The sequence below is a fragment of the Colletotrichum chrysophilum genome (genome assembly GCF_026319265.1).
Source record: "Colletotrichum chrysophilum strain AFK26 chromosome Unknown scaffold_41, whole genome shotgun sequence".
NCBI lineage: Eukaryota > Fungi > Ascomycota > Sordariomycetes > Glomerellales > Glomerellaceae > Colletotrichum > Colletotrichum chrysophilum.
The window spans coordinates 1-273831 of NW_026517328.1; the positions used below are offsets into that span (position 1 = coordinate 1).

Genomic DNA, 273831 nt, shown 5'->3' on the forward strand with positions numbered 1-273831 from the left:
TGTCAAATTGGCCATGATAACCTTGAGAGGTGTCAGTCGCTATGAAAGGTGTCCGCCACTAAGCGACCTTGAGAGGAGTTGAGAAGAGTTTTCTATGGTTATGCCAAACTCTATTGATAAAGGAAAAAGCCCTCACTCTGGACATAAATAGTAGAAGATCTTCTATTAACTATGGAAGAGTTGGAAAAAAAAAAAAAAGGATACACATCACTATTCCTTTTACTACTGCCAATCTCACAGATCAGTCTCGTGTCCGCTGTAACAGCGCACTTCCTAGCGCGCACACGCATGTCGGCCGTGGATAACGCCTGGCAGACGCTTGCACAGGTGGTCTCTCCTAGCATGATGAACATGCTTGAGCAGGTTGATACTTTAACGGATAATGAAGTGAATGAGCTGGGTTGGGAGCAGCTCCGCAAGGAGATGGCAACGGCGTATTGGCTTTTGAGACCTGATAAGAACTCTAATGGAAAGGCATTTTAAATCTTAGATATCATACCCCTCTTGAACCAGTCCAGTTCGGAGTGGTGTGCCACGCTCGTTTTCCCGCCTAGCTCATTTCTGTGCGTGACCTGTTGCTGAATGCGCGCGGTATCTTTCCAGCCCCATGCTTCGTCTTTTTCGATTCCGTTGCTCTGACCGTTGAGAACGTTACATATGTACCGGCCGACGATAGGCATAAACCTGTGACATATTGTAATCAGTCTCTGAGTCTTATCATACAAAAGATGACTCACTTGTAGCTGCTGAAGTTCCCCCCAGCCGCGATATGCAAATTCTGAAGCTGCGCGTGTGGATGTCTGGATAGCAGCCAGTCGCCCGTCGGTGTCGCAGCATCCCAGCAGATCCGCCATCGATCTAGCTTCCGCTGTGATGAGAAGGCTGGTATCATTGCCTTCAGTAAACTGCCCATCTCCTTTTGAAGCTTTTCTGGGACAGTGTTTTGGCCCCATAAGTCGGGGACAGAGATCCGCTGGCCGGAAGACGTCGTTTGGGTATTCAGGAACTCTGTGCGGAGGTCGTTGACCTTCAGTGTGCGATTGTCGGGAGAAGGTGGAGTCAAAATCCCCCAGCCTTTGTATACCAAGATGGGCAAGTTATCTGCACACATCATTTCCATCTCTTGCGACGTCAGCGTGTAGTAGGCCGACACCCTGCCCACTGCTTTCAATTGTTGTTCAACGCGGTCATCGACCGCGATATCGAGAGCGTCTTCAATCGGCGCGAGAAGCTTGCTCGTCCAGGCGCCGGTTGCCAGTACAATTTTGTCGGCTGTTATTTGGTTTCCGTCTGCTGTACGGACACCTATTACTCTCCTTCTTCCAGTGTCAAGTTGGAGCTCCTCGACGTCGGCAGTCACTCTTTGCACGCCTCTTCTCTCAGCAGCTGCCATGAAGCTCGAGGTGGCAGACGCAGCATCGCACCATCCGGCTTCCGGATTAAAGTAAGCGTCGCCCACGTCAGCAGTGTCTATTCCCTGGAGCATCTTCCAAGTATTCCCCACGCTGGATACATCCACGTCCCTGGTATAGTCCGAGCCTCGCAGCCGAAACGTCCGTCGGACGGCTGTCGTAAACTCGCTGTTTTTCTCATCAATAACCACCCAACCCGTCTTGTGAAAATGATGGCCCAAGTCAATGTCCCAAAACCAAGGATGGATGGCTTCGTTGGCGAGATTACAGTACAAGGGGCTCACGTAGTCTGTGCGAATGATGCGGTTGACGTCTATGGCGGCTGCAGGGCTGGGGCCCCGGGACGAGGCGTTCCAGCGGTCGATTACAGTAATTCGGCTTGGGTCATCGTAAGACTTTGCCAGGTGATACGCAGTGGATGTGCCGAAGGTCCCAGCACCCACAATGAGAACAGTAGGCTCAGTCATGCCTAAAGTTCGTGCCTGAAGTAATGAAGTACTATAGTATGCAGAACAAAAATGACGTCGCATGAGGAAATTCCCCGCTGGAAAGCTGCTATAACTTTATAACCCCCAGGTCGTACACATTTTTCGGAAATGCGGCCTTCGGCTTCTTGGATTCAAGGTCAAGGGCGTCTTCCCCGCGTTTGAACCCTGAGATCTCCCGACGTCCCCGCAGCAAGATCGCGGGGTCAGTCCCTGAGCATCCAGTACCAATGCGGCGGGGTAGCCTTAGAGAGACATCATCGATTCCAAGTGAAAGTTGGTGAAACCTCACTGCCATCGCGGTGTCCTTAACAATAGGTAAACTGCCGATTGTCAACTGTATGTATCCTTCTAACCGTGTCACTTTGGATCATTAGATGAACCTCAGCTACTACTGTGAGATGTTTCTAGCTGAAGAAGTGAACCAGTGAAAACTCGTGTTATCCGTAGGCGTTTGCAGAGAGGGTTTATCTCTAGTCACTAACAATTCCCCACACCTATTAGGGTATTATTTAACTTAACATTCACAATACTTAGGTAGATAGTATTAAATTGCAAAAGCACTAGTGCAAGGGATTACTTCATGAATGTTAGATCAAACCTGAATTGTGCTGTGTCACAGGCGAACATCTCCCAGACGTAGCTCACACGAAACAGGACTTGTCTTTGGACTAGACACGTTGTAGATATCCGCGCCTGGTATTTGTGTTATCACAGCGACCCAACTATGAGTTTTCCAAGCGCGATGTGACTACCTCAGTAAGCAGCAGAATAGCATACATAACCTGGTTAAGCATTGATGCGATGGGAGCTGAGTTTTATATCACTCATAGTAGCATTCTAGAACGCCAAGGCAGTGAGCCTTTGTGTTTGAATATAATGAAATCAGCCATACGATTATCGTGCCTGAGATTGTCACTTCTCGCGCAGTTACGTGGCTGTGTCCGTCAGCCGCTGACAGAAGCCCAAGTCCTCGTAGTATTGCCACGTATCCCGCCTCAAAGTGTAACATTTCTATCAAAGAATTGCTCCGTTCTCAAGGTGACGGGCGGCCGCAGATGTGTCTACTGCATACGAGCTTACCTGCATGTATTGTCTGGTATTAATTCAGAAAATGACATGGCGGTGGATGGTATCTTTCTCCAGATGACCACACCAATGTGGGCACCATTTATCAAAACAGGGCGATCTGTATGCGTGATTTCTTACCGCAGAAGAGTCATTTCCCCGTTTCTTTTATCGCTGACAGTTTTCTTGTCAGCCTGTACTAACCCGTCTGATTCTCAGTCCATTTCCGGTAATTCTGCTCGTCTCGTCATGCATGTGGTCATCCTCGGCCCGTTCACCGGTTACGTGTTTGGAATGGGCGTTGCATTCGATAGGGAATCATGCAAGACGTTCGACTTTATTGATCCATACACAGGTTAAGACATTTTTGATTGGACTCGTCAACTCTTGGGTTACATAGAACTGCAGGCCCCGTATATCTTAATCTGCATGTAAGCGCTCTCGGCCCTTCGTGATATCTTGATGTGACCTCAACAGTTGAGACGCACCATTTATCCACCGTAAATACTATTCTCATACCTGACAAAACACATAGGTCAGGGTCTGTGATTACTGCATTGTCGATCTCGACGGACGAGCTCGGGATGACTGCATGCGCGTACCCACTGAGGGCCCATAAGTGGGGAGTTAGGTAGCCTCGTAAGACCGCTGTCTGATAACGGCATTGGAGCCTTGTGTCGGGATCAGAGGGCCTGTCTGCCACAATCCTCAAGCGCCCCTATATATCATCATGCGAAAAGTCTTTGGAGAGAAGGTCTCTGAACAACCACACAGATTGTTGCTCCCATCCTCCCAGCCGTAGAGATGGCCCCGCCGAAGAAGAGAGTCATTTTCCTGACAAACAGCGACTATGGACAGGCTAACGTTGTTCTATCCGTCGCCCATGCTCTGGTTCATAAGTCTCAGGATGTCGAGGTTCACATTGCATCGCAGGCTCGTTTGAAGGGACCGACATCCCGCCTAGTCAAACAGCTGACTGCGGACCTCGGCTCAGCGGCGGTGGACGCCGTCAAGTTTCACGAGGTGGCTGGTTTGTCACATTTCGACTCTGTCGATAGACCTGGAAACCCTACGATGGAAACTTGGCTGGTGAACCCAAACTTCAGCAATGTCACTCGCAATATGCTCAACATTGCCGGCCTTGCTCTTCCGTGGAGCCCCGAAGAGTTCGTCGAGATCTATCGGGATCTCGAGCGCATTTGGAACGACGTTAAGCCAGATGTCACAGTTGCAGAGGCATTCTTCGCGCCGGCACTCACCTTTTGCAACCGCATCAAGATGAATTGGATTGTACTTGCTCCAAACACGATCAAGGACTTTGCTCTGCCACTTCAGCCAAAGATGGCAATGCTGTGGAAGTATCCTGTGTAAGTAATCATCCTTCATGCTTCTGGATGAATTCTAACGACGCCGGCGTGAAGCATATGCTCGAGCTTGCCGTTCCCAGTCCCACTGCACCTCATTCCTCTCAATGTTTTCTACAACGTGGTGGCTGGCGTGACAGTTTCAACCAATAAGCGGCACACCAGAGTCTCTGGGTATCTGCATAAGGTCATTGGTCCGGACACTCAACTCTTGACGATGAACCAACTTGGTTTGGTAAAGGCACCACCCGAGGGTCTTCGTCTTCTCGTGGCCAATAGCCCAGACATCGACTTCCCTTTCGAAGTGCTCCCGAAGTTCATTACACCTTGCGGCCCCATTACTCGCGCTGCTCCAGCAATCTCAGATACCACACAGGATCCCGAAATGGCAAGTTGGCTTAGTAGAGGCCCGACAGTGTACATGAACCTAGGCACGCATCACTTCTTTGACGTTCCATTAGCCAAAGAAGTAGCCCTAGCATTCCGTCGTCTATTCGATCTTGCCAAATGTTCCGAGCCCTTGGGTCAGGGCAACTTGCAGGTTTTATGGAAGATGCCTCGGAAGACTTCAGACGGAGATGATACCGATCCCTCAAGCACCGAGTTCCTGGGTCCTTGGAAGGAGATCAAATCTATTCTGAGCCCAGAAATGGACAACGACCAAATCCGCATCTTAGACTGGATCATCGCCGAGCCGAAGTCTGTCCTTGAGTCAGGAAACGTGGTCTTGTCAGTGAATCATGGCGGCTCGAACTCATTCCATGAAGCATTGTGGTGAGTCTTGTTCAATCCCCGATACATAACACTTCCAGTTGGGATAGCTGGCTAATGCTTGCAAATATAGCACCGGCATACCCCAGGTTGTTTTACCTGGGTGGGCAGATTGCTACGACTTCGCTCAGCGTGCTGAGACTCTTGGCATAGGGAAATGGGCCAACCGTAAGGCGAAGCCATACTGGAAGGGCGATGAATTTGGAGACTGTCTCCAGGGTGTTCTATTTGGTCCCCATGCCAAGATGATGCAGGCGCGGGCAAAGGATCTGAGCAAGAGACATCCTGAAGGCGCCGGTCGGTCGAAGGCAGCAGAGGAGATTCTTGCGCTGCTGGAAGGGCCGGAGTTCGAGGCGTAACACATCGTTCTGCATGAAAACCGTTTTTGGTGGAATGGAGAATTGTAATGTAACTCAACGTATCTTCAATCCAACGCTGGTTATATTGTCAAGAAACGAAGCACTTTCTAAATATGAACCAAATCGGATGCTGGTTTCACGGACGATGACAGTCAGCGTTTGGCATGAGCACGTCTATTCGGTATGGCTTTGACAGGCCGGAAGCCATGGCAGCGAACGTCCATCAACCCGCGCCGGTTGTCCCACACATTACGCCCATATACACGCCTGGCGAAATTCATACAATATCATGTCGCTAATGCGCAGGCTTACAGTATCATGCCAATCGTCAAATTGTGAATGTTGTGTCACCCATATTCTGGATATTTTGTGGTGATCGTGAGCCGCTTAAGCTACAGCCTCGTATCCCGAGCGGGTGTTGTGTGCGGCGCGGTTCGAGAACAGCCAGTAGATGATCATGCCGATGATGGGGAAAAGGAAGACTACCAGACACCAGAGGACCTTGTGGCTCACGGGACGGTTGGACTTCAGAACCTCGACTGGGAAGGGAGTTGTGAGTATAGTGATCGACCTGACGCAGGTGGAACAACTTACTGAAGACAATGATATCCAGGACAAGCACAACGAATCCAATCACACCACCACCCGTTCCATACTGCCAGCTGTTCTGCGAAGTCGTGGACAGGGTATGGTCAAGAGGGGCGGCTGCTACCAGCAAGGCGAAACAGAGCTGGAGGAAGAGGCTCGGGGAGAAGACGGTCTGAAACATCGTGTCGGTTGACCTTGATCTGAGTTATTGGGATTTTCTGTCGTTTCTGGGGTCGAGTATTGGCTGTGAAGGCGGGGTAAAGGCGAGAGATGTGGTGTGCAGCGTGCGTCGAGTTGAGTGTTGCAGAACAACGCATTTAATACCAGGCGGCCGCTGAGCTGCTCGTGACGTCATGCGCTGGCGTTGCGCGTTGTCGTCTGACCAGCCTGTTCTGTGCGCTAGCCCCAGCCAGGCATCATATACCACAGCGCAACGGCCAGCGATAGGCGGAAAACGCTCTGCTGACCCAGCCCCCAACGGCCTGGGCTTGAAAGTGCGTCAACCGCGCAGTTCGCTTGGCCGCAAATGGCCGTGCAGGTCTCAGTGACGTACCTTGGCATTTCGACCAAGCAAGATCGAGATTGAGGCGCTCCGATCCAATGGGGGGCACAGCAAAGGTTCAACGGGCAAGGAGTGGTAGCATTACATAAAAAAGAAGGTCAGTTTCATTATTAAGATTATGATAAGAGATTGTCGTTATGAAAGATTGTCGTTAGTGGCTTCTCGTCGATGCGTTATTCCCAACACCAGCCTATTATGTCTCAGCCTAATTCCCATATTAATTTTCCATCCACATTAATTCCTTGAGTCGTTTCCGAGAGAATCCGGTCTCATTATATCGCGTTCAGAAGTTTTGTTTTGCTGATTGTTCGATTAGGCGCCGTAAACGGTGACTTGGGCCCGGATGAGTCCCTGAAGAAGGTCGGTAACCTGTTGAAGAGTGGACTGGATTGTAGGCTGCACTCGCTGGAGAATAGTGCTGACTGCGCCGAGGAGGTTGCCGTTGTTGTTAAGGGTAGTTGAGAGCCAGTTTTGAACAGTGCTGACCGGAGTAGCGGCGCCGCCGGTGCTGCCGACCAAGCTCCCGCCAAGAAGGTTCTGTACCAACCCAAGAAGACCACTTCCCGATGCCGTAGTAATCGCAGGTTGGGCGGCCTGCAATTGCCCCAACACCTGGGGTAACAGAGCCTGGTAGGTGGTGAGAGCGCTGGCAACCTGAGCAGCTTGGGCTTGCGGAAGAGTGACGCCTTGGCTGTTCAGAGTGGCAAGCTGGCTCAAAGCAGTGGTGTATGCAGTCTGAAGACCACCGTTCCCAGTGAGCGATTGCAGAACAGGTCCAAGGACTCTGTTGAGTAAATCGTTGACATTGCTTCCACTACCAGTGGCCTGAGATTGCAAGTTTGCTGAGTTGAGCCCGGTAAGGCTGACGTTCAACTTAACAAGCTCGTTGTTTACAGCTCCCAAACTCTGCACCAATGAGTTGGCCGTTGGGGCAGTGCCGAAGAGACCATTAAGGATAGAAAGCGGGAGTGCTGAGGTTGCAGTGGCAGATGCAAAGATGGCGAGGACGTTGGTGAAACGCATTTTGAAGTATTCGGCGGTTATTTCGAGTGTTTCTGGGCTAAGGAAGATCGGAGTCAAAAGTATTAGAGTAAGATAGTGCAAAAGCTTGGATGTGATGATTTGTTGGTGCTGAGTTGATTGGATTGTGGTGCGATAAAGGATTTTTCTGAAGGGAAGCATTTGGTCGCTATTTATTATTTTCCGCTTGTTGTATGTTGTCTCCAAGTCGCTACCATCGTCACCTTTACCATTGAAGCCTTCGCCGCAATGTCTCGCCGTGTCTCACTTGTCACTGAGTCACTTCAGCGTTGGGATTTCTGACCCTGAGTTTACCGACTACTCGGTTGCTGTTTCTGGGCTGGAGGGGCCTTTTTTCCTACGCAAGAGGCGGCCCGATTGGGGTCTTCACCGTTTTCAGATTACAGCCAAGGGATTGAAACCCGCATTCAGCCATCCGTAAAGCAAAGTCGAGGTGTGGAGTATCCGACCCATAGACAGGACTTAGCGTTGAATTGAGTCTGGATCTGTCTAGGCCGATGAGAGATTCCAGGTCGGGGTCTTCTCCCCTCGTTGTTCGTTTGTCGTTGGGGTCTCAGCCTGCCGTTTTCGTTTTCCAGCCCACCGCCTCGATCCTTCGGCCCGCGAGGGTTTGGCTCCCGATGCAAGTCAACGCTAACAGTAATTTGCCTCTGCCGTCATTGGTGCTAACGAGATGCTGCTAGTTTGCCAACAAGAAAGCCGTCGGATCCGTCAAGTGATTGATGGCGATATCATCACGTAACTGGCTTTGGACTCCCAGAGCCGCAAAGCCAAACCCTCTTTGTTGATAACTCGGCAGAGCGACTTGAACATGCTTTGCGACTCTTATTGCCGTCTTCGTCCATCCATCTTGGCTCTTTCGACAAGTTGATAATATGCCATTACGCAAATCGATTCTGCATTCAGACAGGTGCCAGCTATCACATTGACTCGAAAGATCCACTTTCGAGCAAAAGATTGCTGTGCTTGGCATAGTCGTCTATAGTAGCCGAGCTCCAGCGTAGCCGAGCTCCAGCGTAGACTGTGCTGTGTCCTACGTCAGCAGACGGCGATGTCATTCATGGATATCTATGTCTTCCCCAAAATGTCTCTATGAAGACCCCATGCCGGGCCGGACCACCATCATTCTCATTTTCTTGAGATTGATCACACTCAGGTATTGCTAGCAACATGATGCATGTTTAGCTGGTGCTTTATATCATCTTTCACCATCCTACACACCAAGTCGTCAATTTCTTAAGCTGTACTGAGCTCTTTGGCATTCCAATGGGTCAAATTAAGTTGAAGTTACTCAATGGATTTGGAACATAGACTGAGGATGAACTCCTACAACCCGAGAGCTCGCAATCACTTAAATACCAACAGGAACCGTGCGGTCGAATACAAACATATGCGCTGCAACGATGAGAGCCCCAAATGCTTCGCATGCACGGACGGCTGGACAGGATGCTTTCTCGCAACTAGGAAGCTACTCTGGCTATCTTGTATATCTTGTATCCCAAGGGGTCATGCTGGTAAGGCGCTCGGGACTTCAAAATATGCACGACGAAAGCCCCGGTGAAGTGAACATAGTTGGTGTTTGACTGACTTACTCTTTGTATTACATTAGACTATATTAGGCAATAGCTTTTCTCAGTGTGTCCATGAATCTCCACACATCGTGGAATGTGCAGTAGAGAGGCACTGGAGCCACACGAATTACGCCTGGCTTTCTCTTATCACACACTACGCCCGCGGTCGCAAATTCATCGACTACACGATCCAACAGCCCGTCCTTGAGCAGTACGCTAAGCTGCGCACCTCTCTCATGCGCATTGCGTGGCGTAATGACTCGGAATGAAGGCTCACTTCCGGTGTCATCCGCGAGAATGCCATCAAGTAGGTGCTCTGCATATGCCGTAAGAACAAGAGACTTTGTCCTCAGGTCAGACATGGACGTCTTCTCGAACACAGACAAGGCGCCAGAGAGCGCGGCAAGGTCGAGAGCCGAAGGGTTCGACACCTGGAAGCCACCGGCGCCTACTGTGGGCAAAAAGTTGTTGTCCATGTTGAACCGCACCGACTTATCACCTCCGTACCATCCCGTCAGTCTGTGGCGGAACTTGGGCTTGCCTTCACTTGTGTCAACCTTCCCATGTCTCTCATGGACGAATGCACCAGCCATGGCACCAGGACCCGCATTCTGGTACTTGTAGGTACACCATGCTGCAAAGTCGACGTTCCAGTCGTGGAGCTTCAGCTCGACGTTGCCCGCGGCATGTGCCAAGTCCCAACCGACCACGAGTCCCTTTGACTGGGCGTATTCGGTAATGCGGGGAATATCGAAAAGTTGGCCACTGTAGTATTGGATTCCAGGAAGTAGAAGCAGGGCTGTCTCTTCGGCATGCTCATCAATGGTCTTCAGTATCAACTCCGTTGAGATGTAGAAATTCTCGTCGGGTTGGATCTGCACCATCGACTTGGCCGGGTCCAAACCATGCCACTGGATTTGAGACTCAATAACATACTGCTTTTATGTGAGTATTCGCCTGACAGCTGGGTTTTAGGAAAGGGACGTTTCTTACATGGTCGCTGGGGAAAGGTCTCCATTCCAGGATTATCTTGTGCTTCTTCTCTGTCGGGCGGTAAAAGCTTGCCAGCAGAAAGTGCAGGTTCGCCGTCAAGGTGTTCATCATGACAACCTCTTCAGGAAGACCGCCCACGATAGGTGCGCTCTTCTTCGCAACATCCTCGGCCATGTCCTGCCAGCAGACCAGAGGTGAATTGCCAAGTCCATTGAAATGGCCGTTGACGCCTATCGAAGCCCATGTCTCTAACTGAGCATTGACATATTCCTTGACTGCCTTGGGTGGGACTCCGAGAGAGTTTCCGCAAAAGTAGACAGATGGAGTATCGTCATCAGCCGACGAGGAAACACTATTGGCGCCGTTTACGTGGCCGTTCACGGCCTGCTTGTCTGTCGAGGTCGTTAGAGCCCTGTCTCCCACAAAACTCATGACAACTCACTAGGGAATGTGCCGTTCAACTCCTTCTTCCTCAAAGAGCCTTTGGTTGGGATGATGAACTCATCGCGAAGATGCCTGAGCTTGTCTTGCGCATCGAGTTGCTGAGCATACTCGGCAGTGTTGGCATTCGTGGGGAACTTGGCCGGATGGCCGGACCGGATCTGTTCTGCAAAGGCGGCAAACTCCATGGTGAATCGTACGAGAGATTATGCTTGTGACTGCTTGATGAATCGAGAATTCGCAATTGTGGCACAAGCTGCACGGTAGCCTGGGCGTTTTCCTCGTCTTTGTACCCGACGCCGCCCCAAGACCCCCAAGGTAGCGTGCATCGTCATTCCGCAAAGTTGACGCACGGCCCCACCCTCTTCCGCGATCCGTTTCCGTCTCCGATTCAACACTTCCGCATGTAGCCGACGGGTCTCGGTTTGGCCCACTTACACCGGATAGGATGACGAGATCCCTCAGTCGGGTCCGCGACAAATGGACAGGTGATAGGCGATGGGTTCAGGTTTGTGGAAGAGGTTGAGGAAATACTTCTTCATCTGGTTGTTCCCTGACTCGCATTGACCTTGTCTCTCTTCCCTCCATCACAACCAACTTACTCACACTCTAGTCAGCCATTCTCGAAGCTTTCAATTTAACTTTCGTCTCTTCTTGTATTGTCTGTTTCACAGTCTTCGCTAGTTGCAATGTCGCCCCACGCCCTCCCAGTGTCTGCAGAACAATCGCCGGAAGACGTGTTTTCATTCGAGAGATATGCCATCACTCAGAATGGTTTCCTCCCCGCAGACGCGCCGCTCAAAGCGCTTCCGAGTTCATACTATGCGCCTTGGGAAAAAATCATCCAACATCTCCCGGAACTGCTTAAGGCTGGGAAGTTGCGACGGGAGGTCGATGCTCTCCCAGTCTTGAGCACAGACAAACTCATGGACGAGGCCGAATGGAGGAGAGCATACGTGATCTTGACCTTCTTCACGCATGCCTATGTTTGGGGTGGAGAAAAGGCCGAGGAGGTAAGGAAGCCGTAGCATCCAAAACAGGACCTTTCTAATTCATGCCTAGATTCTGCCCCCCTCAGTCTCGATCCCCCTCTTGGCGGTTTCCAGGCATTTGGAAGTTCCCCCGGTTGCCACCTACGCTGGCCTCAATCTGTGGAACTTCTTGTCGACTACGGACGATTTCACCGATCTCGAATCATTGGAATCCCTTCACACTTTTACCGGTACTAAGGACGAGGCTTGGTTCTACCTAGTCTCGGTAGCTATGGAGGCACAAGGCGCTCGCATTATGACAGATATGTTGAACGCTCTGGAATCAATCAAGACAAGAGACTACGCCACAATCACTAAGGCTCTCGAGGGCTTGTCTGAAAATATCCGAAAGATCGGTGCTCTGTTGGAGCGCATGTACGAACACTGCGATCCGATGGTTTTCTTCTATGAAATCCGTCCATACCTTGCCGGCAGCAAGAACATGGCAGCAGCTGGGCTACCGAATGGCGTGTTCTATGACGAAGGAGACGGTCGTGGTAGCTGGCAACAACTCAGAGGTGGCAGTAACGGCCAAAGCTCTCTCATCCAGTTTCTCGATATTGTCATGGGTGTGGAACACAAGTCGGAAGGCAACAGCAACCCTCACGCGAGTAAGACCGCACCCGCTCAGAAGGGTACACCCGCATTCCACGAGGAAGTTCGTGACTATATGCCGGGACCTCACAAACGGTTCTTGGAGTATGTCACTCGCATGGGTAGCATCCGCGAGTTCGCCAAGCTCCCTGCGTCCACGCCGCAGCAGGAGAGATTTCGCGACGCATACCAGAACGCGACAAAGACCATGACGGAGTTCAGAAACAAGCATTTGCAGATCGTCACACGGTACATTGTTCTGCCATCCAAGAAGGCTTACACTGCCGCCAAGGTCGACTTGGCCAGTGCTTCTGCTAGCAAGGATGACCAACTTACGGGGACGGGCGGCACAGCATTGATGCCGTTTTTGAAGCAAACGAGGGACGAGACCTTGCGGGCAGGGCAGCTGGATCAAGGACGGAAGAAGTGATTTTTGCTTTGAGACAAGTTTGTGATATCCATAGAGCGATTGACGACATCAGCATGGCGGTTTAGACAAATACCAAACTAATGCAAGGGGATGAAGAATTCTGTTCCGCGTGTAACCTGGATGCTCCATTCAGGAGCTAACTGGTCCACTAATGGGGAAAGTTGCATCCGAGAGGCGTTCTGGGTTGTGTGGGCGGAAGAGGGCTCGGATGTCGGAAGTGTCTGTGCTCTAGGACCATGCGAGCCCACATGATCCGAGGAGCATCGGGTTGTTCAGGAAGGGCGAATCGATCACTAGCATGTCATCGGCCATGTGACATCGATCATCCATCATGACCAATCAACTTGTTTAATGCCTAGTTTCAATGAGCTAATCTATAGTTGAGTGCCACGTCTCATTTGTTGAATTAAAGGCACGGCTGACATGCTTAGTGAAGGCTCAAGTCTCGTTAATAAACATGAGTCTTCTCACTCATTACTAATTCATAATCCGTCGCGTGGATTCTGACAAGCCAACCATGTACGAACGTAGAAACTAATGACCATTTCGATATTCAGTTCCACAGTCCCCAATGTCTGTGAATAGCCGTCTGGTTCTCACCCGATTGGATCCAACGGCCATGATGTTGATTCTATCGAGATCCCAGTCGCTCAAAGTGAATTCGAACGTCGCGAGGTTTTCCTCGACATGGCTAGAAACCCCAAGCCGTGTCCCTACAATGATCGCTCCGACAGCCGGCTGCTGGAGAACCCAGCGAGCTGCTACATTTGAAAGACTCACCCCGTGCTCCTGGGCCACGGTCGAAAGGATCTCTAGCAAGTCCTGGAAGTCTCGCCAGGTTCCCCAGTGCATGATCATGTCGTGATACTTCAGAGGGCGGATCAGCTAAATCCTAGGTTTCAAATGCAATTCTCCGTTCTCCTCTGCTTACCTTTCTTTGCGACGGCGTCAGGCTCGCTGATTCTGCATAGATATCAGGGGCAGGTTTCCCAAGCCACTGAGACGATAAAAGTCCGCCACACTTCTGAGATTCGTCATCTTGCACTGACATGAGGGGTGTCCAGAAACTATCAGGCACTTACCAGAGAACCATATGTCAGGAGATTCAAACCGTATCTTTGGCAAACACCGGCCATCAGGTGAAGTGGTCTGGAATCGAGCACCGAAAACTAGAGGTTTTGGGGCGTTGGCATGATCTCGAAGAAGTCAAAGGCAACACATGGGATCAAGACGAAATGACAAACCTGAACTTGATTTGACACAACTCCGACAGAGCCTGTTTTTGCTATCAGATACTCGCAGGCTTCAACAGTGTGCTCCGCATCGAAATTGCAGAGCCCGATCGTTGATACCAGGTTCGGATGGACTGCTGTCAGACGGACTAGTTCAACCAGTATGCTGAGATACTCTTTTGAAGAATACTAACGCAGCGATGGTATGAGCTACATGTAAATAGCCACAGCGCAACTCGGGTCCGAACTTACGTCGTGCCAGTGAAGCTGAAGCAATTCAATCCTGCCTCCAAGTCGTCGATACCTCTCTTTTACAGCATCGAGGACAAATTTCGCTGTGACAGCCTCCGTGGGAGGTGCAAATACGCACCATTTTGTTGCAGCCAGAACTTGTGACCTAACACTTGGCGACAATCGGTTCCTGAAGGCGCCGTAGACTAGCTCAGCATCGCCCTAGAGACATCCAGTCAGTTGAGGAAATAGGGAGACTCGGAATAACACGAACATAGTGATCAGCCATGTCAGCTGCCGTGAAGCCCGCCTGCACAAGATGGACCAGCTCTTCTTCTTGCCTGCTGGTACTTCCGCTTCCCCACGCTGCGGATGAAAGCTGCCACAGACCATTCAATACTCTCGGAAACTCATACGGCCCAAGATAAAAGGTCTCAAAATCAGGTTTAGTTGCAATTTTCAATGACATGAGCGTCTTGGCGCGTGACCTAGGAGCTGTGGCCGACATGCATTCTGGGAACAGCGCCACAAAGGCGTCTCTCACCTGCCGCTCACTGCGATTAAAGGGGTATTCTGCACACTCAGAGTCCTTACTATCATGCACCCGCTTGTAATTCTCCAATGTAAGAATCAGATGGCGGAGTTGGTGCTCAAGGTCTGGCTCGGGACTTGGTTGAATCTCCTTCAAAGCCTGTATGGCCTGGACGATGTCGCCATCAATCATCTGTAGCGAGGATTCTAGAGCCTCTGCTGGGTTCGGATTTTCGTTTTTCACGACAGTCATTGCTTGGATGATTTTTGCGAGACTTTTGGCAAGTAAGCAAAACCTCAATAACATACACAGCAGATGGAACTTACTTTGGCAGCGACTGCTTGGGTAGTTTGGCAGAGAAGAGGCATCTGTTCCAATTCAAATAATCAAGAAATGACCGAGAAAGCCCGCCGTCATCCCCCAAAAGTGCATGCATTCGTGGAAATGACACAGGAGATTCAACTAATCTGGTCTGCACATGCTTCACGAAGATATTCTGTGTTGAAGGGCCTTGGGAAATTACTAATCGCAGGGACGATCGAAGCAAGGCCGTTGTTACTTGTGACTGCTGTCAGTACAGGCGAAGCTATATTCCACTGTCCGGCATACAATTTGAAATGAGGACGTCGTCCATCATGGTCCTAAAAGCACGAACTCAGTCGATTTCTTCGAAAAGGCCATGTTTTTGAAGGTCCCAAGGTAAGGCATGAGAAGAGCACCAGACGCACTCACACATGTCCAGCCATGGTAGGCCGTCTTCCGCCTCCGGGCGGTTTCGGATGTGCTCACGTAACAGAATGCGTCGACGTTTGAGGTCTACGGGTCACGAGAGCCACACAGCATGCGGCTGTGAACGGCCGGGTTGCTGGAAGTATTACAAGAGCATCCGCGTAAGCCGAGTCGTGTGTGGGCGGCTAAGGAAGCGGAGGATCCGAGGATCAAACCGGGGGGGTTCGCGTTTCGACATGGCAAGCACAGTGCATCCGAGAACGTGTCCTTTCTCGGAACTACTGTGAGCACTGGCGTCATGAGTTGCTCACGTACACCATCCTGGAAGCCCGACAAGGTTTAGCGTCGCAACAGTTGCAGTGCGGAAAACCTTGACCCCTCGGTAATTGGCTTTCTTGGTCCGCGTCCGATCTTCCTTCTTCCGCGATTCGACTTTACTTCAAGGGACATCGGCGGTTGCACCAGAATGGACGATGTCTCGGTGCGGGAGGCATCACCGCACACTTATGTTCGCACAAGGGTCGCGAATGCTTGCGATAGCTGCAAAGCAAGAAAAGGTACCTGCCCCTAACATTGTGCTTTTCTGATGCTGCTCAAGTCCTACGGCGAGCAGCACACAGATGCAGATGGCAATTGCAAATGGATTCAACGGCTATGTTGCTAGGACGCACTCTGCTTGAGACGTTATCTCCGATAAATCAGGGCATGTATCTAACCACGAGAATAGTCAAATGCGATGGAAAGTTGCCATGTAGCTACTGTTTGAGACGCCAGCGTCCAGCAACTTGTCGATACTCACCACAGCAGAGACGACGAGCTCCCGCGCCAACTCCAAGAACACCGTCACCGTCTGTGCACAACGGCGCCGATCAGGCCCATGTTGCGACGGAGGCTGGCCACGATTCTTTGGCGGAGGAGGAGACAGAGGTTCCTCGTGAAGCGCGCCTGCTGTGTGATGCTCAAGGCAAGCTAAGTATGTCTCGTCTCCCCTAATTTGACGTCTTCACGAGTTAATGAGACCTCGCCAGTCTTTATTGGAGATTGTGCGCCATTATCTTTCTTCCAAACAGTACGGCAACTTGTCCACACTCGAGTAGACCCTCAGGTCTTCGCTCATCAAACCGAAAATCCCTCTTTTCGACCACCTGCGCATTATTCCGGCAATGGCGAGCCTGTTCTTCGCCCGGCTACCATTCCTCAAGCCATTACCACGTACCGTGCCGTTGTAAGACTATTTGAACTCCACTAGCTTGATTTCCAGTTGACCGATGCTTTCACTCCAATGCAGACCAGTGGTTTGGTTGACCTGTTCGATGACACTCGTCTCGTGAACGAAGTGTGTGCCTGGGCCCAACAAGACCATAGATCGCAAGACGTTGCTTCCGCAGCTTTCTACCTAGTCCTTGCGATAGGATATGAGTCTGCAGAGGAAGATCTGGCATCTTCTTACTTCGAGTATGCGCGCAACACTGCACTTACCAATCTCAGCGGCAACATCAACGTCCCAACTATCCAGACCTTTATTCTAGTTACTCTATACATGTTAGGCTCTTGCCAGATGAATGGGGCATTCTTGTTCTTTGGTTAGATAACCCCAGGCATAAACCTTAACCAAGAAGTCTAGACTGATACTTTTTGAAAAGGAATCGCGGTAAGGGCGGCATATTCTATCGGAATTCACCGTACAGAAATCAACTCTCGCTTTGGGCCCGACATTCAAAGACAGCGGTAAGGCAACTTGATGGGACCTGTCTCCTTAACGACTTGTTGCGCTGACAAGACATGACCACAGAGATCGTCTTTGGAAGAGCTTGCGTGTACTGGACCTCTTTCTGAGTACATCCATGGGCAGGCCCCCAGCAACGTCTGATGTTGACTGTAGCGTTCCATACCGCGGAGCGGACGATACAACTGGACAAGAAGCATTCGACCTTCTTAATGCCTCAGCTCAAATATTTCTCATCACTGAAGGTATTGTCGTCGAAGTGTATTCGCGGAAAAAGGTCTCCTACCAGTTGACAGAGGGTATCTCAAGACAGCTGCGGGATTGGTCTGTCCGGTGGCTCCAACGTTTGAAAGACGTTGTGTCCAAATCGGCGGACGGGGAGGAACCAAGCAAGGTCACCGGTGCTAGCCAAGTATTATGCTCATACTATTACGGTAAGCTCGTCGCCCGTCGACGGCTGAGTCAGTTCACAGCTTAACTTACACTTCTCAGCTGTGATTCTAGTCTCGCGACCATTTCTTATGTATGAGCTTCACAAACGCTTGACGGAAGGATCCGCTGGTGGCTCGGCCAGTCGATCTGGTCTGGTCTCTGGCAAATCGAAGCTCGCCGATGCTTGCATAGATGCCGCAAGCTTCATGGTCGACATACTGGTTGGCTTGACTGAGAGGCAATACTTGAATGGACAAATGCCACTTATCGTGTGAGTAATGCGGCTTGGATATATTGTTGCACGACGCTAAAGTTGAAATAGGTCGTGGCTTTTTGCGTCCTCCCTTATCCTGGGTGTCGGTCTACTGGGGTCCTTCGGCCGCATCCTCGAAAAGTACACGCGGAACGCAATCATGGTGCTAGAGCATTTCGCAAAGAAGGATGCCCATGCTTCGCAGTACTCTCTTATTGCAAAGTCGCTTCTCAACGCTGCACTAGATTACCTCGAAAAGAAGGAGCTAGAGGAGCGTCTTCAGAGGACGGAAAGCTCGTCACAGCTGTTTGGGCTAGTACCGTGGGACAACGTGGACTCTGAGCAAATCGCCCATTCTTCTGTTCATGATGCTGTTCCGGGACTGGGGCAAGACCGCCAATCGGCAGTCAAGACCAATTCCGTCTCTGGCCTTTTGGGCCTAGGTTCGCCGTCTTTCGCAGACATGGATACCTCGTTTTTGAGTCTGTCAAATTCGCTCCCGAGGACACCAGATTTGTCAATCCTTGACGGGAGGAATGACGGAGATCATGGATTTGGAGACCTTAATTTGTTCCAGCTTCTCGATGGGGACGGCCACATCGATCTTGGTCCCTACATATAGACTCATAGTTCAGACCTTCCAACCTGAAAAGTCAAAATAAGCTATTATTACAGCCTGCTTTGTGTACGGCCGAAATTAGCAAGATTTAAGCATCAGATGACCGTGGATGGGGGCTCTTAAGTGATGTATGTATTGGCGAACTCCTGACTTTAGCAAATCTTGGCTCAGAGCCTGTGGCTTAAAGAGGCCTGGGCTGCAAGGTCTGCTGTATTTTAAGTACATTTGGTACGAGCAATACGGAAAAAGAACATCCAGCGTGATTGGTTTTGCTCATGTCGCAAGCATGGCACTGACTCTGTAGATTTGAACAGAGTTTAAGCGAGACTGCGAGAGAGCTTTTTGTCCGCCGAAGTGGGTTTTTGCCGATCACAGACGACAAGTCAGGGCAAGGCGACGGAACCGCAAGCCGTGCCATGCATATCAGAGCACGATTGACTCGACAGCATGCATAGTGATGGCACTGGGCAGTTGCAACCAGTGTCTATAAAGAAAGACAAGCTTAGGAGGAAAGTTCACACGGGTTTCAAGTTGGCTGGGTCTTGCCCATCCGTAGGTGAGTCGTACGCATCAATTACGGTGATTTCTCGCTGTTCTCAGACCGCCGGCGGAATCCATTACAGGGCAATTAAGTAAGGCAAAGTTTCCTTGCTTGCCTAGTAGTTCATCTCTTAGGCATGTTTCGCCTAGCCGTGTGGACTACTGGCCTTCGAAGGCAAGCAGACCTTGTACAGCCGACCGCCCTGTGGCCACGGACCTGGTGCAATCCCATGCGCCATTTGGTCCTCTACGCAGCAAACCGCTACAAAGCGCTGGGTTCGGTTCTGGTCTATCGCTGCCAGAGACCAGGCGTTTGATCTAATTGGGAATTGCGCCATAGCGTCACTGTGTCGTACGCGCGCCTGTACTGAGACAGGCATTCGAAGCCGAGCGTGCCGCCGAGCTAGGGCACAGATTGGACCTTAAGGTTCCCAGCCCCCTTTTCAAAGATAGAGGCTTGTAGGCAGCCCATGTTTACTACTGCACTGCGTGCACACGACAGCAACGCCCAAAGTTGCAGCATCTAATGATACGCACACCTACATGTGCGAGAGCAGGAACAGCAAGGAGAGATTCCTGCCTTGGGAAATATCGCCTATCGGACGATCTGTGACCGACTCCCGACCGGCCTGCTGTATATACCCGTCCCCGCTGTTGGCAAGCCGGATTACTCCAGATTTTGGTCGGTGTACTCCTTTCTACGCGTCGCTATCATCGTTGACGTCCTGCGCGCCATGTCGGCATCTCCATCGGAAAAGTCCTCGTCCAAGTCATCGCGGCCCCTGGCGTGTGTTCTATGTCAACGCCGCAAGGTCAAATGCGACCGGAAATATCCATGCTCGAACTGCATCAAGGTATGTCACTCTCACCCTCGAGCTTCAAGTTTCAACATCTTGTGGTTCGCCGTCAACGGCGGAGCGCTGTCTTTTGCCCACCTTGACGCGCAATGATTCGGCCGTGTCGCCGCTGGTCTTTTCATACCGTGCCCAACATCTTCCCCTCACGATGAAGCTTACCAGTCACGGCACCAGTCCAAAGCTACGTGCAGCCCTAGCATTCCAGCCCCAGTGCGAAAAAGGAGACGTCCAAATGCAGAGCTCCAGGCGAGACTCGCGCGATGCGAAGAACTCTTGGCCAAATATGCTGCTGCAAGTAAAGAACCCTTGGACCACGAGAGCACCATAGCACCGCCTCAAGCATCCAGTATTCCTTTTTATGAAAACAATCAGATCAACTGGAAACCCGCTGGCAAGGTGATTGTTGAGGATGGCTCTGTTCGATTCACTGACAACTTCCTCTGGGCAACGGTGTACGAAGAGGCAAGTTTTTCCACTGTCATCTGCTTACTACACTGGCTGACTGATGACCTGCAGTTGCGTGGGATGAAAGAGCTCGTCGAAAAGGAGGATGAGGGGCAAGAGCCTGAGCCACAGCATGAATGGGATCCCGGAGCTTCCATGCCCGATTACAGCGATTACTTGCTTGTAGGCGGCGATTCTCCTGTTGATCAGCACCCCGATGATTTGTATCCCACCGCAAGTCAAATTTTTCGGCTCTGGCAGACCTTCTTGGAAAGGGTGAATTCCCTAACAAAAATCGTACATGCCCCATCTTTGCAGCCATTTGTTGTGGAAGCCGCGAGTGGTCCTGGACATCTTCCGAACAATGTGGAAGCCCTGATGTTTGCAGTTTTCAGCATGTCAATTGTCACCTTAACTGAAGGCGAGTGCATGACGATGCTTGGCTCCTCATGCAATGCTGCTTTCCGGAGATTTTCGACCGGGGCCAGACAAAGCTTGCTGCGCGCCGACTTTCTCAAGTCGCACGACATAACCACTCTTCAGGCGCTCGTGCTTCACATGGTAAGCCGCTCTTCAGTCCCAAGCTAGATGTTTACTGACTTCGGCAAGATGTCGATCCAAGGCCGCTGTAACATACACGGAGCTTGGATCTTGAACGGCATATGCGTGCGAATTGCGCAGAAAATGGGTCTCCATCGAGACGGAGAGCTTCTCGGCCTGCCCCCATTCGAGACAGAGATGAGACGCCGCATCTGGTGGCAAATATTCATGCTCGACTGCAAGTTTTCCATGATTTCCGGTTTGAGCCAGTCACTGCTCCCTCGTCCGAGCGACTGCAAGCTGCCGAAAAACCTCAACGATGCAGACTTGCATCCGGGCGCTACAGACAAGTATCAGGAGCGTGAGGGTCCCACGGAGATGGTGATACCGCTGTTGGTCTTCCAGATCGGGCATTGCATCCAGCAGCAGCCTGATATCGAGGCTCTGATGCTGTACAACGAACTAAGTACCCTCAGCTCGGGACGAAAGAGCAAAGTTCAATCAGCGCAGATCAGCTCGTTCATCAAACAACTCCAAGACCGGTTGAATGGAGTTTTGGAGAAGAACTCTGACCCATCTGCAGGCCCAGTACACGAATTCGCCTCGCTTTTGAAAGCTCTTATTCTCCAGAAGGTCAAAGAAACTACACGCCCTCCTCAGGAACAGCCAGAATGGGGAAGTGAGATCTTGACGCCAAAGGACAATCTCTTCAAGTGGTCAGTCATGACTACTGAGCAGAACGTCAATGCCTACAAATCGAATAAGCACCAAGGTTTCCATTGGTTCCTGAAGCTTCTTTTCCAGTTTGATGTGGTAATCTTCATGGTCGGTCAATTGAGTCAGCGAACTTCAGGAAATCTGGTTGAGCGCGCCTGGCAACAGATCCCGGCGGTTTATGAGTATCACCCGGAGTTCCTTGATCCCTCGCAGGAGTACAACATAGCACTCGCCAAATTCGTGTTGAAGGCGTGGAAGGTGAGAGAGGATTGTCTCTGTGCCGAACATGGCATTCAGCCAGACGAACCCGCCTATGTCACAAGAATCCGCGAGATCATGGTGCCTCACTGGAGTAGGTCACGGGCTGGTACGGAACCTCCGTCTCATCCCGAGGGAAGACATACTGCCACAGACCATCATCAAGGAGATCATCCTCCGATGGAACATCTTTTTCAACGATATCTTGGTGCGGGGGCGTCGTCTTGGGACCCTTTGACGATGCCAGATCAAGAGATCATCAACCGCCAACTGTCTTCGTTCGAAGGCCTTGACATGACAACTCCAACAGGATGGTAGCAAATTGCGTTGATAACCAATAAACCTTTCATATCGTTCGTCATCCAGATATCTAACGAATGCTTCAATTTCAAAGGTGCCCGTCAACTGCTTCGAGGTGGATGTTAATGGATCTGGCAAATTATTGCGCTAGAACCACACTTGACACCGGTCGTACGCGGAGTTACGACATGCAGGCGAGTTGGCGCTTATATATTGGAATCTGTAACCAGTATTTTTGCAAATTTCGTGATCTGAACGGCTCCTTATTGCCACTTAAGGCCGAACCTTTCTCAGTGAGAAGTCGGCTCGGTTGAGTTTTAGATTCCGATCGGTTCTCGGGTAAGTTTGACAACCCGAGACAACGGAGCCGGGCAAAATCTTGGACACGAGCACATGGCCAAAGCTTATCATGCACGACATCAAAAGTGTTTGAGTTAGAATAGACATCCTTCAGCAAACTCTTTATGGATACAGCTATCCAAATACAAGTTCTTTAGACCGCGGGCTAGCTTTACTCCTAAGGTATTCTTAGTTCTATCTCATATAGTCTTTTACTATTGCTCCTCGCAAACCTTGCCTCTGTGAAACAGCTCCTCGCCTGACACCTTACGTGACATATTTCAGGCTAACTTTATTCGCCGAAATTCGTACAGACCTACATGTAACGCGGAAACAGCCCGTCTGGAAGCAAGATTGAGGCCTTAACGGGTCTTGGCGGTGATTTAATAGTCTTCCTCTCTGATGGTCCTGGAGCAATTTCTGCGCATCAGATGTGTTTCGTATAGGGATCGCTCAAAAGCGACGGTATCATGCTGTCACAAGCTGTAATTTTATGTGAAGAAGAAACATTCGTTCTTGCAATGTGTGCTTTGAACGACCTCAGCATGTATAAGTGCATGCTATTAGACCACATAATGTGGTGTATGGCGCAAAAAAGAATATTCTCGTTTATCTAAGCGCCTCTTTCAATCACACTACAGTAACAAATAAACACACAAGTGCTTCTGAAGTCTGCCTTGGTTGCTAATTCTATCTAAGGTATTACCTGCAGACGCCCTAACTACCTATAATACTGAGGCTAGAACAGATGAAATTAAAATTTTAATAACACCCAGCTTGAGATATTCACTCCTTATATAACACTGAACGACTGATCAATTTTGATCTATAAAATTCAATAGACGGCCCCAAGTCTAAACGTTCAGAACACCTCTCAGCAGGCTTCTTGGTCTAAGACACTGTATTCCCTATTCACTCTCTGTTGGAAGTCAGGTGTAATTCAGCGAATAAATAACCATCCGCGGTCAGTTCAATCCAATTCCCAGGTTCTGTATGTTGCCTCTTAGATCTCCTATTCAACTTCCGACTCAAATCGAAACCTCAGTTTGAACCGCCATAGGGGCACAGCGCCCACAGTGTGGCGCGAATTGAAATCTCAAATGATTTGATTATGCTACCATCAAATTTATGGCCTCTACTTCATATTCGCATCGGCCTTTACCTCCACAGACTGTTTTGTGGCTGGGCAGCATTTCGTTCACACAACGGTTGTAAACCGAATAATGTCGGCGCCTGCCGCTAAAATCTCTTCTTCGGTTGACCTTCCGCTACTCATGATCACTCTGCCACCAAGGCGTTTAAGGCATCCCTATTTGGAGTAGCCTCCGCATGTTATGTATTCTACGTCACAACTCCGGCATTCATTCTCTTGTACAAATCCCATTCTTGTGTTGATAAGAATATCCGTCGAGTGCGAGCGAGTTTGACGATAGCACACGGCTCTCGCGAGAAGCTCTTTCGGAATCGGCGATTGGAGACCAAATAAATCAGAACCAACCCAGAGACCATTCACTTAGATGTGGCACCCGCCTAGATCGACAAGTCTCCCCTTCCGGGACCTGAGATTGTTGATGCCTGGACGAAGTACCGAACAACCGCTTCATGTGCACAATGGCAGGATTCGAGGTCATTGTTCTTCACTACGGAAACTAGGTTGAACGACGTACGACTATGGAGCGCCAGCGCCACATTTGCGGACTCGAATGTTTGGCACCGGGCAATGCTACATACCAGGAATAGCTCAACAAAGGGGCGTGAACGGGTGTTGACTCTCATGTCGAGAAGGCCTGGTGCTCGCGGGCGAATCGAAGTTTCGAACTTCAGGGTGTGCAGTGAACCATCTTGCAGACTCGGTCAGCGCCTTCCCTTTCCTCGGGTTAAATTATATTGCCTGACGTAGTCCCCCGGCTCGACATGGTATTCCGGGGGCGGGTCGGCGCCGCTAGCGAATGCAGCCGCGGGTACGACGTCTCTTCTGGGATCGAATCACCGTTGGATATCCACAACCTTGTTCAAATCGTCAAATCAGATGTGCATGTTTCTCACGTGCACCTTGATGCCAATGTTACGTTGGGCGCACCGGCACGCTTGTCCGCGCAAGTCCATCGAAGGTAAACAACACGATAACAGCACGTGCCCGGTAATGACCGGGCCGACGATGAGGGAGACATAGTATAATTGAAGAATGCCCTGCCATGACTCCAGACGCAAAGATGATCGTTTCTAGCCAGCCCTTCGTACCGCCAGTCAGGAAGTAATCAAGATCAAATGGCCATCTCAAAGCTCCGTCTTATTTGCTTCGCCGCTAGCTTGGTGAGCGCCAACTCGCGCTTCCTTGCGCCGGTTCAAGACATTAATCTTCCGGCTAGCGAGACTGCTGAGCACCCGTTGGAGCACCTCGGCGCTAATGGCCCTTGGTATGCAGGTATGTCGTCAACTACCTCGATCGATGCCTTCTCAGGCGTTTTCATGTCATCAGACACTGATCGTTTAATGGTCCAGGACCAAATGTCAACGGAATTTCATCGGATATTCCGGAAAATTGCTTCGTCGACCAGGCAGCTTACGTCTCTCGGCATGGCTCACGTTATCCCGATTCCGGCGCTTACAACGGCTGGGTGTCTATGCAGGAGCGAGTCAGTCAACTGAATCCTTTGCACCCCCAGCTACAACTAACAAGCTGTTTCGTAGTTTCAAGCTGGAAACTACAGGGCCTCTGGTAGCCTAAGCTTTCTACCCAATTGGCGTACAGCTTTAACGAATCCTTCGTCTCAAACTGCCAACTTGAGCCCGACTGGCTACAAGGAAGCGCATGACCTGGGATACACTTTGAGAACAAGGTAAATGCCGCATTCTTGCACGCAAGGAAAGTTTGCTGACCCGGAAAGATACCCAGATCTCTACAACGAGGGCGAAGAGTTCATGGTCTGGGCCAACAACTATTCCCGAGTTCTACAGACTGCGAAACTTTTTGTCCGTGGCTTTTTGGGGACCAACGCCACCTTGTTCGGAGATATCGTATCAGTCACTTCAAAAGGTTTTCCTGGCGGGATCGGCGATTCTTTGGCCCCGTCGGATATGTGTCCGACGTTTGCTGACACGGAAGGCGGCGACTACGTCTCTCAATGGAACGATGTCTGGATCCCCCCCGTCCTCGAGCGCCTGCAAGCCTTGATTACCGGCAATCTCACGCTCACCGAGAACGATGTGTCGCAAATTCCCTATCTGTGCGGATATGAAAGCCAGATCACCGGCCGCCTGTCACCTTGGTGTGATATATTCTCGGACGAGGATTTCCTCCAGTATGAGTACTTCCAAGACCTGCGTTACTACTATGGAGTTGGTCCTGGCACGGACATCCCATCCAAGATGATGACGCCGTACTTGAACGCGCTTATGGCCCTGTTTGGCGAAGGCCCTTCCGTTACCGGAAAACGGACCGACGGAAGCACGTTCACGCTACCGAAGCTCATTGTCTCTTTTCTCAACGATGGACAGCTTAATGAGCTTGTGACAGCCTCTGGAGTTATGGACTCCCAAGCTCCGCTTTCTCCCACTGAGAAAGATGATGACCGCGCTTGGGTCAGTTCTAGATACACCACGATGCGAGGTACCATCGCGTTTGAGCGACTTAATTGTGCTGTTTCTGGCAATGGCACGTATGGAAACGCTACTCACGCCTCTCCCCCAGTCAAGAGATGCTCCAACTCGACTGCGCCATCTCCTCCTAGCGGATCCCACAATGCAACCTATGTTCGTATCCGTTTGAACGACGCCGTTTATCCTTTGCCTTCTTGCAAGAACGGACCCGGATCTTCATGTCTACTGGAAGATTACAGGAAGTACGTGTCCAACAAGCTCGACTCCGAGGGCAACTGGATCACGAACTGCAATGTTACTGCTGCGGGGGCACCATCAACCGTGAAGGGAGCAAGCTTTTACACAGACTTGACCAGCCCGTGGTTGAGTCATGTGGCTCCTTGAAACCCTTCATATTTGAGCGCGAGTGCTTCCGTTAACATGAAGAGGTGTTGCCGGGATGAAGACATGCTGCACCAGTAATAGTAATTGCTTAATATCACGCTTCCCATGATCATCATCTTAGACTATGTAATGTAAACACTCATGGAAGGTTCAGTTATGAGCAAGACATAGCACCTAATGACTAAAAACCCTCGCTGACCAGCAAACGTTCTTCTTCAAAGCCTTGACTGGCCAGTTCAAGAGTTTCTGACATCTCTATAGCTTCCGACAGTGAAACCCATATAGTTAGGGAAAGCGCCCTTGTAATACCAACATACTAGGTACGGAAGAATACCGCATAGCAGTGTGTTGTGGTTTTACAATAATAAGCAAAGCCCGAAGGGCAATGTCTTGCTTTTGGGGTCAAACGCCGAAAACCCTTGCCACGGTTGGTTGATAAACTGGCGCATAAAGCCAAGCCACTACCTCACATGTGTAAGTGCGAGAGGGCCGCAATTAGCAAGGGCTTAGCAACGAAATGTCAGTTTTTCCGGTCGAAGAGGCTATTTTTCTGTCTACTTGGGATGTTATATTGAGTGCCTTGCGGAAACCCCTTTCGGTTTATGCCTGAACCGACGTAACTGAACCAGTGCGACATCTCGTGTCGAGTCACTCTGACTGGAAGCTGGCGAAGCCCTTCTGGTCTGCTTCTCTGCCGAAGGAATAATATTTTACCAACGTTTGCAGATCTGCGCTGTGAAGGAGCCAGTTGCTGAACAGCACCAGATTCAGTTGCGTCATTGTTTACACTGTCGTTATTCTAAATCACACGAGGTCGCAGCTTGGCGGGGAAACAGAAAACCAATGAAGTAAAATTGCTGTTGATCACGACGTCATTCAGATGCTGTGAGATGACTGACGTATTTCACGTTCCAGATGGCTATAGATTACCAGGCTCATCTTACTTCAAGATTCGTCTATAGCATACTAGTTGCAAGGCCGTTGCAAGTGGCTTCGACCCATCTTCGACATGCCCTCTGTTCGACAACCCCCTCAACTTTCAATCTGCGAACCTCCTTCGCCGTCCTTCGCCTTGTGCCGTCGACGTCTCGTTCTGCAAAAGTTCTGCGAGGGCTGGACCTGCACATGTTCGATACATCTTACGCTATCGACATGTGGCAGACGTTTGACTCGTCAAGATCCTTACAGAACTTCAGCACGGAGAAGCAAGCGCAAAACGAGCTCAACTCTAATTATCTCCTTCTATGGTAAGGCAAGGAACTACTCTTTGTGTGCGTGGTAGCTGGAAGCGACGGGTTTCCGGTGAACTTGCCAGGGCTCGTTGACAATTGCACGTGGGCGCCAAGACAGAGAAACGCTCGTTGGATGGTGAAAACTGCCTCCGATTAGCTCCCATCTAACTTCGACATGGGTTTCTCTAAAGTATATTTGGCGGTTCTTGAAACGCCGCAAGAGACGTGATGCAAACCGTGACTTTTAAACTTTGAGCTGCGCACGTCTTCCCCTCGAAAGCTAGGCCGGGCGGGATACTTCACACCAGCATGCCCTTGTTAACCGGAGCCTATTTGTCTCTTCCCCTCCCAAGCACCGAAATCCAATGACCGACCAGCAAGTTATTTAGCCCATCAAAGACACAAACTGGGCAGAAATCGCCTGATCTTGAGTGCGGTTGTGGGCAAGGTTTTGCTTCCTCAGGAGTTCCGTGGGGCAGCTAAGCTTTGCGAGTAGCTCGCGTCTAGCCAATTTCATCCCTGACCGCAAGGTAAAGGCTTCCCAATTATCCTGTGAGCCTGACTAGTTCACGCTCTCCCCACGAACTCTGTCCATGGATAGAGCGGAGGGGTCTCCATCCGCCCGCCGCAGCCAACATCCGGCACCCAATTCGCAGATCTTCAAAAGTAGACTGCCCCCTTATGTCATAGATTGTTATTTGACACACTCTGGTTTTTCTGCCGAGCATGTCGACACTCTGCGCCTAATCGTCATATCTTTCCATGGCGTACCCACGTGCGCAGAATGATGGATTGAACTTCCAGTGCTCCTGGGACTTGGGGACGTGAAATGCCACTAACTGAGAAGCGACGAACGACTCTCACGCGAAACTGATCCTTCCGCTCGGAAACTTCCCATGAAATCCAGAACACAGTAGTGAAGTGGCGGTGACGGGAGCCTACCAAAATGGCAGACAGCTTGGTGGAACCACTCATCGGTGCTACTGTAGCTATGATGTGCCTTACGACGCTGGTCATATCCGTACGCGTAGGCGTCAGGGCAAGTCTGAGGACATATGGACTCGATGATGGTAGGTAAAATCATACCCTGAAGTCCCGAAGTGCTCTCTGACAAATCGTTTTAGTCCTTATTGTTACAAGTTGGGTATGTCGGCGTGCCAGCGCGGCTCTCGATCAAGGGAAGTAACGATTGATTAACATGTTTCCAGGTGTTCACCATGGCCATGTGCATCCAGACTCTTGTGTGTACGTAGGGATTGTTCTTTGCTCTTGGTGGAGCGGAAGCTAATTCCGGGACAGCGGCTCATGCAGGCTTTGGCCGCCATCATCAAGACGTCGATCCAGTAAATTACGAGCGATTCCTCAAGGTATGTTCAGGCAATTAGAAATGAAGCAAGTGGGCTCGTCCTGACTGCGGTGCAGTTAACGATATCGACATCTTCAACGTACAGCTACGGTCTTGCGCTGGCTAAAATGTCTTTTGCCGTGCTGTACATCCGAATGCTTCCCGAGAGACGACTAATCATCGTCAACAAGACGATCGTGGTATTCCTCTGCTGCCAAGCGATTGAAGAAAGCATGATTCCAATTTTCCAGTGTCATCCGATTGCGAAGGCCTGGATTCCGAGCACGGTAGGAACCTGCCTGGACCTGCCTGTGCTGTGGTGGATTGGCGTAAGTGTCCGCTTGCTCGTCAGAATCATCGCTTCTGTCCGGATGCTGATGAAACATACAGTTTGCTTTCAACCTTTGCACGGACTTGATCCTTTTCATTCAACCGATACCGTTCCTTTGGAGGCTTCAATTGCCCATCATCAAGAGACTTGGTCTCATTGCGATGCTATCACTTGGCTTGATGTGAGTCAAATTACCCACAACTATCCGCCTTCCGCTTAGATACTGACAAGTTTTGTAAGGGTCTGTGCGATTTCTGTTATCCGGATGCATTCCGTGACTGAAATGGGTCTCGATGATACCCACGACCTTGCCGTCCCGATTATATGGTCAGAGGCTGAAGTCAGCACCTTGATTATTTGCTCCTGCGTGCCTTTTCTACGAAAGCTGGCCCAGAGGCTTCCTTGGTACCAACGAATGTTTGAGACAACCAACCACGACTCGCAGCTGCCACCAGTAGAAACTATAGGCCATGCTAGGAGACGCAGTCCGTTTGGGTCCAAAGAAAATGGAAGAGGGAAAGACGTGTTCGGCGACGACTCAGGGTTGACGGGATCAACTCTCACATATCCCATGAGCGTTCTGAGCCGGCCAGCGAAAGCATCAGATCCGACCAATGACGACATGGCAGAGATCCAACGCATTACGTCGGCAAATATGGACAATTCTCCCCCCCGGCCAGATTCCAACAAGGACCTAGAAGCAAATGCCGAAGTCATACAAACGCCACTGAAACTACATAGTCCGAGCAGTCCGATAAGCGACTCAAAAAGCGTCAAGGCACCATAGAATAGATACCTTTCACTAGACTTATAATCTCAACATCAATTCAATAATATACAATCAACACATCAGGGCTTCTTTAACCTGCCCATAATTGTCTGCCCTCAATGCCTACGCACCGGGCATTGCTGTGTAGTTAGAGCTGATAACATATTCATACCGCCGGGGACTGGCCGTCTCGGGTGAAGGACTTTCGGAGTGGGGCCGATGAAATCGGGCGGTCATCACGGACCCGATCGGCGCTTGTCCTGACCCAAAAAGTCAATGACGTAGGATACTTAATTGGCGACGTAAGTGCACAAAGCCAACCAATCCAGCCAAAATCATGAGCTCATGAACCTCTGTGGTATCCGGGAGCGTCGGTCATCGGCCAATTGGGAACACCGAACGTGTCATCGACATACTGGCGTACAACAGAAATGCAAACAATCATCCCTGCCTGTCTTGTAAACTGAATAAGACCACCACAATTACCCCTCTAATTTCGTCAACAACTTACTACGTTCTTCCTCTACCACCCAGAAGCAATATCGTATTCACCTAGTACTGTACATTAATCTCAATGATGGGTATCTCACTCTCAACCGCCAGGTGGCTCGCGCCCCTGTCGTTCATCGTCGACTTTGCCGCCCAGAACTATGGCATGCTCAGCACCCCTAATATGAAAGATGTCCATGACGCGAACCTTTCCTTCTTCTCCCCGCAACCTTTTTTCATCGCTGGCTTCTTCTTCCCTCAACAGCTGTTCCAGCTGGCGTGGCTTTGGCGCCTGTACAAGGCCGATCCGAAGGCGGAGCAGATAGACGCCGACGTTTCCACAATGGTCGACTTTGCACCGTTCTATGCTATCGGGAACTTTTGCATCGCCAGTGAGATTTGCTCGTTTCCAATCATTTTGAGAGCAAGACTGATATAAATCAATAGCTTGGATGATATTTTGGAACAATTCGGATCTGAAGACGGCCAACATCTTGGTCGTCATCAACAGTCTCGCTCAGCTTTACTTCATCTCCAGCCGCTTGCCGAAAATGAACATCAAATCTGTCAACTCCGTCCTCACTCACATCGTAGCCAAGACCTTTGCTGGAATCGGCGTGCTGGACCTTCTGCACAATGGCTCCGTAGCCTACTTTGTCGGACAACAGCCGTCTACTGCCGTGAAAGTGCTTACGGGCGTTGGTTTTGGCCTTCTGGCGACTGCTAGCGACTGGATATTCGGCGGATGCCTTGCTTACGACTTGGTTGCTCTAAGTGTCGGTCAAAACGCATATGGAAACGTCAGTTGGAGTAGACTCCTGGGCATTTATTCGGGAGGTACGGCGGCCATCGTTGGAGCCAAGAACCTGTTAAGGTAAGTTAGATCCTTCTCAAGCATCCGATTCGAGGGTCGACTTGCTGATGACCTCAGACCCCCATACGTCAGCCAAAATACCGAATACCGTCCTTTGCAATGAGCAGGAATGATTTCATAGGAGGCATGACGCGATGCGAATTTGGATCAACCTGTACTAGTTCATGTGTACGGATGGAACTGAAGGATAATCCATAGCCACAGGCGAGGTGGAGTGTTGCAGGCATTACAAACAAAAAGATCGACAACGTATACTCTCTGATTTGGCTCTTCATCATTTCCCAGGTTGTGACCCCCGCCCTCTACGTAAATGTGGTATCATGCTTCGCAACCTCTTCTCTATACCAAAACGCCTCTTGTACATCTATCTATACGTCAAGTTGCTTTTGTCGGCGCCCAGTTGCCAAGCCATTCCCTGGCCTTGTCAAGATCTCCCGAGGCTGCCTCACAGGCCGCTACACACCACTCGAAATCCCACACTCCTTCGCCAGCCAACATCTCTGCCAACTTCCTGCGTCTCTGGGACCCTTCGTCGACGCAGAAATGCATCGGCTCTTGCAGGTTCGGAATGCTCTGCACCAGAGGCTTCACGAGCGGAAGAGCGGCTTGCGCGCTGGCTCCCTTGGCCTCCAGCCCTAAATTGGCTCTTCCTGCACGACACCACTCGTTTCCACACCACTTTTTACCACAGCCGGTCATCAACTGGCTGAGATACCTTCGCTCGATACGACGCTTGAGCGCCTTCCCCTCAGGGTCGTGCATGCTCACATACAGAGGCCCGAAACAGAGGGAGCAGAGGCCGAGATCATTGCCAGGGCCCTGTCCCATTGCGGTTCCTGCTCCGACTGTACCCGTTGTGCCCACCCCATGAAGAGTCCTGCCACAGTTTGCGTTCCTGCAGATGTCGGGCTTGGGACGAGAGACTTTGTCCAACTCATGATGCTTCATATGCGCCGCCATGTCGCGCATGCGAACAATCTTCCCGCATAAGTGGCAGTCTGTCGTGCGGGCACCGTCTGCCAGCTCGTGAGCCGTAAGACCGGATAGAATAACCTCTGCAGACGGGTTAAAGGGATCACCCTCTTGGGGCACTTCGAGATGGCAGAATTGGCAGAGAATGAGTTTTCCGGGGCATACACTCGTGCGATGCAGTGCTAGCTCTACTAAGGACGGGGCCTTGTAGTTACATGCATAGCACTCCCGTTCAGTGTGTCGGATGTCTTCGTGCTTCGCCCGGCTGAATGGCGAGTCACCGAAGGCGTTGTCATTCTCGCAGTGCCAATGCGCCTCCCAATCAGGCGAGCCCTTCTTGAAAACGCGTTTGCATTTTGGACAGGTGATGTTGTTTCGCAAGCAGAAGTTCTGATGCAAAATGATCGTCCGCTTAGGAACCCATTGCTGGCAGTTGTTACATTGCTCCTCGTCCGGCGACCTGACATCACCGTTAGTCAAATCAATTGGCCCATCCCGAGATCCGTCTTCTGAAGCAGCCTTTGCCCTTAACGAGAAACGGACCGGTGAGCCGGAGGCGCTGAATGACGGGTACGCATGCACCGAGATGAGGAGTTCCTCTGCGTTCTCGAGCTCAATGTTTGTGGGTTGAATTGTCATTGACTTTTTCCCGTCGACTGGAGGATCGAAGTTTCCAAAGACGTGCTCGGAGTCGCGCGGGAGAGCACGTTGCCGAGTTGACTTGGGACTGACGAACAAATCCACCTCATCCTCGTCGGGCAGATTCCCAAGCTCGATTGTGAGGGGCCGGTTCCGGTCCCAAGACGGAAGCTCGTAGTCGACATATTCGTCAGGCAGGACCTGTCCATCGACATTCTTCCACACGTCGATCTGGCCACCTTTGGAGCTGCCATTGTCTGTCCCAGGCTGGGCTTTGGCCATGATCTGGCGCATCGTTTCCCGCGCCTGCTCTTCGTTCAGGGCTTCAATATCAACCTCCAAGTCTGTATCAACCACGCATATACCGTCGCCGTCAGGAAGAAATTTGTCGACTAAGAACTTGAATTGCTCGCCTTTGACTCCGCGGACGGATAAGATGGTGTCTTTGGTAAGAGTGGTGTAGCTTTCACGTAATTGTCTCTCGAGTAAAGACTTCCAGTCATCGGGATTATAGCCAGCTTCCAGAGGTCTGAGGCGAACGTAGGTGCCCTTGGGCAACTGCTTCGCGTGGACAGTGACATGAGGTTGAGCATCGCGGTCCATCTCGACTGTCAAGTCGACCGGTTTGCTTCCGGTACCATCACTGTTGAAGTCAGAAGGGAGTATGCCCAGCGCGTCCATCAGATATGATCCAAGGGCGATCTCGCCTTCCTCAGCAGAGAACTCGCGGATACCGGCATAGACGACGTTTCCATTCTTTTGGTTTACCAGGCGGAATATTAATGGATTCGGCAGTTGCTGAGAGGTATCTCGATAAGCGGCTTGGTGCTGGCGTGCGTAAGGGTTAAAAGGATCGTACGAGGTGAAGGACGAGTTGGAGGGTGCCGGGGGTCTCGGGGAGGCTGCTAGCAGTTGCTCGAGGGCGGATTGTGGGAGTAGGATCTTGTCGCCGCGGAGATCCTTGGAAGCAGATTTGATGGGTGGGAGTACAGCGAAGGGCGCCGACCACTGCAGCTCGGGTAATGGTTCGTCCATGATGGCTCGTCGAGTCGTCGCTCGGTTGGTTATCTTTTCGGGGAGGACGAGGTATCGTCGGGATGGCGAAGTATGAGTCGGCTTGTTGTATGTTTGGCGGGGTGGAGGGGCAGAAATCGACAAAGTGGACGCAGGGAAGAGTTGTTATTGCGGTTCGACATGACCGTGACAGGAGAGCTTTTGGCAAAGAGAATGCGCGACCTTACCGTCTTCTTGGGCGGTCTATCCGAGGCTGATTCAGGTGGTAAACAGCATGGTGATGCGGCGAGATGATTCAGCACAATGATGGGTTTCTTTGGGATTCCACCACTGCAGAAATTGGGTGCCATTCGTTCGGTCTTGCCTTCTGGAAATTGCCGAGCGCAAAGGCAGGCGGCAGCAGGCACCAGCCACATTACGTCAAAGGCCAGCCGCGCTATTGGCTTTCCCGTCTGGGCCAGCTCGCGCCACACATTATGTCCGTGGCTCACCGCCTGCGACATCTGGACACGACCCTACCCAGTCAGTTAGCATGGACTGTGCAGCATGGAGCACAGACGGGACTCCCTCCTCGGATCCGGGGTGAGATTGTGCCGGACGCCGACTTCCGTGAGGTCCAGTGGCTGCCCGGGAAGTGTGGAAATTTAGTCGACGCCACTTCCTCAAGCCACAGCAGACTGGTGCATCCATTGTCCAGAGTCTTGTCCAATCAGAGTCTGGCGATAACCACAATGTCTGTGACACTCACAGTCCACTGGGCATTGTGGTGCAATGACAGCACCGCAACACCAACCCCCTTCCCCGAGGACTCCGCGGCGCACGTCCATTGCCCAGCAAAAATAAAACCAAACAAAACAGATGTCACCTTGCTGGTGTCGACGATTGCTATCTTAAGCTGAATCATGATGCGCAGTTGCCAAGAAGCTTCACGTCCGAATCCAGCTACCTATCCTCCACTATCGACCAGAACAGAAACACTAGAAACATCAAAGCTACCGAAACAAATGTGGTCAAAAGCCCCGACTGCCCCGACTCCGGACTGCAACTCCGTGACCCCCGGAGCAGGCCTGGCTAGCGGATCAACGCGCCGAAACACTCCCCAAAATAGGCATGGCGAACCCCCAACATCCACTGAGGATGCCTTACACGTCCGTCTGGCGGCTGCTGCTACTGCTGCAACATGCCGCTGTGCCCGACACCTCATCCCACTGAACAACGGCGCCGCCCAGGGAATCATCATCCTGCTGCTGTATCCGTAACAACACTAGGAGCAACGTGATCAAACCCGCCAGCAGATTGAGCAGTTCGTGTCGACAACCGAGCAAGGGGCATCCCACTGTGGCGTGCCGCTTGCCCCGGTTTACTGGAGTAGGTTTGGTGTGTTGTGGTGGTGGTGGTTGTCGTTACTGCTCTGGGGTGCAAGAGAGATGGCGCCAGACATCGTCTGCCCTCAATTCCAGAGCGGAGCGGAAGCCTGAAGACCCCCATGCACTCCCCTCTTTAGTCCGAGTCAAACGAGTTGAGAGGCCAATCAGCACTTGAACCCTACTCGAGATGTTGATCTAGGTAGGTAGTTCCGGCAGAGCTACCCATCGTCCGTCACTGGCTGCATGACATGAATATCAAAGTCAAGAGATTCCCCAGCCGCCGCTGCATGTAGGTATTTCGGTCGCCAATACCGAATAGCGAGCGGAGGAACCTTAACTACGGGGCGGAGTGAGGGCAGCGGACTGCCTGCAAACACGTCAGCCAGGGCAGGTTTAAGCGGTTGGAGCGGCTAATTTGGACATGTAACACTTGCAAGACACGCCCAGCTCGAACACCTTCATTGGAGCTTGGATCTCGTTTTTCCTTCTTCTTCTTCTTTACGCGGCATCTAATAAGCCCCAAGGATCCGATGGGACGAGAAGAGTGTAGGCGAAGGCCAGTAACTCTAGCCTCCAGAGTCTACCAAGTAGTTGAGATGGGTGCCCAGCCGAGCCAGGGAGACCTGTCATCCGCTCTCTCCAATGGTCTCTTTTAGCCGTACGAATCTCATTTTCTAATGGCAAGTGGCCTCTGGTTATCTCGGCCCATCATTCGCGGATATGCGTATCTGGGCTCACTTCCTACAGCCGCCAAAAAGACAGATGCTCATTTTTGATGGGATCTTTGGGTGCACCGCCGCGCCGCCTGACCTGATGCAGCAGCATCTGCTGCTGCTGCTGCCCAGTGCCGCCTCACCTCATCCCAACAACACACCTCACCACCTCTTCCCCCCTTTTCTCTCAATGGTCCATGTTTGCCCATCCCATCAGTCTCATCCACGCCCATCCTCGCCAACTTTAGACCACCCCTTGCCGTGTCCCCCCATCTGTTGCCTCACCTTTCGGTCCGTTCCATACTCTTGTTCTGTTACCGTTGCCGCCACTCTCCTCTCCTACAGACAGCGACTCTTGGCAGCATAACTATGAGCATGCATGGCACGGAGACTCAGACAGGACACCTTCGACCTCGACGTGCCAGCGCAGCGGACCTCCTCTGTTGCTCTGCATCTGCCAAGACCGCACCAGACGGCGGGTTGAAGCTCTTCCGTTTCAACCGCACTATCCTTTCCCCCCTTCTGCTCCAATGGCCCTCAATGACCCCATCCACTGGACACGGCCGATCCTTCTTTCAGGGTCCGACCCAACCGGGCCAACCCCAGATACTACCACGCTACCACTTTCTGCCGACGACAACACCTGCCCTGGTGAGGAAGGCGACATGTCACTGCCCGTTTGTACCGGGGTACATGTGGAATCCTCCCCTGTTACTGATGCGCGCCTCTCCTACGTACTCACTCTCTTCCTCCCCCTCCCTTCCATGGAGCTATTTCAGCGTCTTTGCGAAACACAGCAAACGAGAGTACAGCAGACTGGAGGGCCAGCCGCGTAGAGTACATCAACAAGGGTATCATCTGGGTGGGCAACTTGGACGTTCATCCACTTGGATCTTAGACCGGTCTAGCCTGCTGGGCTCTAGCCCGCCCGTGCTGCATCTCTCGGCGCATCTTACTGACGGTGCGGTCGACCCAAAGTTCAAGGTCCAAGGTCCCTTGCTCGCCGTGTACATGGCCTTGCCTTGCTTGCGCGCTTCACGGAGTACCTCTTCACCGCAAAGCTACCACCCTCACCCTTACGGTCCAGAATAGTAATTTACCGTAGCAGATGGATGGACACTCCCACGTTTCTTGTCTTGCCTTGCTTGCCCCGGACACTATCCCGCCGTCCGCATTTCCTGTGCCTGGCAAGGTTCGAATGGCGTAGATATTTAGACCGACACGTCTTCCCTCGAAGATATGTCTCTTGACATGGTCCTTCACGTCAACTAACACTAAGCAAAGCTCTCAACACGTTCAGCCCCATGTAAACAAGTCGCCGCCAACGTCACCGTCCAGAAGCCGAGACCGAGAGATTGCGCGCCAGCGATCCCGCCCCGATCACCCTTCGAGACGACGGACATCTTCAGCTCTGAGGTTGCTGTCGCATTCTCTTTCTTTCCCTCCAACTAAACACCACAAGCAACACATCTCACCCTCCAGTCTGATCGCCGTAAGCCCTCGTGGTTTCCGGCCGTCGCATAACACCCAGAACCTCAGCTCCCCCAAATCACCCCATCGCGCGCGTTCGCCGTAACATGCTCCAGGACGTCGACGACGCCTACACGCTTTACGAGAACCCACCCACAAGTCTCATCAATCTCCTCTACAATCCTCTCATCCTCGCCCACACAGCTCCCCATCTCTCTGCCCATGATCGTCTGAGTCTCGCATCCACGAGCCGAAGCTTCCGAGATCTCGTCACCCACACTCCGGGCGTGTTCAGACATCTCGACCTCACCCAGGTCCGCACAGCGCAGTTTGACATTGATGGTATCGGCCGCGGTGGCGAAGTATGGCGCAACGTTCAACTTGACGAGAATCTGACCGAAGATGAGTGCGTGGTTTTTTTTTCAGCTTCCTTTTCTCGTCCTTGTCCCAATCCAGCCCCATCTTGAGCTTCCTCCGAAGCTCCGAACGGCTCTTCAACGGCCGTTCAACGGCGTCATTACCGGTCGCAAAGCGGCCTCAGTCTCCACTGCGGAGGATCGCATGACACTTGAATCGCAAAACTCCAATACTGACGCGACGATGCCCCAACAGCTTCTACTCTGGCCCGCTGAGAGGCATTTTCTCGAGCATCCGCCGCCGAAACATCCTTCAAGATGTGCAGACGCTAGTCCTTGACGGCCTGTCCGTCACCGCCGAGCTCTGCCACGAAATCATTCACGACCCGAGCTACAGTGTTCGCATTCTCTCCGTCCGCGGCGCAAAGAACCTCAACGAGCGCAGGCTTTGCGGCTCCCTTCAACATGCCTGCAGGCCCTCGCGACCAGAGGGTATGCCCCGACTGAAGGGCCTGTATATCTTTGGAGCGCCAGACAGCAAGCTGCCCCCGATGACGGCATCAGGCGTCTCGTCTGCCGCTGCGGTCTCGGCCGCCGCGCAGATCAGCGCAGGGTGGAATGCCAAGTCGCAGCAGGCGTTGAGCTCCTCCCTTCGCAGCGAGGGCGATGAGTGGTACCAGAAAAGGGGCCGCATCATCACTCGCCCGCTCGTTGAGGAGTGGGCCAACACCCTGGTCGACTGCCACGGTATCATCGCCTTCGACGCCTTACCGTGTTCCGGACCTCATCATTTCAACTCCCCGGCCTACGGCAAGGTAAGGGTTCCGGGCTCGGCGCGCCATTGGGCCGTCGCGACTGTTGCTCTGGGCGGTTGCGCCGGCTGCGGCGCCGCCCCCGAGGGAATGACTATTCACAAGGACACGCCGGCAAGCCATCGCCCGCTTCTGGCTCCGCCGCCCGTCTTGACGTCTTCGATCAAGGCGGCAACAACTCCGCAAACCGGGACCGGCTCGATCTCGACCGACTCGTTCGTTGCGCGATGCCTCGATTGCCTCCGCGAACGCTACTGCACCGACTGCAACAAGTGGTGGTGCGAGGAATGCTATCAAACGCCTACCACCGCCATCGAGCTGGCCGAAACCGATGTGATCATTGTCGACGCCGAGGGAGGTGCCTGGGTCCAGCATGAGGAACAGCAGAGCCAGCCCAAGATTAAGGTACGAAACGGCACATGCTTCCCGAAATGCACCGCAAGCGAGGTCATCGATGCGCTACGCTAGGCCGGGCCGGACGGTTTCTACTACTCTTGTCCGGCGTAGTCTGCTCCAAAGTGTATGCCACAATGCTGTCTATGTTCTTACGCATCTTGCGCCTGTTTGCTCAATTCGCCACCGTTCACAAGATAGCTGGATATAAAGATGCTGACCGAGATCGATGTAGGCTCGTATCACTAAGAGTTGCTGGGAGTGTGGGAGCAATGTGAGTCGGGACCCTCGTCGGCGAGCCTAGACCTGAGGCTTCCGTCGATCATGGACTCAAGCTGACGGCAAGAAACAGTGTCACGATTGCATTGAACGCACCCAGAGGCTCTGTAGAGGCTGCTGTGGCGGCTACTGTCTGGTTCACAATGAGGGCTCGACCTCGACTTTCGTAAGTAAACCCCTCGGCACTCGTCTTTGTGTGGCCCTGCTGACCTTAGATATCCAGTGTGACTGTAGAACAAACCCCAACCCCGCAGAATTCTAAGAAAGAAACTGACGTACTTTCTCAGGGTGCTCAAGCAGAGGACGCTTCTTGCGACACCTGTAAAATTATCGATACAACCTGGGCGTGCTGAGCCCCTTGCCGTGTAAACGGCAACCCACTGAAGGGGAATGCATCACAACGGAACCCAATCCGAAAAGGCCTTTGGCTTCGGCCCTGATCTTTCCCCTTCTTGCCTGTGCCGAATATCTCCACTCTCATATGTCACTGAGACGTGACACCATTCCTCCTCTCATTTTCTGGCTCATCTCGAGGATGGGGCGCGTAGGCCCGACTTTTGGGGATGCTTTCGTATCTGGCTTGGTCCCCCTCCGGCGCTGGGAGGACGTGGGTTCCCATCAGCGAGCAGTGATGTCTTTCTCGTAAGATACCCTTCATTGATGTGAAGCGTTTTCAAGGCGTCAAATGCCAAAGCCTGTGGATGTAATAGACTTTCTTAATTCTGTTTCGGTCAAATGTGTCTAAATCTCTGACTAGTATCTCTCCCTTTCAGTCTTGTTTTTGTGTCTTGTTTTTTTTACCCTTGTCTTTTTGCCGCGTGACAGTCCGGAATTTGTCGGTATTTTTCTGGGCAAGAGACGGCACTCGGCCGCTTCCACCCACTCCCCCCTCGAAAGGATGGTAGGTGGCAGTCAAGGCAGACCTGGGTTCGTCACGAGATGTTAGGAGATGTCTCGGCCATTTAACTCCGACTGACAGGTGCTTACTGGGTGTGGACTCGAATGACTATGGAGTCGTCGCCGCATGTCGGCGTAGCGATATGGATGAGGCTCATATCATCATCCCCTCCGCCATGTCTGTCATGACCAGCATCACGAGGTGATTTGACTCATATCGCTGCTGACGATTCCTATGATGGAGAGTCAGTGAGGATTGAAGATCATATATCGTATGAGCCTGACAGACCGGCGGCCTCGGAGACGCCGGAGAAGCTTCCTTGAGATATCCACGTTACGTGGCGGGTAGCCTCATCCGCACTGATAATCCAGAAAGGGAAACAGCTCGCCTCAGACACCATGCTCTCAACGTCACGAGCAGCAGACCACAAGGTATACGACGGCGCCTCAGCGTGGACAAATGCTCATCTCACCAGGGATGGGTAACCTGTCAACGATACTAAACACAGCGATCAGAAGGTGGAGTCTTTCGTATTCAACATCTTGCACTCCCCCACAAACAGATTACAGCCGAATACCGAGTTGAGTTTGCGATGCGAAAAATCCGTTGGTTACACCATCTTACTCCAAGGGCACTTGAGTCTCCGCCTCTAACTCACCTTCTACCGAAAACCGGTTGAGCTTCTCAGGTTGCCTTCAGATGCATTCGCAGAATAGTCCCATCAGCTGGTTCAAAACCTTTTCTTGACGGTGTCATCGAATCATTTGCTCAAGGGGGCTTATCCGCAGTACTGCGCAGCAGAAAAGGCACTGGAACAGCTTGAAAATAGGGCATACACGGCTGTATCATCTCCAGTCAGCTCGGCCGCGCCCCAGCTACATATCGGGATGTGACATGGCAAACCACTTTACCATGGTCCCTGTGTGCTCCTCGCCGTGCACAGGCGGGGTGGCAAGTTGCACACTCGCCTGGTACTGAGCACCGAGAGTTTCAGGGTCCCAGGCTTCCAGAGTCCTCTCTACTTCCAGGGTTCCGTGTACGACAGACCTTCATGAGCGATCGAGATGATCGAGATCTCTGAGGAGAGCCCAGAGGATCGGTCATCCTCATTCGTCAGCAATGGATGGATTCCTTGATCTTCACAGATACAGAAGGATGGGAAAGTAGCACCTTGTTGCCCGAATGGAAAGCGTTCCGGTGTTTTGATTTGACGTCATTGGCTCTGCTTGAGTCTCTTCGGTCCCCGCGCTGCACCCCCCTCGCGCAGCTTCCATTGCTGTAGAGCGCCTCACGAGGCCAGTTGGGGCTCTAGTAACAGCACAAAGCCGTCTAGGACATAGTCAGGGATCGGCTGATAAAAGGTCGCCTCGTCCTAGTCCGCCAGAGGACGAACGGTCTAGACGGGATATTCACGATTGAGTTGGTCGCCTTTCTGGTCGCCTTAACCTTGTTCACTTCGTCCAACATGATCGCCGCTTCAATGTCGCCAAAAACAGTCTTTTTCATCATTTTTGGGCTACTCGTAGCGAGTGCCATCGCCACCGACGAGGTTCTGTACCCGGATGTTGTCAAATCTCTGAAGTCCAGCCCGACAGAGCTCGACAAGCTCAAGATACTGCCAGACGACAAGGATTGGACCTTCAACTACTTTTCGCATGCATTCCACACCAACAGCCCCGGCGGTGTGGTCAACGCCAATGCGGCCACTTTCCCAGCAACTGTTGGCAACGGCATGACCATGGCCTGGATCAGCCTCGGCCCTTGCGCCATGCTGCCACCTCACTACCATGCCAGGGCCTCCAACTACGTCGTGTCGGTTGAAGGGACTACCGAGACATACATGACTCTGGAAAACGGCGCACGCGTCGTTAAGACGCTGCTGGAGCCTGGAATGATGACTCTTTTCCCGCAGGGGAGTCTACATTCTATGTCCAATACTGGTAAGTTTCCGCTACTGAGGCAATGCGAGAACAGAGACTAACCATGTGTTCTTTAGGCTGTGGAAATGCTACCCTCATCTCAGCTCTCAGTTCGGAGGATGCCGGGACACATAACGTCGCGAATGGCTTGTTCGATCTCCCTCAAAGTGTGGTTGCCGCCGCATTCGGAGGGAATCCTCTGTCCGCCAAGTTCGTCCAGCTCAGACGTGACATTCCGGCTGTCGGTACCGGCGCCTCTATTGGGTCTGCCGAATGCCTGAAACGATGCGAGGCTCAAGGCTCCAAGTAGGTAGTCTACAGTATGACCTCAACCCTTGTTACCATTGAATGCTTGGGCTGACGATCGCGCTAGGCCATCCATCCAACCCTCCATCAAGTTCTTTCCTCGACCGCATGACATCGGAGGGTTTACACAGCACCAGAAGTCTCTTTGGGAGGTATTGTTCGGGTGGTGGCGCATTTGATATTCCCAAGACTGTTCTCTTTGTACACGCATAGCAGTTGGTTGTTTTTGATTCATAGACTTATGCATCGGGGGTATTCAGCAGCTGGTTTACGCCAGAGTGGAATGTTCCTGGGGCGGTTTTTTGAGAGGCATGTCCTTTTCGACAGTAGGGTTACCGTATTGTATCATAGAGCACAAGGATTTATTCGGCTGTGCTTCCTGAACCGAACTTTCGAGCGATCCAGACCCCGCCGTACTCTTCGTACTCCTGTTTTGTGGCAGAGTACTTCAAAATGTCGGGGTGCTTCGCCAGGTTGGCACCGCCGTACCAAGTGCTCGTGATGGGGTCGACAGGATGTGCGACACGGACAATGCAGGCGTCCGGAACCCTCTTAACCAACTCCTTCTCGAGTCGCTGGATGAAACCCGGGAATAAGGCATTGCCGCCGACAACCACAATGTTGGCCAGCAGACCTGGCCATAGGCCGATGGGCAGCTCGGAGAGCGATTGCATGACGACATCGGCAACACCGGGCTGGCGGAGGCCAAAGTCAGAAGGTTGGAAGAGGAGCTCAGGTACGGAAAAGCGTTCGTTGCGCAAGGTAAGAACATCCTCGTTGTTGTCCGCTGCCGCCTTTCTCTTCGCCTTGGTATGATTTGCCGGGTCAAAGTCTCGGACGATGCCCTTGGTACGGGTGTGAAAGTCAGGCAGAACGTAGTCCTTGGCGATGCCCGCCCCGGTCATGTATGGCTCTCTTATCTCGCCTCGGGTTCCCTTCCATGTCTTCTCAAGGTCACCATTGAAGTCTAGCGAAACGTAGCTGGCTTGTTCTTTGATCTCGTTGACGATGTAGGTGTCGTTTCGCATGTCGTAGTATCGGAGGGAGAGAAGGCGGGTGAGGTAGTTCGTCAAGAGCTTCCCCCCTACGTCGAGTCTGCGAACGGCCGACTGGAGGGGCCGACCGTTGAGGAGAGGAGTGACGATGGTGTTGGAGTAGCCCGAATCGATGAGGAGGACGACTTCGGCCGGAAGCTGCGGGACAGTGTTCGGGTCTCGAGGGGTTTGTAGAATGCCTTGGATATCGTGGTACGCATTGAACGAGGCACCTGAAGCATGGCAGTTAGCTCATGGCCGACCGACGCCTTTGGGCGAAACATGGAACAGTGGAGGGACTTACCTGTGCCTCTATAGAAGCTAGCGAACTGGTACTCCTCGAAGACAACCTGGTCGCAGTTTGACTGCAAAATAGGCAGTGAGTTGGGCTGTTCTGTGAGCAGCAGCCTCGTCTCGTTCGGGTCGCACTTTTGCGGCGCCTTGTCATCGAAGAATTCGTGGTCCCAGATTTCCTTCTGGGCTTCCCAATTGACGATGAAGCCCTTCTCGACGGGTCTGCGAAACTGAATTTCTCCGAAGTCGCGGCATTTCTCGAGGTCTGACGCGACGTAGACCTTTCTTACTCGATCGCGGGCGATGCAGTTAGGGATGATTCGCGGGTCTTCGGTGAGTTCGTCGGAAACGAAGCCAGCCTTGATGGTGGACGCGCCGTTGTCGAGGACGAGCGTTCTTGATGGAGGCGCGGGGCCCGAGGATTTGCTTTTGCGACCACCTGCCATCGTGACGATGTGCGTAGTCGTGAGACGCTGAAGCTGGCTATCGGTCGACGCGCCGCCTTCGACGGCAACCTGGGTCGGCTTAAGCCGGGCGTGGAGAGAGCCGTTCGGTGTTGGAACAGTTGGAACAGCGAAAAGTTCAACGTCGACTCCAATTGGTCTACTCACCGCCAGGTACCGGTGTGGAGCTCCGGAAGTGTCTCCGGACTGTCGGTGTGCCGGTGAGCAATCCACAGCTGGTCCCAGCTGGGGGGGCTATCCTGACAGATGCCCGTGCATAAGGTGAGGTAGGTAGGTATCACATAAAACTGAACCCAATCCACCGTAGTGCCATGGTATTCGTACAACGCATAATTACTGCGTATAATTCGACGATATTGTGAAATTCGTTCTTCCTACGGCAAATGGGCATTATTTAGGGATCTGGCACCCTGGTAAACTTTCTTTATGCTCGCGCCGCGGATCGGGCTCTAGCAGATAGTCTTTTGTAACGGAATGCAACCCTTTTTAACGGAAGCCAAGCCTTTTTCTCTAAAAGCGAGAGCGAGAACCACATTAAAAACGTCGGACGGAACTTTTCCTGTCCGAAGGCAGGCGATACGTCCGTCTGTGTCTTCCATGTTAGTCGGCAGGTTCCGAACATCTACCATCTATCCATCTTTCCACTACTCAACAAACCACTGCCGAACATTTGACCGTCGAGAGCGCCGGAACACATGTTCAATCGCAGGGCTTTTTTTAATGTCCTTCCGAAGCCCTACTACGATGCAATCCCAGCATAGACCGCAAGTCCCGGATGCCGACTCTTTCACAGCGGCCGTGAGGCTTCCATCTCTCTCGTGCTCGTCATGCCGACGTCGCAAGGTTTGATATTAGCCATTCTCTCTTTTGGTACGCTCGATGTGCCAACTGAATGATTAGGTAAAGTGCGACCACCGGAAACCAATATGCTCCACCTGCGAACGATACGGCCAGGACTGCGTCTGGCCTCAAAGAAAGAAGAACAATCCTCGGAAAGAAAAGACGTTAGTCACCAGCCTGCCTGCTTGCCTGCCTTACTTTCCGCGTATCCTAAAACCACAACCAACCGACTAACCTTGATCGCCCCTATCCAGAGAGAGACTCTATGAAAATGTCACCGCAAGACTAGCTCAGATAGAGCGCTTGGTCAAAGACCTGCAGGAACCACAATCGGTTCAGGAGGCCCAGCCTCGGGCCATGAGCGAGGCCTCGTCAAATGGCGCCACTACTGACCATTCCACATGGATGAAGACGTCGCAGGCACAGAACCCACCACAGCCCGATCCGAGTCTGACATCCCCGTCAAGCACAACTTCATCTGGGCCGAAGCTGTTCCACGCTGACGCTATGCCCGAAGCTGCCATCGGCGCCGGTGGTACGTATCAACTTCATAAATGTCAGCTCAGCTGCATGGGAACTAGGAGTTGACCAAGCCAACAGGTTCTTGTTTGCTTTTCTCGGCCGAGGGCATGGAGAAGATTGACACGTTGGTTGGGGACAAGCGTTTCTCTGGCGTTGCCCGCGGACTTCTAGACCAAATCAATAGCATCCCGCCACAAAGAACCCTCAACTATGTTTCCACAGCCACTGACTCCTTCCCATCGGACTTTGTTGTGGCGGAATGCATGAAAGGTATGCTGCCTTATTCAAAACCAACCAAGTCATCAATTCGACTGATCTGTTCGCGTCCTAGACTTCTTCATCACTCTCAACCGACACATCAAATTCTTTGATGAGTCGTCAGTCCGCGCCGCGGTTCAGTCGTATCTACATGGACAATCGTCAAGCAGCATCGGTTGGAAGATAGCCCTATACACCATCCTCCTGCACCCTCATCGAAAACGAGATTTGCTCCACGGCACACGAGAACATGAGAAATATTTGCATAATGCCATGGCCCTCATACCTACCGCCATGCTGCATTCACCCTGCCCCATGACCATAGGGGCTCTCCTTGCGCTGGTGAGTCTGTTATCCCGCGGTATTGAGTTGCAGTATTGACGATGCAGGTGTCCCATTTCATTTTTACCGCCGAAAACCACATTGCTGTTTCTGTTCTGGCTCTAGCAACGCAGTCTCTCCTTCTAGGAGGTTACTACCATAGCAACCATCCCGGCCTAAGCGACTCGGAAATCCAACATCGTCGGCGTCTTTTCTGGCAAGCCTACATCTTTGACCATGACTTGATGCTACGGATTGGGAAGCCGCCTCTAATCACTGATAACTTCCTCGTTGACTTGCCCGAAGAGTATCCCTTGGACTGCTATGGCTTCTTTTACTATCCGGGCGACGTCGTTCTCAACTACTTTCGGCAGGAAGTCAAGCTAGCACAAATCCAGGGCCGAATTTACTCAAGACTGTATCTGAACAGCCCGACGTCAGCGACTGCCCTAGAATCTGAAATTAGCCTCCTGGATAGAGAGCTCCAGGAATGGCGGGATAGTATCCCCGAAATGATTCGCCCGAAGCAGTCAGGTGCCTCTCTGGATGATGACAATCATGCTAGGTTGATGGCATTGAGTGTCTTGCACTTCGTGTACTTCCAGTTGGTGGTAGCAGTTCATTCGGCGGCGCTTAGAATGCCATTGTCTGCGCAGGACATGGACTTTCTGCGCCCCAGCGTTGCTATCTGCGTCAATGCTGCTCGTGGGGCTGTATCACTCTTGAACTACCACCACATCGACCATCCCTTCACAATGTTAGTAGCACCTCAATGGATAGACTGCCCGGCCATACTGACTCAGACCAGATACCTTCTTTATCAGGTAGCTTGGAGCGTCGACATTCTCTTCATCAATATCATCGAGAACAAGACGTCCGCCACAGCGGCACAGGATATCGAGCTGATCAAACTCGTCCTCTCGTTCTACGAAAGGTATGACGTGAACCACCAGAAGATTGCCTCCTACCACATCATCAAGGCATTGTACGAAGTAGCAGTATCTGTTGTCGTGGATCCACCAAACGCGGTGCAGGAACCCCTCGGCACAGCTCTCAATGGTCTGAGCTTGACCATAGACAAGGGTAATGGAAATGAAGAGTTTGTGCCTGTTCTCCCGGTCCCTGAAGCAATTGACCAGGACAACTGGGAGGGCATATCCCACGGTAGCCATAACTGGCTCTCGGCTGGATTCTTGCAAATAGTCGATTGGAGTTTGCCACCAGATAGCATGATTGATGGCAATCTGTGAGACAATCATTTACGTACATGTATTTTCGTAGCTTTATGTACAAATACCAATGTAGTATAATTCTTTCGACCACCCATAGTCCATCACATACTTGCGCATTCTAATATGCTCCTTCCCATCTACGATGTCTAGTCCGCCACCTTGCATGGGGCTACGAGCCAGACACCTACAAAGATTTCACCTCAGGCTCCATAGGCAGCTTTGACCGACGGCCTGGCATTGAGGCGTCCATGCCATGCCAAGAAATGAGGAAAGCGAGTCTTAATCTTATGCTTCTCCCAGAGCTCGTCTTTGAAAAACGGTGCTCCAAGAGCCACCCGATTCCACGGGATGAAGGATAGATCGGCGTAGGTGCTAGACTGGTGAGCACCTTGTAGCAATGTCGGGGCCAATGTACCTACCATTTGCCACCAACGAGATACTCCCTGTCCTTGAGAATTCCGTCCAAGACGCCGAATACTCTCAAGACTTGCTCGATGTACCTGTGCTTGGCGGTTGGGATGTCTTCGGTCTGTCGGTAAAACCACACCGCCTGTCCGTAATAGGGGCCTTGTCCCGACATTTGGAAGTGCAGATACTGTTGCAGCAGCCATCTGCTATTCTTGTCTTTGAGGGTCAAACTCCCCAGCGCATCGTACTTCTCGACCAGGTACTCGACAATCGCGCCAGACTCCCATAGTGTGAAGTTGTCATTGTTGGGATCTGTGATGACTGGGGTACGACCGTTGGGGTTTAGCTTGAGAAATGCTTCGCTCTTAACGTCCTCGACCTCGATTTTTTCATATGGAATGCCAAGCTCTTCCAGGGTGATCAAGACCTTGAAGGGGTTCGGGCCACCTCCTACAACCTGTTAGCCCACAGTCTTCCATCTACGCGTGTGTCTAAGGCGTACCTAGGACATATACAGTGACGGGCTTAATCAGAGACATAGCTGCGCTGCGTATGGTGCCGTGTTCCAAAGTGGCCTGGAGAATGATGATCCTTGGTATCGAGACAAGTGTTGTTGGTAGTGCTGTTGAAGATGGGAGTCTCATAGCCATGCACTTTAAATATCACACTTTGCGCCTTGACCTATGCCTTGAGCTCCGCAGCGAGCTCCATCGTCATGAGGTGTTCGGATGAAAGTGGCCAAGAAGTCCGTGTCCGTCCTGTTAGAAGGTGAGCTGCAACCATTGGTAGATTCCGGCTTAGAAATGCACTCTTGGTTTGAAATCGATTCTCAAATCCTTCTGTGATCCGCTCTCCGGCCACCTCCGACTCGAATATTGACCGCATCTTGACAACTACGGCCAGAAGACGATCCCGCTTAGTCAACCGGAAGACAACCAGCGGACCGGCCTAGATACGGCAGCAAACGCCCCACTAAGGAGCTTCAGGAGTAATCTTGTTGCGATGCCCAGAAGTTATACCTTGCAAGTGCAATTGACTTCGCGAAGTTCCTACTTTGGCCTCGCTGCGATGCTTGGTCTTGCGTCAAGGAGCTTTGGAAGGCACAGCGGCGAGTCGCGCATTTCGACCATCCGAAACGTCCGAAAAGTGCGCCCGAAGTGGATATCGAGATGCTCTGGTGATGACTCTGCTGGTTTACCGGAGATGGACGAAGCATTCTAGCATGGTAGGAAGTAAAGATCAAGTGTTAAGCATCTGCGATACATGATATGTCGGAAAATTAGCTATAAGATAGATTCAGGATCCCGACTTCGATATGCTGAAGTTTCGACTCAGACTCATTGTCTACAGTTTAATCCATTCATCCTTCCCAAGATTTTGTAACTTTCTTCCGAAACTTTTACTTCAAGCTTCCCATCATGGTCCTCTTCAACCGAGCTGTCTGTGTTGCTGCTGGATGTGCTCTGACTGCACCGAATGCCAGCGACCCGATCCCGACACCTAAGATAACCTTCCCCACCAACGCAACCTGCGGTGAGGTGAACGTGTTCTACACGTGAGTTGAACGAGAGAAGAGTTCCCTCGACTTTCTAACGTGTCTATAGCGGACTTACGGCGTACCATCCACTTGTCCTCTCTAGAGGTTTTGATCCGGTTCAAACTGACATTGCTTTGCGCAACGATACAGCAAACCTCGTCAAGGCTGGATTCAATGTCTATGGTGCGTTATACGGGAAGAATACATGTTACTGGAACTAAAAGATGGAGCACAGTTCTCTTCCAAGGACCCGATCAACCGGCTTCCAACATTGCAGACCGCATGAAGGGCAGACGTTGGGGAGTCACCGGCGTGGGATGGGGTATTAGGAACTCGACCATGCTGGAGCTTGTCAACCGCTTTGAAGGTATCATGCTGCCGCTTCCCCTAAACGTTTTGGAGTCGAGTGACTGATCCTTGACACAGAGAACATCAACCAATACCGCGAGGCCGAGCCACTCGCTCCTTTGGTTTTCAATTGGAGCCCGACCTCTCTTGCTGAATCGGTCACCAGGCACGTACCTCTGAGAGACGACTGCACCGGAAAGCCTGGAACGTTATATGTAAGCATGATCTAGAACCGAACGTATCATGTTGTTGACTAAGCTCGATAGGCATATGAGGAAAACTGCCCCCCTGAGCTGTGTGAGAAGACCACTGTGGTTACCTCTGGTAGCCTCGAGGAACTTCTTCAAGGGATCCCCCAGTGACTTCTCGGTGGAAACCCCTGAAAACTCCCCGCATGCAACTTGTTCAAAATCCCAACTCTGCGCATTTTCAGATCGAGAGCATGGCGAAGTATTTCATAGCAGAGCGAATTTCATTTCTTTGGAGGACATTGACCCAGTTTAGTTAGCTGCACTCATAGGTCTACAGGCCGCGTTTGGAGGCGATCTTCGTGCCTTGTTGTGGGTTCCAACAAATAGACTTATTCAAGTGCCATACTTCGCGTTGCTCCTGATGCTATTGTCTGTTGTAACTGTTCCCTCGTTCGTCTCTGTCAGGAAGTTTGATGCATCCCAGATGCCAAGACGGTACTTTCGGACATTTCGTCGCACCGTATCCAGATCTTGGTGTCGCGACATCCCGGAAAGCATGAAAGCTCGGGGCAACTAGAACCAATAGCATCTATCAACGCGGCCACTCTCACTATTTCAATCCAAGTCATGGATCACATCCAGAATACCTGGACTTCCCATCACCGAAACTCTTCCAACCATTCGCCCGCTCAATTCAAGAGTCGCTCGAAGCAGGAAATCAAGGGTTGTTGTGCTCAGGCCCCTTGCCGTCTTCCAAAGGTAAAAGAATGTTTCTCCTAAATGGTCCTGCGGCAACATTGACGATAAAAGTTCCGAAGCCAATGTCATCTTGCGCCCCGTGACTGTTAATGAAAACATGGCTAGTGAAAAGCTGGCGGTGACACGTGGCAACCCAGCTATCAAAGAAGTTTACAACATTGGATCAGTTGGCAGCAGGAGCCAATGTGCGCATTCGGAATGCCGGAGAGACGCTTGTTGCCCCGAGGCTCGTGGGTGACGGCGCTTGTATACCGTCCATTACCTTCTCCAAAGTGTTGCCATTAGGACGGTTGGCGACGTTCCCGAACCAGCTGATCGCCCTCCAAGGCCCATTCCTCATCCAATATGCGGCGCTGGAAGCTGTCTTGGAGAACAGCAGCCATAGTAACCCTCTCATCCTCGGTGATCCCGGTGAACTGAGGTCACTTTTCGTTGTTATCTCGTCGCTCCGAGTCGTCATCCACACCAGTACCCTCAGACGAGTCGTTAATCTACGATCAATAAGATCTAGGCGATGGGAAAAGGCCAGTCCTCTGCGACTCATGGCGTCCATGGTTCGAACCTGTGTACAGTGGCGCATCCGACCTACCAGGCAATAGTCTCGGGTCACAAGACTGCATTTCCTAGACCCTTGGTGATTGAATATACTGCGGCTCGGACCGCATTGACCGACGGGTATTCGTCAAAGATGCCGAAACGCATCATATACTCGGAGCAGAGTCCCCATTCCTCCTACCTGGCGTAATAGGGAAAAACGGCGCTTGTGGTTCCGCGACATGTCCCGGCTATTGTGAGTATCGGCTGTTGTCGTCTTGGCAGTAAAGACTACCATGGAACCATTTATTGGCATTATTGCAACTTCCAAAGACAAGACATCTAGAATTAAGATCGAAGTTGTGCTCTACAATGGTGAAAAGCTGATTGAGCGACTTCACCGTCAACAGGAGGAAGTCGGTTGTCAACATTGTTACCTTAACTCCCTCATGCGTGTTCCTATTTCTAGCTATGATTTAACCAACATGAACAGCTCCCCCTCTTGGGTGTTATCGCTAGCAACGAACAACCTCGAAAACTCACGGTCCCAAGTGATACCAGACGGCCTAAAACACGTGGCTCCAGTACAGCTGCCCACATTCGTGCTCCAAAAGATATCACTGTAGCCGTTCTTTGAGTCTGGAGGCGCTACGGGGTCATATTGACCATTTGAGAGCTTTGTGAATGGGACAACAGACACCTTGAATCCCGTTGCAGGGGACCTATTCCAAGACCCGTGTAGCGTGACGTATAGGTTCTGGAAGGTTTGGTCAAATACGGACCCAATGGGCGCACTGTGGGCCTGTATTGATAGTCGAGGCGCGATGGAACGAGACGTGCAGGTGTCATCGTTGAAGGTGCTGTTCGGCGCAACGACAAATTGTTGGCCGACCCTGAAAGACTTATCCGTAATAAAGGAGGGCTCCCAAACAGTGAAGCAGGTTGGGTAACCGTACCAGTCATCATTTGGCTTGGAAGGGTCGCCAACTATCGGTGTTAGCGAGATAGAAGTTTAATGGATTATTAGTGAATAAACTTACGGAAGTTCAGCTCCTCCGCAGGATTGTCATTGTGAATGTCGTAGCTCCTGCCATTCACTGTGCGGGCGAAGTCGTCTCCGCTGTTTTCCACACCCCAGATCCTACATCACAGTCAGCGTTATTGGATAAAGAAGACATACTTCAAACACACATGTTGTTTCCGTCAGCGGCGAGGGCCACCTCGTTGCGGAGACCCCAGCCCAGGAACCACCCTTGAGTGTTGTATGTGTAGCCTCCGGAGGGCACGCTGCGCAAGTCAAACACCTTGACAACGGCCCGCGCAACTCCTTTGTTGAGTGATTCATAGTCAAAATTGCTGTATGAGCCGTGCTGAATTACAAGCAAGTGTGGCGTGGCCGGGGGGATAAGAAGCGCCCTCGTCGGGTGTCCGCCCTGCTGCATGCCCTTCACTACCACGGTCTGCCCATCTACAGTCTGCGATTGGGCATCATACGTGAACGACCAGGCCGTAGTCATGGAGCTGACATAGAGAGTCTTCCCGTCTGGCGTGAAGCCGATTCCATGATTGAGAGACGGGTTGTTGATCAAGGTTTTGGATGACGAGATGCAGCCGTCACTACCGAAAGTATGGACTGTGACGCCTCTTCCAGACTGAACCACGAGAAGGTTTCCCTGTGAATCCACCGCAACGCCACGAGGACCAGAAAGAGAACCGGCGAGCTTGACAGCTCTCCATCCGCTGGCGGTCTGGAACCCGAACCTGAAGGCGCTCACACCGGTACAAGAATTGGGAACAGGGAGCGCGGGCTCTCTGGACACGATAGAGGATGTTACCGTGGCACGTGAAGATGAGACAGTTGATGCTGCACTACTGGGAGGGACTCCGGTTCTGGTGACTGTAGTCTGGAGGGTGGTAGTACTGTGGACCGTGGTAGTTGAAGTTGCTGTCGCTAGAGTGGTCACAGTCGTAGTGCCAACAGGCGGCTCACTCCCGCTGCTGCCACTTGCCCACTCGTCAAAGTCAGCAGCTTGCGCCGGCTTGAAGTCATGATACCAGTGTCCCGTTCGCTCGTGAATGCCAAAAGTGGTCTCATTGGATGAAGGGTCGTCGACTGGGACACCCGAGTACGCAAAAGCTAGGTAGTTTTCTCCGTTGGGGTCCAGAGCAGTTGGATCATTGCCGAAGGGCGCAAAGTAAGTGCAACCTTTGCAAAGAGCCGTGACCGAGTAATGGGTGTTGTTGACAACAGTGCCTGGGAGAACAGTGTACTCGGCGTCCTCGTACGGGGGTGGCGTGAAGTAACCACTGGAAATAATGAACACTTGATTCGTCTCTGAGGGGAATTGGGGTACCTACAAGGCCATGCGTGAAGAAACGGTGACTTCGTTCCCGTCCACCCACACGATGGTGAGCGGATTGTAGGTCATTGAACCTCCCCATGCCAGTCCAGCCCAGCCTACGGCGATGGGAGCGGTAATTTGAACGATGGCATCGTAAGGCTGACCCGCAGAGGCACTCTCAGGGACAGCAATACCAAAAGTAATGCCGCCTTCGTTGGTATACGATGAAAAGCAACGACCTAGGCTGTCACAGTATGTTGACTGCTCCTGGGCAATAGCTAACATGGTTCTGAGTAAATATTGTTGCAAACTCTAAAAAGGACAGTGCTTACCAAGGCCAGCTAAGGCAAAAGTGCCGAGAGGGGTCAGCGACGACCGCATGTTGGAGATCTGTCGGCATTCAACGTCAAGGAAACCGTGCCAAATCTCATTGTGGTATATGAAGGAATCCGAGGTCTCTTAATATTCAAATAGCTTTCTCGGGGAGACACTCAGCTATTGAAAGGGAGGCCATATCGTCCTTAATCGGGAAGGCGGAATCATCGAGTGTCGCGTGTTCGTCGAATCCTCCTGTGCTTCAAGGTATGCCATGGTATTGGGCACATCTCCAAGTCCCTTTTGACAATCCTGACAGACATTGTGCAATCGGAAGAGATCTGAATGTAAGCAGGAGAGGTCATTGCCACCATATCGTGTGATGAGCCATGATGAAAGTATGATTCTAATATGGATTTCCAAATACCAAATATTGGCCAAGGCGGATGAAATGGCCTAGTAGTATTGGCAAAACATCTTTTTGAATCAAGAGACAGCTCAACAGGGTGATAGTATCTTGGCAGCTTGACGGACGACGACATGAATGGAGATGATATCGCATAATAGCCTCCATAAAGACGCGGTCTGCAGATTACAACCGATCCGTCGTTTACGGAACCACGTCCACTAGACTACTTCTACTCATGAGGTGGTCATTTGTAGCGAATGCAAGAGAAATTAAGTAACATCCGGGTGACCAGTGGTGCAGTTTTCATTCCCAAACCAGGCATTAATTGGAAGCATATTTAGGCGTACCTAGTAGAAGTACGTTGTGGCGACATGGAAATAAACGACGGATGCAGTTCGCCCTGACTGTAATCGGCATCAAACTGATGATTAAAACGGCAAGTGAAATGTATCACAGTTTTCGGATCACATCCTCTTGAGTAGAAAGGCGTAAGGGATAAGAGCCAAACTGGTTACGGGTCTCGGTTTAGGCTGTTGGTCCGGTTAAGTGCACGGGAAGCGGTAGGCTATTCGGGACTTTCGTTCAATGGCTGCGGGAGACTTGACGAATGCTCTCCACAAGAAGAGACCTCAGGATTGGTCACAAATAAGACTCGGCGGAGTTGACCACCATGGGTAGGTGTGGAGGTTGTTAACGTCTACGAGCATCGCCGTGTTTTGTTTGACCTTATCGATAAAGAAGCCAGCCAGGGTGATAAGATATGGCAGACAGAAACACTTACATAAGCATCGTTGGGAATGACGCGGAACACGAGATCCAGCTTGGCTCTTGTGTGACTGGCTGTCAGGGTCGAATGATCGATCCTTCATATTCCCCTCATTGCATCTCTTCCAGAACATACCCACGTTCCTGGATGCGAGACGTCCATTGCATCTCCATCGCGCCCAACCTCTTATCATCACGATGCTAACCATGCCCACCATCACTCACCGCCATGACCCCGAGCGGCGCCAACGCGACAGCCCCGCGTCGATAGCACCAGGCTCTCCTAGATAAACCAGCTCAGAAAAGTCACTCGTCCAGCCGAGTCATGGCGTCAGCCCCATTCCCCCAGATCGAGGATGCCCCATCGCGATGTGTATTCGTCAACATCGCCAACTCAAAGGGGCACGTCTGTGTTCAATGAATGGCATTGTTCACAACGGAAGCAAACAACATCCAGCCAGCGAGCGAGATATGACAAACATGGCCAATCACGCGTGGTAATGAGCGGCGTCTCGGTCCTCGGAACGAACATCTCTCCTCCGTCTGCCCAGCACGACATACCTGCCCGCCGGAGCTACTACCAGCCCCAAGAATGCGCGACCCAGCCCATTCCGCTTCAAGCAAAGCAAAGGAACACTGCCCGAACAGAGACAGGATAAGAGAAGATTAGAGTCCCTCCCCCACCTTTCCGGCGGGGCAGATCGCATTCGGGGCACTCGGACACACGCGGGGTCCCTGACTATCCATCTTGGGGACCCCAGAGACTAATCATTGACGTGCTCGATCTTTTTGATTTTGCGCCGATTTCTGCGACAGCCTCGCTTTTTTGTCAAAACACTGTCGACACCCCTCAAGGTTCTCTTTCCTACCTTGATAATAGTCACATCAAGTTTTGCCAGTCAATTATCTCCCTAACGTGTAGTTGGAAAACATAATATCCGCAACATCATGGCCAGCCCGCGCCCCCTGTCCGCCGTCCTGCCGCCTCTGATCCTCGGCACGGCAACCTTCAACTACCAATACGTCTCCGACCCCTCGCAGATGCCCTCTGTCGAAATCGTCTCCCGCGCCCTCTCCCTCGGCATCACGGCCTTCGACACCTCTCCCTACTACGGGCCCTCCGAATCCATCCTCGGCGCCGCCCTGCGCACCCTCTCCCCGCCGCGCGAGTCCTACTTCCTCGTCACGAAAGCAGGCCGCATCGCGCCCGCCGAGTTCGACTACTCCCCCTCCTGGATCCGCGCCTCCGTCCTGCGCAGCCTCGAGCGCCTCAACACGTCCTACCTCGACCTCGTCTACACCCACGACGCAGAGTTCGTCTCTCCCGACGAAGTCGTCGCCGCCGTCCGCGAACTGCGCCGCCTGCGCGACGAGGGCCTCGTCCGCTACGTCGGCATCTGCGGCTACCCCGTCCCCGTCCTCTGCGAGCTCGCCGAGAAGATCCTCCGCGAGACGGGCGAGCCCGTGGACGCCGTGCAGTCCTTTTCGCACTTTTGCGTGCAGAACAACACCCTGGGCTCCGACGCGATCCTCGCCCGCTTCAAGGATGCCGGCGTCAACGTCGTCACGAACGCGAGTATGCTGAGCATGGGTCTGTTGACCACGCGCGGCGTCGACGACGGGCCCATGGCCAGCTGGCATCCTGCCCCGGGCCCTTTGCGCAAGCTGTGCAAGAGCCTGGTCGCCTTTGCCGAGGGCGCTGGCGAAAAGATGGAGGACGTCGCGTTGTACTGGGCCATGGCCAACTGGGCTCGCGTAGGCGGTGCCTTTGGCACCGAGTTCCTGCCGCCCACTTTTGCTGGGCCTGTCAAGGTCGGCGTGAGCGTCATGGGTGTCACGTCTGTCACGGAGCTGGAGGAAACGTGGGCCGACTTCCAAGCTGTGCTCCGCGATCTCTCGGGCACCCAGGCCGAAGGTGAAAAGAAAGAGTACCGGGGCGCGATGGTAAGTCGCTATGAGAAGATCCAGCGCTTGGTAACGGAACACATGTGGCCTGCTCTGGGAGAGTGGCGCAACTACAGCTGGGCCAGCCCTGACGAGGGCTTCGTGAACCAACGGGCTCAGCCCCCAGTTGACGCAACTCTTCCCGCCGCAGAGCCGCATCTGTAGTATGCACACTTCACGTGTAGATGATGTCTGGAAGGAAAGGTTTGGATGCCCGGAAAGCTTTGGCATGTTACAGCGTTTGCATAGATACATAGAATTGTTAGCTGCAGAGATCTATCTGATCCTCGCAACTCGTCTCACTTATGGTAGAGTACAATGAGCCGGCCATTCACATGGCATGAAGAGAAGAGAAAAAAAGGAAAAGGAGAGACCACGTCTAATCCCACCAGGCCCCCATAATCACGCTTTACGCCTTTAGTGTTCTCAGTTTCCCAACCTCCGAGTGTATGCAAAAGTGCCCGTCACCTCGCCATACCAAGATGCTGCCGTTGAGCGACTCGTATCGGGTACGTTCCTCATGGTCGTCATTTTCATTTCCTCACTGCGTAATCTCCGATGAACGTTCCACCACGTTCTCATGCCCCAGCCTCTTCGTCTCGTTATCTTCCTCTGTTGCAGGGGCGGGAGTGACTGGCGTGATCATCACCTCGGGGGTCGATGGCTCATTGCCAGAGGAAATTTCGTCTCCGCTGATTGAGTTTCTGGGCTCCTCGGGAATCGTCGGCGGTGGCTTCAGGGTGCCAGCGTTGGTTTGCACCGGCTGCTCCGTGTGCGCATCTTCAATTTGCTCGGCCTCCGGTTCGTCCTCAGCCTCAGCCTTCTTCTTTTTCGATGCAGCGCTCTGTCCCTCGCCTGCGGTAGCTCCCTCTTCCGTCTGGTTAGCCTCGCCGTTCTCGATATCAACTCCGACCATCTCTGCCAAGCTCCTGAAGTTGTACAGAGGCTCAGTGTTGTCACGGTCGCCTTCGTCACTCCGACCACCGACGCTGAGCTCGCTAGCGCGAGGGTCAAGGTATGCCGGGTTTGTGTAGCTTCCGTTGTGGCTATCAGCAAGCGACGAGGAAATCGACGACGCATTGCTCATCTGCCTAAGATGAGAAGGGCCACGACTAGGTGCGGGAATTGGGAGCGAGGGCGTTGATGAGGTACTCTGGAAGCTGCTCTCGGATGACTGCGTCTCGACGGGTGGCCGCTCCACTGCCTTGCCTTTGGTGTTGGGGGCCGAGGTAGGACCTGGACTGGGGCTGGTGGATGCTGCCACGGGGGATGTCTCGGCGCTGCCGGCCGCGGAAGTGGACTGGGCTCCTTGGACTGTTGCCTCCACCCGGAGGTTGCTGGTCGTACTGTTTCCGCGTCGTCGCCCGAGACCAAGGGACAAACTACTACCACTAGCAGAGCTCTGTCCAGGGCCGTACACGCTTTGGCGGTCCTGCTTCTTGAGAGCCTTGCGCTCCTCCTTCTCCTTCTTCTTGGCTTCCTTGCGATCCGCCTTCTCTTGCTTTCGTTTTCTCTCCTCCTCCGCTGCCAGACTTAAGCGCACAGCCTCCATGAACATCATGTCCTCCAATTCTTCCATTCTGCTGCGTCTGTTATTGAGTGGTCCCCGCCCCGAAGAACCCCGCGGTCCTGGTTCAGGTCCCGTTTGAGCGGGTTCATTTTCGACATTGCGATTCGGGCTTCCTTCGGCCTGAGCGTTGGAAGGCCCGGAAGGCGTATGGTTACCCGTGTTGCGTCGGCTGAATCTGCCTGGCCTGGTGAAGGCAAAGCCGCGCTGCTGTTCGTTGTTACCCATGAGAAACGCAGCGGTATGCAGGGCAGTCGCCGCAGCCGCCCTGCGAGCTTGGTGCGCTCGTTGCGCTGCCAGCTTTGTAGACCAATCTGGACGAACGCGATCGGTGGTGATGACGTTCGGTGCGTTGGCGGACAAACTTTGTGCTCTGCGCCTGCTAGCTGTAGTCGGCGAGGTGGGCGAGAGCGTAGAGTTCAGAGAGCTTTGAGACGACATGGCTGTGCCCTGCGATGGGTATCCCGAGATGGCATATGAAAGACCGCGGCGGAATGGGGGGGCATCGTAGGTGACGCCAAACTCCGTCTGCTGGCAGTAGGGGCACTGCGCGGGCTCGGAGATGAGCATTTCGGGGGACTCTTCGGGGTTCGTCGGCGGCTGCTCGTTGGGCTCTCCGTGGTGCTCGGGATAGTGGGGGTCCGCGCGCTTGATCTGCACGAAACACTCGCTGCAGATCGGTTGGTCACAACAGCGGGTGCGGTTCAGATACGGGGGGTATGTGAGGAAGCAAATGGGGCATTCGGTAGCGTCCTTGTAGAGGAAGACCTCGAGAGGTTGGCCGTTGACGAAAGGGTCGTTGGGCAGTTGTATCTCGCGAGGTGCGACTTCGGTGGCGGAGCTGTTGCGGGAACCTCCACTGAGAGCTGCGGCAATGGCCTTTGCCCGCGGCTTGATGCTGCGCGACTGCTGCTGAGCGGCGTTGGGCGAGGTTACTCCAGAGGCCGGGCCGGAACCGCTGCGATCTGAGCCGACGGATAATGACCGGGGGCCCATGGGGACGGTCAGGTTCGCAAGGTTCTGGGAGGAGTCGGTTGGTGAAGCGGGGTTGTTCGCCTTGGGGATGAACTCGGGAGGAGGCTGCTCATCTGCGGCAGGAATGTCGAGGCCACGTCCAGCACAGATGAGCTGGTATTCGGTCCAGTTGTCTGAATAGTCGTTGAGGCCTCTCCAGAATGGGGCGAGGCGTCTCTCGAGCTGCAAAGCACGCATGTCAGTAAGGTCGAAAACACGGGTGTTCTGGCAGGAACGCTTACCTGCAGCTGGCGGACAATGGGCTTGCTGAAGTCCTCAGGGCCAGTGTAGGTACCGAGAGTGACGAGGTAGCCGCCGTCGACATGTTCCTCCCTCATACTGCGTTCTCTTTCCTTTTCTCTGGCGACGCGCTCCCTCTCCAAGCGACGAGCCTCTCGCTCTTGCCTGGTCTCCCTGCGCTCGTACGGGGCATCTTCTCTGCCTCCCGCATTTGAAGATCCGGCAGCTCCGAGACCCAATAAGTTGAGGTCAGCGCGGCTGAAGCGGCTTTGTCTCCGCGAACTAGGGCGGTCGGTGGGTGCATCGCGAGAGGAGGAAGGGTTAAGGTAGGCGGCCTGGGTTTGACGGTAGTCGGTCGCCGGATCGGACGCACGAGACTCCTTGGTACTTGAATTTCCCATGGCTATTGCTAGTGATGTACAATATGCGGCTTTGCTGTGAATCCGTCGGGGTTGACCACGGTCTGTTGGGTCGTGGCGATAAGCAGCAGCAGCAGCAGAAGCTGGGTTGCGGCTCAAGGAGTGGCGGCAATGGCGGCGAGAATGACTGTCGACTCAACACAAGATGTATGGACGGGAGACACGGGGAATATAGACGGTAGGAAGGATCGGCTCGGTCGGAGGGACGGACAATGGAGGTGAATGTGTTGTCGTTGTCGTCGCCAGTCGAATCGGGGTCAGAAGGTAGGTCGATAGCTTGTCCGTGGGGGGTTGCGTTGCTGGGAAATTACCGCCGCGGTGGTGGATGAGGGGGAGTTGATGGGTCGAGTCAACAATGCATCCTTCAGACGAGGGCGAGAGGGAGTGCGGGCATTGTCAAGTCAAGCGGCAGGTCGAGTTGAGGATGTGGCGGATGGGACGGATGATGTGCGTCGCCAGAACTGGGCGCGGTGCAGTGTTGAAATGCGATGTGCTGGTTGCGTTGCGGCGGTGGTAACGGGGGGGGGGGGCGCGGCAGTGGTGGGAGGCGGGTAAGGTGGTAAGAAATGTTGTTGATGCGCGAATGATGAATGACGGATGCTCAGCAGGTTGCAGCAGAGGTTGGCGGTGCAATGCAGTGAGGTAAGGTACCTTATGTGCAGTGAGTATCTGTACGGATACAGAGCGCAACGGCCGGCGGAGCAGGGGTTTGGAGGAGTGAGTGATTGATTGATTGATGGAGACGACAAGAAAAAGAAGGTCGGGCTTGTCGGGTCGGGGAAGCTTGTGCTTGTGCTTGTGCTTGTGCTTGGTGGTGCCCGTCTTGTTGTTTACCTTCTTCCAGTTCGGTACCGTACAGTTTACCGCTTGCGGCCACTGGAGAAATTGGCTGCCCACACCAGTCATTCCAGAACCCCATGGGAGCCAGCGCGATGGGGATGCTAATGTGCCGTACGAGACGGGGGACGGAGAGCGGGAGATGAAAGACCAGGCGCTGAAGGCGCAGCGCCTCCTTTGGGGTATTCCTCCACGAGTCCTCTCTCCCTCCCACCGTCCGCACTCCATTCGCCGGTTCCGTCCTTGTCCGCGCCGTCTCGTCTCCTCTGGGCGTGCTTCCCCTCCCACTGGCGGTGCCCGCGGTGCAGCCTTCCTCGCCTTCCTTGTCCCGCCCGTCACCTCAGCGCGGGCTGGTGGTGTGTGTTCCCAGCGACATGTCTCTCCTTCGAGATCAACTGACCATGCGCCTTTTGCTCTCGGCCCTATGTGTGGTCCGACCAACGGATGTCTTGCCCTCGTCCAGTCTTCGCTCTTCCGCTTCGGCGTCCCTTTCTTTTCTCATCGTGCCATGCAGCCGCCGGCGACGATCTGGCTGGAGGCGACAGTCAGCCCAGCGTGGAAGAGCAGAACGCCAGAGACCCTCCGACGTCGTCCGGATTCCACGTCTGAGGTGGGACGCCAGAGAACCTAACCCCGGACGGGCTTTGTTGTTGTTCCAGAGCTGGGCCTGCCAGTCAGAGTTCAGCAAACTTGTTCGATGCTGATGGTTCCGCAGTGCTGTGCTGTGCTGTGCTGTGCTGTGAGGGAAGCGCTGCAGATGCTCTGCTTCGTGCTCGCAGCGCAGCGCAGCGCAGCGCAGCGCACATTCGTTCTCGAACTCGAGTGCCCCAAAAGGCCAAAGGCTGCTGGTCCTTGATACACTAGAAGTCAACTGCGGCCACTGTGACCCCAGGGGCATTAAGCTGGCGCAGTCTGATGTTTGGAAACACGAGAAACGCAGCCTAGTGTTTCCCATTCCATGCTGGCTGGAGTCTCCCCCCAAGGACCTCATACTCGGCTGGCTTCATGTCGTCCGCTCACAGTGTGTGCTGGTTCAGTTGAAACCATTCCCGACCCTCTCACCTGGGTGACCCCCGGTCGGTCGAATCGAATCCCAACATTTGGGGACGAAAGATGACGGACGAGGGAACTTGGGAAGCAAAACATTGGTACAAGCACAGGGCATCCCGCTGATGGCTGATGACTGCGTGTGCAAAGTGGGCAGATGGCACAGTTCATGAATGAACAGTCTGCACTTGGAACAGCGCAGCGGCAGCGGCAGCGGTTAAAAGAGCGGTAGCGCGGGGTGCCAATCCAGCCACGGCTCGCCAACGAAAGCGAATCGACACTGTCTGTATCGGCCCACCGTTGCACACACTGTGGCTCTCATTGGGTACGTATACATGTGTGTGCCTGCTGCTACTGCTGCTGCTTCTTCTCCTGCTTCCTGCTGCTGCTCTGCTGTGCTGCAGCAGGTGGTTAGAGCCCGGGGCTGCATAACGGACAACGAGGCAGTGAAGGGAGGGGGGCTGTGAGCCTCTGACAGCCAGGCACTGGGTGGGGATCGGGTGCCGCTATGACTGGTGGCTAGACCCTGGTCCGACGGTGCAGTTTGCAGTTGGGAAGGGCAGACAATAACAACAGAGAGAGAGAGAGATGGAAGGGAAAAACCTGAGAAATGACCCGGCCCTTGGCCAGCGGCCTGGATTCGGAAACGTGGCGGACACTGGCGGCTGGCACGCTTGCTTCAAGCGACAAGGCCCTGGTCCCGACTGGCTGTTGCGGCCTGCCCTGTCACTGTCGTGTTGTGTGTGGTGTGTGAGGTGGGCCTGACTCCTTAGGCATCAGGCAAGTAGCCTCACAGTGTGCGCTTGCCACATGCACCTCCACTGCACCTGCACCTGTCCTGCACCTGCCCTGCACCTGCGACCCGCCCGACGAGGAAGTCGAAGTCGAAGTCGCCCTCGATCGCGGCACGTACTGAATCTCACCCACCTCCACCTCCTCCTGCCTTTGAAGCTCTCTGGGTCTGGCCACAGACAGCACTAACAGCGGAGCAACCGTCGCCATGTCGCACACAAACCGCACACCTCTCTGTCCCTCTCTCACACCACACGGTCGTCACCAGCTCTCTCACTCACCCTCAACTCACTCATCACTCACACGCAGATCTCACTGAAGGTTTCCTGCCGCCCCGTCATATCGTCACTCGCACCTGGCCGGCGCCCGCTCTCCGCCTGCCCCTCCTCACCCCAGCATCATCCGTCAGTGGCTAACTGATTAACATGCCATGATGGACTTCCTATCGATCCATGCTTCGCTTCTGTCCATTTTTGCGACTTTCCATCCCACGGCATACATCATGGGCATGGAGACGGCACATGGCCGAGCAACCGGATTGGCACTCGACTGCCGACCGATGCGCTGATGCAAGCAAGATTCGATTGACATGCAATCCAAAAGATACAGTTAACCTCGACATGCCATGCCTCACGCATCAACCTAATGTTCCGGTCCTCGACGGCGGCTTCCACTCTGGGAATCTTTCCACCCTCGGCGCCAACGTCTTCTAGACCAAATCTGCCCTCCAGGGAACGTCCCATTCCAACAACCGTCCAGCGTGGGATTTGCTGCGGCACCCGTGTCTTCCATCGCATCGAAGGCTGCATGAAGCGGACGGGCCTCCTGCGCGACCATGCCAGTAGCCACCCGGGGCAGACCCTGGAATCCGCGCAATTGGCTGTCTCTCCCACCGTGGCACAGCATCTCCCTCCCTGGGGTCCCTGTTCCCCCTCTCGCTCCTCGTCAATTATCGAGGGCTGTGAAAGTCCCTGGCTGGCTGGCTTGCTTGCTGGATGCCCCTGCGCTGCGGAGAGAGGCCAATCTGCCAAGATGGCAATCGGGCAGGGCAGGCACGGCTGGGGCATGAGGACGGGAAACCATCTTGAGACACCTGACGATGCCTTCGTGATCTCCCACGATGGATCTCGTCAGGGCAGGGAGGGGATTCCAGGTGACGAAAGGGGGGGCAAACATTCCCATGCTCCAGCCTGCCTGCGCATGGCGGTTCGCCTCGTCACCCCACGCACGGCGCTCGCCTCTGCCGTCACAGTCTCCGTCTCACCCGTCCCGTCGCCGCCGCCGCCTTCGCCTTGCGTGGTGCGTGCTTGTTCTCCCGCCTCAATCTATCGTCTACACTTTGTGTGTATCAGGCGTCCGCTACAAACATGGGACTTGCCCATGCGACGTAACGAGGCGTCTCTTCCGTTGCCTCACCGTTTCCATTTCCGCGGGGTAATTCGTCAATGGCTCCCGCGCTTTTGGCGCCTAGGACGGAGGGAGGTTGGTGCTAATCGGTGACACAGTACAGTGCTCGCCAGTCACTACTAACAAGACAGCGGTCGACCAGGGCTCAAAAGGTTCCTGGATTCTGTCATCCTCGTGCCTGGGTAGGCGGAGGACCCTTCCAGCAGCAGACAAGACCAGCCCCGTCCAGGGCTATTCAGGAATCAGGGCTGGTGTTCCTCGATCGAGGTTGGATTGACGCTCTATCCTTGGTGTTGATTCTGCCCGGGCCATGTCTTGCGAAGGAGCGGAGCCTTCACAGCCCAATGCCTGGCAGCCTGCAGCAGGACAATACCACCATAGCGAATCAGCTCTCTCATCGGACAGGGCCTGGACGCTGGGAAAAGAAAGTTGGAGGTGTGGGGATGGTCGTTGTCGACTGCCATTGAGTTCGAACTTCGTTATCACACAGTTCACATCCTGATGGGCGAAGCGTCCAATCCCCTCTCGCCGCCCTACACCTACAAGCACCCAAGCTTCTCTTGGGGAGGTGGGAGAAGCAAACGATGACAACGTCGGGTAACCTTCTTTTGTTTCCAGCCTCTGGAGGCAGGCCCAGCCTTCTAGCTCGTCGACCGTGCCCGTCATCCACCATCCACTAACCAACCTTGCCACTACCTGCAGTACGGACGCCCGCGTGAAACTACCAGCGTGCCGTGTGCAAGTCGGCGTTGGGGGCGGTTCATTGAGTGTCTGTACGATTGAACGGCAGGCAAGCCGGAGGCTCGAATGTCATCGTTACTTTCTGCGCCGCGGCACGAGACAGGCCTCACCCCACGAAGATCTCTCGTGGGTCATTGTTCTCGTTGGAGGACGGAGCATTGTCTGCCCATTTGCATGCATCAGGGCCCAGGGGAGGGAAAGGGTTGGCAGGGAACCCGAGAGGACGAAAGCCATATGCGTGGCAGCGGCACCCAACAAGGTCGCGGGGGAAGATGTGCTGTGGTTGGTTTTCCCATTGCCACACCGCCATTTTGGCTTCAAGGTTGGACCAGACTTGGATCAATTGGATCCAAGACCAGCGAGATTCTGTGCATCGCCTGCTGCGGCGGTTCGTGGGATGGGGATTTGCTGTCTCACCACCATCTTTCCCAGTGTCAAACCCCCGGGTTCTGCGCAAGAGTCATGACCAAGACAACAGCTGAGGAGCTAGAGGTAGTTGGAGAAGCTACAGTACGAGGGACTGATTCTGTTAGACAGCTGGGCGCAGCTGCGTGGAGCGGCGGTTGCCGAAGAGCGTAGCTTAGGATGCTACTGTACCAACGAGGAAGAAGCAAAGAAGCAGAGGAATGCGGACGATTTGTTCGGCGCCGCCAGAAGAAGCCCGCCCAGGCGACCGGCGAACAAGCCTCAGAACCACACACAAACCACCCGACGACGCATCTGGCATGCCGGCAGCAGGCAACTTACCTTAAGCTGGTGCATGTGGAAGCAGCCATGCCACGCTTGTGTGGTGGGGCAACCTGCCAGCTGCACAGTGCACCGGCACCAGCATGTCTTTCTCGCAGTTCGACTGGCTGGTGGGCTGCTGAGAGAGAGACAGATGGAGGGAACTTGGGAAGGGCGAGCCCAGCCCATGTGTGTCTGCTCTGCCCATCACCGGCTCGCCAGCACCAGCACCAACACCCAACGCTCCCGCTCCGCTTCCATCCGATGCAGCCCCGGCGCGATGCAGGCAGTTCGAGGGCGGTGTCGCCTTGGTTCGCGTCTGCTTTGGGGGGTTTTCTGTTGCTATCTTCGGAACGCCGAACAAACCTGCCGCCGACTGCGACTCACACGACAGCGCTGCTTTTCTTCATTTGCATATTGTCTTTACTGCACCTGCCCGGCAGATCTCTGAGGGCCTGCATTATCGTTCCGAGTCTGGCGCATCGTCCGCTCCTCCTGAAATCTAAATCGGCGGTCGTCCCTCTTCTTTCGTGCGAGTGAGACGGGTTCGGGCCTGCAAGGGGCGCCCCAGGTCCGAACGACGTCACGTTCTTGGGCGCAGCGGAGGAGGGGCCACGCTACGCTGCGCTTCCTGGGCGGCGACGCCGACGAGACTAGGGAACGACCGATCCGTTGCGATATCTTGAGCTGTTTCCGTGTTTTCCCTTTTGTTTACTCTTGCAAACCCGTGCGATAGTCAATCGAGCGCTGCGTAAGCCCTTTGGGATTCGGTAATATCGAGTTCATTTAGTCATGCCGGGGTCTTTGGAGTCGAGTCAGGGAGCTCAGGGTACCTCTGCAGTGAGAAAGATGCACCGTAGACTGCCGAGGTTGGGGGGTTTAGGGCGGGGTCCCATCCCGCACCTCCGTGCGGCGACGGGGCCCGACCGTCCCACACCGGCGCAACCGCAACCGCAACCTTGACGTCCTCCCGTGAACATTCTTCCGCAACATCCTGTGTTCCCCAGCCTCGTATTTCCCACTTCGTAGACGGGCACTAGCGACACACTAAAGCTTCCGCCCGCAACAACAACACCAAGAAACATGCGAGACAGGCTCCTCGGGGGCGGAGGCCCAGACCTCCCGCACCTGGGTCTCGGGCTGGCGGGCTTCGCTGCGGCCGTCGCGGCGGCGACGCTGCTCATCCGGAGCCCGGCGGCGTCCAGGACGGTGATAACGCCGTCGCCGGGGCGCGACCGGCGCAAGACGGCGCGGTCGCCGCGGTGGACGGTGCTGCCACGGCTGTCGACGCTGGCGCGGGACGAGCTACCGTACCCGCCGGACGTGTTCCCGGGCGCGCGGGACGTGGACACGCCGTACGGGAACCTGCGGGTGTACGAGTGGGGGCCCGAGGACGCGGCGGAGAGGGTGCTGCTGCTGCACGGGATCGGGACGCCGTGTCTGGCGTTGGGGGGCGTCGCGGGGGAGTTTGTGAGACGGGGGTGGAGGGTGATGACCTTTGGTGAGTTGCTCGCCCTTTCTTTTCAGAAACATGGGCTGAATGTTGGATGGGCAGACTTCTTTGGGAGGGGGTACTCTGACGCGCCGACGGATCTGCCGTACGACTCGCGGCTGTACACGACGCAGATCCTCCTGGCGCTGGCGTCGTCGCCGCTGCGCGGGTGGACGGGCGACGACGCGTTCCACCTGCTGGGGTACTCGCTGGGCGGCGCCGTCGCGGCGGCGTTCGCGGCGAGCAGCCCGCACCTCGTGCGCAGCCTAACTCTGGTCGCGCCGGGGGGGCTGATCCGCTCGGCGGCGCACGTGGGCTGGCGCAGCCGGTTCCTGTACAACTCGCCGCTGCTGCCGGAGGGATTTAGGAGGTGGGTTGTCGGGCGGCGGCTGGCGCCGGCGAAGAGGGCGGGGGTGGGGGATGTGCCGGAGGCGGAGGCCGTGGACGGCGTGGAGGAGGCCGGGTGGGATGAGCTGCGGCTTGTGGGCGGGGGACGGATCGGGGAGGTTGTGGGGTGGCAGCTGGCGGCGCACGAGGGGTTTGTGGGGAGTTATGTGTCGACTATACGGGAGGCGCCGGTGTATGATCGCGCGGACGAGGAGTGGCGGGTGCTGGCGAAGGTGTTGGAGGCAAGGAGGGAGGACGGGGATGTGGCCGGGGCCGGGTTGAGGAAGGGGCGGGTGTTGTTCGTGCTTGGGGAGCGGGACGAGATTGTGGTGCCTGGGGAGACGGTGTGGGATGCGCGGAGGGTGTTGGGGGAGGACGCGGTGGAGGTGTTGGTGCTGAAGGCGGGGCATGAGGTTGGGGTGACTAAAGGGGAGGAGATCGTGGATGGGGTTTTGGCGGCGTGGACGAGGGAGTGAAGCTAGATTGGATAGACATTTTGGGCGTTGGCATTTAGATCGGGGTTGTGTTTCGTTGGCTAGACGTTGCGTGCGTATCAAGAGTTGTTTAGATTTTGTTAGAGTACTTAGATTAGAGTCATCAAAGATGCGGCTGAGTTGAGCTGGAGACCCTCTGCGCGTCCCCCACGTGGAGACGAATGTGGTGTGGTAGGCCGGGAGGATTGCTAGGGTAGGTTTCTTGCAATGCCGTGTCTTGGTCGAGAGATCTGGTGTCTCATCGCCCGGACGGAAGGGAAGGCTCGTCTGGAGGGACCGAGGGACCAAGGGACCTCTCCATTCCACGGCCCGTTCATGGAGCTTTCGGTCCGGGGGTTCAAGTTGTGTGGGACTGTCGATCAGGGTCTGGTGGCATATTGGTGTAGGAGAGCACGCTTTGCAACTCTGCAGTTATGTTGATGTTTCTTTGGGGAGGGTTTCAAGACACAGTATGAAAACAGCTACGGTATTCAGGATTCTTTTGGAAGGCTACACAGTATATTATGCTCAACGGTGGAAGTCAAAGCTCCTGGTCCCGAGACTCCCGACAAATCCATGCGGTTTGGCGACTGAACATGTGAATTGCTATACTGAACCAAATTCCCAGGGGTATAAGCGGAGGGACAACTATGAAAAGACCGTCAAATACATCTGCCCACTGCCCTTTCAGGACTACCACCGTTACGACAACGAAGAAGCCGGAACTGAGGAATACCGCAATAATCACGTCTTGCCAGGGATCGTGGCATCTGGCGCTGCGGAATGAAAATGTCGAGACGGCATATAGAGCGAGGAAGAGCAGGACTAGTAATGCGTCTGGGTCTGACCAGCGAACCGCTGAGACTAGCGGGGCCCAGGTCTAAAGTTGTTAGAGTTCCAAGAGGGCTCGAGTTCACGGCAAAACCAACGTACCAGATTCCGCTCAAAGATGGACTCGTGTCCAGGACGCTCGAGGCTTAACCAGCCGCTGACCAAGGGGAAGATGAGAAGGGATGATGCGAAGGAGGTGAAACCTGCGGATGCGGCCCGGAATTGACGTTGCCTGTGTGCATGGTCTCCATTTTGAGTCTTCGTGCAAGTGGACGAAGTGAGGTTCTCTTCAGCATCACCCGGGGCTCCTGAGGTGGAATGGTCGTGAATGAGTGGCATGACGGTATCCGCAGCGTTGTGCACTTCATGAGCTCGGCTCAGAGAGCTCATAGCAGAGAAATATGTGGTCTTTGAAATGAAGTGTCACAACTATACCACTTTGCTCTCACAATTTCTGGAATTCAGACAGGAAGAAGACGGAAACTTTGCCAGAATTTTCGTATTTCCTGGAGGAGAGCTGAAGGTCAGCTGTGAGAGCCCAATCAGCCATGAGGATATCTGTAAGCGTTGAGTGGAAGTCGTTCGGGCTGACTTTCTACCGATGCGGTCGCTGTTGATTGGAGATCCTTCATCATACTCAGCCGCCAGACGCACCAACGCGGCGCGAGAGCTTGGAAAGCGGAGTCAACTCTCCCAACAGGATTAACTCGCTGACTTGTGGCCTTATCTCGCAAGTCAACCACCAGGGGTCCTCTAGGTTTCCGAGCCTACTGCAATTGTGTCCCTAACCTCCGCGCGGGATATCGTGTGCTGGGGATATCGCGGACTAGTCCGCAGGTCCAGCCGGGTTAGCGCAGAATAAGGAGCCGGTGGACGGGACCGGATACTTTGAAGGAGCCGCGTAGACACGATAATAGGAAGCTACAGAGTATATAGATAAGTTTATGCCATTCAAGTGTAAAGAAGCGCTCTTTTCCCCACCCCGAAAACCTTCTGTCAATATTGCACCTTGCATAACTCTACCCCTCGCGACGGGCCCGTCGTGAAGTATCTTTAAGGGACCAACCATCTGATTGGTTGTGGTTGACAACTCTACACGGATGCCTTTCCCCCATAGCTCAACAACAAATTTCCATCAAGCGCATCAAGAAGTCTTGTCCGTGGACCCTGGACAAGCTGGGAAACTCCAACAATCCCATTCGGGCAGCAAGCATGATTCCATCGTCGGCAGTTTCGCTAGCGCCAGACTACGACCCCGCGCTGGTTAAACGCGGGATGCAGTGCGCGAACCCAATACTCTGGAGCGGCGGGTATTTGTGACCCTTTCACAGCGACGTCCACCCAGCCGTGGCCTGGCCGGCGATGGCTTCGTTGGAATTCTTCCGGTGGACGCCCCGCGCGAGTCACGTTTGCGCCGACGGAGATGGCTTCCTTTTTGCGCTATGCTGAACTCAACGATATGAACACGCAAGCCATGCTTTTGTCTAGAGGAAAAATACCTCGGAAATCAGTGAAGTTATCCTTTGGCTTACGCAGGCCTCACTCGTTGCGGGCGATGATGGAAGTCAAGTCAGGTATAAGAGAGAAGGTAGTTGCATTTTCCGCAAGTTGTGATGGCATACAAGCATCATCACTACCATCATCTAGACGATCTACTGCTGAAACTGTCATATTCTCAACGAAACCTATCATCAAAATGCTTAGACTCTGGAGTGTCATCCTCTTCTTCCTCCTCATCGGACCCAGCTTGGGTCTTCCGCCCCTGCGCGGGATGGTGCCGAGAGGAAGGACCAGGCCTCACCCGAACACCGCAGGCTCTACGAACGAAAAGTTCCACAACTGCAACGCGTATAAGTGGGATGTCTACCATGGTGCAAGCCCGGGTAGCGGCAAAGGAGTCAAGGAGAACTGCTGCCAAGTAGCTGGGTTCACGCCGCAGAAAGGCTCGAAGATCAAGTGCTAGGCGTAACATACTTGGCTAGCTACTTATTTGGTGGACTTAAGCCACCAATCAAGAGCCCAGGATGAGTTCTCATGTTGATGGAGCCGAGGGGGATATACTTTGGGTGTTTGGTGGCGGCGAGAGGCTTGACAGACGGCTGGAGCTTAGGTCATTGAGCCTGGGGATCCGGACGGAGTGTAAATTGGCTTTCCTTTAGTAGTTGATTTATATGAATCGGGATGAGACTCTGAAGCCTTTATGTTCATTGCAGGCTGAGACAGACCAAGACATTGGTCAAGGACCGGACTTGCCTATGTTCATCATAACGCAGTAGCTTCTCATGATCAAAGTCCCGTTTTCAACCTGCTCAGACAATAACCTGAATTGCCGAAGAGCTCCATCGACGTCGGTCTGCATGCGTAGTGCCTCGGTCTGAAAGCTGAAGCCGTCGCTGGGTTGATAAGTCATGACGCACCAAGCGCGGGGTGAGCACCTCCTGGCTTGACACAGAAAATCGGGCTGTGTTCAGCTTTCTCGAATCTGCTGTTTTCCCTTAGACACTTCTTCTGACTTGGATAGATTTTGATGCCAAAGCTCATCATCAGGTAGAATACTTAGATCATCCGCAAATCACTCATACTTGGGCCGCTCCGCTTATTCCCGGAGTCGCGGCCCCGCATAGCCCCGCACGGCGCCGGCTTCTATCTCGCCGGCGACGGCATCCGGGGCCTCTCTGAAACATTGATTGCAGTTTCAGCTGCGAAGGAGTCTAGGGTGCTGCGTTAGCATGACTGAGTTTTATAAGAGGTAGTTCTCTAGTGACGGATGTTGCTGAGCTCGGCTGGGGGACGTAGCTTTCGTTGAATTGCTGCCTTTAGCCCGGGGATAACTCCTATCTCTTAAGCCAATGAAGCTCAGGTGAGCCAACTTACCGCCTCGAATAACGAGTCCATCACAAATCTCTTATCTCTTCCCGCCCTTTACGAAACATCATCATGATGAGTCGTCCTTCACAGAGACAATATCATCGTGAGTCATTTAGGATAGTATATATAATTGAGAGTGAAGAGAAGAGGAACAAAACATACCAAACCAAGATCTCCCAAAAGCTTTCCCCAAACATTTCATCGCAATACTCAACACCATGGAATATCCAACAGTTGCTCTTATTACAGGAGCCAATGGCGGGATTGGCCATGCCGTTGCCGAAATCTTAGCGGCGGACCACCACTACCATGTCGTCATTGGTTCTCGGAGCCTTGCTGCCGGTCAAGATGTAGCTGATTCACTGAAGTCTCGTGGTCTGCTCGCGTCAGCTGTACAACTCGATCTCACGGTTGACGCAGACATACTTGCTGCTGCCGCCTACATTTCAGAAACATTTGGCAAGCTCGATGTTTTGGTCAACAACGCCGCTGTACACTTTGACGTGAGGCACAGCCTCTCCGTCCGCGAGCAGTGAACATCCACTTTCGCCACAAACGTCGTCGGCACTGCCGTTTTGACCGAAAAACTCTTATCGCTTCTTCGCAAGTCCGAATTCCCGCGGATCGTCTTCGTCAGCTCTACCAAGGGATCGATGGGCGCAGCGCTAGACACCACCTTGGCGTTCCAAGACCTCGCATTCAATCCGTACGATGCCAGCAAGGCCGCGGTCAACATGTTGACTGTCGGCTATGCTAAGGTACTGAAAGATGTTGGAGGAGTTGCGAATGCTGTCTGCCCAGGATTGGTCGACACCAAGATGACAGCATCTATGGGCGAAGAGATCTTGGCAAGTCATGGGGCTGCCTCGCCCGAGCTGGGCGCTAGGAGAATTGTAGAGATGGCTACGTTGGAGAAGAGAAGTGGGGTGTCAGCGACATTTTCGAGTAGAAATGGGACTATTCCTTGGTAAGACTTGAGCACCAAGACCATCTCATTTTTCATGCCTGCTTTATGTATATATACTTATCAAGATGCTACTCCTCAAACATGCTATGACTCTGCCTGACCGTTGCCCCGCCTAATACTCCCCATCCTCCATTGTCACGAGACCATTGATGTACATATGCTTCACAACAGGATATGTCGCTAATGCGTAGTTGCTCTGACGACTTAGAACATAGTGTGGCGTGACTCCATGAAACCGTTCTACAGGAATGACGTTCCAATCTGGCGTGAAAGCATGTAAGAAATAAGTTGCTGTCCAATCCAGGGGCCACGATGACTTGATGGGAGTCCAGTCAATTTTGACTTCTCCATCATCCGCTGACGCTGTTAATCCGGCGTCCATGTCGAGCTCCAGAGTCTCGTTGTGTAGCCCAAATAACTCAATCGCGTCCTCCGGGTTCCAACCAACTGGCGCAAAAGCTTTACTGTCGAGGATGAGCACCTCGCCTGGTTCGCGAACCAGACTCTCCGCAACTCTGGTCAGGCACCAATTGCTGTGTGTTGTCCACCCGCCGTTGTAGACCTTGTGCATATTTTCCATCCATAGCTTCGTCATCTTGGCACCCTTTTTCGACATGAATGTGCCGCTGTTCAAGTTTTGGTCTATCTGTCGCCCCCCGACAGCCGTGAATCCACTCTTGCGCAGCGCAGCCACATCCCGTAACACCTGTACGTCGAAATCAATGTACACACCGCCATATTCATGGACGGCTTTGACTCTCATAAAGTCTGAAATATGCTCTTTATATGCTAATTTGACTCCTTTATTCGTCTTACGCGGGGCTTCTATCCATTTCACTTGAAGACCGGGCATCGAGAATATTCGCGCAGCCCACTTTCCGGAGGATCCGTTGCGAGCGCGGTCGATTTGAGCTTCCTTGGCGTTTGTATGGAGATATATGGTGTGTGGTTTCAGATAGAACCAGGCTGAGTACATCGATAGGTATTGTTCGAAGGCGAATTCAAGCTCAGAGTCAATGTCGTAGAGTGCCCAGACAAAGTGCACTTGGTTTGGTATCTCGTCCTTGCCTCGGAGGATTTTACTCGTGAAGTTGAGACTGGTGTTCGATCGCATTTTCATTATTATCAACGAGATGCTTATGAATGAAAGTGTAAAGAGTATGGGCAATACTGCACGGGGAATGGGCGGGCCTCTGAATAGGGATGATGACCACATTGTGATTGGAAGTGACAGAGGAAGGATTGAGATGACGGGCCTTGTAAGGGAGGTGTTCGTCGAATTTAAGTCATCACGTAAAGCAGCACAAAAGTGTCGTGAACCTTCTGAATAAACTTCCAGACTAGGTTTCGGTCATACTTCAGTAGCCACAAAAAGATCTCCGGATGTGCCGGCGCATTGGCGGTGGTGCGGTATCCCACCGCTAGAAGGGGAACGTTGAAACTCACGGGCGAAGATGACGGGACATGCACTCTGTGGTTCATTCAGGCTTATAACTTTTGGCATTCTCTGAGGGCTAATCGCACGTTTTCATGGAAAGTTACACTGTGGAAGGAGAAGATCGAGTTCCGGGTGTAGTATGACACTCCGAGTCTCCTACAAATTTGCAGTAACGTAGACAGTCTGAATCACCGTGCTTCGTGGAGCGCATCGCGACTTTCTGGAGGTGCTGGTTGCGGAGACGATCGCCGAGCTCGAGGTTGATGTCGTGGACGGTAGCAAAACCGCTTCAGCCGTCTGAACACTTCCACTCAACGTTGAAGAGACAAGTCCTCCAACGGGCTGTTCAAGAGACGTAGAGTTGGAGGCGAGAGTCGTCGTCGCTGCAGGCACCGTATTTTCCGCCTCAAGAGTCGAGGTGATTGCCGGGAGAGTCCAAGGAGTAGCAGTCGGGGCAATGCTGACACCATCAGCCGTGACGTTCGCCGCAAGGGGCTGCGGCCACACGGCAGGGCGGGCATGGTGTAGTTCACAATCCACGGGCGGTACATGTAGAATTCGATACCAGGCTCGTGGCCGGTGTACAAGCCGGGGATCTTGACCAACGGCCCCGGCACTCCGGAGGCGCCGCTCGCATTCTCGACCTCGATCTGCGCGCAGTTGAAGTAGAACTCAGCCCCACCAAAATCTCCCGCTCCGTGGACGCCGATATGTTCAATACGGAGGAGATACTGTCCTGCTGGAGTCGCTTGGGGCAACTTGAAGGTGCAGTTGCCGACGTCATAGGCACCCCACTGGATGCCCTCGCTGGAGAATGTCTTGGGGCCCAGCTCGAAGATCTTGAACCAGTCGCCGGAGCCGTCGTACTCTCGCACGTCGCCCGGAGCTTTGGAAAGGTATGCCTGCATCGGGCCGGGGTGCTGGATCCGCCCGCCGAAGTTGAGGCCGAACCCAACCTCATCGCCGGCCTTCACCTTGTAGACGCCGGTCTTGCTTGCATACTGCATGGAGTCAGTCCGGCAGCGGAGGTCTGTGCTGTCGTATCCGTTTTTCAGGGGCATGTAGCCCTGGGTATTCTCGCGGACATATTCGTTGTAGCCAGTGAAGTTGCCGTTGACGATGAGGTGGGGGAAGAAGTAATGAGCGGACGCGCTGGAGATGGTAGCGGCTAAGCTAAGGAGGGTGGAAGACCTCATCTTGATGTGAGGTTGGAATGGAGAAGACTGTAAAGGATGGAAATGAATGGATAGCCAATGGCTTGACCGGCACAGGAGAGGATGAGAGACCAGAAGGACGCTGACCTGGCATCTCAGTGGTGTTTCTTGGTTATGTAGTGAGAACACCACTCCATACGACTCTGACTGCCGGCCTCCTAATTGACTGCCGTGCAATCATCACCTGTACCTGAAAATGCCGGTTGGTCCTGTCATCACGCAAGCCGCCGACATGTTCATTTGACGTCTATCGTTCCGTTTCAAGAGCAGCCGGGGCTGGAGCGCACCCTTGAAGACGTAGGCGAATGGGCTTCAATGAAGTACACGTCTCTGAGTGACAGCTCGTTGACCTAAGAAAATTCCCCAGCGAGGCGCACTAGGCTAAGTTCAAAGTGGTTGATTAAGAAGCACATCAATGGGGCATCCCACCGGCTGTCATGGGCGGCCCGCTTGGCTAGTGTATCCTTAATATCAAGAGCCTCTTGTCCTGCATGAGCCACAGCGCCTCTCTGATAGGGCTTCCAGAAGCGCTCTCCGTACATTGGGTCGGATGCGGATAATCGTGAAGGAAGACACGAACATGAGGTCACTCTGTCACTGCCAGTGTAGGTGAGATAGGGGGCATCAGATTTCAAAGCTTACCACGAGGCGCGACTTTGCCTGTTAATCGTATGTGATCAAGAGGAGTATGTAGCATTGCTGCCATGCCCTGAGGGGTATGTCTGGAAAAGTTCTTTGCGAGCTGAGGAAGAACTAAAAGCGCTCGTAAAGAGTGAGCGAGCATGGGCTTTAATGATGTGCCCGCAAGCGAATTTTTCTTCACTACATCTCTTCTTGACGATCAAGATTTAGGTTGAGTTCTGTCTTCGCAACGACCTTATCTCTTCCTCGTATCATTCGAGGTCCTTCTCTGCTTTCTCCCTGTCCCATCCAGTACCGTCTCCATCGGTGCCTGGCCATCCAGCATCTCTCATTATCTGTCTCCTCCTCAAGTCGTCCTCGGAGGGGTTGTCATTGTCGTTCGGCTGACATGCGTCGCCCCGAAGAAGATCCGGCGTCCAGTTCATGATTCTGTACTGCTCCTTGCAGAATTCGAAGAAGGTCTCGATGCGGTAGGTCGGCATGCATTTCCATCCCTCAGGCCCGTATTGGTCTGCATCCACATCGTACATATCCGCATCCCAATCCCAGGCCCAACCGGGAAGATCACCGTCGTTCTTCCACAGTATTACAACTCCACGCTTGGTGTCAATTAGGAGAGTCCATCCAACCTGCTCCTCCCAAGCTGATGCAAGGCTCACGATGTAACCCGGAAGTCTACCCTCTTCGTTGTCCAGCTCGGCGGGCTCGAGAGCAGGCCATTTCTTGATTTCCTCACAGAACTGGCTGTCGATATAATCTTGGCCTAGTTGACTTTAGGATGCATGGGTCGATAACGAAATAAGGAATGTGCCTCAAGAGATCAATGACCTCCTTCGTCTTACCCAGGCCGGCGAAAGATTCGTACGTGATTTGCGGCCAGCCGGTTGGGGGTGGATATTCCATTAGCGCCGCCTCTTCTCCATGCAAGCGTACCATGAATTCGTAAAAGGATGTGATGGCTTTGACGGTAGCGTCGTGCGAGTATTCAAAAGACTGGGACATGTTCGAGAATTCGGAGCAAGATAGGTATGGAAGGTGTCAAGAAATGAGGCTAACGATGTTGGTAGGGAACCAGCTTGCATCTGCTATAAGTTTAAGGGTCGCGCGAAAGATTTGAACGCGAGCTGAAAGAGAGGAAGTTGTCGAAATGAACTGTTGTTCATTTTTTGGTTGGTTGGGTATGGCCGGCCGAACCAACAGAGAGGGGTGGCTGGAGGCCAGGGGTAAGCTGTTGGTTGTCGTCTCGACAGTTGGAAGGTAATTGATACCGCCTTGGCTTCGAGGGTCACCGATATCCAACACTTTGTGAATGAAGGAAATTATGATGTTGGCACAGATGTGATTAGAGATATGGAGTCAAAAAGGTGCCATAGTGCGCACTTATTTAGCGGCTGTTAGAAACCCAAAGAATGCCCACAGACTTGTTTACAGCAAGTTGACTTATGGTCAGCGGGAGCGAATAAGAAGAGGCGAGACCCAAATATCCTCCTTGAACCAGTCTTTGTCTCGCACCCTCCCTACCTGCATTAATGAATCCCAACATGGGCCTGGGGTCCGTTCAATTATCAGAAAGTGATTGCTCTGCTTCAATCAACCACAGTCTCTCTGGGACGGTGGTGAGGCTTGTGCGTTGATGACGGCGCCGGGCTACTGCGCCTCCGCCCCGTGACATGGCCACGATCGCTGCCACGATCCACCTCATTCCCTACCACAATGCCGACATCCATCATCTTGTCCCCTGAGATTTACCCAAGCCGTTGCCTCCAATACAAACCCTCAGAATGTGCTCTTGGCCAAGACAAGCTTGGTTCTGCGCCAGATGAAGGGCATGAAGACTTTGCAGCATTTTGAACTCCAGATCAACGCCCAGTGAAACCAACACAATCAACCCGTCTCCCATCTTCCCAAATTCTTGAAGTAGTCTCGGCTGGTCTTGATGACTGCCGAGCAGAATTACAACATCCCAGCCCTACCACTCCAGTTCCTTCTTATCCCCACCACCGCAACCTCCATCGCCATCCACGTTCTGCGGTTTCCGCCACTCGTAAACCCCACCTCTTTTGTCAAGAGCGCTCTTATCCCACGCAACCTGCTGCATGGCCCTCTTCACCCCGACATCCAGCAAAGAATCGCTCTTCTTCATCGGCCCGTCGCCCTTGTCGAGGAAGCGCAGACGCTCGTCCAGGAGAAGGTAGCTCCCGGCCATCGTCTGGTTATCCTCCGGCACGTAGCACGGCAGGTGTTTATGCCTGTCGCAGAAGGTCCTCCACTGCTCCTCGGAGATGAGAAACTTCCGCCCGTCGCGCACCCGCGTGTCGTCCTCGTTCTCGCCCTCGACGATCAGGCACTGGAACACCTTCCAACGGAACGGCGCCAGCTCCGCAATCTGCGCCGCCATATCCTCGTCCCAGTTGTAGATGTTGACGACCGTGTTGAGCTTGAACATGATGCCGTACTCCCGGCACCACTCCGCGATGCGGAAGACCTGCGCCACGTGGTCTCCGTCCGCCTGGCCGTTCTCCCCGCGCCCGATCGCCTTGTTCGTCTCCCGGACGAACGAGTCGCACGAGATGGCGAGGATGTCCAGGTACCGCCCGTGCTCACGGAGGAACTTCTCCTGGATCTTGCTTCCGTTGCTGACGATGCTCACGCTCTCGAGGTCTAGATCCTCTTTGCAGTACCGGAGAAGCTCTCCTAGGAACTTTGGGTGCAGGAAGGGCTCCCCGCCGGCGATGTTGAGTTTGCGCATGCCGGCCTCCTTGAGGAGACGCAGGCCGCGCTTGGCCTCATCCACGGGCAGGATATAGCCTGAGATGTTGGTGTGGAAGCAGAACCCGCAGGCGTAGTTGCATTCGCGGGAGGGGAAGTAGTTCACGGAGACCGGGGCGTCCGGGTCATCGGCCACCTGCGACTTAGACTTCTCTAACGTCTTGTCGCCTTCAGAGGGATAGACTTGGGATGATTCGGCGCCGCGCCGACGTGAGAGATAAGCTACTGTAGCTGCCGGGACCGCAACGACCCAAACGAAGTATGGAATGGCGAAGAAGAGCGCCAGTGCCGCTTCGGCGAGTGATGTTGATATCCCCATCCTGCTTAGGCAACCTCTCAAAGGAGGTGAAGGCTTGGAGATTTAGATAGCTGATCGAAGCTCGTTTGAGCCAGTTCTTGTTTCTGAGCAACTGTCGTCGATGAGTGGAGAAACAAATCACAGCCGATGCGGTTGTCCGAATGTTCTTTTGCGCCCTTGCACTGGAGCTTCAATGGATAGACCAGAACTAGATCATGAGAGTGCCAGGCGATGGCATTGGGGGGCGTTGTGTAGTACGACTATACGTCTGTTATTCATTCCTCGTTGTCTCGTTCAAATCGTTAATTCCGCCTTCTGCATGACCCGTGTTGCACCCATTGCGCCTCGAATTTCGGATGCTGTTCGCTTTGAACCTACTGGTCTGGATCGACTAGCTAGCTTTGCGAACTCATGATTCGCAGCTGCAGGACAGACGCGGCATCCTTCATCCTAACAGGTCATCTGACTTCACCTGGCAAAGCCATACAACAATATTATCTGTGTCGACGTAGCTACCGCGATGCTTACAAGTAACATTCCTGCTTGAGTATCGTATGATTGGTTGTATGGACAACTCTGAGGCTGTGCTCGCTTCACTTGTCAAGCCCCCGTGCTTTGACGAAGCGATTGATCTGCTCGCGAGTGAGCTTGTCGTTGTATTGCTCTTGACATTCGTAGAAAGAAATGAGCTCCTGCGTGCAGTCAACCATGGCGGTGATGTCGACACTACTCTCAGCTAACCAGGCACCATAACGCTGCACCCGGCCAAACCTAAGATCCGGCTGCTTCTCCTTGTCCGCGGAGTTCGGGGTGCCTGGGGTCGGAGGCAGTCCAGGAGCCCTGCCTTGGGCCTGGGCTAGGGCCGCACTCGCAGCAGCAATGCCCGCCGCCGTTGGCTGGTTCGATCCTGACATGCTGGACGACGGCCTGAGGACCAACACGAGAAGGATTGCAGTCAAGGCAATAGTGTGCGGTGGATACAGAAGAGGAAGGTCTGTCATGTAGTGGTCGTTGATGATGGACCAGCCCAGCGCAACGTCATCCTGGGTCAAAGCCAGCTCTTGCTGGTAGTTATTGAGTGTGCGGTATGGTTGGTAGACGATGAGCTGGGAGCTCATCTCGGATATCATGAAGAACTCGCACTCGCCGAGTTTCGAGGTGTCGAGTCCGAGGAAGTCAGGCCACAACGAGCGCGCCTCACTGACAATCAAACGAATGTGCTGTGGGCACTCCTCCATCTTACAAGCCAGGTAGAGGGCGGTCGCTACGACGAGGTATGGGTTCGTTCGGCGGATTTCGACCTTTGTGTAGAAGCGCTTGATGTAGACCTGGGCGGTGGCCATGGCCTGTTGACGGACAACCATTCGTTTACCGAGGCGATTAACCTCTGTGGTTTGAGTGAGCGAGACAGTCTCGGCGAAGAAACGCGGGAGGGAACAAACGTTGGTTGAAGTAGACGCCTAGGTGCCGCTGCTGCGGGAGGGAGAACATCTGGACGAGGTCGGCATTGTCGTCTTCCAGCTTCTGTCGCACCGCACCGAGGTCGTCTTTCGAGAAGAGCCAGAAGCGACGCTGGGTCGACTCCCAGTAGTTGGCAGCCATGACGACCTGGAGCAGTATCGATTCGAGCCCTATGTCATGATTTGCGTCTCAATTGCACCGTACAGCCGGTTGACAGAGGTGCCCGGTTGGAACGGAGGAATGCAAGGCTGAGGGTTGAAGTTAGAGAATGGCTGCGAGGCTGGTGAACACTAAGAGGTTGTGGCAGTTCCTACGTCTATAGGTAGTGTGGCGGTGCGCGTCATCCGATAACGATAAGATGGAATGTGCCGCGGGACGGGCAGACGGGAATAGAGGAAGCCGCTGTCACTGGACAGGGCAGCCACAGAAGCTTTGGAGCACTGAAAGCTCCGGCAGGACTGCTAATTGGCGGCAGCTGATTGCCTCGCTTGTCTCGCCTGTGGGACCCCGGCACCCTCTGAAGCCCCCCATGTTGCCGAGCTTTTGACGCTGTGGCTTCTGCGCGAACCACTTGCGGCAGGCGGGAGCGGGTTCTACTTTTTCTTGGTCGACGCCGCACCTCACGATCCCTCCTACGTCAGTCCTTGTGACTTGCAGCATGCAAGTGTCGCGACAACACCTTTCCCAACCCGCCATGTCTGAATGAGACAAAACATACATACCGAACCCCCCGCGAGCGACTCACCTTACCGATAACACTAGTCGTCGCCCCATGACTCCCGCGTCGAAACCGAAGCCCCGACTCTACTGCCCTGCGCCCAGATGCCGCTGCTGCCATGGGCGTGACAGAATGGGTTGCCGAGCTCGAGATGGACATGGAAGAATCGCAGAACCAGCGCGATAAGCGCGTGGAGGAGCTCTGGAAGCAATTGGACGTCCAGGGCACCGGCTACCTCGACTTCAAGGGGCTGCAAAAGGGCCTGAACAGGATCGATCACCGTCAGCATCTTTCTTTGTCCGACGCTCCCGTATGGGATGGTACTGATGTCGCGCTGCAGCTATGAAGAATGCGGAGGACATGTTGCGGCGGATCATGACCGTTGTCGACACCAACGCCGACGGCAAGATTCAATACGAAGGTGAGCTGCGAACGGGAGTTTTGAGCTGAGGCTGGAGCTCGTTGGCTGGGTTCCCCTGTCTTGGGGGTCGAGGAGAGGTGCTAATGGGTGTTGATGCCAGAGTTCCGCACTTTCGTCGAGCAGACCGAGAGGCAGCTCATGATATTGTTCCAGTCAATAGACAAGGATAACAATGGACGGCTGGACAAGACGGAGCTGCAGGAGGCATTCAGGCGGGCCGGGCTGGTTGTGCCGATGCGCAAGCTCAGTGCCTTCTTCGGAGACATCGACATGAACAACGACGGCTTCATCAGCTTCGAGGAATGGAGGTGAGCCTGATTCCCCTTGCCTCAAGGATTCTCCTTTTCGTGTCAGAGATGATGGGCTGGAAATGACCGAAATTTGGTCCCATGTGATGGCGGGGCCTCAGGGGTTGTGGTGTTCTCGGTGTAGTTCGGTGAGGGTGGAGACCGAGATCTCAGGACGCTTCGCCGACACGCCGTACATCGTGGTCCCCTCCAGATCCCATCTGTGCAAAATTGGCAGAGGAGCAATTCACTAACAAGGCATCTCCGATAGGGACTTCCTCCTGTTTATGCCAACGCACAATGCCCATGCGCCGCTCAAGGCAGTGCTGGACTTTTATTCTTCCATTGTCACTCTCACGGCTGAGGGTGATTCGATGGTGTCGGAGGAGACACTTGAAGGCTTAGGTACGACCGGCTTCCTTCTGCAAACCCTCTTTGGATCCATTTTGAGGATCGCATCACCTTCGGATCGTGAGACTCCGGCCGAGCCCCTCACCGACACGGATGGCCCGATGGTGCCCTCTCAAGAGGACAATCCTGACATTTCGAAAATTCCTACCTCATCAAAACCAGCACAGCAGACTTCACCAAGCAGCTTCAGAGACCCTACCGCGACAATACCGTCAATACCGACATCAAAACACCCGACCATCACCGACAGCGTGGACGTCGACATGGCGGCGGCGGCGGTCCTCCAGGCCGGCGCCAAGGCCGCAGACGAACAGTATACCGGCCTCGCGACCATTCGAAAACTCCCCGGCGTCGGCACCTCCCAAGCGAAACCGGTCACTGGCTCCGAGCAAGGCTCCAGCTGCGATGCAACTGCTGAACGCAAGACCAAGAGACTGACTGACTTCGCTCCTGATCCAGGTTATTTCATCGCGGGTGCCGTCGCCGGAGGACTTTCGCGAACTGCCACCGCCCCTCTCGATCGTCTCAAGGTGTACCTGCTGGTCAACACGCGAGCCACCACCGAGACTGCTGCCACCGCCTTGAAGCAAGGGCGACCAGTAGATGCTCTTCGCAATGCCGTCCGCCCCTTTGGAGATGCCGTCAAAGATCTGTGGAAGGCGGGCGGCATTCGGAGTCTTTTTGCAGGTACGAAATTTGTCAGTCGCGGCGATGCTGCCGGCGTCCGAGTCATCTCTCGGCCCAGGGTATCGCCGTTGAAGCTTGTTTGCCCGATGCATTTACTGACCGAGTCAAGGCAATGGACTCAACGTCATCAAAATCATGCCCGAGAGCGCCATCAAATTCGGATCCTATGAGGCCGCGAAGCGTACTCTCGCGAAGCTCGAGGGCCACAACGACCCCAAGCAGATCAACGGGTACTCGAAATTTGTTTCGGGTGGTGTTGCCGGCATGGTTGCCCAGTAAGTCTAGCCCGTTTCGATCGCGATTATTGCTGCTCGATCCCTGCCAACTCAAATGTTTCCATCCCATTGGTGCTGGCTTTTGTCGCTGTCACTGTTTCATTGTTATATCCGGCTTTGTTTACTAACTGCAGGCTCTCCCAGATTCTGTGTGTATCCGCTTGACACGTTAAAGTTCCGCCTCCAAACATCAACAGTCCAAGGCGGCCTCACCGGCAATGCACTCGTTCTTGATACCGCCAAGAAGATGTGGCAAGCGGGTGGAATGCGTAGTGCGTACCGCGGTGTCACTATGGGCCTGATGGGCATGTTCCCTTACAGTGCCATTGACATGGGCACATTTGAATTCCTCAAGACTTCGTACAAGAGGTACATGTCAAAGTACCGAGGCATCCATGAGGAAGATGTCAAGCCAGGAAACATCATGACTGGGCTTATCGGAGCCACCAGCGGAGCCTTTGGTGCATCGGTGGTGTACCCACTGAACGTGCTGCGCACCCGTCTCCAGACGCAAGGCACGGTAATGCACCCCGCCACTTACACGGGCATATGGGACGTCGCACACAAGACGTTGAAGAACGAAGGCATGCGAGGCATGTACAAGGGCCTCACTCCCAATCTTCTCAAGGTTGCTCCCGCCTTGAGCATCACTTGGATTGTGTATGAAAACTCAAAGAAGCTCCTCGGATTAGAGTGAGGTACCGGGTAGAAAGGAAAGCATTGGAAACAGGGGGTGGTTGGTTATCACGACAAAGAAACGCTCAACTCCCGCGGGCACGAAAGCTGGGGAGTATTCTAGGAGCGTCATACGGAGAGGGAAGACTATGGGACGGCGTAGGAGGAATGAAATAGCCTGGTCGCCGATTTGAGAGCGGCTCATGATACAATTGCTTGAGGAACATGGCCAGTTGTCATGGCGTTTGGAAGACGTGGAGGCGAGATACCAGAAGACTTTCTATTTAGATTGCCCAGACTTGGGTGGCTACTACCACGGCGTAGGTAGTCGGATATACCAAAGATCTGTGCCCAATCCGGTTGAGCGCTAATAGTGCAAAGTGGATGATGACCACGTGGAGACGATGCTTGTTGAGGCTATCGTGACGACGAACGGGTCCTGCATTTTGTGTGCCGACCGGTCGGTGCCTAGATCTAACCTTCTTCTCGCGATCCGCTCATTTCCCCTCCTCCAAGTCTTCAGATGGCAGGCCGGTGACGTGGACATGGACCTCGGCGTCATCGTCTGCCCTACGAGGACCAGAAATCTTCAATTTTAACCCCGACAATGGATAAGCTTCATCAAGAGCTTACGTGCGATCGTCGTCATCCCGCGCGTCGAGCGCTCCAACCATGAGGAAGCTTGATTGACGACATACCCCATCGAGGTGCAGATGCGGGCACACGACTGTGATTCGTAACACCGTCAGCACTGAGCAGAGAGGGTAACACACATTAAGGTATGTATGGCCGGCCGGCCGACCCCGGCTCGGAGCGATAACCGAAGCGGCCAGCATGGGAACTTTTGTCAGCGTAATATCGGGGTGAAGATGGTCCACCTCCACATGCGAAGTGCATGATTGCGAAGAAATGTCAACTGTGAGAGAATGAGACAGAAAACAGACGAGTACCAAAAGACAGTAGCTTCTTCCTGCCGTAGGCATCCAATCCCAGTCGACCGCTCTCCCAACAATCTGACAGAAGTACCCTCTGTGCCTCTTCACAGTTGCTGTCGGGCGCGGCCCTGCTCCACCCCTCCACCTCTGTCCAATTGAGTTTGATGCTACCGTTAACCAGCTTCCTGTTTCGTTTTGGGCGCACAGGCGTGTATCACGCAAGCCTACCAAACCAGCGTATTCGCAGGCGGCAGGAGTCAAGCATTTTCTGGCGGTGGTGCTACTGCGTAAGTCAAGCATCGCGGGGCCCGTCTGCTAAGACGCAGAGTCCCCGCCTCCGCCGTCCACCGCTGCGTCGGTACGCGGTCTCATATCTCCCTGATCTGCAGGCTGACGAGTCGCCCCCTCCTTTGCAGCAGTCATGTCGAGCATGCTGTCGCCGTATCGGGTACAGGCGCCGGTGGGAAAACCAAACACTGCTGCTATCGTAATTTTTCTGCGAGTCCCAAGGTAAGGTATGCGTAGTGTGTCTTGCGTCTTCGGCGGTCGCGGCTGGATGACCGACCGGGGGTGTTTCTGCATGGCTATCTCTGCTCGTAAATTCGCAATCGCACGGCGGGTGGTTGGGTTTGGGTTGACCGATGTCGACGCCGGTTAGCCGCAGAAGGAACGGGACTGGACTTGCCGCCTCATTCAACGGTCCTGCCCGTGCCGCCGCTGTATCTCTAAGCCGACTCTTTTCCCTTTCTTACATTCTTCCCTCCCGAACTTCCCCTCCTACGTACCTGCCAACGCTGGAACACGCAACTATCGTCGTCTTCCTCTGCTTTCCCATCACCACCAGCAACGAACCCCGCCTTACGACGACAGCTTGCGCGCATTGTTTTCCCTTCTTACACAATTACAATTCGCATTGTAAGCTAAGCCGTCTTCAACAAGAAATTATCCGAGGAAGTCGAAGCCGTGCCGTTTTGGTCTTGGCAGTCCGTTTTACCCGTCCCTCGACACTGCGCGTATCAGCCAAGCCCGTTGCGATTCAGCACCTGTCAAACCTCTTGTCAAAGGAGGTGTGAGAGACGGGACTGACCGTTCAGACCCTGAGGTTACCGTCGCAGTTTGTTTTGGGACGAATTTCTGAAGTGGGTGTAAGGGGCTGCCGTCTCAAAAGCCCAGCAAAAAAGCTCAAACAGTAGCTGCAATAAGCTGTGACCCCGGCATTGAAGAAACAGGGAGCGTAGTAGTAAAGCAGAAACCATCTGAAGGAAAGGTACACACACAGACACACAGACACACAGGCACAGGCAGTCAGGCAGAGGGAGAGAGGCAGGATCGAAACGGTACACAAATAGAAACAGGCCCTGCTCTTGGGCTACTGCCGTCGCCATGCCGGCCCCGTATTCCGACAACCTGTACTCCGCCGACGACTCCGATTTCGAGGTCCCGGACGACGACCTCGACGTGCACCTGTCGCCCACAGACGGCTACTTCCAGAGCTCATCGTCGTCAGCGGACAACCTCTACCCTCCGCAACAGGAACAGGAGCTGCAGCAACACCAATATCATCGTCGTGACCACACCACCGACAACGTCACCGACGCGACGCTGCCCACCTCCGCCGGCGTCCCGCATGTACCTAACGTCCTCGTCCAAGATCCCTCTCTGCAGCTGCAGCAGCAAAAGTCCTCAAAGAAGGACAGCGAGGCCAGGGAAGAGACGAGATTAAACACCTCACCGCATACGTACGATCGCGGTACCTCGTCGATCGACAACGACGACTACCACTACGACGACGGGTTCTCTTCCATCGGCGACAGCGTAGCCACGCCGTCCCACACGACGACGTACACCTCCCACGCCCAGAGCTCGTCGTCTTATACGCCGTACTCGCCGTCCACCGACACCCCGCTGCGCACTCCCAGGACACACCCAAGAAGGAGCCTCTTCTCCCATACGCCATCCCTCTTCAACATCCCGCGAGAGGCACCGCCGGCTTACACGCCCTCGCCCACGTCGCCGCTATCGTCGTCATCCCCAAGAGAGTTCAGGAATTACCAGACCTTCTCCCCCGTAGTAGCCATGGGGGCCCCAGAGGAAGCGCGGCACCTGCTGGGCCGCGACCCCGAAAGCATGGGAGGCGATGAGCCCTACCAAGACGACGAGAGGCCGCTGCCGTGGAAGGACAGGGTACTTAAGAGGTTCCCGTGGGCGTCGAGAAGGACGCTGAAGATGGTGCTCTTCGCCCTGTTGATGTTTTCCATCTTTGTCGGCTTCTTAAGTATGTTGAGCGGGACCGTAAGCCACTCGGTAGGTGACATTCTTTTCCAAGACTTTTGTTTTCTATTTTCATCAAAAACTCTGTCACTCAATCTAACACACACCTAGTCTCCCTCAAAGGAGCCCGCCAAGAACTTCGACCCTGTCACCGGCCTCCCAATCAAAGATGGGCCCGAAGCTCCTGCCGAGCCTTCCAATCCCACCACGCCGTCGCAGCCCGGCTCCGGCCCAGCCAGACCTCTCCCCTGGCGGCCTCAGTCCGCCTGCGCCCAGAACGAGCACCGTTTCGAGACCAGAGTCTTTGACGTCGGCTTCGACTCGTCCAAATGGCTGAGCGTCCTACAGACCGTCCAAGAAGGCAAGCAGCCCTCCCACGGCGGCTACCAGACCGACATCACTGGTGACATTGTCGTCCGCCGCCAGCTCTCCGACAGCCCGGGACCGTCGGTCGAGCTCGAGGTCGTCGGTAACGACGAGCGCCTTAACGTCGAGGTCGAGTGGGACGCCAAGATCCAGCAGCTCCGCGTCAAGGCCCCCAACGCCATCGAATGGAGCCAGACCTCGCGCCCGTGCATGGCCATCCGCGCCACCGTCTGGGTCCCCGCCGACGCCGAGCTCAACCAGCTCAAGCTCGCCGCGCTCCACCTCGGCGTGCGCTTCGTCGACGACCTCGCCGTCTCCGTGAAGGACACCCTCGAGATTCGTACGCTCGCCGGCGACGTCCGAGTCCCCGGAGGCACCGCCGCTGATACACCTGCCTACCGCCTCGACGCCCGTAACATCGTCGTGCGCACCATCTCGGGCGACATCGCCGGCGGCTGGCCCCTCTTCGACTCGCTCAAGATCCGCTCCGAATCGGGCGACATCGCCGCCGCCGTGCAACCCAAGCCTGTCCTCGAGTCGCGGCCGCTGCCTGCCGTGCTCGAGGTCTCGTCCGTCTCGGGCGACGTCTTCGTCAAGCAGCCCCTCGAAGAAGCTGCCAAGAGCGCCAAGCCCGACACTGTCATCCCGCCGCGCAACTACATCACCACCATCGAGACGAAATCCGGCATTATTCGCTCCTGGGCCGCCTTCAGCACTGCCGCATTCATCAACTCCGTCTCGGGAGACATCGGTGTCACCCTCCTCCCCGTCTACGACCTCAGCCTGCTCCCCTCCACTACGGCGGCGGAGCCCGAGCTTGTGACCCAGACCAAGTCGGGCGCCATCGCCGTCACCGTCCTGGAGCCCCTCTGGGTCGACATCGCAAAGACTCTCTCACAAGGCGAGAGGGAGAAAGAGAGGGCTGACCCCAACCTCCCCGTCGACATCCCCACCAACCCGCTCCCCGTCCCCGACATCCCCGCCAAGATGCCCCGCATCCCGCATATCCCCAACATCCCCTTCATCCCTATCGGCGCGCGCGACCCGTACCGCAACTTCCCGGGCTCCGACCGCCGCTGGAGCGATCTCATCCCCAAGAGAAGCAATCCTTCTGTCACTGAGGTCTCCTCTTCATCCGCCAGGCAGGCAGTGGCAGCGCCCCCGCCCATGCGCCACCTCAAATCTACACACGATACGATCAGCGGCAACCTCAAGATCGTCTATCCAGGCTCGTGGGAGGGCGCTATCGACGCCACGAGCGTTAGCGGCGACATCAATATCCGCGGGCAAGGGGTCAAGTTTGACAGCCACACGAAGATTCCCAAGTCCGTCAAGGCGCACAAGGGCCAAGCGTGGACGTGTTCCGCAACGCTGAAAAGTGTAAGCGGCAGCGAGGAGCTCATCATCGGTCCGGCGTGAACTGCCTCGAGGAGTTGAGGCTTGTTCCGTAATATTGCATACGAGAAAATGAACGCAAGGAGGGGAGGGGTATCCAGATATGCGGGAAATATGCTGGATGAAGAAGCAGACATGAGAATGCGGCATATCATATGAATAATACCAGTCGTTAACGATTCAGGATTTGGAGTCTTTTTTGGTTGGGGGGTTTGCGAAATACCGGGCACAATCATCACCCTCAATATCTTTTAGTCTAAATAAATCATTTCATATATACCTATATTCATAAGCCATGTGTCCAGCTACATCCCGCTGAACCAGTCACGCACTCGCGCAAAGGGGGTATCATTTTTTGCAACAGCCTCTCTCCCAAACTCCATATCCATCGGCCCTGACGCCGCCACCCTCTTCCTCCTCCTCGTCGTCCTTCGTCTACGCGGCTTCTCAACCTCCACAAGCCCCCGAAACCGCTCCTCGTCCCCTTTATCCAACAACCCCCACTCCACCCTTCGATACCTCGCCTCGACCTTGACCCAGCGCTCCATCCCCGGCAAGTGCACGCCCAGCGTCGGCAGCGCCAGCATCCTCAACACCTCCTGCCCTGTATCCTCGTCCCTGTTGACCGCATACAGCGCGGGCAGGGTATACCGCACCTTCCCCGGCGCAAATCGCTTCAGCGTGCCCTCCAACCTGACCCTCTCTTCATCACTCCCCAAACTCTCGCGGAAGGCCTTGGCGTGCTGCGCGGAGAAGGGCAGCACCCTGAACACGGAGCGCACGCGGCCGCGCACGCGGACCCAGAAGCGGCCGTCCCAGAGCTGGAAGCGGCGCCATTTGTGCCAGCCCGGCCCGGCGTGCGCGGGGACGGGCAGCGGCTCGCGGTGCAGCTGGTGCAGGAACTCGAGCTGCGTGAGGCCGTTGGCGGGCAGCGTTGTGGCGTGCCCGTTGGCGTCGATCCAGGTGCAGCCCGGGCGAGGGCCGGGCGGGAATTGAGGGAAGTTGCGGTTGACGCCGGCGCTGGTTGTGACTTGGGTCACGGACGGGAGCGGTTGCAGGGAGGGGTAGGGCTCGCGGACGAGGTACCATTTTGAAGGGGAGGAGCCCGGGACGGGGAGGAAGAGGACTGCGGCGTGGTTGAATGCCTTCCGCGGGGAGGGAGATGGGGAGGGGTAGAGGGCGGGGAAGAGGCGCGCGACGACGGTTTGGAGGGAGGAGAGCTGGGCGTATTGTTTGTCTGGGGAGACGAAGGAGAGCAGGCGGCGGACGATGAGCGCGGCGATGGTCCGGCGGTGGGATATCCGCGCCTCGCGCCTCGCCTTGGCAGCATGTCTCCGTCGCGGGGGCGGCACGGCCATGGACGGCAGGCTGACGACGAGGGTGCCCACGTTCGGCTCAAAGTCGCCCTCCACGGCGCGCAGCACCCACCGCTCCGCCTCGGCCTCCTGCGCGCGGATCCGCGCGTCGCATCTTGCCGACAGCCGCAGCACGTTCTCCTTCCGCAGCGCCCGCGGGAGCGCATGCCCCTTGACCATGTGCCGCACCGCGTTGCGCAGCGTCAGCGTCGGGTCGGCGTTCGTGCGGTCCTCGAACCAGCGGATGTTGTGCCGCTCGCACGTCGCGCGCAGCCGGTCCTTGCTGAACCCCAGCAGCGGGCGGTAGATCATCACGCCCGCGTCCTCGATGGGTATGCGCGCGAGGTTGCGGATGCTGCTTGCCGCCCTGGCCCTGGCTTTCGCGGAGGCCGTGGCCGCGACAGGGTCCTGCTCCGCGTACGGCGTCTCGTGCCAGCCGAGCTGCAGCCCAGCGCGCAGCTCGGCGGCGGAGAGGGCGAGGTCGAGCTCGGAGTGCAGCTCGGCGCGGACGTGGTGCCAGTCGCGCTTCGACGGGCGGAAGGAGACCATCGGCATGCGCAGCGCCTGGTCGTCTACATGCCCGGACTCGTGGACACCGTGGATGTCGCCGCACTCTGGTATGGGCGCCTGCGGTGCAATCCCGCGCAGCCCGCGAGAGCCGTGGCCGGCGAGCAGGCGCATGAGGACGGTCTCGTAGTTGTCGTCCTCGTGGTGCGCCAGAAACACGCTCTCGATGTGGCGGTCGCGGCAGACCTTCCCGATGGCGCGGTAGCGGGCGCGGCGCGCGAGGCTCTCGAGGTTCGGGGCCTGCGCGGGGTCGCCCTCGACGCCGAGCTGTTTCCAGACGACGGTCTCGACGACGGGCTGGATGTGACGCAGGGCGCGGAGCTCCTTGGCCACGGCCTGGGCCTCGTCGGCGGACTCGGGGCGCAGGCCGTGGTCGACGATGACGGCGGTGATTTTGGAGAGGGGGTTGTCCGCGATGCGCATGAGGGGGTTGACCTCGCGCAGCTGGTTGAAGAGCGCGGCGAGGGCCATGGAGTCGAGGCCGCCGGAGACGGCGAGGGCGATGCGGCGGGGCTGGACGACGCGGGCGTGCGGGAAGCGCGGGGGCGCGGTGGCGCGGACGACGTTGAAGAACTCGAGGAAGGTTATGTGTTTCGGGACCGCCGGGTGGAGGAGCTGGGATGGGGTGATGAGGGACGACATTTTGGCAATGACATCGTTGGTGGTGTTTGTATGGGTGCTGGCGTGTGTAGTGAGGTAGGTGGTGGTTCGGAAGTGCGTGGTCGTCGGCGGGGAGTTTCTGATCGCGACGGGATCGTGAAGTTGAAAAATGGCAAAGTGGGATGGTGAAGCTTGACAGTTGCAATTGGCGAATCAACGCTGCGAAGCTGGCGTGGGACGAAAGCTTTCCCGGGCGCTCGGGGCAGCACCCGAGCTGGACCTTGCTCAGAAGGACCCCTGCCGATATTTTTTTCCCTTACGTACAGGGGACGAGGCCCGAGGAGGGGACCGATCGAGCTCCGATATCACGGCGATAGCGCAGCAGACAACGAACCCGCCCGCCGCCAGCTTGTACTTACTTCCCCCCCTCCTCCCACGAGCGATGAACACGACGCGACCTTGACCTCCAACCAGGCCTCGGGCCTTTTCCTCAACCACCACCCCACGAATCTCCCGTCCTTCTCGACGATCCTGCCGAAAACCAGCTCCCCCGCGCCCGAGCACGCGACAAACAGAAAAAACCCCTCCCCCCAAAGAACCTCAACATGTCGTCCGCAAACCCCCCCTTCACAACAGCCCTCCTCGCAGGCGCCCTCGCCGGCACGACCGTCGACCTCTCCCTCTTCCCCCTCGACACCCTCAAGACCCGCCTGCAGTCCTCCGCCGGCTTCTTCCCCTCGGGCGGCTTCACCGGCATCTACCGCGGCATCGGCTCCGCCCTCGTCGGCTCCGCCCCGGGTGCCGCCTTCTTCTTCTGCACCTACGAGGGCTCCAAGGGCGTCATCCAGCGCAAGCTCGCCTCCGCGGGCGACAAGAAGTGGACCGACCCCGTCTCGCACATGCTCGCCGCGTCCCTCGGCGAGGTCGCCGCCTGCGCCATCCGCGTGCCCACCGAGGTGGTCAAGCAGCGCGCGCAGGCGGGCCAGCACGGCGGTAGCAGCGCCGCTGCGCTACGGGGGATCCTGAGTTTGTACTCGACGAGCGCGGGGCTTGGCGGCGTGTGGCGCGAGCTGTACCGCGGCTGGGGCATCACCGTCCTGAGAGAGGTGCCCTTCACTATCATCCAGTTCCCGCTGTGGGAGCGGCTGAAACGCTGGGGCCGCGAGAGGAAGCAGAACAAGAACTGGAAGCTCGACGGGAAGCAGACCGAATACGAGGTCTCTGCGGTCGAGAGCGCGCTGTACGGCAGTGTCGCCGGTGCGGCCGCGGCGGGAATTACGACGCCGCTGGATGTACTCAAGACGAGGGTCATGCTGAGCAAGGAGAAGGAAAAGGTCGGAGACGTTTTGAGGGGTATTTATCGACAGCACGGCATCCGCCCCTTCTTTGCGGGAATAGGACCGAGAGTCATGTGGATCAGCATCGGAGGTGCCATCTTCTTGGGAAGCTACCAGTTCGCGGCGAATACGCTTACTGGAGCGGTGCTGTGAGGCGGAGGAGACCTGGTGGTTGCGGACGAAGGAATGAATATGCATTGGAGGCCACTCAACGTGCCTCCCGCCTTGTATGATACGAGCACTTTGCCAAAGAGGCCGTGCTTGCCAACTTTTCCGCTATGTACATTACTAAAAACGCCTAATACCCGTGCTGATAGAAGTCATAGAAACGCCGGGCTGCTTATGCCCGAATGAAGCTTGAGCCACAATTCCCTCTCTGCGGATGGCCTCGAGCCTAAGCTGTCGCATTCGGAGGCGTCTCAGTGCCCTGCGAGGGGGCCGGCTCGGGTTCAGGGGCTGCAGCAGGCTCAGGTGGCGGGTTCGGGATCTCCTTGCGCCCGTTCGCCTTGTAGTAAAGCTGGACATCGCTACTCCCTTTCCAGATATGGGCGCGGAGGGTTGCGAGGGTCATGGTAATAGGTAACAACTGCGATTGTTAGTCACATCCAGCCTTAACAAAGGCAAACCAACTTACCTGGTCATTGCAGTAAAGCTCCAAGTACTCGTGCGGCATGAGAGCGTCTGGCTCGGGGTTCTCGACAGGCGTCTCGATGCGTTCAGCGACATATGCCAGGATCTTCTTCACGCGGAGCATCCTGTTGGCGTTAAGGCGATTGTTGCCGTCCGTGGACGCAATATCCGGCAGGCTGTTTTGCCACGGCTGCAAGACGAAGGAAACCTTCACAGGCTCCTTCGGTGGAATCTGATTCTGAAGCAAAACCTCGCCGAGCCACATCGGGCCCCGCTCCTCAAAGAGGTCAGTTCCTTGACCAATCGTTTCTACGGTTCCTTGGTAGATGTTGGCGCTGCCACCGGTCGTCTCCTCCTGAAGGACGACTTTCGTTCCGGGAGGCAGCTTCAACACAGGCGTGTCATTGGGCAGGCTTGGCGTAATCTTGGTCTCAATAAGCTTGTCCGGGTTCTCGGTCAAGGACTTGTCGTAGTCGTTGCGGATCTTCTGGATAGCCCCCAAGAAACTGTCGTCAACCTCCTTCTCGTGTGTCGACGATGCTTCAGACTCCTCTGCCTTCTCGTCAACGACAGCAGGCTTCTCTGGCGCTGTTGTAGAAGCCGAACGTCCAATCTTCTTGCTTCCGAAGGACATCCCCATCCCCATGCGGAATTTCTTGCCAAACGGTGTGCTGGGGCCCTTTCCATTAGCATCCTTCTCTTTGTCCTTCTCGTCCTTCTTATCCTTGTCTTTCCCCTTCTCTTTCGAATCTGCGTCGGACTTGGCATCAGCAGCAGGCGGTTGTTCTGTTGCAGGCGTGGCTGGCGCCGCGGTAGGCTTTGAAGCACCTTCTATGGGGCCAATAGCACTAGTGAAGTAGTCTTCTTTCTCCGTAGACGGACGGCTGAACTGGGATGACTTCTTGTCGAGGGGGCTAGCAGGGGTTGCAACTCCTTCGGGAACATCCTGAAGCTTGCCCCCTGCGCCAGGTGTAGCAAGGCCAATAGCCATGCCGGGAGTCATCGGGTACTGCAAGCCATTTGCTCGGGGAGTGCCCGTGTTCTCATCCCACGTTGGAGAGCCAGTGGGAATGGCTATTGACGATGGCGGGTTGGCACGGCTTGCTGCCAGCTTACGTTCTACCACCTCGTTGAGAGTTTGACGATACGCCTCGTCACGCTTGATCTCTTCGTCGATCAAGCCAGCAAAGAGATATCTGAGGACCCATTTACCAAGGTTAACTGCAACTGGTTAGCATCCATCAGTTATCAATGTGGGTGAATCTTACTTCTCTGGTCTTCTCGGAATTCGATAGGCTCCTCCAAAGTCAGCTCATCCGCGTACATCTCAGCATCAAAGCAATTATATGGTTCCAAGACAACCGTAAGACTACCGGAGCTGATGTCAATGGAACACCACGGTGCAACTGCCTCCGTAGTGTTAATCTCAGGTTCGACGTCTTCGAGATGCCTTTTGCCAAAGCTTTGAATAGGCTCGCACTACACAAGTTAGTCGTTGCAGTTAACTTCCTTCCAGCCCACGCACCTTTATCAGGTCCCAGAGAAGAACATCGCCTGCCGTATCCAGCGTCAAGACTCTTCTCCTATCATTCAGAAGCTTATGCTTGACTAGTCCGAATTGGCCCTCGATGGTCTCTTCGGGGTTCTGGTTTATGGGTATGGGCTCCGTTCCCTGCGGAGCATTTGCGCCTGCCACAGGAACGGTCTCGGGGGGAGGATTGGTCGGAATAGGGAAAGCTGCCGTGTTGGAGATTCTCAAAATCGACCTTGGCGAGATTTCCTTCTTCGAGGCATCCGCTGGAGGCGGGCTCGAAGGTTGCCTGGGTCTCGAAGCCGTCGAAGCGGCCCTCTGCCGTCTGAATGCCTCAGGGAGTTGCAGATCTGGGCCAGTATCAACATTAGACCACCTGTTGATGGATGAGGTATTTGTCGCCGTCCAGATGTAGTCTCCCGCAGCGACGACTTTGCTGATAGAGTGAGACTCGTGCGCGACAGCAACCGAAAGGCCCTCGTCAATGTCCTCGAAACTTCCCCGCACGTCCGTCTTGACTACGAAACCTGCGCGATCACTGCTGTAGAAGGTGCCCAGCTCAGGGTCGTCTGAAAAGAGTGACCAGACGCTGTCCTCATGCATTGTGAACGTGTACATGCAACGACCGGCCGTGACACTCCACAGCTTGATGGTGTGGTCAGAACTGGCAGTCAGGACCTTGTCGCCGGCCTCGTTGAGTAAGATGCCGCGAATGGTGCCCGTGTGACCGACAAATTTGGTAACCCTGTGGCCAGATCGGGGGTCCCAAAGGCGCACCACCGACTCGGGTCCGCCGTTGGCCATGATGTTGTGGCCGACACTCAGAGCGTAAATAGAACCCTTCTCAGCGACTTCATCACCCTTGGTATCAATCTCGAGAGTCTTTCCACCGCCGTTGAGATCCCATAGGTATATCTTGCGGTCGAAACCGCCTGAGGCAACCCAGTTGACCGAACCGCCTGGGGGTGTAGCCACACACTTGACGTAGTCGGCATGCTCGCCGATCTTGGCCGCGTTATCGTTCGTTTCGGAATGTGGACGCCATACCTTGACGGTGAGGTCGTTGGAGGCAGTGACGACGGCGGAATTGTTGTTTGCGAGGACAATGTCGTTGATCCAGGACATATGCGCCTGGGTCTGGGAGCGAAAGGTGGTCTTGGGCTTCTTCTCGGGCGGGGGTGCGCCGCCCTTCAGGTCGAGGTCGAGGTCCCAGGCGCAGACGACGCCGTCGCGGGCGCCGGAGTATCTACATATCCGAGCGAGCCCGTCAGTGCCTGTCGACGCAAGGTGGGCTTCGAGGCTTTGGAATCGTGTATCGGGTGCTTACAGAATGCCATTGTCCTTGTCGACAGCGAGGCCGTTGACGCCGAGTCTGTGGCCGCCGCCCTGGGAGCCAGCTGGGAGCTCGAGGACTACCGGGACGTCTACGATTAGCACGACTGCCAAGATGTACGGTGGGAGCACGGCAGAGACGACAATCTCGCGATTGCAGAGGTCTGATGCGCTCAACCGCGTGGGCGTGCGGGGTTACGTTGTCGGGCTCAGGGCTGATGCGACGACAAGCGCGGCGGCAGCATACGAGCGGCGACAGCGAAACAGCACAGGCGCAGCGGGAGTGGCAGAGAGACATACCGTAGCTGATCCTCTGGCGCGCCTTCTTGGCCATTTCGAGCGGTAGGGCGGGGCCGGATTACTGATTACGCATGCAAGAAGGTGAGGATGCACTGTGATGGCGATAACACGGTTATGGAAAGCAAAACAGGCAGAAGAAGCAATGGTACTGGAATGACGATGGTGATGGTGCAAAGATGGAGGTTTGGCGGTTAAGGGTACGTAGGGTATGATGTATGGGCAGGCGGCGGGTGGATGGGATGGGCACATCAGACGGGGCGGGAGGATGGGGTGGGCGAGGCTAGGCAAGACGCACCTCCCGTGTGGTGTCGGTGTCGGTGTCACTGCTGGTGGTGGTGCCCATAATCGTGTTGGTGCAGGCGCATGTCGAGTGCTGTTGGTGGTGTTGGGAAGGATCCATCCATCGCTGCGACCTGAGGTCGGGGTAGGTACCAGGGAGGTGCAGCGTGCAGTGTGCTTGCTACCTCTGAGTGTGAGTGCGCGTGGAGGAGGAGTGGGCGGGGTGGGTTTGGCCAGATGCAGGAGCTAGGTGAGGTGGGCAGGGGAGGGAAGGTACCGATTTTATCTTTTCCACGGGAAGCGAGACGTGGACTTCGTCATTTGCATCTCTGCTCCTCCCTCCACGCCCCTGGACAATCAATCAATCTACTCGAGCAATTGAGTTTGTCTGCCTGCACCCTCAATGCCCCAGGAACCCACGCATGTGTCATTGGACCCTTCAGATCGCATATCGCTGCTGGCTGGCTGGCATGAACTCGACGGGACGAACATGTCAGCTCTGGTTCTGGTTGCATGCAAGCTTTGCGTTTCCATTCATGCGGTTCGCTAGCCAGGCATGGCAGACAGGCAAGGTATGTACCTTACAGAGAACACCACCACCTCAGCATCAATCAGCATGACATGACCGGGGGCACGTATCATTCATTGGATTCGTGCAAACACGCATGGCTCGCCGCTAGCGCCCCCAATGGTCCCAGGTGTCAGGTGCGGTCCAATGCTGCATCAGCATCAGGACCCTCCCAATGTCTCCCCCTCAGGTCCCCTCTGAAGAACTGTGCAACATGCATCGGTGGCCCAAAACATGGCGCTGGGAACTAGTCCATCTCCATTCGACGAACCATTCAATCACCTAGATCAAGCTCAACCCCAAGACTCCAGTCACGTTCCAGAAGCACAAAGATGCGCATTGTAAGTTCATTAGTGTCCCTCTAGAAGGTGGCAGGTTGCTAGTGTCCGAATGACAGAAATGCCAGTGGCTGGGGAGCAGCCAATAAAGGCTGGAAAAGGGAAAGAGCCACCCGAAGAAAAGCATGGACCGCCGATCCCCCTCCTTCCTTCCTTCTGCTCGGGTCGGTCCAATGCCTACCATGCCTTCAAAGTCTCCAACGGAAGCTGCCCACCGTCGCCGCCGGTCCTGCCTGCCCCGAAAAGCTGGCTCTGCAAATGGAAAGTCCATGTGGGGCTGTCATCCAACCCGCCCCTGCCCCGAGAGGCCGGCCCATAATGCCCCGCGTTTTTCCTCCGTGTCACACTTGCTTCTGCCAACTCCCAACTCCATCGTGAAATCCAATTCTCCCTTTGCGCATCCACTCCAAGGCCATTGAGTTGTCGATATCTCTCGATGCCCCTCGAAACGTCACAAGCTTCCGTAATTATCCCGCTAACATGTAAGCGAACGTTGCGGTGTCTATCGTAGACATGGATTTCCGATGTCGACACTGCTGAGGCGACCAACTCAATCGTCCAGATCCATACGCTTCGTAGCCGCAACGAGCTGCTGCAGTCCAAGCACGCTGTTCCGAGCATTTTTCTCGGTGACCGCATCGTCCGGAGCGGCATCCCGGGCACGGCGGGCGTCCTCTGCACCCATCGTTAGCTCCAGCTTCTCCCTCTGCGTCAGCGACATCTCGATAGCCTCTTACCAAGCAACTGCTTCAGCTCCTTCTCCTCGCGAATGCAAGTCTTGCAGCGGCCGGTGACGGGGCGGGTTGCCTTCTTGATGTTGCCATCGCAGAGGGGGTGGGGGATCTGCTTCGGCTGCTGGTCAGGCAGGTGGATCGTACGCTCGAGGGTGAAGTTGCGCGACGACTGGAAGAGGGAGCTTCCCCGGGCCGAGGCGCACTTGAAGGTGTTCTGGTAGTGCTTGTGCATGCACTCCACGTAGAGGGTCGAGATGATGATGCACATCTTAGCGGTTGGAAGGGTCTGAGGAGGTCGGGTGAGGTGGGGAGAGGAAGCGGAGGTCGAGGTGAGTGAGTATCGTGAGGCCTCAAGCTGCTATCGTTGTTTCCTTGGGCACCTGAGTAGTATGTGATCCAAGGGCAAAGGCAAGCAAAAAGATTTGTTCAAGTGGCAGTGATGGGTTTGTTCCCGTTGCGCTGTTGCCAAATCGGAAGGAGTGGCAAGTGGGCAGAATCTCAAGGTGAGCTCGAGGTGAGCCTGGACTGGCAGACCATGCTATTGTGAATACATCCTGCGTATTCGTTCCCATACGACATTCACCACTTTGTCACCTATGAGAGCTTTCCAGAGCATATACGAAGGTAACAAGACAGCAATGGCCTCAGAGGAAAGACTGGCTGGGAGTTGCAATTCTCAATCACCTCAGGTCAGGTCTGGTACCTAGAGACACAAGGAAAACATCACAACTCCATTTTGACGAAACTGCTTGATTAGAGCCATTATGATGCTATATGAGTCTTCAACCACACTGACTATAAGATCTTAGGTCCTCTGCTGACCGACTCTCCAACTAAGACCCAACTGAGCATCAGGGGCAGATATATATTTCGACGAAAGTTAGCTCAGCATGCAAGATAAATCACGGGCTTAGCTTCTCTTTTTATGCCCATGTCTAAATCAATATTTTTTGGGCATGATGACATGCCTTACTCTCTCCTCCATGCCATCAGTCCGAACCTGGTCCACCACATCAGAAGCCCGGGGAGTCGTCTCCCTTATTCCGCTAGGCCTCCTCAGCAACGGCCTTTTCCCCGAATCTGAGGGAAATTGATGTCTCGTCGTCGTCTGGAGCAAGATGAGATGGCCGTCTAGGCGCAAATGGCTTTCCGGTCTTGGCTGCAGATGTCGTGATTGCCCGAAATTAAGCTTATATCCTCATGCTTTGGAGAGCTCAAACTCTCGTCTTAGCGTCCGGGACCCCCTTCCCTGCGCCCAATCTAACACCAAAATCGCGACATCTGAAAGAGCCCCGCGGGTACGTGTTCCGCCAAAGAAATTAGATACCGTCTGCAACGGCCAAAGAAGTGAAGCTTGGGATACGTGCCAGCGGCGACATTGACAGTCTAAGATGCCATTCCACGATCACGTCCGGGGTCCGAAACCAGCCCCGAAGATCTAGCGGTCCCCGGGTCTCATTCTCCCACAGCATGCTCCCGTCCCCACAACCCGCGGGCTGTCCGCAGAGGCACGAGTCAAGCGGAGCCCGCACCAGCGCCTCGAATACAGTGAGTCCTCGGCATAGCCATTGCCTTATCGCGACTCTACCTCCCTCGATGAGTCGCCAGGAGTCCTGCAAAGATCTCTAGAGAAGTTGCCAAAACGAACGTCAAGTATCGCGACGAGAGCAGAATTTCTAAAGGCAATTTGAAGATTATAGAACCGCTGAGACGTCATCACGTATCCTAGCTCAACCCTGCCAGCCGCTCCGGCGATGTCTTGCAGGGACAATCAGAACCACGACAGATCGTCGCCATCCGATCATCCTTCCCGCTTTCGCACGTCAGATCGGACCTGCCAGGTATCAGGTCCGGCGTCGTCCCATATATTTAGCTTCCGTGTTTAGTGTGGGAGCCGGCCTGCCGTGTGGGAGCCGGACCCCTTTATCGGGACCTACTCCAGCTTTTCGCCGGCCGGGTCGAGAGAGTGGCGCCGCTCGCACGGCAATCACGACGGGGCATGATTTGTTGCTAACAATAGGTAGATTAAGGAGTAACTCAGTTTGCGCTTTTTTGTAAGAATGGGCTTCGATAGTTGGTAGATAAGAGGAGAAGTCGTCTCTTGCGATGCGTAGTTCTCAGCTTCGTTGTCTTCATCCTCTCGTCGCCATCCCAACACTCGTTTCCATTCGTTACTACATTCTTTTGCATCATATCGCCTCACGCAAAACGGCCTCAAAAATACGCCAAAATGAGATCTGCTGCCGTCCTGTTGTTCATCGCCTCCCCCCTCGCCGCATCGGCTTTTATCGTGGGGGCATACGAGAACATCAATGGGTGCCAGGAGGCCTGCCCTGCATCTGTAAGTAACGACACACATCCAGCCGAGCCCAAGATCTCTCTCACGGAATTTGACTGATAATGTTGGCTTTGGGGGAAATTTAGTGTGATAGCTTTACTTATGATTTCCTGAACTGCACCCTCAGCATCTACCCCGACAACCCCCAGTAAGCCTCTCATCTCCTATGCATTGGTGCCTTCGTAGTATGGAGCGTTGTGCTAATTAATTACCTCTGTAGCGCTTACTGCAACTGCAAAGAAAGACCTGCGAAGAAAAGATCTTCAAGAAAATAAGACGAGTCACGGCTTTGATCGACGCCCCCAGCAACGCATCAATCGGATCGCTCGGTGTCGCGTTCGGTATTTCATGTGGGCTTCTTCCCACAAATTTAGCTTCCCGTCATATTGGATGGGATCCGCCCTATTCCCCAAGGAGATGGACTTTCAGTCCTTCTACTATATGGAATTCGTACACCGCTCGGGCTATTGTGAATATGGAAATGGCGGAACGTGGGACGGGGCTGGCGGCATGAATCGTTGTTTTGTTGATACGGGTCATCTTTGCGGAGTTTGGGGAGTTTACGAGGTCTCCTCGGGGAAGGGAATTCCGATGGCGTTGATAAATAGGAGTCGTTCGTCGTCGTTGTTCGGACAGATAGTCTTCATCCTGCACGCGCAAATCATATTCTTCCTCCAAATCATATCGAAAACTATTCCATCTGTCACCATGAGATCTTCCGCGCTTCTGCTGTTCATCACCTCGCCCCTTGCCGTCTTGGCTTGGACTGGCCAGGTTTACACCACCCAGACTCAGTGCCAGGCGGAGTGCCCTGCAGCTGTGAGTTTGGACACCTAGAAGGTCTTGCTGGGTGTGTTGCTGATGCTTCGACAGTGCTCGAGCCAAAATGGCGCGTATGACGGATGCTCCGGCCCCGGTGTTGCTCAGTCCAAGTAAGTGTCCTAAGCTGGTGTTGGTGTCTTGGTTTGCTGATTATCTCTAGCGTCTACTGCAACTGCAAATAGAGAGATGTGGTTGACGAAGGGTATGAAGGAGATGGGGAGGGTGTGACTAGGACCTTCGACTTCGTGAAGCACTTGTACCTAGTCCTCATCTCACACTCAAATGATCTAAGATATTTAAGTCCCGATTTGCACCGCTTCTTTCACTCAAGCCACACGCAAATGAATGGCGTTGTTGGACTTGCTGCTTACATGACCCATACTTATCGCCTGCCGATTTACCTCGTGAAATGCCGCTCCAGGATATCTCAGAGGTTTCCTTTCAACCTTGTTGAGGCGTGCTTTATGTCGTCATGAATACGAGACGGACAAAACTGCCACTGAACGACAATATGAATGGCTGTCTCCTTACACAACGCATGGACAAGGTCCGTTCAGGCAACTTAGTAGAGGTGGCCGAGGTCCAAACATGAAAACGATATCACCGACAGTTTTCCACTCGCAATTGTTGAGGTTTTGGAAGTACAAGGAAATCGGGCATCAATATATACTGCCAGGGGTATAGGAAGCCCTTGCCGAAGATGAGGGTTCGAGGTCTACTTAGCTTCCTTATCGCGGATGCCCTATTTAACAAGAACCTCGCCATATTTTCTGATTTTCCTAAACCAAATGCACGGTTTGCAATCCAGTCCGCAGAGATTCTGAGCCAAAAACGATATATGGCCGTGGGTGACGAAGAAGAGTACATCTGGGAAGACATAATGCTCAGACTCACACGTCACCATCTGTCGTCTATTAGGTCGATTAGTACACCAAACGTAGAGTCTGGAGACATTTGATGTGTCACTCGCATGAGATACTGAAGGCTAATCTCCGCACGCGGTCTGCTCCGGTCATGCCGCGGTCACCTCTCGAGCCACCAGCAACGTGTATACCGACTTCGTGGGCTCCGCGAGATTCTTGCCAGATTTCTCCAATCACGCTCGAAAGACCAATTGTCCTGCTTCCACCGAAAAGAAGATTAACAAGAAGCTTTAAATAGGGAAGGGAATCCCCCGGCAGTAATGCCCGTGGTGAGAACAGGTACGAAAAGGACAGTGCAAACTTTACATTCACCTATATTACACTCGAGATCCATTCAAAAGAAATGGGGTTATACAGTGAAATGAAGTTTCAAGCTCGTCAGGGAAGGAAGACGGCAGTCATCAAGACCTCAGATCCAAGCTATCTTGGAGCAACCACGAACTGCGCAATGTCAAATCTACCACGAGCCCGTTCTGAAAGTTATAAATGTAGAAACTAAGAACTTCAAAGAGAAATCAAACCAATGTAATCATATTCCATTCCTGCTTCTCCATCACTAAGTCCTGTGAACCCGCAATTACGTCTCATCAAGTCACGGTCCAATCCCTGCCTGGGTAATGATCAACCTTGCGTCAGTCTCTTACACTCAGTCTTCGTTGATTACCTCCCAAATAAACACAAAGCGGCAGAAATAGACGGATAGGATTGAGAAAGCCAAGAGTATGTCAGAGTGGGACACACGGCTACGACGCAGCGTGCGATGATGGTGAATGGGTATACGTGGAACTGGCTTTTTGCTGCCTACCAGACTTCACACCCCAACCAGACAGTTCCATTGTTTGGCTCACAAATTGTAAATGCATAAGAAAGCCTATTTTATACAGAGGAAGCCTGAAAGCTGGAGTTGTTTGCAAACTAAATACTGGTATATCAAGGGCTCTGCGACATCGGTCAGCGGGTTGTTGTTGAAAGAATCATGTGACCATCTGGCATTCTCATTTTCCGAAATGAACTTAGCTAACACCAGCATCAAGAGATCACAGAGATTCCGGCATGTTGGGCTCAGAGTGTGCCCTGAACCCTTCCTGCAGCGCTGTCTTCGTTGGTATAATCCACTTGACCATATCTGTATACACCCAAGACACCAAAGACTTCCGCATGGTCGACTTTTGAGCTATATTTTGAAGATTCCACGCATGAGACATCTGGCAGTAGATGACGACATGGTAACAGAAGCCACAAAGATAGGTTTGCAGAACTAGCGTTGACTGAGTTCGATGGAATTTGGCTGCAGTAACAGCGTTCAGATCTAGACCTTGCCTTTATATTCCTTTGGTAACTGAGGTGGGAGAAACAAGCACGCTGAAAGATACGCAGGAACCGACTGACTACCTAATCTTGACGTTGAGGACATGATAGTAGGTAGCACGTCAGAATTAATCCATGTGACAGCGTACTTGGCTATAGTTTCCCCCACAACTTCAAATCTACTGTCAGGCGATAGCCTGGTCACACAAACAGAACTCTTCTTTGGACATGTTCATCATCTTGATCATCGATGGTCTTTCCTTCACACAGCTTAGACGCGTACTTGCCACAGCTGTCAAAAACGCTCGTCGGGATTCATCAAACTTGACACTTCAAGCCGAAAGCTTCATTACAATCAAAAAAGATAGCACCGCGACTCCGGTCTAGAAGCGATCTTCACAAGCTGACAAGGAACTTGTTGTGAGTATCAGTGAACCGACAGCCGTCTTCCCTTATCTCGATCTTGGACGGATGGCACTGCAACAAGCCCATACGGTTGAAACAAGAATGTCAGGAATGAGAGGAAGATTAGAAATATAGGTCAAATGGTCGTTCCAGACGTAGAGACCAGGCCACGTCTTTCGGTCCACTGGACTAGACGTACACGCGAGGCATACCCTCCGCACCGAACCACTGGCTGTCGATCTCACTCGCAATCCGGAGTCCACCACAATCAAAGGAGTGAGAGTTTTTGGCTGGAATAGCAAGATTCGTGAAAGGAATCCGATCAGCGCCGGCGGTACTCATCAGCAGGATACTGTCGCCACGCAGTGAGTCGGTTTTCATCGTGGCTAATTGCGGGGGTTTAACTGTACGAAAAGATGGAGAAGTTTTATGTTAATTCGACAAAAAAGCGACTTTGTAGCAGCTTACTGACATGTTTCGGGGCATGATCCGGCAGACCGACCACCATCCGGCTCCGGGAGTCGGAGTGGGGCCGACCCGGACGCCCTCCTCAATCACGAGGGTCAAAGGGTTTTACCAATATTATATAAGACCCAGTCGCATGGCAAATGAATTGAAATCTAAGCAATAGGAGTCGGGAACATTTGGTTGTTTGAGCCTTGATTTCTTCCGCGTGGACATAACCAGAGTTGAAGAAGAGGTGCCACTACAATTTCCAAAATCGTCGCTGCCTACGCCTTGTCCCTCGCTCCAGCCGTTTGGCGTGTATTCGAGAGACGCACAATGCGACTACGGAGAGGCTCATAGTCATTTATGGGTTCTAGTAGAACGGTGTTTCTTTCCGGCAGGCTGAGATGAAGAGCAGGTTGCGGAGTTTTAACAATCCTCAGTTGAACCTTCCATTTGCGGCGGAGCAGGTGAACTTTTCCGTGCGGATACGCTCTTATACTCCGGAAAAAGATTTATGCTAGACACCAAGCCCTTCAAGATAGCGCCGAGAAGCCTCTCAGATCATCTATAAATGAGTTCAACAGCAGGCCGTTGTCAGCACGAACGCAGCACAATGATCATCGTCTGAGGCTTAAGCTTCACGCACTGCACGGAGAAATTCCATCTCATGCATCATCGCGCTATGCTTCATTCCGAACATTAAGCGTAACACTTAAGAACTTGAGGTTTTAGCTCTTTCCCCTGGCGTCCGTCATAGGATAGGTATTACAACCAGCATTCAAGCATTCATCACCACGGCTAAGTTGGCCTCGAAAGATGGTGATAGGGCATTGCGAGACAGGGTCACTCTACGGACAAACAAGCAAATAGTGAGATCAGCTTTGATTGCTCAATTTCTTGAGACGGTAGAAAGGAACCGTCTTATATACTATTTCCCCCACGCCTGAGTGGTCCAGGTCAGTCATCGCCAAGCCGTTGCTGGAGTACACAGGCTCGCGGCAAAAGCCTGTATCCAGAGTGATATGGATAGTAGCCAAAGTCACACGTAACTAGATGGAGCAAAATATTGGTCGAACCCGTTCTCGTCTGCCAGAGGTAGATGCGAATAGAGGCAGATGCGAACCGCACCGTATGCCCTGTTCTTTCGGGAACGGCTACTAACGATCGTCACATCAAGTCTACCACAGCAGACAAAGGCTGGTATCCAGGACAGTGTTCACGGGGTATTCCTCAACGACACACCACAGGAGCCACTGGCGGACGATGAGAAAGCAAACGGGCTGACATCGTCCTTCCCAAGTCTCAGGAAGCACAAAGCCCTCTCACGCTCACTTCTAGATTTCTTCAGCATACAGAAACGGTCTATCTTCCGAACGTCATTGCGTGGCGTTGTTGAAAGAAGACTCATTGGTGCCCCCCCTTTTATACTCGGCAACAAAGACTCGTCCTCCGCCCTCTAGCACCGGTCATCGAGTTCCCACCCCGAGCTTCCGTATAAAGGTTGAAGCAACAGAACAAACACCACCGGAAGCAACGGCAATATTCTCATCGACTTCGCGTTGCCGAATTCGTGGTCCCGCAGAGCAGACAACGCGCGCTCTCATCCGTACTGACAACCAATCCAAGAGCACCGCAGGAATGGCTTCACCTTATCTGCGCCAAAGTAGGGCCTATATCTGTGTCTCCCGTGTATTCATGCAAAATACATGTGATATATCGATGGTAAGAGACGCCACCGCCGCTGCGAGCATGCGAGTGAGTGAGTGCGTGAGCGCATTGCTTACAGGGTTCAGTCAGCCATGCTGCTTGCTTTGAGGAGCAACGGTGTCGCGAATTCTATCGATCTGTCCCGTCACCAACGAGAACGCAAGATCGTCGGCTTGGAGAAGAAATGATCATGCTGAGCTACTGCCCTTACAAACGTCTTCCAGCCCTCCATCCGCGAGTACCTCTCAAGTCAAACCCGCAGGATCTGTCTCATGAAGAAAAAAAGTCCCAAATTACCATTTTAAAAACTCGACGCCGTGCTATTTTCACAGTTGGATGCCTTGCCTTCCTCTTTTCATCTTTCACCCCTTCTCCCCAATCTAACTCCTCTCATCTCACCTCTTCTTATAATACCCCCCACTCCCCTGCTTCGGCTGGCTCCCATACGCCCTCCGTCCCTGCACCTTCTTCTCCCCGCGCCCGCTCGCGCCCACCGTGACGTCCACCCGCGGCGGCACCGCGAACCCGAAGCTCTTGGCCACCTTGGCCAAATCCAGCTTGTTGACGTCGAACACGGTGCGCAGCGAGTGGCTCGCGTACGCGTGCAGGTAGCTGCGGTAGCCGTCCTTGGCGCTCTTGTTGAGGTAGTAGTTCTGCGTGATGAGCTTCTCGAGCAGGGACTGGATGTTGGCGATCTTGTTGGCGGGGAAGTCGAACTCGACGACCGGCACGCGCGCCTCCTTGAGGTGCGTGAGGAAGCCGACCTCGGAGGGCTGCAGGAACATGAGGCTGCGGCCCTTGGAGTTGGCGCCGCGCGCCGTTCGGCCGACGCGGTGGATGTAGTCGCGCGGGTCATCGGGGGGGTCGACCTGCACGATCCAGTCGACGGCGGGGATCTGTCGAGCATTCGATTAGCACGTTGTCTCTCGAACCGAGGAGATAGGGAGGGGGGGGGGGGCAAGGACTTACATCCAATCCACGCGCGGCAACGTCAGTGCAAATCAGCGTCCCCTGCTTCGCATTGCAAAACTCGAAAAACGTATTCGTCCGCTTCTGCTGCTTCTGCTTGCCATGCAAATCCAGCACCGGCAGATCGATATAGTTCAGCAGCTCGGCGTGGTACTTGACAGAGTTGCAACTGCTGAAGAACACAATCACCTTCTTCTTGAGGTTGCGCTTCAAAAAGCTGAACAATAACAAAAACCGCTTGTCCGCGTCGCAGATCACGTAGCCCTGCTCCAGGTTGGCCACCGTGCTGTGCTCCTGCTTCTCGTCGACGTTGACGTACAAGGGCCCGGGGCGCAGCGAGATGCGCGCGAGGTCCTCGACCTTTGTCGTCTGCGTCGCGGAGAAGAGCATCGTCTGGCGGTCGTCCTTGGGTAGGATCTTGACGATCTGGCGCATCTCGTCCTCGAAACCGATCTCGAGGATGCGGTCCGCCTCGTCGATGATGAGCGACTTGAGGTTCTTGAAGACGAAGGGCGTGTTTTGCAGGTGGTCGAGCAATCTGCCGGGTGTGGCAATAAGTAGATTCACGCCCTTCTGCAGCTTGTCCGCCTCGGCGCGGCGGTTCGCGCCGCCAATCACAATACCGTACGTCTGCGAGTGGTGCGCCATCAGCTCCCTCGCAACACCAAAGATCTGCAGGGCGAGCTCGCGCGTGGGCGAGACGACGATGACGCCGGTGCCGTTGCGGGGCTTGAAGCGCAGGGCGGAGAGCATCTCGACGGCGGGGATAAGGAAGGCGAGGGTCTTGCCGGAGCCGGTCTTCGCGGCGCCGAGGACGTCCTTGCCGGAGAGCAGGGGCGGGATGCCGCGGCGCTGGATCTCGGTCATCTTGGTGAAGCCCATCTCGCCGATGGCCTTCATCGTCTTGTCGGAGAGGTTGAGCTCGGCGAAGTCGTGGGCTTCGGCGCCGACCTGGGGCAGCGTGAGGGCGTCCGCGTTGGGGATGTCGGAGGTAGTTTTGGGTGCGGCAGCGGGGGCCTTGACGTCGTCGTCGAGGTCTGAGCCGGCGCCGTCGTCGTCTTCTGCGTCCTTGAAGTTCTCGGCGGTCTCGGCGGCGTCTTCCTCCTCCTCCTCGTCTGACTGCACCTCCTCGGCATCCTCGTTCTCAGAATCGTCGTCGGAGGCGGGCGCGGGCGCGGTGCGCTTCAGCTTCTTCGACATTGCGGCGGGGGAGGGTGCTGCTCCGGAAGAGGAACGCTTCTTGGACGGCTTCGAGCCATTGGCGTCGCGGAGCTTGCGCTTCTTGCTGCTGGCGGCGGCGTCCATGGTTGCGGCTGTGTGTGGTGTGGTGGTGGTTGTGAGGAAGCTGCGCTAGGGCGGGAGGACTGCAACTTTTGCGAGCCGCTGGTTTGGAGGGTCTCAATGGGAATTTTTTCTTATCGGGGAGAAAATTTAGTGGAGCTGCTTTTGCGATAGCGGGTGTGGTTCATCCGGTCCGATGATGTGCGGGGCAGACCGGGATACGTACCTCGACCAGAGCAGGGCGTCGTTGAGGGTGAAAAAGTTGACCGGGAATGGCGGAGGATGTAGAATTTCAAGATATTTTACCCTGGTAAAGAACTATTTAGAGCCTTTATTTTTCAGCAGAGGGCAGAAAACCTTATTGTCGTTATCGACCTGTTTTCCAAGCCCGGTTTCCACCTTGAGAGCCTCTCAACTGAATAGAGTTATGCAAGTTAAGTATGCAATGGGTAGTTAATCATATTGGATATCCAACTGGATGCATATATCAGACCAGAAGTCGGCGTTATACGTGAAATCCGGCGCATGTTTAGGCTTCGCACAGTGTACTGGGCCATCGCTAGTGCCGTTCTGCAAGCTGAGAATTCCCCGGCAGATCGCCCAATCAAACGCACGGCAGTCAAATCCAGCGCTCCATGGCGAAGGTCGTAGGTATTCCTACAAAATGTAAAGATGACGTCGCCTCCCGTATCGGAGAGAGGCCCGCGTTTCTGATCTTGTAACACTGATAGCATTGTGGACTTGAAGGTGAACAAACTAGCCTTTCATTAGGCACGACGCCCATCTCAGATATGCAACGGTCATTGTTACATAGATACAACTCTCGATGAGAAATAAACTGGGTGAAACGAAGGGGATCAACCATAAAAGAAAGCCCTCCGTCAACCTCGGTCCCAAAAGAACCTCTATGCCTATGCCCCCCGCCACTACCAATAACCATCGATGCATCCGGCCGCCTCGTGCCAGAGACTTTCATGAATCCTAGACTTGTCGCAGGATCTCCAGCAAGAAAAGCAAGCATTGACAAAGGCCAATGTCGAGGGGCCACACAGCGTCCGACTCTGCGAAACCATCGCGGAGCACGACGGGCGACCCACCCGGAGGCCAGTAAGCTAACATGATATTTCCATGTGAGAATGATTGTCGGACACGCCCGCCTTTGATATGCCGCCCCTCTGCGTTTTTACCGCCGAAAATGTTCCTGTTTGCGTGTGTATTTTTCTTTCGTCGTTCCTTAAACGCCGTGGGATGAGAGAATGCCGAGTTGGAATGGAAAGGACATTGTCGTCGTCAAGTGAAGAAAAAGGAAATCCGCCGCACGCTCTTTTGGGACCCGATGGCCCCCGTATGCCGATCCGCTCATCGCCTCAACTTATTTTTTCCTGTATCCGGCCTTAGTCAAACTTGCTCTTTCTCATCATGATTCATGTCCAATTCGCTCTGGCTCACGTACACTCCGCCGTCGGGTTCTCATGCTTGGCCGTGGAGCCCTTGCCGCGCCAGGTGCTAACAGCCGGAATGTTGGCCTCGTAGCGCACCTCCTCGGTTCCATAGGCACGCGGGGTGAGCTTGATGAGAGTGTGTAGCGGCACGTTCATCCACGGGCTGTCCGCCTGAGACTTATTCATGAAGTACGCGTAGATGCAGCGCAGGACGGCCTGGTGGGTTACGATGAGTATGTCCTCGGAGCGCTCGAGCTCCATGATGATGGGCTCGAGGCGGATGACGACGTCGCGGTAGGACTCGCCGCCGCGGTAGCGGTAGTTGTACTTGTCCTCGTCGCGGGCGGCAAAGTCCTCGGGGAAGCGGTCCTTGATCTCCTGGTAGGTCAGTCCGTCGCACACACCAGAGTCGAGCTCGTCGAGAGCCTTCCACTGCAGTTGGTTGTAGTCGGAAGGAAGGAAGCGGGAGGTGGCGATGGTGCGCTTCAGTGTTGAGGTCCAAACGGTGAGGGGCCGGTCGTCCTGTAGATGTGAGCGTGAGGTGAGATTCGTGTGCGGGTTTACTTACGCCGACTGATTTCCTGACGAGCTCGGGAAGTTTCCTGGCATATTGCTCACCACGAGGCGAGAGCATTGTGTCGCCGCCAATGCGGCCGTCCAAGTTGTACATGGACTCTCCGTGCTGTTCCATGTCAGTGTAATTCTACTCACCGGTCACAAAAGACTCACTCTTGATAACCAAATGGAACGAGGCCGGATGTGAAGGTTCATCAAGTAGTAAACGACACGACTCTGCAGGTAGTCCTGGATGCGGTTGATGATGACCTGCTTGCCGACATCCATGATCTTAAGGTAAGTGTACTCATCCTCGTCGCCGTCCTCGTCAAGCGACTTGTACACCTTCTCGTAGTTGCGGATGCGGTTGCGGAAGTCGAGGGCCGCCTCCTCGGGGTCCTGGCCCTGGTAGTCCGGGGAGGTGAGCTTGACGTCGCGGATGTTGGCCATGATGAGGTTCTCGTCATCGCACTTGCTCTCGACAAAGAGGACTTCGATGCCCTCCTTGGTGCAGATGTCGAGAACCCACTTGCGGCGCTCCTTGGTGGAGTTGGTGGCGTCGAGGATGCCGATGACACCGCCCTGGCGGAACCACGCCAGCATGTCCTCGATGGCCTTCTCGGCGGCGGCGCGACGTCTCCGCTCACCCTCTGCGTTGTGAAAGTCAAAGAAGTCAGCAGAGGGGTGGGCATCCTCCTGGCGGCGGTAGCTGCCGACGTTGAAGGTCTTGGCCTTGATTGAGAGCCATCCCAGATACCGTTGCGCTGGAAAGGTCAGTCACGATTTCCTGAAAGTTGGTGGCCCCGAAGCGCGAGTCGTGCCGAAGCTTGTGTGATGGCGTTGTAAACGTACCTTTCTGGGCGATGAAGCTCTTGCCTCTGGCGGGCAGACCGACCATGACGACACATATCTTGAGGTCCTCCACCTGGATGCCGATGCCGTTAGTCTTGGCTGATGGCATCTTGACGGCTTGCCGACGTGCACGTTTATTTTGAGATATTGCTACGACGAGAGAAACAACGAGGAGCGACGCGTGAAGAAGACCATGCAGAAGCGAACAGAGACAGCAGGAACAAGAAGGCGCGAGGTTGCGGCGGGCACGGAAGGCAGCTCGCGTGATGCTTCCAGCAGAGGCGGTAGCTCTACGCCCAGAAAAGGCGGGACCCCCCGGTGTGAGGTTCGGGGGCGGGTGCGGTGGCCTGGAGCACAGCCGGGGTGGAGGCACTTTTCGACCCGACGACAGCTACGTAGCTCCCAGGTGCTGCAAGAGCCGCTAGCAGGGGACAGACGGAAAGACAATGTGCGCTGGCGTGAGGCAGGACTCCCAGGACAGCTGGTCAGGGTCCTTGTCTGTTTGCGTATGTATGGCCGTATATGGTATACGTTGGAAGCGTGAGAATGCAGGTGTGGCTGTTTGGTGTTGTAGAGAAGTTGAAAAGAGATGCACGGGGTGAGGGGGCAGATTCGAGAGTAAAGTGATCTGATGGCAGCACTGTGATGTGAGGGTGGAGGGGACAGAGTAATGAGTGGGCGAGCAGCGTGCACGAGTCTGGAGAAACGGAAGGGGACTGAGAGAGCGGTACGTAAAAGGAAGCAGGGGACGCCGAGAGGCTATCCCGAGGGTAGCGTGAGTGACTGAGTGACTGCAGTAAGGTAAGGTAAGGTAGCTGCGAACCACCGGCCAGAGTCAACACAAGCTGCTGCTGCTTTAGCAGTGACTGGACTGGAGTCTAGACTTCCATGACACCGGGCAAGAGGGAACAGCAGAAAAAGGCAACAGCTGCCGCCATAATAGACGATAGCCCACCTCGTCGCATCAGTCCGGTGTCTCATCAGGTCAGACAGAGGGCGGAACTGAGAGTCAAGCCCACTGGGGCGGATTCACAGACTTAGGCGCACCAGCTACGGACACAGCTGTCGCACTCTGCAGAGCGCTGCTTGCATGTTTCCATGTTTCCTTTCCCTGCAATCGGGATTCCCAGGAGCAGCAGCAGACGCACCAGATCACCACCCTGCAAGGACTGCTGACTATTGGCCCATTCCTGCTGTGCACCATGGCAATCTTTGACATGACCTTACCTTAGGTAAGGTAGTGAGTGTACGCAGTAAGGCAGTCCAAGTCCAAGTCCTGCAAGGTGAAGCCTCGGCGTGGCCTGCCCGCCCCTCCATCATGACCCCATGCCAACTCCAATCCCCCCGTCCGGTGCCCCTCATTTTGGCGTTCCTGTGCCCGCTTCTCTCCGGTCCCTGAACTTTTCCAGCCTGGGGGTGGGCGGGCAGCCACTAAGCAGCCCATCCAGAACCTCTACCGGGCCTCCATCTCCTTGAGAAATATGCACAACGTGACAGCTCCAAGCTTCAGCTCCCCGTCCCCGCATTCAACGGGACCTCTCGCAGCACTCATCAGCCAGTGAAGACCAGCTAATTCCTGCACTTTTGCTCAAGTCTCTGGCCCTCACCGAACACAACCGAGGTGGAGATCAGCCCACGGCCAAATACACTCCCATCCGACTCGCCAGTCATAGCCGGTTCGTCAGGAGAGATGCCGGGATGCATTACTGAACGCATGCTGCACTTGCCTTTGGTGATGACGGAGCCACAGCTGCAAACGAAACCTGAAGGAGTCCCCCGTGTCGCGACAGGAAAAGTAAAACATTGAAATTCCAATCCCACTTCCAGAACAATAAGAACTTCTTGTTCCTTCAACAACTTTGCCATTCTTGCTTCTGCTCCCAGCCAACATGCATTCTTATCTTCCATCCGATCATTCCCGGCCACTACTGAGACAACGCCGGCCGTGCAAACATGTAGCCGGCAGCAGCAGCACTCTGCTAAGAAAACGGAAAAGACCTTCAGACAGCAGCTCAATTAAGCAAGCCAGCCAGGCTTGGCCACTAGCACCTGACATCCCCCCACGTACAATTCGCCAGGGGAAAAGGTCATCCGGTCCAAAGGGGTCTCCTGACCTGGGCCGACAAGAAAAAAAATATGGGAATTGAGAATTTACACCGCTGCTGCTGCTGCACTTGCGCAGCTGGTAAATCCTCACCACCCACGCGCGTCAGGGGCTTTTCCTTTATCCTCCTGTTGCACCCCCACTCCAGCCCAGCCGGGCCTATGCTGCTGGCTGGCCCTGCTCCGAACCAGCAAGTCCAGCCGGCCGGGACGCGACACGGGGGCAGCCCAGCAAATCGGCACGATTGCTAGATCGTATCAACCAGCAGAGCCTTTTCTCAGGGGTTGGTTTTTCTCAGATGCCAGCGAACCCCCTGCGTAATTGTTCACACCGCATGGGCGCAATTGAGAAAAAAAAAAAGACTGATTCCTTCAATCGGGGGCGAAGGTGACGGGAAGGATGGAAAATCGAGTCCCTGAATATCGGAGGCTCTGATGCTCTGAGAGCTAAGTGGCTGCTGCACAACTCACTGAGCTGCACCTTACCGAGTAATGCCCAGGTAGCAGAACGGGACAAAGATGCAAGACAAGACCGGAAAACAGTTGAAACCAAACACTCTCGAAACAAACCAACAGAAGGAAATCAAAGACTCATCGTACCTTGCTAAAGCTCCAGGTATGCTGCCTCCTGGGCTGTCGCTTGCCGTCCACCAGGGGCGCACCCGCCGGGATTACTCCGATACCCATACTGGCTGAGGTGCTGGTCCGATTTGAAGGCTTCGAAATTTCCGAGGCTCTGGAAACGCTTCGCTCTTGGCCTTGCTGTCAGAAACTCGTGCCCCGTTGTCGAACCTCCAGATGCTGCTGGACTTTTCTTTTGCCGACGAATGGCGGAGGATGTCGGAGGGCACAAAGTGTCGGTCGGTGCAGCGAGTGCCGAATAACCGCAGCACGCACCGGGCGGTCAGGGGCGGCTGACCGTGAGGACGAGGAGACGGGCTGCAGAGGAGCTAAAGCGCAAAAGACAGTGGCAGGTGAAGAAGAAGAGGTATTCGTGTCCTTTGAGGTAGAATCTAGGCGTCGCCAGGCAGAGGGAGTCGGTGAGGGCGAAGGGTTGCAACAGGCTTGGATCACGAACTGTTGAATGAAGTGGCAGAAATCGGTGCCCACGAACCGGTGAGGTCACACCCGTTATCGATAAGGCTACTGTATCCGCGATAAGCCCTCCGTCGCCACTCCGATAAGTCCCGATCCGGCCTCTGGTTTCAGCACTGTCCACTGTGGAACGCCAGTTGCGCTAGGTTTGCTTGCCTCCCGTCTCTATGAATGCATCTGGGAAGCTACAATTGCACAGCTGCAGAGCTCTCTACTCGCCCAAAACATCACTGAACCAGGCAAGGGAGCTCCATTCATGGACCATGAATCGAGAGCATCACTCATCAAAGGAAACATGAGGCAAGTGGCATGCTTAGACTGAACTCTACCAACCTAAGTATCTAGCAACCGACAACCACATCTCTGGCAAAGCAATTTTCCTGGTCCCACAGACCCCAGAAGCTTGGAGCAAATCAATCTCTCGACAATTCTGATCCGCGATATGATAACTGATGCATCTCATCCACACCTAGCTCTACTGGTCAGAAAAGAAACCGGGACTCTTGAACTTGTTAGACAGACACACGATCCGGACCAATTGAGGCCTCGGGCGTAGGACCAAAGGTCTGTCGGGAGTAGAAGCGCATCTGGGCAGCGCCGACGTCGAAATAAGCCTCGACATTGTGCAGGAAGACTGATCCGAGGACATATGGACCAGTAGCTCCAGTGGTGATGGCGATCTGGCAGTACCCAGTGAGCTGATCCTTCATGTTGCGGAAGATGAGGTCCACAGGGTTGATCCAGAAGCTGTTGCCCTCGATGACAACCGCGACACGCGGAGCAACCGCGTCGCAGGGTGCGAAGTAAGAGCCGTACTGGAACATGTAGATGCCGCTGGGGGAGAATGACCTGGCAATGGCCTCTGCGATAGGAGGAGGGACGAACATCATGGTGGTTCCCGTGTCGACGATGTAGGGGAACTTTCTCTCGTCTGTCGTCGTTCCCCACTTGATGCCGTCGACAAGAATCGTGTAGTACGAGTACTGCCAGGCGGATTCTGGTCGCTCAGTGTTGATTTGTGTCTTTCGGCATGTCAGCTGGGGTTGCAACCATTGAAAGGAAGACGAGGAAGGCGACTTACGATGATGAGGTCCGTGTACGCCGTGGGACTCGAGATGGTGACGCCAGTGCGGCCACCCCAAGCAATCACGCCCGAGGAGTTGCGGACGAGGGCAACGCTGAAGGAGTCTGCAGAGAGTCCTTGCTGGACCATGCTGGTGAAGAAGGGCTGGTACGGCACCTGGAAGGCAGGACGCTTCTCAGTGGCATCACCAGTGAAGGCACTCGTAATGGAGGGGTAAGCCATACCAAGGATGCCGTTGGTGTAGTTATTGCCGTACCAGTGAGTGAGATTGGCAAGGCCAACCTGCTGCTGTTGAACGACGATGCCTGCGACCTCGATATCGCTGTATCCCATGGGGCCCGACGCCTTCTCGCCAGAGCCGTAGCTGAGGGCGAAATGGATGTCCTCGACAGGACCATACTTGAACCCATCAATGAGGTCAGGGCCAAAGGCGCATGCCTCCTGAGGGTAGGCAACAGTGCCCGTCATGCTGACGCAGGAGAGATTGGTGCTGGCAGCCCAGGTGTCGCTGCTGCCGGTGTCGAACAGCATGTTGAGGGGCTTTCCATCCCAGATGACCTCGATGGAGTATTGAGTGCCGTAGGGAGTCAGGGCAGTGATGTTCTGGTAGGCATTAGAGAGGTCCTTGGGCTGAGCAGCTTGCAGGGCCGTGGCGGCATTGTGGCCAGCGATCTTGCCGCGGAAGGCCTTGAGGGGCTGAGTGCGGCCGACGATATCCTCAGCAATAGGCTCGCGGTGAGCCTTGATACGCTGGAAGCTGATGCCCTTGAGGGGGCTGATGATTTCGATGCTGTTGGTCTTGTGCTTGTCGATGACAGCAGCGTTGGCGGTGAGTATACCAACTCCCACAAGGGAGGAGAGGATATGGGCGACCCTCATGGCGATGAAGGGCAGAGGGAGTTGGAAGGAATGTACAAGAAATGAGTGTCTGGTGGAACGAGAGAATGAACAAGAGAGTGAACGAAGGAGTGGCTCAACAGCTGGAATCTCTGGATGAGGCAGCTGGAGAGAGGGAAGTGATGGGTTGCGAAAGAGGAGATTCGGAATCTTGGAACGAAGGAGGGAGGTAATAAGGAGGGGTCGAGGGAAGAGAGAGATGGAAGGTACGGCATCTACCCAGTCAGCTCTCGGGCAGTCGCTTCCTCCTGAGTTATTTGTGACGCCGGGAAGGCGTGGCTTGCGAAAGGGGGAAGGGGCCGAGAGGGTGGTTGCCGTCGCGGAAGTCACGATAGGGGCGACCCTGCGCCTGTCTCGTTTGGTAACGTCGTCACATCCGGGAGGAGCTCATGGACACGGCAACTACTTCCCTGCTTGTCGTAATACAGGTCCTTGCTGCCTCAGGTAGACCCAGATGTCTCCCTTTCCCGGTTCATCTTCATATGACATAGCTAACCCGTGCCCAGTCTTCCTCCATCAGACGCATCACGACTTAGGAGGCAATCAATCACTACCGAATGTCCGTTTGTTTGTCATTCGACTCCTTTCTGTCGCCGCACTCGTCCCGAGCTCGCGGTCCAAACTCGTCCAAGTCAATCGGGCCTTTGGACTTGGGACCGTGCAAGTCCACTCATCCGTTTGACGGGATCACGGAACGAACGGGGCTGGCCGCGAATATGTACCCGACTCTGGAGTTGCACATGTTCACAACACGAGCTGTGATAGGACTCAAGGTCCAGACCTTTCAATCATTGCCGCTTAGACGACTGGCCGGTCGGGAATGCCGACTTCACTCAACGGCATCTATGTTAATTGCCGCCTCGAAGCAGTCACGAAGTCGATCGATTTTCAGAAAGCAGCCAACCTAATGTACCATCCTCCAAACAACCCTGGAATTAATTCAAAATGGCACACGCAGCTCTCAATTTCGGTTCAATGTCTACGTCCGACGTCCAGCCGTGGTGCCCACGCTCAACGGGAACCTGCAGCTGCCGTCCGAGGTGTCATCCAGGGGCGAGTGGCACAGGACACGGCTTTCAGGGTATAAGCAATCAAAATTTGGAAATAGCGAAGACTTCCAACGGCGAGGCGTCTGGGGTTTCTGACTCTTCTAGGGTATTCTGGCACACTGGCAGCTGCAGCCAGGGTGACCGTGGTGCAGACTCATGACCAAGCAAATATCCCTTGCCACCGCTAAGTAAGGTAGAAACCTACCAGACTCCGCGAGGCGTACTTCCACATCCGACGGCTGCGTTCTGCGCGATTTGTTTGTCATTCATGCGGCATGCGAGACGGCGCATCGTCCGCATACCCTTCCCTCTGCCGCGCTAGTAGACACGATGTTCTCCCCAACCTGTCACAACTACTTCCATGTCACCAACGGAGCTTCATCTGAACTGAACTGACTAGTACGGGAAATGAGGCTGACTGATGATTCAAGACTTTGTTAGCTGGGATACCGTTGGTAACTTCGGGTGAAACAATCTGTCCTTCACATGGTTTGAACTGGGCAGCACGACTCCGGGTAGAATTGATGCTATCTTCGTACGAACAGTTGCCATGGAACGACTTGTTATGAGCTGCCACCCTGTACTCAAATTTTGACATTAATTAAACGTCAAATTGTAAACTGGTTCAAGCCTGAACACCGCTCAATCGCCAACTTCATGGTCCTGCAATGACTAGTGGTCGGAGCGTTTACCCCAACTCGCCGAGGCGGCCGTTGCTGTCTTGCCGCCGGCCCGTTGGGTTCAAATTTCCATATCAATCCGAGCCATTCCCCTGCTACGAATTGCGATCAGTGGATGCCTAGAGTCGTAGACCCATTCTCAACAGCGATCCTTCAGAGAATCCTCTAGATTACCGTTGAGGATGGATTCGCAACCCCGCCGACCAGGGGTTTCAAGCCGAGGCAGTTGCCGGAAGGGGTAACCTTGCCAACCTTAACAACCTTGCCATGACTACACGTCCCAAGAAGACACAACTTAAGGCTGAACTTGCAGCGTCTAAATGCAACTAGTGTCTCGTCCATGACCTCAGGTCCACTACTTTATATCCGACCTCACTCCCTCCACATTCCAACTCATCATCATCCCCCATCTCACTCCAGCACATCCGCGGCCGCACATCGAGAGCCAAAGCATCATCCACCATGGCCTCAAACCAATTAAGCACCCAAGGGGCTCTCCCACAGATGAGGGCCCTCTCCCCAAACACATTCCTCTACGAGCCGCCATCGGCAGCCCCGGACCCGGGCTCCCCGCAGCTCATCGCCATCTTCGCCTGGATGTCCGCCCAAGACGTGCACATCGCAAAGTACACCTCGCGCTACATGGCCCTCTACCCGACGGCGCGCATCCTGCTGGTCAAGTGCCCCTTCATCCACACGCTCTCGGTGCGCATCGCCAAGCGCGAGATCAAGCCCGCCGTCTCCGTCGTGCGGGCCCTCGCGGACGCCACGCCGCCCGGCGAGGCGAAGCGGCCCCAGCTGCTGCTGCACGTCTTCTCCAACGGCGGCGCGTCGAACCTCTCGAAATTCTTCGAGCTGTACGCCGCCGCCGACCGCGCGGGCCGGGGGCTCGGCAGCCTGCCGCCGCACGTGAGCGTGTACGACTCGTGCCCGGGCGGGTTCCACTGGATGCGCAGCTACCGCGCGCTGTCGGCGGTGTTCCCGCGGTTCCTGGCGCCGCTGGTGCACGTCTTCATCGGCTGGTTCTGGATCTTCCAGGTGCCGTTCGGCGGGCGGCACGGGTTTCTCGGCAGGATGTGGGCGGCGCTGAAGCAGAAGGCGCTGTTGCAGAGCGAGCAGCGGCGGGTGTATCTGTACAGCCGCGAGGACGAGATGATCTACTGGGGGGATGTTGAGAAGCACGCCAACGAGGCGCGGGAGGTCGGGTTCAGGGTGGGCAGGGAGAGGTTCGAGGGCAGCCAGCATGTGGCGCACGCGAGGACGGACGGGGAGAGGTACTGGGGCGCTGTGAGGGAGTTGTGGGATGGGCGGAGGGATAGCGGGGTTGTGATGGAGCGGGAGGTGAAGACGGAGGCGCCGAAGGTGGAGGAGGCAAAGGCCAAGGTCGTCGAGCCTGATTTTGAGGTTGTTGAGAAGGAGACTGTGAAGGAGCCGGTGAAGCCTGAGGTCGAGGTCAAGCCTGATATTGTGAAGGCGCCGGAGCCGGCAAAGATCGAAGTGCTTCAGCCCACGCCTGTCAAGCCGGAGGCCAACCAGAATGAGACCGTGAGGAAGATTGAGTTGGCGGAGGAGTCTGACCTTCTCAAGCAGCCCGAGGTTGTCACGGAGGCCGAGATTAAAGAGGCGGAGGTCGCGAAGATGCCGGAGCCGGTCAAGGTGGAGCCGCCGAGACGGAAGAAGCAACCGACGCCGCCTCCGACGATTCAGTGATCCTTGGGACCTGCGTGTGTGTATTGGGAATGATGCATAGAACTACATACTTTCGTTTATACATAATTTAGATTGATACAGCTGTCTACCCGAAGCAGTGTTCGTTGTGCTTGCACTCAAGTCACCAGTAACTGCGGCTTGCTTGAAAGTCCCGTCAGACGGCTCGTAATGCGCTCAACCCTTGTCTTCAGGGAATGGGTATGGATCGGCCCAATGAGTACCAACAGAATTACTTCCCCGTATATGACCGCCTCAAGGCATGTCGATGGCCCCTGGCCGTCCACAGTGACTTTCACCTGCTTAGTGCAACAGGCTTTCTAACTACACGCCTCCAGACAATCGGCCAGGGCGCGCGATCGACTTTATGATGTTCAGAGGGCTTGCGTATGGGGTTTCTGTAATGTTTTCCTTGACCGGCAGAGGGCCCAGGTCAAATACTCATAGTCTTGCCCGAACTGTGCCCGCGAACAGGGTGAATTTGCCGTGGTCTTTTTGCAGGGGGACTGCGTCGGAACTACAAACTCAAGGTATGTCGACAGAGATTGAGCGGATCACGATCCGTCTGAGTTTCTGCACTAGATTCCCGTCAGGTCAAAGCTGACTACGATGTCCAGAGTTTGTCATTATCTAGTGTTTCTCAAACTCAGGTAAATCATTTGCTAACGGCGTGGATAATAAAGAATCGATATGTTGAGGGAGTTTCGAGCCCGTTCAGGGGGTTTCACACTGGGGGGGAAAGCAGTAAAAGCATCTCGGTCAGTTCTCAGTCCAGTAGCTTCGCAGTATACGTACCCAGATAAAGGACCAAAAATCGGATTCATAAACTCGCCCAAATTCTGAATGCCCAGTGATAAATTCAATCGGTTGACAAGGTGGGCAGACATCCCCTGTTGGTCCCGCCAGCCGCCAGCCGCCATCGAATCACACGCCATAGATGCAGTCGCATCATGCATGTATCTGCAGCACGAATGCTGTTGGTTCTTAGATGCTACAGCTCAGCAGGCAGGCCTTCTCAGTGCGGCCTTACCGTGGGTCTCATTACGAACGTAACCCCGCCTCCAGCCCTGATTGACTGGTCTTCCCCCAAACCACTCGTTGTTCGACTTTCCAGCCACCTTCCAAAAGTCACGTCGGCGGGAGTAGCATCCCCGGAGGCGCGTCGGAGGTTTCAAGTCTCGAGAGACATCCCAAAGGTACCTTCATGACTGCGCAAATTCAACGGCGACTATGGCAGAAGTACTCGGTGTTGTCAGCAGCGCGATTGCAGTCGCTGAGCTAGCGGGAAAATTCGGCCTCAGCGTCATGAAGCTGAAGAAGTTATGGGACGAGATCCAGGACATCCCCGAAGAGATGAATCGCATCATGAGACAGCTTGAGATACTGAAGCCCGTCCTGGCGGGGATGGAGGCCGATTTCGTGCAACAGCAGCGACACAAGGTCTACTTGAACAGTGCCACCAATCTGCAGGCGAGCATCGAGTACTGTCGAGACGCTGTCAATGATCTGGAGAGCTTGGCGGAGGACCTGCAGGCCAGGATCAGCACTGCGAAGCGATCGAGAAGAAACATCACGAAGCTCAAGGTCTCGTTCAAGAAGGAGGACATTCGGAAGTACCAGGAACGGATCGGTTGGGCGTTGCACCTGATCTCGCTTTCGCAGCAAAGCTATATGATGTGGGCGCAATCAATCCTCGCTCAGAGTTTGAATAGAAACTGACTCTTGTAAGGCTTTCATGAAGTCTCAGCCTGTAGTAGAACTGGTTCAAGACCCAGCGCCAATTTCACTGGACACTGTTGTGGATGACTCGCAAGAGGTGCAGACCGGCACGAGCAATTCCGACGCAAGCAACTCCGATCGGTTGGAAACGATTCGCCCAATCGGATATGACATTGGCCCGAAGCCTCTTCCATGGCAAAAACCGTCTTTCTTTGGAGGTTTTACCTACAAGCAGTCTCAGAATTCCTTTTACGCAAATAGCGCCGGTAAGCTCACAGAGGCACAAGTTCGAATGCTTGCTCTAACATATTGGTAGTGCACCAAATCCGTCTACAACTCCCAAGGTGGATGTCCCAAAGGGTATTTGACTTGCAGACGTACCGCGCTCAAGTCGGCTGGCAAATCTGTCTCAAGCCATGGATTAAGCGACCTACCTATGGCAAAACTTTCAACGATGTCAGATATGGCAAGCTCGCGGATGTTGAGAAGGCACTAGCCGTGGGAGACGCCTCCCTGTTCGATCGTGATGAGGAGGGGGGAACACTGATTCATGTAAGGCAACCACGATTCACTAGACGTGAATTGAGAAATAGCTGACTGGTATGCTCAGATTGCAGCTTACGGCGGGAAACTAGACACGTTCAGAGCGTTGCTGAGTTGGGGTTTGAGCCCTACGGAAACAGATGATTTGGGCTATTCAGTTATGATCAGGCTTTCCAATATGAGGCATTGGCCTGATACAACGATCGCCGGTTTTTTTTAAATTGATGGTCGACGCGGGAGCTCTTGAGAAAGAAATCGATGCAATGTTCTCTGGTACCTGGAGTTTCAACCCTTACGCTTTTCCGAAGTATATCTGGAAGAATCCTGGAATTTTACAAATGATGGTTGGAGACCGGTACGAAGAGTACCTGCAATTGTCTCCGCAAGCTCGCTTTACATATCTTTCGTGGGACAATATCAAACTGGAACTTCTACTAGAGCAGCTCAGCATGGGTGCCGGTACTAGTCCAGCTGCTTTGAGGGAAGTTGAGGGATATTACGACAGCCTGGCCATCAATACCGCAATGAGAGGAAAATGCCTGCAATTGTTGGCACGGTTATATTACTGCAGGATACCTCTTGGTCTCTGGGATAGCCTTCGGGTTCGTTCAATCGAGAGGGAGAGACGTCAAAGTCCGAGACGCTTTCACGAGTTTCATTCTTGGCGGGAACTTACGCGATGGTATCTTTCTGGAATCTCTCTTCGGAAACTTACGGAGTTGAGGACAGTCGGTCTCCATCGACACAACCTGACGCCATTGCTCTACGGCCTGTCCAGAATAGATTTTGAGCTCGATTTTCCAGACAGAAGTTCACCTCGCGAAAGGCGTCGGGAAGTACGCTGGAAGATGCAAGGGGTGTCTCGAGCCATGTGATTTTGGTTGGAAGACGTGCAGTCTGCGGGCATAGATCTGAAGGAGTACGGTAGGCGCGAACTCGCCATATATCTTGATCCGAGCTGTCCTCTTCGACATGGGCGAGGCTATATGCGAGAAAACTTCTGGCACAGTTGGCACAACATGAGGCTTATCTCGTTTGAATACGGCCCTCGGCCCGAAGACTGGTACCTTGTCTGGGATACTGACGCGTATGATTTCGCTGGGGAATTCTGGGATCTTATTGAGAATCCGCCGCTCCGCATTCCAGGCGGGTGGGTGGATGATGTCTAGACAGAGGAAGTAGTTTAAGGAAGACTGTGAAAAGTTCTTGTTCCTGTACTTTTAGAGCAGTGGATGAGTGACATTGCTGCTCTCGTCTCTCGCCTCTACAACGTGCCTCTACAACGTATGGAGGAATTACAATAGTCTATAGACAAAATGGGTTGTATTGTCCCTTCTGAATTGATGTCACCAAATTGAGCAATTGCCATGATCCCAAATACAGCGAGGAAAACCAGTGTGAGATGGCTGTATCTTGATGAAGAGTTTTGAATTTTATTCGCGTGATGCTGCTGGTCCTGCGACTTTTTATACGTTTTGATGCAGCCGACGGTCTGCTAATTGAGATCCGCTCTAGGCACCCCTACTGCGCTGACCGGCTCTTTGCATCCAGAGGCCGCCTCGCTTTTGGATAAGGTCCTGATTAGTTTCGGAACAGCATTTAGACTGTCAGGGGGCCTTCGTCAATAACAGTCTTGGGCTAACAAGAAAGTCAGCAAGTCCAAAGTTGTTTGCGAAGGGAATTTGATTCAAGGCAAGATTGAAGTCCATCGTTGGCCATCGACGGAAGCTTCAGCAACCTTTTGCCATTATCCTGTGTCAGCATCAGACACTTTGGACACGCCGGAGAATATAGCTGTAACTACTTAGACACAGCATGATTCAATATGTTTCATATCAATTCAGTGGCAAAGTTGAAAGGATTCCCTTCTTCGGAAGCTTTCCGTATTAAACACCCGCAAATACGGAGTTGGCCGTGTCCCCTGGTTGGCAAAATAAATCTTCAGGGCCACGTCTACAGCAGTAATTTTGCGAACAACATTACTTTGCACCACGGTTTTCGTGTGGGCCATTGAAAAGAACTTGGCACTCTCACGTCTACAAGTTATGTGTCGGACGGAAAAGGTACTTCCGCTTCGGGCAACTCGTCCACACGGCGTGCCAACATTCAAGCTTTTCAAGAAAGAATCGTAACTAGAAGTTATCGACCAAATAAATGAGAAGCAAGCCTCATCCCTGGATCGCAATTCTAGCGTACAGACATTGCTACACTTAAGCAGCCTCTTCAGAGCCAACGTTCCGATTGAACCTACTTTTCTTCAGTTTGCATTGGAGTCCCGACGCCCATATGCAGCCAGATACCTTGTCAACGTTGGCTTTGGCCTGGTAGAGTCCAATTACTTTCAACGAAACCCACTCACGACGTCTATATGAGACTAAGCTAGCAGCGATCTTGCGTCGTTACCAGACTACAGTTTTGTACTGAAGGCTTTTACCCTGGGTACGTATACTGCGAAAGTACTGGAGCGGGCACTGACCAAGGTGCTTTTACTGCTTTTTCCCTACAGTCAAAACCCCTACTGGGTGGGCTCGAAACTTTCTCGACATGTGCTGGCGCTTCTCGAGTTCGTAACATCACTCGACGACTTCGAAACATCCATGAGAGGGGCAAGAATACATGTGTCTCAGCTGTGGCAAGTCTTCAAGTTCTGATTAGGGGCCTAATATGTATGATTAACGTAGATATTGCATACAGTACCTACTAGCAGTTGCAACTAACTAAGTGAGATAAGTCGCCGAAGTTTCCTCTGGTACCAATCTCGGATGTTTGTAGTCGCTCGTTTCAGCCTTCCCGTTGCTGACTTCTAAGCGTAGTCTCCGCTCAGTATCATTCCCATGATCTTTACTGATATCCACCGCATTACAAAGGCCAGTATGATCCGCCTCAATAACTCCAGAGCTGTCTAACATAATAGCTGCAATTACCGGGTTACTTACCGTCTTTCCGTCAGAAAAGGCGTCGAGAACTAACACCAAGAAACCAGAAAAGACGAACAACATACTAATAGCCAACCACGAAAGAATCCTTACAGACGAAACCTCCGCCCGAAGAGCCTCCACTGGCTCCCAACCTCTGGTTTCGAGTCTTCCAATCCCGCCCGGGAAGGTGCTAGGTGAGAAGGCCTCTGTTAATGCACTCCATGTTCCTTGGTAGGTCCGAACGAGCGAGTCGCACAGGGCCTCTTCCAGTCGCCCCATGTAGGTTTCTGGGTCATTCATACGTAAAGATGCCACAACTGTGTGAACCTCTTGCATCATAGCAAATATCTCTCCGGTGAGGTTGTCTGGCAAAACCTCTTCGCTCGTGGAAACAATGATGTTCGAGGCGATGAAGCATGACGAACTGTTGGATGTTGGGACCGTTTGATTGCAGTGTGTTATTCCTGCGCTGATCCTGAGCTTGGCGACGGCAATGCAATCGGAACGGTCTTCGCGACGGCTTTTAACGAGGTGGATCTCAGGCGGCAGAGGGCCAAATTCGGTGTTATTGGTGTAGCCGATGCTCTTATGGCAATCGTATTCCTTCTCCTTCCCTCCAGAGAACACATAGATTGAGGCATATTGAACTTCACTCAAAACCTCGATTGCCTCGGGCAAAGCCGTCGTGGATGGCACTTTCCAGGGCTGGTCTTTCAGAAGAGTTGTTGCCCCTAAGGCGTTTGTCATCTGCGTCTCGTCCTCGGCAAATTTGAGATTTTTGGTCTTAGGATCCTGCAATGTCTGGAGAATCGTTGGGGGTATTTGCGACTCGTCGGAGATCCATTGGAAGGACTCGATCTTGAAGATGGGCACCGTGGCGTTCTGAACCACCGTACCATTGGTGTAAGAGCCGAGGAAAGTTCCCATGCGACGCGCTTGGGTCACATTCAAAGACCCCTTGTTGTACTCAAGGGGTGTTATTGCCTTCAGGCTTGCTAATCCGGCAGCCATTTGGACTAGGCCCCGGCGGATGTTAAGGCCATTTTTGTACTTGGCCCATCCGTCGCCAGGCGACGCCAAGCCCAGAGAAATGGCCTTCACTGAGTCCGTGTCGTAAGATAAAATTGGCACCCAAGACACGGAGCCGGTCGCCAGCGGACTGGCGAGCTGCGCAGGCCAGGCAAGTAGGAGAGACAGTATCGCAAGGAGTTTTACGGCACCGCCATTTGGCCGGGATGATGACCTTGACCGCATGATTGACCACGGTGGTAGCTTCCAGGAGCCCACGACATTAGCATCTTCGAGAGAGAGGCCAGTCTTTTCCAAGAGAATAAAGATACACCGCCAAGCGGCAAGACCCTGCCACGCAGTGCCTAGGGCTCTTCCAGCGACAAGGCAAGCTGAGATTATCGTGGAAACGTCGGTTTGGGTGAGTCTGAATGAGCTGTCGAGTCGTAGTGAGCGTCCAGAAACGGCGAAAGACTCGCCATCAAGACCTTTCCACATGCCGAACGCGAAGACGACGCAGAATAGTGCATATACGAAAAGCAGATACCACTCTGAAACCAGACGCGACCAACGCTGCCGTCCGACGTTCCGATGACATGTGTGAGGTGCTCTGACTTGAGTGTTCGCAACTGCCTCGGGAAGCTTTTGATAGGGATGGCTCCTCATCTCTATATTCACCATGTTGGTAGAGATTCAGAGCGGTGTATAGAAGCAACAAATCGGCTCTTGTTCATTCGTTTGATAAACTAAAGTGATCTTGCTTGGGGATGAACTTGGGAAAGAAATATTAATAATGTAGATCAAGTAGACACAAAGATCCCCTTTTCGTTCAACTGAGCTCAAGTTCCCATCAAACGTATAAATAGATTCCCGAGTCAAATGACAGCCTGCCATGGGAAGCGTACCCGCAAGGGCGAAGGCTGGGGAAAGAAGCAGGCTACGCCTTGGCAGCGAGTTGTTGGTGGTCAGCATGCAGGGGCATCAGATCCTCAGGATGAACGGATTATGTATAATTGGAAAATGTTCCAACTAGACCCAATTATTGGCGGCCAAAGAAGGGCCCTGTGCTACACATTGTGGATGTGATATAGGATGTTAGCAACTGTTGTAATGAAGATGACCAGGTGAGGCTATGTGCCGCCTCGTATGCACTGGATATTGGAGACTCACCCGATAGGCCCACTTCAACGTGAGGATTCTAATCCTTGAACATACCTAAGCCCCGAAGTTGAGCATGGGCATGCGGTAATTTTCTCCCCAAAGCCTTGGTGACAGCCAGTGAAATTGACACAAGCGTAGTCCACCTCTGTATGCCCGGGACCGAACAAACATACATAATCTAGGAGCTAAACTCTAAATTCGGAAAATGTCGAACCAGTCGTACTCATATTTGAGAGACATCTGGCGCCTTGGCAATGAGCCTGGTTACCAGTGTCGCGCGTGTTTGCAGATTATTTCTGGCGAAGCAATGGTCCGAACCTTTCGAGTTCTCCCACCCGGGATGGATCAGCAACACAAAAAGCCGGATTCTGAGGACCCCAGACGACCATGAATTTATAATACAAGATCTTCGTCTGTCGTGCTTGCTAAAGCCTGGGGTGGGTATTATGAAGACCTTGCCCAATTCTGCGCCTACAATCTTGCCACGCCGAACGTGGATGTCTTTGCGGAGGCTTTTGGTTCACGGCTAATATTCGAATCGGAGAATAACATGATGCAAGCCTTGTAAACAGGCGACCGCCGACGAAAGCTGGAGCAGACGATACTCGCGCTATCCGAGGTCCCACTGGGACAGTCTTGGCCCGAAGAGAGCCCCTATGACATATCCGACATACTCAAGGCCCTGGGAGTCCTAAACACATGGGCAGAGCGAGAAGAGACTCGCTTTGACTTCGGAAGCACGCACAGCAACATCTTACACCTTACGTGGCGTCGCTTTCGTGTTTGGGTCAAGTGTGCAGCATGTGGTGCTGCCTCGGTCAACGATGCTGGACTTTTCATCGAGAATGATTGTGAGCAAGTTCATGGTATGACAATGTATCGATTTCCGGGGCTCGGTTATTTTCACACCCATCCGGGGGGCATTTGCCTGCTGATAGATGAGGAAGGCTGCATTGTTGGGCGAGCGGTTTGGGCCACGCCCGCGTGTCCATGTGAAGAGATGGAGATCGTGAGACTACAAATGCCTAATCTGCCAAGGCCACGACCTAGGTCGAAGTTTTGTGAGTGGCTGGGCTGGCTGGACTTCATGATCTGAGACCAGCTCCTTCGATATTTGCATAACAGGTCCAGACTATCTTCCAGTGGCGGACGGTATAATTCAGACTCTGTAATCTCCTCGGTGCAAGGGTGGCGGGCGCAAAGTCCGACACATGTCACAAACGTGGTTCTGTGAAGTATGATCGCATATCCGACTGCCCTCATCCCGACACTGACTCGTTACATTTTTGACGCTGCCAGGCAAGATGCTTCCAAGCAGTATGGTTCGGTAACAGTGTAAGACTCGTAGACTGATTGGCGTTCTTCCAAGCTTCTCTCGGCTGGGAGTACCGATCACCAAAGGTTCAGAAAAGACGTATTATTGGAGGAAAACATGTCCAATGTTGCCTCTTTATTTTCAATTGCACTGCATTCTTAGCAGCCACTATCCAATGAGACCACCGAATCTCATCCCCATGGCCGACAAGTATCAATCCGCAGGAACGCAGTAAGCGCCAGCCCACGTCATGGATTACCTTGGTTTCACTAATTTTAGCGCAAATGAAAAATGAGTGCGCTTTTGCGCGTGAGATCTCTTGCGCACACAGCCGCACACCTATTTCGTGCTTTACTTCATTGATCTTTTCGCTTAATACAACAGCACGGTCACCTAGATTCAACATTGAAGCTCCCGAGGATTGCAACGAATTTCAAAGTCACAGTTGAGACATGGACCACACCAGAATGCAACAGCCAACTGAGGCGCAAAATGTCGAAGGACGCGGTTCAGAAAGAGTCCCTGCAACGCGTCTTGCCATGGAGGAACGTGAACAAATAATTCGCCGCTTATACATGACCGAGAATCTTCCGTTGACAAGGGTTTTAACGATCTTGCGAGAGACATATGGTGTCCAAGCCACGTAAGTGATCACATCGCTTCCTCAAATCTCAACTGACAAGCTGTGCAGTCAAAGACAGTTGACGGCTAGGATTAAACAATGGGGGTGGGGAATATCTAAAACGGCAAATCTAGAAAAGTTGAAGAGGGATCATGTCCTCCGTCAATCCATATCTTCGCTCACCCGGCAATCTGAGTCTGGGTCACAAGCTAGAGAATCTTTGAACTTCGAAAGCAATCGAGGTCAGGCCAGTATCACAGACGGTTCCAATTATGGTCTGGAGAACATCCCGAGAGGCGCAGTATCACACGCAGAAAACGCTCTCGATGCCACGGCCCAGTTGGGAGAAAACACGAAAAGTCTGGGCTACGAGCTTCCAAGTTCCGCTATACCGTCAGACTTAGTAGAAACGAAGAGAGAAAATGAGGAAATGAGCTCACCAGAGCAATCACAAAGCAGTGTCCCAGGATCATTTTTGGACAGCATCTCAATATGCTCTACTTCAGAACCCCAAACTTTGGAGTCGGAGAAGAGAAGGATTGTCGACAATGTTATGAGACACTTTCTTGAGAATATGGATACATATCTTGAGGACATTCACTATAACAGCGAGGCGGGCGACGCGGAAGACGGCGGTGACAGGAGAAGTCGTCCTTCACAAGACAAAGGCAAAGGGATATCCCGAAGCACCGGATGTCGGAAAAGAGTCATTTCTGGGAAACACGTTCAACAGCGTGATGATGGGGAAGACAACGAAGCCGACGATGGGGATGACCAAAGAGATGGTGGAAGCTCCAAGAAGACGAAACTTGATCCAGAGGGCGGCAGGCTATTGCGACTTGCGTGTCCCTACTTCAAGTGGAACCCCCGCAAATACCGCCACCATCGAGTCTGTGTTAGCCCGGGATGGGAGTCCGTTCATCGAGTGAAGTAAGTAGAGCAGTCTGAATCTCAATCGCACTTTTGGTCCAACCTAACATATGACAGGGAGCATCTATACCGCTGTCACCAGAAGCCAAAGTATCAATGTTTCAGATGTTTTCGAGACCTTGAAGGGGAGGCGACTTTGAGAGCACACCTTCGAGCAAGCCCCCTGTGTGAAACTGTCTCTTTACCGGAGCCTTGCGACAAATTCGGTACTGAAACTGAATCGCGTCTTCGAAAACGATCTAATGGGAAGAAACCAGAGAAGGATCAATGGATAGAGGTGTATAAGGATCTTTTCTCCGTTCGAGATGAAGACGAGCTTCCGACTCCCTGTAAGTTCGGCCTCCAAGATTATTTACTGCAACTCTCGCTAAACCAAGCCAAAAGACTGCGAAGACTTCAATCTCGCTTTTCACTCAGAATCCTGGTCTGAGCATGTTCATCGCGAGGTCAGACCTCTTCTCCGCGAACTTTTGGCGACTGAAGTTGCCCAAGCCATTACGAATATTGCCCCCGAGATATTGCACAATCTGCGTGATCTCGTCCGTCAGCTGGAACCGACGTTGCGACGAACTTATGAGCAAAGACAGGAACAAGATCGCGATCAAGGCGTCAATAAAAATCAGCCGGAAGAGCAAGAGATTGGTGAAGAAGACGACGATGAAAAAGTCCTCAGCCCTCCGGCTGGCCTTCCATATCTAACACCAATCCCCCACGGCTCAAGTAACATCCCGCACGCCTTGACTTCAGTCTCTGCTATCCATAATCCAACTACCGATGTATCAACATATATCCCGTATACCTCAGCTTGGACTCCTGATACCTGGACTTCGGATCCTCTTTACTTGACGACTGGGCATCCTGGATACGATGGGGCCGATGTCTTTGGCCAGACTTTCAACCCCTCCATGACCACTTGGTCCGGAGGCGTTTCTGCCTACAATAGCATGCAGTCTGGATCTACGTTGGGATCGGATTTACCTAATACCGGCGGCTTCTCAGTCCCAGATCAAACCCGTCTAGCTCAGCAATATAATCAAGAAGATGCAACCGACCTGCAGGAATGGAGTGTTGTAGGGGGGGATCTCACGTTCGATGACACGAACATCGACGGGGATAGTTTGCAGGCTGACTTTGGTGGAAGCCATGGTGCATCTCCTGGAGGTGGTGGCCCATCTGGAGCAGTATGAAGTGTCGTTAGAGACTAGGTAGTCGTAGGACAATGAAATTGCGATCTTGAAGACGTGTCTAAGTGGGTCATACATCGTCGACACGAAGTGCATTGGCTTTGTATCGAGCTTTTGCTTAAGCTATTCATCAACTGCCGTTACTGCCGCCACACGAGATGCCGTGACACTCCACCTCCATCGAGATGGACACATCGCGGGGATCACCCGCAAGCCAAGCCGACCGGCTCCCCTCACTAACAGCCCCTCCCGATCGCCACGCCACTAACGTAGGCTAGGCCTCCTAGACCGCGGCCCTAAGGGTATCCGTCGCTTTGCCCCCAGACACTTTTCTGATCGCATTCAACAGCTCATCAATTCCCTGTTGCATCTTGCTGCTGCCTTGCGAATGAACAAGAAACATTCCGTCTCGCTGCTTATCCTCCGAGATGAGGATTCATGCATCCCTGCCTGTCTCTTGGTATCCATGCGAAATGCCAAAATGCAACATCGCTTCCCAACCAAAAACGCCTTCTTCCATTGCCAATATACTCCGAATGCCGGTGTCCTTAGACCAGGTCCCTCAAAAAACGCCTTCGCCCAAATCCCGAAATCGTATCCTTTTCTCGGCCAACTTCCATAAAGATCATCATCATTACCTTCCCAATCGAGCCTCTCGTATCCCCCCAAAACCGTCCCAAACTCACGTCCTCGCCTTCTTCTTCCTCCTCCCCTCCCCCTCGTCTCTCGCACCAGACCGCTTATTCGTCGACCCCGGTGCTGTAGTTGCTGAATGTGATGATGCTGACCCAAAACCGTGCTGTTGTCCCTGCTGCTGTTGGAGTTGATATTGGGCGTACTCGTGATATTGCTGGTGGTTGTGGTACTGCGCCGCCTGATATTGCTGTTCCCCGAAGTCCATCCCGGCGACGCCCTCGTCCTCGCCGGCGCAGGCGTCGCACTCCTGGTCGAAGGCGTGCGTCTCGACGTCGACGCCGCGGCGGCAGCCCCCGAACTCGTCGGCGTTCTTGGCCTCGAGGCAGGACAGCTGCTGGGAGAGTTCGGCCCACGTCAGGGACTGGTTGCAGCGGGTGCATGTGCCCGCGAAGAGGATGAGGCGACACATTGCGCCTGGTGTGTTCTGATTGCTTGATGAAGACTGTCCTGGGATTCGTTGTGTGAGGAAAGTGGTGAGAAAGAGGATGAGTTTGTCGTCGAGGAGGACAGGTAGGACGACGAGTGCCGGAGGAATCAAGGGGGGATATTAAGAGATGATGAGTATGCCAATTGTATCAATTGACCGTCTCTTGGCCAGAGAATCTCGAAAAGATAAAACAACAACAGCGGAAGAAATGAAGAATCGAGTCAACTTGGGGGCGAAAGGCACCCTTCAAAAGGCGCGACAAGGGCCAGCCAGCTCTGGGATCGACATCAAGGGGGGCCTTAGCACCTGGTGCACATCTCGCGGAAAACGGGACGGGAGCAGGGGGTGTGCTGTGGCAGGGGTGAGGGGTGTGTTGCTGCGTGTTGGCGTGTTGGTGTGTGGGTGTCGGCAAGTGGGGGAGGAGGGAATCGCGCGATCAGCCGCAGAGAGGAATAAGATTGATCGAGCAATATGCAAGACACAAGACACGGAAGCAAGTCGAAAAAAAGCAAATCTACGGTTCATAAAAGTAATTATTTTCAATACGATAAATCAGAAGAAAAAGCGCCGGCGCGCGTGCAAGGAGACGGACAGTGGCCGCACATGCAGCAAGGCACATGCACCCGCACCCCATCAACCGTCTTGCAGCAAACGCCCCCGGCACTTGGCCGTAGGAGGGAAAGGATGAAAAAGCTTTTTCTTCTGGTTTGCCCTGTGTGGGATGGTAGGGCCATTTCCCCGTCCAGTTGACTTCCCTGCTCCGGTCATTGACGGATGTACATCAACACTGTCAGTCAGCACAACCATGTAGCTATGTGTGTGTCTGAGTAACGAGAATGTGTGCGGTCGGGGAAAGAAAGGAAGGAAAGGAAGAGAATCACCAAGGGACCTGTCGCTGTCTCTCTTCCAGCTGCTGCCACCACTCGGCGATCCAACGACATCTCCGCGCGGGAGAAGCCACCTCCGTGAAGCCCTACTACCTACCCTCAGACATTGGAGCTAAGGCAAAGACAATGTAGGCCAGGACGGGGTACACTGGCCGATGTCGATGGCACATTCCGGGCCTAGCTCTGCCTGCCTGTCTGTCCCCCAAAAACTCACTGACATACCATTTCTGAGTCGAGATAAGGTGATTTATGGCCAGAGTGGCAGCGGACGGGGCTTGCCCAACGGCGCTGAGACAATGGGAGCTCCTCCCACGAACGGCCGGAAAACCATTCTTCGAAGCGTTTTCTCTGTTCGTCGATGGAAAAGTCCAACCCCTCTTTTTGCTCTTTCTTCCTTCGGACCTTTGCTCCGTTGTGGCGCCTCTCTCCGGCGGGCGAGTATTGGTTCACCGGGGTTTTCTCCGGTCAGAGTGTTATGTTGCTCGCCAACTCTGTCAGAAGTGTATGCAAAATCAATGCGTACGCCTTCTTGAGAAAAAGACACATCTGCGGACATGTACACAGTAATCACGGATACGAGCTTAAGAGATCGGACAAGGAACTGTAGGGCGGGCGAAGCGTTCGATGGGGGGGGAGAGGGAAAGGGGGGCCGGATGCCAGGATGAGCATGGATCATGCGGCGAGCAATGCTTCAAACCTTCCTGCATGGCAGATTTGCATGGCTGCTGCGACAAGGATGAAGCTGTCTCGCAAACGGCCGAGAACCTCTCCCACCCGCCTCAGTGCTGCCCCCCTCCCTGTCTGTCTGTCTTTTTGTCCCCCGCCAGAGTGACAGCCAAGCTTGCAACCCCCCAGCTTTTGCCCTCCTGCTCACTTTTCGGCCGGCACAGCAATTTGAGAAATATCAATGCTATATTTAATTCCAACCGGTTCCGTCGTTCGTCTTGGCTGGCCGGGGACGCCTGACACGATTAAACACTGCACCACAACCCTAAATCGACCTGCGCGATGGTCCTCCTGCCCAGCAGCGTCGCACTGGCGATTGTAACTCACATGCACATCAGGAGCCCAAAGTGATCTTCTTGACTTTGCGCATGTCCCGATATCACTAATCTGTCTCTCATCGACGAAGGTTGAGCATCTCGCTCGACTGTGGTGGGGCGGCGCGGGATCGCCCTTTACACTTCCGGCGCATGGCAAGCAGCAGGAGCAGCAGCTCACTGCGTCGGCCGCCGCACGTGGCATCACGGACATTACCTGTTTCGATCATGTCTTGCGGGGGTGATGAGGTTGTGTCTCTGTTGTCTTCTCGGCCGCTAGCTAGATAGCGGAGGGCCTATTTGTTATTCCCCCAATGCAAATTTGTGCAATGCGATACTGCAAAGTGAGAGGGCGTGTGGCAGGAATTGAGATTGAGAATTGGTGACAAATTGGGGTTGCATGCGGCACACGTCGGAGGATGGCGGGATTTGTGTATGAGAAGTCTAGACCGCAGACGATGATACGACGAAGGGGCAGCTCTCTTATTGGGAGATAGAAAACACCATCAAAGATGAAGGCTAAGCCGTGTCGTGTCGTTCGGCCGTTTGTTACACATAAACGACACCTCGTAGACTGTCGTTCACGTCAAAAAGTTCGTTACTGCTTTTGCCAAGGTCGTGGTGTCATCGAACAGACGCTCGTTCGTCCGCCTTCTCGCTTATCGTGTTCGTGCCGCCGCAGAAACATCAGGCTTGAGATTTGCTTCTTCTGCGGCCAACATCTCGCGTGGTGTTTACGTGCATGTAAGCCAGATAGAGTTCTCACTCTGCCGTGAGTTTGTACGGTGGAGAGGCGGCAGCACCTTTCCACGTCTGGGCGGGCGCTGTTTCTTGCATGTGAGAGAGATGTCTGTGCCGTTCGGGAGCAGGTTCCGTGATGCACGCCAGCCCAGGTCTGAACGGGGCAGGAGTGTCAGAGATGCAGAGGACAAGATGCCTCAATGTCGAGGTGATCAGAGGGGGAGAGAGGATATCATGGGCCATGGCTCTTTGGATTATTCCCGGTGTTCACGCGCATTGGCAGGGCACGTTGAAAGCACACTTTCCCAACTCAAGATGCTGGCGTGCCGCCTTTCGCGTGGTTACATCAGCCAGATCTTCACCTTTATCAATATGATTTCCAGATCCCACCAGTGCGTAAACTTCCACACACAGCAGAGGAGCTGAAGCGTTTGGCATGTGAGAGCTCCTCCTCCTCCCCCAAGTCTGAGCTTCCGTATCACCTCGCTCCTGATTCGCCTCCTCCCCCCGCCGCTATCTTTTGACAGCTGCGGCGCGCCGCGCGCGGATGCCCAAAGTGGATGAAAAGCTACCCTGAAAAAGCCGGTTCATGCGAGACGTGATCCCGGTTTGACAGGTTGTATGGGCCGCGGGCACGATCGTTCGCCCTTGTCACCAAAGTGTATCTCAACAAAACAGACAGAGAGATGGAGGAATAGAAAGGATTGATTAGGTTAAGGTTGTGGAAACGAGCGTGGCTTGACAGATTTACCTTGCAGATGCAGCGATGGGGTGCTAAGATAGCCGCCGCGCGACGACGAACCGTCCGAGTGTGCTCCTGGTTCAGTACCTTTACCTTTACTCGCAGAAAGATTCACGTCCTTATCTCACTCACTCACAGATGCGTTCCTCGACGAGGAGACGGATGTATCCCACCGGATGTATGACATTGCAGTTCCAGCTGCCAGCTGCAGGTACCTGAGAAACGAAGCACGCACACACAAAACAGAACCAAAGAACAGACGGTGCGTTTCGCTCGTTTGCCTATCTAATTATGTATCGAATCGTGCAGCAAACGATGAGCAGTCGATGCAAGGGTCTGGGCAGAGAACGACAAAAGGATCTGGCCCGCCTCGCTATCGCTATCCGCGGATGCCTCGTTGCTCGATCCGCCCGGTTGTCTGTGTTTTTGCGTCGTCGCTTATCGGAGGCCTGCCTATGAGGATGTTCTGTCTGCGCGTGTCCGGATCGTGCTTGCTAGGATTTTTCACATGTGAAAGGGAAAAAAAAGATCAGACCCTCTCAGATCCTGCAGGTGGTCGGTGTTGGTTTTTAATCGCAGTCGTCGATGCTACAGAATGTCATGAATAACCTCTGAGAAGGAATTTTGCGAACGAGTACTGCTGCGCTGGAAGACGCCGCCCGGGCCTGGATCATGTATGAATGTTACGAAGCAATAGCATCAACGAATGCACGCGTCACGAGAGGAATGTTGGGTCTCGCACCGGCAACCCGCCTCGCCGTCTCGGATGCTGCCGAGGAGCCGGACGTGTCGCTCTGCGTTCCACTGGACACTGTGGACGAGTGAGCGAAGCGCGTGTTGACGCGTGAAATCATGAGATTCGATTGAGGCGGAACTACTATTATACAGTGTGCTTTTTCTTTTCCATCGTCAACCCGCCTGTCCTTGCCAACCTCATCTGCCGTAACATGGAAATGGGGAATCAAAAAATTCAGCTGTAGCATGAGAAAGGAAAAAAGACGGTCTGGTATCATGTCCACAAAGACCATGGAGCTGCACTGAACGGAATACGCATCCATACGATGAAGGACGTCATATAGCCTTGCTTGAGGTGTCATTGACGACGCAAACCCACGTAGAGATTCAACCGTGATACGATGCTGGTGTGATGGAATCACTCGGCGAACGAGTTGAACGGCAGTCGAGATGATCGCTTACGCCGATAGTGGCAGTCGCAACTTTCCTCAGGCACCAAAGCCCAAGCGGTATCTTGCATCATGACCAGCAGGAGTGTCTCGGAGCTTCACCATGGCCACCTGCGAAGGGAAATATTCCACGATAAACGAAGAACGCCACCGGTGTCAGATTCTGGAGCGTCCAAGTCCGAAATAGTGTTCCAGCCTTCACACAGGCGAAAAGAGCGTGCATCAAGGACATTTGGCAGGAAACCCATGTCGTCGCAAAGCGTCATTACGCACCGTGTCCATGTCAGGGTCGAGGGTCCCGGTCATGCCAGTCAAGGAACATGTGCAAGCGAAGAAGTGCCATCATCATCGTCAAGTGTCGAGTGAGTTCAGTGCATCGGAAGTCAACGAAGCAGGACCATAGGCAGTCCTTCATCTTCCTCCTTGTTTGCGATTCCCGGTTGTTGATGTGTGTCCAAGTATAACAAGTAGGACGCTGTGCTGTTGCAAGTCCAGCGGATGAAAGTTATCAGTCGTCGAGAATGAGAATGAATCGTAAAATGCGATGCGACACGCCGGAGTCAAGGGCATGTGCACCGCTTCAGTATACGCAACGCGAAAGGAAGCATCATGTCGAGTCCATGGCAAGTGATCAATCACATCACGTAGGCATGGTCTCCACGAAGTGGGCGCACGCTCAGTGCCTCCTCTATGAAGCTCCCGGGGGTGCAGCACCTGGCTGGCCCGCTGCGCCGCCTTGTTGCTGTTGATATACGAGGGACTGGTACCATAATGCAAGGTAGTTCTGGTAGCCTCCGTCTGTTGATTCATTAGCCACTATCACGGGTGCTGCAACACGTTGCCATCACTCACACTGGGCATAGGGGTCCGCGCCATCGGCTCCGGCTGGAGCTTGCGCAGCTGGGGGATTAGTCGATCCTGATGCTGGTGGGTTAGATCCCTGTTGAGAGTAGCTTCTGTCACTGTAATCCTGGTTCTGGCGACCGCGACCACCACCGCCGCCTCCGCCACCGCCTCCGGAGTTCTTCTGACGCTGCGATATGTTAGCATCTGTATTCTCCTTCAGTATCTATGCCAACTTACCACGGCATCAACCTTCTCTTCGATTGCTTGCTTTGCACGGGCGATGCTATCGCGCGAGCCGATGAGAGCAATTTCGCGCTGGACCTCCCCTGGTCCTGAAGATTGGGCAACGTTGATCTTACATCCGGTACCGTTCTGCATGTCCCGAATGGTTTCACCACCTTTGCCGATAATCATACCGACAGCCTCGGAAGGAACGTAAATAGCGTCGTGAATTTTGTCGGGACCTCCAGCCTGCGGGCCAGCATCTCTCTGATGACCACTATCCTGCCTGGGCGGCTTCTTAGCCGGGGCGGCAGGCTGGCCGTCATTTCGACTATCGCTGTCCACAATCTCCATGATGAGATCCTTCGCTTGAGCAGCAGACTCTTGCGAACCAATGAGATTGACAGGTCGAAGGCCGTTAACGCTCTTAGACTCGCCGACAATGTTGATGTGGCAACCAGATCGCTCCTGCAAGTCGCGGATCGTCTCACCGCCACGACCAATAATGAGGCCAACGGTTCTATCGGGCACCATAATCTGCATACAATCTTCGCCGTCTCTCAAAGCAGCGGCGCCTGCGGCTGCTGCTGCTGCACCTGCGCCGCGGTTGTCGCGAGGAGCTCCCTTCGGGTTCGCAGCGCCGCGGTTGATGGCCCCCATGCCGCTGTCTTCAATGATGCGGTTGATGGCGGTCTTCACCTCACTGCGTCGAGCCCTGGGGCCGGTAATCTTGCACTGGCGGAAGGGACCATTGTCGCTGGACGGGAGAAACTGCACCCGGCAGCTGGACTCGGATTCTATTCGGCGCAGATTCTCGCCTTGGCGACCAATGATCAGTCCAACGAGACTGGACTCAATCTGGATAGTCTCGGCGTTGTCATCGCCGCCGCCGCCGCCGCTGGCTCGGAGTGGTGACCGTTCTCTGGCGTTGGAGTTGCGCGGCGAGAAGGCGCGACCACGGGGGCCTGGACTATAGGACCGTTCGCGACCGTAATCGCGAGGACGTTCGTCGCCGCGTCGTTCATCTCTGTACGGGTTGAAGTTGTCGCGGAACTGGTCGCGACGGTTGGGAGGCGAACGAGATCGCGAGCTTCGGTGGTAGCCTCCACGAGAATCCTGGCGCGGAGGCTCGTTGGAGTAGACGAGGGGTCGGTCGTAGGAGGCAACGCCCTTCTCAGCGGCAAAGGCCTTAGCTTGGGCGATGGCGTCGGCGATGCTCACAGTGCCAGAGTTGACGGGCCGGATAGAGCTCAGATCGAGACTGCCGCTCGCGGAGGGCTGAGGCAGCTGGTAACCTCCGCTTGCGCCGTAAGGAGGCGCACTCTGCGGCATTGGAGGGTATGACGGAGGTTGGGCACCGGGAGGAGGAGGGTATCCAGGCGGCATGCCAGGCTGGGATTGGGTGGGTGTCGAGGACGTGCCTCTTTGTGCTGCGCCTATCGAGGCGAGTCGTTAGTTGGGGATGTAGACAAGGCGCGGTTCATGTTTCGGGTACCTACCTAGGGCAGCAAGGATGGACGAGATGTCGCGGGGTGGTTCGGCCATGTTGGCGATTCTTTGATGCTTCACGATCAATAGAGAGGATGGTGAGTTGTCAGGTCAAAGGAAGTCGTGAGGTTGAAGGTCTCGTGGGTGCGCGAGTTGGATTTTCAGTGCGACACGATACGAAATGGGATGTGGATTACGAGTGGGCTTGATCAGGTGATGAAGGAGCGCCGCAATCTCTTTATTGTCGCGATATCAGAGGAAGACAAATCAATGCAGTATTCTTCTTGGACGACGCGATGATGACCGTACTGATGTTGGAAACCCGCGACAATGCCCTGATGTTGTCGGTTGGAGAGGAAGAAGGGCAGGGCAAGCTGAGGGTGAGAGTTGCAAGGTTTGACGTCTGAACGAGACCGCCTGCCGAAAACAGAATGCGCCGACCTTCAGCTGCGATGCGCGACAGGAAGGAGGGTCCAGGGGCAGGGCGGGCAGGAGGTTGGAGAGTGGCCCCTAGTGAAAATTTGGAAGAAGCGGACTTATGTTGCTCCTTGCCGTCAGAGAATGAGGTACTGGCCCGTGCATCTGCTTAGCTAAGAAGCGGGAAGGTGCACGTACCCTCGCCCAAGTCGTCGCTTCTTCAGCGGCGCAGCTGCCTTCCAAGGCCGGCGGTGAGATAATTGCGGCCAAGTTTCTGTGCTCAGGAAGCTACCTACCTACGTCACCTCTGTCCAGAGCTTCCGTGACTGACTGATTTCAGTCAGGCAAGGCGCAGTCAACTCCGGCTCAGAGCATGAGGAGCTAGGATGACTGCCACTCGCACGCCTGAGTGAGCAAGAAACTCCACGTGAGTTTGCGACACTGCAGACGATCCAATTCATGCCTCGCATGCAAGATGTGGCCAGTCAGTCAGTCTCAGGCGACTCAGTCCGCAGCCATATGGTGGTGCAGCAGGCCACGCATAGCTGCTGACAGACTGGACCTAAGGGCTGAGTAGACCATCATCTTACGATACGAGATTGTTAGACGTGCCTCGCAGCTAGAGGAGGACCATCCGAATATCTCATCTAAATATCCGTCTTACGGTCTCGTCCCAGAGACCGCAAGCGCCGTCTTCATCGTTGGCGGTTCGTCGTCCGCAGCGTCTGCAGCGAAGCGCCCAACGTCGCAGAGCGCGGGCCACCAGCGGCCAATCATTCTCTCGTAGCGTCAAGACTTGAGACGACCCCACAGAACAAAAGGAAGCACGGGGCACTGGTGAGTTCTTGTTTGGTGGGTCCATCGCCAGTTGCCGCAAGAACCCTCCGATGGAAATGCACATCGATGGAACGCTGAGCAGGCAAGCAAGGTCCATGGAGGAATGCAACTGACTGTGCTTTCCTCGGGCACCTTCCATCCTTCCTTCTTCCGATAGGTAGATGATGGTTAGCCGGGGCAGTAGCACTGGAGAAAGAAACTTGGCAGGTGGAATGTGAATGAAGTCAAGAAGGTGCCACTACTGCCTTATTAGAGGTGTACCTGCCGTGCCTGCACCTGCACTTGCCTGCGCTGGACCTGCCTGCCTAGTCTCTCGTACCTTACCTGCCGTGCCTGCCTTACCTTACCTTACCTTAACCCATTTAGACGAACTGCCTAGGCATTTGAAGGGAGGCACGATTTGTGGGATTGCCTTAAGCTTTCCTGCCGTCTGACCAAGATCAGCCTCCAAAAGACCGTTCCTGTCGCAAACCGGTTTTTGACCTGCCGTGGTTGTAGTGGCAAATGCTTGGCACTGATCATCAACCATGCCCCATCGCCCACCCGCGCCCATCGCCATCGGCCGACATGCCTTTTGGTGGAAAGGTCTGCCCAGCAAACACATCCACACTTTTTGCCAAAACACCAAGGGTCCGGTCCCCATTCTTGCCCGTCGCTTGCCCAGCCAGCCAGTCTTTTCTCCTCTTGCCATCTCGTTGCAGGGGTCGTACCTTAGCGGCGTGAGCCCAATGGCGGCATCCGCATGACGATTGGACAAAATGTTTGTTCAGACGATTGGGGCCCCCCTGCAGGCGCCAGCCATCCGCCGCCTCTTTTCGTTCGCTGGCTGACGATCTTTACTCTGTTCCTGCTTTGCTCTTCCCAGTCACCATGACCCTTCGTGCAGAACTCCCCGGAAATCCAGCAAATTCAGAGAATTCCAGACCACCCTAGCCAGGACAACTCACCGTTTCTCTCGCCCGCATCGCACCAAAGCCCATCTTGCAAGGTCCGGCACAGCCACCGGCACCACCTGGCGTGACTCGCGACGGGGATGCGACTGGGCTTGAATCTTGACTGGGCAGCTTGTCCACGAGGTTATCGACGAGGAGGGAGGTCGAGAGGGCGCCCGGCGAGGGTGGCACGGTGGGCAGCGCCGTTGCCCAACAACCTTGCAGATGCCCTGAAGGTGGGCAGCTCTCCGCAGAAATGCCCCCGGCTTGCCAATGGCGTCAGAGTGCATTCTCGCCGGGAGAGCTTTGAACGAACCGGAGCCTACGAACGAGACCGGGTTCTGTTAAAATGCCATTCCCCTCTGCTGGCACCCCCGAATGGCGACTTTTGGAAAGATGGGCACCATCCGTCTGTCGCTCCGTGGTGTCCCCTTGCTCAGTGACTCAAACATCCATTTGTATATCACTCGCGAGTTCGCCCCATTCACGAAGCCGTCGACTGCTGGCTTAGACGAATGCTGGTGCTGCTTTTGCTTCTCGTGATACCACAACACCACCTCACTGCGCAAGTCAAGTTTCAAGCAACGAGCCTTGTCTTTCGACGAGACTCTTGTAGGAGCAACACACTCAACTCGGCACACACCCCGTAGTTATCATTTACCCTTCGCCAAGCGATCTCAACCCAGCTCAACTCTCAACCCGTCTCTCACATCAGCTCCAGCTCGGCCGCCAAGCGGAGCCGCAATACGAGCCTCATCGATCGAGTCAATATATTCCGTGCGGTCTCATACGGCTACACAACATCGAGAGTCCCGTCCCGTCTCCCGGAAATATCGCTTTGCCTTAGCAGTGTTTGGGCAGCCGCTCATCGCGACCCCGGACGGCGTCTTTGGTTGGCTGAGAGCAGCCGTTGAGCGCGCTTAAAAAAGGCTTCACCCAAGTCCTCCACCTCACCTTGCACCCGCACTCGCCTCTCTGCCTTTGCCTGGTGCCGCCAAACGGACGAAACAAAGGCTTGGGCCAAGTCCAATTTCCTCAAGGCCACGGCCAAAAGGGCCTTTGCAGGCTTTATTCCTTCTGCCTCGAGGTGTGAATCAAGTAAGCAGTCTTTCTTCTTTGATTTCGGGACCCATATCCCCGTCCCCCTGCTGCTGCGCGGCTGCTGCGTGATCCCGCGGCCTCGACCTCGGCCGTGTTAGTCGTGCCTTCCTTTTATTGTACTTCCTTCCCATTCACGACTCCCTTCTCTGCTACACCTCTCCCAACCCAAATTCAGTGTTCTTCACCTGCACCTCAAAGACCCCACAATGGATTCATAGAGAGCTTGTTCAGTACCAGTGCTTGACGAGTTTCCTTTGTCAATTTCCTTCTTTCCTCTTTTTTCTGTCTTTGCCTCGACGAGTGATTCACCTAATTCAGTCACCACCACCTTCGACACACAATCCTCTCTGCTTGTCGACCACCACCGCCTCCTCTCTTTTGGGACTTTTCACATTTTTTTCTCTCTTCTGCTTCTACTTTTCTGCTGGCCACGAAATTTTGCATCAAAAATCTTACACCATCGATAGACTCAAGATGTTTACCTCGCGGAAACAACAAGAGGCCTACCCGGCCGTCCCCGACTCCCTGAGGTCGGACTCGCTCGAGATGTCGGAGCTTAGAAAGACCCAACAAGCTCGAGCCGACACCTCACCCTACATCACGCCCTATCTCGGCCTCAGTGCCAGACTTTCGCAAATCTGGATCAACCGCTGGACGATCCTCCTCTTGCTCGTCCTGCTCAGAATCATTATCCTCATCGCCAGCTTGAACGACAATGTCGACGAAGCCAACGCAAAGGCACTGTCTGCCTGTACGAAGGTGGAGGATATCGGCAGCGTCATGGCTTCCATGCCCCACTACCTTTCCGTCGGTGTCAACGAACTGTCCGCCAAGGGCATCGAAAAGACCCTCGATGGCATGGTCGCGGTGCTGGGTCTGGTCATCACCGGTGTCCAGAACCTCATCATCTTCGTCATCAACATGATGACCTCCATGTACACCTGCCTCATCACGGCCTTCGTTCACGGTGGTCTCGACGTGGCTTCCGATGTTACCAAGAAGGTCACCGATGCCATGAACAAGGCTATTGGCTCCATTACCGACACCATCGACGACAAGGCTAAGAGCTTGCAAGACGGTATCAACAAGGCGGCCAGTGCCATCGAAGACTCCGTTCTCGGCAAGGTTCTCCCAGACTTCCCCAAGGTCGACTTCACCGGCCCGGTCAGCGATCTGCGCGATATCAAGATCGACACCAGCGGCTTCGTCAGCGATCTCAACAAGCTCAACAACGACCTTCCCACCTTTGAAGAGGTCCAGAACATGACTGCCGAGGCCATCTCTTTTCCTTTCAACTTGCTGAAGCAGACCGTCAACGACGCCTACGCAGGCTACAAGTTCGATCGTTCTGTCTTTCCTGTTGCGCAGAAGCAGGCACTCACGTTTTGCTCGAACAACAACAACATTTCTGATTTCTTCCGCAATCTAAGGGACAAGATCACCAAGGCTCGCATCGCTTTCATCGTCGTCCTCTCCATCCTGGCCGTGTTGGTCATTGCTCCCATGGCTTGGCTCGAGATTATGCGCTGGAGACGCGAGCGCAAGACGGCCAAGATCATTGCCAACGGCCAGTACGACTCGATGGATGTCGTTTACATTGCTTCTCGCCCCATGACTGCGACTTATGGCGTCAAGATTGCTTCCCACTTCAAGGGCAAGCGCCAGATCATGGTTCGCTGGGCCATCGCCTACGCCACGTCTCTTCCGGCCCTCTTCGTCCTGGCTCTTGCTATCGCTGGCTTTTTCTCCTGCCTGTGCCAATACATCATCCTCAAGGCCGTTCAGAAGGAGGTACCGGCCCTGGCCAACCAGGTCGGCAACTTTGCCGGCGAGGTTGTCAACACACTCGAGGGCGTTTCAAAGGAGTGGGCCGACGATGCCAACGGCGTCATCCTCAACACCCAGAACGAAATCAACAATGACATGCTCGGATACGTCACAAACGCGACGTCAGCGGTCAACGACACCTTGAACACCTTCACAAGCACCATGACGCTCGGCCTTGAAACCGTCTTCAACGGCACCATCCTGATCAACCCCATCAAGGACGTCGTCCGCTGCACGATCGGCCTAAAGGTTGAGGCTGTCCAGAAGGGCCTTACGTGGGTCCACGACCACTCACAGATCTCGTTCCCCACGTTCGACAACGACACATTCAGCCTCGGCGCTCAAGAGTCAATCTCGGGCGACTCGGACCTCAACACGTTCCTTGCTTCGCCATCGTCCGTGACCACCGACGAAGTCACCGGCGCCGTCACCCACGTCACCGACTGGCTGGAGCGCGGCATCATCCAGGAAGCCCTCATCTCTACCGGTATCCTCCTCATCTACGTCATCATTGTTCTCATCGGTGTCATTCGCGCGCTGGTGGGCATGGTCGTGCCAGACAAGGGCCGTGCTGAGGGTGGATTGAGGTATACTGGAGATGACCGTCCGGCCATGAGCCCGAGAAGCCCGTCGAGATCCCATGGCAACGACTCGCGATTCCCGCAGTTTGGTAGTGATCATTCTGCGGTCGATGACGAGCACTACTCGAGAGACATCCGAGACGAAAAGACGATCAAGAAGACCAGCATGGGGCGCGCGCAGCCCATGGAAGGCCACGAGAGGTCGAGCTCATACGGCCACTTTGACACTGCGTCATCTACAAAGTTTTAAGACGGTATCTATGTCGACAAAGAATATCGAACATGCAGAAAATACAACAAGAAAAAAAAGACAAAGAGGTTGGAGACCTTATACTTCCGGCCTGGCTGGACCTTAGCCGAGAGATGCCCCTCATTTTACGACAGGTCTGAATAATACGAAGAGCATGAGATAAAAGGCGTTGGATCATGGTGGAATTTACCCCATGGTGGGGACAGGGAGGGAAGGTCGACTCAAAGATACCAACGGCTCAGTTGCCGCACCGTTTGTTTTCGATTCTACAACGGTTCTCATATTTTGCGTTTTGATTCCGCCGGAATGATTTGGTTCGTGGCAGCTTTGCTAGCTACCAGAATGTCTATTCGGTATATACCACTAGGTAGTTGAAGATTGAATATACTGCTAGCTGCAACCAAAAAAAGCTCAAATGTCCTGATAGCCGCTGTGTCGTGATGAAACAGACGTGAAGTTCGCCGGCAGAGTTGGAGCAATGACATTAACCACGACGGAGACGGAGCCGTTCGGGATAGGCGTACCGACGTGTCCCACAGTATGGGATATGTGGGACACGATTTGGAGTCCGAGGCCATTGCCTGCCGGAGCGGCAACGGGCCAGATGGCAAAGTGATGTCTTTGAACCTCTTTTGGGCATCTCCGCCCCGCCGCCGAGGCGAATTGCGCTGTGGTGGGCTCCGCCGCTGGATGGCGGGGCAGGGGCCTGCAGGTCAATTGAACCACTCAGGAGGCCAGGATTTGGACAAACAGGCCGCTTGCCGGCATCGGTGCTGTGGCGGGTGTGGGGTGCAGCTGGTCCCTGGGGGCTCTGAGGACGCTGTATCTACGCAGTATCGCCACTACGGCGGGCAGCGTCCGACTTTCCAGCGGGTTGGGGCGCCCCAAGCAGCCCTGCGCTCAAGTCGGAGCTCCCGTCCGTGTTCCATCGACTCTGGCGCTGGCACCGTCCCGCCTCCCTCCGACCAGTGACTCCCCGATCCCCCTCCCCCCACGCTTGTCGGAATCATTCATAAAACTACCACCGCCTTTCGAACTTCCTCCAATTGACCCTCCACAAAGCGACAGCACCGAGTCAATTTCTTCCGTATACCCCATTGACAGGTTCATATTCAACATGGAAGGTCTTAGGCAAACATTCCAGCGCTGCAAGGCCCAGGGCAGGGTGAGTCGTTGCTGCTTCCCCCGGTCTCGTGCCCCGCGATCGCAATCGAGGGGACCCCGCGGTCGACACCGTCACCGCCGAGACGGAGCACAAGAACGGAAAACTGATGATTTGAACAGTCTGCGCTTGTTACCTATGTCACTGCTGGTTACCCCACGCCGCAGGACACGCCCGGCGTCCTGCTGGCCATGGAGAAGGGTGGCGCTGGTAAGTTCTGCCCCTTGTGCTGGGCCGTCGAAGAGGACAGTTACTGACACCGCGCAAGACGTGATCGAACTCGGCGCTCCCTTCACCGACCCAATTGCCGACGGACCCACGATCCAGACATCGAACACTGTGAGTAGCACCCGCCGAGCGGCATTTGAGGGCGTTGCGAGGACTAACATGCGTAGGTTGCGCTGCAACATGGCGTCACGATCGAGTCCACCCTCCAGATGGTCAAGGACGCAAGGAGTCAGGGCTTGAAGGCGCCCGTGATGCTGATGGGATACTACAACCCCCTCCTCAGCTACGGCGAGGAGCGCCTCCTGAACGACTGCAAGAGCGCCGGCGTCAACGGCTTCATCGTCGTCGACCTGCCCCCCGAGGAGGCCATCTCCTTCCGCAAGCTTTGCACCAAGGGCGGCCTATCCTACGTGCCCCTGATCGCCCCCGCGACCTCGGACGCCCGCATGAAGATTCTCTGCAAGCTCGCCGACTCCTTCATCTACGTCGTCTCCCGCCAGGGCGTCACCGGCGCTCTCGGCTCCCTGAACGCCAACCTGCCGGACCTCATCGACCGCGTCAAGAAGTACAGCGGCGACAAGCCCGCCGCCGTCGGCTTTGGTGTAAGCACCCGCGAGCACTTCCTCAGCGTCGCCCAGCTCGCCGACGGCGTCGTCGTCGGCTCCCAGATCATCACCACCCTGCAGAAGGCCGCCCCCGGCGAGCTCTTCAACGACGTTGAGAAGTACTGCGCGTACCTCTGCGGCCGCAACAGCCCCGAGGGCGCCGAGACCACCCGCGAGGTCGGCATGGTGGAGGCCATGGCCGCCGCCAAGGAGCCCCAGAACCCGACCGTCGACCACATCACCGCCGACCAGGACAGCGAGCTGGTCGCGCAGCTCGCCGCCATGCACGGCAAGATCCCCGAGCGCTTCGGCGAGTTCGGCGGCCAGTACGTCCCCGAGAGTCTCATGGACTGCCTGTCGCAGCTCGAGGAGGGCTTCAACAAGATCAAGGACGACCCGTCCTTCTGGGAGGAGTACCGCTCGTACTACGAGTACATGGGCCGCCCCGGCCACCTGCACCTGGCCGAGCGCCTGACGGAGCACGCCGGCGGCGCCAACATCTGGCTGAAGCGCGAGGACCTCAACCACACCGGCTCGCACAAGATCAACAACGCCCTCGGCCAGCTGCTGCTGGCGAAGCGCCTCGGCAAGACCAAGATCATCGCCGAGACGGGCGCCGGCCAGCACGGCGTCGCGACCGCCACGGTCTGCGCCAAGTTCGGCATGGAGTGCACGGTGTACATGGGCGCCGAGGACGTCCGCCGCCAGGCGCTCAACGTGTTCCGCATGAAGCTCCTGGGCGCCAAGGTCGTCGCCGTCGAGGCCGGCAGCAAGACGCTCCGCGACGCCGTCAACGAGGCGATGCGCGCGTGGGTCGTCGAGCTCGACACGACGCACTACATCATCGGCTCCGCCATCGGGCCGCACCCGTTCCCGACCATCGTGCGCACGTTCCAGTCCGTCATCGGCACCGAGACCAAGGCGCAGATGCTCGAGAAGCGCGGCAAGCTGCCGGACGCGGTCGTCGCCTGCGTCGGCGGCGGCTCCAACGCCGTCGGCATGTTCTACCCCTTCGCCAACGACCCGTCGGTCAAGCTGCTCGGCGTCGAGGCCGGCGGCGACGGCATCGACACGGCGCGGCACAGCGCCACGCTCTCGGGCGGCAGCAAGGGCGTGCTGCACGGCGTCAAGACGTACATCCTGCAGGACAAGCACGGGCAGGTCGCCGAGACGCACTCCGTGTCCGCGGGCCTGGACTATCCCGGTGTCGGCCCCGAGCTGAGCTCGTGGAAGGACAGCGAGCGCGCAAAGTACGTGGCGGCGACGGACGCGGAGGCGTTTATCGGGTTCCGCCTCATGTCTCAGCTGGAGGGCATCATCCCGGCGCTGGAGTCGGCGCACGGCATCTACGGCGCCATCGAACTGGCCAAGACGATGAAGAAGGGCGAGGACATTGTCATCTGCCTCAGCGGTCGCGGCGACAAGGACGTGCAGAGCGTGGCGGACGAGCTGCCGAAGCTGGGACCCAAGATTGGCTGGGACTTGCGCTTTTAGATGAGGTGTGTTAAAAGGGGGGGGGGGGGGGGCTTTTCACGACGAATGGACACAAAAACATTTGCAGGCGTAACGAGGGGATATCCATTTTACGGGGATGGGTTTTCACGGGCAATTCTGGGAATATAGCATTGTAGACCACAAAAAGACATAAGGGGGAGTTTCCTCCCTAGTTTTCATGAGAAGGTTTTTTGTACATATGATACAATGAGTTCTTTTCAATTCTTCCTCTCTTCGTGACGACCTGACCCTTTCCCTGCGGTGTTTCGAACGAATCATATCGTCCTATCAGACGGCCCGGCATTCTGCCCCTCAATGTGCACCTCCTCGTACGCCTCGTCAAGCGCCTTCTCCTCCTGCGCCTCCTCGCCGAGCGCGAACCCGCCGGCCTCGGCCCTCCTTAGCGCCTCCTGCATCTCCAGCGAGACGCGGATGTGCTCCACGCGGTCGTGGTACAGCTTGTTCGGGTCCTCGCCCGCCCTGTCGGCGCGGATGGCGGCCCAGCTGCGGATGGGGATGAGCGCGGAGAGGTCCGGCACGGGGGCGCCGTTGCTGGTGGTCAGGGTCTCCTCCGAGACGCCCAGGCGCTCCCGCTCGGGGCCGCCGACGGACTCGCGCCAGGCGGCGGAGTTGATGACCATCCAGCGCAGCTTCCAGCCGCTGGGGCCGAGCTCTTTGACGCGCGCGGTTTTCGTCTTGGTCACGTAGGCGTCGAGGCCGCCCTCCTTGCGGATTGTGCGGAGGACGCGGATGGTGAGGCGGGTGCGGACCCAGGCGCCGAGGGCGTCAGACCAGAGGCGGCGGCGGTGGACGTTGGGGCGCCAGGTGCGCGGGGTGATTTGCTTGTGTTTGGGGGCGACGTTGTTGCCGACGCGGATGCGGGCGGAGCCGTAGAGGCCGGTGTTTGATTGTTTGTAGATGAGGCGGGGGCCGAAGGGGTACGGCGGCAGGGCGTCGGAGGGGAGGTTTTTGATGGGGATCGTTTTTGTGAGGAGGGTTGGTGTGGAGGAGAATTGGCGGAGGGTTGGTGGTGTGAGGGCGGTGGGTGTGGGGAGGGTCCCTGGGCGGAGGAGGGAGAGGCCGCGCATCGTGGGCGAGGGTTGTGAGGTTCGGCTGCAGAGGGTGGTGGTTGCCTCGAGGGCAGGCGGGAGGGAGGGGGGTATCGACGTCGGTTGGCGGGTAGTGCTTCGTGATGTTCGAGGAATGGAATTTTTGGAGTTGCAGCTTTCCGTTCGGGCGGGCTGATGTTCCGCCCGTTGGTTGCAATTGAGGGGTTTGATTGGCTGGAGGGGCGGTTTGGCGGGGGCGGCGACGAGGAGCTGGGTTAAAGTGGAATCAGCTGATTGCGTGTGGGTTTCGCGACCTTATCGTTGGGCCGGGAGTCCGTACTACCTTCAACCCCACGCCAGCCTGACGTAGCGAGCAGAGACTACCGAAGTTGCAGTGACATTCCGACAACCACAGATCAATCACTTTTCTTCCGGTCAAGAACAAGGTGGAAAGTCACAATGCTCCCCCCGGTTGAGGAGTCGGTCCTCCAAAATAACCCCGAGTTCGCGGCGCTGCATCATACCCTCACGACGGCCATCCTCAACCCAGACGGTTCGTCAAAGAAGCCGTATACCAAGGAACAGTCCGCGATCCAAAATGTGCGAATGCCCTCAGTTTGAACCATCGCCGAATTCCAGCTGACATCAAGTCTAGGAACTAGCAGACCACACCTACACAACCGCAAAAGACCACCTCCTCACATCCGCCATCGCGACCACCGCGCCCCCGGACCCGAAACCCGCGCACCGCTCGCTGCGTCCCACATCCACATCCACATCCCAACAACAACCACCACCGCCCTCACAGCAGCAACAACAGCTCCCAGAGCCCCTCCTCGACCTCCTCCTCCTCCTCCCACCCCTCCTCACCTCCCCGACGCCCCTCGACCCCGCCTCCGCCGCCATCCTGCTCTCCAACCCGCCCTTCTCCCAGCTACAATCCCTCCTGCCCCAACTCGGCGAGCTCGTCTCCTCCACGCTGCACACCTCCGCCGTCTCCCTCGCGCGCATCGCCAACCCGTCCACGAACCCCTCCTTCCTGCATCGCACCGTGCCGGGCCTCAACGCAACCTACGCCAAACTCGAGACCGACGTCGCGGCGGCGCGGCACGCCCTGGCTTCGGAGCGGTTGCGCGCGGCGGCCGCGCTGACGGAGCTGTTGGACACGCACGCCGGCGCGCTGACGCTGCTTGTGCGCGCGCTGGAGGCGAAGCACGGGCTGGTCGCGCGCAGCCTGGAGATACGCGCCGCGGAGACGGGGCTGGAGGCGCAGCGGGCAAGGGCGGAGGCGGAGGTGGCAAGGGAGGGGGTCGTGAGGGAGGTGTATTCGCCTGAGATGGTGGTTGCGCTGGGGAACTATGAGGCGCATTTGAGGGATGCGCGGATACGGTTGGAGGGGACGGTGGCGAATTTGAAGGCGGAGCTGGAGGGGTACGGGGTTGGGGAGGAGGGGAGGGGGGATGGGGGGAAGGAGAGGACGTTGAGGGAGATTGCGAGGAGGTATCGCGAGTTGGAGAGGGAGAGGGACGAGGCTTTGAGGGATTTGGAGAGGTTGGGGAAGGCGTGAGGGTCATCAACGGGGAGTTACGGAACAATCGAAGAGATTACCAAAGAAGCAGAGGTCACGGTCTAGGGAGACAGATTATAAAAGACGTCGCTATATTGTTACACAGCTGGGAATGCGTGTGTGGTCTACCTATGGTGCGCCAACGTTCTATATCCGCAGGCCCGGTTGAGTCCTGGCTTTGCTGAAAGAGAAGGCCTCTCCCCCTTTTGTGTTCGTTACAGTGAAACACACCCTGTTCTTTTGGAAACCGAAGCACCCCATGTCAACAGAACCCCCATGATATCTCTTTTTTGGTGGAAATTGTGCAAGCTACAAAAGGGCAGCGCTTAGCCCTTGACCTTGTAGATGGCCTCGGCCAGACGGCCGACGTTGCCGCTGGTGATGCCGGCCACGGAAATGCGGCCGTCCTTGGTGGCGTAGACGGAGTGGTCCTTGGCGAGGGCGTCCATCTGCTGGGGGGTCAGGCCGGTGTAGGCGAACATGCCGATCTGGGAGGTTATGTGGGACCAGTCGTGGGCGGAGCCGAGCTTCTCGAGGTTGTCCTTGAGGAGGGCGCGCATGGTGATGATGCGGTCGGCCATGCCCTTGACCTCGCCGAGCCACTGCTGGTTGAGGGCGGCGTCGTTGAGGATGGTGGAGGCGATGCGGGCGCCATGGACGGGAGGGTTGGAGTAGAGGGGGCGGACGAGGATCTTGACCTGGGAGTCGAGGCGCTTGCGCTCCTCGGGGTCCTGGGCGACGATGGAGAAGGCGCCGACGCGCTCGCCGTAGAGGCCCATGTTCTTGGCGAAGGACTGGGCGAGGGCGATGTTGTGGCCCTCCTTGACGAAGTGGCGGACGGCGAAGGCGTCGGTGTCGGTGTTGCCCGAGGCGAAGCCCTGGTAGGCCATGTCGAAGAAGGAGTAGTGTCCCGCGGCCTTGACGGCGTCGGAGATCTCGCGCCACTGCTCGGGGGTGGGGTCGACGCCGGTGGGGTTGTGGGCGCAGGCGTGGAAGAGGAAGATGGAGTTCTTGGGGGCGGCCTTGATGTCGGCGAGCATGCCGGCGAAGTCGAGGCCGATGGTCTTCTGGTCGTAGTAGCGGTACTTGTGGACGGCGAGGCCCGAGTCGGTGAAGACGGCGCCGTGGTTGGCCCAGGAGGGGGTGGGGATGTAGATGTTCTTGGCGCCGGGGAAGTGGCGGGCGAGGAAGGCGCCGCCGATGCGGAGGGCGCCGGTGCCGGAGATGGACTGGGTGATGGCGAGGCGGTCGAGGGCGGAGGAGTCGGGGCCGTAGGCGAGGACGGCGGCGGCCTTTGTGAACTCGGGCACGCCGGTGATGCCGGCGTACTCCTTGTTCAGCTTGGCGGCGACGACCTTCTCCTCGGCGGCGCGGACGGAGGGCAGGACGTAGGGCTTGCCCTGGTCATCGCGGTAGGCACCGACACCTGGGGGTTGTTAGTGTTTGTAGGAGTGTTTGAGCATTGTGCGGTTGTGTGTGGAGGTGAAGCTCGTGACAGCTTGTCCAGAGCTCGCAGGCTGAGGTGTGCGTCATGGTGGGGAGGCATTCGTACCGAGGTTGATCTTCTGCTCGAAGGTGTCGGCCTTGAAGGCTTCAGTGATACCTGTTTGGTAGCGTATTAGCTTCAATTGGGTTCGTGGCTGCTTGCGGGACCAAAAAAAAAAGGAGGAAGCTGCGGGAAAGGTGCGTCATACCGAGAATTGCCTGTTCGTCGCAGCAAAAATCGGCCGGTCAGCAAACAACGTCGTTTTTCCCACGGGAGAGGCAGCTTTTTCGCAACATGTCGGTGTTTAACTTACATCCTGCAGGAATTCGTTAGCAATCGTGGCGCACTCAATTGGGGCATTTTGGAGTCGGGGCGTATAAGACATACAGGAGGACCTTGAGGGACGTTGGCCCAAGTCGAGCCGGCACGGGCGGCCATGACGGGCAGGGCGGCCGCACGGCGGACGGCGGCTTGCCTGGTGGCGATTCTGGCGGTGGACAGCATCTTGAATCTGGTGTTCTTCTCTTCTTCGGGAGATGAATAGAGAGAAAAAGGGAAGAGGGTTGAAGATGGAGGAGAGGAGGAGGAGTTCGGGAAGAGGTCGAGGTTTTGCTCGGAGGAGGGTGACGAACAAAAAAAAAAGACTCCGAGACAGCGAAGTGCCGAAAAAGCAGCTGCAGACGGGACACACTGTCACACTAAGGTGCTGGGTACTGGGGGGTGGGAGTCACTCTGAAAGAAATGGACACAATGGAAGCAAGGAACGGGTATGGCGCGGGTGGATAGGTTGGAATGGTCTGACTTGTGACTCTGCGCCTGAACCCGTGGGTGGTGCGTGGTGCTTCCTAGTCGGTCGGGCCACAGCCCACCTACCTGAGGAGGAGCAGCAACTGCAAGCACCACCACCGCCAGAGAGCTACGGACACCTAAGGTATGGACTGTTCAGCTGTTGGAGGGGGAACTTCCATCATCCATGACCTCCACTGGAGGAGGAGGGGGCCGGTCCGGTGCGACTCCGGCCCTGTGACCCCACCTTTTCGCTGGAGAATCATCGCTGGAGCTTCAAACCTCTCAACAGCGGCACTGGATGCTGAAGCAGGCGACTGTGGATCGAGTCATGCGGTGCCCCCACTGGAATCGTGCAATCGCGGGGAAGCGGAGTTTCTGTATCACCGCCTTCCGCCCTTCCTATGCAGTACCTACGTACCTACTGCCATCATGGTCTGTGCGCAATCCCACATGGGGGCCCACGGGGAGCCAATTCCGACCACTCTGAGCCGCTGTTTTCTGACTGGAGCGCATCCGGCACCCTTCCATTTCTCTCAGTCTCTCTGGACACATGGTCCGGCTTCGGATCTTTTGACCGTTCTCAGCTGAGGCTCTCGTCTCGAGGTTGCGCTTCGTCATGCCCCCCAGGATCGGGATTGTGAGCCCTCCCCCTGCCGCTGCTTCTCAGATGAGCCACTTTTCATTCGCTCGCTTCAATGGGAGTTTGCATGCTCGGAGTTTGCAACCTTGCTTTTTCGGACTTTGCCATCCGGTCCGCCGACCCAGCACCCGCGTGAATGCACCGGCTTCCCTCCGTGTGCGCGGCATGAACCCCGAACGCTTCGGTTTCGCTAATGTCACGATGCATCTCATATAGCGGCTCTCACTCACTTCAGTCATTCAATTCTTTCGTATGAATTATGCTATGAGAACTTCTCTTCAAAGATGAAGCAGCCCTACGGTTTGGCTTCATATTCACCTATTTACATCAAGAAAGCCAGTCACACGGCACTTTCATCGTGCTGTCCTTCATGACACATCGCAATTATTTCGAGGCTTTGCAGCACAGCCGCGTTTGCAGACCGTCTTCTCTACTCCTTTGCCTGCTCCGGTTTACGCGCGTAGACAAGATGGCTACCGTCAAATATTAGCAGTTACCTTCCACCGGTCGAGACGTTGTGTGAACTTACATGTCAATCTTTGGCTGAATCTTCGCGTTCTTGAGCTCCCTGCGCATCTCGCTCATGAACACCAGGATCTCCGCGTACTCCCACCCCATGATCTCTTTGAGGAGGAAGGTGCCGAAGCCCTCGAGAGACTGGTCGAGGAACTCGAGGTGACAGAACCCGACCTTTGCTCCAAGCGTCAGTCACCGAAACCCACTGCGGTATGCAAAGCGCTGCTCCTCGTTCAACTCACCTCCTTCAACTTGGGGTCTCTCGCCCAGTTCCCAATTGGGATCGGCCACGTCTTCTCCACAATGTCGACGAAGCCCGCGGCCTCGAGGTTCTTCCTGATGCCGTGGTCGCGGTGCTGCCGCGCCGTCTTGCCCATCTTGTCAAACGCCTCGAACATCACCTTCGCCCAGCGCTTGAACGGGTGCTCGTCGTCGAGGTCCGGGATGACCTGCGAGCGCACCTCGAAGTCGGTCTCCTTGACCTCGATGTACCCGACGCCGGGCTGCAGGATCTCGAATGCCTGGGTGTAGAGCGCCGGCCAGTCGGACACGCAGCCCTCGAGGTTACGGATGTGCACGAAGTCGAAGTGCGCCGCGGGCCACGACCAGGGCATCTTCTCGATGTCGTCGATCTGGAACTTGCAGTTGGGGGGCACCCAGCCGGGCTGGATGGGCGAGATGTCGATGCCGTAGACCTCGGCTGAGGGGAACTCGTCCGCGAAGTCGCTGGTGGCACGTTTAGTTCTGGGCGTCTTTTTTTACCGTTAGGTCTGGTGTTGTTTGAGACTCACATGGCCCAGATACCGGTCCCCGTGCCGACATCAAGGACTCTCTGGGATATCTACATCAGCGTCTATCCATCAGGAGTGGCACATTGATCCTGCTAACCTGTGGGTTTTCGCCAATAGGAGAGAGGAAGAGCCTGTCGTCCAAGAACACCGTCATCCAGTAGTGGCTTCTTCGGTCAGCGATTGCTATTTCAGCTCAGCACTGGAGTAGACCTCACTTGATCTCGAGACCCTCGTTCTGCTTCTCGTCGTTGGGGCCATAGTAGTCCGTCTTCTGCGTGTACGTGCGGCCGTGTAGGCGGCGGTACTCGGTGATGCTCTCAGTCAAGGACGCAGACGACGAGACGACGCTGCAATTCGTCAGCACTGCAAAGTCGCAGCACTCATCATACCAAGCCCAAGCTTGTGCCTACCTCGCCGTGTCTGCCTGGCTTTCATCATCGGTATCGAGCGCAGGATCCTACAAGTCCCCGAGATCATCAGCTGTCCCATCTTCTCAAACACGCCCCGGCGAGGACGCCATCAGTAGTACCCACCGCCGTGATGGGTCCCTCGGCGGGTCCGTCGCCGGCTGCTGCGCCGGTGTTGGGGCGCGGCGAGCCGGTCGGCGCCGCGGCTGGATCCGGAGTCGCGCACATTGCTTTCTTTTTTTCGTGTATTTTCGCTGTATGCGTGTGTTATTTCCGGTGAGATGAGAATGAAACCCAAATGTGCGAAACCATCCGTGGAAAACCCCCTCTTTTTTACCGACGAGACGTCGTGTTCACGCCTGTTGGTTCCTCCTGCACGATACAGGGGTGGCAGAGAGACAATCAAGGGCCCCGAGGACCCGAACGAATGAACGCACCTCGCTCATGCGTTCAACTGCAGCCTCCTAGCCCACTTTCGGAAGTTGGACTTCTGATTGCTACGTAATCCGACGTGGTTTTTTTTTTTTTTTTTTTTTTTTGGGACGGCTTGGCTTGCCAGGGCTGGGGGCGATCTGCTAGCCTGTTGCAGCACCGAGCGGCTGGGATTTCTGGACGCTCCACCACATCGTATCTGGTGTTGTTTGTTACACGATATCTTCAGCCATTATGTGATGCGACCGAGCATTCGAACATTGCAAAAATTGTTGTTCAAACCTGGCATACCTCGCTCACGCGTCCAATTGTCCGAAGTCCAACTTTTGATTATCACGTCATTGAAACCTGTGTCACTCAATTAATCATTAAAGATTGGTATAGTGCCGATGGCTAGTCTTTGTTATCTCTTTAGTTCCTTCATTCTGGACAAGGCCGTCGCTGGAAGTTGTGGGCGGCTCATCGTGAGAGTTCTATAACTGTTCGAAACTCATGTGAACAAGCCGCATGTTCATCGCATTGCCCTGCGTCGACACGTTGAGGTCGAGTAGTAAATAATCTCAGTTTCCCAGCTTTTTTCTCTTCGTTCGTTTGCTAACGCAGGTATGACTTTGAAAGAAAAGTGAGGTATCAAACAAGCTCGGCCCCTCTTGCCTAAAATATGTGCCGAGATTGGTTCAGGCTTTATAGATTATACTCTGGCAGGCAAGAACTTTCTACTGAGGTGGAACACGCGTGCTTGATTTACTGATGTGCTTTGTAGGCATTTCAGCTGAAGTAAGGAGAGATGAAAGGTATTCTATAAAGACGAAGCAACCACACAGGCCGCTGATGTGTAATTGTACTTGTTCCCATTCCGAACAACTAGCTAGAGCAAGGTGTCCAACTTTCTCATTCGAAAACGCTACGGAAATGTGTTAGGAATATTTTCGTTCATCCCGAGCCCAAAGTCAGCCATAATCACTTGCAATTCTGCAAGCATAGCCTGGCACTGCTGCAAGACGAGGAGATCAGCCCCGGGCCGCCACACCCATTGATCTGCACCGTTAATGTATCCGACATTGTCTCGAATTGGTTGCTTGAAGTCATTGCGAAGGTGAATGGCGTCGAGGATAGCGCAGAACGCACGCATCAGCTTCCGTGCGTTCACGGTATCGTTGACGAGGTTCGTCACCGTTGTGGGCCCTATCCCGAATCCTTGTGGATTTTGGCGCTCGACCGACAACTTCGTGGATCTAAGCGCGACATACTGTCCGGGGGCAATGGTGAGATGGACATTGCGGAGGTTGAACGAGTCTTTGGTGAACTGCAGTGTCAAGTGGCAACGGTCTTTCGGGTGCGGATCGTTTGAGTTTCCTGGCTGTGACCAGAGAAAGTTGAGCCTTTCCCCAGGCATCCCGTCCTCGACAAATGGAGGGCGGTGCGGGGGCACGATGTAAACATGGCCGTTTTCATTCGGGTGTTCCTTGCTTTTGTAGTAAGACCATTGCCAGCCTAACGGCGAATCCACGAAATGGTGATTATTAGTCTGCCTCAGATCGGACAAGAAGCCTTACTTACGGTAGCCACGCTCAAAGCTGTTGTCTCTAGCCCGATAGTACTCGTCTTCTCCGATATCGCGTGGACCTTGTTGCGCCATGGTCTCGAACTTTGGACTATTGGCTTAGCTGTAGCTTCTCTCGTTGGGCTCAGTGTTAGATTGTCAAGTCTTTGCGTGCAAGCAAGAAGGTCCGCGGCTTTTATGTTATTTCTTCCATGTTAGATGTGGATAGAGGGTTATGAAGACTGCGCCCATTCAGTCCTGGGCAAGTGATACAATCAATGGGCATATCCACCTCATCTGGAAGGTTTGCACGTAGACGGATCAGTCTATGACCAGTTGAACTATTACTCGGACTGTTTGCGGCTGTCTTACTTGATGAATGATTGAATCGGCATTTAAGGGCTGTTCCAGGTCAGCTGCAGCACAACAGCCACATTGGCAGATAATCAGGTGATGATTTTCGCATTTGGATTGTGTCCCGAGACAGACGGAATCAGCAACAACTACCAGCTAATTACAACCTTGACCACAATACTGATATAAATGGGACTACGACGAGTAATCCCGATTTCTTCCATAGTGGTCGTGACAACGATTATGCGAAATATCCCAACTACTTCCGCTGGGCTGTGTCTCGCGGGGAACAAAAGTCTTGAAACATACCATGAAGAGATAAAGTAACTCTGAAAGTCAGAATTGTGTATATCATGATCGTACAAAGCGTTAGCTTCGAGATCTGGGTGGCCGGGGTTGACTTCCACTAGTCAGCTCGGCTTTTAGTTGATTGTCATGTACGTCCGTACTTCAATCCGCCCCTCGAAGAAAGGAGGGCGTGTTCATTAGGTTGTATGCGAACAAGAACATGGCAATCGTTTTACTCATTCTCTATGACACTGTCCTCTTATAAGAGTAAGTACGCAACCGTACTCTTTGAGAGTGTAGGAGCAGTCAGCAGCGACGGCTGCAGCACAGCACCGCAGGTGATAATCCAGCGGCCTGTTATTTCACCGAGTTGATACAATCACGAAGTCTCCAATCCTTCTGCTACTTGTTGCACGAGGTATCCAGCAATCATCTGACATGTTGAACGTTATTGAAATTGATATTCAAGCCTGCCACACCCTCCCTACATCACCTATAATGTGAACCCTTGAGTATCATCGCCACCTCCGGGCAGTACATGTCGATATCCTCCTGGTGGTCCTGCTGAAACTTCTGCACCTGGTGATACCCCAGCGGCTTCTCGAAATAGTACGTCTCGACCGAGAACTTGCCCGCGACCTCCGCCTCCGGCACCTTCCCGCCCCTCTCCTTGACCTTGTGGTAGAACCACTGGTCCTCGTAATTCACCTCGCCCGCCGCGGCCGGGTCCTTGGCCACCCTCGCCTCGAGGTCGCGCGCGATCTCGAGCAGCATGCTCGGGTTGCGCAGCGACAGGCCGCCGTTGTACCCGAACCCGAAGCCGGGGCGGATGGGCGCGCCGATGAGGTCCCACTCGAGGAAGTCCTCGAGGCGGTGCGCGGCGTTGGCGCAGACGATGCTGTCGACCTGGAACATGAGCACGCGCGCGTAGGACTGGAGCTGCTCCCACAGCCAGGTGCCGACGAGGAAGGCGGAGACGGACTCGTGCGTCGGGAAGGTGGTGTTGGGCGGGAGGAACTTGACGATGATCTGGTTGGCGTCGACGGCGCGGCGGAAGGCCGGGGGCGCCTCCCAGGCGGCGTAGTTTTCCCAGTCGGTGACGAAGGAGATGGGCCAGTCCGGGCCGATGACGGATGCGAAGTGCATCATGATGGGCACGATGTTGGGCACGTGGGCCGGGTCGGTCTCGACGAGGAGGGCGGTGTATTTGGGCGCTGGGGGAGGAGGCGGCGGCGGCGGCGGCTTCACGGCTTCGGGGGCTTCGTATGAGAGGGGTTCTGCGTCGAGGTCTGAGATGCGCTGGCTGGTGAGCTGGATTCCGGCGCGAGGGCGGTCATCGCCACTCGAGGGTGCCGCCGTGCCGTCGTGGTGCTGAAGTTCGGGTCAGCTGCTGAGCGCGAGACGAGGGAGAGGGCAAGACCAACACTGAAGAGCAAATCCCATGTTCCCGTCATCAACAGGAACATGAAGAAGACGGCTACGAACACGAGAGGGTTCGGACGGCTACCGCTTCCGACACTCATGGTCGCGGCCGACTGGCGGGATCTCGGGGGAGGATTGAGTCGAGGTATGGGAGAACAAAGAAATCACCAAGGCGGGAACCCTCGCACGCGTGTGGTTGGGTTGAACGGGCTGCCCAGGACGTTAAATAAGTCTTGGTTCCCGGCACATGCCATTCGAGCTCGCCCTTGGAACTGCCTCGACCAAGTGGGCCAGCGCGCGCCATGGTGCCTCTTTTCGAATCATCTCCTGAATCCCTGAGACATGAAGTCCCTGTTCTTGCCAAATAACGTTTGTCTAGTTATGAAGAGCTGATGCAGAGGCTGAAAAATCAGAGATCCCATTCGTCACCATCGCCGCCACATAATGCTTCCGGCCTCTGTCCCGCGCTCACTCTCGATACGCTTAATTCTTCCCCCAGCCAGTGATTTTGCGCGATGAACATGATTAAAGATCTTCCACTGCCAGCTGTCTCTAGCGGGAACTAAACGTTTCACGTCTCGGGGACTAGAGGAATACTCATGGCATCCAGGAGCGGCCGCGTTGGAAAGGCAGAGAGAAATGCCGATGGGGCTGAGGATGTAACCCGAGTTAGCAGTGGGGTACCCTTCCGGAATGCACTCTACTGACTAGGTGGATGGAGCTGGTGAAAGATAAGAGATCTTCTTCAAAGATTCCGTGATGCACCGTTTCATTTATTTTTGATGTCGCTCGGCACAGATGTCTCATTTTGCCACCTCATCACCGATCTTCGCCAGCCGGTCTAGACCTGTGCGGCTATCGTCGTGCGATATCTGTGGAACTCATGTCTCCCTCGAGCCAAAGGGGCTAGAGTGCTCTGATTCAGATCCGAGGCAGGAATCCTGCGTGTACAGTTGTACGTACGTTGACGTTTTTCGAGCGCTGTCCTCACAATGATCAGGGGAAACAATAGCATCGAGTGGTGCCTAGCCTGCCTGCTTGAATATGCTTTTGTGAATGCCCATGGCTCGCTATCCAATCATCATAGCTGTCCGTCATGAATTGATGAAGGGCCGTTTCCTCTCGGACCCCTCTCCTCGGCGAGGGCTAGGCATCAGCGCGCCAATTTCGCCAACAACTATCAGCAAGCCACGATATCTTAAGTCGCATAGCCTTCACGCGCATCTCTCCAGTCAGGAAGCTTAATTCGCTGCAGTGCGCGATCGAGTCAAGATGGGGCTAGTCCAAATTCATAAGCCATCCAAAAGCCACCAACCATCTAAGACAATAGTTCCCCGCTAGCCACATCCATCCCTGCTTTTACCCCCACGGCTGCGGCGCTTTTCTCATTCCTGTTGTCTCCCTCAAAACGTGGAACGCCCTCCATTATTGAATATGAGCGCATTCCTGGTCGATTGAACAATTTGACCCCCTTTTTCGAGGCACGAAAGGGGGGGTTCTTGCTGATGTGTGATCATTACGCGTACGCTGCAGCTGTGTCGCAGGACGTGAATCTGGAACGCTGTTGGCATCTTTCCTCCTGCGCGATAAGCTGTTGAGTAATTTCCGTCGTCATCATGCTGTCGTGAGCGCTTTATGTGCCCCGTTTGCGGCGACGAATGTGCCCTTTCGGCCGCGGTGCTGGAGACATGTATTCTACATTTGCTCATAAATATGTCACTGCCCAGATTTATTGTTCATCTTACTCATTGCTTGACTGATTTTGCGCTCAGAGCTGCCATGCACACAGGTGTGTACAGACTACAGCCGGGCTCAATGGGCATACAACTACCCAGCTCTACATGAACCTCTCGTCATTCGATGACAGCAGACTGTGCGCAGTTTTCACCCTGGCCTTGTCTGAGATTGTCGGACTCAATGCTCACCCGCGAGGGAAGACTACAGTGAACCAATGAATCTGGTTTGTATTCCGTCCAGATTCACGCAATATCCTACCCCGAAATGTTCTGTGTCATCCGTTTTGTCTGTGAGATGTAGTTATGTTGGTATCTGCAAGCTCGCGCCTGTCGCCACAGCCTCTGCTAGAAACAGCCTTCATGCGCTTGAAGCCAGCCTAGTGGCCGCCGCCCTTTCCCGGGAAATTGTGACAGCAAGGCTTGTCGCGAACCTCGAGTTGTTCTCTGTATTTCGGTGTCAGATTCAGTCGATATCGAAAGATATACCTATGGATGAACTGCTTACTTGGTCGGAGTCGGAGCGGCGAGGACGGCAGATACCATCATGGCTGCGATGAGAGCGAAGTAATTCATCTGTGAATGATATTAGACAGACCGCGGTGGAAGCAAGAAGAATGGCTGAGAGTCTTGGGCAACTGACGTTGCTGGTTGAGTAAGTCAACGCCGCAAAGTTGTGGTTCAATACCGAATTGGGTGCTTGTTCGTCGAATTGATTGGATCAGGGCTCGAAGTTTGAATGTACATTCGGACCTTAGCCTGGTATTTAAGCAATCAGTTTGTTCGTATTTTTGAACAAAATGTTAAAATTCGGCAACCTGAAAGCCCGATTGCGACCATCACCAAACTCTAATAGAACCGTTGATAATGCACAATACGACTATGCGGGGGCCCTCGTGCACAAATCGTATGTCCCTCGTGTATCGAGAAAACGTCGCTTGGGTCTTTGGTGTTTCGACAGGTATAGAATTCTCTTATTTTCATTAGAAAGAGGAACTCTAAGCGATGTTTGTCTGGAGACGCTTATCCCCGGACAGGGACCAGCTTTAGGAGTTAGGTTTTGCAGCACGAGTCGGGATGTGTCCGTTCGTTCGAATATGGCAATTTTCCAGGAACGGAAAGCTTGGGGTTTGAATACTGACTCGACGGCGAACGCCATCTAGTAGATGGCATTGGGGATTTGCCCTACTGACGTCCATGGAACCTTTGGCGGTTCGGTAGAAATTGAGAGCTGGCGGTTTTAGCGTCTTTGGCATTGGGTCCTTGGAGTTGGGCGTAGTCGATGGAAAGAAAATGGCGTGGCTCTCTTGAATTTCTAGAAAAGACAAATTTATGTCACGTTTGATATGACATAGGGAGCCGTGAAGCCGAAGGTATGATACTTGAATTCCGCGAGGCATGATGTGTGTTCCCCGCGAGTCTTGGTTGCTTGGAGCCCTTCCGCTTCTTGTCAGCTTTATCATTGATGGGGCTCATCCTGACCAGTATAATATCCAAATTAACCTAGCTAAGCTTATTTGACGGAACTGCATCAACAAGAACCTGACGTCTGGACAGAGCTCGCTTAGACGGAGCCTCGGAGTTGAAAATCAAAGTTTTGCTGGACAGCTAGTGATGGAGACATGATCGTGGTTCCTCGCCTGACGGCTCAATCACTTGATGGAACAGGGGGTTGTGATGGTCGGATTTCCGTGTATGTGCATTGCGCATGATTCAGAAAAGGGCAGCAATACGACTGGTATCAAATGAGACGTAATCGCCTAGATTCGTTCACAAATTGAGGGTTTAAGTTAGAAGTCAAGTTAGAGGTGAAAGTGATTTTGAGCAGTGGAGCAAGCACACGACCAACGCCGGACTAGGTATGTTGGAAGCCTTCATAGTCGTTATGCAGAACATGGGTATTCTGTCGGGGCGTCTTAAACCACACCTAGTCTTCGTCGCCCGTGAAGCCACCACGAGGCCGGTCAAAAAGCCTGCTAGTTGCTCTCCCTATCGCTTTTTGTATCGCTTTTTGAAGACCTCATTGGGCTCTGTAGCTTTCCGGGCCTGGTACATAGCTAGCCAGGACACTCTGCTTGGACGCTCACAGCCCTGCCTAAGAATTGTGTCTGTTATACGGGTCCTCTGTCTGTATCGTGCTTAGGCCAAGGCTCTTTTCTCTGCCTTATTAGGTCTTGTCCTAGACCAGTCCCTGTGATCCAAATGTCGCGTCAACAAGAGGGAATCGACCTAAAGAAGGTATTTGGAATTTGTTGAGCGCCGCTGGTCGCGTGCGTGAAAACGTGCGCTACATAGCAGCCGTGTGCCCCTTTGAGGCTCAAGAAGGATTTGCAAAACACATAGGCATTGCCAAAGTATTCAAGGTCCTGCGGCTAGCAGGGCGATCGGCAGAGCAAGCTAGGGGGCACCGAGAGATGCCAGAGTATGTGCTGGGGAGTGTATATCAGAAGTGTATGCAATCATCACGGCCTTGGGATGTAGGTTGAGGGTGTGACGGGTGGGTGTAGTTCGGCACGTCCCATTATGTACCATGCTGTCACCGTGGGAGGTCACCAAGTCGGCGAAACGTGAGGAACCCGTGGACGTCTTTAGTGGCACCCAGCCCTCCGCGCCCCTCAAAGGCCCAGAAGCTAGCTGTAAGCATCGGACATCTCTGGCGTACACCCTTTCGAACTACTATTGATACTCTTGGCCTCTGGGCCCTCTGATCGATCTAGGGCTCTTTAGCCAATCTGGCCGAATAGAGAGCTGAGGGGAGACCAAAGGCTAGACCTAGGATGTAAACCTGCCAGAGGGCATGGATCAATCACAGGTTGGAGGGTAGCTGTATGGAGCTAAGGAGAAGAAGATGACCGGACGGTCCACTTTTATTTCTGTGGGAAGAACCGGACAGCCACAGAATCCTGGCGCGGTCTGTAGAGAGTGCCAGAGACAGATGTGTCTCCAGCTGCCGGGAGTCCTGGACGCCGGCATCAATGGGTCCAGACGGTTGCCTCAGACGCCCGGACGGAAAAGAGACGTGGGAACCTTTTCGGGCGGTCCCTTACGAATTTGCCCGGTGGGTCGAAGTGGCATGTAAACCGGAGGCCCTAGTTTTGGGACAGACGGTGACTGCTGATGCGGCACTCGTGCTGTGGGACCCGGTGTTGACTTCGGGGAGTGGTCGGCGGGCAGCCCAGGAATCAGTGACGAGTCGGGAGTTGATCCAGGTAGATTTGCCCTGCCGGAAATCTATACGCCATGCCTCGTGTGCAGTCGGGACTCAATTGTGTGTTTGACGGCCTGGCTTCGTGGCGCGCCAGTACGGCCCGGCGGTGCCCGGATTCCGGGAGGGGCTCCGGATTGTCCCGACGGGATTTCTTGGCTTCCGGCGGGGCAGGAAGCGTCAGGGCGCACGGAAGCATCTCAGGGCCCTTAGAGCCGCATCAGGTCATATCCAGATCGATTAGAATCGGGACTCGGAGACGGAGGACGGGGCCGGGAGAGGTTCCGGACTGCGGGAGGTGCCCCGACTGACTGGAGCGGGGTTTTTGACCGGAGGTGGGTCGGCGCGCTCCGGCGCATATTGGAGCACATCAGAGCCCCGAGAGCCGTACCGGGACAGGTCGCAGCAGGTCGGGGTCGATACCGGGAGCCGGAGCCTGGAGCGAGACCGGGAGCGGACTGCGGGAGGGGGCCCAGATCGTTTGGTGCGGGTTTGTTAGAATGTGGTGGGGCAGGGAGCATCAGGACGTATCGGGGTACATCAGATGCCTGAGAGATACGTCGGGGCACGTTGTGGTGAATCTGTGTCGCTGCGTGTCGATCGGGGTTGAGACCGGGACTAAAGCCTGGAGCGGGAGCGGCAGCGCGAGTGGCAGTGGGACAGGGCGCGTGGGGTTGAGACCGGACTTGGGTGGGCACCGGTGCGGCGAGCGAAGATTGACAATCCACAGCGGAGGAATCCCACAGTGCAAAGCCAAAATTGCGGGTGGGTGGCAGGGGTTCCAGATCCGCATTTGCGCTGACCAATGAGACAACACGCTTCCGACGACGACTTTTGCTCGTGGGGAGGACACTGCGCCAGAGACTGTGGAAGAGTCTGGCTGTTGGACACGCTTCCGTTTGCCTCGGGAAGATGGAGACCCAGAGGTAGCAGCAGGCTGAGACCAGACCCAGAGACACCGGCAGACCCAGAAGAACCAGAGTCAACGTCTCGAGACTGTTCATCTCGCCTCCCATGAGGTCGTAGAGACTTTGCATGCGATGGCCAGGCTGGCGGACCAAACTTGGCGCAAGCAAGCAGATGCAGCCGGCGATTCCGGTCCATGCAATTGACAGACTGCGTGCAATGCTCCTCCTTGCAGGCAGCACACCGGGGGACCGTCGAAGTGCAGGCGCCGTGGCCGTGGCCCCGACCGCCACACCATCCACACGTGGGGTCTTCATCCTTGTCTGGGCAGCGCTTCATCATGTGGCCGGCCTTTTTACAGTGGAAGCAGTTCATCCCCACCGATCGGATATCGATAGGCCTGTGAACGTTCGCATCAGCGGTGCCACGTTACGGAGAGGGAGAGGAAGAGAACAAACCGTAAGTGAGCGTACGAGTAATCGATCAGAAGCCCTTCGCCTTGAGTTCCACCTTCGTTTTCATACAGTTCAAGCAGCCTATCGGCCTCTGCCATGTCTGTGAACTTGGCAATAAACCTTTGGCGTTTTTCCCTGAACATCACCGAGAACTTGTCGGAATCCAGCCCCAACTCGGCGAGCATCTTCTTAGCGTCACTGGCGTGGGTATGGCGGAAATCGCGACCACGAAAGAAGAGCTCCACGTAGTAGTGCTCATCGGCCCGCTGGAAGCAGCTGACTGGGGTCTCACTACCAAGCGCCTTGAACATATCCTCCTTGTTAGGCGTGAAACTTTTGGCGGCGTCTGGGGTTTTGAAGGTAAAGTTGACGTAATCGTCGTACACAAAGATCTCTCTGACTTGGTGGTAGACGTTGTCAAGCTGCTTCAAGGCTTTGATCCACTCGGTGTAGTAGCCGGTGAACTTTTTCCGGGATTCAGCTGGCTCAAAAGATGTCTTGACAACGCACTCTGGCCTGCGGCTCGAGAGCGGCTTCGTGGCAACATCCATGGCGGTGCTGCCATCGCCCTGCGGCATGGTACGATCCAAGAACACTTGGAAGAGACGTCTGAAGGCTGCGAACTCTTGGTGCAGCTGGCCGTAGCCAAACTCTTGCTCATTGGCAGGCCTTCGCTTGGGCTTCTTCTTGTTTGCTCGCCTGGTGGTGGGATTTGGAGCGTTGTTTGCCGGTTTGTTGGCAGAAGCCTCGGGTTGGTCGTCTGGGGTTGCATCTGCCATGGACACGTCGCTCCCTTGATATTCAGATTCGTCGTTGTCGGACTCCGCCGGTGGAGATGCCACACTCGTCTTCTTTCTCCTTTTTGGAGGCATCGTGGTGGAGGAGGTAGGTGTAGCAAGGGTAAAGACCAGGGTTGGTTGAAAAGACAGGTGCGTTGAGTGGAAGCAAGAGTTGAAGGCCACAGAGAGACACAGAGAGGAGGAAGGAAGAAAAAGGAGGAAGAACGGAGGAAGGATGGGAAGGAAGGAAGAACGGAGGATACGGAAGCAAGAGGGGAAGGCCGCAGCCGCAGCTTTCTTTCTTGTCGAACCCTCTGGAGACTTTGTCGCTTGGCCAACAGCAAATGAAGTCCAAGTTGACCCTTGTTGCCGCCCACTCAACCTCCTCCACCTCTTTGCGGTGAGGTTTTATCGACAGGCGGGGCAAGATTCGCAGCTCTCTCCACCGCAACCCACCGCAGTCTTTGCAGAGGACCGCACACACGCCGCACTGCCTACCAATTTCCAGCATCACCAGCATTATCACCAGCATTATCACCTCCGGGCTTTGGGTGTGCAACGTCCCGCTGAGCATCATATTCTGTCGATTGATTCGGCCTCATCCTCTCGCCCTCTCAATTTACGCACGCCCTGAAATCTGGCCAAGTCGCGTCGTGCCAATCGTCCCCAGCCGCTGAAATCAGCGGGTGGGGACGACTCCAGAGCTGCTCGCCAAAGCTTGTCGCCGCCCACCACATCGCAGCGTGGCAGTCAACCCTCACGCACACGTCAATCCATCTCCGAGAACATGTCTGAAGTACCGTCAGACGACCAGCCGGAACGCCACGGCTCTGCCGCCCCTGCCGGCGCAGAGTCCGCGCAGTATGACTTGGAACCCCCCGAGCATTATGAACTACCCAACTTGAGCCACGTCATGGAACAGGTATACACATACACATCCCATTTCTCTATTTCCGCACGTTTGTCTAACCCGATACCCTCCGTAGGACCCCAGGACAGGGACTACTCGGCCTATGCTGGACATCTTCTCTTACAATGTCAACAAGATGGAATCCAAGGTCAGGGACCTGGGCAAATATGCCAAGGGATTCGAATGCAAGACGCGACCAACCATGCTCATGATTCAAGATCCTCCGTACAACGTTGCAAAAATTCATCTGCCAAAATACCACCTCGTAAGCAAAAGTGACTGGATACGACCCAAGTCTGACAAGGACAAAGACCAACAAAAGACTTCTCCGGCGGCCAAGAACAAACCCAGGAACTCCAGGGCGGCCAAGAACAAATCCAAGAACTCGCAGGACGAGGAAGACGACGAACCAAAGCCTGTTTCCAGAAGGGTTGCCATTTATGTTTCCACGGCAATACATCCGAAGTCGTGGGAGGTCACTTGGGACGAGGGAGTGAACAAGGGATACGTCGCTTACATGCTCCTCCGCTTGCTCGACGGCTCCGAAGTGTATTTCACAAATTTTTACAACCGCAAGCCGGGAGAGAGCATTGACCTTGAGCACCTTTTCAACACCCCAGCCCCCGGACTCGGTTTCGACGTCCTGGGTAGCAATTCTGCCATCTTTTGCGATTCAAACGCCCACTCCATTTGGGATCCTGGCAGCGAGCCTGAAAAATGTGGCAGATACATGTCGCAGGCGTTTCTCGAACGCAGCATGGATATCCGACCAACATACAACAAGAGAAAGGTCACCTACAGGCGCAAAGCGGCAAAACGAAAAGAAGATGTTGCAACCAACATTGACCTGACCGTATTGGGAAACGTGATTCGGCATCAATTGGTCAATTGTAGTGTTGAGAGGCCGCGCGAAATCAAAAACAGTTACACAGACCATGCGGTCATCCACACCAGGTTGAACCTGCAAGTCGACCGACGCCCTCGGAAGATGTACCGGTTTGATAAGGTCAACAAGGAGGATTTCCAGGATAGCGTCAACAAGAAATTGCAGCTTGCTCTCGGTGACCCCGAAGCAATCCCTGAGCTTGTCGACTGCAACGCTGCAGAGGCATTTGCACAGAATCTCTGTGAAGCTTTGATGGAGACTGTCAAGGACATGGTGCCGACCATTGACCTCAACGCATCAGAGACCAGGAATCAGCATCCTCAGCTTGCCGAACTAATAGAGGCTTTTGACGCAGAGCTGCATGCAAATCGGGCCTTACACGATACGCGTCGAGACAATTTGGCATATGACGAGCGTTACGAGAAGTGGGTGGCTGCGATCAAGGAAACCAACAGGTTTTCGACGATTGCCAATACGGTTGCGTCCCGCAATCGTGCCGCTAATCTGTCTGAAGGCCTGGTGAGTCTTCACAAGATAATGGCTCAGGCTCGCAGGACGGCTCTCACACAGATGCCTCCCCACTTGCAGTATCTCAAGACCGCCGACGGTACCTTCTGTCAGAGCCAAGCAGAGAATGCTCATGTTTTACGTAGCAAACTATTTGACGAAACCAGCGATTCTCTGCCCCCGGCGGGAGAGGCAACAGCCTTGGGTCGGCACATCGAATCTCGCATGGAGGCCTTAGATGCCGAAAGATCAGCAAGACCCAAGGCAAAGCCAAAATCTCGGCCCTGTACATCCAAGAAACGCAAGGGAAAGCAAGAGTCTCGGCATCGTCAATCCTCAACGCCACCACCCCGCTCGACACCTCAACCGTCTCGGCCCTCTCCCGAACCTCTTCATCACCCTTCTCCCTCGGGTGCCGCCAGTCGCCCCGCCGAGAACGATTTTGATCATCCCGATACCAGTACAATCGTTTGCGCATTTGATACATACTCTTCTGTTCCTACCCCGGGTTCGCTACTCACGCATGAGGAACCTCCGTTTCCTGGATCCCCGCTTTCCAACATCGACATGTCAACCCAGGACGACTGTTCGATGCCCGATGCAGACAGTACCACATGTGGCGAATCTCAACATCCGGAGCCCTCTCCCAGCAAGGGTCAGAAGGGTACAACATCCAGAGCCCAAGGGGGCAAGAAACCCGCCAAGAAAAAACATCAAAGGCGCGTCAGCATGAATGGCGGCAATCGCTTTGTTCCTCCTGCCAGGGAATCAAGGGTTTTAAGGTCCAACTCAAAGCCTGGTGGCTTGAGGGGAAACGTCAAGCCTTCGCAGCAAAAGCCTCCTGACCACCCAAGTTCAGACAATCTAGCTTCCGACGTCCCCAGCAACCATATGGCTAGCGCATTAGCTGATTCGGTGTCATCCCAATCAATCGACTCTCCCTTCGCTCCCAGCTCTCCCTCCGCCTCCGACTCTCCCTCCGCCTCCGCTTCCGACCCTCCGCTATCTGCCGGTTCCCCTCCCGTATCCCAAAAGGCCCGGAGCAGACCTAAGAAGAAAAGGATCTCTCACGAGGAGCGAGAACGGCTGGCTAAGCTGAAATCGGAGCCCCCTCCTAAGCTCAACCGTCAAAAAGTTCGGAAGATCGTGAAGAGACTGCCTGCCAGCAAAGCCCCTGGCCCAGACGAGATTCCAAATCCAGCTCTGAAGATAGCGATAGACGTCCTGTTGCCCTATTTGTTGCATCTCTTCAATGCCTGCATCAAGTTCCACTACCACCCGGTCTGCTTCAAGGAGTCAATCACTATCGTCATCCCAAAAGAGGGGAAAAGCGACTATACAGATCCGAAGAACTACAGGCCCATTGCGCTGCTTCCCTGTATTGGGAAGGTTCTAGAGCGACTCGTCGCTGATTACATCAAAGAACTTGCTATCAAGTACGACCTGATCCCGTTCAGCCAATACGGCTTCGCTGGAAAGAGCGCTCCCAAGGCAGTTGAGCATCTTGTCAGCGGGATCGTGGACGGATTCTGCGCGAGAACCACTAAGAAGAAGTGGCGGACTAGCATGTTGGCTCTTGACGTGTCTGGCGCTTACGATCACGTTAAACACCTTGAGCTAATCGACATTCTCATCGACGTGGGCGTGCCCAAATGGCTTGTGCACTACATCAAGTCTTTCGTCTCTGACCGTTCCACCTCGGTTGTGCTTCCAGGCTTCACCTCACCCAAGTTCTGGGTCCGCATTGGCATTCCTCAGGGGAGCCCACTGTCTCCGATTCTCTTTGTCCTGTTCACGGCACCGATGCTGCGGATACTTGACAACGAGGCAAAGCTGGGTCGTTCCAAGTACATCCTCACCAGTGCCTCTTACGTCGATGATACTTGCATCATGATCACGTCTACGTGTTCCACGTTCAATTGCAAGAAGCTGGCCGAGGTGCACAACAAGCTGATATCCTGGGCACAACCACGTGGGCTACTATTCGATCCCACCAAGTACAAAGTCATGCACTTTCGCCCACGGAGGGGAGGTAATGGATGTCTTCCTCTCTGCACAGAGCTGCCTGAAATCGAGCACTTGGACGAGAGAACGGCTCTTGTGCGGGAAGCCAAGGAACCAGCAACGAACAAGGATGGCAACCTCCGTGTCCTAGGCGTCTGGTTGGACCACCAATTGTCATGGAAGTATCACGTCCACCAGGTAAGTTATTTTCCAAGACACCGACATGAGCCCAGGAGGTCTGTGTAATATGTGCATTGCTGACCTCACTGTCAACAGATAAAGGAAAAGGTCAACCGGAAGATGGACTACATGAAGCGGAAAATCAGCAGCGTTTCGGGCCCGTCGTTGCTGAAGATGTGCCAACTTTACGCGACCAGCATCCGTCCAATCATTGCGTACGCCTGTCCAGTCTGGTTTGTCGTCCACAGCATAGAGGCAAAAGGTTACGGCCTGAACCAAACGTTGATCGACAAGCTCGATGCCATTCAGACCGGCTGCCTCCGGGTCTTTGCCGGCGTGTTTTCCAAGACATCAAGCCTTCCCCTCCATAAAGAAGTCAACATGGAGCCGATTGCCGTCTATCTCCAACGTATGGCAATGAGTCATCGTGCCTGCAACTCCATGGCCGAAGATGGCAAGCTTCTAATCGGAAAGACAACCAAATTCCCTTTCAAAAGCACCAGGAGCCCATGCTTCAAAAAGCAGCCGTACTTTAAGCTGTATCAAGCAGCCTCCCGGCTCGCAGAAAAAGCCAAGGATCAATACCTGAGCAAGAGCCTTCCCGACGTGTGGGATAATGCAGTCGATCGGCGCATCGCTATGGACGAGGACCTCGAAGCGCAATCGGATACTCTCTGCAGGTACATCTGGTGGTGGTTCAAAGAAAAACGAAAACGACGCTCAACCCGGCAGTCGTGGTACGGGACTCATTGCCACCCACTCGCAACCAGGGGGGACTGGGGCGCTTCCAACCTCAAGCGCCACCAACACTTGACCCGAGTTGAGAGCACTATCATCCTTCATTGCAGGACCGGTTTCATCGGCCTCAACTCCTACCTGTATAAGAGGACGGTATGTAGAACATTTTCATTCTTCTTTGCCCTTTCTCTCTTCTCCCTCTGTTTTCCCGCGTGTCGCGCGTCCAAACCTCGTTGTCGGAACCTCGATCATTGCCTGGCTAACCGTTTTCTTCTGCGTGGTAGCTCGCCGACTCACCCATGTGTCCCTGTGGCACCAACACCCACACCGTCGAACACCTTTTCTTCGAATGTCGCCTGCTGGCCAACGCCAGACGCAACTTGCCCGTCACGAAGTGGACAGTAAAGTTGATCGAAGGCCGGTTTGGTCGTTGGGCCTCCCGAAAACGCACCCTCGAACAGCTGATTGACGAGCACCCCCGCACCATGGCGCAATGGGCCATCAAAACCTTCGGGCTCGGTCAGTTTGAGTGGACAAGCCGATACATGGAGACTGGTCCATCCATCTCCAACCCGTATCTGTAACGCGCAATCGCTTACATTCCTTCTTTTTCCCTTCTTTCTTTCATGTACGCTTTTGCAAATCACCGCGTCACCGGGACCTGTTTCGAGGTCGCCAGAACCTCTTTCGAGGTACTGCAAATTTGGGATCTCTATCGAGATCACTTCTGTCTCCAGATCGGAGACCAATCATTTTGTGAAGAATCCTTTTGTGAATTTTTGTATGGTCAGTTGGATCTTGTGCTGTGAGGCATATTTGGTTCGTTGCGAATAGCTACAGCTAACGCTCAGTTCTCTCCAGACCAGGGATACATGAGAGGTCCCCCTTACTCCAGCCACCCCCTACATGTCTAGTAAGTGAGTGCCGTATCCTTCCGCCATCAAGCCAAAAGACTGATCTCTGTCACATACAGACCACCCTCATCAACTACTGCTCCATCGAGCTACAGTGCTGCCTTGAGTTCCGCCAACAGGCTCTCTTGGTGAGTAAAGACTTTGCAAATATGCTCGCTGCGACAAAATGTTAACATGTCCAAGCTTTGGATGGTTCAACCGGTTTACTTCGCGATACTGGTCGTCGGTCATCTCGTTGTTTTCGAATGCTTTGGCGATGTCTTCGAACTCGTTGAATATTTTGAGAAGAGATGGATCATTACGGCCGTATCGGCGGAGGATGACGTATGCCAGTAGGCGACAGAAGAGTAAGAATATATATCTAAGGTATATTATCTTTAAGCTTACACAATCTAGACAATGCTTCTTCAAATTTGTTGCGGTTCTGAGGGAAAGGGCGTTTGCTTCGAAACTTGCAGACATCATCCTCTTTTTCTCTGATGAGCTGGATGAGGCTGTCACCGCTCTTGAGGGTAAGTTAAGCTACCCTTATTACTGTATACCTATTAATTTCTGGATGATAGTAGCGGTCACAGAGGTAGTGAATGTAGTATTGCTTCGGCATTTTGGTGTAATGGGTTGTGGCAGCGTGAAGAGGGAGATGCCTGCCCCCTGGTGAGTTTGATAGTCTGTTTTCCCCCTCCCTCTGCTAAGCTAATCATAGTAATCGAGGCGATTCGCGCTCTCTTCATATACCCCCATAGGTGGCCGTAGAGGTTTCTCTGTGAGTGACTTTCCCCAATCTTTGTTTGCTTCGCCATCTGACTCACACAGAGCCCAGGCCATCCTGGCCCTCGAATATTTCCCCGTGAGAGTCATACGGCAGTCAACAAGGTGCGCCTCCAGGCGGCAAACTGCGAAGAAAAAAGTTAGAAGGGAAGAAAGATTCATATACGTTGCCGCGTACATTTCTCTTGGTTTGGAGCGCCGTAAAGTCTATGGTTTTGAACGCCGTAGAACTCCCGGAATGGTTCACCCGTTACAGTGGCCACTTTTTTTTTAATCCTGTTTCACACAGTGCGAGACACTGTTGGACACGACTGTCTGAGTCAGGCTCTTGGAACGGCGTGGGCGATGGCACAGCCACGAAAGGGTGTGAGAAGGTCCTTCGGCAAACAGCCATTGCGCGAACCTTGAGGTCGTTCTTTGGTGGCTGGTCTCTGGGGCTACAAAACACTGCACGCACCCAATTTTCCACAGCGACAAGCTGGCTCTGACCGCAAACCACTCTCTCAACTGCTGTTATCCAGTCGACCAAAATGGCACCCCCGTCTCCCTTCCTCGCTCTCCCGCGAGAAATCAGAGATGCGATATACGAGCACTACGTCGCAATCCCGAGCGGATACGTCTGCGATCCTGGTCGATTCGCCGCAAGCGTGCTTGAGCGTAACGCCGCAAGCGCGCGAAAGATCAATATCGCCGGTCTGTTGAAGGGCACCAACGACCAGCCCATCGACCTGAACCTCTCCTACACCTGCCGCCTCATCGCAACCGAAATGCATGGAGTGGCACTGCGTATCAATCCTATTACTTTCACGACCGTCTACTCTGACCACCTTCGCATGCTCGCTTTGCGTTTTGACATGTTGCTAGGGGAGCTGGAATGGCACCAAAAGCATCTGTTCTATTCTGCCTGCCATACTATTGCCGAGAAAGAATCCTACAAAGAACTGAAGTTAACATATCCGCAGTTCGCTTTCCTGCTGAATGCGATCGGAGATGAAGGCGATGAATTTCGTGACGGCGATCTATATCAACTTGAGTCGTTTGGCGAAGCACCTTCGGCCCTGTCGAAATTACTCAAGCAAGGACTTCGACATGTCGTATGCTTAGACACCGGTCGCGACGCTCTTCGCGGCGTCTACGCCCGCGTCGAATCATACAGACGCGATATGAAGATCCATGACATTGACGGTATGGCTAAAGACGCGTCAGAGTTCTGGGACATTCAACAAGACAGCAGACTCCAGGCCATGGCTGCTTACTGGCCCCATGGGGAGAAGACTGGTTATATTGAGGACGTGATTACAAAGAGAGATCGAGTCAAGCACCGCTTCTCAGCAGCTGCAGCTGCGATTCTTTTCATGGAGTCTTGCGATCGAACGTTACGAATGCAGCTGCGTAAGATTGTTGTGCGCGAAGATCGCAAGGCGGTTGGTCATCCTGCGCGTCACGCACAGGGCCTCATTCCGTTCTGCCAGGAAAATCCTCTGCTTACTTATCGTGGAGCGCCGGGTTGACCTGTGGAGGAATGCTATCCAATCTGAATCTCACTACCGGCCAAACCGCCATCACCCGATGTGGGTTATCGAATCCGACGTCGTCAGCGACAACATACTGGTTTGGATCCTGGAAGCTTTGGCGCTTGCGCCTGCAGGCATGCCAGGCAAGTCCTTCTCCCTCGTTCTGGACGCTGAGCCAGCACCCCATCTGATGACCCAAATGTTCCAGGCAATTGTCCAGCGCGACGCTGCCTGGCAACAAGCCTGGGACGAATCAGTAGAAAGGGGCATAATCAAGGAACCATCTTGGTTGGACGGTGATCCGTGGGATGAATGTTATCCGAGCTACACCTTCAAGCATCTTCCACGGGCACTGCAAGACATCGCCGACGAGAAGTCGGTTGTGCAATGCAACTTCGACATTGGTGAGCGGTGGGACTTTGAGAGAATGGTTCGTGAGCACGAAGGCTGGAGTCACGCCAGCTGGGCTAAGGGTTGGGCAGATGAACGTGAGCGCAAGATCTGGGAAACCGAGTCTCCGTTGCCGTCGTGGAAAAGTATATTGGAGGAGAACCTGCTCCCGGTACCTGACGATCATGTTCACTTCAGCTATTCTGACAGAGGACTCGATCTCTGATGCCACTGAAACATTTCGCAGACGGCACTGAGATGACTGAGATCATGCCATATAAAGAACCAGAAATTGAACATTCAACATACTAGTCTAGATGTGTGGCTTCTGAGATTGAAGTTGGACTTTTGGAACTCACATCGGCTGCGTAATGCGGAATGCCGAACAAGATCTGAGATATCGTCAAGCGAACGGGGTTAGTACCCGTGCACACCAGACCCTTCGGCCGTGAATGTCTATGCATGATGACCTTGGGCGTCTCGACGCCGGTGGGATGATGGAATGATTTTCAGCCTGCCCCTTGCGGTGCAAGGATCTAGATGATCGTCCCGCGGGAGGAAGCCAGCCAGCTCCCACAGTCGACCAGTCTCCAGCAGAAGCCCACCCCCCTCGACGTGCCAGCTAGCAGCAATCGAGCCGCGATCCATTCTTCGCTGGTGCGTCTGCTGGGGCGCAACTTGGTGGAGTGCTTGTGCCGCATGCGTGGTGTTGTTGTGCGCGCTTGGGTTCGTCGACTCTGGTTGTCTTTGCATCGCGAGCGGATTCAGTGAGATGGGGCGGTGTATGCGTGTTTCTTCTTCTTACGGGACAAGTACGCAACGGGAACCAGTGTTCAAGTTCGCGAGATGGGAAGCCCGCCTGCGCGCGACACCCGTACACGTATGCACGCACGCGTCTTTTCGGTCTTGCGCTGGTATCGTGCCGGCCGAGACTCGTGCGGCCTAGCATTTTGCGCGCCTTTGGGCTTCTTTGCGGGTTGCATCGCCCTTTGCCTTCGTCTGCGGACGTGAGGTGGGTTTAAACTGGAGGAGGGGGTATCGGTGACTTGGCCGCTCCGAGATGTTGACGTTGGAACTCCTCTCTACGGGCCCACCCCCCTCAGCCCACCACATCGGGCGTTGTGCTTGGCCCCAAGACGCTTCACGAAGAGTTGGGCCGGAGTAAAGCTTCTCCTAGGGTTGGAAGGAGAGCTCGGACAACGCGCCTTCTCTGAGCCCGGCATAGACTGGCGTACCTTTGTTTTTTCTCGGGGCCGTCCGGCGCGGTTTGCGGGCCTCGGTGCCTCCCTCACCCCACTCGGCCGCGCAACCCCAAGGAAGCGTCCTGGATAGAGGTTATCGACCGTCTTTGTTAAGTGTACTTAACCCAGTGGTGTAATTAGCCAGGCGGTGCGAGTTCGAATTGCGTCTGGGGAGCGAGATTGCGTTTCAAATGTTCGTCTTTTCGGATAACGTCCCTGAGCGAAAGCCCGGACGAGGCGAAAAGCCTGCTGAGTATAAGTGGGAGGCTCGCTGTTTTACCCTTTTTTTTCTAATGCTTTTTTAAAAATTCTAAAATAACTAGTCTATTTAAGTAGGGGTGTTTAATCTAAGTTAAGTAATAGTTTAAAGTAGCCAACGTAGGGGTAGTCTCTAAGGAGCGCTTTACTTTATATAATAAGGATGATAGCTTAAATAGTACAAAAGGCTATTAGAGATTAATACTAACTACCTTAACTCTTTGCTTTACAATAGAACGGCGGAATTCTCTAATAATCTCAAGGCTTGCGACGGCGCGGTTCATGGTACGAAGCAAAATTAATTCATTGCTCTAATCAGATGATGTGACCCAATGCTACAGTACAAAAACGAATGTATCAAGCCGTGGAGGCTTACTGGGACCTAGACAAGGGCGTCTCGCATCCGAAGACGGTCAGCAGGTGTGTGTGCAGGCCAGGCGGTGCATCAGGACCACTTGTGACGGGACGTCGGCCTCAGTCTTCTGCAATGACAACACGTACGCCGTTGATATGGCCTACAGCCACCTCCCGAATATGATCCGGGACGTCGTGTTTGGCTGCGAGACGACTACGGTCAGCGGCATCTTCTATCCGTCTGCTCAGCGGTTCAACGTGAACCAGTGGAGAGGTACAACGTCATCACTGCCACATGCCGCTTTTTCAGTTCCAGCGGTCAGCCTGTTTGAACGTTTTAGCGGGACTGAATTTGATGCGAAGGATGAATGGAGGGGTTTGTTGCGGTTACTTTTAGGCTCAGCTCGTAAACATAGTACAGACTGTCTCGTATAGAAGGATATGGATGTAGGATGCCGTTTGGAATGCTATTGATGAGAACTGAACTTTAGCAAGTTGACTAAATACAGTTGAGAGAGACTACTTTATGGGGAAGCCCTCTGCCATGATAGGACTCTGCGCTTCCCAACATGACCAATTCTTTAACATCCGTTGTTTGGCTACGAATCCGGGGTCTCTCTCTTGACATGGATGAATGGAAATCATGATGATCCAACTTTTGCGTCTAAAGGAAAGCAGGTCAAAAGACTCATTCGTTGGAAATTCGTTGTTAAGGCACTTCTCTTCGCTCTTGCTTAGGCAGAAGGCCAAATTTGAAAGGTTTGGCGAGTTGCTACTACTTCAGCAGTCCCTCGAGTTTCATTGCAGACATATATTAGTGGCGGGTCAATGAAACAGCCACAGTGACAGCAAGCGGTGAGGCAGTTCCAGACCTGGCTTGCCTACGCTGTTCAGGTTCGTGGGCCACGTTCCCAGGACCGGAAATCGACACGGTCTTTGTTCCGGAAATAATTCAGATGTGCTGCCTTACCGCTATGGTCATGTGATTGACTTCGACAACACCAAACTCTGCTTGATTTGGGCCGGTGATCCTCCTGGAAGGTTTCGATCGTCAGATGAGCATGCGGTCAGGTACCCATAAGGGTCGTCCAGCGCGCCGTGCTTCGTCATCGTTAACTCAACGAATAGGTATTCTCATCTTCGAGACCATAACATAGAATGAAATCATATTGATATAAAGTGATGTCACTTTCTGCCGACTGATTTAATATTCGGATTCTGACAGAACTCACCAGGACGGGATGGCATTGCCCGAAACCGGTCGGAGTCCGAGCGAGGGGGTAGATTTCAGTCCGAAGCACAGAGCCTCTCCCCTAACCGGATCAAGGGCAGAGTCCCATGTCAGCTTGATCGACAGAAGCCAATCCTCTTACTTTTTCAGCTCCCTGCTAATGTGGAGGTGGATCCTGTTGCTTTGCATCGTCCCTGACTAACGAAAAACCGTTATACTCCTCCGCAATTGAGGCTCCGCGCGTGCCGCACACACCAGCGCGTCCTTACTCATACCTCATACCCCAAATTCTGCCCAGCTCCTGACCGGGCGAGCCTCAAGAGCCTCGCGTTTCTCGGGATACGTTATTCGCGTCTGTACGCAAGGTTCTCTGGGGTGTCCCGCCCCCTGCGCTTGAAACACCGCCTCGCCAAGTTCAGCCCCTCCAAGTGCCGAAGTCGGTGCTACTCCGGTTGCCTTTGGAAACCGATCCATTTGTTCTAGACCTTGGAGGGGAAACTGAGGTGTTTAAGTGCTCGTTTTCGACAATCTTCTGTTGATGGCGCTGAAAGCATCCGCTGAGCGCGATTCGTGAGCCCGGAACTTCAGATAAGGGTAGCCTTGGAAAAGCTCTCAGGGCGAAAGACAAAAACGAGGCCGCACAGCTGAATCTCGACCAGATGCCTAATTGGGATTTTTTCAAATCTAATTGTAATCTTCCAATTGTTGGTAGTAGCTGCCAAGCATGAAAGTGCGCGTCGGTCGCTATTGACAATACGAACCCGAGAGCGCGAGGAATGCATGCCAGTTTTTGTCGGCGAGACGCAAATGCATATTGTCTCCCGCATGAATGCAAACGATCACGATCCAAAGCTGATTGTTATCTCATGTTCTAGTGGTCGTTCACCGCGTCTCTCCATTCAATCAATTCTGAAGACATCGTCGACCAGGGCACCGGGTGGGATGTCTCATAGTTTACGAGCGGAGCAAAAGGGAGAGATGCGATAGGTGAAGTTCTCCCCCCCAAAATACCCCCTTCGTCTGGAATTTTCCAACCCGCATCAGACAATCAGCTTGGGCCAAGGGTCCAATGGCATCGGCCATTTTCCATTTGAATGACTTCACTCGAACCCGAGCCTACGGACATGATGGGAACGCCGGCTGCGATGTTTGCTTAGTCTTTCTCCGGATGACCCCTGATTTAAGCAATAGCGTGAACTCCTCCGCACTCGTCGGCCAGCAACAACCTTGGCAAAGGTGGTCTAGACACCAGCAAAGATATCGATGCCCCTCTTTCGACCGATGCATGGCAGAAGCTTCTGAACATCTGGTGCCTTGTCTCTCTTCTTCAGTGACGTAGAGAAGAACGCCGAATTGGAGGGTACACCCGGTACTTCACGAACATTCCATTGCGAAAGCGACATCTTCTTTTCATCACAACCCTTCCCATATCACCACCTCCTTCTGAAGATGGAGGGTCGCGGCGCAGGTAAGTATGTTGACAGCCCCCGACAACATATAAGTCCTGTACCACGGCTCATGCTTCCCAGCACACCCATCGTATGAGTGGTTCCCGGGGGCAGCATCGTAGTGACGAAGACCTCCCCTGCAGGTGACGATTCAAAAAGTGTAAAGTTGCGAATCTGCCAGGAACTTCCAGACAGCTCATGGATTCATGACGACCCAAACCGTGGTCACCTCTCGCTCCGATAGGCCGCGTTTCATGATGGTGGCCTCAGCACCTACCAGTTCGTGGAGAGCAGAGTTTCCCCACGGGGCGCCCCATCGATATGCCTGTTATATACACATGGGCATGGGTTCGATCAGAAACTTTTGTGCCTCCATACTGAACCCCGCGTGGCATCATGCCCAACCCCGGTCGTGGATGGGTTGAGAGAAAGTCCCCGCCGAACCCTGGTGGAATCGGCGCGCGCAAACACGCCGACTTTTTGCGCTGTCGATTTCGGCTCTTTTGTCAATTTGCGGGCTGTATGGCCGTTTCTCTCATTCTGCCCATGCCCCCTTGTTCGATCAACAGTTTACCGATGCAGTTGTAGTTGCCTCGGCGTCACGGCTTGTGAAAGTTTCTGGCTTGACTATTTACGTGATGGCCCGTCCCACGACCTTCCGCGCTTCCGACATGGGAAAATTGTAAGGAGTCCAGATTATCAGCGTTTTCGGATGCCCAACACTACCGTAGTACCTCGCTATACGTTTTCCTTAATCGTTTCTCACATTTGCCACCATGAGGCTCTCGGTCATCATCCCATTCTTCCTCTGCCTCTTTGACGTGGTCTCTGCCGAGATGGCAATGCCCGTCGAGGCGGCAAGAGGCGGTCGCGGTAGAGACGACAAAGCGGACAAGTGCGGCAAGAAAGGATGCAAAGGGAAGGGCGACAAGGAGCCCGTCAAGGGCGGATCGGCGGCTCTGCAAACACGCATTGGAGATCTCCAGCAAAAGGTCGCCAACGCTAACGACAGCGTCGTACCATTCAAGGGTGGCAGCCTCAAGGGTCTTGTGGGGCTGCTGAAGGTTAATGAGGCTGTTGTCGAGCTTGGTAGAACCATCGATCTCGGAACCAAGACCGCAGAGAACACCGATGTATTGCCGGCAAATGAGTCGTAAGTCCCAGACAACACCCGAACACCGCCGCGAAGCCTTGTGACTGACGAATGGTTCTCTTACTTGCAGTACCACTATTGGCACGCGTTTCTTGGCCCTTCAACCGGACATCAACAACCTCCTCACCACACTTGAGGGGAAGCGTCCTCAGTTTGACAAAGCTGGCTTCAAGATTCTTGATGTCAGAAGTCTCATCCGCGATGACTTGAAGATTCAGTCAGATAAAGCCACCGACCTCGGCGGTGCCGTAAGTTTTCTGCTGCTTTGTGGGTTGAACCAGTGCTAACTATCATAAAGTTGACAAAGATCTTGGACCGTAGCCTCCAACCTATTGCGCAGGGGGTCATTGACCAGATCCAAGGCAACTTTACCGGTGCCATAGATGAGTACAAGGGTCGCGGAGGCAAGATCAAGATCCCAGCCAAAGCCGTTCCCGCGTTGTCGGACCTACTTGCGGGCGTTGCTAGAGCTCTCGGCATTGGCGACAGGGACAGGTCGGTGATGATGGTGGCCGGCTTGGAGGCTGAAGCCCTCCCGTTCCCGGCAACCAACTTCCCCAACGCCGACGCTGCAGCCATGGACATCAACACCTTGGACACTGCCCAGGCCAACAAGGAAATCGAAACATTTCAAGCTAGCGTCTCGGAGGAGTCGCTCTCGCGCCTCGGTGACGACGAGAACGACCTCCGTGGTATCCCGCCGCTGGTACTGGCAGTCTTGCGCCGCTACGAGGTTATCTGATATGGAGCCATGAAGCGCCTGAGCGAGGATCACTTTTTTAATGCTTGGTCTGATTGAAAGCGAGATAATTATAGTGCGACTCTATGATGAACGCAGTAATGAAATCACGAACTGTTTTACTCGTCCATGATGGTGTCACATCATATTCGCAATGCTGTCACTGAACGTCTTCTGACCCGTAACTAGACATGTCTGTGGCACACTCCAGAGGATTCGTCGTGATATCTCACCGCATCCATAGCTTCGGATGACCATCTATTCACCAACGCAAGACCGATCGGATCCGTGGAAAGCCGTGGAAGTTGCAGGCACTTGGTGGTCGTGGCAGCCTCAAACCTACATGTGTCCACCAAGAAGTCCATTACTACTAGACCACCGCATCTTGGCAAAATATACTTGTAGCTGTCTCTGAATCCCCGCACGCGGACCCGTCGTCCGGCAATGAAGGTGTTGAGTCAGACGTCATGAAAGTTTCCGCCAGCCAGGAACCGACTGACTTTTCCAAGATCCCCTCACGCGGAGCGAGTCCAGATCAGCCAGTCACAGTCGCCGGCGTCAAATTGTGTTCACCTGACCCTCCCATGCGCCTGCGGAAGCAGCCTGAGCTAGACCACGTTTAAACTGGAATTAGAGTTGCTAGCATGGCTCTAGACGGTGCCGACGGAGAGAGATCTCGGATGAAAAAGAGGGGTAATGAGATGGAGGCGGCTGAGGATGGCCAGAAAGAGGGAGTGATATTTCTCCTATTCTGCCGGTCTGTCGATCGGAATGGAATAATGACGTTGGCATCCCACCACAACCCGGCCAAACCGTCTGAAACTCAGGACGCTGGTGGTGCGTTTTAGACTTCTCGTCACCGCTTTTTCTTCCTTTTTCTCCCTCTGCCGTCCGCGTGACAGATTCTTCCGCCAACTCGGTTCGGTCTTCGGTGTCCGTTCACCCAGCCCGTCTGATCTCGCGGCTCTTCGCAGAACGGCTGCAGTGCATAAGTCAACATGGAAGCCGGCTTGGTCCGTGAGGCCAAGGTAGACCCTGGAGACCGCGCAGCCGAGTGCTACCACGGATACTGATAATTACCCCAGGAAAGATTTGGGTAAACTTGTCCGCTGCCCTTCCCCCACATGTAGCCTCGCCAAATGGACGCAGAAGGTATCGGCTCGGCCTGGAAGATCATCCCGGCGCTTGATTCGCGGGACATCGCAGCTACGGTCAAGTTCTACACACGCGAGCTGGGGTTCACCCTGGGCGGAATGCAGTCCGACAGCGAGGGCGATCCCGATGGTCGGCCCAACTTTTGCTCGGTTTACGCAGGCGACAAGGCAGCCGCGAACCTTTATTTCTTCCGGTGCGAACCAACCAAGTTCGTGCCTGGACGAGTATTGATAGCTTTGGGAACGGTTGGTTTGGACGCTTTTTACGAGTTCGTGATCGCCAGGGGCATGGCGGAGGTGGTCGAACCGATCCGCGATACACCGTGGGGATACCGGCAGTTTGCCATCAAAGACTTGGACGGGAATCGCTTGACCTTTTTCAAATTCTTAGAGGGTGGGAACCCGGGAACCGACTGATCTCCAGCAGCAATGCCTAGAGGTCTTTCTAATCTGACTGGATAGTTTACATGTCTGTTCTTGGTCTCTCTCAATGCCAAGACAACTAAGATTACATTCGTAGGTGTGTTGGAAGCTGGTCTCAAGGCTGATGCGCATCAAGCTGGTCATCTGGATAAGTTGAAGCGGGAATGTCGTGTTGGCTCGTCTGTCCTGAGTAAACCAAGGGTTCCCAGTCGGGCACAAAGTACCCAAAGAGGTTCATTACGTCAGTTCCCATGAAGGTGTTGGGTCCCATGGGGAGCCCCTCGATGTCCATGGGACCTCCCACCCCAGGTGGCCCTGATCCAACAGCCAGATTCATCTGTAGTATCCCAGATTAGCATGAGGAGTGTTGTGGGATGACGGAGAAGCTATGACGTACCTCCGAGAGATCAGCAGCAACATCCATGGCTGCGAATTCCTCAATATCATCATGCGGCAGAGACCAGTGAGGTTGAGAAAACAGCGTCTGTCCGGTGTCTGGAAGCGGCTGCTGCGTTGCGCCGCCGGCTATGCTCTGGCCGTTGACATCGCCAACATACGTTCTTGCGATGTGTGCGAACTCGCCAATTATCGAGCCCGGAATGACACCCTGGGACACATACTCCAGTTGGCTGGCGTGACCAACGACCATATCGAGCAAAGCGAGGTTGGATGCAACCTGTTGCCCTTTAGGGTTGTGGATGACAAGGTCGAATAGAACGAAGAAGCCCGTGATCGGAATACCTACAAGCATCCTGTACAAAACGAGGGTGTAAGCTTGAATAGATTCTCAAGAAGAGATTACGTACCACATGGGTGTATAAGGTGCCACCTCAATAAGCGACGTGAGTTCTAGAAGACATCGAGAAGTCTTCTCCACCGTCTTGAAGACAGTTTCTCTCCTATCATGGTTTGATGGTGGCAGGTGACGAAGGGCCATCCTCGAGATGGTCTGAAGAAAGCTGTTGTAGAAGAAGTGCATGACAAGAGCTACTGCCTGCGTCTCGGAGGAAACGGGCAAGGCAGCAGGCTTGATTGAACCCCCTGGTCTGAAGCCATTATCTGGCAAGGCAGCCCTCCAGTCTTCGATTTCCTCGGTCAACTGGTCCACAATGTCCAGAAAGTATTCGTCTGCATTGTCCGAGACGCCGACCGAGAATAGTGAGGTATATGCTCGAGATAGGAGGCGAGCGTAGCGAATGAAGGCGACAAACCAGTTGAAGTCTCCAAAATAGGATTCGGGCGTGCTGGGAATAGGACAAGAAACATCGCAGTCGCTGAAGCCCTTCTGACCGTTAGCCCAGGGGCCGATTGCGGAAGAACATTCTGGGTCCAAGTACTCACCGAGCTCCGACCATGATGAAAGCTGGTGACCTTTTCTAGGCCATATAGGACCCAGAAAGTCTTTCTATACGCCTGCGTTGCGTAGTTGCTGAACCTCGCTTCCGCCAGGTTCTGCGCTCTTCTCACCGCCTCTGATATAATAATGTGATCGAGTCCCATCGAAGACATCCCCAGAGAGTATATTGTCATGGCTGTGAGAGCCTGCAGTGTCGTGAGAGAGTCTGGGAGAAGCATCAGATCAGTGAAGTTGGCCAGAGCGGCCGAGAATAGTTCCCACGACTCTCCCCTCCCTGGCTCATAACTGCCTCCCCCATCGTACTGGCTTCCGAGGGCGAGGACTGTGTAATATAACGAAGTCCATGATTTGCTCCTAGGTATGGTGTTGGGTTGGCCCTGAGCAGCTGCCGTGGCTTCAAAAGCCGCGCGGTCCAAGAAGGGGAAGCGCGGATGGACGCGTTCGAAGTACACTATGCTCAGTCAGCTCGCATTCCAAATTTGAACAACTCTGAAGAATCGAAAAAAAAGTCGCACGTTTTATGCATTGCAGCACTCGGGCTCTGTCGTTTAGACATGCGGGTGGTTGCTTATGGTGGGCTGACAGGTCGGTGCTGAAGTTGGAAGCACTTCTCAAATGATGCTGGACGGTGCTGGATATTCGTGCAACCAGTTCGCTCACTCTGTCGTGACCGAGGCATTGGGACAGGGACTTCAGTCGAGCTTCCGAGAAGAACGTGAGGCTGCTGTCACCGCCGACTGAAGGTGGCATAAGCGATGATCCTGTATTTCGATTCGGGTTGAACGCCCATGGCGGACGGCACTCACCGAAGACGCCGTTTCCCTTGGTTTTGTCTTCGCATCAGAAAAATCGCATCTTATTTTGGGGGGATCTCGGGTGTCTCACTTTGACAAAATGCGATCTGCTAGGGTTTGTCCTGGTGGATGTGGACTCCTCCGCGCGTTCAATGACACGATCCACCAACAGATCCGGGATCCGGTGCGGTCCGGCCCGCCCAGCATCGGAGGATGCGGACGGCGGAGTGGGGTCCGCATCCGAGTTGCTCGCATTCGGTGGCTTCGGTGATGGTGGAGTTGCGAAGTCTATGACGGAAACGGTGCAGTTTTGAGCACCATCACCAGACCCCTCAGCGCCATTGCTGATGGTCATGAACTGTCGAACTACTATATGCGGCATCATGGTCAGCACCGTATAGGGGCGTAACAAGGGTATATGCAAGCTGGACAACCCGTAATTGGTAGAGGTATCTTACCATTCGGTCGGCGGCCTAGCTTCCTCACGCTGAAGATGCATTCGGTTTTCCGGCGCTTGAGTTCCCAAACAGTCAACATCTCCCGAGCCCCATACCGAATCAGATCTCGCGACGGAACTTACGACGCAGTTGGCACATGGGCCCGGCGATCCTAGTCATCGATGATGTCAGCTTTTGTTCACCGAGAATTCGAGAAATGGCAGAGTCAACCGTACCGGAACAACGGACTTTGCGATTAGTACACGCATCGCAGGACTTGTGAGTTCTCGAGTTGGCGACTTCGGTGGTCATGCTCGGTAGATCGCGAACCCTTTGGGATGAACCTCAACGGGAAGCGTACGGGGGAATCGAAACCTCGGGTTTTGTGGCGTGGGGATACTGGTGGCTTTAGACTGGGAGGCCGGGCCACAAAGCCACGCGAGTCGGACGCGGCCTCGGGACCGATTTTCCCAATGCGGCAGTGGGTCCCGAGCCTCGGGTTCTCTAGCAGAAACTCACCGACCTCTATGTCACGACGCCAAGCGTTCTACAGGTGGCTCGGGTCCAAAGCGACGAATCAGATTTTGAGAATACGATTATTGACTCTGAATATTCAATGCTAGGCTAGTTCTTTACAGTTGACTTTTCCAGTAGCCACCCATTCGTCCGTCTTTTACCCACAAGCCCCTAGTAGATCGCTTCAGCAATCGTGTAGACTGGGTACGGCCAAAACAACACGACTGAGAAAACGCCGACGTACCTGGTCAAAAAAAAGTCAATATTTCCTGATCTCTCGTTTCAGAACATCCACGGGTAAACCTACTGTGCGACTCGCACTCCAGCTTTCTTGATTAATTTTGGCCAATCCCCCGGCTGAGACTGAGTCCTCTGAGGAAAAAGCTCGCGAGAAAGTGGCTGTGTCGAGGCAAAACGTGCTTGAAGTACTGGGAATGGTCTGTGCGAGAGCTGTCGCGCGAACCTAGCAGCATGAAGACTCATTTTTGAGATTGATCCGAGTCGATTTAGATGATAGACTTTGTGCAGTTGAAGCGCAAACGAGGTTGTAGATTGATTTCTTGCCAGCGTTTCATTTTGGAAGTTCCACGGCCGCATTGCTCTTGAACATTTATATTCAAATCGTCCATAGATGCCAGATGCCGACAGAACGTCTTGGTCACGCGAACTAGCACCTAGCGTTGTTCGGCGTCTGATTGTTCGACAACCGATGGGGAACAGTCATCTTTGGGTCGCCCAGCCGAAGCAAATGATTCTAAGGCACGCTGAAATTTCAGAGCAGATGCCGAACACTCATACGCGAAGCCAAAAAAAGTTTGCCCGGGGACTTACAATTTGATTTCGGGATGCGGAAGCCGGGATTCACGGTGGTACGATTCTCTCGGTGATGTGGGTCCAACGGTGTTTGCCATCACCGGACTGTCCGGAGGAATCGGGGTCTGTCCGGAGGTTGACTGAGATAAAACAAGCATTTTCAACCCGAAGGTCAGCTTAGCAGGGTGTCATTCCTATTTTTAGACCCGCTTGCGGTGCTGGATTCATTTCCGTGACCCGGCCGGCCTTGCGGCTCTTCATGGCATACATCATCAATCACCCAGCTAAAGCTCGCCAAGCTCAGTGATGTCGGGGCAATGATGCCTGCTTACAGATGCCCGGAGTTTATCTGCTAAAGGACGAATAATAGTTTTCTACATAAAAAAATGAAGTTTTCTTTATGGCCAATCTTTTTCTTTATTTTTTTCAAAGGGTTGTACCGTATGCTGATGGCCGCCCTGTCAGTCGCAGTGGCCAACAAGAGGCCGCCAGACACAGGGGTGCGCAAGGCACAGGCACCTGCACAGGTTGGCTTTGACTGAGTGAATGATTTGAGACCCAAGGTATTTATTTCTCTGCGATGAATCGATTTTGCAGATCGAAACCGGACCACCCAGGAACACGTACCACCCTCTTTTTGCTTTCTATGCCATCTCGACGTTCATGCTTCCTCGTTAGGGCGGAGGCGTAGAGTCGTGAGTGAAGGATTGAAATCCATGTTCATGAGCCCCATCGGCTTAGGCGCTTTCACTGAAGATGTTCGCCACAGTCCACTTCCAATACAACGCTGACCGCAGCCTGCTTCTTGCGAGCATTGTCACCTCCAATAGCTTCAGTTTCCCATCATCTTCAAAAGTTCTACGAGGAAGGACCATCATGTTGTGAGTTTCCAGGTACTCGTTTGCCTGAGATCTTCGAGTAAAGTACAATATCAACTGTTTCTTTCTTGTCGCGAATACAAGTGGTCGTGACTTCAACGCCTACGTGCAGGAGAGGAAGTTGGGGTCCCCGCAGAATACGTGCATGTTCTCCACAAACCTCTGAAGGCCCAAGGACGTCAAAAGATCTCCAGACATTCACATGTTACTGTGTGTTTGCGTGTGTTCTGCAAAGAAGTCCCAACTATCAGAGATATGAAATATTGTCAACCCTCAAACAATTCCGTTATGGGATATGATTATCGGTAATCATGCATCCCCCGAGAAATAACATAACAGCGTGAAAAACACATCCCTCGAACATGAGATTGTTCAGTTGGTTGGACCCATAACCTTGCGGATTTCTCCCTGGAAACGGCTAGACTCATGCATCCCGCTCATGATGGTCCACCGAGCCCTTGTGAATGCGCAGGCTGATCGTGGCTGCAGGCTAACGCTTACGCAGGTGAGGTTGCTCAACAAAAGTCTCGTCTGAAGTCGAGAACCCCCTCCTTCTCCTCACTGCTTTCGTCGCCGCTCGACTGTTGTGGCTGTATCCCTGCAGCGCCCGAACTATCATCGAAAATGGCATCTTTGCATGGTCTCGACGATGCTTTCGACTACGTTGTCGTCGGTGGCGGCACAGCCGGCCTGGTCGTCGCCTCAAGGCTCACTGAGGATCATGAGGTCCGCGTCCTGGTAGTGGAAGCTGGGTCTGATCAGAGTGCGAACCCTTTGGTACTGACACCCGGCCTTGTGGCTGGCTTGTATGGAAAAGAGGAGTATGACTGGAACTTCACCTCGGTCCCTCAGGTATGTTCGCTGAGACGTGCTGCCGCTCAAATACTTTTTGGTGGTGCTGACTCTTAACAGGCAGGACTGAATAATCGTCGGATCAATCAGTCTCGTGGCAAGATGCTCGGCGGAAGTTCGGGTCTGAATTTCATGCTGATGCTCTACCCGACTAGGGGTGTTCTTGATGCTTGGGGTGCTCTGGGAAATGACGGCTGGGACTTTGATTCTCTCGCGCCATACTTTCGCAAGTTTGCCACCGATCATCCGCCTCCACAGTTGGCGAAAGACATTGTCGGGTTGGGCTACCACGACGACGCCTTGAACGGAAATGGTCCCCTGCAAGTTTCCTTTGGCGAGGGTTACAGCGCTATGAACACGGCCTGGATGAGCACCTTTGAGAAGCTCGGGCTGGGCATGACTGGAGATCCGCGCGGTGGCAAGGCTTTTGGGGCTTTCCAGAACCCTTGCAGCATTGATCCGGAGACCAAGACTCGAAGCTATGCGGCAAACGCCTATTACACAACTGAAGTTTCACGCAGGCCGAATATTGTTGTATTGACGGAGGCTTTGGTGAAGAAAATCAACTTCAATACAACAAGCGGCGATGCTGTAGCCACTGGAGTCCAGGTGGTTGCAAAGAACGGAGAAGAGAAGGAAATCTCAGCCAAGAACGAAATCATTTTGGCAGCAGGAGCGCTTCAGACTCCCCAACTCCTAGAACTGTCCGGTATTGGAGGCAGGCAACGTCTTGAACGCCACGGAATCCCCGTCATTGTGGACAATCCCAACGTAGGCGAGAACATGCAAGATCATCCCGTCGTTTGCCAAAGCTTCGAGGTCAGCGACGGCGTGCCCTCGGGCGATGTTCTGCGTGATGCCAACATTCTGAATGCCCTCGTCGGTCAATACCAGGCGACCCGAGAGGGTCCATTGGGTCAAAGCACAATAAGTTCGGCGTATACACCACTTGCTGATGGCAGCGGCCTCGTCCAAAAGGAAGGGAAGACAAATCTCTTCGAATCTCACAAGGATCAGATTAAGACCTCGGCAGCTAAGCTTGTGCGCTCTCTGCTTGAATCTCCGGACGAGCCGACCTGCCAGTATCTCCTATTCCCATCCCAAATCACGATCAATGACCACCCTGCGAGCATGGCCGAGTATATTCTGCCGTCCCATCCGGACAACTACATTACGGTCATGACGGTGCTGAACCACCCTTTCTCGCGCGGCTGCGTGCACATCACGAGCCCTGATTTCAAGGAATTGCCGGCATGGGACCCGCGATACAACGCCAATCCCCTGGACTTGGAGCTGCTTGCACGCAATGTGCAATTTGTTGAGAAAATTGTGGGAACGGAGCCATTTGGCGGTCTCATCAAAGCTGGGGGCAAACGCTTGCCTGGAATCAAGGGGAGTGATCTGGAAAGTGCGAAGGAGATTGTGAGGCAGCGGCAGATCTCCATTTTCCACGTTTCGGGAAGCTGTGCCATGATGCCGCGCGGGCAGGGCGGTGTCGTTGACGAGAGGCTGCGTGTCTATGGTACAGAGAAGCTTCGCATCGTGGATGCTAGCATCTTCCCCATCGAGCCTTCAGGAAACATACAGAGTACCGTGTATTCTGTCGCGGAGAGGGCAGCCGACCTAATCAAGCAGGACAGGAATAGTGCGAAGAACTAAACATTTTGGGGTAGATGTTTTCCATCTATAGTGGATCAAAATATAGAAACCTGACCATGAATACGTGAAGTCTATTATTCATTCGTAGGCTAGAAGCTTAGTCTTAGAGACATTGAAGAGATTGATGAGAGTCAGCTCGGGGGGGAATAACGGACAGTAGCACGTGCATCAATGCGGCAGTTGTGTAGCTTGGTGGTGGGTGATGTAAACTTTCCAAGAGCACGGTCAAGGTTCTCAATAGATATCCTTTTATCATTCTAAAGTAGGCTAAAATCGCTCTCAAGCCGCTAAATTGTCATCGTCGCGTCGTCAAATGAAGGTGGTGTGTACCTTGCAAATATGGTCAAGAAAGTCTCTAAATTCCATCCAGAATTCAATGATCATACCCCAAATTCCGTTTTCCAAAATGCGGACCTCAGAAGCTTAAATGTTGCCAATCTTCCCGATGAGAAAGTCGACGGCTTCGGGGACCCGTTTCACGTAGTCCAGATGAGAGGGCTCAACCTCCAAGGTGCCTTTGCAGACTTCGTCGGCATCATTACAAATAATCTTGACCCTATCTTTCGGAAAATTGGGAATCTGCCCCTTGTCCTGGGTGTTCTGCGTATCGCCATAAGTGATGACGCCAAGGATTCTGTTCTTGGTCGAGTCCGAAAGACTCTCGATTGATCGATGGGCCACAGCGGCTCCTTGACTGTAAATGCTTGTGTTATTACCTTTTCATGCACTAGAGTACCATTAAGAATACGAATAAGAAGGAGGCTTACCTATATCCTCCAGCCACCAGCTTCGCATTCGGACACTTTGAGGCGGCATCGTTCAGAAGCTTCCTCATCGTTGCGACGCCGTCAGGATCGGCGCCGCCAGGGAGGAAATTGGGAGTAAGTGCTGCGGCATAATCAACTCCTTCGGTCGCTACTCTGTTATCCCCGTACTTTTTCTTCAAGCCGTCTGAAGTTGGGGGTCCAACGGTCGAGCCCTGGTGGAACGCTTTGACGTCAGCTCCGTCTGATGTTGTCGAGCTATGCGAATACGGACGCCTCAAAGCGGTCGCGCATCCGAGTCGGGACGGGCAACTCACCATGTTTCAGGTCTCCACAGATCCACGGGCGAAGATGAAAATGACATCACGGCAGCCGCCTCTGGTAAATTCTTTTGCTATTGTGCCAGTCTCGCGTGTGTCGAGCTTGGGTGCGGTTTCGATCTCTTTGCTGCTGATGGGATAGATAGGGCTGGAGAAGGCGACAGAGGCGAGAATCAGAGGGATGAAGGCCTTCATAGCGGTTACTGACGACTTGGAATCTTTCTGAGACTTTGGTCCGTGGTTGGATATATGCCGACGTTTTGTCCAGTTCGGAAATTTGGAGATGTCTAAACGACACAAGTATTTGCTTCACAAAAACATGCCACAGCGTCCGTGGTCAGACGCTTTGCCTTTATATTGGTGTGAGATGTCTCGCCGCAACGTTAGGTTATGATGGCAAATTTGCGGGGCCGGCGTTGTACGCTTCACCGAACATCATTCAAGATTGGCTCAGGAAAGGCTATGCATCAAGCTCCAGACCGGAGAGCATCGACGGAACCCCAAATTCTAGTGGTGGCCATCTCAATACAATGACCGCACATGGCAAACGCGGCTTTGACTGACAGGAGGATGCACATGGGACGGGTCCTTCCGTCATTAAGGCCACCTTCCAGGGATCCCGGACGAGCGGGAACTCGGTTGTCCGAGCCTCCAAATACCGCCTTTTTCGTCGCATGAGAATCTGTTTTAGGAGATGTATTCGCGAAGAACAGCCTAGAATCAAGGCAAGATTTGTTGTTTAAGAACGCTGGGTCGTTCTGCCCCTGTCTTGGTCGCGGTGATGTCAGTGCCCTCTACCAGCCACGACCTCCATCTGACTTCGACATCCAATGACAACAGCCAACAGCCCTAGAACTCTAATGCCATGGAGCATGAAAGCCCAGTCAAACCACGGACTGCAGTTCTTTCCGACCCGACCGACTGCACGTAGCACGATTATAGGGTCTTGTTGTGGTGCTTGCTTGCTGATGTCTTGAGCACAGACGGTGTTCGTCATGTTCATGGTCTCAACTAGAGAAAGATTTAGGAAACAAAATGTATCCGATATTTTATTGTTTCGTAATCATGTGAATATTCAAGATGACTACCTTGACAAGTTGCCAAATCTTGTCAATACGAGCGTGCCACGTACAACTCAAGCTAGGTTGAAGCCGTGTGGTGGGCGCACGCTGACATTGAGGCACAGCAGTTCAAGTTGCAAGTAGGAGGGCATACTCGAGACTGAAACCAATGACGAGAAGTCAGAAAGTTTTATAACCTTCGCAAAGCGGAATAGTTGATGTAATTGATCTGGCAGCCCCGGTACTCGGGATAGTCTAAGACTCGTAGTTGATTTTCATGCCTTTTTTCCGTCACCCTCGCCTTTTCTGAAACACTACGGGAAAAAATCATACTTAATAGCCAAAATTAGCGCTCATCATTTGAAATGATATCCATTTTGATGATGGTCTAGGTATCTGGGGAGGTTTGGGTTCTCAGAGGTGCTAAGCGATTGGTCGGAATCGTCGGAACTTCTTCGTAAGTCCGTTTCGTTTCCATTGGGAATCGACTTCAAGATTCTTCAATTATTCAAAGATGACGCCCCAGGCAAATTTAATGCTTACGATTATTACGTCAACCCTTGTCACAAAGCTCATGATACCGAAGATATATTCTGCTATCAAACAAACGGGTCTAATTGATGCAGCTACTGCAAGTCAAGAGGAGCAGACTCATGTAAACAGGTGTGAATCGTTGTCTCAATATTCGGTCTAAGCAGCACTCGTCAAACAAATCCTACATTTTCCCCAGAAAAGAAACGCTGATTTAAAGACAAGAGGAATATTCCGGTCTTGAATCCCGGACCAAGCATGGTCAAATTAGCACCGCTGTGGAAGAGGGCTTCCACAGTCGACTGCAGAACACGTCGCAGCGGGAGTTGACTCTTGAGAGTAGTCGAAAGGTATCATCAGCATATATATTTCTGGATGTCTAATTAAATTGCGACCGACATGGTACGTTGGGCCGTAAAGGCGTTTGAAAGCGGCAAGGAACCTGAGTCAATCCGCTCGGTTGTCTCCGTCTCGCCAACTTCCGAGCGCATCGTATTCAATAAAACGTCATGTTATCCGTCGCAAACACGGGGACTTAAGAGAATGTATCGCTTTTTTCCGCAACAGAATCCGCAGGATCACCACAGTCCTAAAGATTAGCGCGGTTTGATTTGGTTTCAATAGCTGAACCTTCGCCCCTTGGTGCGTCAGACCTATCACAATCATACAAGCGCGCTTACATGGCTGAAGGTGTATAAAAGAAGTGATTGTGACTGACTAAGTATCTGCGATTTTCTCTGGCGCAAACACATCAAAACCATCGCCATCATGAAGTTCACCGCTGTTGCGTCGGCCATTTTCCTCCTCTTGGGGGCTGCAGCTGCTGGTCCAGCTGAAACATCAAACAAACTCGTTCGTTTTGGTTTTTGTATGGACTGTTTAGCACAAGCTGACTTGATGCTTTCGAGTATTTAGACGGAACGACAAAACTGTTCATGCTGCGTCAACGGCGTGAGCACGTTTGCTAGCTGCAGTGGCTGTTGTGTTACCTCATCGGCTTTGGGAACCTCCTGCGCGGGCAAGGCTTGCGGAACCTAAGAGGGAGATCCACGACTGGACTGGTTGAGGAGGAAGTTCGCGTCTAGGTTGTTCAATGTGTACGTACCGAAAGCAGCGGGTAAAAGTTCGCTACCCTGAACTTGTAGCTTTGGTCTATCAATCGAAATCCAGAATCAAGTTTCGCGGCCTAAGCAGAATGAACGGCTCTATCCTGGCCAACCACCTAGCTATTGCATGCCAACGCCCCGCGAAGCGGAGATGATCATTTGCCTTAAATGCACTCATCGGCTAAATACCCCTGAACGCTGCTTATTGAACTGATCACGGCAATGAGCGATTTGTTGCTTTTTCAGGCAGCCTGGTTGGGTTGGAAAACTGCCTTATGAAGGCGCAGATGTATATGCATATGCAGGCTGACAACAATTTGGGCGCCACAGAGCGGGGGTGACAATGCAAGGCAGTCATCAGGCCAGCAGCCTCATTTCCCCACAAACATCTCCTTGTCTTCACGAAGACAAGAGCCAGCTTCAACTCTCTCTTCTTGTATGGAACACGTCTCTCCGTGGCGCTCACTCCGCTCATCTCAGAGCTTCAGTTCCCGTCATGTCCGATCCGCTCTCGATAGCAGCCTCTGTCACTGGCATCGTCTCACTGTCGGCAGCCGTCTTCCAGCAGGTCACCAAATTTGCCAAAGAAGCAAAAAAATGCTGAGAAAAATGTCAAAGAGCTCGCGAGCCAGACTCGAAATCTGTCCGGCGTCCTGCAGAACCTTGCACTACTGGCATCCTCTCTAGAGGATCAAGATTCGGCTACCACTTTCAGGGCGCACCATCTGTACGCATGTAGCAATACACTTTACAAGGTTGAAGGACGGTTGAAAAAGGCGGACGACGACTTTCATTCCGGTAACAAAGCAAAGGCTGTTCTCCGTAGGCTGAAGTGCCGTTCTCTGCCGACGAGACGAAGTCTTTGTCAACAGAAATGGCTACCCATCGCAGCACTCTCGAGCTGGCTCTTTCGGCGGAAACCCTCGACAAATTGCTGCAATCTCTGGCGAGCCAAGATGAGATCAAGACCGGTCTTAGCCTATTGTCACGTAAGGTGGACCGCATCAACGAAATTCAGAGCCGTGTGGAAATGGATGACCGCCGACGGAAAGTCGTCAGTTTCTTCTTGAAGGTCAACCCGCAGCCGAACTTCCAGACCTCGATGCGCCTCCGACAGCCTTTGACAGGACTATGGCTCACTGAAAGCAATCAAACCTACCAGAAATGGCGCGACATCCCAAGTTCTTCACTCTGGCTGAGCGGTATTCCCGGCGCTGGGAAGACAGTTCTCTGCGGCGTTGTCATCGATGATGTCCTTCAAATGAGCAACGAGTCAACAGCAGTCGCTTTCTACTTTTGTGACTACAAGAACCACGACAGTCAACAACTGGTCAACATCCTCGGTGCCATTGCTGTTCAACTGTCTCAGCAGAATGAAGAGGCCTTTTCTCTGCTTGAGGATCAGTTTACACTTTTGAACCCTAGCGGGGGGCTCCCTAAGGAACCAGAGGCAGAAATGCTGATGGATCTCATTTCGAGGCTTTCATCTTTGTATGAGAAGGTTTTTCTTGTCGTTGATGGCGTCGATGAATGTGGTGCAGGCATGGGTGAAGTGGCTGCAGAGCTGAGACAGCTTTCGGAGGGTTGCCGCCCCCTAAGCCTCGCTATATTCAGCCGAGACGAGCAAGAAATCAACGAGGAAGTCTCTGAGAACTTCGCGCACATCGAAATTGCAGCACATTCAAAAGACATTGATCTTTACGTCTGCGCGGAAATGGGCAAACGGCGACAGTTAAAGAAAATGAGACTTCAAAGTCCGGATCTGGCAGAAGAAATCAGGGAAAAACTTGTCACTGGAGCACAAGGAATGTGAGTTTGATCCAATCAAATCGAAATCTGCAGTTCAATGGCTTAAGCTCAGTTTCGAGGTTCCGCTGGGTCGCCTGTCAACTCGATTACCTCTGCGAGCTTACCACAAACCGTGCACGCCGAGAGGCACTATCCTCATTGCCTCCAACGCTTCCAGAAACGTATCATAGAATCCTTCTAAGGATTCTGGGAAGAGGCCCCGAGATAACAAAACTTGTCCGCAAGTCCCTTCACTGGATATCACTCGACAGAAATCTCTCTTTGCACGAGTTATGCCAAGCTGTATCTATCGCGGACTCAAACGGTCTTTTTGTCAGCGATGATGACTTGGTAGACGTCGACTACATAGCCGAAGAATGTCGCAGTTTTGTCAGAAAGCGACAATGGCGCGACGAGAACGTCACGAAAGATTACATCGAGTTTGCACATTTTACCGTCGAGGAATATCTCAGAAGCATCGACCCCGACAGTGATGTGGGAATCTTCAGGCTTGACGACGAGACTGCTTTGACTGAGTTTTCTATGATTTGTCTCCGTTCCGTACTCATGACGAAGGTTTGCTTTAACAAGAAAAATGCCGGTAACATCGAATTTTTGAAATCCATTACTGGTACTTTCTTCGCAAATCCTTTTTATTACTATTCTATTCGTATGTTGTGCGGGTCATCTTCTACAGACGACAAACAGCACAACATCATATGGATCCATATCGAAAAGTCTTTGCTTTTTGAGGCATGGAGCGCGTTGTTTGGCCCGGAAAAAAGCACCTCATTTGTTGCGCTTGCGTTTGGTGCCCTATTTGGGAGAACGTTTCGCAGCCCCGCTGCTTCTGAGTTGCTCGTCCCAGACGGCGACAGGCCGAGTGAGAGCAGTGAATTGGACAACGTGCTTGAACTATTCTCTGTGGTTCTTGTATCAGACTTTACGCCGCTGAAGTTTGCAGCCGCCGTGGGGCTGCCACGATTGTGGTCAGCGGTCTTCCAAAGACCTATGCATAGTCTCTATCAGACCGCCCAATCAAATTTGTGTTGTGCCATCGTCGGAAGCCGCATATTCGTTCCTGAAAAGTTGCTGGATACTAGATTTTGCAACTGGTACCAGATTGATTCTTGCGAAGAGCTTCGAACAAGAGCAATCACTCAAATATTGAGCTTCAGCGTTACTTCCGAAAGCGCAATCGAGGTTACCCCGGAGTGGCCACAGTCGGGATCTTCCTCGCCTTTGTCATATGCCATAACCGAACGACACGGCTCTGTTGTCGAAACTTTGCTTAAAAATGACCCGAACTTGAGCTCCAAGCAAATAAATTACATCAATCAACTTCTGGATGGCCCATTCAACGTAGACGACGGTATCCTGCGATCTTTGGCTGAGAATCAATCACCAGCGATGTCTAGCTTTCCGATCTTACGTTCATTGTTCCAGACACCGAATGAGGAGGACACGACTGGCGATTCAAGTTGGGAATGGGATATTCCACCATCCGTACATCTCTTAGCCCTAGCCATCTTGAGGAACGATGAACAGCTTTGCAAAGGGCTTTTCAACTCAGGTATCTCTGCAGAAGCTGAACTTCCCGGTTGCATTGCATGCCCGATGAAGCCATTGTTCTTCGCAATCGAGAACTTCGCTAGCTATTACGCCACCCATGTACTCGACATAATCTTGGAGAGAGCTAACTTGGATGACTCCCAGTGTCGCAAACACGCTCTTGGGCTGAGAAATGCGATCTTGCTGGGAATATGGCACAAAGTTCCAACAAAAACTCTGAGAAAAATGCTTGATGAGTCCTTGCGTCAGGGTTCGTATGTAATGGATTCAGACCTAAATCCTTTCCACGTCGCAGCTTTGTCCCAAAGTTCCTCAGCGCTCTTCCAATTGAAAGCTCACGTAGAAACAAATTTTCATGCCTATAGGTACTTACTTCATGCAATTTCACCCAACTCGATTTAGACGACTGACGCATTTCGCAGGGAACTTTATCGATGCATACCATGGGCTAAATTGACGTCTTGGAAAGACTTTCTTGCTGCTGCTGCGAGTCGTGTCAGCCGCTATTCCTCAGTCATGGATGACAAATGGCCATTCAACAGCGAGTGGTCTGCAAGTGCACTTCACTATGCAGTCGAAATTAAAAATCAACAATGTATCGAGTCATTGATTGATTGCGGCGCTGACCTAGACGCTAGGGATAACTATCAGATGACTCCCCTTACCTTGGCTGCAAATGTTTCCAATTTTGAGGCGGTCCAAAGTCTTCTTGCTGCCGGAGCCGATCCGTTCTGTTGCGATGAAGAGGGAATGACTGCACTTATGTGGGCTGTTGAATATGGTAGCATGGAGATGGTTGAACTGTTGGCCAACACGGGGCTAGATCTTGTATGCGACAACTACGGACTTACTGCCTTACACAGAGCACGATTGCATGAGTCTTTGGCACCAAAGATATTCTCATATCTTCAAAGTAGAGGATTCGACCCGCTGTATCACCCAGCCCCCATGGGTCTCAGCGCAGTCACCTATTCCTTTTACGGAGGCACGAACACAGAGCTGGAGACGTTGATACTCAACTCCGGCCTACTGTATCAAATTGATGCCGAAGACTCAGGAAACCCACTGGCGTATGCTGCCCAGCACGGCGATCGTCGACTGCTAAGAAATCTCTTGCGACTTTTCAACCGGTGTGGGGCAGTCGAACACCACCTTCATCGTGGTACTTATGATGGACATACTCCCTTATGCAGTGCAGCAATTCGTGGCTTTGATTCATGTCTTGACGAGCTACTTAGCCACGGAGCAAATATGGATCACGAAGGGTGCTCCCAAGGAAGTGCGCTGATGAGCGCCGTCACATATTGCCGGCTCGAAGCCACCAAGAAGCTCGTTCGCAGTGGTGCGTCAATCTCGTACACGAACAACGAGGGAGTTTATCGGAACGCGTTTGAGGCTGGTAAACGTCATTCCGACATCAGGAAATGGTTTCTTGTCGGGAGATTTCAAGATCAGGACAAGCTGACAGCGGATTCGCATTGGGGTGACAACCAGGGTCTTGTCAAAGAATGGAGCGGTGGTACCAGGGTCGAATGGCGCTTGACAGGTGCCAACCGACGACGGCATGATGAGTCGAGATTCGATTATCTCTGTAGGATTCAGCATATCAAGAAAGAGGCAAGGGGACGGGTGATGATGCAGGACGTGACGTTGGTCTTCACAGGTACAGAGTCACGGTAATTGGCATGAGGCAGTTTCGGTCAGCATTTTTCTACATGAGCTCGTGGTTTTATCTCCTTGTATTCAATGTCAGCCACCCCGCTCATTTCACTCTGTTTTCTCTGACACATCTTCCAGCACGAGCACGAAATGTCAGCAGTTAGATACCTATGAATTAACGTCATCTCATTCCATCACTAGATATTGTCCAGAGCACAGTGTACTTGCGGAATTCAGCAATTGATAGGGGAGAAGCTCCGCAGCTTTAACCATGGGGTACCTATCGAGGACATGTCCAGCCACTCCGCTCCGTCAGCTACCTGTCGACTAGCCTGCAAGATATGGGATATCTAGAAGAACAAAAGCCTTGTTATACAGATAATGACCTTTGTAGCTGTAATGAAGTCGGAGAAAGCAGCGTCCATGTACGAATCCTAGCCGACTCGCAGTCGAAAGGACTCAGGCTACTCCACTAGGTTCCTTGAGTTGACGAGCTCACGCCATCAAGGAACTGATGTAGACTCTCCGCAGAAGTTACAATGCACGCCCTGAAAAATCATAAGCGCATTACTTCGTCCCTGTAACACGTAGAGTCATGGGGTTTTAGGTGACTAAAATGATTTCGCATGTTTGTGATCTCATAGCTGTTTCCTTTTCATCTAGAGAAGGCCAGGCTCCAGACGGTTGCAATCGTTCCAGCAGCATCACAAGGGCCAAGATATTGTACGCAAACTTCCCTGGCGATGCAGTGTTGTTTTTCCTTTGAGTACTTTAGTCCAGCATGAGCGAAATCCTCGCCCCATCACCTACAAACCGAATGACATGAACGATGTTGCAATCTAGCAGAATCCGGCATCGTGAACATCCGCCCTCGCTTGGAAGACACGGCTCATATCATATATCGTCGGACTTCAGTTTAAGCTTAGATGTCGAAATTGAAGGCCACGTTGAAGATCGAAATTACTTTCGGCGCTAGAGGGAGCATGGAGTCAGGACCCAGGTACTTCGCCAGCCAAGATGGGATTGACTCGCGGGAGCATTTAGAGTTGTCGCTGCTGTAAATTAGTCGTGGTCCACTCTTTGGTGCCGAGCCCCCTTTCCTTCCAGGCCAAGCTTTTCTCCGGCGGCGCAGCATCCACCGGGGCAGTGCGTCAGAGATATTGCAAAAGGCCAGCGGGAGGAAGGAAGCGAAGAGGCCTTGACTCTTGAGTCCGAGGCGTTGTCGCTTGTGACTCGAATAAATGATGGCCCGAGGCTTGTGCATACCCTTCTGAGAGAGCCTCACATGTGGCAAAGCCTTACCGTTATTGGCATCCCGCCCCCTTTCATTTGATGATTGCACGCACGCCAGATCACGAAGTTGCATCCGCTGGATGCCAAGGAAACGATGGGCAGGCGTCACCGGAGGTTCGGCACCAACTTCAAACGGGCTTGAATGGAGTGTGACGTCGTAACATTTCACCTGATGTTGGGGGACCGCACGGAGGATGGGTGTCTGCGTCGAAGAAACACAGGATTTCAGCCACGGAGGCGCCAAAAGGAAGCACTGCTCACGTTCTCGAACAGGAGAAGGGAGGAAAGAAAGGCCCAGGGGACGGTTCGTTCGAATTTAATTGGGCGGGGACTGTGCGTGTGGGCAGATACAACATGGATTAAAGACTGGTTTGAGCTTTTGTGCACCGGGCGGCGAAAAAGGTGCGATTGTCCGATTGAGAGCCTGTCAAGGTAAACCTTGGCGTTCAGTAGAGTTTGGAACGAATGGCAGGAGAGCAGTTGTAGTAGCACTCCGCCCGTTTTGGTCTCTGGGTCTCTGCTTTCCTCTCATCTTATCCCCATTCAAGTTCTAGTCGTTTGAGAAGAGCGAATGGACTCTGTTTTGGGAGGATGGCTGCTGAGACTGATTGGCGGAAAGGATCAGAACCGTTGGCTCCCCCGTGCTCGCGTAGTGCATTTCGCAGTGTACGTGCTCTCTCGTACAGCACCAACCCCGGCAGCCCCGTCACCAAGAAAAGATCAATACGGGACAGCCGATCTGATCTTCTCAGGCACTGGCGGCGACGGCGTGGGCGGGGAGAAGACATTCTGAAACTGTGCGCCTCTCACGACTTTTGGTGGCTGGCGGCGATGAGCCCTGGAGTGAAGAGTACAGCTGCCAGCAGTGCGAAGAGGTGGACCCTTGTTCCGGCCGGGCCGCCCACATCGGCACCAGGGCTGCAGCATTGCAGCGAATCGGGGGTCCGGGACCGCGGCAACAGCGGGGCGGCTTGGCGGAGAAGGGATCCACTGTTCAACATATGGACCCATTTAAAGACCCGCTTAACACTTGGTGTGGACCGGGGCTTTATTGGGTCCCCAGCAAAAAAAGGTGTCGCACCAGCGTCTTTTGGGACTTCTTGGCACCAGGTCTGAAACGGTGAAACACCAACAACACTGCAGGGCCTCGCGTCTTCTTGCCCTCTTGCCGCCGCCGCTGTCTTGGACCCTCCCATTCTCCCCTTCAACACCCCCGACGACCTCGCGTCCTGTAACCCTCCTTTGGCTCCTCCTCGCGCTCCGGACTTCCTCTCGTTTCCGCTTGCCCACCCGGAGTGGGCACTGAAGAACTGCAGTCCACCACCACCAAGCCAGTCCAGTCCAATGTTCGAAAGGGATGGATGGATGGTTCGCAGCAGCGCTTCCTGACGCAATGACAGACAGCGGCTGCGCGGGCGCAGCAACCACCACCACAAGAAACCTTAGACCACTTTAACGACAGGACGTTGCAGGGGAGGGGCATCGAGAGACGAGACCAACCGGCGGTTTTGGGCCACGCAAGGAACACTCCTCCCCTGGCCACCTTGTCACCTTGTCACCATGCGATGTGACGGCGCCCTCACCTGCCCTTCGTTCTTTCTTACGTTATACATACGGCCACTTAGCACTTCGCCTCCTGGCCCTCGTTCCCGTTCCTCGATCTCTGCATCGAAACAAAGGGACGTCACCCCCCTCTCACTCCCTTCCCTCCCTCATCTTCGATCCCCCCCTCCTGTCGACACATGGCCAAGATGAGGTGAAAGCTTCCAAGTCGACATCAAGCTTTCACTTTTCTTCATTCTTCGCCTTTCCCTTCTTCACGGGCGGTGCCCACTAACTTTCTTTCATTCTGTCTCTACAGCTGGGCTGCTTTCTGTCCGTCCCAACACGACGACCTACATATCTCATTTTTCACCCTTATTTTTTGATCACGCGACCACCGAAACAGCTTCACTATCAGTTCTCGGGTTGGATACGCAGGTCATTTGAAACTTCAGCTTGGAACTACGACGACATGGAGGCTGTGGCGAGAAACATTGTGAGAAGGTAGGACTTCATGGCATCACGACGACATCTCATATGACCGACGTGACTAAATTTTCACAAGGCGTATCCCCCGCCGCCAGCCACGCTACCAGAGAGACGACTTGCGCATCGAGATCCGAGACGACTCTTCTGATGGCGAGGACTCGCCCTCACCGGACCACTCGAGCTTCCCGCCGGGCGTGAGCAAGACTCACTCACCAAAGACAAAGACCCATTCGCCAAAGACCACGGACCCGCCACCGCCGCCGCCGCCTCCCGTCCTGGCCCCGGCCAATCCCACCGGCACCGACGAGACGACGACCACCTCCGAGTCCATCACGCCGTCCAGCGCACCCTCCCGGGATCCCTCCCGGGAACAGCCCCGGCCCACGTCTTTCCCTGCCGCTTCTGCCACCCCGCCGTCACGGACTAGCAGTGTTCCTACCGCCCTTCCCGAGAGCCAGTTCACGACGACCAAGCCGACTCTCGCACCGACGGGAGGCACCACGAGGGGAGGAAACGAGATTGGGCTTGGCGACGATAGATCTTCAGATGCAGGATGGACGCCAACTGCCATCGCGTTTGGGACCATTGGTATGTTACCATGATCAATCTGCCATCTACGCCTCTCATTCATGAACGCCAACTAACATCCCCTCAGCCATCGCCGCCTTATTCCTCGTGATAGGCTGGGGCCTCTGGTGGTTCCTCAAATACCGCAAGCGCCGCGACGCACGCCGCATGTACGAACGCTCCATGTCCCCCGACGGCCACTACTGGAACCCCGAATCGACCTTCTCGCCCTCCCAGCAGCAGCCCGCCCGCCGCGCCCCGTCCAGCATCATGGCCGAGCTCATGGGCGCCGCCTACGCCGCCGAAAACGGCTCCGCCGGCGGCGGCTACCACCCGGACGACCGCAACTCGCTCACCCCGCAGGGCTACCTCGACGAGAAGAAGTACGCCTCCGGCCGCCAGCTGCCCATCCTCGAGCCCGCCCCCGTCCACCAGCCCAACGTCCGCAACTCCATCGCCAGCTGGATCCGCCGCCACCACCCGCTCAAGCTGAACCCCCTCTCCGGCCGCAGCAGCGTCTACTCTTCCCGCACCATGGGCGCGAGCGCCCAGAGCGTGAACGCGCCGCCGGTGCCGAACGTGCCCGATGCGTACCGCCCCGATAGCCAGCAGGCCGGCAACGCAAACAGGTACACCGCGTCGAGCAGGTACGGCACCGAGAACCAGTCCGACACGAACTCCATCCTCTCCCTGTACGAGAACCGCCAGCCACCGGCGGCGGCGGGACAGCAGGGCCGACCGCCGCAGCCGCTGTGGCTGGAGACGCCGCCGCCGCTGATGCAGGGCGACCGCGGCGTGTCGATGGCGCCGACGGAGGCGACGGAGAGCACCTGGCGCAGCTGGGGCGGCGGGGTGAACCACCCGCGCGAACAAGCGCCGCCCCCGCAGACGCCGCGCCGCGGATGGATCGAGAAGTGCATCAAGTTCGGAGGACTTAAATAATGGCTGTCTGTACAACAAGGAACCTCCAATGTCCGGTGAATCTGGAGGACGGCCCGCCGAGTGTATCATACGGGAAAGGTGTCCCTCATCGTCTGCACATACTGCCGCTGCGATACCACACAAGCTTCATCCCATCCTTCATACCATAGTGTTAAATGCTGTTTTCCCGTGTGCATATTGAGACAAAATCAAACAAAACGTATATATAGATCGGTTATGGGAATAATCGAAAGTTTTCAAACACAGTCCCTTTTACTTGCACCATCCATGCCATGATTGACGTCACACAGCAACGTCGTGCTACACTCTCTCAGCCCCACATCCTCCAAACCCACGCGCAACCTCACTTGGTATTCGCAATACACGCCGCCATAGTCGACCCCCGCTGCCCATTCAACGCCGCCCTCAACTCCGTCTCAAAGTCCTTCTCCCACGCGTCCTCCAGATACAGCGGCGCCCACCCCAGCCGCTCCCTCGCCACAGTCCCCTTCGTCTTGCGGTGGCCCGCGTACCCCGTCTCCGCGACCGCCACATTCCCCGCCGTCGTAGCCGCCGCGTCCTCAATGCTCCACTCGCGGATCTCTGGCGTCTGCGGACCGTCCTCGAGCGGCAGGTTCCCCGTCGCGAACGCCACGTCGAGACACTTCTTCGGGATCTCCGCGGTTAAGGTACGCCCGACGGCGGGGAAGATAATGCCTCCCGTGCCGGAGGGGACGTTGGCGCCGCCGTTGTGGACGATGTCGCGCACGCAGAGGACGTAGAGGTCCGCGAGGTCGGCGACGTGCACGGTGTCGATGCAGCCGGAGCCGTCGCCAACGCGGATGCCGAAGCCGTGGGTCAGGACGAAGGACATCATCACGGGCACCATGAGGCCTGCGCGGTTGAAGAGGCCGGAGCCGGTGCCGAAGATGCAGGGGGCTTGGATGGAGGCGGCGTAGACGCCGGTCTCGGAGGCGGTGCGGAGGACGACGAGTTCGGCGGCGCGCTGGGGGTACCACTCGCGCCGGTTTTCGGCTTCCTCGAAGGCGAAGACGGATTGGGAGTTGGCGTCGTCGTGTTCGACGTCGGGGCGGGGGACGCCGCTGAGGGGCCGATCGGCGATGTTGGAGGTGCCGGAGGTGTGGATCATCCACGGGGTCGTGCCGGGGCGGTGGTGGGTCTTGCGGCGCTGGGCGAGGCCGAGGACGAGGGCTTCGGCGGAGGAGGGGTGGAAGCCGGAGGCGGCGTTGATGACGAGGTCGTGCTGGGAGGCGAGGCGGGTGAGGGTTTGCGCGTCGTCGAGGGAGGTGATGTGGACGGGGCGGACGCGGGGGCCGTAGGTTGCGGTGAGGAGCTCGGCGCGGGACGGGGAGGAGGGGGGGTTGCCCGGGCGGATGGGGAGGGTGATTGGGTTGGAGGGGGTGATCGTGGTGGTGAGGTCCGGGTGGGCGAGGAGGTGGTGGAGGACGGAGCCGCCGACGTAGCCGGTGGCGCCCATGAGGAGGATCTTTGGCTTTTGGGAGGGCATTTTTGCAGAGGATGTGATGGGCAGAGAGAAGAGACTGACTCGAGCCGGCAGCGGTGCGGTCTTTCCCAGGGGCGAGGTGAGCGGTTTTTTATCCCTCCCAGCTACCTAGCCCTCGTCGCTGGGAATCCTCGAGGGTTCAACCAACACATACCGCCTCCACCATATCACCAGACATGCCGCCCGACTCTGTTGGCGCTAAGCGGGCGCGGGCGATGGGTGTATGCACCGGGACATGGGCCGCGACCCGCCGTGTGGCTACCGGTGGCCGGTGTTTGGGCGTTGAGCGTTCGTGATGGACCGGGGCGCTGAGTCGTCGCATGGGCCAGAGGAGCGGAAGGACCCCGGTCTGCTGTCACATTGAGGGCGACCCTGGTGAGAGATCCACTTTCTGCAGCGGATACCCGAGGCCCCCTTTGCGCGCAGTTGGATGGAGGGGGGGAGGTGATGGATCGCTGGTGGGAAGGACGGGTGATGGCAGTGGGTTTGGCAATAGTGCGCTCGAGGGGGGATGGTGGTTGCGGCCGTAGGATGATGGAGTTGGGGGTGGAGGCGGGTGATAAGGATGCTGGATGCCGGTGATGGGACTCGTATTTGGGGGATATTGTTCTTGATAGACGGTCTTGGATGTTAGTATGCAGTTTGCGAGGACGTAGGGGCTGGGGGTGGCTCAGGTTGGGGTCGGGGCGAGGCATGATCGGAAGTGAGTGGCCGTCCGGTTGAAGTTGTTGGGTGAGTGTGGAAGTGAGTGCTCAGCCAATCACATGCGATGAACGGAACCTCCAGTCTTCATATGGATATCATTATGAATTCATGTCTGACGCCGGTATTGTCAACTCGCTGATCATTTAGATTAAACATTACCAAATACACCACTTTACAAGCCGATCTTGGCAGCCAGATAATGCACCGCGACCTTGGTCGTCAGCGCCAGAATGCCCGTAGCCGGGATCTTGTCATCGTCAGACCGTCTAGCCCATCCAAGCTCAAAGGGCAGCCTCTCATTCTCTGTTCATCCTGTCAGTTTTCACATTCCCATCTCAACCCAGGGCACAGCAAACTCACCAAAAAAGTACACCACCCAATCCGTCCGGGCATTTCCATCCTCATAGTCCCCAAACAGGCCCAGGTACATCGCCGTCTGCCCCAGACTATTCGTGTACCCGTCCAGCGGCAGGTTAAACTCGGGGTTCACCGCCTTGGCCGTCTTCTGCCTCGCGACCAACGCCTTCGCCGCGTCGCTGATGCTGATCAGGTCCGCGGGCCAGTACGACTTGGTCTCGTCGAAGATGGTCTGGTTGAAGGACCAGTTGTCGCCGAAGTGGATGTCGGCGCGGCTCAGGGACGCGTCGTGCTCGATGAGGTCGTGCATGATGAGGTCGCTGAGGTGGAAGGTCTGCGCGTCGCCGGTGGAGGAGGCCGTCAGCGCCTTGTTGCCCTGCAGCCGGAAGAAGAGCTTGGCGTCCTCGCGCAGGTTGAGGCCGGCGTGCATGCCCTCGATGAGCGCGTCGACGGAGATGTTGCGCCCTGTGCGGGGGAGGTAGCCGTGGTTTGCGAGGGAGTTGAGCAGCGGGCAGGGGGAGCGGACTGTGTGTGGTATGTGTTAGTTGGGGGGTGGAGGGAGGGATGGGAGGGGGGACGGACGGTCGTTTGCGCCGGCTGGTTGCCATTGGTGTTCGGCATCTTGGCCGAGCACGGAGGCTGTGAAGAGAGCGAAGGACAGGAATGAGACACGCATTGTGATGGTTTGAGGTGAAAGAGTGACTGGTAGTTGGATCAAACGAGAGAGACTGTGTCCTGCACCCAGCAGGATCGACATCAGCTCAGCGGGACGCGGGAACCGGAAGCAAGATATGCTTTTTTCGATTTCCTCCCTGCTGCGCCTACTCCAGGGCTGATTTCTGATCGGCGGACTCTCCGATCTGGGGAGGCCGGGGGGCACATGCCTAATTGGGTGCGGGGCCCGCCCCGGGATGCCCGAACCGCCGCGGCGCGACGGCCGAATTCACAGTGGTCTGTGGGTCCGGACCCCGTATTCTGGAAAGCTGGGAAATTGCTTCAACTTAAATTGAGTGCGCCGCGACCAAACAACGAGCGCGCATTTGCAATGCCTTGACTCGGGAAGTTGTTCCACCACCTTCTTATTTTAGAGGTTTATGCTCGTGATGGTTTCTTTTCTCTTTCCTGTTTGGACGATGGAATTGCTGGGCCGAGCCGATGGGATCGTGTTTCTCGGCGTTTGTGTCCGTTGTGGAGATGGTGTGGGTACGGCAGAAGTGTTTGCTTCTTATGTGGTCTCGTTAAGAGTCTTGGCTAGCTGAGTTCGGCCCCGAACGCGGTGCTGAAGAGTCCGTCGCTGAAATTCTGCCCCTGAGCTTATATTAACCTAGCTTGCAGGTTGATGCACAACTGAGAATATTTTCGATCCGCTTCGCGACGATCCGGCGATGCAAAGGCTCTATGCACGCCTGGGCTGACCGTACTTCTTTCGTATTATTGCAATTGCCCAACTTGAATCTTCTTGAATCGGCATCCTATTTCTTTTGGGAACCTAAATTGGTGTACTGTTCTGAGTGCGATGAACAACATTCGACACACGGTTGCTAGCTTGGCATCTAATCAAGCGAGGCCTGGAAACACTAACACACGACAGTGGTGTCTAGAACGGATTTTGAACGTAATTGGGAGTGTAGGAGAAGCTGGAACACTTTATTTGAAGTATTGAACCGGCGAGATGATCTTGGAGTGAATGCCAATCCCGGACGCCGCAGCTTCGGGCCGTGTGGAGTCGCAACGCCAGATGTACACCGGTAGGGTTCGGGTCCGACACGGGGCGGGCCCGACTCGGGCTGGAGTACGCTAAAATTGCCTCACCCGAATGCCGACTTCTTTCGCGGTGATGCAGGTCAATGTGAGTTGATTGGTCCACACCAACCTTTCCAACCTAATCTAAACACGCGTTGAGATTTTATCTTGAGCTTTGGGAACTGTTCTAATGACCGTTCTGCGCAGGCTCATTGAACAAAGGACTGCCGACATACCGTACAGCTAAAGGTTGTGTCCCCCGACCACGACATTGGCCTCCATCAAGTTCATTCATGAACTGAAACTTGAGTAAGCGCCCTTGTCTGATTAGACATTTGATGAACGTGTCATGCAAGAAGAATCAATCATGGAATCATTATCGTCAGCTGCTTCAATTACATAACCCGACGCCATTATATGAGCTGTCAGCCTCACAGAGGCGTGCATTGCGCTGCAACGGGCCAAAAGGTTCAGGTAGTAATCATGCCAGTGCTGCGACGCCCAGGTTGAAGAAGCCTTGGACTCAACCCTCACCAATAGCTATCAGAAACGGGCTTTTCGGGCCAATGGTACCTCGGGGCCAAGTTCCAGCTCACTGATCTTGATGGATGACATGCAGCCATGGAATTCTTGTCGTGGCGACTGGCCATACCGGTGCTCAAAGCCTGCGACGCCAAATCAGCCTGAAGGCTGTGTAATTCACAGGCATAAGGTAGCTTATTCGAGAAAGAAAGCACAAAAAGCGCCTCGCATGTCTGACGGCGTCATAACGGCCAACACCCTAGGCATTTGGGGGCTAGCACGGCAAGATTGTCGCAAATGAAATCGGAGCTTGAGGCAGGCAAGGCGCCCGTAGGTAACAATGTGACTTGGCCATCCATGACAGTAAGATGGCTAAGCAGGCAGGCAATGCAGCCACAATTGAAATGGTCTCGTCTCCTGTTCACTGTGTCGTGGCTTTCTCACCTCGTGCCCCACTATCCTCTGAGGAAGTACCTCGCATTGCATGTTGGAGGGCGGAAAGCAGGGTGACCAATCGTTCATCTGCAGCCTCACTAAACGAGAGTCCGTTTAACTCGGTCATTTCAGCTCTCTTAAGAAGATGAGAACCCATCCCGAGGCCAAGATGTTTTGTGCTGATTCCTGCAGTCCCTCTCGTCTCACTGTCGGTCTGGAGAGGCCGTTCCAAAAACGGCCGATCCTTTATCGATCGCCGCCAGTATCGCTGGTCTCATTTCGCTCGCCGACATCGTCTTCATCCGCCTGCTCAAATACAGAAAGTCCATCAAAGATGCCGAGAAGGAACTGGGTGAACTTGCGAAAGAGGTCAATCTCCTCGGAGGTGCCCTTAACAGTCTCGTCCGTTTAGCCAGAGAGCTAGAAGCTGGATCTTTCGATAGCAACCTCCGCATGCACAACATTGAAGACTGCAGCGATAGCCTGATAAGAATGAATTCGGAGTTAAGCAAAATCGACACGACATCTGTCAGAACCAAACTATTTCGCCCGATATCTACGGATCAGGTTCGGGAGTGGCTTGACGTCCTCTCGCGACACAAGCAAAACATCAACCTAGCATTATCAGCTGACACGATGGATGTCATGCTGAGTCTGCTTGCAAAAGAAGATCAACATACTGAAATCGCAAAAGAGACACGCTGCATCACCATTCGCATCCATGAGGCGATGGAAGACGCGAACCTGTTGAACTTCTACGTCACGCACAATCCCCAACAGAACTACGACATGAGCCTTCGTCTAAGACATGGCCGAACTGGTCTCTGGCTCATTCGACTTCCCGAGTTCCAACAGTGGCTAAGATCGACTGGCAACTCCCGACTATGGTTGAAAGGCATCCCCGGAGCCGGGAAAACCGTTCTTGCAGCTTCTATCATTGAGGCTGCGTTGGGAGAATCATCCGATTCAATCGCGTGTGCTTTCTTTTTCTGTGATTACAAGGTGTCTGCCACCCACAACATTGAAAACATTCTCTTATCAATCGTCTACCAGCTTAGTCTACAGAAGCAAGAGGCGTATGATTTGCTGAAACGTCACTACAAAAGACACAACCCAGCCAAAGGACTGCCGAGCCGGCCCAGCGAGACAGACTTGAAAATGCTATTGCAAACAATTTTAGAGATGTACATTCACGTATATCTAGTGATCGATGGGCTTGACGAATGTGGCAAGTACACTGCTGATGTTGTTGGAGCCCTTGCGGACGTTGCAAGGGCATCATCGAATACATCTATTGCTCTGTTGAGTCGCGATGAGGACGATGTTCGACACTTTCTCCACGAAGACTTTATTTCCATCGAAGTAGCGGCCCACAAACAAGACATCATTGAGTATATAACAACAGAGATCGAAGAAAGGACAAGGAGAAGAAAGCTCGACCTTCATGATACAGAGCTCAAGGCTGAAGTTCTATCAAGGCTGGTAAATGGTGCAAACGGGATGTGAGATTTTCAGCCCTAATGATTGACCCTGCTAGCTGCTTACGTTTTACGAAAGGTTCAGGTGGGTAGCCTGCCAGCTAGACCATCTTGCAGAGTGTGATTCAGCCCAAGAATGCCGGGATGCACTCCAATCACTTCCCCCGACGCTTAATGACTCCTACATTCGTATTCTCGAAAGAATCCCACCGAAGAGAACAAGACTTGTCCAATTGGCTTTGCACGCAATAGCCTTTTCGGCCTGCCCATTGAAAACGCGCGAACTGCAGCATCTCCTTTCAGTGCCCGAAACAGGCTGTAATTTAGAGAATCAGCAAATAATCAGAGAAGAGTCCATAACGCGGTATTGCAGTAGCTTCATACGGAAGTCAGCCGGCGGCTCACACTTTGAGTTTTCCCATTTCTCAGTCCAGGAGTTTCTCGAGACGTATCCTTTTCCAGAAGGCAATCTCGAAGCATTCCGCATATCGAGGTCCAAAGCTGGTTCCTTGTTGGCAAGGGAATGTCTCAAATATCTCCTGATGGGTAACTTTGCACGCCTCAGCGTCAATGAGACTCTCGCGTCAGTCATAACTGGCAGACGAGATGATACTTATCCGTTTTACTTGCACGCCGCTAGAACGTGGGCCTACTACGCGAAGCAGCATTGGCAAGAAAAAGACGTCGAGGGTCTCGCGATAACTCTCTTTCACTGGTCAAAATTTTGCTTCTTTTCATGGGCAATAACTATTTTGGGTACCCAAGATGAGCAAGAAAATTCGACGTCAATTCTGAACGATCCTGATTTCACACCTTTGCACATGGCAGCAGCACTCGCGTTGCCGCGGGTGTGTTCATATCTTTTGGACCAGGGTTTCGACGCCAACCAACGGGGCCCAGTTGGAAGTCCTTTGCAATGCGCCGTTGGTGGACTCCGGAATTATCTGGATTTGGGTTGGGGGAGCAACGGCGATGATCCGATGATTGCTGACACTATCAAGTGTCTGGAGCGAGCTGGAGCTTCACTTCAATCGAGATGTACTCACTCCTTTGATGGGATGAGTATACTTCAGTTGGCGTTTTATGTGGCTGAAAGAAGCGGATCGATGCTCATTCCATCGACATTGATACAACTTGGCGTCAATGTTGGAGAGGATGACATCTGTAGCGCACAACGGCTTTTTGACAAAATGGGACGATCAAGTAAGACACCACACGGTCTCGAGCAACTGATTGCCTCACTCCAAAAACATGTCGACCAGTCCTCAGGTCACCTCAGTCTTTCCTCATTGGCATGGAAGACAGCGGTGGACCACAAGGAGAACTTCACACGGGACACGGCTGAAGTAAACACTCAAGTCAGCCTCACCCCCACGGAACTGACGGAACATGCAATTGCGGCCACCAAGCGAGGGGACCTGGCATCTCTGCGGAAGATATCTGACGACCCTCGCATAAACCTGAGCCTTGTCACCGACAATGACGGTGAATCATTACTACATTTGGTTCTGAGCCGGGAGCCTCAGACACAATCGACAGGCATCGTTCAAATGCTACTGGCAGCTGGTTGCCAAATTTCAAGAACAAACTCCATGGGAAAACAGCCAATGCATGTATGGAAATGGAGCTTTCTCCCGGAGGTATTTCTTGACACGGCGCGCCTGCTTGTCGAGAAAGGTGCGACCTGTTCATTCAAAGATTTCGCTGGGCGCAATGTGCTTCACAATCAGGTGCGATCGAAATGCTTGTTGGAAGCGATCTTGAATGTCCAATCTCCAGAAGACGTCAGAGAAGCGATGGAAGCCTTAGATAAAGATGGGTACACGCCGCTTGCCGCGTGTCTGAATGAAGGGGAAAGAGAATCAGCCGGTATCTTGGTCAAGTGTGGTGCTATCACTACATCGATGCTTCAGAGTCCGACATCTTTCCTCTCTCTCGTCGTCAAAGCCAACGCCGAACAACTTCTTGACGTCCTGCCAAGCTTGGGTGAGACTGTCTGTGCTGGGAGTGAGAACCCACTGCAGCAACTAGGGCCCAGTAGCACGTTAGGCTTCATCCACCGGATTAAAGCATTATATCCGATGGTTTGCAATCGCGCCACGGATCAAGAGACCATATTGCAATCGTACCTCCGGCGATTCATTAGGTCTGAAGAAGATGGCCAACAGAGAAACTTGGACGCGGCTGTTCTCGATGAACTTTCCACGTCGGACTCCTTGAATATCAGACCAGGTGGTATTCAAGCCACATGGGGACAGTTTGCTGCCATTGCTTTGGAAAAGACCTTGTCAAATCACGCAGGCTTTTTAACATTACTCAAAACTCTGCTTCGTCTGGGATACTTCGAAGCCTTTGAAGAATTCACTGGGAAAACCGGGTTGAGACCGATACTGGACTCGCCAATACGCATGAACTTCTTCGATATGCCTTCAAGTTCAGAGAACATTCTACGCGACATGATCCAAGGAACAAAACACTGGTCAAGCGTCCTGCGTCATAGACGGGTCGTCGATATGCTCCAAGCGGCACTTCATTCCAAGAATATAGCCTTTGCCGACCTGCTGCTTAGCAAAGGGGTAAGCATGCACGACCACGGTGATATTTGGAGAGGATCAACCGCACTTGAACTCTCTTTGAAAGGTCTGAGAGCGGATCAGTCGACGAGAAGAAAGTTAGCCAAGCTGGTGCTTAAGTACCCTGACGCGTCTCGACTCAACGAGTACAGCACAGACAACGAAGGATATGCGTTGATACATAAATTGGAATCATCTTTGGGAGACGACTTGGGAGGCGATTTCGAATGGCTTCTGGGAAAGCTGATAGATCGAGGCTTGGATCCCAACATGCGGATCGACTCATACCCACATCGTACGGCGATTGTGGATTATGTGCTTAATCGTATGCCCGCTCCTGCTGCAGCTATCTTCAGGAATGGTGGGGATCCGTTTCTAGCCGACTGTAACGGTTTGGACGGGGCTTTAGCTGCGGCCTACCGCAATTCAGTGTCTTTCTTGGATGACATTGCAGTCAATTCTGCTAGCCCCTACAAAGATTGGCACCGAACGTGCTACATGAATATTCTGGACAGTGAGCCCGCGGTATTTTGGGGTGGGCTCAACGCACTTCATCTGGGGGCCGCTAGCGGATCCGATGACGTATTACGGTTTTACCTGGAGAACAACCTGCTAGAAGACGTCAACGCCAAAGCCGACGCCAATATCACACCTCTACATGTGGCGACAATCAATGGCCACGTATCTACGGTGGTATATTTATGCTCACGAGGCTGCAATGTTAACGCCTGCGGAGTATATGAGAGCTCTCCGCTCCATTTCGCAGCGAGAGCAGGAAGGTTGAACCTCGCCAGGGTCCTCTTCCATGCGGGATGCAGGCCATCACGGGACGCAACTGGGTTTTTACCATCTTTCTATGCCCCAAACGACAACAAACATCTAAGCGAATGGCTGATGTCCATTGAGGCAGAGGCGAAACCTGCGCAGAACATGCCTTTGCTAGCAGAAGCTGCCCACAGATCGCCTTATCGAGCCTTCGCAAATTTGTGTCAAAAGGCTATCGAAGACAATAATTCACAAATCCTTGAGACTTTGCGAAATGCAGGCTATAACTTTGAGATGCCTCTTGGCAGTTGCGGGTGCACTGCGCTCATCCAAGCAATTGAGATGGGTCGAAGCAGCATCGTCAGGTGGCTGCTGCAAAACCAAGCAGATATAACCCGAGAGGTATGCCATTCTGCATCCCGAATCTCTGCAATGCATTTGGTTATACGAAAACACAATCTTAATGAGGTGCTTCGTCAATGTCTGGAATGTTATGCGGTGGGTGGAGGCCACTTCACGGAAGCGAGGCCAGGGTTTCTCGAGACAGCGGTCAGAGCTGGAAATGTCGACGGACTTGAAATTCTTCTAGGAGCATTGAAGAACAATCTAGAAGTCAGACAGTAAGTTTTGATACTCACAATGGAAGAGAACAATGAGTAACATTTCGCAGGAAACCCTGTCAGACACAGTGGACCTTAACGGAGGCTCTGACCCAAACAGATTCCAGAGGGTGGTCGCCATTACACTGGGCAGCGCACAAATGCAAACTACGAGCAATTCAGACGCTACTTGAATATGGAGCTGATATCAACGCTCAAGCCTTAGAATTACATCAAACGCCCCTGAATTGCGCACTGAAATCACGAAAGGACAAGACTTGCGCCGCCGCTCTGCTTCTCATCAGGAACGGCGCTAGTGTCGATTTTCGAGATCGACTTGGAAGAACAACGCTGTTACAGGCGGTTTACGCAAGCCGATTTCCAGTCGTCAAGGATCTCCTCAATGCCAACATCGACTACACCGTTACAGATCACGAGAACTCTTCCGTCTTGGATCTAATGTCTATGAACAACGAGAACAGCTGCCAATTCTTTGCCCGTTGTTTTCATCTCGGTCTTAATATACACAGGAACAACTCTATGAGATACGTCGAGTCCGCATTTCATCACGCTACTCGTAAAGATCATTTTACATCCTTCATCTTGAATTCGGATGTTGATATAGAGGACAGCTCAGTTTTCCCGTGGACCAGAGCCAGCCCAACACCAATATGGATAACTACTGCCTACAGATACTATTTAAGGAGATATGGCCACGACTCTTTGAAGACATTCGCAAATCTTGAACCAGCCCGTGGTTGGAGTCCTTTGTGCATATCTGCATCGACTGGGGACTTGTTGATGTTAAAGAATCTACTACATATAGGTGCTGATGTCAACTTCGAAGGCTGTTCGTTTGGGTCAGCCTTGATGGCTGCTTGCGCGGCTGGTCAGAAAGATTGCGTGATGTACTTGGTTCGTCGAGGGGCGCTATTGACATACATCGGGAATCAAGGATTTAGATCTGCGCATAAAGCTTCTGAAGCGGCTCCAGCCATATTGGTCTGGTTATTGGTTCAACGCTTCGTCGACCAGAAGAAGTTGGCGCCAATCCCCAATCAGCGGTCAATTACTACGGAACGACCTGAGTGCTTTACGTGGGGTGGCCCAATCACAGAGGAGCTCCAAATCAGTAGCATGATGGAAAGATTACCGAGTGACTCTTCTCGGGAATATTGGTCTAGGCTGATGAAAAAGAAGGCAACTTTTAGCGGAAATATCTTGGCGCTCGATACGGGGAGGCGCAACAGACGACCTTTGAATTTGATTCCAACGGAGATCGTGAGAATTCACCCGGATGGCTACTCGGCTCAGAAAGCTGAGTCCGGGCAGAAGGCCCATAAGTTTCCGACAATGTTCTTCGACGGTCTGCTATGGTACACACCCTGACTTGGTTAGGATTGGCTGCGTTTTGAACTGAGTGGTTTGGAAGTTGCATTTATTCATATATGCATCCCTCGAAGATGGTCTCAATGCTGGTTTTCAGAATTTTCTCTTTCGTCATGTGGCCGAGTCTCATGTAAATACCCACAGTTGAGAGGTGTTGTCTGCGACATCAAATTGAGAACCTTCATTGGAATCTCTGATCATGCTGCTGTTTACTCATCGCGGAAGTAAAAAAATTTGGGCCAAGTGAAACAATTGATTTGTACGTTCTGTTTTCTTCCAGAACTACTGGGCACTCATTGGATTGGTCGTGCTAACACATGATTATATGCCAGCTCGCGGAAGCTCGCCCACATTGATGACCTTAAAGTGGCTTCCCTTGACCACCCGAAACTTGAACAACTCTCTCTCCGCCTGTAGGGGCGTGAGAAGCTCTGGTATGATACTGACACACTCTAGCCTCGCGAATGGCGTATGGCCGTTTGAGGATATGTCCTCCAACTCGTCAAGAAAATCCAGTTGATCAATTCTATACAGCTCTTGAGATACTGGATCATACGGTCTGTCAGATCTCGCATCATCCAAGTCCCACAGCTTGATGTCTAAGATCCTTAGGTTCTTGAAATGATCCCTGAGAAGCCCGAAGACCAGTCGCCAAGGCCCTTTTTTGGAGTCATCTTCGAAGGCCGCGTTGCGGGCATCAATGACTACGTGCTGTATTCTTTCACATAGATCTCGGGGCATGGGCCATTCTTTCTCGGTAACGTTCCGCCTTCGAGTTGCGAGGACAGGTCCGGGGCCCTTGTGGTCGCCAGTCCAGCTGCGCTCAGCTTGCATCGACCCGTTCCAGTCAACCTCCAGAAAATCCTGCGAAGAATTGAACGGGATAGAATCTGGCTGCGGTTCTCCAAAGTAGGTGAATGCCAACGCTCTCGTTTCCCGGCTGACTGCATATAGAGCCACGCTAGACCATGATCTGTACGGTTGAAAGTGGATTTGCGGTCCTTCTCTCCATTCCAGGTCGATAACGACTTTCCCCTGCGTTACGGTAGGAGTTTGCGACATGAGCATGATCTTGTCTCTGAGCTCTTTTGGCAGGTCCATGAACACTGGAAATGTCGTTAAAGCGGGTCGGCTTGGTCCATCATTGGTTTCGTGGCTTTCATCGCTCGGCGGGTCTACGACCATCTGGAACGGTCGATAAGATTTTGGTAGTCGTTTGGGATGGTAGGGGTGGCATCGCATATGTCTTCGTGCCTTGAGAATGATGTCGGGCCATCTCTCGCGATTTGTCGAGTTAATTACGATTTCAAGGTTGCCCTTAATCTGTGGTTCAATTGCATCGTACAATTCTTCCGGTGACGCTTGTGTCGCAGGTTTGTTCTCTCGCGGAGCAATAAACTTGGAGAAAAATGACTTCATTTTCAAGCAGATGGAGTTCAGTATCGGCGGTGAGGGAATGGTCGGCATGGGCCGGTCTCGAAGGCAGGCGGGGTGTCGTCCTCTTATCGTCCCATTCTTGTCGACCCTTCAGCTGAAGACACGTTGACTTGAGTCAAGGACTGCCAAGGCAGCACTTGAGGCGACATTCGGGCAGGATTACTCATCCTCTATTGAGGTAAACTGTGGTTTCAAAGCCTGTGGGCCGTGGCAGTGTACCTGGGCGTGATCTTCGCCATTATAATGCGCCCACCGGCAGCCCCATTCAAGAGGTATGGTAGCGAGAAAAAACGCCTTACCTGGCCCTTTGATAGCGATGGGCAGTTTCGTCCTTACACTCATGCAGGCGAGGCATCAAGCAGGCCTCCGCAATGAACAATCAGACGGTGAGTACTCATAAGCGAAGTGATGTTGACTTGAAGCTTCTTCCACAGCATCAGTCGCTCTCAACATGGGTACAACGAATTGGCAAGAGATAATGATTAACTATTGTACGAACTCAAGAATGAACCCAACGTAAAGTACTTAAATGTCGAAAACGTCAATACACATCCTCCGATTATCTACAAGTTCCCAATGGTCTTGGTCTTGTACCCAACTACCGGTAGCGGAAGACGCAACAGCAGACTGCTTGTGATGACGCTGAGGCTACTCAAAGCCATTGCAAGTGCCGCCCAAACCGGATCTAACCTCGTGTGACTTCCGTTCGTCTTGATCGGGTACAGGACACCTGCGGCGATAGGCAGAGCAACGAGATTGTAGACCAAAGCCCATGCAAAGTTGAACTTGACGCGTCTGAACACCGCTCGACTGAGACTCGTGAGTGTGAGAAGCGTCGTGAGGCTTGAGTTGATGAGAACAAAATCGGCAGCAGAGATGGCGACGTCGGAACCTGAGCCAATGGCAATGCCAACGTCTGCGACAGTCAATGCAGGAGAGTCATTGATGCCATCTCCAACCATGGCCACGGTCGGCCGCCGGTACCTGGAGTTCCCAATGCCCAGAAAGGATTCAATCTTGATCTGGCTCTTCTGCAGGTACTCAATCTTCTCGGCCTTCTGCTCAGGAAGCACGCCGGCGATGATGCGGTCCTCCGGGATGCCGACCATAGCACCAACAGCTCTTGCGGTCTTGGCGTTGTCTCCAGACAGCATCCATACGTCAATACCCTGCTCTCGTAGAGCATCCAAAACGGGCTTCACCTCTGGGCGAATAGCATCCGAAACAGCGAAAATGGCTAGAGGATTCCATCCAACACTGTCGTCGGACGAGACTAATTTGCCAGCAGCCAGAACCACGGACTTGGCTTGACTCTTCCAACTGTCTAGTTCCTCCAACGTTTGCTCATCAAAACTGGCTCCGTGATCAGCCATCAGGGCTTCATTTCCAACAATGATCTCGAACGAAGCCGAGAAAGAAGCGCTTGTGAAGGTGCCTTTGATGCCCTTTCCAGGCACCTCTGTGATGCTTGTGGACTTGAAGCTATTCTGGCATTGAGACCCGCAGAAAGTGGTGATAGCTTTGGCGATTGGATGGCTGCTGTTGCTCTCGAGTTCCGCCAGGCAGCCGAGGATGATGTTCTCATCCCAAGCACCCTTTTGGGCGTCGTCGATAGCGAGGATACGGTGGTCAGTGAGCGTGGGTTCTCCACCCTCAGTCAAGGTGCCAGTCTTGTCGAAAACGATAATATCCAGGTTGCTGGCCTCCTGAAAGGCTTCACCTCCACCCTTAGCTAGAATACCATGTTTTGCCGCGAGTCCGCCACCAACAAAAAGTGCAGTCGGAGCAGCAAGACCAATGCCGCATGGACAAGCTACGACAAACACGGCGATGGCGAATTGAAGAGACCAGAATGGCCAGCCTCCAACCGCGACGTCTTCATAATCTTGTGGTAGACGGCCCGAAAGTCCAAGACCCAGCCAGGTTACCCAGGTTGTAATGGCGATGAGTGTGACAACTGGAACGAAGTAGCCAGTGATGGAGTCAGCCACACGCTCAATCGGAGCGCGTCGAGCCTGTCCCTCCCGCACGACTTTGATGATCTGATCGAGGAGGGAATCCCCAGAAGCGCCGGTAATCTGCATGGTGATCGGGCCACCGTTGTTGACGGTGCCAGAGTAAATGGGATCGCCCAGCTGCTTCTCCACAGGTTTTGACTCGCCCGTTAGGCTGGACTCGACAAATTCGGCGTTGGAGCCATCGATGAGGACACCGTCCCATGGTGGCGAGCCACCGTGTACAACTCTCACCCGATCGCCGCAGTCAAGCAGGTCCACGCCGATGGTCTTCACCTGGCTGTTCCCATTCTGTTCGTTGACGAGGAGCAGCGCCTCCTTGGGCCTCAAGCTTCCTAACTTTGACACGGCTTCACCAGTCTTTGCCTTGCTATATGCCTCGATCATACGGCCCACCAATAGAAAAAGAGCCAGGAAAACGACGGCATCCATGTGGGAAGGTCTGGATTGCATCTCCACATGATGATTGTTAGTCGCCGCAATGATAATCTCTGCGATCGAGCTGAAGTAGGCGATGGTTGTGGCGAAGCTAACAAGCATGTCCATGCTACCAAACCGGTAAAGGCGGCGCAAAATTGGAACAGGGCTGCCAGGTCGCCAGAGCGAGTATAGTTCTTTAATCGCCCGTCGATGAAAGATATCCGCGGCAAAAACGTAAACAGGTGTCGCCATTATCAAAAGAGACCACTCGGCTCGTGATACACCACTGAGCGGCTGCATGAGATAGTGTCTCTCGTGATTCTCTGGTGACACGAGATTCATGTAGACAATGCCGATGATCAGCGTTGGAATGGCGGCAACGAAGCAAAGCAAAACGCGGTGCATCAGACCTAGTCGTGTGCGACGCATCATTTGCTGAGACCTCTCCTCCATGGTAGGTGGATGGTAGACCGTGGGTACGAAGGCGTCGTCAGTCGCCATGATGGATTCGAGAATAGCCCTGACGGTGAAGTCTGGAACCTGAGGTACGTATGTGACTGTGAATATGGGATTTTCGAGTGTTCCATGGTCTTGCACCGACAGCCTGTCTCCGAAAGGGGAGAATGCGGCCAAGACTCGTCCTGGGCAGTGTGCACAGTACATGCCGGTGACTTTGATAGAGAGTACTCTGTGGGAATCTTTCAACCGATCGCTGTTGACCTCTATGAGATTGTTTAGAGTGGCTTCGTATCCAAGATCCTCAATTGTAGAGACGATGTTGTTCAGGTGGCTCTTATCGTGGAAGTTCACCACTCCGCTGCTCGTGACGAGATTGACATTGACAGACTCTGTATAGGGCAGCTTCTCTAGGGCGCCGGTCACCGTTCCAACACAAGAGCTGCAAGTCATACCCATGATGGAAAGCGAAGCTTGCCAGAGATTATCCGTAGAGCTCCCAGCGACCTCTTCTACCCGTTCAAGTGTAGGATCGTATCCGAGAGACTCGATGGTGTTGACTAACTCATTCGTGTTGTTCTCGTCGAAGAACTCGATGGTAGCCGCGCGTGTGATGAGACCAACATTGACGGACTGGACCCATGTCTGTGCTTCGAGCGCATTTGTGACATTGCCGACACAGGAGCTGCAAGTCATTCCATCGATCGATATGATGGCTCGGTGCAGCTTCAAAGATTGGTCGTTCCCAATGGCCACTCCAGAGATGGCTTGTCCGTCACCTTCGAGTTTCTCCTCTCGGCATTGCATGCAATGCTCAGCATGTCGCCTTTGCTTTTCCTCTTCGTTGATTTGTCTGCCTACGCAATCGAGTGCTTCGTAAAGACGACGCAGTAGGGAGACGGAGACGACAGCATTAGCATTGGGAGGCTGAGCCACACGGCCTGACCCGGGCTCCTGAACTTGGGGCCCGATGATGATGCTGTCAACGTCATACCCAGCGTCTGCCAGGACTCGGGAGACTTTCTTCGGGGACAGAGCTTTGTCGTGTTCAACGGTGACACTGTGATTGATGATCGAGGTAATGATGGACTTAGGCGAAGGGGTGAGCTCCCGAAGCAGCGGCTCGATAAAACCGGTGCATGTTGGACAGTGGATGTTTGGCACGAGGAAAGTTGTCTCCTGGACAGCCGCCGAACGCCTTGCCATCTTGGAAACCATACTAAGATAATCAAAAACACAGATTCCCTTGTAAGGGGAACGAAAATGAGTCGGATGGTGAATGGAGAGGAACAATCTGATGCTGAAATTTCACGAGAACGAAGTTGAGGACAAGCAAAGGATTGTATTGTAGATGATATCTAGTTCGAAACCAGGTCCACGTATCTATAATACGCAAGGCGGATGGCGTGCTGTCTGTGGGACTTGACACTCATTCACTGACACGTGGACACAATGAATCAGCCGTTGCATCTGGCATTTTGCGGAGTTAAGGACTGATTGATGTGATTGACTGAAGGTTCTGTGGCCTGCAGCAAGCCGTCCAAACTGTGACCACGCCGCAAAATGGCCTGTTCCTAATACTCCCTTTGGAAATGGATACAGCCATGAGGGCTTTGTGCGTCCAGTACAGCAGTATGTTGATGATACGAATGACACCTCGGGCGATCAATAGCAGAAGGCCACCTCATGAGCCATTTGTGCGGGATCATTCTACTGTTGGGACCAAATGACGGTCAGTTCCACATTGCGTCAAAGGACCTGGAACTGGTGGGTCTTTGAGTGTTTTGTGCTTCCAATCGTCGAGGTTGCCGATATTTAGCGTCGCAGCTAAGGCTTGCTTACCTGCATAGGCAGCAGGGGTCACATTCCCCGAATGGCAGGCGGGATTTGGCTTGCATGAAACGATATCTTAGTGGGCGGAGGATTCTTTGGGTGCAGAGTATGCGAAGATCATATGAACGTCACGGAACATGGAGAGGCACTGGGAGTGATACCTCTGAGTCTAGCCGGACTGCGGAGTCGTGGGCACCGGAGCGGGAAGAACTCGGATTTTGTTACAGCAGGAGCACTCAGTATCAGATTCTCAAGCATTAAAACAAGGTGGTATTCGGCAACCAATAAGCATCGATAGTTGAGTCACACAGACGGCAAAACCCTATGCTGTTGGCGGTGATGGGCAAGTGGTCTCTGTAATTGAGTACATGCATCCTGATTATCTTGCTAATTCTACGTTTCACAAGTCACTAAGCTTCTAGTATCCAATTCGTTTTAGAGTTCCAGCAACCCCTCTGGTTGCAAAGCAATTTTTGTTTCGAGAAGCGATTGTCCTGATACGTATTTGTATCAAGCAAACGTATCATTTTGTTGGCATAGAAAGAGTCCATGTCCGGGCGCGTTCGGACGAAACTGGGTCCTCTCGAAGTTCGAAATGACCAAAAACACTCGAGAGTTGGTAACTTGTGAAGTCTGCGAAGGGAGACCCGCCTCCCCATCAGTGTCCACTGATATCCCGACAAACAACAAATGCAAAGGAAGTGGTGCAGCAAATCGCTACAGCCGCTTGGGTGCAAGCATACAGCCGTTGTCTCCGGACGGCCGCGATGAGCACAGCATGAATCGTGACTTCTGAATGTATCGCGGCATGCAGGGCGCTTCATTGTTTCTTCTCGGAAGCAGACACAGTGTCTATGGTCAAATGACATCATGAGTTGACCGTCATCGAACGAAATGTGTGGGCAGAGAAGCCCATCTCCGTGTTGCTTCTTGAGATCCCTTAAGCGGCTCCTCAAAAGGTCCTTGGTGATCAGATTGTTCTGTTCAAGCTCGCATATTTCGATTGTCCACTCCAGCCGAGCCGTCTCAAGCGCATCAACAGTTATCCGCGGTGGAACCTCACCACTAGTGGGGCTGGATCGCTGAACGCTTTGGGACAAGCCGGCAAAAGTGACAATCGTCCCTGGCATCCAGTTGTTTGGCAAGGTCGATGTCTCGCATGAAGGCATATTTGTGTCCAATAACGGCATATAGCGATGCGGGCAGATTTGTAACTTTCCCTCCCAAGCCATACCTTTGGGTCAAGCTGACTTTGCCTGGGCCTCGGAAAAGTACCCCAATGAATGTTCTGTGTTACACCCATTGCAGAAGACCGGTGTCCAAGAGCGTCGTTGAGTATAATCGTTTGTCAAACATCGACTTTGAAGAATCGAATCTTGGTTGGCACGGCAGTCTTGACGGAGATGGTCCTTCATGAGCAACCTTGCGGCTTGCCGCCAGTCAGGTGAACCGTTTATTTGGTTGAAATCGATCATATACCCACGAACATCCACTGAAATACGCTCGTTTGGCTTAAGATTCGTTGGCAACCATACGATTTCCTTGTGCAAATATGCAAACTTTCTGTCCGTGAAGAGCCGCCAAAACATCCGACCAGTTTGCCTATTTAAGGAGATACAGCTGAGGTGGACCGAGGCATCCCATTACTTCCAGTGCAATTTCGGTTGGAAGTCGACAAACAGTGCTGTGCTGCTGGTTCAAGACTTCTTTCTCTGGATTATACGGTACGTATCCAGTATGGACCAGCGTGGTGTCTTGAGGGGTGAGGGGTTGCCGATATGGTATAACCAAGCCTCCTGGAGCGTGGGGCAGATGAGATTCATTGTGCGTTTTGCCTCGTCGTCTATTTGACCTCAGTTTTTTTGATAGGAAAGTCAAATACTTAGGTACGCATCGACATCATATGGCTTGGAAGAACTCTGAGAAAAGAGAATGGAGAGGGGATTAGAAAAACAATGCAGACAGAAGAATGGTCTTGGCCCGTGCTACACTGCTGGGTTAATACTACCTTACGCTACTATCCCTAGACCTTGATGATGGAGTCTCAATTCTGTGGCGAATCAGCGATGAGGTCAAGTGCTTCAGAAATCTGATGTATTGATTCTAAGAAGTATTATCCTCTTGAGCATCTATAGATCTGCAGCCTCCTGGCGAAGTCTGCGAATTTGTAAAACCCACTCTCTGACAACCTTAGGACAACAGAATAATTCCCATGGCTCCAGGGAAATACAGGAGACATTGTAACAGCGGTCGTGTATTCCATCGTATTCAGCATCCATACCAAGTGAATTTGCTGTTCATTGAGCCGCCACCTACTGAGTCTCGAGGTTAGCCGGATTGCGAAGTCTAATGTTTGGTAGCAAAAGTCGTCTGAGCATTGACCCATACCGCAGTGCGCGATCTCAATGTCCTTAAGGGAAGAAAGACAACACTTTTATCCAATCATATAATCACATTCCTCTTTGAGCGAACCCTCGCGATTTTGCCATTAACTTCAACTTGGCGTTGAATTATGCAGAATCGTTCTTCGCCTTTCTCAAATCCTCAATGCAGTCGCTCGTAGGAAATGGTTTTCGAAGCGAGGGCGGCCGTCAAGCCAGTGAACTGTGCAGAAAGACCTTCGGCATCTTAAAACCAAAAGTCCGGTTCCGACTCTTTCGCTGTTGAGGCCATCCTTCGGCTCCGGGAGACGAGTTACATGCTTCATTGGCGGCCGGCATGGCGACGTTCAGCTTGGGTGGAGAATGTGGGAAAGCCATTTTCCCACATTCGCTCGATGCCAAGCCGATGGTGGGAGCACTTTTCCCACATGCGCCCACTCCATCTCTGTGAAGGGTCATCAGAGACGAGCGAAATCCATTCTGATGGTAACTTCATTAACAGTAGTCGAGGAATTGACTTGTTTCTATACAATTATGGTAGCATGTCGTGTAAATGCGGGGTTACCCATGGCGATCGATACAACCTTGTCCTCGGCGCAATTCGTCAGGGGCATCTCTCCGATCCGTGTCCCCTGGTTTGTTGACAGCAAATCTCCGAAGGTTTCGTCAAGGCTTAATGTTTAACCAGGAAACATGAATCGTTTATATAGCGGACGGTCAAACGCATGTTTGACGCCGGGGACTTGGTGCATTGTTGGCCGCCGATTTCGATAAGTTGAGCACGACAACTTACTGCAAACATGAGGACCGTCGCTTTTCTTGGGTTTGTTGCCGCTGTTGTCGCTACTGACCATGGCCCATCAGTAGGTCCACCGCTCCTCGACCTCTTGGGCTCATGAAGACTGACAACATGCTTTCTTGATAGTACGGCGGCACTGGCCCTTACAAGTCGGTATGCACGCGGTGGCCTTTGTCTCGTGCCTGGATGTCGACTAACATGAATGAAAGTATTACTTCGAGGTTGAATCACTGGCCAATCATAGCTTTTACCAGCCGCTAGAATCCGCGGTTGGTTCAAGCCTCAAGCTGCCCGTCATTGTCTGGGGTAATGGCGGCTGCAAGCCTTGGTAAGAGCGTCCGAAGACTTTTAATAGAATTCGCGCTAACATCGACGCAGTATGTCCGAAGTAACACTCTTCTCCATGGAATATGCCAAGTACTAACTTGGCGAAGTCGGTCTTACCTTCAGAGGATTTCTCGGCGAGGTAGCGTCCCACGGTGCACTCGCCATTGCTACAGGACCAGCATATGTCGACCCAGAAACCTACGTAGAACCTCCGAGTGACCCTTCAGTCAACGCATCCGGCCAGGATCCAGCTGCTCTTACTGCCGCTATTGACTGGGTTCACGCCAACGCTGGCAAAGGCGATTGGAAGCACATCGACGCCTCTCGCATTGGTGTGTGGGGACAGAGCTGTGGAGGTCTCGAATCCTACGGCGCCGGCCTGAATGATTCTCGCGTCAGCCATATCGGCATCTTCAACAGCGGTCTTCTCAACGAGACCTCAAGCAAGGAAATTGCCGGCAGCCTCAAGAAGCCTGTATTCTACACGCTTGGTGGACCGACTGATATTGCCTACACAAATGTTGGTTGCCTTGACAATGTTTTATGGGCATTCGAATGCTGACTTCTTACCAGGGTGAGCGAGACTACGCAGATGTTCCTGCGGGAACCCCCGCTTGGAAAGGAAACCACGATCTCGGCCACAGTGCTGCCTTTGATGCTCCCAATGGCGGAATCCCAGCCATGGTTGGTACCCAAATCTTGCAGTGGATGCTGCGTGGGAACGAGTCGGCGAAGGCATGGTTCACCGGCGAGGGTCCTAAGACTATTGGTATCAACGATGTCGTCTTCAAAGACTTGGACAACATCAAGGTCACTCCTATTCAGTAAATACTGGCCGCCCGTTTACGCAAGTAAATATCGAATAACGGATTAATCTTCAAGTCCATGTATAATCTTCTGGTATCCGTACATAACTTAGCAATCAATTTCTTTCTAGTTACCATGCACCTTTGGATTAATGATCCCGTTCGCATCTCGAAAATAATGTTGTCACACAAATGCTAGAGGCGTTTCCTGCTGAAAAACCCAATTCACAGCCAATGTGCCCTTTCAATGACATTAAACGACAACGTCCCTCAAGTGATCACTGGTTTGTGTAGGTAAGGATTTGTGAATTGCCCAAATACTTCCGTCAGCTTCTCGGTGAACAGCCCCTGATGATTGATTAGCCCATGTCCCGAGCATCTATGCCGAGTTTCGATAATATCGCTGCCCCACTGCCAAGAGACGCTGGTCTTTTCCCACATTGTGGGATAGGCCCGATCATCCGGTAGTGGGAAACCACTACCACACTACCCCATGGGATCTCCGCATTTCCCAAGTTCAGCTAAAGTCGTCGTCAGATTGGTGCTAGATTATGGTGATCACGCAGGGGGTTTATTAGATGATTGGCCTTTGGAAGTGCTCGTAATATGTGGTTGATAAATCCCAACAGGTGGCTCATTGTCAATCGTTGAGAGACACAGGAATCCAGAACGATGGCCAGTCACTCTTTCTTGACATCATTTGTCTTTGCTTTCCTGCTACTCATCATTGTTCGGCCATCAATTGCCATTTCAGTCTTGACCACTAACGGCACAGTTGTTGGCGTGAACGATGCTGTCAACGGTGTCCAGAGGTTTCTGGGTATTCCCTTCGCGGAGCCACCTGTCGGAGACCTGCGGCTGCGACAAGCTGTGTCTCTGAGAAAGTCTTTCGGCAATTTACAAGCAGAAAAATTCGGACCTTGTTGTTACTCCGCGAGGGACCAAGGCAATTCGAGTGAAGACTGCTTGACGCTCAACATATGGAGACCAACGAATGCGACGTCCAGCAGCAGCCAGTTGCCTGTATTGGTCTGGTTATACGGAGGCGGGTTGACGAATGGTTATACCGTAGGTCATTCTCTTTAATGTGATGCCCACGCATCAACACATCTCTTATCTAGAAATATTTGTTAGGCCGATCTCAGATTCGAAGGGACTTCTATAGCAAGAATTTCTCAGGATATTGGCAAGCCTGTCATTCTTGTATCAGTAGTAAGTTTGTAGTAGACTATTACCAAGTCCTCTGTAACGGGAGAAAGGCTGACCTGATGCCAGAACTACAGACTAGGCCCTTTCGGTTTCTTGAATGGAAAGGAGATGGCCGAACTTGGTTTGCTCAATATTGGTAATGAAACTTCAAGTTACTTCACGTCTTCTACTATTGTATCATAGTCTGACATACATCCAAATCACAGGCATGCTTGACCAAAGAAGGGCGTTGAGTTGGATCCAAGAGAACATCGCTTCCTTTGGGGGCGACCCCAAGAAGGTCACCCTAGCAGGTGAATCGTAGGTTCGGCCAGGGTGATTATTCTTGATCGATCGACTACTATCAAACAGAGCCGGTGCGGTGTCTATCTACTCCCATATGATGGCATATGGTGGAAGGGATGACGGTCTCTTTCGCGGGGCCATACTGCAAAGCGGCGGAGCATTTCCATTGACGCCACCAAATACAACTGCGTTTCAGAGCACATTCAATTCACTGGTAAATGGAACTAACTGCTCTTCTGTTGTCAACGGAAGTGCTTCAGACAAACTGGATTGCATTCGCAAGTTGCCTGTTGATGAGTTCAGGGCAAAGGTGGGATCGTCGACTGGGCAGTCGGTTGATGGTGACTTCACCCGCACATCTATTCAGCGGGCCCTCCCCGCTGGACAATACATCAAGATACCCACAGTTGTTGGAAGTAAGCTTGACCACCCTAATAGGTTATGTCGAGAGCAGTATCTGACAATGCCCAGCAAACACCGACGAAGGCACCACATCGGCGCCGACCGGCATCAACACAACTGAACAGCTCTTTGATCCGGTAGGTAAGTCATGACGACACCATAAGGCACGTATTTCTTTCATAGTTTATCTCACACGAATCCAGCTCAGGGTTACTTCCGCCCGAAGCTATTACCGAACGAGACGGTCTCAAAACTCATCAGCCTGTACCCCACAAATCCCCAGTTAGGATGTCCGTACAACACTGGAAACACTCAGTTCACATTTGGGCTTCTCGACAAAATGGCATGCTCCATCTTCGGTGACATAGTCCAGATTGGCCCAGCGCGGATGATTGCGCAGACATTGGCTCGAGATGGCGTTCCCGTGTACAGATATCGCTTCAACCACTTACAGTCGAACACCTCATCAATGACGAAAGGTATCGGAACTGGGGTGGAGCAGCAATACGTGTTCTCAAACTTGATTCCAGACCAGCCTTGGGACCAGAGCATGGCATATCAGATGTCAGCCTCGTGGATCAGCTTTGCTCATGATCTTGACCCGAACACGGGGGTCTCCGGTATGTACTCCTCATACTGATATGTGCCATTGAATGGACGCTGAGAAAAACAGGAACTGGACTGCCTCTTTGGCCACAATACGGCAATGAAGGAAACAGTATTGTGTTCAATGGATATGGCTCATGGATCGAAGCGGACACATATCGAGAACCTGGTGTTCAGTTCATCATTGACAATGTCCTAACCGATGGCGCATCGTAGACACGGCGACAAGCGAACTCCTTAATCACCATACGGAATGTCGCAACTTATGTAGATATTACAATCGGTCGCTTCATAGAGGTTGTCCCCCGTCAACTACACCGGGCTTCCCATGCTCCAACCACCTCTTCCATCTCTCGCGTGACGCCCCAGTGTTGAGAAAGACTGTGCAGCAAAATCCGAATCGCGCTCAGCTCATATACCAAATTCCGAGCCATCCATCCTGGAGATTGAGGATTGACGTTGTTCGTGAGAAAATCCAGCGTGTCTTTCGATACATCAGCCGTCGCAGACGTCGTATTTTGTCCCGTGTCGTCTATGCCTTGTAGAATAACCATGCTCCAGTCCACGGAGGGAGGAACTAGGATCTTTGACAGCCCAGGAAGGGCGAATGAGCTGAACGTCGTGGCCGCCGCAAATAATGCCCCCGGTAGACATGTGTCGTGAATAATTCCAAGAGGAATCTCAGACGCAATCTTGTGGATCTCCATGGCATGAAGCAAACACTTCCTTGCCCGAAGACCCTGCGTCCAGGCATTAGGGTCTATCCTGCTCGGCTCTTCGCGCTTCTTCCCTCCAAAGATGTGCTGCGTGATGTTGTAGTGGTAACACATCCTTCTTGCTCCACGAGCAGTACTGACAACTAGGTCGAGGCAGACCGCGTGCCATCGCAGTAAGCCAATAGTCTTGTCTGCTGCCGACAACGTGGTGCTCTGGGCAAGATGTGTCCGCAGAGTTACCAAAGCTTTCACGGCCCCAAGCTTCTGAGCAACCTGTGCCTGCGAACCCTTGTTCAGCCTTTCGAAGTCATTTGTAAGTGAGGCCAGTATTTCGAGGAGAATCCTAATGTTGAGTAGGCCCGGCAAGCAGTAGACTGGGCCCATGTGTGTTCCATCAGGAACGAGCGAGTGATAGAGGTCAGAGAACCGATCTGGTCCACTACCCGTGTTGTGACCGCGAGACACCATTACCTCAATCCACTCATCTACTGTCTCAGCAGCAAAAGCGTCTTCATCGGCAGATAGTGGCAGCGAGTTTGTCGCCGACCAGGTGTTAACAAGGTTTCCACTGAATTGCGAGACCACGCCGTCAATGATGCACAGGCCCAGCAGCGTTCTTAATTGCGTCTCTCTCGCCGCCCATGACCTCCAAGCGTGCATCTTCGTCTCGATGGAGTCATGAGCCTGTGGCAAGGTCTGTCGGTAAGGCACGAGGTCGTACATCCCACAGTACTGTGCCCAATGCATACTGAGGCCATAGAAAGTCTGGCTGGTCATTCTCAACGTCCGGTTCTAGACGAATGATTAGTCATGGCGGCGTTTATGCAACGGCTTGAAAGTATTCCACTCACTCTGGACAGAGCTGCGTAGATCTGACTCAATAACGCCGTGAGAACGAGTTCAACTCCACTGCACGCGTCGTGCTCCCTCTTGTGGCCGGTCATTTCGGGCCATGAGGTCGCAATCGCAGTGTACGCAAGCCTCCACAGTGCTTCACCCTGATTGTACGACGGTCAGAATAAAAATCTCATAGGGAGACTATTGAGTTACTTACTTTTACTGTGGCATCTTCTGTCCCGAGGAACAGAGAACCAAGAGCGATCGCGTTCAAGAGGAGTGGAGCTGAACAGTCCCGATACACGAATGTAGGGCGGTGAATGATCGGAAGTATGGGTACGAACTTGGTGAAGAACATATGTAGGCTGCTGTCGAGGAACCGAGGGGTCAGATCGGAGAGCTCTACATGAGAGGTAACGTTGAATAGCTTGAGGGCGACAAACGTCAGTCAGCAGGCCTACTTTCAGCATCGAATACTCGGTGACCTGGATCATCCGGAAAACTGTCTTACCGTGTTCGTGAGTATTCCATTGATAGTCTGTACCGCACGATGCCCATCCTCTGCGAGAGCAAGCTCATCGCCATCGGCCGTACTACTGAGTCCAGCAGACTGCACATCCTGGGGCTGATAGGCCGATGGGATCAATCCAGGCATAGACTGGTCCCACGTCATCCCATCCGCTGACATCAGACTTTGGAAGAGTTCTTCAGAGTCAGGCCAAAGAAGAGACGAAGATGCGACATTGTGGTTGTTGCCCTCATGGTCTGAAGCAGACACTACGCTGGCATGCATTGCCTGAGAAACTTGAGGCGCCACATTGTGTATCGCAACGTTTCCGGAAGGGGGCTGAAAAGGATGCACTGAGGATGAAGCACCGCTTGCAACTCCGGTCGGAGTGAGTTGTGGCTGGGCTCCCTGCTTGTGTCCTTTGACGTGTCTGTTGAGCACATCTCCACGGGAAAAGCACCTATCACATATTGTGCATTTGAAAGGTCTCGATCCGGTATCTTAAGTGGAGGTCAGAATCTGGAAGACCGGGCAGAAAATCCCCTGCGCGCAGTGGATTTTGCTAACGCGCTCGACTTACGGGCTCTTTCGTGTCTCTGAGGGAAAGTTCAGCTGAGGGACGTCATTGGTCGGCAACAGTTGCTCAGAGCCTCTCACCTTGAGGTGTTCCTTCTTTGTGAACCTCCTTCGGCAGAAGGAACATTCAAAATTGGTAACCGGGGCCGTCTCTCGGGATTCGTCGGCCATGGCGGTTGCGTCACATATGCATTTCCCACATGTGCGGTGGCTATTACGAATGTGTTGATGGAGAGAAGAAGAGCTTTTTCCCCAACTTCCCCGCAGCCCCCGCGACAATTGTGCAGACTGCAGCAAATGCCGAAAATCACGCTAAAGAGCCGGTGTTGACAAGGGTACCCCTTTCCCACAGTCACCCACGGCAATTCACCCACCCTGGACTGTCGTCTTTCCCACTTCTCCCACACGGGTGAACTCCACATTTCCCACCAGCGAGCTGGGTTACTGAACCTACGGGGCATAATAACACGAACAGCCGATTTGCTACGGTCTCTTTCCAAGCGATATTGATATGATTGTGCCGTGATGGAGGTCAGGCCGATGTGATGGAAAGTCCGTGCGGAGAGCGACCGCATTTCGTGGACTGAGTCAGCGGAACTCTGATATCGGTATCTAGACTTCGGAAATCTTGAACCTTCTGCTCAAGCAATTCAATCACGAGACATGACCTTGAGAAAGTTGAATTCAAGCGTATTCAGAACTCATGCGGTTGATATGGTTGCTCTCTGTATCATTTACTGAGACGAGACGAAGTGGTGTATTCCCCCGCCCGGCTGGTTCAAAATTATTGGACAGATGTTTTTCCCTCAGTGTCGCCGAATACTTCGCGACCCCCGTCATTCAACAAATCTCATGGGACAGCTAATAATTCCCAACTCCGGCATCCTTGAGTACTGCAACTCACCGTCCACCTCAAAGTCTTTTGTGTCTCGAAGTATTACGCGGAGGACAATGTCAAGAGCCCTAGTATACACAATCAGTACGAACTCCTCAAGTTCCGTGATGGTTGTGAGACTCACAATCTTGCAAGTGGCATGCCTGCACATCTGTGTCTCCCCCTTCCGAATCCCATGTGCGATGCAATGTTCTCTCTATGAAGAATGAAGTTGTCAGGATTCTCAAAGACCTCTGGGTCACGATTGGCTGCTGTATAGCACAGTGTGATTGGCTCTTTGGGATGTATTGTCTTGCCATGAAGACAGACTTCCTTTGAAGTCGTCCTCGCAAAGCCTCGATATGGGCTGTAGAGTCGCAAGAACTCCTCAAGTGCGGCTGGTATGAGGGACTCATCCTCCCTCAGTCTGTTCTGCAATTCTTTGTCTTTGGAAAGGTGGTTGCATATGGAGCCGATGAGAATGGGGGGCGCGACAACACCCACCACCAAAGATTGTCGGAGGCACCCGCTGGAAGACGGTGAGAAATGTAATGCGTTGGTATAGCATGGGCCTTACATGAGATGTTCCTCCTTCAAAGGATGACCCTCAGCATCTCGCTCTAGGAGTAGTGAAGACGCTGGGTCTTCTTCTGGGTCCCTTGGATGTATCCGTCGGTCGGCAAGGAGTTCTTGTGCGATCTGATACATTTTCTGTGAATTTGTCGTGACCGTCTCACCGTCCTGCATTCTCCAAGCATTGAGCCAACTTGCGGCATGATGGCCAGCTTTGGAGCAACATCGGGCTCGAGATTCAACCATTCGGATTCCATGCGGGCAACAAAGTTCGCTGCAAACTCAGCACTGATGTCTCCACGGCCGCGGGCTAGCAGAGGAGCGAGCTCCGCTTCCGCATGCCGCTGCAATGGCTCCCGCAGTCTTCTCAGTCGAGCTGGCTTCACTGTGCGTTCAAGCGCAGTTCGGAAGGGGGTATGAGCTGGTGCATCAAAGTTCAAAGGCGGTCTTCGGATGCCTCTTGGATCGCTTGGTACAACTGCCCTGACACTTGATATGTACGTTTCTGAATCCAAAGCTGCTCGTTTAACGTCATCATACCGCGTGAGAAGCCAGTATCCCCCATACTGACTGGTGTGAATCAGGGGACACTCTTTCCGAAGATATCGGTACTCTTCATATATCTTGGCGGGGTCGTTGCTGATCACTGCAGCTGATTTATCGATGTCAAAGGGTATGCTGCCCCCTTGGGCTTGCTCTGAGATGCTAATTGCAGCCATACCAATCGTTGAAATCTCGTGACCAAAAGATAAGAGGATGTTTGGTTTGTAAAAGCTTGTGGTTGGGGTCTGTATGGTTAGCATGGCCCGGAGACGTGATCGAGCAAAGGTTGAACGCCCAGCGGCCCAGGTCATGTCTTGCAGCACGGCCTAAGATCAGACAAAACCTATTGACAGACCTTCACTATAACATCCGGGACTGTCTGAGTCGCATTCCACTGCAAGCTTTCAAATCGTCGAATAGCGAAGTCATCCTCGGCTTCAATGCAGGTGGCCTAGTGAGTGGGAAAGTGGGGTGATTGTGCTGGCCGATGTGGGAAAACGATAGCCAAGAAATCTGAACAACCTATTGAACAGCACAGCAAGAACGTGGACGCAGATGATTTATTCTTTCTAAGATCGGGTTTAATCTAATAGGTAATCCGGGGAAAATCTGGGGTTGGTGTGGAGGCGCTGTGTGATCAACATGGCACAGCTTTATGCCCAGGCCTCTCAGTACAAAAGGAAACAGCCCCATAGACCAGTATTGTAGCTCAAACCACAGAACTATCTACTTGCCTCGAGAGCCGTGTGTTACCTCATGATAAAGGGGATATTGACCCTGAGCATCTCGAAATTGTACAGAATGATGTCGCCCGACAGCACCAGACCCACTATCGCCCCGTGGATGACGAGGAGAAAAGGATCGACAGAAGGGTCAACCTCAAACTTGACTTGATCGTCGTCAGTCTTTTGGCGGTTGAATTCATCGTGAGTAAAATAGCGAATACATCTAACGCATTCTTTCTTGGGCTCACCCAAACCAGTTCTGCGGCATCGACAAAACCAACATTGGCTTCGTCGCGACCAGCTCGTTCGTCAAAGATGCGAACCTTTCTCCTGACGATATCCCAAACTCTCTATCGCTTTTCTCGGCTACTTACGTGCCACTTCAGCCATTCATGGTGATCCTGGCACGCCGCGTTGGCGTCAAGTACTTTTTGGGACTTCAGCTCATTGCATGGGGTGGACTCTGCATGTGCCACGCCGCCATCAGAGGCAGTGGCACGCTTATTGCCCTTCGACTTTTGATCGGTGCTTCTGAGTCTGGATTCACCCAGATCGGTATGTTTTACATGTCTACGTTGTATCCTAAGTATGATGTCGGCTTCCGAGTTGGGATGTTCACGGGAATGTATTCCGTCGCAGGGGCATTCGCCGGAGTCTTGGCATACGGACTTCTGAAAATCAGCTCGTCTAGCATACACGGATGGCAGGTGGTCTTCTTGTTTGAAGGCGCTATAACGGTTTTCCTTGGTATCTTGACGTTCTTTATTCTGCCTAAAAACCTGTCAACCGCCTGGTTTCTCACGGCCGAGGAGCGTGCTCACGCTATACGACGAATGGAGATTGACTTGGCAGGAACCCAAGAGGAGGGAGACATCGGTAGCACGGCTGTCGTCGAAAGGGATTTCATTGACGTCGCTAAAGATTGGAAGAAGCTTTTCGTTGCGGTTTGCAACATCACAACTGTCCTTCCAGTAACGGCTTTCACGACATTTCTGCCCTTGATAGTCCAGGGCATGGGATACTCTGGCATCCAGGCAACTCTCATGAGTGTTTCCCCATTTGTAGTGTGAGTCGCTTTGCTAACCCAACGTGGTTCTTCTAGAGTTGTGCTAACTTGCATTCTAGTGGCACTGTCGGTCTTCTTGTCATCGTTTGGCTGAGTGACCATTTCAAAGAACGGTCTATGCATACTGTCGGTGGCATGTGTCTTGGTATCATCGGTTGCATCGTCATGGCCACCTCAACCAACACTCAGCTTCGATACGGTTTCGCTCATGTCTGCATGGCAGGCGTTTTCGTTGGTGGTCCGCTGCTAGCAGTGTGGCTGGCCGGCAACACGCCGTGGAAAGGCACCAGAAGCGTCATGATGGGGATCAATGGATGGTCCAACATTGCCGGCGTCATCGCGGGACAGATTTTCAAGAGCAAGTACGCACCAAGATGTATGCCAATCGATCAAACCACGTACTCAAGGTTTTCCAGACTGACAAAATGCTAGATGAGGTACCTCTGATCATAACGATGGTCATCATGGCTTGCGGCATTTGCGGTCTGGTGTTCCTGAAATACGCGTACAAAACGGAGAACAGAAAGCGCGCAATTGAGATTGAAACGTGGGATGAAACTCAATTTGCAGCTGAAGCCAGATCTGAGATACGGAGAGGGGACCAAAGACGCACCTTCATGTACGGAACGTAGCTTGCGCTTGCCGCTGAGGAGTTACATACCACGAATAATGATATTCCCAAATCAGCACCCCAGAGATGTTGTCTGAGAACAGTTGAGGCTCGGTTTGGTAGACACAGCGTGGTTCAAATAAACTTATTAAATCAATATAGCAATCAACCTTCAGGCTTTTCATGCATTTTAAGGTTCAAGAGGTCCTTAGTAAGGTCGTCCCCGTTCGCTGCTAATTGGTGGACCTAGAACCCTGACCCGAAGCTTATCATCGCGCTGTCTATTCCGCATCTAGACATGGAAGCGTTTTCTACATAAGAAAGTTGGTGATGCTTTGCATTTCCATGAAAAACTTCTGCCGTTCGTCCCTGCTAGTCTAACACCAGTCAAGTCCTCGCGATGATCTCGTTGAGGTGGAGCACCAGCGAGAGGCGCAATCACATCTCACAATCCTTACGAAGCTCCTGGAGCTCTTGGATTATCACACTTGCGAGTCAGGCGTCTGAGCGCGGAAAGCGTGCCTCGTCTACAACGGGCGTCTTCGACGACGGCAACGCGCAGACGACGGGTTCGTCCGCGTGTGATCAGATGTTTGTCGGCAACGCCCAAACAGAATATGGGGCCAAGGGGGCAATAAATTACAGCGAGTTAACATGATACAATGAATGGCAACTGAGCGAAACTCGCGGGGTTCCGCTGACGAGCAAACGCGACGGCACCCCACATATTTGAGTTCAGCATGGAGACAGTTGACCCCTGACCAGCTCAGAACATAGGCGACAACTAGCTCAAGACGATTCACTTGAGTAATGTAGCCCGTGTGCACAACTCCAGGTCGCGGCTTGGTGTTCTCGGCAACATGATCAACAGGGTGATTACTATCAATTCCAATCAAGGAGCCAAGCGACCCAGAGAGGCAATGTAACGGTGGCAAGGCGAGCGACTGAGTATATATAGGCTTGTATGTTTCGCCCAAGATACCGGATAATATAGTTCCATAATCATTCTCTTTCATCTCATCATTTTAAAACATGAAGTTCACTCTCGCTTTTGTGCTTACCCTCGTTGCCGCTGCCTCTGCTGCATCTGTTGATGTCGGCCTGGTCCAGAGGCAGGACAACTGCGCTTCCAAGGGTGGTAAGTCTCAATTACATCCCAGACTTTTGCTGTGCAACTAAGACTGACCATTGGAAGCCAACTGTGGTGGTTCTGGAGACCGCGGATGCTGCTCTGGCACAACTTGCAAGAGTACTTACGCGCCTGTTGGCGGCGTCGGTATGATTTGCCAGTAAGCTGGGCAATCTTCAACGCGTATGTGTCACTCAGAATTATGGAAAGCTTCATAAGAACATCGTAGCTAACTCTGGGGGTGACTTCAGACATTTGTTGGAAATTTGGGTCTTAGCGTGAATATTTGATGGCGGTGTAATAGCGCAAGTGGCAAGCCAACACATGAGGGCTGAGTCGAATATATCCAATACTCAATATTTGTGACCCACATGGCCACAACTATCACATCCAGAGCGAGCATAGCATCCAGAATCTCGTAAAAGGTGCAGAAGAAACGTGAACATTAATATAGTGTGTCGATGCATGTGTTTGCAAAAGCAGGCAAGCCACGCAAGCAAACAAGTTCGTGGGGATGTCGAAGTTTTCACGGGACCAATTTCATTTCTCGATGATAGATGTACCTAGTCCTATCCTGTTGGCGGGATTATTTTCTATGACGTTGCCTCGTTAGGTGGAATACAGCTACTTAGTGAACAACTTGATATTTGGGCCATGGTCAAGTCATAAAATTACTTGTCGGATAAAATCAGCACAAATTTGTTTACCGCAGAAGAGCGAAAATAGAAAGAAAGTAACATTAAATAACATTGAGCGAAAGAGCTCCCACGAAAGTCTTCTGCTATAAATGGTACCCTCGAATACTAGTCGTAAGCTGCTAGCCTCCATTCTTGTGAGGGATCGATAGCTGTCGTCTCCGGATCCCCGTCCCAGTAACCTCGTTTCCCGTCCTGATAAAGACCAGATCGAATTATCCAAGAACGTTCTTCTGATCGAAGTGAAGGGGCGTTCTTGAAGATTTCATCCCCAATGTCAAGGTCGAGATCATGCACACTTTGGTCGAACCATCCGATACGTGTCAATCTGCTTTCGTCCCAGAACACATATCCACACGACCTCAGTGATCTGAAAAGGTCCTCCATAGCCATATTGCACCTAAAGCTCTGCTCGCCCCAGCCTTCGTAGTGTTTCACATGGGACCACTCCCAAAGCCTCTCGACGGTAGAAAGGGAGTCATTTTCCTTCAGATCGCCTGGTTTGGTGACACGTCCTATGCCGGATGCCTGACCTTTTTGTCTTAACAGAAAGAGGTTCTTGTACGTCTGGAAAGTCTCGTACAGCCAATTGCATTCGTGATGGATAGCCTCACGGCCGCCCATGAGTACCCAGCGATCGTGAAAATTTGCGGTACTCAGGATTTTGTTGACGTATCTTAAGCCGCCAGACAATAGCCACTCCACGTGGCCATCATCATAATCGCGCGCGTACCTCACTTCATCCCAGGCCCAGGATATATCGTGCTGGGCACAGTCATTAAAGACTGTAATCTATGTTAATATAAGGTACTCCTCAAAATTCCGGAGAATCCGGATGTAAAATCAGCGACCACGTACCAGGTGCAAGAAGGCGGAAGAGCGCCTCATGGACACTTCCGAGTTGCTCAATTTCCCAGGGCTGGTAGATGTCGAAAAAGGTGGTCCATTCTTCTCGAACGTCGTCATTTGGCCAAAGGTGTTCACCTAGAGGTGGAAAGGTGTTGCAGTAAGTTTCGAATCGAAACAGAGACTGTTGGATGCGACGTAACTCATCGTCGGAAAGTGGCCATTCGTGTCCATTGCCAATGTGAGACTCGAGATTATTCAAGTATTCCCTACAAATCGCAAGCGAAAGGTCTGCGACGCTGTTGCCTAGCTGTATGGCGGCAATTCCTTCTGGGACTGCCCAATCCAGGGATTTCTCTGGCTCGCGCTGAAGAAGTTTCTTCCTAGCTTCTGACAATTCCTGCTTCGAAAGGCTTGAGTTGCAAAGTCGACGTGCTCGGGTAGCTCGAATGATCTCGGGGAGTAAGGACCCATCTAGCTCTCGGTGCAAGACGGAGTCAATCAAGGGACTTGGAAACGAGTGAAATGCGCCATAGAATGCGCGACAAGACGCAACGGTATGTAAAAGGCTGTGAATATCGGATGAATGCGACAAAATCAATCTCAACAGTTCTTGCGGAAGAGATGACAGGTCAGCCGGGTTGTGCGATCCGCCAAAGTCCGCCATTGCGATGAGTGGCTAGCCAAAACGCGGATTGTTGCTGGTTGTTAGTGTTGGAATCGTGAAGCTGACAGCCTTCTGATTTTAACTTCGCTGGGTACATGCAATTAGCAGGCTTTCTCTGTTGTGGATTATCTTCCGCTGGCGGCTATTTGGCCTCGATGCCGCTGACCCAACCAACGACATGTGGACTGCGCCTCACAGTACGCGCGCGTTGCAACAGTACCCAGTACCCATGTCAATCTATCTGCATGATCAGCATCCAACGTGACAACTTTCCCCGCGCGCTTAGCCGACTTCCGCAAGGTTTGTCAGGGTATGATATATGTAAACAATGCCTGCAATTCAGTCAGCGCGTCTTTCTTGCCAAAGGCACAGCCAGCACAATGTTGTGGCGGCGGCTTCCAAACGGCCGGGTGGCCTCCAATCCCGGCCGGCGAACCATTTGGAAACCGGCGCTTGCCTGGACTACGACCAAACCAACAATGGAAAGATGATACATGGAGTGTTGGGTCATTTGAAGAGTAGACTGAATGCGCAACGATGGTCAAAGTAGAAAAAGCCCCAATATCCGGGTTCAAATGGATCACTTGGATAACAAACACATCAACCATCTTTGTCTTTTTTGATCTACAATCTCCATTGCCTTTCCATACCTTTACTTCGAACAAGATGGGTTCCTCAAGCTCCAAACAGAAGCATCCCACCTGGGGTCCTGGCGGAAACCCTTCCAAGGCTCAGCAGCCTGGAGGATTCCCCCCAGCGAGCTCCATTGCTGTAGCTCCGGTCACCCATACCGGTTCGGCACCCATGTGGAACGACAAAGGCTCTTCACGCCACAACGACTTCTATCGCAACAATACGCAGCACTTGAGAACAGATGGGGCCTTGAACGGGCAGAAGATGCCCCCAACGGCACCATTCAATGTACAGGATGAGCATGGGAAGGCTCTCGACAAACGAGCCGAGCGCCTGGACAACGACGTCAAGTTATATAGGCGACAGCCAACCCGCAAGGCAGGATGGAAAAGAAGCGCGGTAACCCAGACTTTCGTGGCAATCCTCCGGAAAGTCATGAGTGGCACGATGGGGCGGCTGAACGCTTAGACGAGGCCAGTCGGACATGGAAGGCGTAAGTTGATGGCCTTTATCCATCACTTATTTGACGCATAACTCTGACTTGACTTGTTACTAGGGCTGGAGATGCCAGGCAGAAAACGGCACATGATTTCATTGGGTATGACAGTCTTCAGGGGCACAAAGGGCATCAGAAGCGCATCCAAAGATGCTACCTGTCGGGCGACAAAAGGGCTCTAGCCGCAGAGAGTCATAGAAAGGCGTTTGCGTAGGTACCGCCGGAAGCTTTGTACATCAAACTATTTATTTGATTACGCGACATCTATCTGAGTCAAACCTGACCACAGCGGGCGACCATAAATGTTCATGAGCAGGTGCAACTCGTGATTTGACGCAGACCGGGAGGTCACCATATGGGTCAGATGAATTTGAATCTCCGAGCTGCTCACCTTTCTCTGTCTAATTTGCTTTATACCCACTCGTGTGATACCCAAGGTGAGTTAAGCAAGCTGGTTGAGTCGTACGAGCACGTACACCTTCTTAGGACCGCGCTTGAGACAGACCAACACCTCGCAGACACATTTGTGTTGATGGAAAAGCACAGCACGAATCACAGATGAACCGAGGTAGCTTTTGTAATTGATTTGTGGGTATTGCTTAGCTTGACTTTCATTATTGAACAGTTATCGGACTGAAATATGGTAAGGTATTTACAGAATTGAAGCGCCTATCCAACAGAAAGAAACAATGGTATGTGAGAAGAAGAAACGCGATTCCTATCGCTATGATGATCTAAGAGATTGGGGTGGCAGCGATGTAGTTGCAGTTCTGGTTGTCAAAGGGGCTGCCGCAGCCAACCTTGGTATCCTTGTCGATGAACACTGCTGGCAGATTGAAGTAGCACGTAGGAACCTTGCCCCAAGCCAAGTTGCTCAGGTCAACCTTATCCTTGTCATCTCCACCGTTGAGCGCGCAGTCAATGATGGCGCGGTAGTACGGGTCACGGTTGCCAAGTCCGTACGAAGCCATCTTGTCGTAAATCTCGGCCTCGACCTCAACCCAGTCGTTGTCACGGTTCGGGTTGGGGCTGTTGCGCATGATGTAGAAGCAGTACTCCTCACCATCCCGGAGGGCCATCCACTGGCGTCCCGGAGCATAGCCGCAGTCCTCACGCGACTTGACGTTATCGCGCCTGTCGGCGACGAGGTGGAGCTTTGCGGCACTCATGACGTCATTGGCGACCTTTGGCTTGATGTTGTTGCTGATGGACTGGAGGGCGACGGTGACGGCCTGCTCGTCGTCGTCGACGAGGAACCAGCCGCCGTTGTAGAACTTTGTGATCTTGCTCTGGAACGTGTCCCACTTAGGGGCCGGGAGCGAGTCGTACTCGGCCTGGCTGGTGCCGCCACCGGTGGCGATGCGGAGGGTGTTCTCGAGGGCACCCGTGGCTGCCTTGAAGGCGTCGGCTAGGGCAGCGGAGATTGAGCCTTGGTCGATCTCGTCGGCGCTGTTGGAGGAGGCGAGGCCAGAGAAGATGCCGCTGAGCATACCGAAGCCACCTGCAATGGCAGTTCCCTGTTGTGGCAATGTGTTAGCAAGGGTACTGAAAATCTCACAGGCTCATCAGAAATTGGCAAACTTACAGCTCCAGGAACCAGACCTCCAATCGCACCACCCATGGAAGCAGCGGCAGAAAGCCATCCAAGCACGTCGCCAGGGTCATCCTGGTTTCCTTGGAAGTCGGTCACCATCTGGCCGATCTGCAGACCGCTGATGAGAGTCTCCTTAGTGAGCTGTCGGTTCAGCTCGTTGAACTTGGCATGCATGCCCTTGACCGCTTGGAAGATCCAGTAGGAGTTCTTGCCAATAGGGGTCTTGCCGTATGCGTCGTATTGGTCATCGCATGTCATGTCGTTCAAGGGCTTACACTCGTTTCCAAGAGCCGAGCAGCCGGCGGCACCAGACTTGCCCGATGTGCCACCTGAGACGAAGTCTTCGAGGTTCTTCACCCAAGAGTTCTCGTGTTCTGTTCATTACGCATCGATTAACATGATGGTTCATATCAAGATAGAGAGCTGCTTACTTACCCCACTGAGTCTTGATGAAGAGGTCAAGCGATGCTCCAGAGTAGGTATCTTCCCAAAGCTTGTCGGCGCCCTCGGGGGTTGTGAGATCCCATCCTTTGCACATGGCATCCTTGCTATCAAAGGCGTCCCGCTTGACGGACACGCCAAGCGGCGAGGCATTGGAAGCGGCCACAATGGCCAAAAGAGTGGCAGAAGTCTTCATGATCGAGGACTGATCTGTGGCGTATCAGGCTGATGAAAGAGGGAAAGCAAGGATTATGGTCCTGAGAAAGAATGTGATGGTTGCTGGAGCTTGAGGCTGTGTTGATCTGTGAGAGTTAAGGATGAGGAGTGGCAACATTGGATCTTATTTAACTTGAACAACATTGACGTGGAGGGGACTTTGGTGGTGAGATCACAATGGCTGCTTGAGTCTCGAACCCGGTAAGGCTGTCGGCCATAATCGCGATGCCTAGCAGATTAATTAATGTCGAGATGAATTTTGGGGGCTGATGTGGATCGAACGTCGAAGGATCGAGCCTCTTTGGTAAAGAACAGGGACTTTGGTAGAATATTTGGTTCTGTGCCTGGCGAAGGATCCTCAACTTAGATTCTAGGCGCCTAGAGCACCCATGTCAAAGTCTAAAATCAAACCACGGCTACTTTATTGAGGGGGATGGCACTGCCTTTGGGAGCGGCCATCAATGCAACCCGTAAGCATCAAGGGGCCCCATAACCTAATTTTAAAGGCGTAAAACATGTCAGCTTGCTCCACCGTCGTGGGGGCTATGCAGGGAAACCTTTAGCTGTGTTTTCAGGCAGTCAGAATAAGGGACTTTGGGATGTTTGTATGTGGCTTCATGAGTGTTGCCTGCCACTGCCGAGATTTAATCGCAGTGCACGATAGGGTCTGATCGACAGGAACGCTCGCTTGGCGACGGGAGGCGGCAATTGAATAGGCGAGCTCTTATTTCCCGAGCTCTTTGCGGAGCCCAGCACGACCTTTTTAGGGCCGTTATCCCCTGATGCCGTACAGGGAGGAGCACTCCGCATTATTAGGCAGCTCAGAAGAGAGTAACATTGATTCCTGGGCGGGCCATATGAGCGAAACCGACATGGATGCTCGATGTCGAGGACAGTGTTGATTCACTTTGTACGCCGTCTAGCCCCCAACAGTCTCTCAGAAGGTGCGACAGTGTGTGCTGACGGAACTTCAGTGCGACTTAGACGCGGGCGTCGGATGGGCTAAGGCCAACAAGAATGGATAGAAGGATCGAAGGCGCGCGCCTAACCCTGTCAACGCGAATCAAGTAACCAAGTAAGCATAAGGAACTGGGTCGCATGCGAGTTGTCCATGTCAATTCTTCGCGTTAATGTCAAAGACGCGAAAGATTGAACCATACCGATGGACCTATTTGGGTGAACATCTCTTGACCCTCCTCCAGCTGACCCGTTTCGGTACCACTCTACCCAAGGGAGGCAGATAAGACTGTGAGCCGCATTTGCGCATGGAAATCCCTGTTGCCCTTGAATAATGATGGTTTGAGGTTCTTCTGCTTTCAACCACGGTCTTAGCCATGCATCCCTCTTCCCCCACATGGGATTCATATGGCCTACTCCATCGCTCTAGTGCCCACGGAGCCCTTTGTCAAAAGGTGCTGGCAGAACTTCCCCCAAATCAACCTCGTCGAAACTCATGCTATGTTGGTGGGTTGTCAATGACTCTGAGCGCGTCGCTGTGCCAGTCCATTGATGTGGGATTCATCCAACCAAGCTCAACCATTCGTTCTTCATCCCAAAAGACGTAGCCGCAGGCTCTGAGACGAGCTGTCTCCATTACCAGGACGATTCGCTTGCGAGCTTCAAAGTTGGGTTGCCCTGACCATCTTTGGGTCACCCAGTCCCAGGTCCTACGTGGCCCGTCTTCAGTTGTATCCCGGCCGACTGGATAGTGAGTGCCTTTATGGGCCCCCGTCATTTGAGAGCACTCGATCAAACAGTGGCCTTCGTAGTATTCGAATGTTTCGCGTAAGAAGCCGCCGAAGTCGCAGACAGGTTCGTCAGGTCGGTCAAATCCAAGTAGATCATATCGTTCCGTCCAGGTATTGCAAAGTGAAATCTCATTTATCTCTTTTAGCCCTCGTGCTAGCAGATATTCAATGCGTGCGTCCCCATAGTAAAGAGCAGTGCGACAGCCTTTTGTGCTGTGTAGAGCCAGGTCGTTATACACTATTCATAGATAGTACCTTGGTCAGCAACAATGTAACGAATGGGGCTGTGTCGAACATAGGGTTCCACCTATGAACTTCAAATCGAGAACTTTAGTTTCAATGGGGCTCAAGCCTACCTTGGGCAATAAGGCGCCAAAGTGACTCGTAAATACAGCCAAGCTGTTCATTCTCCCATGGAGGGCTGCCAGCAAGGAACTGCATTTGCGCCATCATCCCACCATCTAGATCGTCCACATCGTCTGGGTAATCGCGTTCAAGATCCTGATGCTGAGGAAACAAGATTCGATAGATCTCAAATCGATACAGCGCCCGCTGACAGCGGAGGAGCTCTGTGCTGGAGGCGGGCTTTATCTCCACGTGGGGGTGGATGGATTGAATACGTGCGAATATCTCTGATTGGATCCTCAATGATAAAGACTTCACGATCTCATGCATTTGGATTACAGAGTAGGCCTCATGCAGAGTCCAGCGGAAATGATGCGGTGTTTCTTGGTCCTGACGTAGGAACTCGGCGAATGAGACGTTGGCTACCACCACGGTTGATCCTGAGACCGCAAGAGATCTAAGGCTCTTGTGAAGCGCGCAGCTTCAAAGAGCAAGTCCTTCCCGATCTCTCTCTGGACAATCGCTGTGACGATGGGCGCTGGGAAGGCGTAAAACGCGTGAAACAAGGTGCCGCAGGAGTGGACTGTTGAATCCAGACTGCCAATATCGGCTGAGTGAGACAAAATAATTCTCAAAATCTCTGCAGGCAGCTCGGTAACTCGCAAGCGGCCGCCGTTGTTAGGCTTTTCCATCTTGCCAGTATATCTTTGAGGGTTGCTTTATTCAAGGTAGTCTCATGTGTTGTTGACGATGCGGAGGATTTGTTTTCGGAGCGCACCGGCCATTCGGTTTATGATGGTCGCTTCGCGGACCAATCAACAGCGCTACGAGGAATCAGATTCACGCCTGTCTTAATATGAACAGCTGGCGCAAGCTGGCGACAGCTGAGTTCAGCCAATGTTTTTATAAATGTGAATACGTCCATTTTTAATCGGGCACGACAATAATATCTGCCGTGTGGCAGCACGCCGGGGCTATCGGAGCTAGACCGTCGTTGAGACCCACTTATCCCGGGTCTGAACAGTCCGCAAGGGCCTTCAAATCGGAGGACTGGGCCTCATTCGCCGGACGGTTGAATTGATTAGAGTAAGAAGAGACCGTCTGCCTATTCTTCTAACGGATGGAGAAAGTCGAAAAATGTCAACGTACGTTATCTTGGCAACCTGATTGCCTTGGAAGGTCATGCTGCGCTGTTCCTGGGAAAACACAATGATGAACTCCGACACATTTCCAAAGGATGACTCAGATGTCCAAATGATAGAGCCGGGGTCGTTCGCAAGTTCTCAGCAAGTCCCGACTTGGCAGACGGCTAGCCTGATGAACCAACATGAACAACGCAGGGTGGCACCACTTGCCAGACATGAGTCTGGATTCCCGAACCGCCATGACGACTTTCGCTTGAACCCCTGTTCGCCCAATCTCCTGTCGGCGTTAGGGGTCTTGCGGTCTGGCTGACCAGGGGGTTAACCTTGGCCAACTCATCACCAACCAAGAACTCCTCCGGCCAAGGGAGCATGACGTCATGTTTCTCACGCCCCCGCCAAGAGTGTGATGGCATCGAATGAGGTCAATGACTGAAGCGCCTGCAAAGCAATGGCCTTGGAATTTTGGCCTGCGCTGGCCTTGATGGTGTTTCTGTAGTTTTGGAAATAATTGACTATATCTGCATGAAGGGTCCCAGACTTCTGTCGGCTGCATCCGATCCCGTGTGTGTACCTACCTTAATCACACAAGGATCATCCCCCGCAACCACCATCTGCGAGATCCAGCAATTGACGAACCACTAAGGAAAAAATGAGACGAACGACACAGACTCTGCTAGTTTCGCTAGCTGCTTCATCAGCACTTGCACAGTCAGACCTATCATCAAAACGAGGTCTCGCATACAAGGGCGACGACCACGCATCCGACAACCAACTTCTGACTTCAGAGAAGTCATTGATCAGCTGGTACTACACTTGGTCAACATGGCCAGCCACCAACCTGAACAACTCAATTCCATTTGTACCCCTCATCCACGGTGTCGATGAAGCCGAGGACTCGTCACTCACAGCAAGACTCAACAACCTCCCCTCATCGTCCACCCACCTCCTCACCTTCAACGAGCCAGACGGCACCACCGGATCAGGCGGCAGCAGCATCGATCCCGAAGATGCCGCCAAAGCCTACATTGAGCACATCCTCCCGCTCCGCGACTCGGACTCCCGCAAGTGGAACATCAGTCACCCCGTCGTGACCGGCTCTCCGCAAGGTCTCGAGTGGCTGCGCAAGTTCAACGAGTCGTGTTACGACATTGACGACAATGGCTGCCCGACCGACTTCATCGCTGTGCATTGGTACGGTGATTATGCCGGTCTTCAGAACTGGCTCGGGTCGCTGCGCGACTTCTACAACGAGACCTCGCCGGATTTGAAGTACTGGATCACCGAAATGGCGTTGCCACAGCAAGACACCGATGCAACTTTTGCCATGATGAACCAGAGTCTGTCGTTCCTCGACGACGCTGACTACGTCGATGGTTATGCGTGGTTTGGTGCCTTCCGCAAGGACGAAGCCAACGCCTGGACTGGCAACAAGGTTTCGCTCTTCGACGACGACGGTGGCCTCACCGAGCTTGGAGCCTATTACCTGGGTGGAGATGAGCGAGGCTTTGAAGAGGGCCAGAAAGGCAATTTCGCCAGCTCTCTGTCTCCGACAAGAATGCTTTTTTGGTCTGCGATTCTGGCTGCTGTGGCCACTATCTGGTAAAGCCGGCAGCTTGATCTTTGACGCAGCGACAACAACACATACTATGCGAACACGATTTTGACGGACATGACATACCTTTCTTGCATCTTCATGTGCTGGTCACATGCATGTTGAATTACGAAGACGAAGAATGATACCTACTAGAGTTTTCCTTCTGTTTCCGGATTATTGAGCGAGCATTATACCACAGAGATTAGCATCAAACGAATTGAAATAATTCAACAGACAGTGCGTTCGTCCTCCATGATCTGACCTATGATATCCACTGGCGGACATTGCTGTCACAGCCGAAGTCCGCCATCGTGGCTGTCTGTGCGTGGCTTTCATAGTCCGCTCGTAATTGCTGTTCCGTGATTGGCTGTAGGGAGACTAGTTTTGACTTCAATGGTCTCCGCCCACCTGCTACCGGGGTTAAGCAAGACAGGTAATCCGTATTCGGGTTCTGTAGAATAATGGACAATGAAGTCTATACACAGCACGCAGTTTACTGATATATGTATCGGTCAACCTGCCGTCACTTAGAAGTCTCCTGTAGCACATACTTCAATTTGCATCACTCTCCTCTCGATCAACTTCAAAGTCTTGCCAAACAGTCTCTGCAGAATGCCGCACAGCAACACCACATGGTCACCGGAAAAGGACATCGAGTCTTTGAAGGGAAAGTCAATTCTCATCACTGGTGGCAGCAACGGCCTAGGAAGACAATCTGCTTTGGACCTAGCGAGACACCAACCCACAGAAATATGGCTTGCAGCCCGTAGTGCGTCAAGAGCCGAAGCCGTCATCGATGAAATCAAGCGACTGGATCCTTCTGTGTCCGTCAAATTTCTTCCACTCGACTTGACTTCCTTCTCATCTATCCGAGAGGCCGCTCGCATCTTCTTGGCATCCGCCACTCGTCTCGACATCCTCCTCTTGAACGCCGGCGTCATGAATGTGCCTGTCGGCAGTGTGACCAAGGAAGGATACGAGATGCACTTCGGTACCAATCACGTCGGCCATGCCCTCCTCGTCAAGCTTCTGACTCCCCTATTGCGCCAAACTGCACTGAGCAGCGAGGTCCGAGTTGTCCTGGTCAGCTCTGTGGCGCACAAGTTTGGTCCGTCGGGAGGGCTGCAGTTCGATAGCTTCAAGCCAAAGACAGGTAACACCGGACTCTCTCCCAACGCTCTCTATGGCCAAAGTAAACTTGCGAACCTGCTGTTCGCGCGTGAGATGGCTCGCCGATGCCCCGAGTGGACTAGTGTCTCGATCCATCCAGGAACCGTCAAGACGGATCTGCAACGTTCAGAGAGTGGGCCATTTCTGATCAAGGCGTTCCAGGCAGTTGTGGTGCCTCTGATCGGAGTTAGTGTAGAAGAAGGGGCGAAGAACCAGTTGTGGGCCGCCACCGCAGATGGCGTTCTGAATGGGGAGTACTATGTACCTGTTGGTGTTCCAGGGAAAGGCAGCGCACTTTTAAAAGACGAGGAGCTCGCAAGAAAGTTGTGGGATTGGACGGAAGCAGAGCTTAGAGGTATTGCGCCTTGAAGCGGCTGGGTATGTTGTAATATCCTCACGGATAAATAGTACGTACGCCTATTTGATAGACAACGACTCTTGCGCCATACGCCCAAAGAGAACATGAAGTGTTTTAAAGATGTTTCGAAAATCATTAAAAGAAATCAAGGCCAATATCAAGACTGTATGACGCCTTCGAAGAATCAGAAGAAGGGGACAGTTGTGAAGATGCTGAAGTAGGCCACCCAAATCCAGACTGCCAAATCTTATCCTTCACGTTGAAACGTCTTGTGAAAGACTCGAGACTGCCGTTGGAGCGCATGGACTTGCCGCTCATTACTAAATCATCGGCAGCCCCGTCTGGCAAGTGTACCTGAATGTCACGAACTCTGCAATTTTCTGGCAGGATTGGTGGCACGGGTGTCCCGCTCTTGCACTTCTTTGGCGCTGTCGAGGCGGCGTCACAGCTCTTGAAAAAGAGATCGTCGTAGAAGTTGGCTTCTTCCAGCCGCATGACTTCTGAAGCAATTGCAGCAGCCATTGGCGCGTCCCATATTCCCTCCTGATGTTCATCTGTCGCCAGAACCCTGATAGCCTGGCGCCTGATGTAAGGGTTTCTGCATTTCAGGCCAACGAAGTAGAGGGGAGGGATGACGCCCATATCGGCCGTGAAATTGAAACCAGGATGGAGTCCGTATGCCATCTCTTCAACCATCATTGGCAGAGCGAAGGTCAGTAGGCTTTGCGAAAGGCTGATAATGGACTCAAATTGTCGGAGATGTTTGTCATATATCGACTCGTTTGCTGGCTGAAGAGTCGTATCAACAATGATCTGGGCCATGGTGTGGTAAATCGGGATCAGGTGGTAGGCAACCTTTTCTTTGGATGATAAATTCGTCCACCAGCTGCCTTTGACGCGATTAAATGTCTGGAGCCAGACGCTGAGGTCATTTTTCAGTCGCTGCTGGGCACTGAGGAGCTCAAAAGCGTGCGAAACGTTGTCTTCCGGGGTTTGGCGCCGAGCTCGCTCCTGTAGTTCGTAGACGGCTGAGAGAATGGTGTCCAGCTGCTGTCTCGCCCCGTCAAGTGAAACGAAAGAAGTCAAGACTGTGATATCTAGGCTTGGTATCTGTGCAGAAAGCTTCGCGTTCTGTAGCGCGGCGGTCTTGACGAGCCTTGTTTGGACATCGAGGCGCAGGAGCGCTTCGACTAGGGCATCTGGTGGGGGGCAAACCTCGGAGTCGGCATCCTTCGACGGACGTGGGAGTTGTTCAAGTAACTTGAGTCCGCTTCTGAGATGGGCATACCCAGTCTCGAACCGTCGCCGCACAAACTCTACACAGACGAAAAGTATGCAAGACGCGATGGCGACGCGGATAGACGTCGGATTTTGCGAAGACAGGTTTGTGTTCAACAAGGCAATGGACTTGTTGTAATGGCGTAGGATGTTGCATTCTCGAACGCCTTGGTCTAGAGGCCTATGTTCATCGGCCTTGGAGCCATTGAGCTCAATCTCGTGCGCGGACGCTAGCGCCAGCATGGCATGCAACACGGCCGGCTCGGTTGAGCTCATCTGCAAGACGAGACTGTGCCAAAAGCCGGAGTGGAAAACCCCGGTCAATTTGATTGTGGTCCGTCTCATAAACCACTCGAATTGTCTCTTTTCAAAGTCCGATAGCTGGCTGATGGCTCCAGTCTGGGTGTTGTAGATGGAGATGGATAGGCCTGGTGCTGTGGATCTTGTCCGGTTTCCCCGGTCCCAGATCCCGTATCCATCGCAGGTTCTGCCAGTGAGGATACATTTTCGACAGGCAGGCTTCGTTTCGTCGCATTTGATCTTGCGGGCTCTGCTCTACGTTAGGAATCCTGGTAACAGCTGTAAAGAGGATGGCTAGGCAGGGTTCACCTGCAGGTTTTGCAACCCGTCTTCACTCGGACAATTGCCCGCGACTTGGGCTTCGGACCGCCCCGCACGCGGGTCTCGTCCACCATGACAAATCAACGCTCCTAGGATTTTTCAGGAGATGCAGTACGTACGTGACTCAGAGATGAGTCGGAGTAGCACTCAAATAGGCCAAGCACTTCGAAGCTGGTATGTTGAAAAGCAAGGTTCAAAGAGTGAATGGTGACGGCCAGGTCTTCGTGGGACAAGCCGGAAGACACTTGATCGCATTCGGATTTAAGAAGCTTATTGGCGATTGGCCGGCTCGCAATTGAACAAAGGTGATTGGCTCGGGCTTCATGGAGATTACGACCGATCATCAACGAGGGGGTTCACCAATTAGACAACAAAACCTCTCGGCCGGGCTATCGGCCGAGAGGCCTGTGTAACCAAGTAACCCTCGGCACTATCCCCGACTCAGACGGTACGGGCTTTGCTTACTCGACAGGTTGTCGCCCACGCCGGGAAAGCAAAATGCTAGCGAGCATGCAAATTGTGAAAGTCTTGTGGCTAATCGCCGTGAATCCAGAACATTATTAATGCTAATGGGTCGGCACCGGCGACGTCACCTGTTGGGCCGATGCCTGCAGCCAAGCCCAAGTCGCATGCGCTTACAGTTGCCGAAAGACATCATCCGATGCCACAGATCAAGAATATCTAAAGGCAAGACAATTTACTTTGAAGCTTCGTATCAGCCCTGGCAATAACAAACTTCAACAAATGCCTTACGCCGTCAAGAGTACAGCTCCCATTGATAACATGATGAAAGCTGCCGTGGTCAAACGAGTAATAAGCTCCGAAATGCCCTCTACGATTGTAGAAGTTTTACTTGCTGACCTTATTTAAAGTTTGGTGTTCCGTGGTCGATAGAAGATGTTCCCGCTCCCAACGCCGAATCCCTCGATGACCATGATATCCTCATCAAAGTCGCGGTCGCATCGTTCTGCCATACCGACATAATGGTATTAAATGGCGTCTTCCACGACAAGCCGAGCGGCCTCCCAGGATCCCACGAGCCATCTGGCACGATCGTTGCCCTAGGCCGGGAGGCCGCCAAGAGCTTTGCCGTCGGTGACCGGATCATTGCCATTGGAATTCGGGGTCCCTGCGGCAATTGCATGGACTGCAATGGTCCAGAAGAGTTCCAACTGAGCTGCAAGTTCAACAAAGGCTACGCCGGCATCTCTTCACCTGGAGCCTTTGCAGAATACACCGTGCTAGACGACCGCTTTGCCGTCAAAATACCGGATGAGTTGAGCTTCATCAAGGCGGCTCCGCTAACCTGTGCCGGGTGCACTAGCTGGCGCGCTGTAAAGAGAGCAGCAGTCAAGCCAGGGGGATGGCTCGGGATCGTTGGCAGCGGAGGTGGTCTGGGCCATCTTGCAATTCAGATTGCGAAGAAGCAGGGCATCAACGTCGTGGGCATTGAAGCACGAGATATTGCTTTGGAATTGACAAGAAAGGCTGGTGCCTCGGCCGTGGACGTCGGACCTGGGAAAGACGTGATGGTGCAGCAAGTTCGAAGTCTGATAGGGTCACGGGGTGCCGGTAAGGGCGACGACTTGTGTGATGCAACAATTGTGCTTAGCGATGCCGAGCCGGCTCTTGAGACGGGCATGATCATTACAAAAGGGCACGGCCTAGTGGTTGAAGTGGCGCAGCCCAAGCGAGTCAACTTTCCGTTTGAAGAGATGATATTTAGAGACATCAGGGTGATGGGGTCTAATCTCTCCAGTCGATCAGAGCTTGCTGATCTAGTGAGGTTTGTTGTTGAACAAGACGTGGAAGTTGAGACAACCGTTTTCCATGGGCTACAGAGTTTGCGTCAAGTTTATGAGTTGTCAGAATCTGGAGCCTCGGCGGGAAAGGTCGTGGTCGTTATAGACGATACCCAGGTTTAGGGTTCATCCCAAATTTTGCTGCTATGCAAAGGTGATTAAAACCCCGCCTTACAAATTCTACAACAATTCCATAAGGCGCCATAAATGATTGCTGTTGATTCCAGGCTTCTCTCAGAGACCGCGATCAGTCGTGATGGGTATGTGCCACAGACATGTCTCGATTAGTCGCGGGTCACAATGTCTGTGGTCATAGAACGCCACCATCATGTTCCGGAATATCGGGCGGAAAATCGGGAAAATACTACGATGAATCAGAGTCAACACCATCACCAACCCGCACATCTTTCAAAACCATTGTACAGGATACACAAATTGTAGACTCGAAAGAGATGAAGATTGTCATTCTGCAGATTGCCTCTATCATACCTACTGAGGAGAGACGTGCTACCGCAACTTTATCGTGGAACTTTTGGGATCTTGTCTCCGATTGCACAGAGTCAATCGCACCTCGCGCCCAAGTCTGCATTGTAGCGGCAACAATTCCACATAACTGCTCTATTGGAGCTCTGGCAGAACACAGAAAGATTTCTAATATGGAGCAAGATTGAGTCACACCGAGGAACTTGCTGAGCCGCTCGAATTGGGGATCATCCCGAACCCAATCGGCATGCCGGATCTGCCTCTTGTGGACTCTGACTGGGGAACACCGCCCACTTCACGAGGCAAAAAGACCTTACGTTTGCCATGTACGCCAGCACTGGCCAAGCCTCGGCCGAACTATCGCTGCCGACTGATGAAAATAACACTTTTTACATTACAGGCAAGACCTCCGATTGGCCAGGGCCACATAGACTCTAGCGAGAACGAGTGTAGGAGATCGCCAAGCCCACTACGACCTCCGCCTGTACGGTAAACACCGCTCGCCTAGGGCAAAGGTCCTCGTGCACAAAGCGTCACGAGCGGGCGCAGAGCTGTATACTCCAGTCGTCTTGATGTAAAGATCGCTTGGAAATCTGAAACCATGCGGCCTCAGCACAGGGCAAGCTCCCCGATCCCCAACACGATCCCCATTCCACATACGTATACTAAGTTGCTGTAGGCCTAGGCAATTAGTCAGATAGCGTAGATAGCTAAGACCGTGGCGTTCATCTGGACTATTAAAAAGCTCGGGCGATTTCCCGATTTCCCACTGATTGTTGAGCTGCCGTGAGACGCCTTGATTGACAATGATCACGAAAGCAACGAAAATGAACTCAACGGCATCGACGGAGAATCACGGAAAATCAAGAGTTCCACGACAAGCGTCGAATTCTAGCCCTAGCGACAATGAGGCAGTAAATGAGCCAAGCCCCGAAGCTGTCAAGTTGGCTCAGGGACGTAGAGTGGGTTCTGGCCCTGGAAGAAAGCCCAAGGCGTGTAAGTACGCCTATCCAAAAACACCGAGTGATGACGCTAATCATCACGTTAGGCCTCGAATGCAAGAAGTTGAAGATGAAATGCGAAATATTCCCTGGCGATAGAAAATGCAGGCATTGTCTTCGACGAAAGGTTGACTGCATCATCAAAAGAACATACATAGCCCAGGCCGACTCGGAGGAGTCACGAGCTCAGAGCTCGCCAAATTACGAGTGAGCTATCAAGGGAAAAGCATCGTGTGTACTCCAATACTAACAACCCAAAGAGAAAAGATCGATGCGATGCGAGAGGAAATCCAGCAAATGAGGCATTCATTGGATGCTGTACTGGGCAGAGGACAAAATCACAATTCCACTGAGAATCACCAGCTCAGGAAACAACCAGACAATACAGAGAAACCCGACAATCAGTATGCATTACATGTTGGGGCGACGCCGAACATTTCGAGTCCGCCCAAATCGTTGTCCGCGCGGGATGGCTCCGCGCGGGGAATAGGGGGGCGGGATGCCAACACGCGATTGGCCATGACCCGTGAGGATTCGCCCAACCCAGTTTCTGATGACGATCAACAGTACGGCCCTGAGACATTGGAAGAACCGATGGGTAGCCTCTACGAGGTGACACGACTTAGGAATGTCCGAAGTAACCAAGCAAACACGCCGCAACCAATACCAGCCGACGATAGCAAGTTGGATGATTTCATATCCCGCGGAGCTATATCTGAAGAGAAGGCCGAGGAGTTGTACAACATGTAAGAAGTGCCTTGCCCCTCTTCCTCAGTCGCCATCCGGGATTACTTTTGCGGTCACTACTAGGAGGCAACTCGCTGACCAATTTTCGTTGCAGCTTCCTCAAGACTCTGAATCACTACCTCTGGGTTGGCCTCGAACAGGTTCATCCATCATGGACATCGGTGCGCAAGTCGTCCGAACTCCTGGCAGCCACCATCCTGACAGTCACTGCGCTGCACATACCAACATCGTCTGACATCTTCGACGTCTGCTACAACGAATTCCTCTCGCTTGTGTCATCCTCCATGTTTTCTCGCTATCACTCGGTCGATGATGTTCGCGGCTTATGCATATCAGCGTTCTGGCTATCAGAGCACTCGTGGAAGCTGACAGGCCATGCTATACGTATTGCAACTGAGCTCGGCATCCACCAATCTTTCATACACGCACTCGAGGGCGACAAGGAACACTTTCTGAGGGCAAGGCTCTGGTATATGCTTTACGTTTGCGACCGTCACTTTAGTATTGCTTATGGTCGACCTCCTACTGTCGCGGAAAGTGTTCAATTACGGGAGTATGAACTGTTCCTAGCCAGCCCCTTCTCTGGTGTGCTCGACATCCGGATCCTGAGTCAAGTCAACCTGATGCAGATTTTGACCCGTGTCTACGAACGATTCTCTGAACGTCCTCTTCCGATCATCGAAAGGGCTTGTGCAGCCAACGGGAAAGCGACCAAGGCCAATGAGCCATCAGGAGTTAAAGGGCCACCGAAGATCTCTGCGGCAATGCTTGCTGAATCCGACTTCGACACCCTCCGAAGCTTCAACGTCGAAGTTGATCACTGGCGTATGCGATGGTACCCTCGACAACCACCCAGCCCTTTCATCGGACAGTTCACAAACAAGGGAGTGATTCTCTACTCATACTTCGCCAAGCTTCAGATCAACTCCCTCGCGATCCGCGGTGTATCGATCAACTCCGACAAGTTGTCGACGGAGCGCAAAGAGTTCGCCAATATGGCAATCTCAGCTGCCTCGAGCATTTTGACACTGGTTCAGGAAGAGGAAGACTTGAGAAGGGCCCTAGTCGGAACGCCTCTATACGTCCACACCATGATTACCTTCGCGAGTGTCTTCCTGATGAAGGTAGCTGCTAAGTGGGGCAGCATTATGGGACTCAACATCGATTATGCTAATGTATCTCGCCTCCTGGATAAGATGGTAACTGTGTTGAAAGAGGCAGTGACTTCAGAAAAGCACATGCTGAAGCATATAGGACAAGGACTAGAGAAGATGCTGCAACGTATGAGAACGGCTCGAATGCCTCGAAGGATACGAAAGGAAGGCGAGAACGAGACCACGGCTGGCAATACTGGTGTGGAATCGTATGACTGGCACCTTGCCTCTTCCTATGGTGTTGGGGCAGCCGGATGCATTGACGAAGGGATGAAAGATCCTGAAAGGAATCTGCTGAGTCCACCGAACTTGAGGACTCGGGACGCAGCACGGAACTGGGACTCGGCATTATACACTGAACCTCATCAGGATTCAATGTCAGACCTTGTGACTTTTGGGGACGACATGACTGGTATGAATGACACTCTAATGTATCAAGCATTTGGGACTGGTTCAGCAGGCGATGTATACAACATGCTGTCCAGTCAGTTCTTGTATTAACAACATTTAGCTTCTCTGCGTGTACTGTAAGACATGAAGCAAGCAGCACAAAGCAGGCCACGAACACTTTGAGAATAGAAGACTATCCAATCATCAGATCACCCACACGGGGATCAAAAATATCCTGACGCATCGATTTGTCTGAATTAGGGTCACGCGCTATGATGGAAGCCACTGTGATAGATGGCCGCTACCTCAAGGCTGAGTCCTAGGTATGGAAGTTGTTTGAATCGACAGCCAAGTGTTTTCAACCCCAGGTTTTCAGCCTTAGTCGCGTATTATGAGCTACACTGCGTACAAGTTACCTCAACCATAAATGGTGCCGCTCTGTTGGAATCATATCCGTACCAGCGATGAGGGAACAGGGTCCAGTTCCATGGAACGCTGTCGCGTGCAACTGACGAAGGACAATAGATCAATCTACGCCCAGACTTAGTTATCCAGGTTTCTTTGTCCTCGTATTGCATGACCATGACATTGCATGGGCTCTTTTGTGCAACCGGATTCTGTGACTGTTTCCTTGCGACGCCAACGGTTGAAAACCAGGCGGTTGGGCTGATAACAACATCATCCCCAGGAATGAAGGCGACTTGTCCCGGAATTAGAGGTCTCTCTTGATACCCATGCTCCACAGTTAAAACCTTCTTTCCGTCAGAGGCGTTAATGAGAAAAAGACGTTCCCATAGGGGTAGGATTTGCAGGGAATTAAAAGATTGTGTCTCCCCGTCCCACACAGATGATTTGTCTAAGCACCCTTGCTGAAAATCAAGTAATGATCCAGAGGAATCATGAATTTCCAAAGCTTCTCCACCGGCATATCCCGCCTTGAGTGCGATCAAGGATCCGGAGGAATTGAATGCCAACGAAAAGAAGAAATCCACCTGCATGGACGAAGCGCTTCTAATCCAAACTACAGCACCGGTATCTGAATCCATAGGTCTTACGGTATGGCCGTGAGAAACAGCCAATTGCGCTCCGTCGGGTCTGCATTCGATCGCTGTCCAGGCGTACCAATTAGCAGGATCCTGGAACGCTTTGGACCAACGGCTAGTGCAGGAAGGAAAGTTCCACACGAAAACACGCTGGTTGCTTTCTCCATCGACCATCGCGATATAGGAGCCACAAGGTGAGAACGTTAAATGTCGGTCACCGCCGTCTGAAGGCTTGTATTCGCAACTTCCAGCCTGCGAAACAGCCAGATTGGTGACTGAGCAATTGTAAACGACAGCCCCTACGAATGACCCAACCGCAAGGAAAGCCCCATTGTAGCTCCAAGCAATTGCAAAATCATTCCGTTTCTGACTTGAAATTTTCCATGGCGTGTCAATGACATCACCTTCTGATCCCATTCGTCCGTTGTCCCTAATGTGCCACAATGTCACTTTACCGCGTGATGACACGACGGCCAGACGCAAACCATCTGGAGACAGAGATTGGTGACCTAGATCAATGTCATCATCGCTGCCAACGGCGCGATGTGGGCTGTCATCGACGAAGCCTAGGTTGTTGATGGAGATGATTTCCACTGCGTCACAGCCGGCAGCAATATACTGTCCATCTGGGGAAAAGGAGACGCTAATCCCAGTGAATGGACCAATTCTGGGGGATCCTTTGAGACATTCCAAACGAGGGTCGAATGGTTGGTTGGGCATACCAACATACCAAGGTGGTTGATTATCGGTCTTCGACAGTGGGTTAAATTGATGACAAGTGGTGACTCATGTGATGATACATCCTTCATACTGTTCAAATCATAAATAAGGCCCGCCATGACAGCATCTTGCCACATGGAGTAATCCTTTTTGAACGAACCAACAGTTGCGAAGAGGAGGCCTCCATCTGATGTTGTAAGCTCAAAGTAGATTTGGCCTTCTGGAGCTGAAAGACGCTGAATGAGTCTGCCTGAATCCGCGTTATGGACGCTGACGGAATTTGACTGCTCGTTGTCAACGAGAGCTATGAACCTCCCATTGCTTGAGAAGTGAACCCGATCACGAGGATTGTCGTACCCATTGCCCTTGAAATCACCTCTGGGGGAGTTCCACCACGTATGCCAGGTGTGAATGGGATCGAATGTCTCGGTCAACAGATGAATCGTTCCATCACTTAGCGCACAAACAACTTTGCCGGTTGTTGCTGCTGATATGTAAAGCACGTCATGCCCTTCATTTCCGATGGAAAGTGTTGTTTCTGAGTGCATCAACCAATCCCAGAGAATGATAACACCCGAATCCAAGCCGATGGCCATCGTGCCGCGATGTGTGGAGGTGAGGCAATGAATGTCCTCGGTGGTTCTGATCCTCTCCAACAAGATTCCAGAAGCAGCATTCCAGATGTCGACCTCATCATGGAGGGCAGTGGCAATGTATTGTCCGTCATGGGACCAGGCCAGAGCGTGGACATACCGCTTGTACTGATGGAGAGTTCGCCTTGACAAGTCCCAGTCTTCAAGAACTTCTGGCATCTTGACAATCCAGTCTGGATCCTCGGATTGAAATCTCTGCTTAACCAAGGAAGCCTTAGGTGCAAAGATCAAGGCGGACACATATACCTGGCATGGTGCGAGGCTTATAGCGTGTTCGTTCTCAGCAAGGAAACGTCGAGCATCTTTCAAAAATGGCAGGACTCCTGACTGCGAGCTGTTTTGTAAGTTCGAGAACATGCCTTCGAGAACGAGTAAATCCACAGCGGCTTGCTGAAGAAGACCCAGCCAGCCCATTGCCTCGAACCAATAAAGTAGATATCGTGTAAGCAACTCGTAAATTCTGGTAGTATCCTGCACGGTTATCCCAGTACCAGACTCTCTGAGGTGCATAACCCAGTATCGACATGCGTATTCGAGAGACCGGGGGATGTGCTGTTGTATTCTTTCGCGAGGTATTTCCGTTCTTCGAGCTCCCGGGTCACTAAGTCGGCAAATGTCGTTTCTCAAGCCATGACCGCATCGATCACTCATAACTTGTAAACAGCAGTCGAATAGTTCCTTGTGCTTGGACCTTTCGTCGATCCAGAACGTATCATCATCCCCAGAGTGCTGTAACAAGTACTCTCGAAATGACAAATGGAAAAGTCTGATTGGTCTCTCTGGCTGGTCGTCCCCTGGTACATCTAAGACAGAGTGGAGGCCATTCAAAAGGTAGCGGATCTCTTCGTTGTCGATATACAAGAGCTCCCCGAGGGAAGCAATTGAGAGTGGATCCGCTAACAATATGATGGCGCCCACAACCTTGCGAAATTGTGCGAGTAGCTCCTTGCGTTCGAAGTCATTGAGATCTTCCAACAGTTGATCTAAGATCGGTCTGTATGTGACTTCAATGCCAGTCCGAAACCCTTGGCCTTGCCGCAGGACCTTGTCCAATTGTGCTTGGGGCCTGAATCTTCGTCTTCTGTCGTTGATAAACTTGCATATGGTCGAGGCGTAGATGAAAAGTGGAACAGAGGCATTGACGAGTTGGGTCACGACATTGTCGCCGGGCCAATCTTGGGCAATTGCATGAGACACACGAATAATCTCTAGCTCAGTTTCTAAGAAGGCCCGGATATCGTGTTCTATGACGGGTTGGGGAATGTCGTGCAATGCCATGTCTTGATGAGATCCGGTTGGCACATCTTCGAGGAAACCTAGTCGAATGGGGACCTCGGGTCTGCTAGTTAAGAATACACGAGCTTTGACGCCGGGTACTGTAGCCAGTCTTGAAAGGATGTTAACGATTAGCCGGCTGCTGTCCTGGCTTCTACCGAGTTCCGGACCATGTTCAAGATCGCATTCGTCCAAAGCATCGACCACCATAATCAACGTAGGAAGCGTGACATCAGATAGTGCGATACGACGGAGCGGTTCCAATATCAACTTGGAGAACTGCAACTCCAGGGACCTATCCGGGAGGTCCTGATCTTCTTGAATAGCTCTCAAAATTAGATCCTCAAGCTTTGGAACCCTTCTAGCGATCTGTCTTGCGATCGTGGTGACAAAAAGGTTGGCCGTGTTACGACCTTCTCGGGTTCTGTTGAAGAAAAAGCTTGCAGCGAGCTGACCTTTGTCCGCGAACATCTGTGCAACTGTCTTCGAAATGGTAGATTTCCCGGTACCTGCAGGACCTCTCAACCAAAAGATGCACTTCCCGTCCGAGCTGTCCGCCCACTCCACGATGGTGCGAAGAAGTTCTTGTCTTGTATCGGGGTGACACAGTCCCGCAGTATCATTGTCGTACGAATCGAAAGCGGCGCCTGAGGCACTAGGCAGAGTTTTGACATCCTCTATGTTTTCACGCTGAAGCGCAAGATGCCTAACTGAGTTAGAACTTGCTCGGGTGCATGCTTACGACCTCACATACATGTGATCCACCTGCAAGGCTGCTAGGAAACAATTCTTCCAGTGGCGTAGACTCTCAATGTTCTGAGACACCTCAGTGCTCGCGAACGGCCATTTGAGTGATTTCCCGATCACTCTTAACCGGCTGGGGTTCTTGCTAAGGTCAAGCCTTGCCGTCAATTCGCGCAGCACCATCTCGCATTCTCCAACATTACGACGGAACGTCTCGGAGGCTTCGAGGTGTCTCCTATGGCTGTGTTCTGTACTCTCGACTCCAAGAAGGCCTCTGACCTGGCCAACAATCTTAGCAAGGGCATCGCTTTCCTCTTTGAGCCTTCGGATGTCTCCATTTGCGTTTCGTGCCTTACTTATGTATTCGCCACAGACAATTCCGAGTTTGACAGAGAGATCGACAACGGCTATGACGTTTGCGAGAGCTCCAACAGCCTCCATATCTTTGATTGAAGAGACGGAACTGCGATAGAGAGCCCTAGGCTGAGAAGAAGATTTAACTTGCCAATTGAGTCGATATCTTGGATGCTTGCAGCAGCTGACGGTGCTGTGTCATGTCAGTCAACAGAAGGCAAACCCATTTACGCGATGTCGGCGGGAGTCGGATGAGGGGGAATGAGAGCGGTCGGAGAGGGGCTGGCTGGTTGTATCCAATCAAGCATGCACAAGCGGGTTCATCCACCTTCGAGACCTCAGGCACAGTTCTATCTGATCTTGTCCTGTGAAGCAAACCTGCAGCCTGATTGTGGATGCATGGCGACACACAGGGATGCATACCAATGAGGGAAGCTTGCCAAGGAATCGCCATTCATCCCGCTGACTGCATTTGCTGTACATAGTAAGGTAAGCCGAAGGCGAAATCTCCCAGTGGTGCAGGCTAGAAAATCCTTTCTAGCTATCAAATTCCAAATCGCGATCCAAATCAGTCAGATTCACGAATGTCTTTTTTTTCTTGACATTAATATGTATTGTGGTATGGCTGGTATCAATGCTCCATCTGGCTACTCCGCTCTGCCGCTGTGCTTCGTCCCTTGCTATCCAAATCTCTAGGTGGTTGTATTGAGCCAAACTGATGCATGACGCCTTTGCCATCCCGTGATATCCAAAACTTAATCATGAAATAACGCCCAGTAAATGTGTTGTATCGCGAAACTCCGTCTCCTCTAATCATCGAAGAGTCACCAGCCAAGGACGTTGAACCAGCTCTTGCGGGGGTCTTCGACGGCGCCGTCGAAGACCTTTTGGCGGGCGGCTTCGCTCTGGGGGTCTCTGTACTTGGCGAAGAAGCGATCCATTTGTCGTGACTCGGTCATGAGTTGCGAGCGGACGTTCATAGCGATGGCAGAAACTGTGACAAACGCCGTTAGTAAGGTGCTTTGAAGTCGTTGACGTTGACTTGGAGACTCACCAATGCCCACGGTGATGGCAGCAGGCAGGAACCTGGCAACAGCCGGGGAGGTGGTGGGAATTCTGGTGGGTTGGTTGACCATTTTAAAGGTTGTTTAGTGGGTTGAGGTTGAGGTGTTGTGGGTTGGTGGTGGTGTCTGTGTAAGACTAGAGAGAGATTGCCGATTGCTGTGTAATTGAAACACTAGAGATGTTTGCTTTTTGTGTGGTCGATGTGGACTGGAGTGCATCTAAGATCCTGTTCTCTGATCGCAGTCATGGTGGAAGCATTTATAAAATCAATCATACCTGCTTCTCCCGAGCGTGGTGTGGTTGGCTTCTTTGGGTTTTCGTGCGTTGTTCGTTGATAGTTCGAGGGTGGTGCGGTGTCCGGCCGAGTCTGGTGGTGCGGTGGTGTGATTGCGTCCCGATGGCGCGGTCCAGTTATTGTCTTTTTGCGGGTGGCTCTTCAGCAGCTGTCAAATTTGGTCTTTGGGGCGCCGGAACCCCTGTCTGTAAGGCTCCTTCGGGCCATATGGGGAGAAGATCTGACCCTAACTCGTTTGCTCTCCGCACTATTCCCCGTTGGTTCGTCCTGTGTCGACAGCCTTGGAAGTGGAAGGATTTGGGGCAGATCGGAATCTTTGGACCTGTATCTGGCCAGCGTGACTCTGTCGGTGGAACGATTTCTGCCCGGCTGGCGGCGACCCTATTCGTAAGCATGCATCCTGATTCGTTGGGGCCCAGCGGCGCAGCATTTTGCAGCTTGGAAAGCGGCCTGTCCAGTCCCCCGGAGCAGATCAAATGGTACGTTGAGCAATCACGGTCGGCACGATGCATTGATGGATGGAATCATGGACTTCGCCGTGCATGAGTTGACTTGGCCAGCGCGACGTCATGAGGACTAGTAGACGCTTCCGCGTGTTTCTCTTGTGGTTCTCTTGATTCTGCCTTCGCTTGTGTTTCTGGTGTTTTCCGGAGCCGACACCCTGATTGCAAAATTTGCGGGCGTGGCTGATCAGTTGGTTCGGCGGACCCGATCAGGAGATTTCGGGCCTTGCCGGCCCCTTTACGTTCACGTGTCTGCTGACAGCCCATCGGGCTCTTGCTTTCAATCCAACACGGAGTGTTATTCAGTCTTCAATGCTATCTTTGTCATTATTCTCTGCTTCATGTTGACAATTCGTCTTTTCTTAGTTCATGTAGATTCTCTTTCTCTAGGATTAATCTCGGTCAAAATGAATTGCGATGCATGCCCACCGATCTAGGCTGTCACTGCTCCTGATTGCATAAATCCCTTCTGTGGCACTTATTTAACGACAAAGATGGGGGTTTCGGAAATGGTTCATCAAAAACCTACCCCGCTTCTTCCGCGAAGGCGTAAAAGTTTCCGACATTGAGTATTGGACGTTAGACATTTCTCCAGCAATGGGGTTTAACGTGAAACTTGACAGCCATGCAGTGTTCATCCCATGCCAATCGTTTGAAGATTGTGGAACTTCCCCAGAAACAAGCGAGCTCCAGCGCAGTGGTTGAGCTAGAGCAACGCTGCAACGTCCCGACAGCGCATTAATACAGTGACGCCCGTGTCAACGGTGCGGTGCATGTCTCATTCGCTACGAGAGCCAATTAACGCCACTCAGTCTATTGAGTTTACCTAGGTAGGCAGTCGTTGCATCGCATGGAAACATTGACTTTTGGCTAGTTCCATTTCTGTCTATCGAAAGATTATTTTGTAACGACAGTATCGTTAACTTATGTTTGCGCTTAGCGGGAGGTTATTCCACTGATTCAAGCATCTTAGAACACAAGCTGCAAAGCCACAAGAGGCAACTTTGAAGCCTATGGAGGCTTTTGCCCTCCTGGCAAGTAGCGGAAAGTGGACATTATGGTCTTACACTCGCCGTGCTCTCTCTTTCCTTGGGTGATGTATCATCATACCTGTTTCTGTCTTACTTTAACCTCTTTGGTGTCCTGTCGTCTCTGTCAGCGACCGATGCACTGCTTGTCACACCTAGGTATCCCATTGAGATATTCTTTTACGGTACCCATGATTGCCTCGTGATTTCTTATTTATTTCACATTTCTGTCAATGGAAAAGCCACATTGTGGTCTCAGAGCAATAACTACCTCAGTTCTCAGTTGCGCATGCTCAAAAACGAAGACCCAAAGTTGTGTGTAGGAATCAAATGTTGGTAATTAACATTATGTACAAGAAGAAGAATGGTTCGACCTTTCGGCATACTAATGCTACTTTTTGTCTTGTTAACCTTGCATCAGTTAGGAATTATCTGTGTCCATGGATGCGAAGTGCCAATGGCGTTGAAACAACGATGGCGGTGCCTCAGCTTAGCCAGCCTGAACAGTGCCAGACCAACTTTGCTGCGTCAAAGCAGGGTGTGTTGTAGCAGGGCCAATAGTCCTCTTACTGCACCCCTGCTTCACCGGAACCTTGTTGAAGCGATCAGCAAGCCAGGGCAGGTAGTCCACCTGCGCGGCCTGGAACGCAGGATCATGGTCAAGTTCAGGGTAGAGGAGCAGCTCGGAGGAAGACTCTGGGAAGCTCTTGCAAGTGGCATCAAGATCCTCTTCCATAGTGTGAGAGTAAGTCAAAGTGTCGTTGACACCTTGGACGACAAGCATGGGAGCGGCTAGTGCATGCGGTCCAGCTCCGTTGTAGCGGGTCTGCCAGTCCACCAAATCGGGGTGTGTGAGCCAACTCGTGTTCTTGTAAAGTTGCTCCACTGTCAGCTGACCAAAGACGGTACCGCCAGTGGGGAGGCAGCCTTTGTCTGAGATGGGAATGAGGCTTGCGACGATGTCGCTGACGTAGTCTTCGACCTTGATGGAGCTGTACAGCTTGGAGACGGACTGGAGGCAGTAGACAGACACAACGTCGCCGACTGGGCCCCCGTTGGCACGTTCGAATGACTCGGGAATGAGACTGAGAGGGCGGAGGGCCGGAGCAACCGAGACCGCACCGAGAAAGCCGCCGCTTGCCTTGCCATCTCGCGCTTCACGCTCGTTGGTGCGCCATGCCGTTAAGCCGCCCTCGCTGTGACCGATGACGGCCCACTCTTTGGAAAGACGGTCGCCTAGGGCAGCACGTGCGGCCTTGAGGGCATGGGAAACATCGGCGGCGTGAAGGGCCCCGGCCTCATACATGAAGCCTTGCGGGATGTCGCTACCGAGTCCTGCGTAGTCGGGGGCGATGACGGCATATCCCGCCTGGGCCAATGGAAAGACCCCTTCCCACTCGTAATAGAGGGCCTTATGGTTTGTAGGGGCGCATTGGCGCTGAATTCCTGCGGTACCGTGTGCCCATGCCAAGGTACGGAAAGGCTTGTCATTTCCGAGAGGGTTTGCCCATGGGAGTAGGGCAAACGCTGTTGCGGGAATAGGCTTGCCATCGATGTCCTCGCTCATGTAGAAAAAGCGAGAAAGGGACATCCCTGCGGGGATAGTCCATATCTTGGAGGCCTGCGTCGCGGTAATATCTTGCCATTTGACGAGGTCACCAACGGCGTAGTCCGAGAGGTTGGAAGGATTGGAGTAGAAAGAGTCGAGTTTGACATCAATGTTGACCCAGTTGCTCGTGTCGTAGACTAACGACTTCCGGATGGCAGATTCGCAGTCTGCATCACAGACGTCGCGGAAATCGGCGGTAGCGACTCCGGAAAAGAGAAGAAGATAGCCTATCGAGGCTAACGCTCGGCTGGACAAGACCATGATCAAGTTTGGAACGTACTGACTGTTGCCCGATAGTGATGATGGAGTGATGTGGATGGCAAGAAGTCAGAAATCAGAAGAAAAAGAAGCTTACTTATAGTTCATCGTGGGCTTGGCCATCAGCTGAGTCCAAGTCTTTATTGTTCCAATAACTCCACCAAGATAGGAACGAAATATCAAGAGATAGGGATGACCCAGTACCGATGCCACTGCCGACGTGATAGCCCCTCCCAACAAGGTTAAATATTGAGACCCTGGAAGACGATCCGCGATGGATGGCATTCCTTTTTGAGGAAGCTGCAGCTGATGTGGAGATGCAATATCTAAGTCTAGAAGCGAATGAGACCTCGTTGGGCAAGATGACTCGAGGCTTGTGAGGCTGATATCGTTCCTCAGTCAAAAGGAATCTTCCTCCTGGAAACGAGAAAACATCTAATTGCCTGTCGGTTTGTACTTAACGCGACGTCCGCTTTCTATCGTTGAGGCGTAAACCACGGAAGAAAATAAACTTGGACAGAGAAGAACAGAGAAGAAAAGTGAAAAACAAATAAAATGAGAATGTTTTCGATATCTTCAAGACTTGGCATGTGTGTGGCAGAGAATCGGTGAAAAGCTCGTGGGACCATTTCCAAATATGCCCGCTAACCCAATCCGGTAGGTCGAGCCGCGGCAAGGGGTTCGGGTGATCGTCGTAAGAGGCATGCGGGTGCGCGATGCAACCCCCCGCAGCGAGGTTTGCGGCGGCCGAGGTCTCCGTTGACAAACCAGTTCATACAGCCGACTCAGGACAGTTACCATGTCTCGCTGCCGTGCGGGGAAAAGGCTGTTGACAAAGTTGTTGTCAAAGCGTAGAAGCCGGCCGAGGAACGGGAGGGAAGCGGGGCCGGGCGGGGTCCGCGTTGTTCACGATCACCGGAGGAGGTCTGGGATGGTGGGGGCGGATCTGTCGGGACGGTTGGTGAGACAGCAAGCGATTGGTTTTGTCTCGGATATGCTTAACTGTATTTGATGAGTATGCTTATATCTTGCTCTAGGTCCCAGGTAGTTCCTAAGCAGTCATCTTGGCGATGATCTCACAACATGACTCCATGGTCATTACATGCACCCTATTGCGTCCTCGTTGAGGGACGCCTAAGTTTTTAAGCCCATTGTACAGACATCATAGTCCGAACTTCAACTTTCGGATTTGCCGAGGCAAGAATGCCTCAATTGGATTTTTTTCGGTTTCGCGTTCGCCGCAGCGGCTTGTTCCAAGTCCGGTAACTCAAAAGGAGCACAAGATCAGACGGATAACATCAACCGTGTGACTGATATAAGAACCGATGTGTTTCCCCAAATGATCTGCAGAACCCGACTCACTTCTCGACGTATACTACTTTTGAACAAACCCAATCTTTTTCACGGTCATCAATACTAACCTAATCATCATCGTCAGCATCGCCATATTCACCCAAGCAAGATGAAGTCAGTACGGGTAATTGGGCCAGGGTCAATCGGCTGGGTCGACATCCCCCAACCCAAAGCTGGGCCCAACGACATCCTCTTGAAGATGAAGGCCTGCGGTATTTGCGGCTCCGACGCTTTTTTCGAGGCCGTGGGCGGTGTTCCGCCCCGCCAAAACTGCACACCGCTGGGCCACGAGCCGGCAGCCGAGGTAGTCGCCGTGGGGAAAGACATTGTCGGGCGCGATGTTGACGTCGGTGATCATGTCGTGATAGACACGATGGTCTTCACAGACGGGTATTTAGGGTCTGGCGGTGCGCAGGGTGCGCTGAGCGAGTACGTTGTCGTGCGGGACTACGAGCCTCGGAAACAGCTTCGCAAGATCCCCAGCCACATCCCATGGCACGTTGCCGCGCTCAATGAGCCTATGGCGGTTGCACTACGCGCTGTCAAGAAGACGAAGCCTGAGCCTGGCTGCAAAGTTGTCATTTTCGGTGCCGGTCCTATTGGCTTGGGTTCCATAATGGCTTACCGCAGGCAAGGTGCAGGTCACATTGTGGTGGTAGACATTGTCGATAACCGGCTGGAGAAGGCGACGCAGCTGGGCGCAGATGCAGTTATTAACTCAACCACAGTCGGTGATTTAGCAGCAAAGCTGGTCGAATTGCATGGCAGTGGGACGTTTCCGTGGAGTCAGGGAGTTCGCACAGGTACCGACATCTACCTCGACGCAGCCGGGGCGCCGCCCGTGCCGAAGCAGGTTGCTAGCATGGCAAAGTACGGGGCCACATTCTGTGTTGTTAGTGTTCACAAGCAGCCGACCGAGCTGCATTTTGGGGAGCTTGTCATGACTGAGATGACCATCGTTTTCAGTGTAGGGTATGTCAGATACGAATCACCAGCCGTGCTGGGCTTATCAGTGGGTCGCTAACACTTCGAAATAGATATCCCGAGGAGATTTTTGAGGTCACAGACGACATCATCGAGAACTGGGAGAAGTATGCAGAAATTGTGAGCGACCAGGTTCCGTTTGAAAAGGCGACGGAAGCGCTGGAGCTGGCTAAGACTGGCAAGGCAAATAAGGTTGTTGTCGTTTTTGACTAAGTGATCTGAGACGACCCCAATGCACCTTTAGGATCCATAGCGGGAATCGCTGGAAGCCAGTTACCGTAGTGCTACCGTTGTACAACGGTTGCGAAATCCTTAACGTTACCAGTCGGATGCGAGGCCGCTGATTGGCCGCATCAGCCGCCCCACCAGGGCCCCACGGCTTCCAGCGCGCTTCCAGGGCACTTGATACTGAGCTTTAGTGCCTGTCTTCTCGTAATCAATTGAGCAAATAGCTCAGCAGTAATATGCGATCAATCAGTATACAGCTAATACCCAGAGGATCAGGGTTCAACTTAGACCTTATAAAAGTTGAGTCGCAATTTTTGGCGATAATTTCGAAAAAGTCTAGGACCTCTCACTCAATCACAAATATGGGGCCGGGCTTTTGCCCTGCCAATTAGAGGCTGCTTAGTCACTATCGTTGCACACAGACTAACGTTAGCCCACACACTACCGTCGCGCAACTGTATCTTTCTGGGTAACGTTAGCCCTCAGCAACGGTTGTGCTGCGGTAACTACAGTACTGCCATTCCTAGTATGGATGGGTGGTAAACGCACTTGGTCAGTCGAAGAAACAAGACATTGCCTCTGCGAAGCTTAAAACTCTCTAGTCAAGTCATTGACAACTCATGCATGTGTGCAAAAGATGTGATTGGTAACTAAGAGCTGGATCTCATGCTAGCATGGCGTTAAGATAGCGGCTAGATAACGCGTAGCGATCTGCGTCAACCTAGCAGCGGGGAGCTGGGGGCTGACCGTTGCCCAAATCCTTCACAGTTCAGCTAGCTAGGTAGTTCAGCTGTGCCGCTGCGGTCTCAGCCCCATCAAGTCATCTCGGGCGTTGATGTTCAGTGACATCATGCACGTAAGACAGGGGAATTAAGCACTGCGCCTCGTGTATGCAAGTATTAGCATCCTCCGAGACATCATCAATAAAGCGGATCATCTTGTGTAGTACGACACAAATTGACGGTGTGGCTTTTGGCTTATATTTAGGGAACTGGAGTCCCACCAGACTAACCTTCTTGTCATAAGTTTCTTTCTCGTGGTGTTACTGTTGGTACTACTCAATTCGGCAAGATGAAGTGTTTTACAATTTTCAATTACAGCATCGCTGTGTTTCTCGCGGGGAGCATAGCTGCGACGAGCTCGAGATCTAAGATTGATACTCATGTTCATTTTCTGCCCGACTTTTATAGGCAAGCACTGATGGACGCTGGACACAATCCAGGTCCTGACGGGATGCCAAGTATCCCGGTGAGTACCGCTGTCATCCGCTGAATGAACTTGTCTAATACTCCCCAGGAATGGAGCCCAGAACGCCATATCCAGTTCATGGATGAAAACCACATTGCGAAGTCAATTCTGTCCATATCCAGCCCTGGCGTGTACCTCTCCCCGCCTTCGAAAGCTGCAACCGAGAACGCAACAAAGCTCGCTCGCCAGGTCAACGACTATGCATCGGAGGTCAAGGCCAAGTACCCAGACCGCTTTGGATTCTTCGCGTCTCTCCCTCTTCCAGACATCGCGGCATCATTGGAAGAGATTGAGTATGCCTTTAAAGAGTTGGACCCGAAGCCGGACGGAGTCGTTTTCATGTCCAACTTCTACGGCATGTACTTCGGCGACCCAGCACTTGACCCAGTCTTCAAGGCTCTGGACGAACTCAATGTGACGATATTCGAGCATCCGACCACACCATGCACCGAGGCCAATCATTTGACGTATAGTATTGACGGAGAAACCGCCGAGATCACCCAAGCAGAGTGGCAGGCGCTGAACCGACCAGTCTCAACCCGCTTACCGAGGGCACCAACCCTAGACTTCCCATTCGACACGGCTCGGACATTTCAAGACATGTTCTACTCACAAGTGCCCAGTCGGTTCACCAAGATCAAATGGATCTTGTCTCATGCTGGTGGAGGTCTCATCCCGACGATGGACAGGATCATCAGCTACAGCTTGCCGGAGCATAATCTGACAGAGGACAGAATGAAGGAGACGCTTGCTCGGAGCTTCTACTTTGATCTTGCGGGGCCGTGGCCGGTGACGGAGGCTATTCCACCGTTGATGCGATGGGTTAGCTACGAAAAGCTGCTATTTGGTTCGGATACACCGTTTACGCCGTGGGTCGTTGCAGCTGTTAGTGCTGTGAAGTTTGACAAGGGCCTTCATGAGTTGTATGGGGATTCGGCAGAAGCGACGGCTGTGAGAAGGGGTAATGCCGAGACTTTATTCGGCTGAGAATTATTGTAGCTTCATATTCTCACGGCACTTAGAATGCATTGCAACTGCAGAGAAATTCCCCATCCATAATGGAACGAGCTGTATGTACAACACACAAGCATAACAACTTTGTACAAAGAAAGAAAGCCTGGCTTAAGCGGCACTCCATCCACCTGTTCTGTTGCAACCTGATCTCTCATAAAATAAGCCTAAGCAGTCGCCCCCGAAAGAGTGAAGGAATAGTCCACACCCGTGTTGACCTCCGAAGTCAACGAGAACGGGTCATACAACACCAAGTTGGCCGGCGTATTCGCCACGACCAAGCTCGCCTCCTCGCCGCTGGCAACACTGACACTATCCTGTCCGCCGCTCAGCTCAACATACCGCACCGCGCCACTGCCGGTGTTCCTTACAACCAGATGCGAGGTCAGCTGCCCACTCGTCGTGATCCGCACCGTCACCGTGCCAGACGGGCTCTTCAGCGGGATGATGTTCGCCCCCATGTACCGCGGCTGCCGCGCCGTCTTCACCCGGTAGCTCCCGCTGCCCGTCGAGTCGACGTTGGCGTAGTTGATCCGGCTCCGCTGGCTCAGGAACACGCTCTGCGCCTGGCGGTGGCCGATGTCAACGTACGCCATCCGCGCCCAGTACTTCCCAACAACCTTCGCGACCGTGGCACCTGTGCTCACACGCTGCAGCGTGTGCAGAGGTGTCTCGTTCGAGTTGGCTGAGTATCGCACCTGCAATTGCCGAACCACGTCGCTGCCCAAGCCGGCGAAGCCATCGGGGTTGTTCGTGAGGTACGTCAGGAACGGCCACGCCTGGTAATAATTCCCCGTGTTCACGCTTCCGTCCACGATGACTTGGAACGAGTCCCCAATCGTCTTGATAACATCCATCTCGCTCGTCTCGGGGGTCGCTTGTCCCGCCGCGCTTCTCGCGCTCGCACACAGCGGGGAGGTGAGGTACGTGTCTGCAACCCAGTTCGCAAGCGTCTCCCACCACGCCCCCGTGCGGCCCTGGTTCACCCACGTCTTCTGGTGGTAGTGCAGCCCGTGGCCGAACTCGTGAACCGTTACGCCCGGGACGGTGAGGTACGCGTTCTGCACCTCGAGCCAGGCCATCCCCGCGGCGCCGTCGGAGTGCATCACACCCGCGGCGCCGGGGAGCGAGGCGACGCTGTAGACGTTCACCTTCTGCCAGGGCC

General features: G+C 53.4%; 66 protein-coding genes across 66 annotated transcripts in view; 31 read left to right on the forward strand and 35 right to left on the reverse strand.

Annotated features, from left to right (window-relative positions):
• Positions 1 to 3769: 3769 nt before the first annotated feature.
• Positions 3770 to 5459, forward strand: COL26b_005829 (uncharacterized protein; the record flags this gene model as incomplete). The annotated part of the gene is made up of 3 exons (XM_053178664.1): positions 3770 to 4332; positions 4387 to 5058; positions 5174 to 5459. 3 exons carry the CDS (start codon positions 3770 to 3772, stop codon positions 5457 to 5459), a joined length of 1521 nt encoding a protein of 506 aa, XP_053037307.1.
• A 387-nt stretch (positions 5460 to 5846) lies between these two features.
• COL26b_005830 (uncharacterized protein) lies at positions 5847 to 6228 on the reverse strand (the record flags this gene model as incomplete). Its single annotated transcript, XM_053178665.1, has 2 exons — positions 5847 to 5998; positions 6054 to 6228. The coding sequence occupies 2 exons, from the start codon at positions 6226 to 6228 to the stop codon at positions 5847 to 5849; spliced, it is 327 nt and encodes a 108-aa protein (XP_053037308.1).
• Positions 6229 to 6921: 693 nt separating this feature from the next.
• On the reverse strand, positions 6922 to 7632 carry COL26b_005831 (uncharacterized protein; the record flags this gene model as incomplete). Its single annotated transcript, XM_053178666.1, has 1 exon — positions 6922 to 7632. The coding sequence occupies one exon, from the start codon at positions 7630 to 7632 to the stop codon at positions 6922 to 6924; it is 711 nt and encodes a 236-aa protein (XP_053037309.1).
• Positions 7633 to 9265: 1633 nt separating this feature from the next.
• On the reverse strand, positions 9266 to 10843 carry KYN1 (Kynureninase 1; the record flags this gene model as incomplete). The annotated part of the gene is made up of 3 exons (XM_053178667.1): positions 9266 to 10156; positions 10215 to 10606; positions 10657 to 10843. 3 exons carry the CDS (start codon positions 10841 to 10843, stop codon positions 9266 to 9268), a joined length of 1470 nt encoding a protein of 489 aa, XP_053037310.1.
• Positions 10844 to 11581: 738 nt separating this feature from the next.
• Positions 11582 to 12710, forward strand: COL26b_005833 (uncharacterized protein; the record flags this gene model as incomplete). The annotated part of the gene is made up of 2 exons (XM_053178668.1): positions 11582 to 11668; positions 11718 to 12710. 2 exons carry the CDS (start codon positions 11582 to 11584, stop codon positions 12708 to 12710), a joined length of 1080 nt encoding a protein of 359 aa, XP_053037311.1.
• An 8279-nt stretch (positions 12711 to 20989) lies between these two features.
• COL26b_005834 (uncharacterized protein) lies at positions 20990 to 22138 on the forward strand (the record flags this gene model as incomplete). The annotated part of the gene is made up of 2 exons (XM_053178669.1): positions 20990 to 21914; positions 22131 to 22138. 2 exons carry the CDS (start codon positions 20990 to 20992, stop codon positions 22136 to 22138), a joined length of 933 nt encoding a protein of 310 aa, XP_053037312.1.
• A 2589-nt stretch (positions 22139 to 24727) lies between these two features.
• COL26b_005835 (uncharacterized protein) lies at positions 24728 to 26443 on the forward strand (the record flags this gene model as incomplete). Its single annotated transcript, XM_053178670.1, has 2 exons — positions 24728 to 24884; positions 25356 to 26443. The coding sequence occupies 2 exons, from the start codon at positions 24728 to 24730 to the stop codon at positions 26441 to 26443; spliced, it is 1245 nt and encodes a 414-aa protein (XP_053037313.1).
• A 4251-nt stretch (positions 26444 to 30694) lies between these two features.
• On the forward strand, positions 30695 to 31586 carry COL26b_005836 (uncharacterized protein; the record flags this gene model as incomplete). The annotated part of the gene is made up of 3 exons (XM_053178671.1): positions 30695 to 31001; positions 31057 to 31483; positions 31541 to 31586. The coding sequence occupies 3 exons, from the start codon at positions 30695 to 30697 to the stop codon at positions 31584 to 31586; spliced, it is 780 nt and encodes a 259-aa protein (XP_053037314.1).
• Positions 31587 to 32936: 1350 nt separating this feature from the next.
• COL26b_005837 (uncharacterized protein) lies at positions 32937 to 34129 on the reverse strand (the record flags this gene model as incomplete). Its single annotated transcript, XM_053178672.1, has 2 exons — positions 32937 to 33014; positions 33038 to 34129. 2 exons carry the CDS (start codon positions 34127 to 34129, stop codon positions 32937 to 32939), a joined length of 1170 nt encoding a protein of 389 aa, XP_053037315.1.
• A 3636-nt stretch (positions 34130 to 37765) lies between these two features.
• On the forward strand, positions 37766 to 39294 carry COL26b_005838 (uncharacterized protein; the record flags this gene model as incomplete). Its single annotated transcript, XM_053178673.1, has 2 exons — positions 37766 to 38064; positions 38271 to 39294. The coding sequence occupies 2 exons, from the start codon at positions 37766 to 37768 to the stop codon at positions 39292 to 39294; spliced, it is 1323 nt and encodes a 440-aa protein (XP_053037316.1).
• A 2567-nt stretch (positions 39295 to 41861) lies between these two features.
• Positions 41862 to 42625, forward strand: COL26b_005839 (uncharacterized protein; the record flags this gene model as incomplete). Its single annotated transcript, XM_053178674.1, has 2 exons — positions 41862 to 42336; positions 42393 to 42625. 2 exons carry the CDS (start codon positions 41862 to 41864, stop codon positions 42623 to 42625), a joined length of 708 nt encoding a protein of 235 aa, XP_053037317.1.
• Positions 42626 to 42983: 358 nt separating this feature from the next.
• Positions 42984 to 44395, reverse strand: ARP6 (Actin- protein 6; the record flags this gene model as incomplete). Its single annotated transcript, XM_053178675.1, has 2 exons — positions 42984 to 43888; positions 43960 to 44395. The coding sequence occupies 2 exons, from the start codon at positions 44393 to 44395 to the stop codon at positions 42984 to 42986; spliced, it is 1341 nt and encodes a 446-aa protein (XP_053037318.1).
• Positions 44396 to 45658: 1263 nt separating this feature from the next.
• On the forward strand, positions 45659 to 47604 carry COL26b_005841 (uncharacterized protein; the record flags this gene model as incomplete). The annotated part of the gene is made up of 2 exons (XM_053178676.1): positions 45659 to 45788; positions 46481 to 47604. 2 exons carry the CDS (start codon positions 45659 to 45661, stop codon positions 47602 to 47604), a joined length of 1254 nt encoding a protein of 417 aa, XP_053037319.1.
• Positions 47605 to 48001: 397 nt separating this feature from the next.
• COL26b_005842 (uncharacterized protein) lies at positions 48002 to 48533 on the reverse strand (the record flags this gene model as incomplete). The annotated part of the gene is made up of 2 exons (XM_053178677.1): positions 48002 to 48444; positions 48497 to 48533. 2 exons carry the CDS (start codon positions 48531 to 48533, stop codon positions 48002 to 48004), a joined length of 480 nt encoding a protein of 159 aa, XP_053037320.1.
• Positions 48534 to 49412: 879 nt separating this feature from the next.
• Positions 49413 to 49945, forward strand: COL26b_005843 (uncharacterized protein; the record flags this gene model as incomplete). The annotated part of the gene is made up of 3 exons (XM_053178678.1): positions 49413 to 49549; positions 49599 to 49714; positions 49809 to 49945. 3 exons carry the CDS (start codon positions 49413 to 49415, stop codon positions 49943 to 49945), a joined length of 390 nt encoding a protein of 129 aa, XP_053037321.1.
• Positions 49946 to 52386: 2441 nt separating this feature from the next.
• Positions 52387 to 53729, reverse strand: COL26b_005844 (uncharacterized protein; the record flags this gene model as incomplete). The annotated part of the gene is made up of 3 exons (XM_053178679.1): positions 52387 to 52504; positions 52555 to 53670; positions 53722 to 53729. The coding sequence occupies 3 exons, from the start codon at positions 53727 to 53729 to the stop codon at positions 52387 to 52389; spliced, it is 1242 nt and encodes a 413-aa protein (XP_053037322.1).
• A 2413-nt stretch (positions 53730 to 56142) lies between these two features.
• On the forward strand, positions 56143 to 57303 carry COL26b_005845 (uncharacterized protein; the record flags this gene model as incomplete). Its single annotated transcript, XM_053178680.1, has 1 exon — positions 56143 to 57303. The coding sequence occupies one exon, from the start codon at positions 56143 to 56145 to the stop codon at positions 57301 to 57303; it is 1161 nt and encodes a 386-aa protein (XP_053037323.1).
• Positions 57304 to 57679: 376 nt separating this feature from the next.
• COL26b_005846 (uncharacterized protein) lies at positions 57680 to 60360 on the reverse strand (the record flags this gene model as incomplete). The annotated part of the gene is made up of 2 exons (XM_053178681.1): positions 57680 to 59902; positions 59962 to 60360. 2 exons carry the CDS (start codon positions 60358 to 60360, stop codon positions 57680 to 57682), a joined length of 2622 nt encoding a protein of 873 aa, XP_053037324.1.
• A 14370-nt stretch (positions 60361 to 74730) lies between these two features.
• Positions 74731 to 75580, reverse strand: COL26b_005847 (uncharacterized protein; the record flags this gene model as incomplete). Its single annotated transcript, XM_053178682.1, has 2 exons — positions 74731 to 74767; positions 74892 to 75580. The coding sequence occupies 2 exons, from the start codon at positions 75578 to 75580 to the stop codon at positions 74731 to 74733; spliced, it is 726 nt and encodes a 241-aa protein (XP_053037325.1).
• A 911-nt stretch (positions 75581 to 76491) lies between these two features.
• On the reverse strand, positions 76492 to 77242 carry COL26b_005848 (uncharacterized protein; the record flags this gene model as incomplete). Its single annotated transcript, XM_053178683.1, has 2 exons — positions 76492 to 77003; positions 77083 to 77242. 2 exons carry the CDS (start codon positions 77240 to 77242, stop codon positions 76492 to 76494), a joined length of 672 nt encoding a protein of 223 aa, XP_053037326.1.
• Positions 77243 to 78209: 967 nt separating this feature from the next.
• On the reverse strand, positions 78210 to 79328 carry COL26b_005849 (uncharacterized protein; the record flags this gene model as incomplete). Its single annotated transcript, XM_053178684.1, has 1 exon — positions 78210 to 79328. The coding sequence occupies one exon, from the start codon at positions 79326 to 79328 to the stop codon at positions 78210 to 78212; it is 1119 nt and encodes a 372-aa protein (XP_053037327.1).
• Positions 79329 to 79900: 572 nt separating this feature from the next.
• On the reverse strand, positions 79901 to 80909 carry SSN8 (RNA polymerase II holoenzyme cyclin-like subunit; the record flags this gene model as incomplete). The annotated part of the gene is made up of 2 exons (XM_053178685.1): positions 79901 to 80694; positions 80750 to 80909. The coding sequence occupies 2 exons, from the start codon at positions 80907 to 80909 to the stop codon at positions 79901 to 79903; spliced, it is 954 nt and encodes a 317-aa protein (XP_053037328.1).
• A 695-nt stretch (positions 80910 to 81604) lies between these two features.
• On the forward strand, positions 81605 to 84264 carry COL26b_005851 (uncharacterized protein; the record flags this gene model as incomplete). The annotated part of the gene is made up of 6 exons (XM_053178686.1): positions 81605 to 81767; positions 81827 to 81907; positions 82008 to 82215; positions 82466 to 83292; positions 83402 to 83567; positions 83712 to 84264. The coding sequence occupies 6 exons, from the start codon at positions 81605 to 81607 to the stop codon at positions 84262 to 84264; spliced, it is 1998 nt and encodes a 665-aa protein (XP_053037329.1).
• A 2296-nt stretch (positions 84265 to 86560) lies between these two features.
• COL26b_005852 (uncharacterized protein) lies at positions 86561 to 89233 on the forward strand (the record flags this gene model as incomplete). Its single annotated transcript, XM_053178687.1, has 2 exons — positions 86561 to 87469; positions 87560 to 89233. 2 exons carry the CDS (start codon positions 86561 to 86563, stop codon positions 89231 to 89233), a joined length of 2583 nt encoding a protein of 860 aa, XP_053037330.1.
• A 281-nt stretch (positions 89234 to 89514) lies between these two features.
• Positions 89515 to 91773, reverse strand: COL26b_005853 (uncharacterized protein; the record flags this gene model as incomplete). The annotated part of the gene is made up of 1 exon (XM_053178688.1): positions 89515 to 91773. One exon carries the CDS (start codon positions 91771 to 91773, stop codon positions 89515 to 89517), a length of 2259 nt encoding a protein of 752 aa, XP_053037331.1.
• Positions 91774 to 92336: 563 nt separating this feature from the next.
• On the forward strand, positions 92337 to 93221 carry COL26b_005854 (uncharacterized protein; the record flags this gene model as incomplete). The annotated part of the gene is made up of 1 exon (XM_053178689.1): positions 92337 to 93221. One exon carries the CDS (start codon positions 92337 to 92339, stop codon positions 93219 to 93221), a length of 885 nt encoding a protein of 294 aa, XP_053037332.1.
• Positions 93222 to 93462: 241 nt separating this feature from the next.
• On the reverse strand, positions 93463 to 96895 carry COL26b_005855 (uncharacterized protein; the record flags this gene model as incomplete). The annotated part of the gene is made up of 6 exons (XM_053178690.1): positions 93463 to 93654; positions 93703 to 94919; positions 94967 to 95177; positions 95224 to 96475; positions 96557 to 96725; positions 96862 to 96895. 6 exons carry the CDS (start codon positions 96893 to 96895, stop codon positions 93463 to 93465), a joined length of 3075 nt encoding a protein of 1024 aa, XP_053037333.1.
• A 1701-nt stretch (positions 96896 to 98596) lies between these two features.
• COL26b_005856 (uncharacterized protein) lies at positions 98597 to 99048 on the reverse strand (the record flags this gene model as incomplete). The annotated part of the gene is made up of 2 exons (XM_053178691.1): positions 98597 to 98721; positions 98784 to 99048. 2 exons carry the CDS (start codon positions 99046 to 99048, stop codon positions 98597 to 98599), a joined length of 390 nt encoding a protein of 129 aa, XP_053037334.1.
• An 8080-nt stretch (positions 99049 to 107128) lies between these two features.
• HAS1 (ATP-dependent RNA helicase) lies at positions 107129 to 109007 on the reverse strand (the record flags this gene model as incomplete). Its single annotated transcript, XM_053178692.1, has 2 exons — positions 107129 to 107629; positions 107703 to 109007. 2 exons carry the CDS (start codon positions 109005 to 109007, stop codon positions 107129 to 107131), a joined length of 1806 nt encoding a protein of 601 aa, XP_053037335.1.
• A 1421-nt stretch (positions 109008 to 110428) lies between these two features.
• On the reverse strand, positions 110429 to 111941 carry COL26b_005858 (uncharacterized protein; the record flags this gene model as incomplete). Its single annotated transcript, XM_053178693.1, has 4 exons — positions 110429 to 110947; positions 110994 to 111107; positions 111155 to 111744; positions 111833 to 111941. The coding sequence occupies 4 exons, from the start codon at positions 111939 to 111941 to the stop codon at positions 110429 to 110431; spliced, it is 1332 nt and encodes a 443-aa protein (XP_053037336.1).
• Positions 111942 to 115542: 3601 nt separating this feature from the next.
• On the reverse strand, positions 115543 to 116993 carry COL26b_005859 (uncharacterized protein; the record flags this gene model as incomplete). Its single annotated transcript, XM_053178694.1, has 2 exons — positions 115543 to 116052; positions 116112 to 116993. The coding sequence occupies 2 exons, from the start codon at positions 116991 to 116993 to the stop codon at positions 115543 to 115545; spliced, it is 1392 nt and encodes a 463-aa protein (XP_053037337.1).
• Positions 116994 to 119202: 2209 nt separating this feature from the next.
• On the forward strand, positions 119203 to 120450 carry COL26b_005860 (uncharacterized protein; the record flags this gene model as incomplete). Its single annotated transcript, XM_053178695.1, has 1 exon — positions 119203 to 120450. One exon carries the CDS (start codon positions 119203 to 119205, stop codon positions 120448 to 120450), a length of 1248 nt encoding a protein of 415 aa, XP_053037338.1.
• A 1227-nt stretch (positions 120451 to 121677) lies between these two features.
• COL26b_005861 (uncharacterized protein) lies at positions 121678 to 122166 on the forward strand (the record flags this gene model as incomplete). The annotated part of the gene is made up of 1 exon (XM_053178696.1): positions 121678 to 122166. The coding sequence occupies one exon, from the start codon at positions 121678 to 121680 to the stop codon at positions 122164 to 122166; it is 489 nt and encodes a 162-aa protein (XP_053037339.1).
• A 10421-nt stretch (positions 122167 to 132587) lies between these two features.
• Positions 132588 to 132952, reverse strand: COL26b_005862 (uncharacterized protein; the record flags this gene model as incomplete). Its single annotated transcript, XM_053178697.1, has 2 exons — positions 132588 to 132606; positions 132636 to 132952. The coding sequence occupies 2 exons, from the start codon at positions 132950 to 132952 to the stop codon at positions 132588 to 132590; spliced, it is 336 nt and encodes a 111-aa protein (XP_053037340.1).
• Positions 132953 to 138408: 5456 nt separating this feature from the next.
• Positions 138409 to 140177, reverse strand: COL26b_005863 (uncharacterized protein; the record flags this gene model as incomplete). Its single annotated transcript, XM_053178698.1, has 3 exons — positions 138409 to 138597; positions 138648 to 140068; positions 140132 to 140177. The coding sequence occupies 3 exons, from the start codon at positions 140175 to 140177 to the stop codon at positions 138409 to 138411; spliced, it is 1656 nt and encodes a 551-aa protein (XP_053037341.1).
• Positions 140178 to 143881: 3704 nt separating this feature from the next.
• Positions 143882 to 146065, forward strand: COL26b_005864 (uncharacterized protein; the record flags this gene model as incomplete). Its single annotated transcript, XM_053178699.1, has 1 exon — positions 143882 to 146065. The coding sequence occupies one exon, from the start codon at positions 143882 to 143884 to the stop codon at positions 146063 to 146065; it is 2184 nt and encodes a 727-aa protein (XP_053037342.1).
• Positions 146066 to 147182: 1117 nt separating this feature from the next.
• On the forward strand, positions 147183 to 149554 carry TRP3 (anthranilate synthase / indole-3-glycerol phosphate synthase; the record flags this gene model as incomplete). Its single annotated transcript, XM_053178700.1, has 4 exons — positions 147183 to 147230; positions 147350 to 147437; positions 147496 to 147566; positions 147623 to 149554. The coding sequence occupies 4 exons, from the start codon at positions 147183 to 147185 to the stop codon at positions 149552 to 149554; spliced, it is 2139 nt and encodes a 712-aa protein (XP_053037343.1).
• Positions 149555 to 149829: 275 nt separating this feature from the next.
• COL26b_005866 (uncharacterized protein) lies at positions 149830 to 150642 on the reverse strand (the record flags this gene model as incomplete). The annotated part of the gene is made up of 1 exon (XM_053178701.1): positions 149830 to 150642. One exon carries the CDS (start codon positions 150640 to 150642, stop codon positions 149830 to 149832), a length of 813 nt encoding a protein of 270 aa, XP_053037344.1.
• Positions 150643 to 151062: 420 nt separating this feature from the next.
• On the forward strand, positions 151063 to 152170 carry COL26b_005867 (uncharacterized protein; the record flags this gene model as incomplete). Its single annotated transcript, XM_053178702.1, has 2 exons — positions 151063 to 151203; positions 151259 to 152170. 2 exons carry the CDS (start codon positions 151063 to 151065, stop codon positions 152168 to 152170), a joined length of 1053 nt encoding a protein of 350 aa, XP_053037345.1.
• Positions 152171 to 152496: 326 nt separating this feature from the next.
• Positions 152497 to 154160, reverse strand: COL26b_005868 (uncharacterized protein; the record flags this gene model as incomplete). The annotated part of the gene is made up of 4 exons (XM_053178703.1): positions 152497 to 153596; positions 153723 to 153773; positions 153966 to 153972; positions 154044 to 154160. The coding sequence occupies 4 exons, from the start codon at positions 154158 to 154160 to the stop codon at positions 152497 to 152499; spliced, it is 1275 nt and encodes a 424-aa protein (XP_053037346.1).
• Positions 154161 to 155515: 1355 nt separating this feature from the next.
• COL26b_005869 (uncharacterized protein) lies at positions 155516 to 157027 on the reverse strand (the record flags this gene model as incomplete). Its single annotated transcript, XM_053178704.1, has 8 exons — positions 155516 to 155558; positions 155615 to 155775; positions 155844 to 156345; positions 156393 to 156442; positions 156490 to 156559; positions 156608 to 156739; positions 156803 to 156849; positions 156926 to 157027. 8 exons carry the CDS (start codon positions 157025 to 157027, stop codon positions 155516 to 155518), a joined length of 1107 nt encoding a protein of 368 aa, XP_053037347.1.
• Positions 157028 to 159905: 2878 nt separating this feature from the next.
• On the reverse strand, positions 159906 to 160939 carry COL26b_005870 (uncharacterized protein; the record flags this gene model as incomplete). The annotated part of the gene is made up of 2 exons (XM_053178705.1): positions 159906 to 160787; positions 160841 to 160939. The coding sequence occupies 2 exons, from the start codon at positions 160937 to 160939 to the stop codon at positions 159906 to 159908; spliced, it is 981 nt and encodes a 326-aa protein (XP_053037348.1).
• A 6158-nt stretch (positions 160940 to 167097) lies between these two features.
• On the reverse strand, positions 167098 to 168009 carry COL26b_005871 (uncharacterized protein; the record flags this gene model as incomplete). Its single annotated transcript, XM_053178706.1, has 1 exon — positions 167098 to 168009. One exon carries the CDS (start codon positions 168007 to 168009, stop codon positions 167098 to 167100), a length of 912 nt encoding a protein of 303 aa, XP_053037349.1.
• A 7344-nt stretch (positions 168010 to 175353) lies between these two features.
• COL26b_005872 (uncharacterized protein) lies at positions 175354 to 176953 on the forward strand (the record flags this gene model as incomplete). Its single annotated transcript, XM_053178707.1, has 2 exons — positions 175354 to 176247; positions 176324 to 176953. 2 exons carry the CDS (start codon positions 175354 to 175356, stop codon positions 176951 to 176953), a joined length of 1524 nt encoding a protein of 507 aa, XP_053037350.1.
• Positions 176954 to 182035: 5082 nt separating this feature from the next.
• COL26b_005873 (uncharacterized protein) lies at positions 182036 to 183154 on the forward strand (the record flags this gene model as incomplete). The annotated part of the gene is made up of 3 exons (XM_053178708.1): positions 182036 to 182412; positions 182483 to 182660; positions 182720 to 183154. The coding sequence occupies 3 exons, from the start codon at positions 182036 to 182038 to the stop codon at positions 183152 to 183154; spliced, it is 990 nt and encodes a 329-aa protein (XP_053037351.1).
• Positions 183155 to 184843: 1689 nt separating this feature from the next.
• On the reverse strand, positions 184844 to 186083 carry COL26b_005874 (uncharacterized protein; the record flags this gene model as incomplete). The annotated part of the gene is made up of 4 exons (XM_053178709.1): positions 184844 to 185065; positions 185126 to 185480; positions 185535 to 185972; positions 186070 to 186083. 4 exons carry the CDS (start codon positions 186081 to 186083, stop codon positions 184844 to 184846), a joined length of 1029 nt encoding a protein of 342 aa, XP_053037352.1.
• Positions 186084 to 190147: 4064 nt separating this feature from the next.
• Positions 190148 to 192034, forward strand: COL26b_005875 (uncharacterized protein; the record flags this gene model as incomplete). Its single annotated transcript, XM_053178710.1, has 2 exons — positions 190148 to 190375; positions 190436 to 192034. The coding sequence occupies 2 exons, from the start codon at positions 190148 to 190150 to the stop codon at positions 192032 to 192034; spliced, it is 1827 nt and encodes a 608-aa protein (XP_053037353.1).
• Positions 192035 to 192457: 423 nt separating this feature from the next.
• COL26b_005876 (uncharacterized protein) lies at positions 192458 to 192869 on the reverse strand (the record flags this gene model as incomplete). The annotated part of the gene is made up of 2 exons (XM_053178711.1): positions 192458 to 192728; positions 192802 to 192869. The coding sequence occupies 2 exons, from the start codon at positions 192867 to 192869 to the stop codon at positions 192458 to 192460; spliced, it is 339 nt and encodes a 112-aa protein (XP_053037354.1).
• A 3821-nt stretch (positions 192870 to 196690) lies between these two features.
• COL26b_005877 (uncharacterized protein) lies at positions 196691 to 197671 on the forward strand (the record flags this gene model as incomplete). The annotated part of the gene is made up of 2 exons (XM_053178712.1): positions 196691 to 197625; positions 197659 to 197671. 2 exons carry the CDS (start codon positions 196691 to 196693, stop codon positions 197669 to 197671), a joined length of 948 nt encoding a protein of 315 aa, XP_053037355.1.
• Positions 197672 to 204142: 6471 nt separating this feature from the next.
• COL26b_005878 (uncharacterized protein) lies at positions 204143 to 205668 on the forward strand (the record flags this gene model as incomplete). Its single annotated transcript, XM_053178713.1, has 3 exons — positions 204143 to 204174; positions 204236 to 204747; positions 204815 to 205668. 3 exons carry the CDS (start codon positions 204143 to 204145, stop codon positions 205666 to 205668), a joined length of 1398 nt encoding a protein of 465 aa, XP_053037356.1.
• Positions 205669 to 206011: 343 nt separating this feature from the next.
• On the reverse strand, positions 206012 to 207175 carry COL26b_005879 (uncharacterized protein; the record flags this gene model as incomplete). The annotated part of the gene is made up of 1 exon (XM_053178714.1): positions 206012 to 207175. One exon carries the CDS (start codon positions 207173 to 207175, stop codon positions 206012 to 206014), a length of 1164 nt encoding a protein of 387 aa, XP_053037357.1.
• An 874-nt stretch (positions 207176 to 208049) lies between these two features.
• Positions 208050 to 208910, reverse strand: COL26b_005880 (uncharacterized protein; the record flags this gene model as incomplete). The annotated part of the gene is made up of 3 exons (XM_053178715.1): positions 208050 to 208180; positions 208238 to 208759; positions 208817 to 208910. The coding sequence occupies 3 exons, from the start codon at positions 208908 to 208910 to the stop codon at positions 208050 to 208052; spliced, it is 747 nt and encodes a 248-aa protein (XP_053037358.1).
• Positions 208911 to 219738: 10828 nt separating this feature from the next.
• On the reverse strand, positions 219739 to 223272 carry COL26b_005881 (uncharacterized protein; the record flags this gene model as incomplete). The annotated part of the gene is made up of 1 exon (XM_053178716.1): positions 219739 to 223272. The coding sequence occupies one exon, from the start codon at positions 223270 to 223272 to the stop codon at positions 219739 to 219741; it is 3534 nt and encodes a 1177-aa protein (XP_053037359.1).
• A 4116-nt stretch (positions 223273 to 227388) lies between these two features.
• On the forward strand, positions 227389 to 228234 carry COL26b_005882 (uncharacterized protein; the record flags this gene model as incomplete). The annotated part of the gene is made up of 3 exons (XM_053178717.1): positions 227389 to 227407; positions 227514 to 227926; positions 227980 to 228234. 3 exons carry the CDS (start codon positions 227389 to 227391, stop codon positions 228232 to 228234), a joined length of 687 nt encoding a protein of 228 aa, XP_053037360.1.
• An 8665-nt stretch (positions 228235 to 236899) lies between these two features.
• Positions 236900 to 237764, forward strand: COL26b_005883 (uncharacterized protein; the record flags this gene model as incomplete). The annotated part of the gene is made up of 3 exons (XM_053178718.1): positions 236900 to 237132; positions 237192 to 237508; positions 237565 to 237764. 3 exons carry the CDS (start codon positions 236900 to 236902, stop codon positions 237762 to 237764), a joined length of 750 nt encoding a protein of 249 aa, XP_053037361.1.
• Positions 237765 to 238774: 1010 nt separating this feature from the next.
• COL26b_005884 (uncharacterized protein) lies at positions 238775 to 239024 on the forward strand (the record flags this gene model as incomplete). The annotated part of the gene is made up of 2 exons (XM_053178719.1): positions 238775 to 238880; positions 238903 to 239024. The coding sequence occupies 2 exons, from the start codon at positions 238775 to 238777 to the stop codon at positions 239022 to 239024; spliced, it is 228 nt and encodes a 75-aa protein (XP_053037362.1).
• A 3918-nt stretch (positions 239025 to 242942) lies between these two features.
• COL26b_005885 (uncharacterized protein) lies at positions 242943 to 244439 on the reverse strand (the record flags this gene model as incomplete). Its single annotated transcript, XM_053178720.1, has 3 exons — positions 242943 to 243725; positions 243794 to 244176; positions 244238 to 244439. The coding sequence occupies 3 exons, from the start codon at positions 244437 to 244439 to the stop codon at positions 242943 to 242945; spliced, it is 1368 nt and encodes a 455-aa protein (XP_053037363.1).
• A 3907-nt stretch (positions 244440 to 248346) lies between these two features.
• Positions 248347 to 249300, forward strand: COL26b_005886 (uncharacterized protein; the record flags this gene model as incomplete). The annotated part of the gene is made up of 1 exon (XM_053178721.1): positions 248347 to 249300. The coding sequence occupies one exon, from the start codon at positions 248347 to 248349 to the stop codon at positions 249298 to 249300; it is 954 nt and encodes a 317-aa protein (XP_053037364.1).
• A 603-nt stretch (positions 249301 to 249903) lies between these two features.
• COL26b_005887 (uncharacterized protein) lies at positions 249904 to 250830 on the forward strand (the record flags this gene model as incomplete). The annotated part of the gene is made up of 1 exon (XM_053178722.1): positions 249904 to 250830. The coding sequence occupies one exon, from the start codon at positions 249904 to 249906 to the stop codon at positions 250828 to 250830; it is 927 nt and encodes a 308-aa protein (XP_053037365.1).
• A 124-nt stretch (positions 250831 to 250954) lies between these two features.
• On the reverse strand, positions 250955 to 252340 carry COL26b_005888 (uncharacterized protein; the record flags this gene model as incomplete). Its single annotated transcript, XM_053178723.1, has 1 exon — positions 250955 to 252340. The coding sequence occupies one exon, from the start codon at positions 252338 to 252340 to the stop codon at positions 250955 to 250957; it is 1386 nt and encodes a 461-aa protein (XP_053037366.1).
• A 4183-nt stretch (positions 252341 to 256523) lies between these two features.
• On the forward strand, positions 256524 to 258017 carry COL26b_005889 (uncharacterized protein; the record flags this gene model as incomplete). Its single annotated transcript, XM_053178724.1, has 3 exons — positions 256524 to 256750; positions 256846 to 257950; positions 258006 to 258017. 3 exons carry the CDS (start codon positions 256524 to 256526, stop codon positions 258015 to 258017), a joined length of 1344 nt encoding a protein of 447 aa, XP_053037367.1.
• A 5891-nt stretch (positions 258018 to 263908) lies between these two features.
• On the reverse strand, positions 263909 to 264220 carry COL26b_005890 (uncharacterized protein; the record flags this gene model as incomplete). The annotated part of the gene is made up of 2 exons (XM_053178725.1): positions 263909 to 264078; positions 264139 to 264220. 2 exons carry the CDS (start codon positions 264218 to 264220, stop codon positions 263909 to 263911), a joined length of 252 nt encoding a protein of 83 aa, XP_053037368.1.
• A 2245-nt stretch (positions 264221 to 266465) lies between these two features.
• Positions 266466 to 267950, reverse strand: COL26b_005891 (uncharacterized protein; the record flags this gene model as incomplete). The annotated part of the gene is made up of 2 exons (XM_053178726.1): positions 266466 to 267867; positions 267940 to 267950. 2 exons carry the CDS (start codon positions 267948 to 267950, stop codon positions 266466 to 266468), a joined length of 1413 nt encoding a protein of 470 aa, XP_053037369.1.
• Positions 267951 to 269304: 1354 nt separating this feature from the next.
• COL26b_005892 (uncharacterized protein) lies at positions 269305 to 270392 on the forward strand (the record flags this gene model as incomplete). The annotated part of the gene is made up of 2 exons (XM_053178727.1): positions 269305 to 270167; positions 270233 to 270392. The coding sequence occupies 2 exons, from the start codon at positions 269305 to 269307 to the stop codon at positions 270390 to 270392; spliced, it is 1023 nt and encodes a 340-aa protein (XP_053037370.1).
• Positions 270393 to 271679: 1287 nt separating this feature from the next.
• Positions 271680 to 272642, forward strand: COL26b_005893 (uncharacterized protein; the record flags this gene model as incomplete). The annotated part of the gene is made up of 1 exon (XM_053178728.1): positions 271680 to 272642. One exon carries the CDS (start codon positions 271680 to 271682, stop codon positions 272640 to 272642), a length of 963 nt encoding a protein of 320 aa, XP_053037371.1.
• Positions 272643 to 272833: 191 nt separating this feature from the next.
• The window catches only part of COL26b_005894 (uncharacterized protein), a gene marked incomplete at both ends in the record, with an annotated part of 1374 nt that continues 376 nt past the window's right edge, over positions 272834 to 273831 (reverse strand). The window contains one exon of the mRNA XM_053178729.1: positions 272834 to 273831. This exon is cut by the window's right edge and continues 376 nt beyond it. Within this exon, the coding sequence (XP_053037372.1) occupies positions 272834 to 273831 (998 nt within the window).